We start from the raw sequence: 253,700 nt of genomic DNA on the forward strand, positions 1-253,700 counted from the left end.
TCGTGAGGCGAGCGTGACGGAAAATTGAGACATGAAATGGTTTCACGCGTGTCCCGAGCGGCGAGAACGGTAACACGCCACCCTCGAAGGCTGAGGCAGTCCGCCTGTAAACAGTGCGCCTGAACTGCAGACCAGATATTTTTAAGACTACTACACTGTAATAACTGTAAAAATGTGATTTGCATTACTTATGGAAAGGTGCAGAGAGAAACTGTAAATAGAAAGTAGAGCCAGTAAAAAGCGGACTGACTCACTGATGCAAGGGAGAGCGCGCGGGAGGAGGAATATTTCTCTGTAAGGATTTATTGCGTTATTCACAATTTACATTTATGACAACTTTGGAAATTTTCGCTACGCGAACGTCTCCTATTTTTTCCCTTTTTTTTCCTTTCTCGAAGATGGGCATATGGGTAGTAAAATTGCATTAAAAATGTGCAGTTCACGTTTCATTTTATATTTTGATATATTTCATTTGTCCAAAAGTTTATCTTACCAAGGTCAATATATGTACCGTTTCACTCGATATATCATACAAAGTCAATTTAAATGTTTTCAGTAATCATGCCAAGTTCAAAGTAGCCTAAATCTACTGTCTTCCGAAATTGGAAGTTCTATTAAAATCACGAGAAAATGACGAAAATCAAACGATAACTATGAAGCCGTAAAAGGAAATGGAGTCAAGGGAGAAGGGTCACGCGAAATGATTGCAATTGCAATAAAATCCATTTCCGGTCATGCTAAAATTTCCCTACCCCAACAACTTCCTCGAGTCTTGTCTATTTAAAATGCGTGCTTCTGTTGACGGAAAGTACATGGTCCTCTACGAGTGTAATGGTTAAGTCGCGATAGTCGTTAAACTAGGATCAGCTATATTTAAAAGTATCCGAGTTGAAAGGTAATTTAGTTAGAATTTAATAATAAAGATATAACTCTTAAGTTTAACTTAACTGAAGGTTTCTCTTATTGACGCTTGATGCGGAAAGATCTTAAATTATTATTAAAAAATATCTGAGCAAAAATGAGATAATAAGTTTATTTTGTTTTCCTAACAAGGTATGACTACTCATCCGTCAGATTTGCCGAGAGGAGCGTCATAACCGGAAGTCTTTAAGATATAATCTTTGCGTGGTGAGAATCTTGCCATTAACAGAACAATCAGACCAAAGGACAATAGCTTCTGAGATTTCAAGCCATCATGAACAGGTGATGTTGAAAAAGAATGTTGTTACGTATATGCAGGGACTTTTGATGGTGACAACTTTGCCAGGACGATTATTACTGTTGTTCTCATTGTGATCATTGAATGAAATATAATTTTGGATTGATGATAACATGAGCACAAAGAGCAGGAACCGTTTAAGCTTTTTCCCAATGAAATCCGTTAAGCGGGTTTACAGAAATCGGCATTTGCCGGGGCCGTATGAAATCTAGGACATAATTCATTTCCATGATCAGGTTTCTTTCCCTTTTTTTTTTTTTTGACTCGCGGGACAGATTACGCCGTCTGCCCAGACTTCCTTGTAAACACAGCATCCTAAATGAGGAATTTTGATCCTCGAAATATTTAATTGTGACCACCAAAAGAAACCACAAAACGACAGGAAAGGGTTGTGCGGTCTATTTTGTTCGTTACAAAAGGTAGAACCTTTTTTAAATTTTATTTATTGTAAATCAGCCATGTTACGTGCCGTAAACATCGTTGTAATGTTCAATTTAGTTTATCACTGCCTATGATATTAATGTTTAGGGACCGGTCATTATTTATCGCCTGGGGGGGGGTCGGAGTATTTAGGGGGGGATCACATGGTTTTTTGAAGACCTTTAGGGGGGATCAGCCGTAATTGACAAGCATAATGGGGGGGATCAGACCAAAAAAAAAGGAATTTTAGGTCTGTTTACCTCGACAACTATCGGGGTGCATCAGAACGAAACAAAGAGCAAGCGCCCGGTGCAGCATACTTCCGAAAGATCGAATCGTTTATGGAAGACCACTATATTCGTGGAGAACTTTTTATGGAATTCTGTCGTGATGCCTGTAAAGAGTCAAGAGAAGAAAGTTCCAATCTCTGTTCCTGGTGTTCTAACAATAGATGGGTCGGTCCAGAAACGGAAAGAATTCCGCAACCTGTACCAGATTCAAACAATCCTGGACATTTCATGGATATCTATCAGACGGAATCGACGGGCAGGACACCAGATGATTACCTTCCAAGAAAATGTATTAAAGATCTGTACGAGGAACATTCTGACAGTATCAGAAACGATCAGGATACCATGAAGAGCTTCTGCTCAAAATATAATGTGGAAGAGAAGCACGTCATTGCATATGTTAATCATTTGAAGGATATTGAGATCCGAAAGGACATCAGAACAAGAGCAGCTCAGGAGCGAAGAAAGCAAGAGGCCGAACGAACGTACAAGGACTTTCAATGGGATAACCTCATCGAGGGTGGCAAAGTTGAAAAGTTGCGGGTAAGAGAACTAGACCTGTATCTCAACAAGCATGGTTTGATGACTGTGGGTCGGAAACTTGACAAAGTGAAGGCCATTCGATGTCACTATTACCGACAGAATAAAGAGACTGTGATAACAGAAGAACTGTCGAGTGATGAAGATGACGTGGAATCCGAGGATGAAGAATCCGAAAGTGGAGAGGCAGAGAGCGACGATGACTATTTTTTCGTGGATTTGGATGAACAGCCTGAGATTGGCACTTCCTCGACAATTCAGTTCGTATCTGACGAGCAAATATTTACCGTTGTGGTTCAAGGTCCATGAGACGTAAGTACCACTATTAAAATATCACTTGCATATTCAAAAAGTTATTTGGCGGTGGCTGGGAGAAAGGGGGGGGGGGGGGATCATGAAACTTTCCACTACCGATAAGGGGGGATCTCTAAAAAACTAGATACTCTACGGGGGGATCAGGTAAATGCTCCGATGTGACAACAAAAATACTCCGACCCCCCCCAGGCGATAAATAATGACCGGTCCCTTAAGGCTTGTATGGCAGGCAGTAGTGACCACTGTTCCATCGAGAAATGTGTCGAGCTGCCAGCTACTTAAGGTATATCAAATATTTGTTTCGATTTTCGTTTAGGTGGTTCCTGTTTCTGTACTGTTCCATTGCACAACTATTCAACCACTGTTCAGCCGAAAGCGAAGAAGTGATTCAAGTGGATACATTTCTAGCGAGTGTAAACTTAAGCGAACAAAAAGTATTCTTCGTGAGAAATAACTTGGAGGTAAGTCGATTACACAACAGTGGAAATTATATTAATTAAGGATTGTATCGAAACATTTTTATCCAAAGAGGATGGTAATTAAAAAGATGGGAAAACAAAAACAAAAACGAAGCAAAGCAAGGCAAAGCAAAAAAAGAAAAGGCCTACAAAACATAACAGGACAAACAGCCAAACAAGGAAAACTGTTTCTGTACTATAACATTTTCTGAAATTTTGGATTCCAGGGTGACATAGAATTCCAAGAGAGTCAAAATACTTCATTAAAGGTCCATGTTTCCGGAGAGGATAGAGATTTTGAACGTATAAGGATTGAGTACAATGTTCTTCATGAAGAGGATATTGTTGACATACAAGTGGTAAGCTAGCTATGAATTAAAATTTCAACAAATTCTATTGAGAGTCGTAAAACCAAAAGCGAAATCAAAGAAAAACGCATCAACCAATTAGAAGAAAGGAAAACACATGTGGCTAAGTCGTGGTTGTCTTTTTTCTTAAACGCTATCGGTTGAGAAAGTGGCACGGGTTTTCTGGACCAATCACGGAGAAAAGTAGAATAGAACCAAAGAAATCGCCAATTATCTTCAATCGGAAATCCCTCTCATATCGATCCTTGTGAATTTAAATCATAGAGGCACACTGAGACTTATTTAGTATATATTACACGGGCGTTTTCAGAACTTTCCAACTTCTGTTTAGCGCGTTATTGGTGGACGAGAAGTGAAACTATTTACTTTCCACGTCTCCAGAATGCTTAAGTTTCCTTCTGTTTCTATGACCTGGTTGTTACTGTAAGCGCCTACAGGTCCCCTTTTATCACCGGTTTCAGAAATATTTCTTACTGTCTTACATTTTTCTCCAAAATGACTATATTGCTGCATTTTTCTTGTCATAATACTGACACGTTCTATTTTTCTTCTAGTTCATTTTGCCCGAGACAACAACAAACTGGTCAATAGTAGGAGGTCTTGTTGCAGGGGCTGGAATCTTTCTGATAATCATCATTGTCGTATTGATTATTTGCGTGTTCAAAAGGAGAGTAAGAAAGCGACAGTACGGGTGTACCCTGACAGGAAAAGAAGCAGACGAGGAATTTGAAATGAGAAAACGCGGTACAGCTGTTGCAGGTATATACCTTCTTAGTCGTAATAATCACAGGAGTAGGCTGAATGTAATACTGTATTAGATACAGTAGCAGTTCGACTTCTTTGGCGAATCGTTCGAAGTAAAAGTGACAAGTGGCCGTTTCATCAGTCAAATTAAAATGAAACCAAAAAAATGAATAAACTAATAAAGTGGTAAATAAGCCGCAGGCCTCACGAACGTATCTTTTTCCCTCCTTTCACAAGAAAAACTTACAATGTTTGAAGATTCAAAGAAAGAGGAAATGATGTGCGATCAACAGGACGGCAAATGCTACAGGCAATTGATAAATCGAAGTCCTTGGATGGAAAGTGAGTACTTGTAGATATTCGTCCCATTTAAGGATTGCATTTTAAGCGATGGCCGAGCGATGACCGAGAAAGCTCAAAATCAAATCTTATTTTGAATAAAACCTTATTTTACAAACTTTTTTCTTTAAATGAAGGGAAAATTGCTACTTTCGAAACTCCACAATTACCAATTGAAGAGGACAATGGGAAAGGGAAAAGTAAAACCATGGAAACTACAGAAACTATAAGACAAATTCAAATGGAAGGTACTTCTGAAATATATCTCCTAATATTAATTGAATAAAATAATTGTCAGCACCGTGTTTGCTCACGCACGCCCTCGGATAAATATCAACAGGACTCATGTACTAGTAAATAAGTTATTTGTTTCTTGTTTTAGTTATGATTGATTCGTTTAAAAGCACGTTTGCTTTTCCACCCGGCCTAGAGATCGGTGTATGTCGACTATGCGGCATCTTATCACATAACACCGCCATGTTATAAATAACTTGTAAGCGAGGCCTTTAGTGACAGGGTATGATAGAATTTAGGTTTTCCACTTCTGCTACCAGGAATTACAAAATTGACACCTTTACTGACACCTTACTAGGGAAAAGCCATGACTCAGAGGCTCCTCGACGAACAAGAACTGCGCCTACCCAGTCCTTGATATCAGTACGAACAGCTTTTCTGGTACTCACTTTAATCGCAGTAGCCTTAGCAACGACCAAAGCACCCTCAGTTAAAATCGTCATTCGCGTGCCAGCAAATTTTGTCGGAAACGGCTCAAAGATCTTCTTCAATGAGGATTTCCACGGAAGGCTGTTATTATCCAGAGGATTTAGAGCAAAAATGAACCATTTTCAACAGTTTGGTAAGTATCTATAAATCATCTTAAATTTATACACCTTCAGAAGGCTTTTATTTTTTTTCCATGTTTTTTTTTGTGGCGTACCTGTAACCTAGCTTTCTAGCTAAGCGTACCGACACCATTAAATACATTGATTGATTGATCTGATTGATTATATTGTGGTAATTTTTCACTCGGAGTAGAGTAAAAAATGATTGTGGGAGGAACAAAGTATGCATCTTCCTTAATCTTTCTTTTCACCTTCAGAACTTACTGATTACAAAAAATCAAGCATTTGAAGCAAAAACATGTACCGGTCTTCATCAGTGGCTTTGAACATATCGTAATCTTTATTTTTTCTTTCTTTGTAGCTATACCATCAGCTTCAAAAAAAGTATCGCCTTTAGATAAATGCCCCAACTCGTGCCACTTTGCTTGTGACGGACAATCAGAGGGGTGCATCTGTCCCAGAGGATATGAAATGAACAGGGGAACCTGCCATGGTGTGTATCCTATGTCAAAATATCTGTTGATTTTAGTAGCAAAAGATTGTGATAGTAATCTGGAAGACTTATACAGTTTTTATTATTATTTTATTATTATGAGTATGATTATTATAAATAAAAGGAGAGATTAAGTAGTGTACAAGCAAGAGAGGATAATTAGTCTTCTCTTGAAGCGTCGATGAGCAGATTTTCCTCATTTTCCTCATTTTTACTAATTTCATTGATTTTGTTATAGATATTGATGAATGCACCAGAAAAAAGCACAACTGTCATGTGCGATCCACGTGTAACAATACCATTGGTGGTTTTCTGTGCACGTGTGATGAAGGATACTGGGGAGATGGAATCACGTGCAAAGGTATTTTTAGATCTGAGTCCATTTTCCTCTGAAGACGTGCGTAATGAGTTTTTGAGAATGCTGAAAGCTGTGAAAAAAAATTAATTAATCTTCCGAAATTGTTCGCATATCCTAAATACTTGAAGAAATTTCTCTCTTTTTTAAATTTATTATTTTATTTATTGTGAAATATGAAATGTTTTCCGGTTCAAGAACTGGTAGCACAGCATCTACTTACATCAAAGTTCGGTTTAGCTTGCAGCACTACCCCTTGTCCAGAAAATTCTTACCAATCAGAATCGTGCACAAGGACAAGCGACCGGGTGTGCACAGGTAAGTGTGACTCTGCTATAGACATTATCGTGAACTTAAAGATCGACTTACGTCTTGTACTACCCTGACTTCATTACGACTTGAAAGAACGTCTAACTCAAGCTTTATTGGTTTTCAACTTACAGCTTGTAGCCCGAAATGCGAAAAGACGACATATCAAGCGTATGGCTGTGGGTTAACCTTCGACCGAAAGTGCGTCGGTGAGTAAACAGACCGTTGTTTTCAACTTCATTAGTCTTTGCTAGTTACAGTTTGGATAACTTCCATGAGAAAGCGCTTTTTTTTCCTTTCGAGGCTCGCTTGGCTTAATGCACCTTTGATAAGGAATAATAAACAAAATTATATAGATGAATTATGATTTCTTACTCAGACTCCAACTTTTTTTCTGAAAATTCCTATGACAGATATATCCAAGCCCTTAGCGTTGAGCAACAGAGTAAATGATAAGGAAACCCTCGAAGGTAAGACCGATGATCAATATCATTAATGCAGGCTATGTAAAAAATGTCACAGTTGTTGTGACGATGTGTGGCTCGAGTCCATCGTTCACCCTTTCCTTCAAGATCTCACCTTATTGCTTCTTTTTTGCCTATCGATCTGATTCGCATTAAATTGTCCCTTAGGTTAACCTAACAGTAAAAATTCAGCCCGAATTTTCATTCAGCAGATTTTCTTCACAAAGTAACTCAGCCCGTCTATCTATACGTCTTAGTCTCTTTGCAGCTTATTATCCGAAAATCATGTCTGGTGTTCATGATTACACAGCATGCCATACTAGTTGATTTCTTGAAATGCCATGCATTTCAAAATTTTCTTGAGATTCTGCTGATTTAAACAACTGATATAGATATATGTATCTTTTTTTTTCTGTTATCAGCTCAATCAGGCAGCAAGCTTTTTGTGCTTTCACCATCGAAAGAATTCGTTCTATTCGAAGATCGCCTCTGGTTAAACAGGACGAGTGAAACCTTTTTCCTTCAAGGAAATTCATCGAAGCAAGCTCGTTTGCATCGAAATTCAAACTTTCACGTAGACGTAATAATTGACGAGGCCAACCTAGTTCCAACGTACAGTGATTATGATGCAGGGAACTCCTATGAGGAAAATCTCGAATTTGCAGGTGTGCCAGGATTCTCTGCCGTATTTCACAACTACTGCAGGTACCCAGCACCAAATCACTACACCATCCATCATGTCTTGCAGCGTAACCGCCAGACAAAGGTATATCCCGCCAAGTGTTTTCACCATTCACGACGACTGTGCCCAGATGACGTCGCACCAGGTGACTTATATCATTACAGATCTTTGAATGACGCTTGTGAAACTGCGGAAACTTCCACCATCTGCTCAAAACATAATCAGAGAGACTGTGTACTTCAAACAGGCTTGGACAAACTGTATTGTACAAACTACACCAATATTATCACCGATATGTTTGGCTTAAACAAAGCTGAATTTAAAGAAAAGCCGTTGTTTTCCTTTCCGACACATTTTTGCGCGCATGCATATCGCGCTTGCAGAATGTGTAGAAGTAAATGTTCACATTGTGACCAATCTGCAAGTCATGCAGACAGCTCATGCTCCTGTTGCTACAAAGACTGCCTTTCTAGCTGTTCCGATTTCTACAGGGAGTACAACTGCACCCAGGTACCAAAGAAATGCGCTAAAGGAGACACCAGCCAGTTTCAATTGACCATGAACAAGCCATCTAACTTGAAATTACAGTTTAATTGCTTTCTTCAACACAATGTCCCAAAGACCTTGTATACCCTACGATACAGAGTAAAGCACAAGAGTGGACGCTTCGTTTCACAATGGATCTCTAAAACCTTGGAAACTACGTCAGGAAAAGATTCTAAGTCAGTGATGCACCAGGGAACTAATCGCCTCGACTCCTTGGAAGTTTCCCACTCAGTGAATTTTGATATTCCTAATTTACTTTATCTTCGAGCCCAGAGGGACACTGAAAATAAACCGTACAAATACACGGTGGCTAGTTTGGAGGGAGAAAACATAACTTTAGCTAGAGCTAGCGAGGCAGGCACAATTGAGATTCTGACCAAGACACCATTTTCAATCACCACCAGAACTTGGAGTGATGGTGGTAACTGCCAGAGTCTTTCTAATTGGTCAAAGACCATTCGCGGTCCTATTTCAGAGTGGATACCTGTAAAAGTGGAGCATCTTGGTGTTCAATCCCAGGGCGAGTTTGCATATCGTTTACAGAACTCTCAGCGATCGCCTATGATGACAGTGACCATTTCTGAAAATGAATCGATTCTTAAGCATGTCCTGACTAATGCGACAATTCGTAATGACGAGACATTCAAAAGTAGTTTGACTCGAACAAACACTAGTTGGAATGCTAGGATCGGTGGACTTCTGACCACTTGTCCTGGTTTCTTTACTCTTGAAGTCATCGATGAAGTGGATAATTTGAGAGTTATGCATCAAGATGTGGTGATACTTTGTCCAGCGACCAAATTCGACATGGACATACAAGTTCCAAGGAACGGTTTACAGGATAAGGAGCGACTTTTTACCGTTCGTTTCTCTAACGCTAAACAAAAACTGGACCTGACGTTAGCCCTAGTTGACAAAGAAGCCAGGAAAGTGAGAGAACCAGTGGAGAAACATCATGATACGGAACCAAACCCTTGGATGATATTGATGCCACTCTTCGTTATCACGGGCTGTGTACTTCTTTCTCTGCTGTGTTTGATCATCTATGCACAGGTCACGCAAAAAGATAAGGATACTTCAACAGATAAGAATCATTCTGGGTGGAAATTCGTTAAGAACAAGAAAGTATCTATGGGTAAAACTGAAGTTGGGAGGGCGACTACTCCGCCAAAAGACGAAAACAGACTCAAACGAAGGCATCTCATCTTGGTTGCCTTCTTTGCCGTGTTTAGAATACTTTACAGTATGGCGTTTACGTTTTCGATGGCTTTCGCCATTTTGACGCTTCTTCACGCCGACAATATGAAAATAATTCAAGAATTTCAAAACTTTGTGCACGAAAAAATTGAAGAGAGTAATGCTATCGCTTTACAAATGGATCAACATCGTGAAAGAGAAGTCAAACGTCTTCTTGACGCTAGCGAAGACATACAGAGATCTTGCGACTACTTTATTGGCCTACAGCTGCATTGGCTGAGGTTCAACAGTACTTGCCTGATACAGGAAAACCACCTGAAAATGTTTAACAAATTAAGTAGGAAAATTGTCAGCAATGTAGAAGAAAAAGTTCACAAATTAAAGGGAGACATTGACGAGCGAATAAACGAATTTCAGGGGGGTACCAAGAGACAGTTAAAGGAAGTCAAGGAGAGTTTGACGAACTACGCCAAAAGAGTTTTCAACAATGGCTGGTTTGCTTTGCCGAAAGGGGCATATGAAATAAAGATGTCAACATCCCGGAAGAGGAGAGGAATCGTTGTTAATGGTAACTCAACACGACAATTCTATCATCCAAAGGATGAAAAATCAAGCGGTAATGAAAACAATGGGGGGCCCAGCAAGAAAAACAAGAATGGATATTCCATCAGAAGAAAACGGAACATAGCGGACAGTTCCCTCATTGGATTTCTTGATTACGTGGGGGCTTTAGATCAAGAAAAACTCATTCAAGCCGAAAATAACATCATTTCCAAGCTAGAATATGTAAAAGAAGGCCTGGGGGACTTTAGCGAAGTCCTAAAGACCGGCAAGTCGCCTGAACACCCCCTTAGCACCATACTCATGTGTCCTCTACGGTATATGTTAAAATCCGCAAAGAAACAAGTGCAGAAAGGTATACGGAAGCTGGTCGACGAGGGTGAGGAGTGGGCAAAAGGCAAAGCCGAATGTTTTGAAGGGAAAGTCAGTCACTTCTTTGCTTCGAATGACTCTGTTATAGAATTTAACGAAAACAAAACAGATACCGAATTCTTCTCCGAGCGCATTGTCTACGAAGATGTCTATGGCCTAGACACAATTTCAAACGTTTCCAAAGCAAGCAAGTCATCCATCATCAAGTCTGCAAAAGGAGGATCCTTCTACAACATTGAAAAGGGAGATATCATGGAAGAAATGGTCGACAGCCAAAAGGAAGAACTCCTTGAAAGGAAAGCAAAAATAAAAAATGTTACCAAAGTGTATGACGCTGAAGTTTTCTCTACGACCAGAAAGGCCGTCTTAGGCGTGTTTGTGTTGCTCGATATTCTGCTCTTCATATATCGCGGGTCGAAAACCTACCAAATTGCTTTTAAATTAATCGAAGGATTTGAGGAAATTGTAAGCCACGACGAGGATGAATTTGACGAAAAACAATCCAAAATCAAGGAAAGAGCGGAGAAACTTCTTCGAAGGACCTTTGACCTCCTCGCTGAGACGTTTTCAAGGTTTATAGCGCTCTGTAAGAGTCTTCAGAAACGTATCATGCGCACAAATCTGCTCCCGCTGATCATGATAATTGCTTTGTCTACAGCTACACTGTACCTTATCGTCACTTTACTTTATAATGTAATGAATGTGACCGTTATAGAAGAACTTGGTGGATACAATATGATTGCTTCTCGTCTGGACACGGACCTCCGCTTCACAAACCTCGCCATAGAAGATCAGGTGGATTTCATCAATAACAATGCACTGGATCAGTACAAGGAATCCGTAAGTGCTTCCATCAGTGAATACAACAGCATGATCTTGGACCTCAACAAGGAACAGCAAGAGCGCATGGAACGACTTAATAGACAACTCTGTTCCCTGGAGGATGACCCGAAAAACTGCTTTGGGGAACAAGCCTCTCTTCTGAATTTTAACTTCCACTCCTGTATTATCCCGACACTGGAAGGAACACCTTATGAGGATTACGAAAGTGACGCTTACCGCCAGCGAATTAAGCGCGAATCAAAACGGTTTGTGGACGCCATACGAAATATAATATTGGAGACGGTTTATTTCATTCTGGCGGCTGCCTTGTCGATTTTGATAATCACAGCTCTTACCTACGTTGTATTTCTGTTCTTTAAGGCAAGAGGGATGGTTCGGTTTAAAAAAGTTCACGTGTATAAAGCCCTGCCAGCTGAAATTCTGGAGCAATTTCATTTGAAAACAATGGAGTCGGAAGATGAACACGATGGCAGAAACATACATGACAAACACGGAGATCATCGTAAAGTAACGATTCCTAAAGTCTTCCTCGCGGCTTCAACAGAAAACATCAATAGTTCGCGAGAATCTGTCCAAACCTGCTAAAAAAAAGTGTTACAAATTGAGAGCCTTTTATTGTAAATATGTTCATATAATTTTTATGGAAAGTGCGTAACAAAAATAACTAACCTAGACTCGTGTTTTTGCAAACAAACCACTGCGCTTCATTAGAAGCATATAATTTCGGTTCTTTTTCTCAATCATGACAATTATCGTCTTAATTTCATTCTCTTTGTGACAGCTTTTCAAAGAATTCCGATCCTCAGGATCATGACATGTTAGCTACAGAACATTACCTTGTAAATTAATTCGCTAGGGAATATTGGTAGCATCGAACTAGTATTGTATAATATTGTGTATATAAAGTAATAAAATTATTTCAAGAAAGAAATAAAACAAGAAGCGAAGCTGGTAATATAAGACTCATTCACTGTTTTTAACAGTTGTTAGAAACTTTTTCGATGAATTTACAGCAATGTCTCATTTTAAAAATAAACTAATAAAAAGAATGCAAAAGAGGCTTACTCCAAGTTGTGGTTGACATAAGGAATTTCGGATCAATATCAGTATCTGGGCAACTGCCCACCTACCCCTCCCCTAACCCAACATTAACCCTAACTTGTCATCAAGAGACTGTTGTTGGGTTAGGGGAGGGGTAGGTGGGCAGTTGCCCAGATACTGATATTGGCCAAGCCTCTAAAATAAGTACAAGCCACATAGTACCGGAGTGACTTACAGAATTGAATTTCCTAGCTAATCCTAGTCTCCCCCTCACATGCACCAAAAGAAACAAATGGCGTTGCTTGTCTCTTACAGGATTGAATTTCCCAGCTAATCCTAGTCTCCCCTTCACATGCACGAAAAGAAACAAATGGCGTTACTTGTCTCGACATTCTATTTTGACGAGGAAGTTCTTTCAGGATTTCAATCACTACTCTAAATATGCCCATGCATCCGTATTCAGTTGAACTTACAGCAAGCATTTGCATGGTTAGGCGTTTAGATTCCCACGGTCACCCAAATCTGACTACAATGAATGAAAAAATGTATAAAATCAATTAAATAAAGTAATTTCACTTTATAACACCTCTTTGAACGGACAGTGGTGAATTTGAGCATGACTGTTTTTCTATACAACGGAAAAATTGAGCTCTGGTTTTTTAATTAGGCCTGTTGAAAAGATATGGAAGAAAAGATATGCAGAGGGTTAATGAAGAAAAACATTTTTACGGATATGTAAAAACGGCTGTAAGTAGAAGAGAAGGAAGATAATTTTCTTCCGTTTGCCTAAAACGTTATGCTCGAAACTATCTAACAAATTCTTGGTTTTTCAATTCACGGGAATTCGGTCGAAATTGGCTGACACTAAACAAGATGATCTAAATTTGAATGACTTCTTAGCTTAAATACCCTCTTGAAAGCAATTAAAAGCCGGTGATCTTTACATTTCGGGCTAGATTTATCAGTTCTCAATACCTGGGAAGTGCATATTGATAAAGTGTCATGGCTACGATTGTCGTTCTTCATCTGTGTCATTTGTGAGGTGTTTACACTTCGAAAAAGAAAAAAATTAAGATAAAAAATAATTAAACCAGACAGCCAGAGAGAACCACTCCCAATCCTGACGAGAGTTTTGTTTTATTCATCCTAATGACGATCTTGTGAGGAAGAGGCGATCATTTATTCTTGTTGTCCGTGATCATGATTTCGATGAAAGAAACTTAAGCTACAGAAGCCTTAAGACGAAGCAAGAGTTGCAAAAGATAGACCTCAAAATAATAGAGGAAAAAAAACTGTTTCTGCATGCATTTCATTTTGCTGTACATCATAGTAAAGGTTTGTGAATATTTGCGAGGCCAAAAAAACTTCCGCTCACTCAAATGTGCGTGGAATACCAATACTCTCGCGCGATGAAACCGCTCGCGTCAGACTCGAATACATTGCGTGACATGCTCTTGGAGTAGCTCATGCGTGACCCGTTGGAACACATTCAAGTTGAAGATAATACTTTGAAGATAATACTTTGAAGATAATACTTTGAGAGGTTTGTTGAGAATACCTTTTGTTTTACAGAGCATTAAACAGAGAGAATTTAATGGAAGAAATTTGAATCAATGTCCCTAAATTCATTTCACCATATTTGACTTATTTCGTCTCGTTCGTAAAAAAATATACAAACAAACTAAACGCGCCCCTTTATGTGCTCTGTTACGTCATCACCCGCATGACCCTTATTATGTCGATGACTTCTTTAATAACATTTCCGTTCCGTTCGATAAAAATATAGACAGACATTGAGGCTGACCTTAAATGGACAAGTAGTTTTTAGTGGAGATGAGTTGTACGTATTTAAAGCAACGATTACTCTGGTATAACAGGGGATGTTGAACGGGTTTGTTTCAGAAGATATTATAATAGGTAAGTTATATGTGCTGTTGTTGAGAATTGACAAGTTCTGAGAGTTGTCCGGCAAGTTGTTATCTGCGACACAAGACTCTTCTAATGAGGTAAGTTTTCCTTCACGGCGCACACCACAAATGCTACCAACCGTAATTTATATGCTAGTTGTCTTATTCAGTCTAACTTTGGAACTGACGGACAAAGCTTGCATCGTAGACGCTTTCATTGCTGATAAGAAATGTTAGCCGTGCGGTCTGAAGAAATGTTTGACGTATGACGCGTGATGTTTATCTGTCGTGTCCAGAGGCTACGGAAAAGTAGGAATATACATCATTGTGAGCGATTTTCAGAAGAAATGAATTGATGGACAGAAAATTATTCATTGCGACATGAAAATGGCGTGTGAAAGCGGAAATTGCAAACGCTTAAGGCGAATTATTTTAAGTTTCTAGTCCTTTTTTCAGTGCTTAGCGTTTTAACGAAACAACAAGTAAATTAACAAATTCTGCTGTGGATGACGAAATCTACGACCTCAGGGCATGTAAAATTTTTACCGATACATTGAACTTGAGTATTGTATGGACCAGCTACAGTTAGTGAGCAAAAGAAATGTTGATAATAACGTTACAATAAAGGTGATATCATGATGATTATGTTACAATAACCAGTGGGTTCATGGTCCCCATTTTCTTTGGAATTATTTTATTTAGTAGTATTAAGCCTTCTGTTTGAGTATTTGTCGGTTTTGACTGCATCAGTAACGATATTTTTATCTTCTTTGGGGTGATTTCCATAGATAAAATGACGACGCAGCCATCAATTCGAAGACTCGTTCCACTCTTTTTTTCTGTTTTCATGGCTTCAACAACGTCAGCCATAAAAAAGTACCAAAAATTCGTTGGCCTTCCAGAAACTGGCGATAGAGTGGACTACAGTAACGCCAGTGAACACAGCAGGACTTTGATTATTCGCCACAATTTACCAGTGAGTGATCGGTGCCCTGTTAGGTCGAGGATCGGTAGATTTTAGTAAGATTTTCGTTAGCTGTTAACGACGATCAAAAACTTTTTCATGTTTCTTTTTTTTTGTGTGTGTTTTTTTTAATATTTCGTTTTATTTTGGTCACGCCTCTTATTTTTTTAAACGTGTTTCTTCTCTCGGCCTCTTTCCTTCTTCTTTCTTTGTCGGGATGCGCGGACAACAGCGAATTTTTGTTGTACGTCCAAACAACTGAAGGACTCTCAGCGGCGTTCCCTCTAGTCAAGTTGAGTGTCTCTTTTATTAGTTATGAAATATTGTCTATGTTGCATTTATCGTCTCTTTTCTTATAACAGGGAAAAATATTTTTTTACGAGAGCAGCGAATTTTGGATTGAACTCCTCACCACAACCCCAGAGGACGACAATAATTCACTCGTAAAGATATCTTACACAGCACTTGCGGATAACAATTCAATATTGCTAGAAGTGGTAAGTCTTTTTTAACTATTTATCGACTACCTTGCCACAATCTAGTCCAGGGATATATCATGAACTAACCCCTACCTGCCCAAACATACTTCCAGCTAACCCTCCCTTCCTACCTATAGACCTACCTCTTTATCTCTTTACTAACCTGCCTATCTGCTTTACTACCAATCTTCCTACTTACTTACCTCTTTACTAACCTCACTAGCCGCCAGCCTTCCTCCCTACCCCTCCCTTCTCTCTCTCCCTACCCCTCCATTCTCTCTCTCTCTCTCTGTTCTAACTTTCTCACCGGCCTAATAAACAAAGTACCTACACTGGGCCGTAAATGTAGCCCCCCCCCTTTTTTTTTTGGAAATAATGTAATAAAATAGTCAAGAACAGATGCCTTGAGTCTTAAAACATATTGCATCGCAAAAAGTGTCTGAAAATGTGCGGAATGGCATTAGAGCGTGTCTTGATTTTCAAAAGTCACCGTGGGAGGATGCTCCCAGACCCGCCTATTGGGTTGAGCTCAGTACCCACCATTGTGCCCCCTAAGTTCAAAACTTGTTCATACGGGCCTGCTACTTACTCCCAAATATGTGGTTGGGCCTCCATGAAGCTAAGGCCTCCTTTCACCTGTCACCATCAACATATAAACGCTACCATTTCTTTCTTCAGTACGCGCCCCAAATCAAGCTGTCAGCTGACACGAATGGAACAGAGAAGCTTCTAGTCATAATTTTCAGTGCATTGGTATCATTTTTCGTCCTTGGGCTCATGGTGTCCGCACTGTGTTATTTTTGTTACTGGAAAAAGCGGCGAAAAACAGATGCAAACGAGTCAGTTGAAGGTTTGTGCTTTATATTGACATTCATCTCCAGCGCTTTTAAATCTAAATTTCAATTCTAACTGCAGATAATATTTTAGATTAATTGTTCTGCTCAGTTGCAAAACAATCAGAAGAGGATATTTTTGGCATCAATTGTAGCACCAAATTATTTTTGACCTGAAAATAATTGTTGACACCGATAAGAAAAAAAGGGACATTTTTTTATACATGTACTCTTCTTGAACAGACATTTCGAGAACCTCCAGCCCGAGTTCTTCGCGTGCCAGTCTGAATAGCGTTGGGCCCTTACCGAGTGGTACACAGTTCTTGGTGGTGGCCATTTGCGCATGTGCGTTACACGCTCAGCTGCAGACAGCGAATATGGAAATTACTATTTACTTTCCCAGAGAATTTCTTCGTTCAGACTCCAGAGTTTTTTTGAAGTCAGAAAATAATAATGAAGTGAGAGTTGCAACCAACGATACAAGGCTGAAAATCAACATTTTTGGTGAGTACATATTGTAACTTTGTCTTTCTTGTCTTCATAAGTCCACAATTCAAAAAAAAAAAAAAAGAACAAGAAAAAAGTGGCTTGTGTGGTTAATCCTGGTGATTTTGGGAGGAGCCTGGCACCCATTCTGTCTGTGCGAACGGTCGCTACTAACTGTATAACTTTACAGGATAATTTAAACAGAATATGGAAGCTATCTTCGCCGTAATGAACAACGCTTAAGTAATAGCGAAAATAAGGCCTGAAAAAAATTCCGGTCTGTGCGGGATTTGAACCAAAGTAAACCCGTGGAGGCCGTAATTTTACAACTGCTTAAGTAGTGTTTATTACTTCGAGGATCGCTTCCATATTCATTTCTTTATCCGCAGTTCACGTGCATGATTTCCATATATTTACAGTCATAATATAAACTAAGAGTTTGTAACTTTCTGGTTGTTTATCAAAAACACAGGTTTGAAAAAGGCAAATCGCCCTATTAGCACTTTTAGAACAACTTGATTTACTACAAAGGAGTTTCTCATTCGACTTATTAGCCTATATATGGTGCCTGAATAACAGCTTATCATCTGGCTTGTGGTCAAGAGGCAGTTGCTTGTCATAAACACAAGGCTGAGTGGGCTACTTGCAACCCTTGAAGTTGACTTGAGGTTCAGAAAGCAGCAACAACTTTGCGCATTCGGTATTTGGGTGAAGCTCCCTTGGCATATTATTAAACATAAATAACTTAGGAAAAATGACATGTTTGGTTCTGGATAATGAGATTTTCAAAATACATATATTCTCTCATTCCTTCTTCAATTAGTGTGACTTTTTCATAGAAATGAGATACCGATTGTGTAATTTTCCTGAATTTCTTCAGACGTTCCTGACGCCGGATTCATTTCTGAGGATAGATGTTTTGATAAAAATACATCATGTATTAACGGTGTCTGTGATCCTCTGGTGGGAAAATGCGTCTGTCCAAGGAGAATGCGAGCAATCAGACTTAAGGGAGGCAATGGAGAGGACATGCGATGTGTGTTCAGTAAGTTGGTCCCAGAAACTAATCATTAGATATATCTGTGGACTGAGTGTTCTATTGATCATTTCAACAACATGATGTAGTTTACTTTTAAGATTTTCGGTTCACCACACAGACAAGACTTGTTTGTAGGACTTGCTTCATCATTTTTGTTTTCTTGAGAACTTTGTGAAGAAAACCTAAAGAATCTTTTGTTCCTTTGTTTTGTTGTTGTAAAGAATGTGATCAAAAGTGCCAGAGTGGTTTCTTTGAAGTTTCTTCTTGCAATCACACGCATCAAGCTGTATGCAAAAGTAAGTTCACTCAAAATATCATTTCGTACAAGTTGTTGATCCTTTGCATTAGCGTTTAGTTAAATAAATGCATTGCTATTATGAATATAATCACGATTTTCTTTTACATTGGCTACATATGCAAAATCTGATAAACCTGAGTTGTACTATGTGCAAAAACATGTGAACGATTCATTGGGGGTCAATTGACTAAATTCTGAGCTACATGCTTACTTCACTTTAATTACATATGTTTTGCGTTTAATCTTTCAGAGTGTCGTCCTCAGTGCAGTTTTAAGGAATTTGAATCCGTTCCATGCACCGGAAAAACAGACAGAAATTGTACTGGTACAGTCACATTTTATTTACATGCGATACTGTTGCCGTTGCTAAAGTTATTTACAGCCATGAATCCAATGACAGACGTCTTCACCCTAACATTCTGATTCATTTTATTTTAGACATATCTCAGCTGCCTCATATTCAAGTTTCTCCAAACATTGTCTATGAAGATGTTTTAAAGGTAAGAACGGGACTGAAGGCCAGGGCCCAGTTGTTCGAAGGCCGATTAGCGCTAATCCAAAGTTAAATTTTAATCTGGGTTTATTTATTCCTTTATTCAAAAGCCTTTTGGGATATTTTCTTGTCTTCTTTTTAGAGCATCAAATAATCATATTCTAGATAAAAGAATTCGACTGAATTTTCTTTTAAGCTATCAGATCTGAAATCAGATTTCACACTAACCCTGGGTTATCTTAACCCAGCTTTGAACAACCCGACCCAGTATTGTATTTGCTCTTTTTTTCAGTATCAGTGGCCATATGCTTAAGTAAGCGGTTATGATCACCTAAAGCCCACTGCTGCTTGAAGTGATTCCTGAGGGCATTTGTCCTAGGCCTGTACCCCATCTGCAATTACTGGAACTTTCTCACTTTCCTGAGGGAATCCACTCACAAGAACTTGCCTTTAAAAAAATATTCCTTTACTCTCTTTAGGCTAAAGATGATACACCACTAAGAAAAACTGTCAGCAATGACTCAAGCTCTTCTAGCCTCTGGTTTAACCGATCAAGTGGTCTGGCGATAAAGCTTCGAATACTAACCATCGACTACGGCACGACCTTCCGTGAAGTCAAACATGACGCTAACGACAACAGTAAGCTTCCAAAAGACGTGACTTCACAGATTGTCCTAAGGGAATTATGCAGCTCTCCAGTTCCGGACTATTACCGGATAGATTTAAAGGAATCTTCTGAAAACGTGCAGATTATTAAAGGACAACCGAACACTCCTTGCCCAAGGTATGATGGGAAGTTGAAAACTCTGCCGACCCAAGGAAATATACTTTCGTGTAATGGCGCTGAAAATCCCGTCGTTAGGCTATTTGGCGTCGAAAACAGGAACCAAGACTATTGGAAAGAAGAGAGTTCCAAAGCTTGTCACACACTAAGGAACGATTGCAACAAATGTCGCAATGAATGTACGATTAGTTCCTTAAAGAACCCTGTCTGCTCTCTAACAAGGAGCAATACCTTACATGACTCGAAGCAAGAGTATGGAGAGCACTTTATGTATTGCTTTGATTGCTGTTTCCGAGAGAACTGCACCTGTTCGAGCTGTGCGTGTACGCATTACAAATCTTCATGCATCGATTCACAGGTCACTTGCGTTGGGGAAAAACAGTTCATCATTCCTATCACGCCTGTATTTTCCAGTGGGGGACATTTCAAATGTCACGTGAAGTTATCGAGAGGTCCCGTATTCGAGTTCGAGGCGTCTCTATGGAAAGATGGAAAGTTTTTGAGGAAAATTCAAGAGAAACGCGACAAGAACTATACCCAAGAAACTGGTCGAGAAACGACAAGCTACGACTATGGTTACATAGTTTTAAGACATTCCTCCAAGATCAGAAATAACTTGAGAACTTTTTTGATGATAAGTGGCAAAGTTGGAGAGTCAAACTTCAGTGTGGGCTGGTATAAAACCGAACAAAAATCAGAACCACACAACACCACTGACAAGCTTTTTATTCAACCTACAGAACCTTTTAAAATAAACACGAACAGTTGGCCACAAGATAACTGCCAAACTTTCGACGCAGAGAAATTTTTGGTAATCTCACCCAAAGCATCAATAAATAACTTTGAAGAGCTAACACAAGTTACGGCAAAAGTAGCTCATGAGGATAGTGGACGAGTGTATATAGTATTCAACAACTCAGGCTCGCAAGAAGTCCATGTTGAGGTCCCATCTGAACGCTCCATACTGCAACATGTGTATCCAGGGACGGTTATATTGAATGATAACTCGTTTGCTGGAAAGCTTTTGAGAAATAGGACATTCTGGACCATACGTTTAACTGGACGAGTCAGCACCTGTCCAGGGTTCTTTGTGGCGAGGCTGACGGATCAAGACCGACCAGATGTAAACGTTTATTACTATGACATTGGTAAGTTCCGCCATTACTCCTTTACGAGGTGGACAAATGCAGAGAGGAAGGGGTTGAAGGCTATTCCAATTTCAAAGTGCTTTAAAGGAGCACTCGATATTTTGTTCTAAAGAAGCTTTCTATTTATTTCATGAAAAATTTCCAAAATTGTTTCGAGAATAGCCGTCCATGTGATCATAATACTCAAAGGGTTAAATTAACAGATAATTCGAAACTCAAATCATGAACGTGCTGCCAGTTTCCTTGAGCGCTGGTGCACCAGTAGAAGAAAATGCCCAAATTCCTATGATGTAATCCTTGGTTTGTAACAAGAATCCCCGCAAATATTTCTTCACAGCCCATCTGTTGCAAAAAAATATTTGAAAATAATTCATTTAGACTTGTTTTTATTGTCACTTAATTTTTCAGCAGTAACAAATGAAGACTGTCTCTTCCAAGTGGAATTCAATCTTCCCTCTGGTGGTGACGCAAACTCGATCGATAAACAGTTTGTTGTTCGCCTAACAGACTCCCGCAAGACTTTAAAACTCATCCTCGTTAGTCCAAGAAGGATACCTGAATTTAAACCACCTGACAATGACGAAACTTTTGATCTGAAAAAGCTAGAAGTCTTTATTCCATTTGGTGGGGCAGCAGGAGGGATGTTTCTCTTCTTTCTAGCAATTCTTATTTACGGTTATAAAACACGCCCAAAAGATAGCTACCACCGTGATCGGGATAATGAACTACATTTCAGGCATATCTTGTTTGCCGTCTGGTTTGTTGGAGTAAGACTTGTTAAGAGTTTCCTTTTAACACTGACTGCCCTGTTTGTAATTCTGACTGCTATTCACCATACGAATGTAAAGACACTCGAGAAATACAAGACCTTTCACGAGCAGCAGGCAAAACTGGAAGAAAAGTTTCTTCAGGAGATGGACAAGCACAAAGCACAAGAAATAAATCGCCAATGGTCGCTTCTTAGTGAAGGAAAGGCAGCTTGTGAGAAAAATTTAAAGGCGCTGAACATGTTCTTAGAGAAACATTTCAGAGAAATGAGAGAAAGACAGGAAGAAGAGATGAAGCGGAAATCTATCCTGTACGCGGCGGAGGATCGGATCAAGAAACAATTTTCTGCGTCAAAAGCAAAATTCGAAAAGGAGAGGAAGCGACTTAATGAGCGACTGGAGGCGTTTAGTAATGAAATAAATACCAGGATCTCACAGATTCAAGCGAAAATAGAGAAAAGCTTTTGGTTGAAGGTTGCTAAAGGACTTTACAAGTCTTTGGATGGTCTATCGAGAGCTTTTGGTGGAGGAGGTATCAAAAAACCTTTTATCGAGTGGGTCGGGCTATCGGTCAATTTTCCGAGTGTAAAGGCAAAACTTCCATCGTTTGACGACATTTTCCAAACTTTCGACAGTGAACCACCCATCGACTCAAAAAGAGCACAAGACATCAATCTCACTATGTGGCAGAGAAAAACTCAGATAAGCGCAAAAGTAAATATTCAGCAAGTATCAGCTCCAAACGTTAACATATCACGCAATCTGCGTATAGAAAGAGCGGAAGAGTTGTTAGCTTTAGAATGGATCGTGCAGCTCCACAGGAACGGGATTTTCATATCTGTATTGATTGTTTTTGATGTACTGTGGTTTGTTTATCGGCATTGTAGAACATACCAGTTGGCGATTGTGCTTCTACATGGCTTTCCGAAAGTGTTCAAGCTGGAAGAAATACAAAAAAAAGAGGAGAAAAAGGAGGCCAAGAAGAAGAGGAAGGAAGAAAAGGCAAGGATAAATAAACAAAAAAACGAAGCAAGAGGAAACGAAAAAGAGACAAAGGTTGATGAATTTAATATGAAGAATCCAAATCTCGAGGATTCTTCCCGCCCACCTCGATTTATTGACTCTTCCCAAGAAAGTCTATTGGATCAAAGTCAAGATTCGCTTCCAAATGTTAGAAGTGACCGACCTGACAAAGAGATCACTTTGCAAAAGTCCAAAAGCAAGAGAGCCACTCGACTTGGATTAAAGGGGCTTGACAATCTTAACAAGGTTTTTCTAAAGTTTCTGGTCAAACTCAAACAGCTTAATTATCAAGTAAGTAATTCATATCGGTGTATATATATAATTAATTTTATTTTATCTGTAGTCCTTTAAGGGAGCTTAATCCCCAAAATATGTAATGGTACTTTTTTTCACCTGCTGTAAACTCCTAAGCTCACCGCGTAAGCCCTTGCTCTCTGGCACGGCCTGGGAGTTGGTAACCAAATCATGGGGTTACAAGCTCAAGACAGGAAACAAACCAACGTATTGATTCGTCATGATCAAAACTAATTTAATCTGCTGCGCATTGATTTCTTGACTTCGCACCCCCTTGCTCTCAAGAATCTTATTAATTTGTACCTTTGTTTCTCGTTATAGATCAACAACACAAATTTTGTTCCGATGTGTTTGCTGTTGGTAATTGCCATTTTGTCGGTATATGTTGTCATAATAACTGCTAAGCACTCCATGAACGTCGAAACTATGGAAATTGTTGGATATTTCGACCTTAAAATGGCACCGCTTCTGACCATGAGGAAGATTGTCAACACAAGAATAACATCAAATGCTTTTTTGGTTAATGACGTCCATATTCCGTACTACGAGAACAGGTAATTAATCATCTCCTCTCCAACCGTCAGGGATAAAAATGAAGATAGACCGTCCAAACTAACAGAGTTTTTCCCAATAAAGTTGCATCGTTTTGCTTTTGTTCAAGTGTTGGAACTAAATTATTTTTCCAAATTTAGTCGATTGAAATGGAAAAGTTGTTTGGAATCGATTAGTTTTTTATTCAAAATTGAACGGATTTTTCGATAATTAGTTCTCTTGACACCCGTTATGGCAGAGTGCCATGCGTTCTCTTTGTCGAAGAAGATGACTAGTTGCTCTTAATACTGAAAAAAAAAAATGAAAAAATCAAAATAGATTTGTTAAGGGAAATATCATTGTCGAAAAATGACAAATGCGATGTATCATTTCTTAGTCAAACTTTGACATTGTCGTAAACAAAAACACTACAATTTTGAACACCGATGTTAGTCGGATTGTGGATGCAGCCTGGCACTCCTTCCCATGATGCAATATGTCCCTTCCTCCGACCATCCAGCCATAAATCCTCGATCTGTACCGTTGTATGGTTCGAAAGTTTGTTCATTCGGCTCATTTTTATCTTTTTTTTTTATACTTTTTCTTTTTCAGAGTGAATACAAGAATCTCGTTCTACAGAAAGAAGGCTGAAATGTACCAAGCGTATCAATGCGCAAAAGCTGACTTGCATAATGAAGAGTACTGCTCGTGGGCTCAGGAGCCTGGAATGGATTGTGATGGAGTGGGACCGTATAACAAGGACTTTTTAAACAAGCTGACGCAGTTTGAATGTAACTTAGAACCGGTTATTCCACAGAGGTGAGTTGCAATCCAATAATTTTCATGAATTTGGGTTGGAGAGCGCAAGTATTATCCTCGAGTTACTTTCAGTAAACTCTCGTTTCATGCCTTAATTCGTGTAAATAACAATTTTTTTAGTTCATTAGCAACAACGTAGGGGATGGGGATTCAACGCCATCCAGGTAGCCACCGGAATTCTTTTTGTTGGAGTTTTCGCCAATTTTAGCAAATAAGTAGAGCTTTTATCTACATTCTTGTGGTTTGAAACAGTTTCAGTTTTATGCATGCAGCTTTTCGTTCATTTCAGTGGAAACCGCGAAGCTTCCTTTTATTTTTAATATTACGCCTCTTAACCCATTAGCCGTCCTCCACCAAACTGTACGAAATAAGTATGAGTGATGCAGAAATTAAAACGATGTTAAGACGACAGATACTATTGGAAGAGCAAGCTAATTTTTCACGTGCAATGTTTTTGTTTTTGTTTTTTGTTTTAGATTTACCAAGTTCGACCGTTTTCGTTACAAAGAAGTCCACAAAAAGGCTCTATCTCCTTATTTGGCAGCCCTTCGAGGAGTTATCTTGGACACGTTTTACATGTTTTTGGTTATCATTGGTATTGTCATCCTCTCCAAAGTACTGGAAATCGCATTGTTTTTCTTGCTCAAGAGATTCGATCTAGTACGCCAAGTTAAACACTATCAAACGCACCGAGACCTCAAGGGGGAGTTAAGTGTTCCACATTGTATCAAATATCCTTCAAATGAGAGCATCATTAGGCATGTGGGACCTCTTCACATGTCCAACGAGATGATAGCGACGTTTGGGTCGAACATCCACGAAGGAAAAAGTATCCAATGGATCAAGTGAAGAATAAAATCGTTTTGATCCCAATATTTCTGACCATGGACTACTTTTAAACTAGAGCTATTAAATGAAATATCGTGGTTGTAAATATTATTGAAATTTCTTCTTTTTAAAAAGCAATTGAAATGTAGTGTTAATCCTTGTCTATTTTTGATGACATCGCTAGGCAACGATTGACACTCTTTTCTAAAGAACGTTTGTATGGCAAAATCGTGCAATCCTGATCAAGTTGTCAAGTAGGTACATTTGGAGAAACTTAAAATGTCATTCTTAAAGACCCTGTGTAGAAAAAAAATATCCTAACGTTAAAAGAACATGAACCTTGAAAGCTTTAGCCTGCAGGCCCGCATCTTGTATCAGAGCTCACAGATTATCAACTAATGACACAACAAACCCTTTCTGAAAGATGTGTTGAGTTTCGTGGAAAAATATTAATTGAAAATTGAAATTAGCAAGTGAACGGAAAATTAAGAAAGAAATAGAGAATAAACGAGTTGAATTGAATTGTAGTAAGGAACTATCCACACAAGTATCCATGGAAATAAGAAGTTTAGCGGGGTGTCTATCTATGCAACATAGCCTTCTGTACTGAACTGTTTCATGCGAGAACTGGAAGCTGCGCTTTGGATGTGTCGTCCATTAGATAAAATTGACAATTTTACGACTAAAAATGGGTCATCATCACGAAACGCTGGCCTACACTCAAACCTTTGGTACGTCTATCAGAGATCATTTTTTTTGCTAAAAAATGTAAACAGTTAGGTGTAGTTCTTAGTAGATTGCTCTACAAAAGGGGTCTTCGTTAAACCCTTCTCGAACTTCTTAACGCATTCAGAAAGGATTTCAAAGCGTCTAAAAAGTCTTGCTTCATGAATGTACACAGAAGGGGATTACACAGCGCGCTCAAAAAGCGAAGGAAAATGATGACAGGGACAATTATGTTCTGTGCGCTTCGCTCCATGTTAAGAAGCCCTATTACTTCCAAATCGTCTATAATCGCCCATAAAAAATACAAAAACAGGCCAAATATGAAGACTGTGATCATTGCAATGAACAAGAAAGCAGTTTTTTTTTCATTCACTTTTCGTCTCCTTGCATTAAACCGTGACACCGTGTGTCTAGACAAATCGCTGTGGATCTCCTTGCATTGCCAGCGAAGATGGATGAAAAGTTTCGTATAGATACTTATCATCAAGAAGAGGGGCACCATAACGAGGGCAATCATGTGAAAGAAGTCATATCCGAGGTCAAAGCGGATCATTTTGTCATCATCCATTGTGGCGTGTAGAACCCAAGTTAGCTGCACCAATGAAGCCAGTAGTGAGAACACCCACGTGAATGCCAACGTCCAAGCGAGTCTTACTTTAGTGACGATGGACGGATATTGTAAGATCTTGATTATTCTAATATAACGGTCAACGGATAAAATAATAAGGTGGGCCACAGATGAGAAGGCCAGGAAACGATTTGAGATGTCCATGGCGATGCAGACATCCTGTATTAACGTCTCTGTGCACGCAATCACCATTGGCACTGCCACCACGCCAGTGAGAAGGTCACTTATTGCGAGACTGGCAAGAATTGTGTTGGAAGTGGTACGGAGATGTCTTTTTTTCCAAATCAGCACCAGGATCAGGCTGTTAGCAGCAATGGCAGATATTGAAAGCAATCCGAAAAGAACTAATGCTCCTCTGTAGTCGCTTCTGTTCACATCTTCCTTGCCAAGGTTGTTTGTTGCGTTACTGCCATTTTTGTTATCCATGTTAATTATTTTATTTTTAACATTTATCTGTTCTCACCTTTGTACAGGTGTTTGTGCAAAATGAATTTGTTAAAATAGAAACAACTTGAAATGGCTGCAGCAATGTTCTGTTAATGGCGTTGAATTTCTACCAGACCCGTCAAAGTCAACGTTCTTGCTTTTGTTATTAAGATTCTTGGTTTCCACTAAATTCAATTACAGCTTTGTGTCTCACCGCTATAGGGTTTAAATTGAAGAAAAAGTCATTAGTATACAACAACTTACGCCGAAAATTTGAATAATAATGTTAATTAAACAGATAGAGAAGCACAACTTAAATTCTGCGATAATTGCTCAACCAAATGCTTAATATACAAACTAAAATAAAGGAAACATAAGTACTATTTGTCCGTACAGTTACATGTAACAAGCAATTTTTCTACAGCTGTGTACCAGCTATCATCGATAGTTTAATAACAAATGATGCCTAGAAATTGTGTTCGATGCATGCGCACAATATCACGAAATTATGTATCATGCGAACTATAAATTACCTCGGATCAGCTTTTTGGCTTTTTATACTGTAAAATAAATTACCCGAATCTCTCCACGAGTCTCCTTGGCTTTAAACGGTACTCTTAGACTTCCTCTCAAACTTTCTTCCAAGCGCCATCCTAGGTTATCATAATTAAACGTCCCTTTTGCATTGTGTTTCGTGGCAAAGTTCTTAATAGATGCCAAGGGGATTGGAAGAGGTTTTGCAAGAATTCTAATTTGCGCAGAATAAAATTAGCCGTGGTGTTTCGTGTGAAGAATATTTTCAAGACTACAATTAGAATTTTTTTGATAAATCAATAGTTCGCTTCAGTTTTAAGAAAGCTTAATTATACTATTTTGTGTGTTTTTTGGCTTTTTCCAGATGTAACTCCGTATTTTTTTTTTTAAATTCAGGACACATTCACCTTCAAAACAGCAAATGTTTTAAACATGTGTGTCTTTCATCTGATACAAATACATCTAAATTTAGTCTAGGGCTATTTCGTACCTTGACGAATAAAGCTGTATCTAGCCTTTTCAAACTTTCCTTTCTGTAAAAATCCCTTGGTACACGTGAGACTGAATTGTAAAAAGAAGATTTTAATTGCGATTTATCTCTCTTGACCTGTTCAGTTATGACACACTATAAAAGACGAGGCTGGCGGTCAATGTAATTCCTGTGTTTAAAAATTGTGTCCAGTTTTGACCCAACAAATAAGAAGACCTGTATTCAAAGTTCGAACTGAGTTTGGTAATGCACTTTTTCCTTAGAGAATCACATGGGAAGAATATTCTACATTTTTGCATGATTTAATTAGCGAAAAAAATATTAGAAAAAAAAACTGAAAATAGGATATGAAAGAAAAAAAAAATTTCTTCGCTGCAGTTTTGTGAAAATATATTCCTTGAGAAACTATTTACGCGCACAAAGTTTTCGCTGCACTTTTCACGTTGTCATCCGACTTGTAGGTAAATTCGGACTTACAAAGTTTTATTGTGGCTTTGCGTTTGTTTTGTTATAATTGTATGTTATTCATTCCACTAAAACACGGAAAAACCACTTACTAAAAATGTATCTGCACGACGGGCCAGCTTTGAAAACGAGGATTAATCGCGGCTCGACTTTGCCTTTAAGGTACCGTTCTGACCAGCTTCCTCCGACAAGAATTGAGATTAAAGCAAGGAAAAAACAAGGCTCCAGCAGCTTTATTCATTCTTGTACAAATCAAGCCTGATACGAATCAGTTAGTTTCCCTTTGTTTGTTTGTTTGTTTTGTTTCTGATACATTCCGGAAAATCGTGGTATCCCAGTCAACTGTTGTGAACTTTTAATTGTGATTAAATCAATACATCCTCTTATAGTATACAAGCCCTTCCGCTTAGTATCTGCCTAACCCCTTTCCCGTCTGTTTACTCTCTTGAAAGAAGATAGCTTTTTTTCATCGTAATTATACAAATTCATAGCAAGGGCAAGTTGGTTTCCAATTGTTTCTAAATATGAAAAGCAGAGGAGTGGCGAGTTTCTGAGAACGGAGTAGGTTCTCTAAGATTTCGTGTGTGCCCTCCGCACAGTACGAAATAGTACAAAATCTCAATAACCACATTCCATACAAGGAAATAATACTATGACGCAAAGAAAAAAAATTGATCCTTCAAATTCTAACACAATCCTCTATCTCTTTGGAAGAGTGTCGATTTCTGAAGATACGTTGAACAATAACTGAATCATGCAAAACTGTTTAAAAACGGCGAATAACCTTAAATTTCCCCGGTGGTGTAGGAAGACTTAACATAAATTACTATCAAAGGTGCTGAACCTTTTTTGGCACCAGTTGAGCTAAAAGTCGTATGATCGAACTGGAATTATAATGGAATTGTTAACTGGATTCTCCGCGACTCTTATGGCCGCAGCTAAATGTGTTTCTTAACGTGGTTATTTTGTTTCTCCGTACAATGGGCGATATTGTATTAGCCAAGTTTATGCATAAATTTGCGTGAGTTTGCATAGAAATTAAGATGCGAACAGCCTGGGGAAGTTGAATGGGCATTCATTCAACATTTACGCCAGTCAAATTTAACTCCAACTTCCTTCGACTTTTTACTCCTTATTTGCTTTGCAAACTCCACGCACATTTCCCTTATTAACTATGTAAATAAAATGTTGTCATTAGCCTGCTGATTCTAAGACTTGTACGTAGGTTCCTCCTATGAAACAAAATAACCACGCTAAAACAAGAGATGACAACTTGTCAACGAGCAAGACTTGCTGACGCAAAAATTAGGAAACTGCGTCGAATTTTCAATTAGTGCATGTGCTTTATGAATCATTTAAGCGACAACATGAACACTTGGAATTTGGTGTTACCCCATAGATAAAAAAACTTGAGACGATAAACACCAGTGTATAAGAAGCTGATGAAGAGGGAACTAGTTTTCTTAGTTTTCGATCAATAAGTTATCCTAAATTTTAATAAAAACGCACTCGTAAGCTAAATATGCAATGCATGTGAGAAAGCTTTTCATGCGAAACTGCTGATGTTTTTTTTTTCAATCTGGGATCCACTTAAGAAATTATTCATTGGATTCTTCGCTAGTCTCAGACCGTAATGCAAAGTGTTTCAGTTTGGAAATTTTGTCTTGCAGAAGGGATCTACGTCTAAGTCTTAGCTTACGTCTCGAGAAAAGCGAATGATTGATCCTCGCACACGTATGTATTTATTCATGAAAGGGTCCGTGTTAGGTTACGCAAGGAACCGTTGCAAATTTGAACCCGTGATAAGTAATAGAATGGGGAAAATCCTTGGTCGATTTAAAAAGCTAAATATTACGAAAATATGAACATTTTACACGTAGGATTAATAAAACTTAGTCACTCCCTGTGTGTCCGTTGTGGAGTTTGTGACAGGAACAACAGTCTCTATATTCCTGAATCATCTTTCCCTTGTGGATTAAGGTACTCACAGATATGTGGGATGCAGCAGTTTTTCTGTTTTGCATGTGAATAAAGATCTTCCGCGACGCTACCTTATAAGGAAGTAAGCGTTAGCAACAACCCAAAACAAGATGGCGGATTAAAAATGGCAGCCGCTTAGTAAGGCTTGTCTGAGATCATAGCTTTTAAGCTGGGCAGCGGCGTTCATGATAACGTTGTGAAAAACGTGGTGTTCTAGCAATGATAATCGAACCTCAATACACTTACTATTACCAAAATTTAAGGGACCTTTCGAGGTTTCATGCGGGGAAATACAACTCCTGATAACTACTATAATCTTCCATATGTTCTCTGTAAATTACCATCAAGTGCCACCACAAATCCTTCGATCTCTGCCTGAGTAACAAACGAGTCCAAAAAGTGATCTTCGCATTCTCTCCTTCGAAGGTTGTCCTCTCGCAATAGCCTGTTTTCAATCAAATTCTCATAGTTTGGAGCGGGAAATTTTTCTCCTAAACTGCTTACTTTTCCTTTTTTAAGTATGAGCAGGTAAGCCAAATATTAAGCTTTAAAGACGGCGAAAATCTCGCGCAAATCCAAGCAAAATAACTCCCAAAAGAATGAAATCTGTCAGCCATTTTGAACAAAGCAACCAGGCCTGTAAACAGTGCAAAAATGGACCCAAGAGGGGTAGGGAAGAAGCGGTGAACTAATTTATAACTTTTATATAATTTGTTGGGAAGTAAAAACGTATTTGTGATGACATTTCGTTCCGAACATAACAAGTAGGTATGCTGAATGCTGCATGTGGAAAATAAAAAACAAAGAAATGTCTATACATGTAGTATTAAAAAATGCAAAGTTCAATATCGGCTGAAGAAAATCTATCTAATTAAGCATAATCGATTATGTCCTGTGAACGCTTGACAACACGCCTCGCCATTTTGGATACATTTAAGCATGTGCCTGCGAGTTTCCGCTGGACTGCCTCTCAAAATATATCGTGGGAGCAAAATGTCACCAGTTGTAGCTATCGAGAAAGAACCTGGGTATTAGGCTGTAATCATAGTGATGCCTTTGAACTCACGCTGTTCGAATTGGCGACCAAATTAGTACCAGAGTTATCACTGTTGTGAGCAGATTTGTGATCAAGACTGATACAAAACCTTAAGAGTGAATGTCTCTAAAAATCAAAGAAAAATAAAAAAATCACGGACACGGTCAAAAATCGTTTTGTCTCATTTTTTGTTTACAAGTAGCTATAGGTACTACTTAAAGTGAAGTGAGGTTAGTTTGTGTAAATATTCATTTTAACGAAAATAAACCGTTACTAATTGCATGATCGAAAATGAGTGCGTGCGAGCTCTAAATTATGCAGTTTTCAGGCCGTCCTTGCATGAACTAAAATGCAACAGCTGGACTTCTTTAGCTGTAAATATATACATGTGGCCTTCCATTACCAAGGTATAGTGATATTTTTTGTATCGTGTCCTTCCTGACGAAACCACGTGTTAATTACCAGTGTACGTGTTCGCCATTTTTAATTCATGCCAAACCCGGCCTAATGCAGTGTGGCAAAAATGCATGTGGTAGTTTCTCAAAATCTCCAGCAATACTATCACGAGGGCTTATAAGGTGAGTCTTCAAATTCATCGTTTCATTTTTCTGGTATCTTCTGCTGTTTTGATATACCAACTAACCAAACTTCGCTAAAATTGTAAATGGCGCCATATTGAAATGAACAAAATCAACATTGCAATGACACACGCAAAGCATTGTTTGAGTCGCAGCCGCACTTACCTTTTTATGTTTGCTTGGACATCAATAGTTCCTTACCTTAGAAATCTTTTATAGGCCCTTGTTATTCCGCTTGGAAGATATTTTCGAAATACTGTTCATTGGTGTAAAGGGGACCGACCGGCTGACTCATTGAAGCCACTGAGCCGGGATGAGTAAAATAAAGTTACTTGTTGTTGTCATTTCCTACTTCGTGTCGCAACCCAGTTACGTTTAGTCTATTTCGATCCTAATTTTGGCTTTTTTGACGTCCCACGCTAAAAGGGTCCCGTACAAAACGACAGGTAACGCTAGGGATTTGCCGGATTTTAATTAATTTTTCATAGGTTCCTGTCACTCTGCGTGACATATGATAATCCGTCACGTAACGAGATCAACGAACAATTCATTCTGCCCCACATATAAAATCTAAACAAATATGTTGCCATCGTGAACGAAAACGATACAACAAAGAAATAGACTCTACAAAATTTCACAAATATAAACCGTACAGTGAAAACCTTATGGAACGAAAATAACGATACAATTTTCCCACGGAAAAACAGTGTGATCAGTTAACGAAAGTAAACAAAAAACAAAAGCGTAATAATCGTCGGTGAAAGGAATAAAGACAACGGTTGCTTTAACTCCAGCAGAAAAAGAATGTCTTGTTCTTTATTTGATATTGTTGGTGGCGTTTGTGGTGCAGAGGAACGCGCAAGGCATCGGTCCACTCAGACGGTATCTCTGTCATCATGCAGCAAGGATATCAGAAGCCACAAGCGTTTTTTACAATTTTCAGGTGTTGAGACAGAGATTGAACTTATCTTAGCAAGAAGCGGGATTTTCGAGAAGCCTGTCAATTTTTCGGAAATGACTGTTTGCCCTTTACATCGATCAAGCCTCGGAATCGGATGGAGAAGAGCTAGTAGATTATGTTCTGTGCCACAGGATGTTTCCGGTCACAAAAAGGAATCTAAAGAAGTACCCGCAGCAGAAAGAGGAATTACTTTGCAGCACTCAAAACAAATTTTTGAACTTACGAAAATCCTCGTACCCGTCGGATCAGGTAAGCGACTACAATGAGTCATGATCTTGTAAGAACTGACGTCCCTCTAGTTTATTCTCATTGTATCTAAGGATAAACATCCATATAGCTTCTCATTTCACGCAGGGTAGTTGGCGGGAATCACAGACTTCATATCCTAACTTCAAACCACTTCACTGTCGCGTAAAACAGTCGCCAAGTTTGACAGGAAATTTATTTTCATGTCTTTTCAGGATTTTTGCAAATATTTTTACGTCGGAAAACACTGGCGTTCACTCAACATTTTCGTCTCTTTCAAAACTTGTTCGAAACCAGTGATGGGCTCCTGTCAAAATTAATTAATGGCGTGGGGAACGCTCTAATTGAAATATTCACAGATATTAGAATTCCTTTTAAAAATGTCGACAAAAAAGGAAAGGAATGTAAAATACTGACTCGTGACAAGGTTAACAACAGAATGCGTCATCAGTTTGGGATTTGTGGGGCTTTTGCCTAGTTTTTTTCTTTTGCCACATGCAGAGCTATTTGTTCAAGGAGGATGTGCAAGGTTAAAAAGTATAAATTAATTCTTTCTCTCAAAATATTAAAGGAATTTGTGTGCGATGTCGACAGTCCCTAGCAAAAATAAAAAATCAGTTACAGTCGCAGAGCTTGGAGGCCACAGGAGGTGTGGAAAACATCACAGGAGGTCTAAGTGGTCTAACCTTGGTGAGTTTCTTCAAAGTGTTATGAAGAATTTCCATCCAATATAATTAATAAAAATGGAAAACCTTAACGCATTCTCTGAATTCTCCCTTCTCCGCCCTTTTCATGCCTAGGGATTCAACCCAGGTGGGAGAAGGGCGTGTCCAGGCTAACTTGCATGCGCATTCTCAAACGCCGCCATTGCCGCCCGTCAACGACTTGGCAAAACCATACATGGCACAAGAATTGGATAGGCGTGCCCTTCCCAGATAGCATATCACACTACAGGATATATCCAAATAATATAGGTTTTAAATTATTATATGGCTTCTCCACATTTTTTTTTCGAAATGCTCCAAATGGAAAATAATGCTGAGAAGTAATTGGATAAAGATATCAGAATAGGTTATTAGTCAGTTATATTATAAGGTGAAAATAATCATCGACTATAAACTTCCGCCTTGCATGCGACACCCCGCGCGTGTATACGGTTGATCTCATTTTGAAGCCATCCAAAGCAATGTGTTCACTTTTTCGTCAGGTTGATGAACAAGGGAGTGACTCTGATATTCCTGCCACTTGTGCTGTCACTGTTGGTGATGAAGCATTGCCAGAAGGTTTCACATCAAAACGGCAGAGCCTATTTGTTCCGCAAGAAGATTGCGAAGAGAGTGATGAAAGCTCGAGTCTAGACAACGAGTCCCAGGTGCAACTAAATCGCTTCTTACACCTTCGAGACGTCAGTCCAGTACGTCACACGTTATCAGTGCCGTGGAATACAGCGCACGAGCGTACTAAACGTAGATACCTACGGAAAGCTCAACAATGTATTTCTGCAATGCTGGATGTCCTGGCACCTGAAAATTCGCAAGAACTGTGGACGGAGCTTTGTGATCGTTACGCTGTATGCAGCGAGAGTCAGGTTGTGGTCGAAGGCAGAAGTGAAAAAGAGACGGACCTTCTTAATGCATTTGCTGAAAGCTACTTGAACGCACAACATTGGAGCACCAGACGGCAAATACTTTCTTTGATGGCAGACAAGTTATCCCTTAAGGAGATGAGGGAGTTTATTCCAACCGTTACTAGCTATCGCTACAACATTGCCCGACGCCACAGGCTGATTCATGGAAGAGCTGCTCCTCTTCCAAACCAGGAGAAAAGGAGAATGAGAATTGAACCTGTAAAATTAGAACATTTTGTTTCTTTTATAACAAGTCCACACGTTATTCAAGATGTTCCTTTCGGGGAAAAACTTCTGAAATTGTCGACTGGCGAGATCATAAAAACACCCAATGTTATCAGAACAATGATACCAGAGCGTATTGTCCAGCAGTATCAACAATACTGCTGTGAAACCAACTTTGAGCCTATGAGTAAGAGGACGCTACAGAGAGTTTTGGCCGTGTGTTCTTCATCTGTTCGGAAGTCTCTGCAAGGACTTGATAACTTTTCAGCATCAGGGGTGGAAGCATTTGATGCTTTAGAAAAACTCGTTGATAAGCTTGTTGACTGTGGCAAGACTCAGCAATGGGCGAGGTAAATTAAGCAGCAACTTCGTTTGTCGAAGCAGTACCTAAAGGGCGACTACAAAGTGGGTGCATATTTTATAATTATGCGTTGCCTTTGCAAATGCAGTAAACTTCTTACTATGATTCACGGCTACCTCTTTCTTTCCCTCCGAGTCTTCTTTATGCTTAATTTATGAAACAACAGTTTAAAATTCACTGTAATACGCTTACACACATGTATACAACGCTGAGAATCGGTTAAGTAATCTTTTTGAAATGTCGATCATATGCGCATGCGTTGCTTTGCAACTATACACTGAATCACGCGCTCGTCATTTTACTTTTTATTTTAGGTACATGCAGTGGAGGCCTCTGAGGTTCCCGATCATTGTCGAATTTACGCGCTAAGTGACCCAAGCAATGCTGAATTTCGGGGCTCCTGCGACCATCTCCACAATGAGTCATGTGAACAGTGTTATGACTTACAAGAAGTATTGTGTACCACAGAAGATGAGTGTTCAAGTGCGCTCTCGTCAACAGAAGATCAAGCTGACATGCTGCATACCATTAAACAGGCAAGGGATGATATCATCAGCTGGAAAGCCCATCAGCTACGTTCAGTCCACCAAGCTGAGGCAAAGCATTCAGTTTTAGCCAAACTCGACAGCCGATCGGTGCTGTTAGTCCAGGACTGGGCAATGAAATATATGCCCCGAAAATATGGAGAGGCACAGTCAGATTGGTTTGCGAAGCGAGGATTGCCATGGCACATTAGCGTTGCCATAAGACGGTCAGAGGATTCTGAGTACTTTGAATCGCAAACACTTGTTCACGTATTCCAAAGCTGCGCCCAAGACAGTGTGACTGTGGCTTCGATAATGCTTGACTGCCTCACTACCCTGAAAAAGGAAATTCCAGAGCTGGAAATGGCTTATTACAATCAAGATAACGCTGGCTGTTATCACAGCGGAAATTCAATCATCTCAGGTAAGCTGGCCGGTGATGCCGTGGGAGTGGCTGTTGTAAGAAACGACTTTTCGGACCCTCAAGGTGGAAAGGGGGTATGTGATCGCAAAGCGGCAACAATCAAGGGAGACGTTGGAAGGTACGTAAACGAAGGCAATGATGTCATCAACGCTCTACAATTCAAAACAGCCATTGAATCTGGCCAAGGAACCACAGGAGTGAAAGCAAGTTATGTTACTGCCAAACCGTCAAGCACCTTTAATATCAAATGGGATGGCATAAGCTTACTCAACAATTTTGAGTACGATGAAAGTGGCGTACGAGTGTGGAGAGCATTCAATGTGGGTTCCGGTAAAGTAGTGCCATGGGCCAAGTTCGAAGGAGTCATGAAGCAGCCCGAAAAATTGGAAATCCTAGACCCGCCATCGCCAAATCCAAGTGGTTCACCGACGTTCAAGATTGTGGGACACCGACATATTAAGAAAAGCTCTGTCAAAGCAGATTTCTCAACTGAAAGCGAAAATCAAGATCGACGCTGTATTGGGGAATATAAGCCAGATGACATGCTTTTCCCGTGTCCAGAAGAAGGATGTGTAAAAGCATACAGTCGCTTTGAAAACCTCCAGACACACCTAGATACTGGAAAACACCAATGATGCTCGAACAGGAAACTCTCTACGATAAAGCTAAAAGAGAATATTCTTCCAAGCTGACGGAGGGACGCAGTCGAATACCAAGCGTTCAAGTTGCTGCACAATCAAAGCGTGACGGCTTGCCTCCTCTTCCAATGGGTTGGGCCCTGAAGAAAATTAAGAAAAAGGTGCGTTTTACAAAGAAACAGACCGAATTCTTAACTGACCAATTTCAAAAAGGGGAGTATAGTGGACGGAAAAGCGATCCACAGGAAGTTTCGAAAACCATGAGCCTAGCAAGAGACCAAGCGGGGGAACGCCGATTTCAACCTGATGAAGTCCTTACGTCGCAGCAAATTAGTGGCTTCTTCAGCCGTCTTTCAGGAAAGAAGCGATTAGAAGTTACAGCCGCCGATAACGAAGCAAAAGCTAGTGAAGTCTCAGAAGTGGATATGGAGAGCGTCGACGAGGACGAAATCTCCGCCGAAGCTGAGAAGCATCTATCTGCAGTGTGTGCAAATGTGATGAGAGATGTGGCTATTCAGCATCCGATTGTATCTTTCGATGTTAACATCTGCGAACTTGTACAAAAACGTACAGTCACAACTTTAAGAGTGGATAGGCTAAGAGACATGTGCATCGACCTTGGGCTGGATATTTCTGACATTTCACCACAAAAGAGGAAAAAGCCATTCATCGCACGACTCACACAATTAGTCCAAGAGTGTACCTGCTCTTCCAAGTAACTGAGCACTGAACGTTTTACGAGTAACTGATCCGCTGATCATAAAAGCGGTGCGTGTATTATTTACAAGAAGGCGTTGCGTGACAGCAGAGTCCTACATATCGGATTTCAGTCACTCGAGCCCACCACTGCTTGTGAAACCTTCTTACCTTTGTGTTGGACGATTTTCAGTATATTCGAAACTGGCGAGTGTAGAAGGCGCAGAGGGGATGCAAATGCTCGAATCCATGTTCACCGGATGAGAAGTAAACGTAAACTAACGGCTTTGAGCCACATTTAACCTGTTGAGTGCAATTCAACTGTTTAACCTGTTGTGTGATGAATTATGCAGAATTATGGCGTGATTCTCAGGGTAGCAAAGTCGAAAATTGTTCCTCCTGTCTCCGTAGATAAGTGTAGTTATAGACATTTTAATATGTTTCTAGTCATTTAGTGTGAAGACATAACTGACCAAAACAGTTATTTGTGTCCAACGCGTTTAATTTTGTTATTATGCATCTCATTATGGCGTTATAGTAATTTAACCGAAATTCGGCTGGTGGTCATCTTTTGATAGTCAAAGGTCCCAAAGAAATAAAACCCAAATCGTAAAGAACTATCTTTCAAGGCTTCTTGGTAGTGTTATTGTAAACTTTGAGACACTACCACATGTATTTTTGCCAAGCTATTCTAGGCCACCTTTGCTTTAATTTCAAAAGGCCGAAGATGTCGTCTCTTAATAGGGACGTAGCTCCGCCAAGAATAACATGAGACAAAAACTGTCACTTTGCCTCGATAATGCAAGTCCAACTCAATATTTCTATAACTAGAAAAGTTCTTCCGTTACATTTTTGTTAGCATGACAAGTGCTCGAAAAGTGCATAATTTCAGGATCGCGCTTGGTGAAATTTGAGCTATTTAACCCCAGAAATGTTAAAGCAAATTATTCCCGCTAAAGTGCATATTTCAAAAATCTAACCCCATTTCCTTTTGTTTACTAGATAAGACTACCCACAGGCAAAAAATGAACCTAATCGATTTTTGACCGTGTCCGCGACTTTTTCGATAATCTGTGATTTTTATTGACATTTACTCTTAAATTTCGCGTCTACCCAGCAAACCCTATGGCTAGCCAATGTGATAATACCATCTCAATCGGTAAGCTGAATTGAATGTTGTATTGAATTTACCGAAGAGAATATTCTAAGCGGAAGCTGTTGAAAGGTGGGCAAACTTTCACGTACTAGTGCCGTAAATTCCGCATCTTTCTTGTGTTACGAAGTACGTAATAAACTTGTCCGGGCAAGTAATCGATCCTAAGTCTCCAAAGATTCCTTCGGAAAATGAGATGAACTCGTTACTCTTGGAGCGAGTTTTCTCAAAGCCAAAATAGCAAAGCGGCACGGTTTACTGACCAACTTCTGCATTATAGATCAATGCTTTTATAAATAACCGGGATCTTCTCCGATTTCTTTTCCTCGTCGGCCGAGGATCTTAATTTCTTCATCAGATTTGCAATCAACAACAATTTTAAAACGTAGATAGTGTATATTTTGCTTAGGAATGATTACTCCGAAGTTCTGAGAATTTCGCGGTAGTGATTTCTGAGAATTAGAAACATGACATAAAGTATTATTCTCAAACTCGATTCAAAGTCATAGTTTTTCCTCTGAAATGAAAAACCGATCGCGAGTTATCATGATAGAGAAGCATTACATTGTTTGTTGTTTGTTCACTGATAAATTACCCAATCTAACGATGGGTGAGTACAACGTCACTAGTTATTCAATTCAGTTGAGAAGATTTCGAAATGCATTGGCGCGTGACCAAAGTTAACCTTGATGTTACAATTTTCTCTCTGTTTTTCGAAGTTACAGCTTCAACAGAAGTCACAGCGATAATAAATCGAGAATATTTGACTAAAATCATGTCGTTCAGTCGAATCGTAATTAACAACAAGACCAGATTTCGTGACACTTCTTTAGTGCGGCGACATAATAAACTCAACTCGGTCAAATCATTAGAGCTCACCTACAAACACGATTATAAGACATGAACCTAACGCTAAGACATGTAATAAAATCTGATTAGAAAGAGACGGAACTACTGGCACTTGTGTATGAAAAGCACAATGTCACAGAGTGAGACACTTTATGTTTGCTTGAAGCTATAGCAACCCTTTGCACCCTAACATCAGTGAACGTATTTTCCATACTGTTCCCCATATATTCTCTAAGGTGCTGACAAGGAAAATTTGTGTAACAATCAACAGCTTCTTTTGCTGCTTATAATTGTTTTTATTCTCATGACCTTACTACATGATTTAGGGATGATACTGTTAGGAGAAATTAGATGCTAGTCACTCTTAGGGGTTAGGGATGAGTTAAATGGTGAAAGGAATCTATTTACCTTCGGATGTGTTTGGATTTGTGGAGATTGGGTGGATTCACGCAGTTCCCTAAGCGTTTTTTTTAATTATTTTTCCTAAAGATTTTAGATTGACAATTGAAATTCACGATAGCTATCACTCAGATGTTAGTCATTGTCACTAAAGTTTTGTGGAGATTGAAGGGTTTTATAGATGTTTAGGTAGAAGCGACTTATGCCTTAACATTTATCCTTCTGTTAAACTCATACGAAATTCTTAAAACTCTTAATTAGCATAACACAATTTTAGATACCTTCAACTGCATCTGAACCTGTATATTAGATAGCAAGCGATCCATAGATGATTAGATATATATATCTATATCTTTTTTTTTTAAATTTTGTAAATTCATAAAAAATTCTTGGGTTTTCTTCCAAAGCAAGTCTCTGAGAGTGACCAATGAATAGAGGCGCAATAATTTTATCATAATGTACATTTTTTCCTTCCTTTTAGAATCTTTGTTCTCTGCTTTCATGAAACTTAGGCCGGAAGCAGTGGAAAAGATAACCAAGAGGTTAGACATGGAAATAACAAGGGCGGTGAAAAATTGGAGGCATTTTGCAAGAGAGTTAAACGTTGCACCAGAAGTTATAGAAAGTCTGAAGTGGTACGGTACCTTTAGTCCAACCGCGAACGTTTTTGATAACTTGGAGTTTACAAAACCAGACCTTACAATTTCGACGTTGAAGGAGGTTTTCACAAATATCGGAAGGAACGATTTGAAACAACTGCTGGATCGAGGTATTGTGTAAAAACTGTGCTTCTTCTTTTATCCGCAAACACATTAGTGACACATTAAACTCTTCACACTTTTCTCTTTTCTCTTCAGATTGAAGTTTACGATAGTCACAACCCCGTAAATGAAAGCTATTAAAAAAAATGTTTTCGATAACCATTTTATAACATCATTTTTTTCAAAGTTTTTAAAGCAGAAGACGACGGGGAGAAAGTAACAACTGTCTTAGATAAAGTCCCCTTGACTGATATCGCACTGGGACTTGAAAGATTTAAAGGACCCACGGCAAACTGGGAAGACTTTGCCATGCACAAAATGATTGGTGTAGCCAAAAACAGAGGCGAGGTACACCAGTTTTGATCACCTCAATTAGAAGATCCAACAGCACAGCTTTTCCAGTATCTGGAGACGAAAAGAAGCCGGTTGACACTGGGAGAACTGTACGACGTACTCAGCTCTGATTCAGTTAAGAGACCTCGCACTGCAAAACGCCTGATAGATCCAAATGGTATGTGTTATGTGCCTTATTTCGTAACCAGGATTAAGACCGAGGGTCTGACAGATACACGGTTCCATTTTTAGTTCTTCTTATGTATCTAAAAACTACCTTACAGCAAAACTTTTTCAAGCTTGGTGTGAAATTCCTCTCACCCTCTCAGCTTCTGGGTTTTTTAAACTATTTTTGTAATTGACCTGATACACCGGAAAAACCAAGTGTCTTTTCCTATACACTTACACATACACTCCATGTTGCTGTTCGTCTGTCCTGTAATCGATCACAGATGACGTCAAAGTATGGAAAGAACATCATCGACGCATTCGACTGCAAGGCGTGTGCCACTCTATTGTGATCTATTAATGAACAGACCCACAGCAACATAGAATCTATTTGATTTACACAATTAAGTAGCAAAGTGATGTTAATGGTGACGTAATTTTTGCATCTCTTCTTCATCTTCGATCAGTTGGTGGTGAGAAGAAATTAAAATGAGTGTATTATTAGGACACGCAGGGACAGGCATCTTTCACCCTCTTTATGAAAATTTGATTGCCGCCCTCAGTCTTTGAGAACGGTTTTTTTCTAGGCACACGATCTCGATAATATATCAGTCAGAGGTCATCTACAGGGCCTGATAAGCATCAATTATTTCAGTTGAAGAGTCTTCTTGGCGTAGTCGATTGGTGAAAACGGTTATAGCACCAGAATCAGACCTACTCCGGGGGATATCTAGTGATCTTAACAGGAAAGTTCCTGGAACGGGTGACTGGAAAACAGTGGCATGGAGATTTAACATACCATATGAAGATTATATTCAATTTGAAAATCGTAAAGAAAAACGGAGCCCTACAAGAGAAGTCTTGGACAGAGTTCTCTCTGATCGACCTCAAATCGCCATACTTGAGATTGTGCAAGCACTAGGAAACATTGAACGTCAAGATGTCATTGAAGTTATTAAAGAAGAACTAGGTAGGAAAAATTTGATGCAATCACTTCAACAAATGGATATATTTTCCTGAATATCTCACAATAAGTTTTTTTGCCTTGCTTTGTTAAAGAGGTCAGGTTGGAAACACCATTCGCCGAGGATGGCAATAACGATAACGATGACAATAATGATGACGATAGTGATGACAATAACGATGACCATAACGATGACAATAACGATGACGATAACGATGACGATAGCAATCACGATAACAATTACGATAACGATGACGATAACAGTGACGATAGCAATGACAATAACGATGACGATAACAATGATGATAACGATGACGATTACAGTGACGGTAACAATGACATTCACGATGAGGAGAACCACAACAGTAACGATGACGATAACAATTATGATGACGATAACGATGATAATAACGAAGACGATAACAACGACGATAACGAGGACGATAACAGTGACGATAACAATGACAATAACGATGACGATAACGACAACGATGACGATAACTATGACGATAACAATGACGATAACGATGACGATTAAGATGATGATAACGCTGACAATAACGATGACGATAACGATAACAATGACAATAACGATGACGATAACGATGACGATAACGATGAAGATAACGACGACGATAACGACAACGATGACGTTGGTGTTGATAATGACGACCTTGTTAATCATTTTTAGCCCTGTTGAAAAACCTCAAGCGTCTCGCTGTAAGTTTCTGCTTTCTTACATGGAGCCCTACAGAATTTAGGCATCCACGGGTGTAAATCTTTTGCATGATTATAATTTTTAATATCAACACCATCGAAACTAATCATTTACATGTTTTCATTAGGTGTGGAAGATTTGACTCAAGCCATGAGAAATCTTATAAGAGATAAAGGTCAGAAAAACTGAATTTACAAGAGAGAGGAAAATTGATATGAAACATTTTCGAAAGAAAGCTTGGCAACTTTTAAATTGAATGTCCTCATTTGACTATCCAAACAGAGATATTCCCCTCTCCTCCTCTCTTCTATTTTCCTTATTCTATGCGTCATAAAATTAGGTCGTTTTTAAGTATTAGTGTAAATTTGAATGGGTTGATCATCTAGTTTGCCTGTTTTCGCCATCTCTTACCCAAGTCATTGCTGATAAAGGGATTTTTAGGCAAATGTTGCTCATAGTTATATGAGGAGCATTGCGACATGAGATTTTGAGGGATAAGAGTAAATACTACCAGCAATTATGAACGATAATTCAAGTTAAGCACTGTATCTTTTCAGTTTTCAATAATCATTATTTTTCTGCTGCCTCCTACTTACATAGTAGCTGAAATATTTCAAAATTTGTAAAAGAGCGGTATGAATTATGAACGAATCAAACATCTTGGGAAATGAAAATTTTCAACCCCCCTTCAAATTTTGCATGCAGTTAGGCGCTCTGGGGGGATGCACAAAAATGCTCTTTTTAAAGGGCGCAGCACTCTTGTTGCCATGGTAACAACGGCTACTTGTTCGAGGCCTGGGGCCTCATTTTCATACAAAAACGTCGCAAAAAAAGAGTGAAATGTTTATTTCTCTATCTCAAGCTAAATACAACATCACAAATTGGCACTTCTACCATACATAGTAACATCATTCATCTTCACATTGATACAGTCAATTTTCCCTGGGAGTGAAGTTGAACACACTAACAGGTTATTCATTTCGATACAGTTCCGGTCATCTTTGTTGTCGGGTAAAACAGGGAAAACGTTTATCTGAATTTCTCCAAAAGTACACCGATTCTGGAACTGAAACTGACCACATAGCTGGTCTCTCTAATTTTCCCCTGAGGTGGCCGGCTCACTAGGTAGAAACAGGAGATCGTTCGGTCCAATAACGTTAGTCTGTGGAGATTATCAATCTAATAACTGAGAAGAATGTGGCCTTTTGTTCATCAGTGACAGCATTAATTATTTCAAACATGTATTTCTCGGTCCAAGCGACAAAAAAAATAGTTCCTTTGTAATTTTGTAAGCACTTCCTATAGCATTTTATTGTCAAGGAAATTAATCTCAAGGTTCAAAGCCAATATAACGTTCGAGCACGAGAAAGACTCCCTGAAAAAAAAGGTAAATTTCTGGAAATTGGTTGTGATGAAATCCCTGTTCCATTTGCTGTACTGCAATGATACTGAGTAGTTCAAAATCTCCACTTTATGATGATTTTCGCGCGCGTCGTACAAATTGCTATTACTGGCGACTGGGTTTTACATGTAGTACTGCCGCTGACAAGTTGCAATTTCTGCTTTCAGGTTCTCACTGTTTACGAGCGTTCAATCGAGGGTTTTTTCATTTTTTTTTTTGGTTGTTTTTACTTAGAATGCGCGGAAATCAGCTGATATACCGAAAAATGTCCATTTCTCGTCTTCTTTGGGACGGACGATGGAAACTTCATAGAGAAATACAGCGTCACGCCATCGTGACAACGTACAAGTTTATTACAAATGACCGGTGTGAGGATAGTTTCGTCTTCATCATGTTTCAAATGACATGCAAGTATAACAGTGTACCTTCAGAGGACTTCAGATCGCTCAAATTCCCATGAAAGAAGGTGCAGCAATCGGAATCTGGATGATATGCACGCGATTTGCGTTTTTGTATGAAAATGAGGCCCCAGGCCTCGAACAAGTAGCCGTTGTTACCATGGCAACAAGAGTGCTGCGCCCTTTAAAAAGAGCATTTTTGTGCATCCCCCCAGAGCGCCTAACTGCATGCAAAATTTGAAGGGGGGTTGAAAATTTTCATTTCCCAAGATGTTTGATTCTTACAGAAACTTATTAATAACAGTTATATTCGGGGAGAATGATGTGAACATTCTAGCAACTTTCCCTCAATATTTGCATTTAGAGGATGCAGCAGTAATTTTGCCCGACTCGTCTGTTTCTCCTGGACCGTCTGGGTCAGATGAACCATCTGGTTCAACCGCACCTGTAGGGCCGACTTGGTCAAATGGTCAAGAAAACCAGCCTCAAGTGTTCTTGTCGTATCAGTGGGATATACAGGCTAAAGTCATAGAGCTAAAAGAAAACTTGAGCTGAAGGGATTAACTTGCTGGATGGATAGAGATAGAATGGGCCCTGGAGACGAATTGAAAGGGGAGATTGAACATGGAATATCACATTGCAAGGTACAGACAACATTTTCTTAAGTCTCTGAAGGAAACAAAATTGGTTAATTGGTTTACCTGTCCGTCCCTATAGCCAAGCTATACTGAGAGAAATGTAAAAGAGTAAAAACCTTGAAAATACATGACGTTCAGCTTAGATTTGTAAGCTCAGCTACTACACGGATCACGACACTTGACGAAATTTTTGACCAACCGTTCCAAACCTATATTTTAATAAAGAACGAAAAAAAAAATACAAATACAAAAAAAAAAAAAAAAAACCATAAAAGAAAGATTAAGAAAACAAAGCGCCCAAGATTCCTCATTGAAACGCCGGCTAGTTTAAAAATCGGTTGTTGTATAGCTTTTTAACACGTCCATATTTGTTTCGATCATCAGGTTTTTATCAGTTGCATGACAAAGAAATACTGCACCTCGGAAATGTGCCAACGTGAAGCCAATTTAGCCTGCAATAGGAAGAAGCACATCATACCTATGTTATTTGAAAAATTGGATTCTTGGCCGCCACAAGGCAGCCTTGGTATGGTCTTTCCCGATACTCTTTACCTCAGGCTACCAGGTGGCATCCTCACCAACGAAAAGTTCGAAGAACTTTTGAAGAAAATCATGGAGTTTGTTCCACCCCAGAACGAATAATGCTTTGCATTACAAGGAAGACACCAAAGGAAAGATGTGATTGATGACTTTACTAATCTGTAGCACTCTACGTCTTTTGGATTAGTTTTTTTTTCTAATATTTACCTCAATTGCAACTGCTTTTTTGCCTTCTTTTAATCAAAGATATGAACTTAAATTTAACCCAATCTGCAAGGTTTTCAAGCGATGTTTGCGAGAAAGCGATAAGTGATTAAGCAGCGAAAAGACGGCTCTAAATCCATGGCAGCTTCGTCGTTCGTCGACCACATCACGATCTGTGTATTTGCCCATAGAAATTCTGTCTGCACGTCACGGTGTTTGTTTCCAAGGTTATATTTGGATCGGAGCCTTGCGATTCCTGAGGCCTCCCAAAAATGTTTTCTTGCGAAAGAACACTTCAGGATGAAGGACAAAAATTAGGCCCTGAGTAAACTAACACGTTTTCATGTCTCTGTTTCCGTATAGGCGAAAACTTGGCAAGATATATCTGCCCGCACCAACGTTTCGCAGCATCTTCACTAATCCACATTAAAACGGTCGAAAACGTTAAAATAGGATGGACCTGGAATTCCGCATACGTAAGAGCAGTTACATCCGTTAATTTTTTTCATCACCCTTTTTAAAAGCCTTCGTTTTCACTCGCCCACACCAAAACGGAGGGTTTTAAAAACGATGCATATTCAAAAGATTCCACACAAGTAACCGTTTTCGAGAGTTTCTTTTTTCATCAACGTTTTGGGGCGTTTTGATATGGATGACCGTCGAAAACGAAACAAAAAGGTTGCGTTTTCAAACGAAAACGCAGTAGTATCGTAGGAGGCTCAGCTACAATGACAGTTTTGAGCAGTTTGGGAACCAGAACTAAAGAATTAAATCACTTATCAAGTTTTTCTTACTGTATATCACAGATGGCTTAATCACTAAAGTATCAAATTCAATGTGCTACATCAGTTTAGAAATAATCATGATACTTCGATAGCCAACTTGTTTTTTGTCTGTACGAAAGAAAATAGTTTGCTTCAGTTGAGAAAACAATTGTGGATAAGTGCAATAGAAAGGCATCCGTTTGATAATTAAACGATTTTTTTAATAATTTCTTGCAAATATATCTTTTACGTATTTCCCCGATATCTTACCCCCCCCTCCCTTAATCTGTTGTGGCTGTTGCTTAACTTGTTTGTTATGTGCCATGTTTTTTACGTGTTCCTTAGATTCAAATCCAAACCAAACCAAACCAAACAAAGGTAAAGATTGTCGATCGAAATCGCAGTGCGCCAACTTTTACCGGACTGTGCATTAGCTTCTATTTTGATATCCAGGTTCTTCAAAGAGTGACTAAGGGTCTGCAAGTTCAAGTTATTACAAATCAGCCTGCTGATTATCACCATTATCACAATGCTTAGCTGTAATTACCGTGCATGTTAATCCCATAGCAACAACCACATGAGTCAAGTGAAGCAATGTTCCACTAAGGTCGTTACTTTACTTGATTTTCAATCTGCAGCTCATATGAAATTTATTTAATTACAAATTGTAAACAAAGGTGTGGGCTTAAACAGTTTCGTTGCCTTCTACTTATAACTTTTTTTTAAAGGTATCCTTGTGAAAAAAGATTGGTTCCTGTGTCGTTTTGGTTGCCTAAATAAATGGAAGCGAATTTTCTTAGGGTAGAAAATTTAGGCCGGATAGTAACATCTATTTCATGACCGATCATAAGCATTTATATCCAATAAGTAAATGGATGACTAATAGATAACTACTTTTCATCCGCTCAGCATGTCTGACGGTTTTAATGCTTTTTGAATCGATTTCTTCGTTCAAAGCATCAAGTCCTGAGGGCAAAGGCCTTGCAATATTTTTGATCGAGAGCCCTCTTTGTATTTGAGGTTGCTTTTATGATAAGTTTCCCCGGGAAAATTTAGGAAATGAATGAGTTGTTAGTAAGCGGATCCTTATGTTTGCGCACAGATTTCTGAGTTCGCCACGTGGCAAACACTGCAATTCACTAGAAGGAAATATATGGCGAGAGCCCATATCAAACTTATCCTATAGAAAACTGAACATTTGCTTAAATTGGTCCCAAGCCTCCGTATTACTCACCTGACATGCGCAGAGCAATTAAATATGCAAAGAGCGCCACTGTTAAAAATGGCGGCCAACAGAGTGAAGCGGGAGCGTAAGACTCCGAAGAGATTTATTGACGAATTTGCAGAAGCTAAGACCTAGCAATGCAAGAAAATAAAAACTACGGATAATAATATTTATCCTGTAGAGATAATACAGGTCGACAAAGCGAGAAACATGGTCAAAATTCATTTCAAAGGGTGCAGCGAGAAATTTGACGAATGGAGGCTATGCGATGAACATAATTTGCCCGTAATGCGATTGGAACCGATGTTAAAAACCAACCGATGATTCCTTCAGCGATCGCCTGCAAACTTTTTATGAACGCGTTTACAGGGAGATCAAGCGAAAGTTGTACTCCGGGCGCAGAGAGGATTCAGAAGTTCGTATTGAAATTCAAGTCGATGACGACGTTTTCTATAAAAGTCTTGGAAGGATTTCATCCAAAAAATATCAGAGGAATAAACTAATATATGAAATTCTTTCAAATGAAACTCTGGATTGTTATATCGGCACAAAGTGGAATGAGCGGATCATGAATGAAAACGGCGATTTTGCTTATGTTGTACCAGAGACTGTGAGATTTTGGTTGACAAAAAGAAACCCCATAGTGGAATTTAAATTAATTGGCGATAAATACGTGAGATCTGAAATCGAAGACGGGCATCAAGTCGTTTTTACATTTGTCCGTGGAGATGGCAACAGATGTGGGTACAAAAATATGGTCCATCATTAATATATTTGATTTAGCACATGTTTATTGATTTTGATAGTTGATGTCAAAGAACTATTTTACTTGCATGTGAATTACCTTCATAAAATGTAAACATGTGGTTATAAATGACCCATATATTTCAGTCTATGATTCTGTTGTAATCAATGCAGTAACATTTTTGAAAAAGACTCCTTGAATGCTGTATACAAGAAACATTTCACAGGCATAGCAAATTATTCTACACAACTTCTACTAACAGTTTTTGGGTAATACACTCCTTTAATACATTGATATATTATATGATTACTGATTGATTAAATCACATCTTGGCTTCCATTTACCATCTATTTTAACAAGATGTGCACAGAAAGTGGGAGCATCGCATTTGCTGCATTTTGCGGTACATGTTTTGATGGTATGGCCAGAAGTTGAACAGTTTCCACAGTTGTAGCTTTCCTTCACCCTTTCCAAACCAGCAGCTTCCAAAAGCTGTATTCTGTGTTTTTTCAGGAAAAGTTGCTTTAGAGCAGAAGCCCCTCTATGATTAGATGACCTAAAGTAGTCCTTTCATACAGTGTCATTGTACTTCTCCATACCTTGCTGAGTGTAATAAGCTAAATTTTGGTAGAGCTTTAAAAATTCAGGTACATGAGCATACAAAGAATGCATATATGGTGTTACATCTTTTGCTTGGTAAAGGTCTAAGAATTTTTGAAACCATTTTTTGATTTTGTCTTTGAGGCTAGAGAGAGCATAATCTGTAGTGTAATTAAGTTTAAGATCACCCATAATATCTATGAAATTACCCCAAAGGGTTTGCAGCTTGTCCACATTATGAAACTCTGGTAATAGTAAGTGAAAATTAATATGTTGGAAAAGCAAGAGTTTTTGAGGTCCAGTAAGGTCTCTGTACTCCAACTTCTTGCTGTCCTTAATAATTTTCCATTCAAAATTAATTCCAAGTTCTTTTACAAATTTCTCATATCCAGCCATATGTCTATACTTATTTCGACAAAACCCATTTGAAAAAGTAGATACCTTGTCAATGGCATCTTTCCTGCGAAGTTCCCTGATCAGAAGTTCAATTAAATTATCAGATATTCTACTAACCTATTTCTTGTAAATCTCTTGCCCCAAGAGATTTGTCAGTTATAGACCACTTTTTACTGATGTCAAACCTTTCATTTCTTGGGCACTTACACCAAATACGAGAGAAATTTTGATTAGCAGCCCTTAAACCACAAACACAGGCTAGAAACTTCCAGTCTCCTCCCAAAAAATACTCAATGCTATACTTATGACTATTTACAGTTATTTCTTTTAAATTTGACATTTCATTATTTAGATTAGCAAGGCTTTCTTTAAGATTGTCATAGTTCTCTGTTGTCTTAATTATTGCTAGAACATAGTTCCCTTTTTCATTCATTGCTGCATCCTTTTCATTCAAAATTGAGTGTCATTATTAAATACCTCAACCTTGGTGGCAATAAAATTGTAGAGGCCTAAAAATGACAGCGCTGAGTGGCAGTCTTCTTTAAATCCTCGCCTTAATCTTGCCTGATGTTGTTTGGTATAATCAGTGAAACGTTTGCTTTTGTTTGAACCTCTTTGTCCCTTTTCTGTTTTCCGAATCCCTAATAACATCTTCAAGCTCCTGCTCGATTTATAATCGCTTTGCCTGCTCTGCGGCTAAATCCAGTTCAGCTTTCCTTTTCTGCCCACGAAGCTGTTGGTTTTCCTCAATCAATGAGTTGTTTTCAAGCTCATGATAGAAAATTTTGAAGAAATAGTTTTTTGTCTTCCACGCATCAATAGGCTTCTTTATACTTTTCCCCCCACTTTTTGACGCTTTCTTGAACGCTGAATGGAGGAGAGAAATCTTTTTCCTGAAGACGTTGAGAATTCTGGAATTTATGACAACTCCGCGAATCTCAGATTCCCTCAATATTTTTTCCACGATTCCCACAATCACAGAATCAGCACTTTTGTCGTTCGGCTCTTGATCAGACTTCTTCGATAGGGAATATATGTGATAGCTGATTAAAAAAAAATTAGTTCGGTGAAAAAAAATTGAAAAAAATTAAAAAGAAAAAAGAAGCAGGTTGGAATACACTTCGATAAGCGCAATTTTTACTTACTTGTTTATTTCGTAAGTAAACCAAGGCAGTTTTTCCCCTGTTAGACCATTTGTTTCTTCGCCGAAATCGTTTTGTGCATTTACCGCCACCGCGAGAAGAGCCAGCGAAGAAAAAATCACCAGTGCGTAAACTTCGAGTCCCATTTCCCGAACCCAAACAATATCCAAACCACACGTATTATACATCAAATTGCGCCAAATTTATTGTTTTTTTCGTATTTCGCGGTAATGACCAGTTTTAGGCATGCGCTTTAGAGTTATAGCCCCAGACTCCATGGCCACTGCTTGCATGTGGCGTGAACCCCTCTTCAACATGTCTGAATTGCTAACCATAAGTCTCAAAAACCCGAACGAAATATTTTAATGATTGCCTTCAAATGCAGTGGTATAGAAAGCTTATGTACGTTAGTTTTAGAAACTGAAGGTAAGAAAGATAGCAATTCAAATGAAATACACGAAAAAGAGGAAAATGTTCGAAAATTAGCGTGTTTTTGACTGACCTTGGACTGCGTGACATGTCACGAAAATCTACAGAGGCAGATGTTAAACGTAAGTTTAACAAGTTGTTCCGACGTCCAAAGAAACGATTTTAGAAAGAGATTATCCCTTTTTTGCCGCTCTTTTAACAGAAATGGATTTGGGTAATGCTGATACAAGGGAAGCGTAGATTTTTGCCTGAAAAATCATGAAATTTGTAAGAAAATCTACCTACTAACTTGTCTCCATGTCAAAAGACGAAAGAAATAACTTCGTTTTTTGACAGGAATAACAGTAATGGAAAAGCAAGCTTAAAACGGTGGAGAAAGCCAGAAACTTCAACGGACACAGGATTTCATCGATTTTACGTGTAAAATGTTCATATTTCGAAATATTTATCCATATTTTGTTTCCCAATGCTATTCCTTATAACGTGTTCATATTTTCAACGGTTCCTCTCGTAACTCAACACCGAGTCACACAACAGTTGCATCATATCATAAGATCTGGATTTTTTTTTCTACGCTTGCTGTCATGCCGGGAGCGAATTTTGGCCCATCTTGCTACTGAACTAATAGACTAGGATTCTTTGATTAAGTGTTATGAATATAAGTACTGTTTCACTTAAGTATTTTCGCACTGACAAATGATGCGAAAATTCGAAAAAGAAGCCGTCATTTGTCATTTGCGGTGCTAAATCTTAACATAACTGTGCTATAACATAAGCCATCATTTAAAGCGCCTTGGGAATTATTTGCAATCATTGCGTAGATTACCTCTCTTGTCTTTTCCATTGTGACTCGTTTTGCCCTATTTTACTCTTCTTCACAATGCGGTGGGATTTCTTCTTATCTTTCACCATTTCACGCTAATGACAAAGGCAATACAAGAGACACCCTGCCTAACGATTATTCGCATTGGCGCACAAACACTTGTGTGGCGCACAAACACTTGTGTGGCGCACAAACACTTGTGTGGCGCACAAACACTTGTGTGGCGCACAAACACTTGTGTGGCGCACAAACACTTGTGTGGCGCACAAACACTTGTGTGGCGCACAAACACTTGTGTGACGCACCGTAGCAGACCATTACGTAACAATAGGTAACAAGAGACTGACTGTGTCTGACAAAGGTTGAATATGAAACACATTAAATGGTTTATTGACTTGTTAGTTGTTTATTGGCAAAATATTGAGGCTGGAAAATCACAAAAGAGTCACGCTGTCCTTGTCACGATGTCTCTGTCAGAAAAATCACAGCGAAAAAATATCGCTTCGTGGAAATTAAAAGTGGATTGTCGCAGTCGCAAAATGTCGCTCCTTTTCTGCCAGTTTTTGTCGGCTGTCGGTTCATCGGAACAAGATTGTCGCCACATTTTTTAGCAATGTCGCTTGTCGCCAATATCTCTTGGAAGGCCTCGTCGCAAACAGTGACAACAGTTTTTCGGTTTTAGAGAGAAAGAAGAACGTAAGCCTTAAATACGGGTCCTCGATAACCGAGTTGATTTGTGATATCAACAGCTCGTCTATTTCGTTGCCGTTTTATATCGAATCGAGGTCACGCAGCATCACGATGCTGAATAAATTCGTGTAAATCCAGCTTTTGTCACTTGTAAGGGAAAATGATAAGTTTTGGTTCTGATAAGCCAACACAATCTTTAACTAGTAAAGTAAATTTCTTATAAGCATCGGTTCTCCAGTGCAAGCTGTTAGAATATGCAACTGACAATTACCAAGTTCAGGCTACCGATTTTTTTCACGTTACAATAAGACTTCAGATGTCGCGGCTACCCTATGCCTTTCGTTTAAAAATGATCGAGACTAGTTGTAACGTAATGTTATTTTTGTAAACAAAACGCTTTCTTTGCAAATATAGAGGTTCTCAGTGGGTTAACCGTCAGCCGTAAAACGACCAAAAAATTTAGCCGTTAGGCGTAAAAATTGACAAAATTTAACAGTCAGTCGTAAAAAAAAGTTCACCGTAAAAAATATGTCTGGTGGAAACAATGGAAAAATGTTAACCGTAAATTGGCCAAAATTTTAACCGTCAGCCGTAAAAGCCATCACCCCACTGAGAGCCTGAATATAGTCTGTACATTTTTCGCGAATCGATCTCTGTCGGGGATAGGGACAAAGTTGGCTCAATATTTATGCGAAAACACAACACGAGGAAAATACAATTACGTGAATGCTGAATCTTTGCTGTGTGCTGTTTCAGTCACAACTTTGATTGTGAAACTGAATGGCATCTTTCTAACATGCAGCCGTTGTGAAAAAGATCATTACGGCTAAAGCGTATTATGAAAACAAATTGCCAGCCAACATATTAAGTTCTTCAATCATATCTCTATGCAAAATAACAGAACAATGTCTATTCAAAGTTCATACGACATTTTCACTGTTCTGCCGTGTGGGAGCCAGTTGTTAACCCACTGACTTGTTCTGCCGTGTGAGAGCCAGTTGTTAACCCACTGACTAAGGACATTAGCTTCCGTTATGAAGCAATGATTACGTTGAGGAACCATCAGAAAAGTTCAAGTATTAGTATGCAAACACAGTAAACAAGTCCCAGTGTTTACGTTTTATTTTTCACAGCGACGCAAACAAAGATTCAGACAGTCTCTTCGGGGTAAAATAAATAGGTTTACCGATCAAGAAAAAACAAATGAGCTATTTATTTCCGTGTTTGTAGTTTTCGGACCTAAAATTAAAAAATCCCAAATAAACCTCGTTGCCAAACTTAGGCTTTTAACCCGTGGAAGGCACTGTCTGTTATGGACTATAGGTGCCCGGCACTCAGAAATTTTCTCTAATTAAGTTTCATCAGATAAGCTCTATTAGACTTGTTCCTAAAACTATCAAATGTTTATTTGGAAATTTCAATTAACTTCAAGATCGCATGGTCGTTTTTTAGTAAATATTCGAATATTACAACAAAATCGGTATTTTGACGAAGAAATTTGCCTCAACCTGGTCGTTAGAAACATTGACCGAATTTCTGCAGGTCATTTTGTGAATCCAATCAGAGTGTATTTACAGAGGCCAAGCAATTCTAAAAAGGATTTTGGTATTTCAAAGACGCATTGTCTGAGCTTGAGCATACGACCGTAAAATCACTATTAATCTTATCCTCATTATAATATTCCTAACAAAGTAGAATCATAAAGTTACTTGTCGGCAGAGGTAGTACATGCTATTAACTCTCACTGACGGAAATCTCCAAAATCCAAAATCGAATCACGGCCAAAAGAATAGCATGTTTACTTATCAGTTTTGATCAGAAATAAACCGTGTAACTGAAACACGCTAAAGTCGTCAGTTTCCGAACACAATAGCCTTTATGCATGATTAACTGCATTTTTCGTCGTTTTGAATTGATCAAGCCGTGAAATAAAAATGAGCATCATTTTGCCAAGCTTCTCTTAAAACAAAAATTTTCACATTATTGTAGAAAGCTCTTAATTACCATTTTTTGGCTGATTTCTAAGTGTATATTGACTTTTATCGGCGAAGGGTTCCGCTTTGTAGACTATCCTATCTATAATAGAATATCAATCGTTGTCAAAACAATAATCCATCCTTTGTGCTCTCTTGATTGTCAAAGGTAAACAGAGCCAACACGTTAAAAATTCAGTTTTTCTTTTCGAAGAGTGGCATCCCAATAGCTTCGTTGTTCACGCATACGGCCATATCGCTTGTTTATCTCGGCCAAGTTAGACGTACTCAACGCGTCCAGGCTAAAGGTAGGTGTCCTTAAAATTAGTTCTCACGCTTCGATTAAGGTTGGAATAAGCCAAACTAGAATCAGCATGAAAGATATTTGCCTTTGTGCGCACGTTTTTCTAAGGAGATTATAGCTTACATTAGAAAAACAGAAATGCTTATTTTCTCAACAAATTGAAGGTTAAAAAAAAATCACGAAAAAATTGCATCTTAGACTAAAATTAAAGATATTATGAGAAATGGTCGACATCATTCAATCCTTTGAAATAAATGTCATATATGAGCAAAACAGAACTTTCATTCAAATCGGAAGTGACTCGAATAGATGATAAGATAAAAAATATTTTATTTACCAGATTTAGCTGATGTGAAATGAGTGTTATCTGTTCTCCTGTTAGCAGGTAATTTAGTGTTAACAACTGGGTTGAAAACGTAAATTAGCCACCGTAAAGGGTAAAAAAGTTGACGTTTCGAGCGTTAGCCCTTCGTCAGAGCGATCGCTCTGACGAAGGGCTAACGCTCGAAACGTCAGCTTTTTTACCCTTTACGGTGGCTAATTTACGTTTTCAACCCAGTTGTTAACACTAAATTACCTGCTATACTCTCCCACCGACGCAGCACCACAGTTTCTTTAGAAACTTACCCCTTTATTCATTTGTTCTCCTGTTACTCTGTTTTCCTGTTCTCTTGTTCCCCTGTCCTCTTGTTTCCCTGTTTCCCTGTTTCCTTGTTTCCCTGTTTCCCTGTTTCCCTGTTTCCCTGTTTCCCTGTTTCCCTGTTCCCCTATACCCCTGTTCCCCTATACCCCTGTTCCCCTATACCCCTGTTCCCCTATACCCCTGTTCCCCTCTACCTCTCTTCCCCTGTTTCCCTGTTCTCCTGTTCCCCTATTTCCTTGTTCTCCTGTTCCTCTATTTCCCTGTTCTCCTGTTCTCCTGTTCTCCTGTTCTCCTGTTCTCCTGTTCTCCTGTTCTCCTGTTCTCCTGTTCTCCTTTTCTCCTGTTCTCCTGTTCTCCTGTTCTCCTGTTCTCCTATTCTCCTGTTCTCCTGTTCTCCTGTTCTCCTGTTCTCCTGTTCTCCTGTTCTCCTGTTCTCCTGTTCCCCTGTTCTCCTGTTCACCTGTTCCATTATTCACCTGTTCCACAACTTTACTGTTCCCCTGTTGCCCTGTTTCCCTGCTACCCTTTCCTCCTGTTTCCCTGTTTCCTTGTTACTCAGTTCTCGTCCCTTTGTTCCCCTGCTCCCCAGTTCTTCTGTTCCCTGTTCTTCTTTTCCTTTATTTTCCTGTTCTCTTGTTCCCCTGTTTTCCTGTCCCCTGTTCATCTGTTCCCCTGTTACTCTGTTCTCTTGTCCCCCTATTCTCCTGTTACTCTGTTACCCTGTTCTCCTGTTCCCTTGTCCCCCTGTTTCCCTGTTGCCCTGTTACCATGTTCCCTTATCCCCCTGTTTCACTGTTTCCCTGCCTCCCTGTTTCCCCGTCCTCTCTTTCCCTGTTTCCTTGTTCTCTGTTCCCCTGTTCAACTCTTCCTCTCCTCCCCTGTTTACCTGTTTCTCTGTTCCCTTGTTCCCCTGTTCTCCTGTTCTCCTGTTCTCCTGTTCCCCTGTTCTCCTGTTCCTCTGTTCTCCTGTTCCCCTGTTCTCCTGTTCTTCTGTTCTCCTGTTCTCCTGTTCTCCTGTTCTCCTGTTCTCCTGTTCTCCTGTTCTCCTGTTCTCCTGCTCTCCTGTTCCCCTGCTCTCCTGTTCCTCTGTTCTCCTGTTCTCCTGTTATCCTGTTCTCCTGTTCCCCTGTTACCGTGTTCTACTGTTCCCCTGTTCTCCTGTTCTCCTGTTCCCCTGTTCTCCTGTTCCCCTGTTCCCCTGTTCCCCTGTTCCACTGTTCTCCTGTTCTCCTGTTCTCCTGTTCTCCTGTTCTCCTGTTCCCCTGTTCTCCTGTACCCGTGTTCCCCTGTTCCACTGTTCTCCTGTTATCCTGTTCTCCTGTTCCCCTGTTCTCCTGTTCCCCTGTTCCCCTGTTCTACTGTTCACCTGTTCCACTGTTCTCCTGTTCTCCTGTTCCCTTCTTCTCCTATTCTCTCTCTTGTTCTCCTCTTCCTCTCTTCCCCTGTTCCCTTGTTCCCTTGTTCTCTCTCTTGTTCTTCCCTTTCTCTCTTCCCCTAATCCCCTGTTCTCCTGTTCTCTTGATTCCCTTCTACGCTGCTTCTCTGTTTCCCTGATTCCGTTTTCCCTGTTTACCTGTTTCTCTGTTTTCCTGTTCCCCTGTTCCTCTGTTTCCTTCTTCCCCTCTTCTCCTGTTTCCCTGTTTCTCTATTTTCCTGTTTCCCTATTTCCCTGTTTCCCTGTTTCCCTGTTTCCCTGTTTCCCTGTTTCCCTGTTTCCCTGTTTCCCTGTTTCCCTGTTTCCCTGTTTCCCTGTTTCCCTGTTTCCCTGTTTCCCTGTTTCCCTGTTCCCCTGTTCCCCTGTTTTCTTGTTTCCCTGTTTCCTTGTTCTCCTGTTCACCTGTTCTCCTGTTCACCTGTTCTCCTTTTCTCCTGTTCTCCTGTTCTCCTGTTCTCCTCTTCTCCTCTTCTCCTGTTACCCTGTTCTGTTTCCTTCTCCCCCTCTTCTCCTGTTCCCCTATTCTTCCCTTTCCCTCTTCTCCTATCCCCGTGTCCTCCTCTTCCTCTCTTCCCCTTTTCCCCGTTTCCCTGTTTCTTGTTCTTTTTTCCCCCCGTTCCTCTGTTCTCCTGCTCCCCTGTTCTTTTGTTCCCTGTTCCCCTGTTCTCCTCTTTCTTTATTTCCCTGTTCTCTTGTACCCCTGTTCTCCCGTCCCCCTGTTCACCTGTTCCCCTGTTCTCCTCTTCCCCTCTTCCTCTCCTTCCCTGTTACCCTGTTTACCTGTTCCCTTGTTTCCTTTTCCCCTTATCCTCTTGTTCTTCTGTTACCCTGTTCTCCTGTTCCCCTGTTCCACTGTTCTCCTCCTCCTCTCTTCCCCTCCTCTTCCTCTCTTCCCCTCCTCTTCCTCTCTTCCCCTCTTCTTCCTCTCTTCCCCTCCTCTTCCTCTCTTCCCCTCTTTCCCTCTTCCTCTCTTCTCCTAATCTCTTCTTTTCCTATTGCCCTCTTTTATTCTTATCCTTTCGTTCTTTTTTGCCCTCTTCTCTTCCTTGACGATATTGTTGTTATTTTGATAATTTTCGTTGATAGGATGGCCCCAGGTAACATAAATAAAAAAATACAATGGCATGTTCTGTTTCCATTGTGTACCATTCTCGTGGTCGGGTCAGCCGCCTTAAAGTTGCCATACGAGGTCCAACAATCAATTTTGACCGAAAGTGAACTTGACGACCTCAAAGATCTGAAACGAGTCAACGTATCCGATGGGCGTGGTCCCACTCGCCCGATCTACCGACTGGATCTCGACCCTGACTATGTTGCTTACTACGAAATCGATACCGGACGTAGCTATGTCATCTTGTCTTCCAGTTCTAGAACTGGAGATTTTAGAATGGTAGAGCATGGCCCGGATCCACGACCAACTGATGTGCTAATGCAGCAAGCTCATAAAAATGGTCAGCTGTGTAAGAAGTTTTATCGGCTCACACCGTGGGGACTGATGATTTGTTCGAATCAAAATGGAACGATCGTGGCGGCAAGTTATGATTGGGTGAATGATGTTGCTGAGGTGAGGCTCTCCTAAGATAAAAGCAGTGGGCTAAGAACCGGTGCTCACGTTCATTAAGACCCTCATCAACGCACTTACTGCTGCTTGGCATCCTAGAAGCGAACACTCACACCCTTAGGAAACGCAACAAATTATGTTTCCAGAGAAATGTGTTGGTCATTTTCACGAGCGCGTTACAAAAAAAAGAAGTAAAGATTTTAAAACATAGACCTTCGGATTTCGGACTAACTATAGCAACGTACTCACAATAAGCCAAGTGAAGCTTAAGAAGTGGTAAGTCATATCAGTGGAAATATGTGCAGTGGAACCGCGTTAATACTCCCTCAACAAAGGTTCTCTTTGTTAAACAACCGGAAGGTAGCCATACATGTTGGTATTCTAATTGCAAATTAAAATGAAAGAAAAAAAAATACAAACGAAAAAAACAAAAAAACAAAAAAACTTCATTCCATACATAATTCATCTTTAGAATCGGCTGTGAAACCTCCACAAATACATTTTTGGACTGTAGCACTAAAACAATGCAAGAACAGGTTCATTTAACAAATGGGGGACCTGAGCCCGCTCACTTTTGTTCTGTACCGTATTATCGGGATAAATTGTAAAGGATTTTCCTGTTTGGGAAACTAAGATGTGGCAGTTTATCGTATCAAAAGATGACTGCATATACAAGTAAGACAATTCTGGCATGAAAATACTATTGATCTATTTGCCTAAAATGAGTGAAATTCATCTTTTCAGTTTCTATAAAAAAAACCAATTACGAAATTAATTTTTACTGTATAATACTTATTGATTACAAGTAAAGAGTCCCCATTTCTTGATTGCAACAGATTGATGATTGGCGTAAGTTGGACAACATGGTAAAGCAAAATCCTTCCGGATTTACCCAACAGTGGAAAGAACGAGCAGCTCTCAGGCGTTCAAAAATAGACTGGGTCACAAGTGAAAAAACCTTTGCAGGTGGAAGAATAAAAGAGGAAGAAACTTATGAAGAACCTCTCACCCCTGGTTCCATCGCTAAAGTAGCCCTTGGTGAAGGCTTTAGATCTGTGCGAATTTTTGTTACAAACTACGAAAAAAGGGGGGGACAGTGGCAGAAGAGACTCTGTAAGGTACTCGTAGACATTTGCTTGCAGGAAGAAAATACCAAGGTCAATCTTTCTGTCATAGCAAAGACAGCCAATCACATAGCTTACATTAGGCTTGTGGTACGTGGCAACTGGAAATATGTCGGAAACGCTCTGCAATGGAAAGAACTAGGCTTTTTCATCGAGTTTATGTCACGGAAAAGCGAACGGATTCGTAGACATTTTGTAATTGATTTGCATCGTAAGCGGTCACAGCGCTCTCCAAGTGGTGGTAATAAAGGCTCCATTCCCTATGAATCTGAGTTCCCTGATTATAACCAGAATAAATGCTGTGGTGGCTGTTACAGTGGATGTGCTCCGGTTGCCTGGGCTCAGGTGTTCGGGTACTTCGACAGGATCTCTAAGTATAACTCTATGTTCAGTCCAAGAATTTTTGGAGATAGTAGCACCATAGCACCTTTGCAATTGACAGATGCAGCCAAGATCTTCGTAGAAAGCCTTCGACCATATCTCCGAACGCGATGCGAAGGAAATCAGGGATCAACAAAACTTCGCAACATGCATCTTATCAAACCATGGTTTACAGAGCGACAAGGAGCAAAAGCAGTGGTCAAAGGTTACCAGAAAAAAAGCTCTTGGATGGTGTCAAAAGGTGTCTGGTTTCTAAAATATGGTTATCCCGTGGTCTTAAGTTTTTATGTCAGCAACAGAAAGAAAAAAAGCGGCCACGCTGCAGTCGCCACGAAGTACACAACAAAGTCAACAACCTATCGTCATTGCCAGAAGAAGAAAACTGGATGGTGGTTTTCGAGAAAGACTAAGACAGTCTGTGATTGGAAAACTGACCATTACACCGAGTTCTTTATTCATTATGGTTGGGGAGGAAATAACAACAAGTGGCAGTCAGTAAGTCCAATGGGTTTACACGTTGCCTACATTTCAAAGTGATATGTCATATAACGTTTCATAGCAGTATTGCTTGCTGTTGTTTCTGAGTCAGAGCCTTGCAAATAAAAAAGTAATTAACTCCTTTTGCAAAATGCATTTAAATGGGTTTTATCACCTGAAGTAGATTTTTGAGGGGAGGCTTTCTTTTTAATCTTAACAGTTGATCTAAATGAACAAGTGAAAGTCAATTATGGGGCTAAAACGAGGAGGGAGGAGGAATTTAGCATTATTTACAGGCGTTTCTGGCAATTATAGTATAGAGGATAACACTTGCATATATATTTACTTTTTGGATAAGCATATCAAACTAATTGTCACTATGCTTGTTAACAAACATAATGGAGGACTACACTGACTTAGAAAAACAGCAAAGCTTTCTCAAATTTTTTTGGGTGGTGTTGGGAGATTTTTTTAATTTGACTTATAAGAGTTTTTGATAACCTTCATTATGTAACGTTTTGCTCATTTAACAGCTGACGAGTTTATGACAACTATATTCATAGTTTGAAACTATACAATCGTGCCTTTCGATTCAGTGTTTTTTATATTATGGTGATACAATAATTTGAAGGCCGTGAAGATGTGATAAATGGGTGAGGTATAGCGACATCTTATGATCGGTCTAAAAAAAATAAAGAGAAAATAGCAAGAGAAATTACATGATGATAACTTGAGTTACGCCTTGGGGGTTTGATAAATCGATTATTACCCAGTCAAATGGCCAGGTCATGCTATTTTAGGCAATTTCTCAACGAAGCAACTGCCGATAATTATTTCAGACTTCAACTGAAGATGCACCAAAATCATACGAAATACAAAAAATCTTAAATGAGACAGGATGGTCAAAACTGAACAGTTTGCAACATTTTGTGATCAAATAAATGAACTTGATTAAAGAGAGCCAATTGACTTCTAGTCACTTCAGTTTTATCGGAATCAGAGTGTGCTAAAAGGCATACTTTTATGCCTTTTAACAAAGCTTTTGCTTCAAAACAGAAATTGCCACAAAAACGGTGATCTAGTCATCTAAAGGGAGAAATGCTCATAACTCAAAAACCTTGTTCTGTGAAAGATGCTATCAAAAGAGTGTTTTTGATTAACAAAAAACACGAACAAGAAAAAACGTAAGAGCTTTATTCACACAGAAAGAAAGAGCGAAGGTTTTTTAAAGCTTATTTTAGTTTATGCTCTGTTATTTGTGAACCTTGTAAAATATTCTCCATCATGTTTATGCATAATAAATGTGGAAGAGAATGGTTTGACTGGTTTTCCTGTTATAACTAATATTTGCCTACATTCATTACGAAAAATAAAATGTGATATGACTGTGATTGAAACCAAGGTTGAGATTGATTGATATAAACTACAACTGTGAATGTGATTGGCTTATTGAACTGCCCGGTAACAAACTGTCCGATGACAACTCGGCAAGTGAATTAGTGAAAAATAGGAATTTTTAAACCAATTGCAACCGAGGAAATCGTAATTTTTGTGATTAACTGATATTCAGATGGGAAGCATTTTGCAAACCCATAATCAGGTATATTCCGCAAGCACCTGAAGCTTAGAGACTGAATTAAGTCTTCCATTTCCCCTTTACACACAATTTCTAGAAAACCTCTGCACATTTCGTAAAAAAGGTTATGGTTATTCATTGTGGTGAATAACAATAAAAGCAAAGTTTTTCGTTTGTCTCACGATGTAGTCACGTGTGATGTAGATCGTGACGTTTCGACTGCATACTGCTAGTCTTCTTCAGGCGATGAGGTCGACTGGTCATGCGTGATCTTATAAAGCATGATGCCCTGCTGTGACTGGTTGTTTTTCAACAGCTCTGATTGGTGCATTTCGATCCTTCCTGTTTCACTCAGTAATTTGCTCCCTCGGCGGTCCGCTGTCGCACGGCTCTCCTGTTGTTGTGTTTTTTGATCGTGGGCATCCACGCTTCTATAATTTCTATTCCACTATCCCTGTTAATATTGTCAGCGTGAAGTCTCATCTGAATTCCCTCTTTGACCTTGCGCGTGTAGTAATGAGGGTCACGATCAATAAACTTTACTTCGTTTCAGAGTGGCTTGTGTTCGCTGTTGTGGGCATGCTCTGAAACGGCGGAGGTCTCGGTACGGGCGAATTGGATGTCTCGATCGTGCTCCTTAATTCTGTCTTGCATAGGTCTTCCAGTCTCTCCGATGTACACCTTGCCACATTCACAGAGAATCCTCTAAACTACGCCATACCGCGTTTTACTGATTGAGGGTGGTGTGAATTATATGCTAAGTATTGATCGGCGTGCGTGGGCTTCCTGTGTACGCTGGTTGTGAGGCGGCCGTTAGGTTCTCTTAAAACTGCAGTATCTAGGAAGGCGAGTTTGTTGTCTTTCTCTGTCTCCATGGTGAAGCGGATGGAAGGCTGCTGGTTGTTTAGATGCTGTAAGAAGTCATCCACGTTTTCGCGATCCAGGACGGTAAAGGTATCGTCCACATAGCGTTTCCAAATTCTAAGCTCGTAGGATCTTGTGGTTATCGCCTGTTCTTCGAAACTCTCCATGTAGAGGTAAATAACAGCGGAAACAGGACTCCCCAAGGCGGCGCCGTCTTTTTGCTCGTAAATCCGTCCGTTATACTGGAAGTGTGGATCTCAATACGAAGGTCAAAAGGTCAGTGATTTGTGCAGGCGTTAGCGTGGTGCGGTCTGCAAGGCTAAGGTCGTTCTCGAGTTTCTGCAGTGCGGCTTGTACAGCGGCGTCGATACGAACGTCTGTAAACAGCGACTCTACGTCGAAAGATACCATGATCTCGTTGTCTAGGATCGTCTCATTGCTAACGGTGGATACGAAGTGAGCTGAATTGGTCACCGTGTACTCTGACTTTCCTGTTAAAGGAGGCAAGATGTTGGCAAGTAAGCGGATAAATCATATGCAAAGGTATTTACGCACGACACAATAGGTCTTAGCGGTACATCGGTCTTTTCAGTATCTTCGGTAAACCGTAAATTCTAGGCGACTGTTTGCGTCGGGGTCTGATCTTGTTGTAAACGGCCTCTGATGGATATCCGCTTCGCTTCAAGGTAAGCAGCTTTTCCGACAACTTGCGGGTCAAACGATCTGTCGAATCTTTGTTGAGGAGCTGTTACGGTCCGTTCTCAATAAGCGTAGACATCTTGGCTCGGTAGATGTCGGTATCCATGACTTCGTCAACGCGCCCTTTGTCTGCTGGGAGAACCATAATGGACTCTTCTAATGGACTTTAAGTGCATCTCGCATATCCTTCGTGATGTTAGGCTCTGGTAGTTCTTCCTGTTGAAGGATACCGGTGCCCATCACCCAGTCATTCCTAGGAATTTGCAGCTCGACTTTCATTCAAGTTGCGCTTTTCTTGTTTCCACGGGACCTTTGCTTTTCTGAACTGATTCAGTGTAAATATGTTTTAAAGCGAAAATATAACAAAGAGAAAAAGGCCAAAAATTTATCACCAGTCTTTAATAATTTTCCCATTGAGTTCAAAAAGTTATTTTGACGAAGAGCTTAAGTATTTAAAAAGCAACTTCGCGTGACTGTTAAATGGGTCGCGTCCATATCTACCTTAAGGACGTACATCTTACCTTTGAAAAGAAGTTTGTCTCCATTCTAACTTGTTACACTGGCCTCTTCGAATTTTACTGGGGAGCTGTCAGCGTCCTAGCTTGTACTGCACTAGATCAACACTCAGCTTTATATACTATCAAATATTTGCTATTTTCAAGAGTTCAACTTCCAGGGTAATTTTGTCTCGTCAAGCTAAGCAAAATAACTTCCATGCAGAATTCCCGCTTGCAAGTGCCTTCGCCGGATTCAGATCTTGTTAGGCTGAATGGGATGTACGTGTGCATGCAGATTTTTATAAGTGGAGGGGAAATTGCTCTTGTATCATCCATGGGAAACGAAATAATTAGTGTTCGGTTACTCATAATATTGTTGCATTGTCAATGTATTGGATTCCTATTCACATCAAGACACTGGTCACGATTCGTTATGCATTAATCGACATCAAAACATCCTTGCTTGTGGAGTTTTAGTGTTGTTGTGCGGAAGTGTAAAATTACCTGAGGATCATAATTATTCATTATTCGTTTTAGATCGGAACAGGCCTTCAGCAAAGTACTCAAGCCAGCAAACCTCAACTCATCTAAGTCGCTCCTTAATGTTTCTTTATCAAAGAACAACAACAACCTATTATTAGTGCAGATATATACTTGGAGGGAATCATGCATGCCTGAATCAAAACATGAATAGGTATTCATGAAGACATGTAAAGACAGACTCATAAGAAAAGCTCAGCAAAGAACTCGCTCGTCTGATGAGTTGCAGGGCTTCCCCGAAGGCAACTAATTAAGTCAGACAACGAATTAATGTTACTTCCTACCTTCGCAGGTGTCCTTCAGGAAAGAATTCGTACGCAAGCTAGTTTAGGAGCCGGTAAGACGTGAAACGACCGAAGGTTCTTCTATTGAATTTATCCGGTATTGGATGCCGCAGCACGAGCAAAATGACCGCTTAGTCTTATTCACAAGGCACTAATCAACATAGTGATTCAGGCTTTTTCGATATTCGGATTGGTTGTATAGATATCGGCATTAAAGTTGGAGTAGCTAAAAAATATACGAGGCGTGTTGCGTAAATGGACACAACGGGACAATTATTTCAAACATCAAAATTTCCCGACATACTTTCGTTTGTCGTTACTCCTGGAATGTTTTGGCGAAATTTTGACGACAATCGGACAAATCTTTATACACTATAAAATCGGTCAAAGTGGTTGTATTCCTCCTAAAATCAAATGCGAGATTTTAGCTCATAAAGGTTTGCAAATTAAACAACTCGCGCCACGCCAAGAAATTATCTCGCCTCCTGAAACCGCCAACCCGGCAATGAGACAATGGGACCTCCCGGCATCAATGACCATGAATCAAGATCTCCCGGGAAAAGCAATCCATTACAGACACGGTCAGTGGAGCGATGAGGAGGACATCACAATAATGAGCAAAGTTGCCGAAGGCAAAAGAAAATCCCGCAGCGAAGATGGAAAATCGGAAAATGTGCTAAAGAGCAAGACAACGAATCCACAGACAGCTTTCCAAATTCGAGGCGATTGATGAGCTCCTGGCGATTATCAATGTTTTTGTAGAAAGGCTTGCATAGAGAAAAGGAAACCTCGCTTTTAACATTATGTAGGGCAAATTTTGGTTTGACAGCGACTTCTTTGTTTGAAATCTGGACGTCAGCGTGGAGCTCCGCCAGTACCAGTCGCTTTCACAAAGGAATTTGTTTCTTTTCTTGGCAGAAATTTTCTATTATTTTTTTGTTTTTTAACCAAGGTCTTTCGTCTGCTCTTGATTTTTCCATAAGCACAGAACTTCCATGTGTGAATTTTGTAAAGTGCGCGATGTAAACAAAGTGTGGAAATAAGATGAATATCGAATCTCGACGTAAGCGGTTGCTGCGAAAATTCCCCCAGGGGATTCGCCCAGGTCCGAGATTATGATGCCTTCTTGATGTATTAACTTTTATTCGAAAATACGTTTTTTCTAACTAACTCGGTTGCCTTTAAAGATTTCAGAAATTCTTTTTTATGAAAACGTTAGGTTGAATGTTTGAATTCAGTTTAGTCAGGTATAAAAAAAATCGACTTTTTCGGCCTTTGAAGGTGGTAAGTAACCTTAATTATTAATCATCTGCAAGTCGAATGTGCAAGTGTATTTTACTGAATCTGGTCTTTTAGAGTAAAGCACTATAGATGGAACAAAACGAAAGTCGGCCCAATCAATTATTTGCACGTTAGAGTTTCAGTTTGTTAAAAACATGTAAAACAAGAAACACACGTGAAGAAGAAACCCCCCGCCAGAAAGGTACATGCGACTTTTCTGAAATGTAAATTTTTGGAATACACAAATACATGACTGGTGGCAATAAATCACAAAGATTCAGAAATTCCATTAGTATAAATTATAAAGGCTCATCCTGGGAATTAAATACATGCTTTATTCATTAACATAAATGAGTAAATTCTGAAGACTGTCATCAGTAGTGTCAAGTCCTCCATTTCAGGCGTTTCTATCTAAATGTCTTATGCACAGCTGCAATTAGATGTCCTTCTCACTTGTTTCTCGCCTCCCGATCCCAAATTGATCGTGACCCACTCAAATTTGGAAACAGTACAGTTTGGATATCCAAATTTAGACACGCTGCTAAGACAAGCGAAACTTGTTTTGCTGCATACAATTTCATTATAGCCATGACAGACATAGGAACCTGCCACACATTTCATCGTGCTTTGTGATAATTGGGTTGGTTTGCTGCAGTAATTTCTAAGGTATTCTTTTGCATTTGACGCATCTCTTTTGCCTCGGAGAACAGAAGTCTCGTGAACGTCTCCATTTCGCCAAAAGTCTACCTCGGCGATGCTTTGATCTCTCTTACTGAGAAGCTGTTCTGTGGTGTATGGTTTTCCATATCCTTCGCTTGATAGCAGCACAGCTGCAGCAATTAAAAATAAAGGAAGCTACAAACAAGAGTGTTAAAAGTGAAGGAATATTACATTAAAATATGCTTGAACAAATCAGGCTAAAATGACCCAAGGCAAATGACACTCAAATGACCCAAGGCAATCTCAGCCCGTGCCTGAGTCATCCTCTATTAGCCTCATATAAAATAGGTATGGATAATGAACTTTAAAGGAAAATTAAGGTAACCACTTTCCTACCTTTGATAGAATACCGAGCTGCATTTTCTATCTTCTATAAGTGAAGTGAAGTGCCCTTTGTCTGCTGACCTCGCAAGATTTGATTAAACTTTACCAAAGATTCGCCTTCTTTTATATCTAAACCAATCGGGATCTCTATTTTTAACAGGACTTATTACTGTTATTTTCGATTGGGAGAGAATGCAGGATACTTGCATATATCAAGCTCCAGTTGAAGTCGGGGAATTATGAAAAAAAAATCGATACTCCATTTTCGGAATGTCTTCCGTAATTTATTATTACTATTATGTTTTCGTTGCACCAAAAAAAAAAAAAATAATAATAATAATGATAATACATTCACATACAAAGAAACATTTATTGTAAGCTACTAGACTAAGCTTCAATTTTAAAGGTGGAATAAAGTATATAGGAAATATAATAACTCAGTGGAAGTGTTTAACATTTTTGGGAAGACTGGTAAGTTTCTAGCAGGAATCCGTGACCACTGTCTTAAACGGAATGCTAGCGCTGAGGCTACAACAGATCCAAGTTATCAACAAATTTTCTTTGAAAACACATGTTTACTGGTAATGAATCACTGGTATCCAGAAATTTGATATAAACTATCAGTTTGGATTTTTGGAAATTAAATGCATGCTTTTTAATCCAACATAAATAAATATATAAATCCATGACGAACAGTAATTTCAAGTCCTTCATTCTTATTCGTTCCATTTTAAATCTTATACGCGGCTGCCTGGATGGGTTTTTCTCACTCCTCTCTTGCCTTCGGATCCTCAATCAGTTGTGTACCACTCATTTTGAACGAAGTTTGCAAAATGTAAATTACAAAAAGTTGTTCTAATGCTCACCGCAGCAATTAGGAAAAAGGTAAGCTACTTACGACTGGGTAAAAGAACAAAAAGAAGATACAAAATCAAATCAAATTATGCGTCCATTACATTTGATACTAATTAATCTTTTCTTGTTGCAACAAAGAGCACTCATTGGCAGTTTCGTCTTTTAGGGTGAGAAGGGATGGGAGGGGAGGGGAATGGGGAACTTGGAGCAGTCCCTGATTGAAGGTAGTATGAGCGTGCATCGCAAGCAACATGGGCGACCAAACACCTACTTTTGGTAATGTTCTTTGTATTTTTATTTTTCTGATTTTCATAAGTAATAGAAATAAATAAATACATGATAAGTGGTAATAAATCACCGAGGTTCAGAAATCCGATATAAATAATCAACTGTATATATTTCATCCAAACATGTTGGCTCATCCATCAAACGCACGGGTTGGGGCGCTTTGAAATCTGTGGAGATTTGATGTTAGTTGGAATCTATTGAGGAGAACGTACACAATTTTGATTTCATTAGACTAAAAATGACTACCTTTCCAGGCATTTAATTTCCAAATGGAGTGAAGGCAGTGTTCCTCTCTCTTAGCACTGACCTTGCTGTACTGGATTAAACTCTGAACCACAACTATGACTTGTTTGGACATGGGTTTCCTTTTATTTTTATTTGTTTCTTTGTTTGTGTGTGTGTTTTTTTTGCCGTTTCCTTTGTGATATTACTTTTACTTTCCCTTTGATTACGCGGATAACAATAAACACAACAGAATAGATGAACAGGTTTCGCCGCCGATTAAACGTAATTCATTGATTAGATAGATTGCTTTTTGGTTCAGGTGGGATAAGGGACGCATGTTTCGGATGGTAGGCATCAGTCTTGCTGGCAGTATGCCGTTTTGTAAGATTTAAGAGACGGATAAGCTCACGTATTCTGCTCTTGTAACCTGCTCTTTTGTTTTACACTGGCTTCTTCGAATTCTATTGGGGAGCTGTCAGCGTCTTAGGCCATACTGCACTAGATCATCACTCAGCATTACATACTATGAAATATTTGTTATTTTCAAGAGTTCAACTTCCAGGGTTATTTTATCTCGTCGAGCTAAGCCAAATAACTTCCATGCAGAATTCCCGCTTGCAGGTGCCTTCGCCGGATTCAGATCTTGTTTGACTGAATGGGATGTATGTAAGCAAGCAAATTTTTATCAGGGAAGGGGAAAGTGCTATTGTGTCATCCATGGGAAACGAAATAATTAGTCTTCGGTTACACATAATATTGTTACATTATTGTTGTATTGAATCCTTCGCCGGATTCAGGTCTTGTTAGACTGAATGGGATGTATGTGTGTGTGTGCAAATGTTAAATTGCTGTTGTGTCATCCATGGGAAAATAAACAATTAGAGCGTTTAGTTACTAATAATATTGTTGCATTATTGTTGTATTGGATTACTAGTCACATCAAGACACTGATCTATTCTTTATGCATTAATCTACATCAGTACATCTTTGCTTGTTGAGTTTTAGTGTTGTTTCGCGAAAGTGTAAAAATACCCGAAGATCATAATTATTCATTATTCGTTTTAGATCGGACCACCAGACGTAGAAGATGCCTTCAGCAAAGTACTCAAGCTAACAAACCTCAACTCATCTTAGTCGCCTCTAGATGTTTCTTTATCAAAGAACTATAACAGCCTATTATTAGTGCAAATATATACTACAAGGGAATCATGCATGCTTGAATCAAAATATGAATAGGTATTCATGAAGACATATAAATACAGGCTCATGACAAAAGCTCAGCAAGGAACTCGCTCGTCTGATGAGTTGCAGGGCTTCCCCGAAGGCGCTTAATTAAACTAAGTCAGACAAAGATTTAATGTTACTTCCTACCTTCGCAGGTGTCCTTCGGGAAAAAATTCGTACGCGCGCTAGTTTCACTAAGATCCTAGCAAACTATGCATCAAAAGAAAGCTTAATAGCTGCATCTTACGGTGAAAATATAAATTGAAGCGACTTTTCTTGTAAGGAAGTTTCAGGAGCCTGTAAGTTGTGAAAAAACCGAAGGTTCTTCAATTGAATTTATTTGAATTTATCGGGTATTGGATGTCGCAGCACGAGCAAAATGGCTGCATGATCTTATTCACAAGGCATCAGTCAGCACAAGTGGGTCAGGCTTTATCGATATTCTGATTGGTTGTCTAGATATCGGCATCTCAAGTTGGAGCAGCTAAAAAATACGCGAGGCGTGTTGCGTAAATGGACGCCACGGGACAAATATTTCAAATATCAAAATTTCCCGACACATTTTCGTTTGTCATTATTCCTGAAATGTTTTGGCGAAGTTTGACGAAAATCGGACAAATCTATATACACTATAAAATCAGTCAAAGTGGTTGTATTCCTCATAAAATTAAATGCGAGATTTTAGCTCATAAAGGTTCGCAAACAACTCGCGCCACGCTATTTAGGTTATCTCGCCTCTTGAAACCCAGAACCAATGGGACAACGGAACCTCCTGGCGTCAATGACGATAGATCAAGATCTTCCGGGAAAAGTAACCCATTGCAGACACGGTTAGTGGAGCGTTGAGGAGGACGACACGATAATGAGCAAAGTTGCCAAAAGTAAAAGAAAATCCCGCAGCAAAAATGAAAAAATTGGAAAATGTGCTGAGGAGCAGGAATATACAGACAGCTTTCCAAATTACGATTCGAGGCCATTGAGGGGCTTCCGGCGGTTGTCAATGTTTTTGTATCAAGGCTTGCATAAAGAAAAGGAAACCTCGCTTTTAACATTATGTACGGGCACATTTTGGCTTGACGGCGACTTCTTTGTTCGAAATCTAGACGCCAGCGTGGAGCTCCGCCAGTACCAGTCGCTTTCACAAAGGAATTTGTTTCTTATCTTAACAGAATTTTTTTCTTCTTTCTTTTTTCCTTTTTTTACTAAGGTCTCTCTTCTGCTCTTGATTTTTCCATAAGCAAAGAGCTTCCACGTGTGAATTTTATAAAGTGCATGATGTAAACAGAATATGAAAGTTACACGAAAATCGAGCCTTAACATGAGCGGTTGCCGCGAAAATTAATTTCCCCAGGATATTCTCTCAAGTCCGAAAAAAAGGCACATTCCTGATTTATCAACTTTTATTTGAAAATACTTTTCTCGAACTAAATCGGTTGCTTTTAAAGATTTCAGAATATATTTTTTAAGAAAACGTTACGTTGAATGTTTGAATTCAGTTTAGTCAAATATTTAAAAAAATTCGATTTTTTCGGCCTTTGAAGGTGGTAAGCAACCTTAATCATCTGCAAGTCGCTAACAGCAGGCCGGCGTTACGCATGTGCAAGTGTATTTTATTGGATCTAGTCTTTTATAATAAAGCACGATAGATGGAGCAAAACAAAAGTTGTCCTAATCAATTATTTGCATGTTAGAGTTTCAGCTTCTTCAGCGAAAACAGGTAAAACAAGAAACACATGTGAAGGAGAAACCTCCGCCAAAAAACGTACATGCAACTTAGCCCCAACCAAACAGTGAACACTCCTAGTCTATAAGGTCACGTTTGGGTGTCACTTCGATGTTTTCGCCACCAACGAACAACGAAACTAAGGCTGAATTTATCAGAGGTGGAAGTTCGTGTAAGAAAAATTAATTGTATTAATTACACGAATTGTTAGTTACTAGGCTGATTACAACGAACGAAGGGGGAAACAAACGACACTCTTCTGCTAGCCATGTTGTGTCGTTTAAGCTTTCCTTTGCGTCCTACTTTAGGATATCACGACCCTACAGCAAGTTGTTTAAAATAAAGGTTAATTCGAATGGACCGTGACGATATTTGCAAGCCAAACGGATGCCTAGTGAATAACTTTAGCTGTTTAATTTAGCGCTGCCTTTTTTAAAATTTTCCTAACGGTTCATTAAATTCGAGTGTTAATTTGTGAATTCTATTTTGTGTTGGTAAAAAAAAAAGCTGATGTACACGCATTGACAGGGTGGGGGTGGGGAGAGGGAGCGGGGTGGGAGGGAGGGGGGCTTGGCACCATCAAAGTTTGAGTTAAGTTTCAGCGTGAAGGATAAACACATGCAAAAGACTGAACACCTTTTCTACAATGCTCCTTGCGTTGTTATTTTTCTGAAATGTAAGTTACTGGAATGCACAAATACATGATTGGTGGCAGTGAATCACAGAGATTCAGAAATCCTTTTATATGAATAATAAAATCTCTTCCCGGGAATTAAATACATGCTTTATTCATGAACATAAATAAGTAAATTCACAAGACTGTTATCAGTAATGTCAAGCCTCCATTCCAGTCAGTTCGTTCTAAAAAGTTTATGCACAGCTACATTCGGATGTCCTTCTCACTCGTTTCTTGCCTCCCGATCCTAAATTAATTGTGATCCACTTAAATTTGGGAATACAATATGGAGATCCAACTCTAGGCACGCTGCTAAGACAAGCAAAGCTTGTGCTTTTGCAAACAATTTCTTTATATCCATGGCAGACATAGTAACCCCTCGCACATATCATAGTACTCTGTAATAATTGGGTTGGCTTGCTGCAGTAAGAACTAAGGTATTCGTCTTCATTTGACGCATCTCTTTTGCCACGGAGAACGGAGGTTTCGTTAACAATTCCTTTGGGCCAAAAGTCTACCTGGGCGATGCTTTGACCTCTTTTACCGAGAAGCTGTTCTGTTGTGTATGGTTTTGCATATCCTTCGTTTCCTTGCAGCATAGCTGCGGCAGTTAGAAATAAAGGAAGCTACTAACAAGAGTATTAAAAAGTGAAAGAATTTTACATTAAAATATTCTTGAACAAATCAAGCTAGAAAACAGGCACTCAAATAACTGAAGGCAATCTCGCCGCGTGCCTGAGTCATCTTCTATTTACCTCATATAAGATAGGTATAGATAATAAATCTAAAGGAAGATTAAGATAACCATTTTCCTACCTTTGATAGTATACTGAACTTCATTTTCTAACTGTTGAAGATAAAAGTGAAGTAAAGAGCTCTTTGTTTGCTGGCCTCGTAAGATTCAATGTAACCTCACCAAAGATTCGCCTTCTTTTATATCTAAACCAAAGGTGATCTGTATTTTTAACATGACTCGTTGCTGTTATTTTCGATTGGGAGAGAATGCAGGATACTTGCATGTATCAAGCTCCAGTAGAAGTCGGGGAATTATGAAAAATAAAAATAAAAATAAGATACTCAATTTTCGGAGTGTCTTCCCATTTTGATTATTACTATCATGTTTTCGTTGCACTAAAAAACAAAATAAAACTTTCACATACAAGGAAACATTTATTGTAAGTTATTAGACTAAAATTTAATTTCAAAGGTGGAATGAAATATATAGGAAAAAGAATAATTCAGTGGAAGTATTTAACATTTTTGGGAACACTAGTAAGTTTTTAGCAGGAATCCGTGACCACTGTCTTAAAGGGAATACTGAGACTACAACAGATCCGAGTTATAAACAATTTTTCTTTAAAAAGTATCTTAAAAGAGCGTCATAGCTGGGATAGCCCAAATCAATAGCATGAATAATCAAGGAAGCAATTTTTAAAGAAAATACACGTTTTTTGCTGACTGTTACACTGGTGATTGAAAATCAACTACCTCAAATAAAAATTGATAGATGGGAAAGATTTGTTAATTGCAATCTATAGAAGAGAAAGAGCACCAGTTTGATGTTTGGTAGACGAAGATTCACTCTCTGGGTATTTGTTTTTTATATAGAGAAGAGGTAGTGTTCTTACCACGCATTGTACTCTAAACCTCCTACCCTGACATATATGGACCAAAGTTTCGGCTCATATAATTTTTTTTCTGTGCCTTTTTTTCCTATTTATCTTTTGATCATACAGACGCAATGGCGAACTTGCCAGTACAATCAAAGTTCAACATTGGAGAAATACGCTATTTCGTGAGGCTGCTTACAACGACTGATAGACGAAATAAACGGCTCTTCACGTGTGCCCCTCTTATATTACTCAATCTTTCTTTTGCGTCCAACAAACAATGAATGGCACGTACTTAAAACAGAATGTTTAAAACACAGGTTGATTTGGTTAGACCGTGACGGTATATGGAAGTCAAAGAATACCTAATAAATAAAATAAGCTGTTAAGTTGCATTCTGCTTCTTTTTAACTTTACCCAACGGCTGATCTGTTCTTCTTACAACAAAGCAGGCACTTAAACAGGTGTGTTTTTTTTCAGGGTGATAATGGGATGGGAGGGGGTCACCGTTCCAGTTTGAGTTTTGTTTGAGCATGCAGCGCAAGCATAAACATATGCTAATACAGTTTTCTTATTGTCAATGCATTTTTATTTTTGTGATTCATAAATAATAGAAGCACATTAATACATGTTTACTGGTATTGAATCACTGATATTCAGAAATACGTTATTGCTTTTTTACTTTTCTTTTCAAAACTGCAATGAAAAAATATCAATAGAAGCCCAGTAAATTGAAATAAGTTTTTGAAACATGAAATAATGTATCAAGAGAGGTGAATTTTCATTTTATTTCAGCATCTTACGTCAAATTTTTTTGTTTCCAAGAAAAATACAGAGTTAAAATTCTATACATAATTACATAATTTCATAATATAAGTATACGTAGTAAGTGAATATATAAATTACTATGGGATTCCGCTTTCGACTTCCTGATAAGTAAAGGTAATAGGACTGAGTGGAGTCCAATTCGGTCTGTAATTGTAGGAGTGATAACAACGTCACGAGTATGATAACAGACCGGATTGGAATAGCCAAGTTATGAAAAAAGAGAAACGTTTGCCACAATTTAAGAGTCTGTACACTTTTTCTATGGTCATTTAAGACAAGTTTGACATTGGTTGATTTAAAATACAACTTTAAATGCGATTGGCTTATTAAACTATCCGATGACAAACTGTCCGATATCATCTTGGCAAGTGAGTTAGCGGAAAAGAGGAGTTTTTTTTTAACCAATCACAACCAAGGAATCGCAATTTTTATGATTAATAGTAAAATATAATTAATAGCTCAATTCTCTCTACATCCACAGTTGACCGTTTGCTTGACTCTTTCGCCAGAACTTAAAGTCACCCATCGATATTCAGATGGGAAGCATTTTGCTAACCCATAATCAGATATATTCCGCAAATACCTGATGCTCGGAGACTGAATTAAGTCCTCCATCTCCTCTTTACACGCAGTTTCTTAAAACCTCTGCACATGTATCGACCCTTCACACAAGAATTTGACGACGACGAGCACTGTGAGCCCGTGCATCTGAATGGATTACAATAATTCTTTAAATGCAGCCCAGCATTTGAATTTCTTTTTTCCCTGATAAATACATTACCTTTTGCAACGATACTTGTGTCAGTGGTTATAATAAGATGGAACCCGTTTTCTTAGCCTTGGGATTCCATTGGTCTTCCAAACAATTTACGTGGTGAGAGCACCTTGGCAAAAAGGGCAATAATCAACTAAAACGAAAAAAAAAGTAGTAAAAATGATGATCAGTTTTATGGACTAATTTTGTGAAATAGAAGTAGTCTTTAGGGCAGTTTTCAGGGAAGCTGTCAGCTTATAACTGGTTGTATAGGATTCAAGTACCTGTTTTTATCAAATACGAAAAAAAATTGTCAGCTAACCTGAACCTTGTAAATTTTCAATAAAATACAAGTTACTCCGTTAGAAACACAGCGAATAGGTGAAATAAGCGATTGAAGAGGATGTTTTACGTCCTTTCTTTGATGATCATTTGACATTTTCATCCCACGTGAGACTACAATCTAATTTCTCCTAACAATATTTTCCCCCGAATCAAACATTAAGGTCACGAGATTTAAGCTCTTGATTGTGCGACAAATTCTCCATGTCAGCACCTTAGGAAACGAATAGCATATAGTATATAGAATGTGCACACTGATATTAGGGTGTAAATGATTAACGAGTATTTAACCCCTTCTCGTGTAGTTACGATGTGACTCGCTTTGATGTGCAGATCACCCGGTCATTCCCAGGAATTTGCAGCTCGACTATGATTCAAGTTGTGTTTTTATTGTTTCCGCGGGACATTTGCTTTTCTGAATTGATTAGGTGTTCATGTGTTTTAAAGCAAAAATATAACAAAGAGAAAAAGGCTAAAATTTATCATCAGTCTTTTACACTTTCCCATTATAAACAATAAGTTATTTTGACAAAAAGCCTAATTATTTAAAACAACTTCGTGTGACTGTTAAATCGTGTCCATATCTACCTTAAGAACGCACGTTTTACCTTTGAAAACAAGTTTATCTCCATTCTAACTTGTTACACTGAATCTTCGAATTCTACTGGGGAGCTGTCAGCATCTCAGGGTATACTGCACTAGATCAACACTCAGCTTTATATGCTATCAAAGATTTGTTATCTTCAAGAGTTTAACCTCCAGGGTAACTTTGTCTCGTGGAGGTAAGCCCAATAACTTCCATGCAGAATTCCCGCTTGCAAGTGCCTTCGCCTGATTCAGATCTTGTTAGACTGAATGGGATGTGTGTGCGCATGCAAATGTTTATAAGTGGAAGGGAAATTACTCTTGTGTCATCCATGGGAAACGAAATAATTAGTCTTCAGTTATTCATATTATTGTTGCATTATTGTCGTATTGGATTGCTATTCACTTCAAGACACTGACCGATTCTTTATGCATTAATCTACATCAGTGCATCTTTGCTTGTTGAGTTTTAGTGTTGTTTTGCGGAAGTGTAATAATGCCCGAAGATCATAATTATTCATTTTAAATCCGACCTCTGAAGGTAGCAGACGCCTCCAGCAAAGAACTGAAGCCAGCAAACCTCAACTCATCTTAATCGCTCCTTAATGTTTCTTCACCAAAGAATAACAACAGCCTATTTTTAGTGGGACATATACTAGGAGGCAATCATGCACGCCTGAATCAAAACATGAATAGGTTTACATAAAGACATGTAACGAAAGGCTCATAAGAAAAGCTCAGTAAGGAACTCGCTCGTTCTGATGAGTTCTAGGGTTTCCCTGATTCCATAATTAAACTACGTCATACAACGAATTAATTGTCTGCAAGTCGCGAGCAAAGAGCCGGCGTTACGCATGTTCAATTGTATTTTATTGAGTCTAGTCTTTCATAGAAAAGCAACGATAGATGGAGCAAAACGAAGTCTTGGTCCCAATTAATTACTTGCATGTTAGGGTTTCAGCTTCTTGAAAACAATTAAAACAAGAAACACATGAGAAGAGGAAACCCCCGCCAGAAATGAACATGCCACTCAGCTCCAACCATTTTTTATTCTAAACAGAGAACACTTCTGGTCTATAAGGTCACGCTTGGGTGTCACTGATGTTTCCACTACCAACTATGCCCGTGACCTAAGGCTGAATTGATCAGAGGTAGAAATTCGTGGAAGAAAAATGCACCGTATTCATTACACGAATTGTTAGTTAATAATTGCCATGATTAACCAATGGTAAACTGTAAGAAATTGGTTAATCAATCAAAACTAAACACTGAAGAAGTTCGTAGTTTCTTAAGGCTCGTTACAACGAACGAAAGGAGAAAAAATCTAATCTCTACTCCCTACTCTCTACTTTTGCGTCCTACTTAGAATATCACGACCTTACAGCAGGTTATTTAAAACATAGGTTAATTTGAATGGACTGCGATGATATTTGCAAGCCAAAGGATGCCTAATAAATAACTTAAGCTGTTTAATTTCGCACTGCATTTTTTTTAAATTGTCCAAATGGTCCATTAAATTCCAATTTTAATTTGTTAAGATTAACCTTGTATTAAAAAGTGATGCACACGCATCAATAGGTTTGGGGTGGGGAAAGGAAGCGGGGTGGGGAAAGGAAGCGGGGTGGGGGTTTGGCAATGTCTCTGTTTGAGTTACGTTTGAGCGTGAAGCATAAACATATACAAAAGACTGAACACCTTTCCTGCGATGGTGCTTGCTTTATTATTTTTCTGAAATGTAAATTAAAGGAATACACAAATAATTGATTGGTGGCAATGAATCACCAAGATTTAGATATTCCACTTCTATAAATAATCAAATTTCTTCCGGGGAATTAAATACACGATTTATTCATGAACATAAATAAGTAAATTCACAAGTCTGTGATCAGTAATGTCAAGTCCTCCATTCCAGTCAGTTCGTTCTAAAAAGCTTATGCACAGCTGCATTCGGATGTCCTTCTCACTCGTTTCTTGCCTCCCGATCCTAAAGTAATTGTGATCCACTTAAATTTGGGAATACAATATGGAGATCCAACTCTAGGCACGCTGCTAAGACAAACAAAGCTTGTGCTTTTGCAAACAATTTCTTTATATCCATGGCAGACATAGTAACCCCTCGCACATATCATAGTACTCTGTAATAATTGGGTTGGCTTGCTGCAGTAAGAACTAAGGTATTCGTCTTCATTTGACGCATCTCTTTTGCCACGGAGAACAGAGGTTTCGTTAACAATTCCTTTGGGCCAAAAGTCTACCTGGGCGATGCTTTGACCTCTTTTACCGAGAAGCTGTTCTGTTGTGTATGGTTTTGCATATCCTTCGTTTGCTAGCAGCACAGCTGCGGCAATTAGTAAAAAAGGAAGCTACGAACAAGAGTATTAAAAAGTGAAAGAATATTACATTAAAATATGCTTGAACAAATCAAGCTAGAAAACAGACACTCAAATAACTGAAGGCAATCTCGACGCGTGCCTGAGTCATCCTCTATTTACCTCAAATAAAACAGGTATAGATAATAAATCTTAAGGAAAATTAAGATAACCATTTTCCTACCTTTGATAGTATACTGAACTTCATTTTCTAACTGTTGAAGATAAAAGTGAAGTAAAGAGCTCTTTGTTTGCTGGCCTCGTAAGATTCAATGAAACTTTACCAAAGATTCGCCTTCTTTTATATCTAAACCAAAGGTGATCTGTATTTTTAACAGGACTCATTGCTGTTATTTTTGATTGATATTGGATGCAGGATACTTGCACGTATCAAGCTCCAGTTGAAGTCGGGGAATTATAAAAAATAAAAATAAAAAGTAAGATACTCAATTTTCGGAGTGTCTTTCCATTTTTATTATTACTATCATGTTTCCGTTGCACTCAAAAAAAAAAAAACTTTCACATACAAGGAAACATTTATTATAAGTTATAAGACTAAGCTTTAATTTTAAAGGTGGAATGATACATATAGGAAAAAGAATGATTCAGTGGAAGTATTTATCATTTTTGGGAACACTGTTAAGTTTTTAGCAGGGATCCGTGACCTCTGTCTTAAACGGAATACTGAGACTACAACAGATCCGAGTTATAAACAATTTTTCTTTAAAAAGTATCTTAAAAGAGCGTCATAGCTGGGATAGCCCAAATCAATAGCATAAATAATCAAGGAAGGATTTTTTAGGGAAATACACGTTTTTTGCTGACTGTTACACCGGTGATTGAAAATCAACTACCTCTAATAAAAGTGGATAAGGTTTTTAAACCCGTCAGATGGGAAAGATTTGTTAGTTGCAATCTACAGAAGAGAAAGAGCACCAGTTTGATGTTTGGTAGACGATGATTCACTCTCTAGGTATTTGGTTTTTATAGTGAGAAGAGGCAGTGTTCTTTCTACGCATTGTACTCCAAACACCCTTCTCTGACTTATATGGACCAAAGTTTCCGCGCATATAATTTTTTTCTGTGCCTTTTTTTCTTATTTATCTTTTGATCATACGGAAGCAATGGTGAACTTGAAGAGCCAGTACAATCAAAGTTCAACATTGGAGAAATACGCTATTTCGTGAGGCTGGTTACAACGACCGATAGAAGAAATAAACGACTCTTCACGTGTGCCCCTCTTATGTTACTCAAACTTTCTTTTGCGTCCAACAAACAATGAATGGCACGTACCTAAAACAGGACGTTTAAAACACATGTTGATTTGGTTAAACCGTGACGGTATATGGAAGTCAAAGAATACTTCATGAATAAAATAAGCTGTTAAGTTGCATTCTGCTTCTTTTTAACTTTACCCAACGGTCTGATCTGTTCTTCTTACAACAAAGCAGGTAGTTTAGCAGGGTTTTTTTCTTTTTTAGGGTGAGAATGGGATGGGAGGGGGTCACCGTCCCAGTTTGAGTTTTGTTTGAGCATGCAGCGCAAGCATAAACACAAGCAACTGAAGATTTTTTCTAATTGTCAATGCATTTTTATTTTTCTGATTCATAAATAATAGAAGCACATTAATACATGTTTACTGATATTGAATCACTGATATTCAGAAATTTGATAAGAACTATTAGTTTTGGACGTGGAAATTAAATACATGCTTTTTAGTCCAACATAAAAAAATGGATAACTCGATAACAATCAGTAATGTCAAGTCCTTCGTTCTAATTCGTTCCATTTTAAATCTTATATACAGCTGCATGCATGGGTTTTTTCTCATTCTTCTCTTATCTTCGGATCCTAAATCAATTGTGTGGAGCAGTCCCTGATTGAGAGTAGTTTGAGAATGCATCACCAGCAACATAAGCAACCAAACACCAATATTTTTCTGATTTTCATAAGTAATAGGAACAAATAAATACATGATTTGTGGTAATGAATCACCGAGGTTCAGAAATTCGATATAAATTATCAACTGTATTTATTTCATCCGAAAATGTTGGCTCATCCATCAAACACACTGGTTGGCGCGCTATCAAGTCTGCAGAGAGTTGCATGTTAGTATGCTAAAAATGTTTAATTTTCCAGGCATTACATTTTCCTATGGAATGGAGGCAGTATTCCTCTCTCTCTTAGCACTGACCTGGTTGTAACGGATTGAACTCTGTCCCACAGCTCTGACGCGTTTGGACAAGAGTATTCTTACATTTTGATTTGTTTCTTTGTTTCTATGTTTTTTGGGCCGTTTCCTTTACGTTATTTCTTTTTAATTTTCTTTTCAAAACTGTAATGAAAAAAATATCAATAGAAGCCCTGTAAATTGAAATTATTTTTTGAACCATGAAATAATGCATCAAGAGAGGTGCATTGTCATTTTATTTCAGCATCTTACGTCAAATTTGTTTCGTTTCCAAGAAAAATACAGAGTTAAAATTCTTTACATAATTTCATAATATGAGTATACGTAATAAGTGAATATATCAATTGCTACGGGATTCCGCTTTCGACTTCCTGATAAGTAAAGGTAATAGGACTGAGTGGAGTCCAATTCGGTCTGTAATTGTAAGAGTGATAACAACGTCACGAGTATGATAACAGACCGAATTGGAATAGCCAAGTTATGAAAAAAGAGAAACATTTGCCACAATTTAAGAGTCTGTACACTTTTTCTATGGTCATTTAAGACAAGTTTGACATTGGTTGATTTAAAATACAACTTTAAATGGGATTGGTCAATTTAAACCACAGTTTTTAATGTGATTGGCTTATTAAACTATCCGATGACAAACTGTCCGATATCATCTTGGCAAGTGAGTTAGCGGAAAAGAGGAGTTTGTTTTTAAACCAATCACAACCGAAGAAATCGCAATTTTTATGATTAATAGTAAAATATAATTAATAGCTCAATTCTCTCCACATCCACAGTTGACCGTTTGCTTGACTCTTTCGCCAGAACTTAAAGTCACCCATCGATATTCAGATGGGAAGCATTTTGCTAACCCATAATCAGGTATATTCCGCAGATACCTATGCTCGGAGACTGAATTAAGTCCTCCATCTCCTCTTTACACGCAGTTTCTTAAAACCTCTGCACATATATCAACCCTTTACACAAGAATTTTAAGACGACGAGCACTGTGAGCCCGTGCATCAGAATGGATTACAATAATTCTTTAAATGCAGCACAGCATTTGAATTTCTTTTTTCCCTGATAAATACATTACCTTTTGCAACGATACTTGTGTCAGTGGTTATAATAAGATGGAACCCGTTTTCTTGGCCCTGGGATTCCATTGGTCTTCCAAACAATTCACGTGGCGAGAGCACCTTAGCAAAAAGGGCAATAATCAACTAAAACGAAAAAAAAAGTAGTAAAAATGATGATCAGTTTTATGGACTAATTTTGTGAAATAGAAGTAGTCTTTAGGGCAGTTTTCAGGGAAGCTGTCAGCTTGTAACTGGTTGTATAGGATTCAAGTACCTGTTTTTTATCAAATACGAAAAAAAGTTGTCAGCCAACCTGAACCTTAAAAAATAAAATACATAGTTTGTCCGTTAGAAACACAGCAGTAGACCAAAACAAATAGGTTAAATAAGCGATTAAAGAGGATGTTTTATGTCCTTTCTTTGATGATCATTTGACATTTTCATCCTACGTGAGACAACAATCTAATTTCTCCTTACAATATTTTCCCCCGAATCAACATTAAGGTCACGAGATTTAAGCTCTTGATTTTTCGACAAATTCTCGATGTCAGCACGCCAGGAAATGCATAGTATATATCATATAGAAGTTGCACACTGATATTAGGGTGTAAATGATTAACGAGTACTTAACTCCTTCTTGTGTAGTTATGATGTGACTCGCTTTGATGTGCAGATCACCTGGTCATTCCCAGGAATTTGCAGCTCGACTATGATTCAAGTTGTGTTTTTATTGTTTCGGCGGGACCTTTGCTTTTCTGAATTGATTAAGTGTTCATATGTTTTAAAGCGAAAATATAACAAAGGAAAAAAGGCTAAAATTTATCTTGAGTCTTTTATACTTTCCCATTATAAAAAATAAGTTATTTTGACAAAAAACCAAAGTATTTAAAAAACAACTTCGTGTGACTGTTAAATCGTGTCCATATCTACCCTAAGAACGCACGTTTTACCTTTGAAAACAAGTTTATCTCCATTCTAACTTTTTACACTGGCTTCTTCGAATTCTGCTCGGGAGCTGTCAGCATCTCAGGGTATACAGCACTACATCAACACTCAGCTTTATATGCTATCAAAGATTTGTTATCTTCGAGAGTTTAACCTCCAGGGTAACTATGTCTCGTGGAGGTAAGCCCAATAACTTCCATGCAGAATTCCCGCTTGCAAGTGCCTTCGCCTGATTAAGATCTTGTTGGACCGATGGAATGTTTATAAGTGGAGGGGAAATTACTCTTGTGTCATCCATGGGAAACGAAATAATTAGTCTTCGGTTAATTATAATATTGTTGCATTATTGTCGTATTGGATTACTATTCACATCAAGACACTGACCGATTCTTTATGCATTAATCTACACCAGTACATCTTTGCTTGTTGAGTTTTAGTGTTGTTTTGCGGAAGTGTAAAAATGCCCGAAGATCATAATTATTCATTTTAAATCCGACCACTGAAGGTAGCAAACGCCTTCAGCAAAGTACTGAAGCCAGCAAACCTCAACTCATCTTAGTCGCTCCTTAATGTTTCTTCACCAAAGAATAACAACAGCCTATTTTTGGTGGGATATATACTAGGAGGCAATCATGCACGCCTGAATTAAAACATGAATAGGTTTACAGGAAGACATGTAACGAAAGGCTTATAAGAAAAGCTCAGTAAGGAACTCGCTCGTTCTGATGAGTTCTAGGGCTTCACTAATTCCATAATTACAAGACGTCATACAATGAATTAATTATCTGCAAGTCGCAAGCAACAAGCCGGCGTTGCGCATGTTCAATTGTATTTTATTGAGTCTAGTCTTTATAGAAAAGCAACGATGGATGGAGCAAAACGAAAGTCTTGGTCCCAATTAATTACTTGCATGTTAGGGTTTCAGCTTCTTGAAAACATTTAAAACAAGAAACACACGAGAGGAGGAAACTTGGTCGTCAATGATGTTTCCACTACCAACTATGCACGTGACCTAAGGCTGAAGTGATCAGAGGTAGAAATTCGTGTAAGAAAAATGCACCATTCACTACACGAATTGTTAGTTAATAATTGCCATGAATAACTAATGATAACCTGTAAGATATTGGTTAATCAATCAAAACTAAACACTGGAGAAGTTCGTAGTTTCTTAAGGCTCGTTACAACGAACGAAAGGAGAAAAAATCTACTCTCTACTCCCTACTCTCTACTTTTGCATCCTACTTAGAATATCACGACCCTACAGCAGGTTATTTAAAACATAGGTTGATTTGAATGGACTGCGATGATATTTGCGAGCCAAAGGATGCCTAATAAATAACTTAAGCTGTTTAATTTCGCACTGCATTTTTTTAAATTGTCCAAACGGTCCATTAAATTCGAATATTAATTTGTTAAGATTTACCTTGAATTGAAAAATGATGCACACGCATCAATAGGTTTGGGGTGGGGAAAGGAAGCGGGGTGGGGGTTTAGCAATGTCACTGTTTGAGTTACGTTTGAACGTGAAGTATAAACATATACAAAAGACTGAACACCTTTTCGTCGATGGTGCTTGCTTTATTATTTTTTCTGAAATATAAATTAAAGGAATACACAAATAATTGATTGGTGGCAATGAATCACCAAGATTTAGATATTCCACTTCTATAAATAATCAAATTTCTTCCGGGGAATTAAATACATACTTTATTCATGAACATAAATAAGTAAATTCACAAGACTGTAATCAGTAATGTCAAGTCCTCCATTCCGGTCAATTTGTTCTAAAAAGCTTATGCACAGCTGCATTCGGATGTCCTTCTCACTCGTTTCTTGCCTCCCGATCCTAAAGTAATTGTGACCCACTTAAATTTGGGAATACAATCTGGAGATCCAACTCTGGGTACGCTGCTAAGACAAGCAAAGCTTGTGCTTTTGCAAACAATTTCTTTATATCCATGGCAGACATAGTAACCCCTCGCACATTTCATAGTACTCCGTAATAATTGGGTTGGCTTGCTGCAGTAAGAACTAAGGTATTCGTCTTCATTTGACGCATCTCTTTTGCCACGGAGTACGGAGGTTTCGTTAACAATTCCATTCGTCCAAAAGTCTACCTCGGCGATACTTTGACCTCTCTTACCGAGAAGCTGTTCTGTTGTGTATGGTTTTGCATATCCTTCGTTTGCTAGCAGCACAGCTGCGGCAATTAGTAAAAAAGGAAGCTACGAACAAGAGTATTAAAAAGTGAAAGAATATTACATTAAAATATGCTTAAACAAATGAAGCTAGAAAACAGACACTCAAATAACTGAAGGCAATCTCGACGCGTGCCTGAGTCATCCTCTATTTACCTCAAATAAAATAGGTATAGGTAGTAAACTTTAAAGGAAAATTAAAATAACCATTTTCCTACCTTTGATATTATACTGAGCTGCATTTTCCAACTGTTGAAGATATAAGTGAAGTGAAGAGCTCTTTGTTTGCTGGCCTCGTAAGATTCAATGAAACTTTACCAAAGATTCGCCTTCTTTTATATCTAAACCAAAGGTGATCTGTATTTTTAACATGACTCATTGCTGTTATTTTCGATTGGCAGAGGATGTAGGATACTTGCATGTATCAAGCTCCCGTTGAAGTCGGGGAATTATGAGAAATAAAATAAGATACTCAATTTTCGGAGTGTCCTCCGATTTTTATTATCACTATCAGGTTTCCGTTGCACTAAAAAAAAAATGAAACTTTCACATACAAGGAAACATTTATTATAAGTTATTAGACTAAGCTTTAATTTCAGAGGTGGAATGAAATATATAGGAAAAATAATAATTCAGTGGAAGTATTTAACATTTTTGGGAACACTGGTAAGTTTTTAGTAGGAATCTGTGACCACTGTCTTAAAGGGAATGCTGAGACTACAACAGATCCGAGTTATAAACAATTTTTCTTCAAAAAGTATCTTAAAAGAGCGTCATAGCTGGGATAGCCCAAATCAATAGCATGAATAATCAAAGATACATTTTTTAAAGGAAATACACGTTTTTTGCTGACTGTTACACTGGTGATTGAATATCAACTACCTCTAATAAAAATTGGTAAGGTTTTTTTCAACCCGTCAGATGGGAAAGATTTGTTAGTTGCAATCTACAGAAGAGAAAGAGCACTAGTTTGATGTTTGGTAGACGATGATTCCTTCTCCAGGTATTTTTTTTTTATATAGAGAAGAGGCAGCCGTTCCAACTACGCATTGTACTCTTAACCCCCCACTCTGACTTATATGGACCAAAGTTTCCGCTCATATAATCTTTTTTCTGTGCCTGTTTTTCTTATTTATCTTTTGATCATACGGACGCAATGGTGAACTTGAAGAGCCAGTACAATCAAAGTTCAACATTGGATACATACGCTATTTCGTGACTCTCTACGTGTGCCCCTGTTATGTTACTCAATCTTTCTTTTGCGTCTAACAAACAGTAAATGGCACGTACTTAAAACAGGATGTTTAAAAAACAGGTTGATTTTGGTTAGACCGTGACGGTATATGGAAGTCAAAGAATATCTAATTAATAAATAAGCCGTTTATTTGTATTCTGCTTCTTTTTAACATTACCCAACGGTCTGATCTTTTCTTGTTACAACAAAGCAGGCACTTAAACAGGTACGTTTTTTTCAGGGTAAGAATGGGATGGGAGAGGGTCACCGTCCCAGTTTGAGTTTTGTTTGAGCATCCTCAATCAGTTGTGTACCACTCATATTGGGAATTCGCTTTAGAGTTGTAACTTTAGGTACACTGTTAAGACAAATAGAGTTCACGTTTTTGCAAACAATTTCATAATAGCTAAGGCAGGCATATTACCCCGCCTCACAGATCTGTTTATTTCGCGTAAATGGTGTCTTTATGGTGCAGTAATTTTTTTAGGTATGACGCATCTCTTTTGTTTCGGAGGACAGTGCTTAGTTTGAGCGTGCATCGCAAGCAACGTAGGCAACCAAACACCCATTTTTGGTAATGTTCCTTGTATTTTTATTTTTCTGATTTTCATAAGTAATAAGAATATAAATCCGATATAAATAATCAACTGTATATATTTCATCCGAACACGTTGGCTCATCCATCAAACGCACGGGTTGGCGCGCTATCAAGTCTGTGGAGATTTGCATGTTTGTTGGAATCTATAGAGGAGAACGTACACAATTTTGATTTCATTAAACCAAAAATGACTACTTTTTCATGCATCAAATTTTCAAATAGAGTGGAGGCAGTGTTCCTCTCTCTTAGCATTGACCTTGCTGTAGCGGATTCAACTCTGACCCACAATTATGACTTGTTTTCCTTTTATTTTTATTTGTTTCCTTGTTTGTATGCTTTTTTTGCCGTTTCCTTTGTTATTAATTTTACTCTCCCTTTGATTACGCGGATAACAAAGAAAAAACAGAATAGATGAACAGGTTTCGCCGCCGATCAAAGGCAATTCACTGATTAGATAGATTGCTTTTTGGTTCGGATGGGATTAGGTACGCATGTTTCGAATGGTAGGGATCAGTCTTGCTGGCAGTACACTGTTTTGTAAGATTTAAGAGACGGATTAGCTCACGTATTCTGCTCTTGTAACCTGCTCTTTTGTTTTACACTAGCTTCTTCGACTTCTACCGGGGAGCTGTCAGCGTCATAGGTTATACTGCACTAGATCGTCACTCAGCTTTATATACTATCAAATATTTGTTATTTTCAAGAGTTCAACTTCTAGGGTTATTTTGTCTCGTCGAGCTAAGCCTAATAACTTCCATGCAGAATTCCCGCTTGCAGGTGCCTTCGCCGGATTGAGATCTTGTTAGATTGAGTGGGATGTATGCGTGCATGCAAATGACATGCTTGTGTCATCCATGGGAAACGAAATAATTAGTCTTCGATTACTCATAATATTGTTGCATTATTGTTGTATTGAATCCTTCGCCGGATTCAGGTCTCGCTATACTGAATGGGATGTATGTGTGTATGCAAATGTTAAATTGCTATTGTGTCATCCATGGGAAAATAAACAATAAGAGTGTTTAGTTACTCATAATATTGTTGCACTATTGTTGTATTGGATTACTATTCACATCAAGACACTGATCTATTCTTTATGCATTAATCTACATCAATACATTTTTGCTTCCTGAGTTTTTTAGTGTTGTTTTGCGGAAGTGTAAAAATACCCGAAGATCATAATTATTCATTTTTCGTTTTAGATCGGACCACCAAACGTGGAAGACGCCTTCAGCAAAGTACTTAAGCTAGCAAACCTCAACTCATCTAATTCGTCCCTGGATGTTTCTTTATCAAAGAACTATAAGAGCCTATTATTAGTGCAGATATATACTACGAGCGAATCATGCATGCCTGAATCAAAATATGAATAGATATTCATGAGGACATGTAAAGAAAAAGCTCAGCAAGGAACTCGCTCGTCTGATGAGTTCCAGAGCTTTCCCGAAGGCAACTAATTAAGTCAGACAACGAATTAGGGTTACTTCCCACCTTCGCGGGTGTCCTTCGGGAAAAAATTCGTACGCGCGCTAGTTTCACTAAAATCCTAGAAAGCTTAATAGCTGCAGTTTACGGTGAAAATATAAATTGAAGCGACTTTTCCTGTAACGAAGTGTCAGGAGCCTGTAAGACGTGAAACGAGCGAAGGTTCTTCAATTGATTTTTTTTTAATTTATCGGGTATTGGATGCCGCAGCACGAGCAAAATGGCCGTATTATCTCATTCACAAGGCATCAGTCAACAAACGTGAGTAGCGCTTATCCGATATTCGGATTGGTTGTCTAGATATCGATATCTAAAGCTGGAGTAGCTAAAAAAAATTCGAGGCGTGTTGCGTAAATGGACGCCACAGGACAAATATTTCAAATATCAACATTTCCCGGCACACTTTCGTTTGTCATTATTCCTGGAATGTTTTGGCGAAGTTTGACGAAAATCGGACAAATCTATAAACACTATAAAAATTGGTCAAAGTGGTTGTATTCCTCCTAAAATCAAATACGAGATTTTAGCTCATAAAGGTTCGCAAACAACTCGCGCCACGCCAGTAAGGTTATCTCGCCTCTTGAAACTCAGAACAAATGGAACAGCGGCAATGACGATGAATCAAGATTTCCCGGGAAAAGTAACTCATTGCAGACACGATCAGGGGAGTGATGAGGAGGACAACACAATAATGAGCAAAGTTGCCAAAGGCAAAGGAAAAACCCGCGGCAAAAATAGAAAAATTGGAAAATGTGCTGAGGAACGAGACAGCGAATCCACAGACAGCTCTAATCTAAATTACGATTAGAGGCGATTGATGGGCTCCTGGCGATTGTCAATATTTTTGAATAAAGGCTTGCATAAAGAAAAGGAAACCTCGCTTTTATCATTATGTATGGCAAATTTTGGTTTGACGGCGACTTCTTTGTTCAAAATCTGGACGCATTTAGGTTGAATGTTTGAATTCAGTTTAGTGAAATATAACAAAAATCGACTTTTTAGGCCTCTGAAGGTGGAAAGTAACCTTAATCATCGGCAAGTCGCAAGCAGCAAGTCGGCGTTACGTGCACGTTTGGGTTTCAGCTTCTTAAAAACATGTAAAAACCAGGAAACACATGTGAAGAAGAAACCCCCGCCAGAAATATACATGCGACTTAGCCCCAACCAAACAGTGAACACTCCTAGTCTATAAGGTCACGTTTGGGTGTCACTTCGATGTTTTCACCACCAACTAAGTACGTGACCTAAGGCTGAATTTATCAGAGGTGGAAGTCCGTGTCAGAAAAATTAACTGTATTCATAACATGAATTGTTAGTTATTAAGGCTGGTTACTACGAACGAAGGGAGAAACAAACGACTCTCTACAGGTGGCCATGTTGGGTCATTTAAGCTTTCTTTTGCGTCCTACTTTAGAATATCACGACCTTACAGCAAGTTGTTTAAAATACAGGTTAATTTGAAAGGACCGTGATAATATTTGCAAGCCAAAGGATGCCTAGTGAATAACTTAAGCTGTTCAATTTCGCGCTACCTTTTTAAAATTTTCCCAACGGTCCATTAAATTCGAATGTTAATTTGTGAATTCTATCTTGTTTTGTAAAAAACCGATGCACACGCATCAACAGGGTGGTGGTGGGGAGGGGGAGCGGGGTGGGAGGGAGGGGGGCTTGGATCGTCAAAGTTTGAGTTAAGTTTCAGCGTGAAGGATAAATACATGCAAAAGACTGAACACCTTTTCGGCAATGCTCCTTGCCTTGTTATTTTTCTGAAATGTAAGTTACTGGAATGTACAAATACATGATTGGTGGCAATGAATCACAGAGATTCAGAAATCCTTTTATGTGAATAATCAAATCTCTCCCTGGGAATTAAATACATGCTTTATTCATGAACATAAATAAGTAAGTTCACAAGACTGTAATCAGTAATAATAAGTCCTCCATTCCAGTCAGTTCGTTCTAAAAAGCTCATGCACAGCTGCAATCAGATGTCCTTCTCACTTTTCTTATGCCTCCCGATCCTAAATTGTGACCCACTCAAATTTGGGAACACAATTTGGAGATTCAACTTTAGGTACGCTGCTAAGACAAGCGAAGCTTGTGCTTTTGCAAACAATTTCTTCATGGCCATGGCAGACATAGTAACCCCTCACACATTTTTTAGCTCTCTGTCGTGATTGGGTTGGCTTGCTGCAGTAAGAACTCAGGTATTCGTCTTCATTTGACGCATCTCTTTCGCCACGGAGAACAGACGTTTCGTTTACGTCCCCATTTGGCCAAAAGTCTACCTCAGCGATGCTTTGATATCTCTTACTGAGAAGCTGTTCTGTTCTGTGTGGTTTTCCATATCCTTCGCTTGATAGCAGCACAGCTGCAGCAATTAGAAATAAAGGAAGCTACAAACAAGAGTATTAAAGAGTGAAAGGATATTACATTAAAATATGCTTGTGGAAATCAAGCTAGATTCCAGACACTCAAATAACTGAAGGCATGAATAGGTATAGGTAATAAACTTTAAAGCAAAAATTAAGATAACCATTTCCTACTTTTGATGGTACAGTGAGGTGCATTTTCTATCCGTTGCAGATATAAATGAAGTGAAGAGCATTTGTTTGCTGGCCTCGCAAGATTTAAGTAAACTTTACCAAAGATTCGCCTTCATTTATATCCAAACCAAACGGGATCTCTATTTTTAACAGGACTCATTGCTGTTATTTTTAATCGGCAGAGGATGCAGGATGCTTGCATATATCAAGCTCCGGTTGAAGTCGGGGAATTATGAAAAAAAAAAAAAAAGCGATACTCCATTTTTGGAATGTTCTGTTTTTTATAATTACTACTATGTTTTCGTTGCACTAAAAAAAATACATTTACATACAAGGAAACATTTATTGTAAGTTATCAGACTAAGCATTAATTTCAAAGGTGGAATGAAATAAAAGGGAAAAATTATAACTCAGTGGAAGTGTTTAACATTTTTGGGAAGACTGGTAAGTTTTTAGCAGGAATCCGTAACCACTGTCTTAAACGGAATGCTAGCGCTGAGACCATAACAGATCCGAGATATAAACAAATTTTCTTTAACAAAAAGAGCGTCGTAGCTGTGATAGCCCAAATCAATAACATGAATAATCAAGGAAGCATTTTTTTTTAAGGAAATTCGCGTTTTTTGCTGACTGTTACACTGATGATCGAATATGAACTACCTCTAATAAAAATTAATAAGGTTTTTAAACCCGTCAGATGAGAAATGTATTTTAGCTGCAATCTATAGTAGAGAAAGAACACCAGTTTGATGTTTGGTAGACGATGATTCACAATCTGGGTATTTGACCTCTATATAGAAATGAAGTAGTGTTCTTACTACGCATTGCACTCTGGAACCCCTCCAACTTGTATGAACCAACGTTTCCGCTCTTTAGTTTTTTTTTGTGTGCTTCTTTTCCCTTTATTTATCTTTTGATCATACAGACGCAACGGTAAACTTGAAGAGCTAGCACAATAAAATTTTAACAGCGGAGAAATTTGCGCTTTCTTGAGGCTGGTTACAGTGACCGATCGATCAAATAAACGACTCCGTTCGTGTGCCCCTGTTATGTTACTCTATCTTTCTTTTGCGTCCAACAAACAGTGAATGGCACGTACTTAAAACGGGATGTTTAAAACACAGGTTGATTTGATTAGACCGTGACGGTATATGGAAGTCAAAGAATACCTAACGAATAAAATAAGCCCTTCAATTGCATTCTGCTTCTTTTCAACTTTACCCAATGATCTGATCTTTTCTTGTTACAACAAATCAGGCACTTAAACAGGTGCGTTTTTTTTAGGGTGAGAATGGGATGGGAGAGGGTCACCGTCCTAGTTTGAGTTTTGTTTGACCATGCAGCGCAAGCATAAACACAAACTACTGACGATTTTTATAATGGTCAATGCATTTTTATTTGTCTGATTCATACATAATAGAAACACACAAATGCATGTTTGCTGGTAATGTATCACTAATATTCAGACTTTTCGATATAAACTATCAGTTTTGGACTTGGAAATTAAATACATGCTTTTAAGTCTCACATAAATAAATGAACAAATCCATAACAAACATTCCAGTTGGTACCACTTTAAATCTTATGCACAGCTGTATGCGAGTTTTTCTCATTCGTCTCTTGCTTTGGGATCCTAAATCAGTTGTGTACCTCTCATGTTGGGAATGCAATTTGGAGATGTAACTTTAGGTACGCTGCTAAGACAAGTAAAGCTAACGTTTTTGCAGACATTGTTTGCAAAATGCAGGTCCTTCTCAACGAAAAATTGTTCTTCTGTGTACAGTTCACGATATATATCTGAAGCTTGTTAGCATCACCGCAGCAATTAGAAAAAGGGTAAGTAACGTACGACTAAGAAAAAGAACTAAAAGTGGAAAAAAAATAAATTTAAAATATTCTTGGCATATCGAAGATCTAAAGGCAACTCAGCGCATGCCTAAGTCATCCACTCTTTTCCTGACTGATAAATTGCATAAAAAATAAACCTTGGAGCCAAATTGATAAGGCAGAAGATCCGCCCTCTTGTATATCTAAACCAAATGTGATCTCTATTATATATTTAACAGGACTTTTGCTGTCATTTTTTATTGGCATCCAGTTGAAGTCACCGGGAAATATAAAAAAAAGTATGCGATACTTTACATTTCTCTATTTTTACTGCTTACTTAATGTTTGTCTTTTAAAAAAATCAATTCATTCATATGCAAGAAAACAGATATTGTAAGTCACTTTTAATTTGAAAGTTAGAAGAAATTATATCAAAAGAGTGTAACTCACTAGATGTATTTAAATCTTTTTTGGGAGACTGGTAGGTTTTCAGAAAGAAAGCGTGACCTCAGTCTTAAGCGGAATGCTGAGACTATAAAAGATCAGGGATAACTCTGTACGTGTACCCCTGTTATGTTACTAATTTTTCTTTTGCGACCTACATATAATTAACTACTCGTCCTTGAAACAGGTTTTTTAAAAGATAGGTCGATTTGGATGGACTATGATGATATACGGAGGCCCTTTAATTGTAGACTGCTTTGTTTACCTTTCCCAACCTCAATCACATTTGATACCGATTGATTTTTTCTTGTTGGAACAAAGATGCGCTCGTGGCAGCTTTTATCTTTTAGAGTGAGAAGGGGATGAGAGGGGAGGGAAGGGGGAACCTGGAGCAGTCCCTGATCTAGGTTAGTTTGAGTTTGCATCGCAGGCAACATAACAACTAAACACTACTTTTCGTAATTAAACTTGTATTTTTATTTTTCTGATTTTCATAAATTATAGGAAGAAATAAATACACTGTTAGTGGTAATGATTCACCTAGGTACAGGAATTCGATATAAATTATGAATTGTATTTATTCCATCCGAACATGTTGGCTCATCCATCAAACGCACGGGTTGGCGCGCTATCAAGTCTGTGGAGATTTGCATGTTGATTGGGATCCATAGAGGAGAACGAACACCATTCTGTTGTTAGTATGCTAAAAATGATTAATTTTCCAGGCATTACATTTTCATATGGAGTGGAAGCAATGTTTCTCTCTCTTAGCATTGACCTTGTTGTACCGGATTGAATAATATTTTAATATTTAATATTCTAATAGTCTGAACCATAAAATAATTAATCAAGAGAGGTGCATTTTCATTTCATTTCAGCAGCCTACGTCAAACTGATTTTGTCTTCATTAGTATAATTTTTCACCATACTTAGGTTACATCGGTACAAAAATTATTTACAAAACAATTTACATTTTGTCTGAGTTTCCAAGAGAGATACAGATTTAAAATTCTATTTATAATTATATTATTTTATAACATATACATAATAACTGCATATATCAACTGCTATGAGATTCCGCTTTGGACTTCCTGATAAGTGAAGGTAATAGGATTGAGTGGAATCCAATTCGGTCTGTAATAGTAGGGGTGATAACAACGTCATGAATATCACGAGTATGATAACAGACCGTGATTGGACGACCTGAAGTCTTCTTACCAACTTAATTCTTTAATTCTTTAAATGCAGCCCAGCATTTGAATTTCTTTTTTCCTGATCGAGAAAGTTCCTTTTTCAACGATACTTGATTCCGTGGTTATATTCAGATCAGGAACCCGCTTTCTAAGCCTCGCGATTCCATGGGCCTTCTAAACAGTTTACGTGGCGAGAGCACCTTAACAAAAGGACAATAATCGATTAAAACGACAAAAATGTAGTAAAAATGATGATCAGTTTTATGGACTAATTCTGTAAAATACAAGCAGTCTTTAGGGCAGTATTTTGTATTTAGTATTTTGATATAGCTAATCAGCTGCTGACACGTCACTCGCCTTTGGCGCCACTCGGTCAGGTTGATGAATGAACTGCAAAGCTTTCACGATTCTCAATACAAGGTAGTTTATCGGAACTTTCTCGGATTGTGGCGCTTAAAACACTAAAATATCCGTATCGCTGACAGACAGTGAGGTTCAAACATACCTAGAAGGGGAGAAACCAATATACAAAAAGGAAAACCGAAAGTTACGTATTCAGTGGCTTTGGTGTCGGCATTTCTCGCGGTTGAGAATGAAAATCGACAAATGGAAGATTTGCCACCAGCTGATTTTGGACGTTTACCTGAAAGACTTCCTCTTTCGGTAAGGACAAAGTCAATAGATGAGAATTTTGTAAATTGAAAATTACGACCATTGTTGTTTTTGTAATCATGATTCAACGCATTTTTCCATCTTAAGAGTTAGCACCAAGGCACTTTACAATTGTTATTTGGGGATTGTCGAGTCATTTATTTTCATTCGTTAATGAAGTTGGCTTTCCTTGTCAGTAAAGGCTATTGTGTTTATGTAATAAACAAATTAATACATGGTTGCTTGTAAATATGGAATTTCTCTTCTCGTGTTTAACTCGACACCTCACTCATTCGCCGCGCTCACACGTGAGTTATCGAGTTAAACACTTTAAGAGAAATTCCATATCTACGCGCCCATGTATTATTTTCTATTTATCAAATGCGAGATAAAATAGTCATCCAACCTAAACTCTGTAAATTTCTAATAAAATACATTATTTGCCCTGTTAGAAACACAGCAGTAGGCCAAAAAAAATAGATGAAATAAGCGATTAAAGAGGATTTTTTATGTCCTTAAATGCCTAAGTATTTAAAAACAACTGCGTGTGACTGTTAAACGGGTCGTATCCATATCTATCTTAAGAACGTACGTCCTACCTCTGAAAACATGTTTATCTCCATTCTAACTTGTTCCACTGGCTTCTTCGAGTTCTACTGGGGAGCTGTCAAATATTTGTTATTTTCAAGAGTTCAACTTCCAAGGTAATTTCGTCTCGTCGATTTAAGCCAAATAACTTCCACGTAGAATTCCCGCTTGCAAGTGCCTTCGCCGGATTCAGGTCTTGTTAGACTGAATGGGATGTATGTGTGTATGCAAATATTTATAAGTGGAGGGGAGAGTGCTCTTGTGTTAAACAAAGTAATCAGAGTGTTCGGTTACTCATAATATTGTTGCAATATTTTTGTACTGGATTTCTTTTCACATCAACACACTGATCTATTCTTTATGCATTAATCTAGATCATCAGTAGATCCTTGCTTGCTGAGTTTTAGCATTGTTTTTCGGAAGTGTAAACTACCCGAAGACCATAATTATTCATTATTCATTTTAAATCCGACGACTGAAGGTAGCAGATGCCTTCAGCAAAGTACTGAAGCCAGCAAACCTCAACTCATCTTAATCGCTCCCTAATGTTTCTTCACCAAAGAATAACAACAGCCTATTTTTAGTGCGGATATATGCTCCGAGGGAATCATGCATGCCTGAAGAAAAACAAGAATGTGTTTGCATGAACGGACATGTAAAGTCAGGCTCATAATGAACTCAGTGAGGAATTTGCTCGTTGTGATGAGTTCCAGGGCTTCTCCGAAGGCACCTAATTACATTAAGTCAGACAACGTATGCATGCATTAATTATCTGCAAGTTGCAAGCAGCAAGCCGGCGTTACGCATGTTCAATTGCATTTTATTGCATCTAGTCTTTTATAATAAAGCAACGAAGGATGGAGCAAAGCAAAAGTCGTTCCAATTTGCATTCTATTTGCATGTCAGGGTTTCAGCTTTTTGAAAACAAATAAAACAAGAAACAAGAATACGACTCAGCTCTAACCATTTTTGTGCCAAACAAGGCAAGTTAAGTATGAGCGTGAAGCATAAACACATGCAAGACTGAACACCTTTTCTGCAATGGTCCTTGGGTTATCATTTTTCTGTAATTCAAGTTGTTGGATGACACAAATACATGATTGGTGGCACTGAACCACCGAGGTTCAGAAATTCCACGGTATGAATTTTCAAGTTTCTCCCTTGGAGTTAAATACATGCTTTATTCATTAACATAAATAAGTAAATTTACGAGACAGTGATCCGTAATGTCAAGTCCTCCATTCCTGTCAGTTCTTTCTAAAAACCTTATGCACACTTGCATCCAACTGTCCTTCTCACTCGTCTCTTGCCTCCCGATCCTAAAGTAATGTTGACCCACCCAAAGTCGGGAATACAATCTGGAGATCCAACTCTAGGTACGCTGCTAAGACAAGCGAAGCTTGTGTTTTTGCAGACAATTTCAACTTTTTCATGGCAGAGATAAGACCCTGCTTCACACGGATTCGAATAACTTTCTGCAGGCGGAGTCAGTGTCATTCCGCGGCAGTAATTTTTCAGATATTCTCTACTTAAAGACATATCTCTTTTGTTTCGAAGAACAGATGTTACATTGGTATCTTGGTTAGGTTCGCTGCTCGCTTCAGTGGAACCAAGAGCATCCTCATAGAAAAGCTGCTCTGCTTTTAAAGGTTTGCCATTCCCCTCGCTTGCAAGTAGCACGGCAACAAATAAGACAAAAAAGCGCTGCAACCATAAATAAAAGCATAAATGTTACGATATGTAGTTTTAGTCATCTCTCTCACTGAAAAGCTGTTCTGTTGTGTATAGTTTTCTCACATCCTTCGTTTGCTAGCAGCACAGCTGCAACAATCAGAAATAAAGGAACTTACGAGCAAGAGTATTAAAGAGTAAGAGAATAGTGCATTAAAATATGTTTGAGGAAATCAAGCTGGAAAACAGATACTCAAATGAATGAAGGCAATCTCGGCACGTGCCTGAGTCATCCTCTATCTACCTCATATAAAATAGGGTATAGATATTAAACTTTTAAAGTTAAATTAAGATAACCATTTTCCTACCTTTGATCGTGTGCTGAGCTGCATTTTCTAGCCGTTGCAGATATACGTGAAGTGAAAAGCTCCTTGTTCGCTGGCCTCGTAATATTTAATTAAACTTTACCAAAGGTTCGCCTTCTTTTATATCTGAACCAAACGAGATCTGTATTTTTAACAGGAATACTTGCTGTTATTTTTGATCGGCAAAGGATGTAGGATACTTGCATATATCAAGCTCCAGTTGAAGTCGGGGAATTATGAAAAAAATAAATGCGATACTCCATTCTTTCGAATGTCTTCCGTTTTTTATTTATTTATTTTTTATTATTATGTTGTCGTTGCACTAAAAAAAATTAATACATTCACATATAAGAAAAAATTTATTGTAAGTTACTAGGTTGAGTTTTCATTTGAAAGATGGAATAAATTATATAGGAAAAAATAACTCAGTAGAAGCGTTTAACATTTTTGGGAACAGTGGTAAGGTTTTAGCAGGAATCCGTGACATATGTCTTAAGCGGAATGCTGAGACTATAACTGATCGGAGTTATAAACAATTTTCTTTAAAACGTGTCTTAAAAAGAGCCCCATAGCAGTGATAACCCAAATCAATAACATGAATAATCAAGGAAGCATTTTTTTTTTTGAGGAGATACGTGTTTTTCGCAGACTGTTTCACTGATGATTGAATATCAATAACCTCTAATAAGAATTTATCAGATTTGTAAATCCGTTAGATGGAAAGATCTGTTAGCTGCAAAAGATAAAAGAGAGAGAAGACAGCAAACGCCAGTTAAATGTTTATCAGAAGATGATTCACTCTCTAGCTATTTGATTTTCATATAGAGAAGAAGCAGTGATCTCACAATGCATTCTACTCTAAACACCCCATTCTGACTTATATGGAACAAAGTTTCCGCTTATATAATTTTTTTTCCTAATTATCTTTTGATTATACGGACGCAACAGTGAACTTGAAAAGATAGTACAATCAAATTTCAACGTTGGAGAAATTTGCTATTTCGCGTTACAACGACCGATCGAACAAATAAACGACTCTTCACGTGTGCCCTTGTTATGTTACTCAATCTTAATCTTTCTTTTTACGTTCGACAAACAATGAATAACACATACTTAAAACAAGATGTTCAGAATACAGGTTGATTTGGTTAGACCGTGACGATGTTTGGAAATCAGAGAATACCAAATGAATAAAATAAGCCTTTTAATTGCATTCCGCTTCTTTTTAACTTTACCCAGCGGTCTGATCTTTTCTTGTTACAATGAATCAGGCACATAAACAGGTGAGTTTTTTTTTTCCGGTTGAGAATGGAATGGGAGGGGGTCACCGTCCCAGGTAAAGTTATGGTAGAGCAAGCAGCGCAAGCATAAACACAAGCTACTGAAGATTTTTTTAATGGTCATTTAAATACATAAATACATGTTTACTGGTAATGAATCACTGATATTCAGAATTTCGATATAAACTATTAGTTTTGGACTTGGAAATTAAATACATGCAAGCTTCTCGGTCCAATATGAATAAATAAATAAAATTATAACAAACAGTAATATCAAGTCTTTCATTCCAGTTCGTTCCACTTTAAATCGTATGCACAGCTGTATGCATGGGTTTTTCTCACTCGTCTCTTGCCTTCGGATCCTAAATCAATTATGTACCACTCACATTGGGTGTGCACTTTGGAATTGTAACTTTAGGTACACCACTGAGACAAGCAAAACTCACTTTTTTGCAAACAATATCACAAAGCTAAGGCGCTGTTTACTTCGCGTAGATGGTGTCTTTTGGTGCAGTAAATTTCTGGTATGACGCATCTCCTTTGTTTCGGAGGACACGGGTTTTGTTCATGTCTTGGCTTTGCACGAAGTGTGCAAAATGCAGGTCCTTCTCAACGAAAAGTTTTTCTGCTGTGTACGGTTTACCATATCCAACGCTTGCAAGCATCACCGCAGCAATTAGAAAGGTAAGCTACGCACGACTAGGTAAAAGAACAAAAAGAAGAAACAAATCAAATGAAAATATGCTTGACACAACTAAGCTGGAGATTAAACGAAGATCTAAAGGCAATCTCAACAGGTGCCTAAGTCATCTCTCATTCTCTTCTTCATATAATATGCATAAAAAGTAAACCTTCGAGGCAAATTGAGATAACGATTTTCTAACCTTTGATAGTGTACTGAGCTGCATCTGCATTTGTAGTTGCAGATATAAGTGATATGAAGAGCTCTTTGTTTGCTGGCCCGTGAGATTTGAGTAAGTGTTACCTGAGTCGCCTTCTTGTATATCTCAACCAAGCGTGATTTCTATTTTTTAACAGGACTTGTGCTGTCATTTTTGATTGGCAGAGGATGTAGGATGCTTGCTCATATCAAGGTCCAGTTGAAGTCGCGGGGAATTCTGAAAAAAAGCATGCGATACTTTAGATTTCTTTATGTTCACCGCTTTTTTTATGTTGTCGTTGCACTAAAAAATAATTCATTTAATCAATTCATTTACATGCAAGAAAACATAAAACTGTAAGTTACTAGTTTTAATTTGAAAGTTGGAAGAGATTACATGGAAAAAAAATATATAACTCACTGGAAGTAGTTAAATCTTTTTGGGAGATCGACTGGTAGGATTCAGAAAGAATCTGTGACCTCGAATGCTGAGACTATAAAAGATTAGGGATAACTCTCTACGTGTACCCCTGTTATGTCACTAATTTTTTTGTTTTTGTTTTTTTGTTTTCTTGCATTCTACATACAATGAATGGCACGTCCTTAAAACAGGTTTTTTTAAAACACAGGTTGATTAGGATGGACTATAATAATATAAGCAAGCCGTTTAATTGTAGACTGCTTTCTTTTACCTTTCCCAACCTCCATCACATTTGATACCGACTGACCTTTTCTTGTTGGAACAAAGGTGCGCCCATCGGCAGCTTTGTCTTTTAGAGTGAGAAGGGGATGAGACGGGAGGGAAGGGGGAACCTGGAGCAGTCCCTGATCGAGGTTAGTTTGAGTGTGCATCGCAGGCAGCCAAACACTACTTTCGGTAATGTTTCTTGAATTTTAATTTTCTGATTTTCATAAGTAATAGGAATATATAAATACATTATTAGTGGTAATGAATCGCCGAGGTTCAGAAATTCGATATAAATTATCAATTGTATTCAAATCATTCGAACATAAGAAAAGTTCCACTCTTTTTGGTAGTTTTATATTTTGCATTTATTTATAAACAATAAATAGATGAATAAATACATAGTTATTAACAAAAATTTAGTGAGAACGTTTAAATAAAATTGTCGGATGAAATAAATACATATCAAGCCACAGTTTGGTCATTAGTTGCACTATAATAAATTATTAACAGCCACATGTACACGCTTTTGTTCTCCTCACTCTTTTACCTGTGGATCCTAAATTTATCGTTACCCATTCATATATGGGTTTACATGATGCATAGTTACATTTGGGTATGCTACTGAGACAACTAAAGCTCGTTTTGCTGCATACTATTTCAACATTGCCATAGCAGACATAAGACCCTGCTTCACACAGTTTTGAATGACTTGCTGCTGACGGACGCGGTATCTTTTTAGAGCAGTAATATTTCAGATATTCTTCAGGTGAGGACGCCTTTCTTTTGTTTCGAAGGACAGACGTTACATTAGCATCTCGGTTAGGTTCGCTGCTCGCTTCGATGGAACCAAGAACATCCCCATTGGAAAGCTGCTCTGCTTCTAAGGGTTTACCATTCCCCTCGCTTGCAAGTAGCACTGCAGCAAACAAAACAAAAAAGTGCTGCAACCAGAAATAAGAGTATCATTGTTACGATATGTTATTTTATCCAATTTCTTTTTCACTCTTTTTACTTTAAAACTCGCACATTTGCTCGTTTATTTCATGAAAAAAAATGCAATATTCACTTTATTTATTACTTCGTGTGTGTTCTTTTGAGGATTTTTCCATGCGCAGTTTCGCTGTGAGACGAATATGCCATTTTGAGCCCTGATAAACACTAGAAAGTTGACCCGGAGTTTTAAAGCTTTTATAATTGGTTTAAATACCTGCCTGGGCATTATAACGTGCTCACCTTTAAAATCCCAGTGAAATGCATCTTTTTAGAAAGTGTTGTCTTTTTAGCCTAGGGTACTGGCGGTGTTATTTCTTTTCTGTATGATCCTCTAAGTTCTCGGAGACTTAACTGCATTTGATGAAGATTTGCGATCTTTTATATCCTGAAAACAAGTGTAAGCTATTTTTACAAAATGCTGTTGCCATTATTTTTGGTAGTAGAGTTAACGTAAATTGTGCGTGGGTTTAAGCTTGAAGGAATAAATCACATAAGAATATTTTTAAATTTTGTCTTCCGTTACATCCTCCTTTGAATAAAGACGTATGCTTTATATCCGAAAAAAAAAAATCCAATCAATTTGTAGCTGTTGTTGTTTTGTTAAGCCGTGCTTTTCCTACAGGGATAAAGTAGAATTAACACCAATTCGCAATGAGTTTGCCAAGCTTTAAAGCAGATCGTTATCAAGAAATTCAACAGTATAAGTGTGCTGATGTAAAACTTAAACGAACAGCGTCTGAAAGTAACGTTGTTTGTTCTCTTCCGGTTGGAGGGCGGAAGGGCGTGAGTGAACTGAAGGCGTTGTGTGTCACGCTAAACACGTCTTCTCTTTAAACACTCAACAAATAGACAAATTTTGAAAAAATGGAAAAAATTAATAAGTAAAAAATAATCATTATCCCAAATTTCCAAGTCCTACCTTTTTGATGAGGAGCGACACTAACTTGCGGAAAAAATAAATAATTTTTATCACGTTTGAGAGTTTGTGACTTAAGCTTTTTTTAGCAGAATGCTTAAACACCCAAATTGCCTGCTTCGCCGCTTTAGGTATTGTTCAAGTGGAAATGTATCCACTTTGTCGTTCAAGCAATGGTAATTTACCTTATGTTGTTTTTTTTGGACGTATTGTAATCTTTAGGAAATAGTCATAGGCAAATTTTCATCCCCATCATAACCTGAAGCAGAGGAGTCTAATTTTAATTAACCGCGCATTGTTATGTTCTTTGATATTTTTGGTTGACCCTCTGAAGATGCAGTCACGTACGTTAAGTGTATGTTGATGAACATGGTGAATAAAGAAAGTTTTTTTTTTTCGCGCCCGACATTTCCTGCTTAACAAGGAAAGCTTCGCATGGAAACTAGGGAATCATTCATTACTTTATCGCGGGGTGGGGAAAGACGGCAGAATAGGACTATAGAAAATTCACTGCCAATTAATTGCCATTTAGGGCACATAAAAATTATATCACGTATCTTTTCATGGGATCTAGTAAATTCATCGTGACACAACCAAAATCCTCCACCCCACCCCCTTTCCCACTTTCCCACCCCTTCCAGGCGATAAATCTCGGCCAGTCCCCACAATGCATAACGAATAGCACAGTACAATAGCCTCCTCGTAGCTTTTAAAGTGTTTATTATTTTTAAAATGGCGCAATTGAATTTTTTTCTAATTCCAAGACATTTTATATAAAAAAAAACCTGCAAATGCACGCAAAATTAAAAATGATTATGAAGACGAAAACGACGATGTGATAATATCGATGACAGTGATTGATGATTAATGGAATATTTCTTTCAGTCAGTCTTTTAAGGTAAAAGTTACTAGAACGTCGTCGAAAGTTGTGTTCGTGGGGGTCCCAAGAAAAAAGAAAGCCGACAGAATCTCTCGAGTTTCCCTAACAAGTAATCTTACTTATTACCATCTAAGAGTAAAAAGTATCGCTCAGTTCTGAGAGCACGACACATTTGCAGTGACCTTTGTTGCACTCGAGAACATTCAATCAAGAGTTCAGAACCATCAGACAACGTAACTTAAGGAATTTACAATTCTTAACTGACACACGCCTCAGTCTTACAATAATGAAAATTTATCGTAATCGCGAAAAAATCCATCCGTGTTAATGATTCATCTTTTAATCACGCTTTATAAAAATATAATTTACAATATCAATTATTAATCATGCTACTACAATAAGAATTCTATCTAACTTATCTTTATCATTTTCTGCCTTAGTTTTGTAGATTCGTCAAAGTACAATCATCCTTTTCTCCTTTAATATTACAGGTGGTCGAGGTTTTAACCGCTTATGCGCAATTGCAAGCCTTTGTCCGCCTAACTTTTCTCCTTCCTCCGGCTCCTAAATCAATTGTTACCCATTCATAGTGGGGGGAACACATTGAAGCGTTTACTGTGAGTATGCTTTGAAGACATGCGAAGCTGTATTCTTTGCAAACTCTTTCAGTATAGCCAAGGCACATATAAGAGCCAGCTTCACATGAGTGCCTCGACCCCAACTGTTGCTGTGTTAAGAGCGTAGGTCTCGAGCAGTAATCTTTTAGGAATTTACTGTGATTGGAGGGATTTCTTTTGCTTCGAAAGATAGAAGCTGTCTTGACATCTGGATTCAGTTCCGGGTTTGCTTCAGTAGAGGACGGGTCTTCATCGTCAAGCAGTTGTTCTGCTAAGTACGGTTTACCATGTACCTTGCTTGATAATAGCATGCCGGCAACGAAGACGAGAAAAGAAAGCTGCGGCCAGAAGTAAAAAAATAAAAATATTCATAATCATATGAATAGAGTTGTTGCTGTTGTTACTGTATCAAATCGAAAAATATGTCGATTTTTGAATAATCAAACTTTATATCTGTGCCTCCCCCTCCCCCTTTGTCAAATCTATATCACAGTTTCAAAAATAAGTGTTGGCAAAACAATAATTCAAACGAGACAAATACCATGCTAACAAATCAGGTCAACATGCAAACGTTTTCGTATCGTTTCTTTGTCGCATATAAACCTAGAAATGGCCTAAACCACTGTTTGAAATATCAGCCCAGGGGGAAACTAAGTGTCTTAAGTTCACAAAACGAATAAAATATTTCTTTGTTTCCTTTTCTTCGTTTTTTTCCCTAAAGAGTCTAGATTTGGAGACCATACATGCTTGGACGTTACTCACCTTGAAAATCACAGTAAACTGCATCTTTTCCAATATTCAAGAGTTCCTATTCGGAATTCTGATGTGGAATCTCAAAAACTTGATCTGCGTTTAACAAAGATTTGTAATCTTTTATATCCATCGAAGAGGTGGTAACTATTAAAAAAATGCCATTATTAGCCCAAAGATCACTGATGAGTTCTGCCAGCCGAGTTTTAGATACAGTCCAAGAAGGTGGGGGAGTTTCTACTTTTAAAAAAAAAATTGTTTTAGTTTTCCTTCATTTAATGTTACATGTATATGGATTATAAATTCGGAATTCGAATGTATGAATTTCAGCCGATTTATAAAAGTTTAAGATACAGTCGAAGAAGGTGGGGAAATTCCTACTTTAAAAAAAAATTGATTTAGTTTTCCTTCAGGTAATGTTACATGTAGGTGTACCATAACAAAGATTTGCAATCTTTTATATCCATCGAAGAGGTGGTAACTATTAAAAAAATGCCATTATTAGCCCAAAGATCACTGATGAGTTCTGCCAGCCGAGTTTTAGATACAGTCCAAGAAGGTGGGGAAGTTTCTACTTTTAAAAAAAAATTTGTTTTAGTTTTCCTTCATTTAATGTTACATGTATATGGATCATAAATTCGGAATTCGAATGTATGAATTTCAGCCGATTTATAAAAGTTTAAGATACAGTCGAAGAAGGTGGGGAAATTCCTACTTTAAAAAAAATTGATTTAGTTTTCCTTCAGGTAATGTTACATGTAGGTGTACCATACATTTGGAATTTGTTATCAACCGCAAGTTATACTAACGTCTCAACCGGACAAAAATTAGTTAAAAAATGTTTGCATTCTGATAGATCTGGGTCGTAAAGTTGTTAAGATATGAAACGGTCAAGTTAGTTATAATTCATATTACTAAAATTGCTTACTAGACGTTATCGTTACATGCCAGTATCCAGTGATCCAGTGCTTACGCTGAAGGGTGTCTATGCCCTGAAGGTGTCGTATGTCACACAACTCTGTTTCCGTATGGATCCTCAGCCTCGATGTCGATTATCCATTTGGTAACGTCTGGGTGTCCGTGATCAGAGCTCTTGTAGAGCAACACTTAGACTTTCGCCGGTAAACTTCGAATACAAGATTACTTTCATCCAATGATGTAGCATCCATAATCCATTTTTCATTTTAACTGGTTGGCGCTTGCAATGTAATGTATCACGAAATAATCAACTAAAAAGGTGCAAATTCGGAGAGTGTGCCTAATAGTTATGGTTTAAGCAAACCTACATTTACGAAGATGTCTTAGCAGGGAGCATATCGAAGATGAAGCACAAACATCCGTGCACTCGTCCCATTACCCTGAGAACATGTATTAAACAACATTCAGTTGATTTTTTTTTTCCTCGTAAATTTATACTAGGAGAAAGCAACTATTGCTGCATTATCTTCAAAGATTATCATTTCTATTGAGATGAAAGTACATTGGCCTTACATGGATGTTCCTCTAAATGTAAAAATCGTAATTGATTTCTCTAAAAAAATTTAAAACAACGCTCTAAAAACTATTTTGTGTTTTCCAAAATAGCACATTTTTGAATAAATATATGGTTTTTCTCTGCATGTTTTAATAATCACTTTAAAATCATCAAATTTTGCAGACAAAATTTATAATGAATTGGAAATTTATATTTTCCTCTGCCAGATTTAGCATGTCCGTAAGAAACCATGTGTTAACAGCCAACCATGAAAAGATGCAGAGGTAATCCGTCTAATCTGAAAACAGTCTGTCACTGGATGCTGCAGAATTCTGCAACTTCTTATAAACTGGATGTTGCGGAAATTTTGCAATTATTCATATAATGGATGGTGCAGTCTGCAACCATTCATATACTGTGCATGTGTCGCATAAATTCTGCAACCATTCATACACTGGATGTCGCGGAAATTCTGTTGGCAACTGTTCGATATGTTAATTATTCTTAATTTGATTGACATTTAAAAGTGATTTGGTCTGTCTATACCTAACCGAAAGAACATTTATGCGGCACGTGTTTTATCGCCCCACTGAGTACGGCATTGTTTCATGCGCTTCCAACGGGACGTTTTTTCTGTTCTTTTCGAGTAAGCTAAGAGCTGTAAGTGGGAGTTTACCGAAGCGTTAACGTTGTGGTAGAATTGTTAAATCAAGTAAGTAAACTGTGCCACTATAAGGAAGCGTGGTACAGCTTTCACGTTTAATTTTCGACACAACCACTCAGACTGGATGTCATGGAACTTCTGAGACCACTCATACACTGGATGTTGCAGAAATTCTGCATCCTCTCATTCACTAGATGTTGCAGAGATTCACTCATGGCGTGATGGATACAAGAATATAACAGTCTTTCTCTAACTAGTCAATAACAGATGCCACAAATACTCTGTCGACTAACTTTCAATTTGAATTATTTCAATAGGAATTAGGTACCTAAAATAGCAAATGCCTTAATGTCACATGATAAATTTAGAATATTAAAATGTTCAGAGATTAAGCAATAAAAAATACAGTTAAGTCACATCACTTTATTGTTAGATCATATACAAAAACTGAATGAAAAAATATTATTAATTCAATAAAATTGAAATTTTTTATCCAGCAAAGCAATCGACTTTAGCCGAAATATATTAACCAGACACAAAATCAATCCTTTGAACTATTTTAAAAGATTTGTATATGTAATGAATAGAGCACAAATATATCATTTAAATCTTGCATTGACTTAGAAAAGATTACATAAGGGGAAATTAATACTCAACCTTTTGGTGAAACCTTTAAACTGTTAACTATCCAGGGGAAAGTGCTAAATTGACAGTATCACACATTTGAATAAATATCTCCACCTATGCTTACAGTAAGGAATTATGCCACATGTATGTATATCTCATTAAAGGGCAAAAATATGCTTCTAGAAATTGTAATCCTCCCTCTCTGTAAGTTGCAAATGTTTCCAGAATAAGAAAAATCAAACCGTGCAACGTTCCCAAATAAGACACAAAATGATCATCAGATAAGGAAATTGTACAGAAGAACCACTCTACACTCTACAAAGCCATTTTGAGGGAGCCTTATGTTTTTTGCCAGGTTCTACGCTGAAAGTAGTAGTAGTGGTAGTGGTAGTAGAAGTAGTATTAGTAAGCAGTAGTAGTAGTAGGGCCTCCTTCGGTCGATGTCAATAATGGATACTGCGCCCTAGGAGTTCGTGGTGTTGCGACCAGAACAGCATCGTATCGTAGGTGGCTGGTAAGACAAGTGCGGCTGGAATGGCAGTCTCTGCCGCACAAAGTGCTGTTGAAGTTGATCGTGGGGGGGGGGGGGGGTGTCCGTGTCTGTGTGCCTTTCGCTTGGCTCTACTCTCCCCTTCCAGGTTCAGGGATATTCTCCCTCACCTGTCTTCAGCAGTTTCTTCAGCAAGCAGAGCCAGCTGATGCAGTTTGCTGCGCTGTCCTCCCAGATCTCTGTATTGATATCCAGACCTTTCATGTCGCGCTTGTAGACATCTTTATATCTCAGCTGGGGGCGACCTTAGGGGTCTTTTACCTTAACCAAGTTGACTAGAAGATGTCCTTGGGGATCCGACCGTCTTCCATACGGCACATGTTGCCAAGCCGGCGCAGTCGGCGTTGTCTGAGCAGCGTTTACATTATGGGGAGGCCGGCACGGGCAAGAACCTGAGCGTTGAGCACTTTGTCCCCCCAGCTGATGCCAAGGATGCGGCGAAGACGTCGCATGTGGAAACTGTTCTCCTTCTGCTCTTGCTTGGCATAGGTTTTACATCCGTACAAGGGGATGCTAACTATACAAGCGTTGTGCACTGCCATCTTCGTTGGAGTGGTCAGCTTGGGGTTCTCCCAGACGCGAGTGGGGTTGTTTCGACCTTGCCGATGTGTTTGTTAATATCGGCGTTTAAGGACAGGTTGTCGCTGATGGTGGAACCATGATGGTTGAACTGGTGTACCACTTCAAGTTTGTAGTTGTTAATGGTGACGACAGTTAGTGTGTTCACATCTTGGCCCAACACGTTGGTCCTCTTCGGGCTGATGGCAGGCCTGAGAGAATCTGTCCATAAGACACTGTAGATCTTATTCAGTGTGTGAGGCAACTGCTGCGTCATCGGCGAAGAGCATGCTTGTGATGATGGTCTCACACACTTTGGTTTTTGCTCTGAGTCTAGTGGCGTTGTATAGTCTGCCATCTGATCTTGTGTGCATGTCCACACCTCCGGTTGAATTCCCAAAAGCATATTTCAGAAGGAGGAAGAAGAGGATGCCGAAGAGGGTTAAAGTTGGAGCAAGGACACAGCCTTGCCTCACACCGCTTTTGGTGTCGAAAGGTCTTAACATGCTGCCTTCGCATTGGATGGCTGCCTTCATATCGTCATGAAAAGATCTGATCGTGCTGTAGGCTTCGGGGGACATCCGATCTTCAGGAGGGTGTTGAAGAGCCCGTCCCGGCCACCAGGTCGAAGCCCTTGGTCAGATCTATAAAGGCGATGTAGAGGGACTTCCGCTGTTCCCTACACTTCTCCTGTAGTTGGCGAAGGGAGAAGATTATGTCCACTGAAGAACGTTCTGCTCGAAAGCCGCATTGGAACTTTGGTTAGACGCGTTCTGGGTACACCGAAAACACCAACGGAATCCAATAAATCTGAAATAATTCTCTATTTTTTTGCCAATTGTATTTCAACCGAAAGGAACAACAAAATTGGCCCAAAACGAGCTTTTATCAAAAGTTGGTGAGTTCTACGCCTCCATCGAGGACTGAAAAAATACAATTCATAAAATAGGTAATATTCTAGACTCAGACTTGGCGATTCGATGAGCATAGTAAAACTGATAGTAAAATTGTATTTATATCGGCAATATCGCAAACATGTACTCCTGGCAAACAAAGTTTCGCTTAACGATACGTTGCGATTTAGGTTCGTACTACCTGTCATAGTAACTTTTTAAATCGCGTGGAAAACAATAAGGTAAGTGCTTTGAAATGCATGTATGTCGCACACTTCTGTCCTTTTATCAACGTTGAAAATTTGAGGAGTTAATGTCCATAGAGAAAAGTTATCGATACTAAATTTAATGCGTGTGATAATTTGTACTTGGGTGTCCTTAACTTTACCTTCTATTTCTAAATCCGGAACTATATCTAAATAAAAGAAAGATCCTGCATTCCAAAATGTGCTTGAGTCATCGAAGTCAACCCACCGATCTTCATTGGGAAGTCTTCCCTTTAAGGTGATTCCAGAATGGTAAAAATCAACCTGGCTTGTAGAACCGGGAGATGTTTTCCGGCGTACTCTCCATCATCGGTTGAAATATTTTGTGCGATGGATACAAGCTACACGTAATTTAATGTTAACAACTGAGTTGAAAACGTAAATTGACCACCGTAAAGAGTTTAAAGGCTGACATTTCGAGCGATTGGAGAAATTGTGGGTTTAGTGTGGGTTTATATGCAGAAAATGGAGTTATGCTATTGGTAAGAATATGGTGACGAGAAGACAAGAATAAATTAGTTGAATGGAAAGCGCTCGTTGATGCGGTGGGGATTAAGAGTACCAATTTGGAAGATAAATTTTTGCTCTAGTGTTTCGCGGCTTTCCGAACTGCCTAGAGGTAGGGAGATGCTGCAAACTGCCATGTGTTGTTTAGAATGATTAGGGGGGATTAAAGTGTCTAACGACTGGTTTGGATGTGTCCTTGTCATGTCTTTTTACGTTGCGAAGCTGTTTTTGGAATTTTTTTAATTAGATGGTAATAATATCCCATTAAGTACTCTGGGAAAAAGCAAGACCAAAAAAACAATTTTCCGACCTTTTGTTAAAACATGATTTCTCGGTAGGAACTCAGTTATTTAAACTCAATCATTTGTTTCCCTGTTTTTGCGATTTCTCTCCTAAACAGCACATGTTCTACCTTTGCTTTGGAAAACAGTAACGCTTTGTTTGAGTTTGATGTTAGTGAGTGTTGTTTATTCCGTGTTGTACTTGGTATGATTTGTTATTCCCAGTTAAGCTCCTTTATGAGTGAATTGTGCCACTGAACCATTTAAGCAATCCAAGAAATTTCTGCAAGATCTTTTTCTTTTCTTTGTTGTTTTTTTTACAAGCGACGTCAGTTAGCCAATTAAGGCGATTGTAGTTTAAATTATCATCGGTTCTAGATGACCTACTTCTACCAGGAACTTCATCAATGCTTTGAGGAAGCAAAAAGAAGAAGAAGAAAAAAAAAATATATATATATATATAAATACACGTACAATTGAGCCTAATAGCCCATCCAAATGGAACTTCACCCGCTTTATGTACCATGGAGCGGGGATGTTTTTTAGGAAACAGAAAGTCGACACCATATTTTATCAGCATGCAAGAATATTAGCCCCTACTCTTTGATTTTTCAGACCCTTATAACTTTCATCCTCGAGCATGAACTAGTGACGAGTCTGTTGTGCCGGAATATTACGTGAAAGTTTCGAGAACATGTAATTTGGCTCGGCAAAGAATAACCTTAGCTCTACGCCACTAAAACGAGTCTCAAGCCTCTCTAGATAGTGTGCACATTTTATTTCCAATTATTAATGTCAATTTCAGGTATCTAATTATTTCAATAAAATTATTCAAAAGTGTCACCAAAATATTAAACTAATTTACTTAAATCATACATACTCAGGAATCACATTAATTAATAAGCGTCACACTTAGTTGACCATCCTTAGATTCACTCTGTAATCTTATGCACAGCTGCAGGCCTTGGTTCTTCTCACGCGTCTTTGTCCTTCAGCGCCCAAAACAATTGTTACCCACTCATATAGTGGAACACACAGAGGAGGGTGATACTGATCCAAGCCACGGATACAAGCAAGGCTGAGGTTCTTGCAAACAGTTTCAACATACCCTTGGCACCAATACCTTCCAGCCTCACAAGAGGACTGCATTGTTCGGTCTCGCAGGCCTTTTTCATCGGAGCAGAAATTTCGCAAAAACCCCTCCATACCGTCTCCATTTTGTCTGGGAGCGGCTTTTTCCACGTGTTGGTTGGTCGTAATGTTTGCGGTCGGGAATCTGTATTCTGTTCCGTCACCCAATTCTTGTGGGTTGTGCGGTTTTGCAAGGGCTTGTTTTATATTAAAAACAGCAACAACAAGGATCAACAGTGACTGTTACGAAAAGGGAAAATGATTTGTTCAAATTAATCACCGTGTTAACAAATTGAAAAGCACGGCTGCTCGTGAAATGATTTTCCTGAAATGTTACGACCCCTTTTTGCAGTCAATCGGTAATAATTGGCGTAGGGTTAAAATAACTAAATCATTGAAAAATCTCACGCTTCTGAGTAATTAAAAAAAAAACATGACAACGCGAGTATATTCCCATTGGTATCGGGCCTGAACCCTTATGCTATTTGATAAAGATGGAGTAATTTTTTTGAGTTTACCTTTAAACCCAAAGTGAATCCCATGTTTTCACTTTTCTCTGGACAGCTTTGACAAGATAGTGAACCAGCTCCTTTCCTCAGTTCCCTTTAAATATTCCCTGACGAAAATCACCTTTTGTATATCCGCGAGAGTAAGTGTTTCCGGGCTATTTTTAACATAATCAACTGTTTGAATATTTCGATCGCAGAACGCTAGCCAGTGATTTGTCATTTTACAGCTGAGGCGCTCAAGGAAAATCTTACTGTGGTTAAATTGACGCTTCCATCTCGGTTGCATCTTGTTTCAGAATCCAATATCACGTGGAAATAATGAAACTGCAAGACGTGGTTGTTAATAAAAAAAAAAACCACAAAAGTTGTCGATTTCTTTAATCATTATACTGTTACCTTTACAAAGTTTTTCCTCTCCTCGTATACTTTAAATAATTTGTAAACATTTTGCAACTGAGGCGCTCAAAAAAAAATCATTTAGTGGTTGAATTGACACTTCCATCTCCCTTGTATCTTGTTTCAGAATTCAATATCACGTGGAAATAATGAAAGACGTGGTTGTTAATAAAGAACCACAAATGTTGTTAATTTCTTTAATCATTATACTGTTACCGTTACCAAATTTACATGGTTTAGAGAATACTACGCTACAGAGAGTTGTACTCTTTCGCTTAGACTCTCTGACAGCGAAAAAAATTAAAACCGAAAACTTGGAAACTAACACCCCCCTACCAAACTAATGCTTTTGAATGACGTTACATGAACTTATGACTGTTGTAGCGCTGACAAAAGTTCCCTAACAAACGAGAAGCTTTATTTCTGGGAGACATTTACGAAAAAATGCTTTTGAATCAAGTGTCTTAAGCAATACTTTTATTATCAGAAAATTTTGTACAAAAATATAGAAGCGTTAAAACTATTCACAATGACCCTAACTATAACAGTAACAATAATGGCAATAATGAGCTTTAACATAAAACAGAATAATAGTCGGGCAATCAGTGATTGCCCGAATATTATTCTGTTTTATGTTTTACATCAGTAACAATAAATCAACTGCTACGATAAGTGCACTCTTATTAACGATTTCTCAGTACGTACACAAGTAAATAAATACAGTATTTTCTATTTACAAACTTATTCTGGTATTCATTCTCCTAAAGTCTTCATGCGCAAACACAATTCTTGGTTCTTCTGAATTTCTGCACTGTGCCGCTTAGACTGACTTCCACAAAGTCATAAATTGGCCTACACTTTGGTGATCCGCACCTCGGGATACTACTGAGGCACTTGAAGCTGACCGCGTTACACTCCGCTTCTTGATAATCATAGCAGATAAGCCATCTCTTAACACAACCGTTTGATGAGATCCCATAGTCACCAGCATTACAGATATCTCTCAGTTTTTTCACTTCCCTTTTACTTCGGACATCTGTTATATTATTCTGGTAAGCTACGTTTGGCTCAAGTTTGTCGTTGGCGAAATCTTCTCTTGGAGCTTCGAGTTCAAAAGGTTTACAAAGAGTTTTATTGGGTAGAATAACAGCCAGGAAAATAAAGAAACACAGCCACTGCAACAGAATATAGTCGGAGAGTATAAGAATGATAAAAACGACCGTTTTGTTTGTTTGTTTGTTTGTTTTTTTTACAATAAAAGCCTTAGTAAAGAATTCCCAGTGTAAGGGGATCGTCGATTATGCGAACACAAATAAACAAATAAATGAAGATCGAACGCAAAAAGTGTCAAAGTGGCGGGGGGTTGGAAAATATACAACTCCTCTATCATTACGTAAAAATTAACGCCAACAATATCCAACGCTTATGTTAGCCAAAAATATACAAAAAAAAAAACAAAACAAAACAAAAAAGCAAGGAAACAAAACAATAATTGGTAAACTTCTTTACAAAAAGCACAGATTCCTGCAAACAATTTGCCAAGTTTGGTGGAGCTCATCGATATTTTAAGTAATTATCTTTTTCTCTCTTTCTAAATTCTGCTATAGGTCACTGATACATTTTCTTGTTACTCAAAAGCAACTTCGAGCATCACGATAAACAAAGTCAAGACTGCTCATGTCGTTTAAATTACCTCTGACAATACTGCCTTTGTATAGAAATTGACCATCATTTTCCAGTCTTCAATACGTTCTGCTACACAGCAATTGATCTTCAGCTTTTGAGGGCTCAAAACTCAGCAGATATGTTGCTGTACATTTGAGGAGGTTAGCTTTTATACTCTCCAGATAATGATTTCCATTTTTATCTATGTTATCAATCTATTTATTCATATCCTTTCCACAAACGGGGAATTTCAACATAGATGGGTAGAATTCAGCTCTTCCAACAGTTCCGTTTAATTTGCTAAAAAACATGATATCTAACAAAAATGCTACCCAGATATATTGATAGAAGAGAGACAGCCATTACAATCTCAAGGGTATACGTAGACACCTTTTTTGAGGCTCTCTTGTGTAATAATATAGCTTAGGTTTTGGCATATTTTGGCTGCAGTGACCATCTTTATGCAGCATTGTTTGAGTCCCCAGAAAAGTATTAGTTTTTACTTTCCAGTTATGTCGTCATAAACACGTATTTCTCTTTCTGGCCATTTTTAAGTAATAAGTATAATTATGAGATGACGTTACAGTGTTAATTTATGACAACTGAAGCCATTCATGGCTTCAGCCTTCCCTTTTTGCATTTTTTCATTTAGAGGTTAAAACAAATAAAATCACAACTGTGAGTTTGTGGCGATGGGCAAAATAACTAGTCAATAAAATTTATGATTTCAATTCTAAATGAGAAAAACTTGTACCGTCTTTCCTGGAAGGTTCGATAACACTCTATTAAGGTATTGCCTACCACGAGAATGTTTTCTTTAATTTCCATCATGCACGTTGGGAAATAACATGCATGTTGGGAAATACCCTTGTATTGACGCCAAACATAAAACAAATCATACTTGGCCGCCTATTTCTCTGCTCAGTGTCTCAAATAGTCAAACTTTCATGAATTGAGGAAAATCCATGTACCGTACCTTGCACCGTAAACTAATAATCGTGGCACTCATAAAAAATGTTTTCCTTTACTTAGGACTTTGAATACAAGGTTTTTTTCTATTCCAAGATGGTGTGCGGTTGGAGAATTCCCTTGTATTGACGTCAAGTGTGTTACAGTGACATAAACAAAATGTAAAATATATTAATCTGTACATTAATGCGTCCAATGTTGCAAATAGAGTTGATAACATCAAGTGGGGAAAAACTTTGGACAATCATTTGTGGGAAGCGCAGTAGTTTCCGATTACTGTGAAGTGATTTATGTACCGTAAACTACAGGCCGTAACAATCATGGAACTGCTCATCAGTATTTTCAATTACAGAACTAAAATATGAATTTCCGGTACATCGAGAGCACAGCATAAATGGTTTAATCGTTAAGACTTGTCATCGCATTGTATCGCAGTACTTTAAGGATGCTATAAATATATATAATATTAGAAGTTTTGGTGTGTAGTATCGCTAAGTATTTTTACGAGTTGTGCCGTATTTTGACAAGCCCCGCCGTAGAAGAAGTAAAAATACAACATAAGAGTAAAAATACTATGCGATTCTAAAACAAAAACCGTTTAACATATTAAGGGTTAAAATCATAGGCTATATCGTTCCATTCTTAAACATACAGAGCATAGTGTGCACTTTGACCAGAGTTAACAACCAACGCAGTTAAAATTGATTATTTGTATCAGTAAAATGCATCTACATATAACTTTTCGCTGAATCATACAAAATGTTGCTCTTTGAAACAACACGTTTTCTTAATCTGTTGAAACTGAAGCATTTTGCTTTCATTACATAGGAGAAATGTCCTTGTTTTCTGCCTACATATTGCTGCTTTGAAGCCAACATTTCGCTGTGTCTGGAAAAAAGTACAATACTTTACGGAATCGATATGAAAAATATCCCTTAGAAATCCATTTTTTACGGAACAATTTGGGAAAAATTTGGAAAACAAAGAATATTTTCGAAGGCGTTATACACGACGATGTCTCAGCAGGAAGTATATCGAAGGAGAAACACAAACATACATACACTCGTCTCATTAACCTGACAACATGTATTAAACAAAATTTTTCTGTTAGAGAATGTTTTTTCTCTTGAATGAATATTAGGAGGGAGCAATTGTTGCTGCATTGTCTTTAACAATTGTTATTTTCATTAAAATGAGAGTACATTAGCCTTGAGTGAATGTTCCTCTAAATGTAATAATCGTTATTGATCTCTCTTCAATGAAAACGCTTTTTTATTTTCCAAGCATGATTACGCATTCATTGTTATAACTGATTTTTTTACTGTGACCAAAATTTGTTTTCTGGCAATAAAGGGCAAAGGTGAAAGTATGTAGGTCAACTTTCTTTATATACGGTTTATCCTTCAAGAATTATGAGTTAAAAATATACGTACCAACCCAAGCCTACCAAATACAACGTTACACTTATTCCAATACTAATTTACACGGATGCTTTGCTTTCATTCATTAAAAACGCAGGAAATCCACAAGAAAGTCAACACAGATGTAATAATAAGGTTTCCTGATCAAAAGTATTCCCACACATGGCCAGGTAACGGGTTGTAACAGTTTTAGTAAAACTTAGAAATCATAGTCATAATTATGACTAAGATCTCTAAGTTTTAGTTAAACTGTTTTGAGATGTTAGCCCGGACTCTTTGATTTTCAGACCTTTCTCACATTCATCCTCGAGTATGAACTAGTGACGATTCTGTTAGTTTCGAGAACATGTAATTTAGCTCGGCAATAAATAACCTCAGCTCTATGCTACTCAGACGAGTCTCAAAGAATGTTTACATTTTATTTCCAATTTTAATGTAAAGTACAGATACATAATTATTCCAGTAAAATTATTTGATGGTGTTCGAGAAATGTTAAACTTATTTATTCAAATCATATGTACTCAGGAATCACATTAATTAACAAGCGTCAGCGTAAGTGTAATCTTGAGTGCAATTGCAGGCTTTGGTTCTTCTCACGCGTCTTTTCCCCTCAGTGCCCAACTCAATTGTTACCCACTCATATTGCGGAACACACATAGAAGAGCCAATCTTAGCCAAGCTACTCAAACAAGCAAGGCTGCGGTTCTTGCAAACAGTTTCAGCAGACCCATGGCACGGATACCATCCAGCCTCACAAGGAGACTGCATCGTCTTGTTTTGAAGGCCTTCTTTACGAGGCTGAACGCAGAAGTCAAATACTCGTCTGCACCGTTTGCATTTTGTCTGGGAATGGCTTTTTCCACGTGTTGGTTGGTCGCGATGTTTGCGTTCGAAAAACTATAGTCTGTTCCGCCACCCAATTCTTGAGAGTTGTGCAGTTTTGCAAGGGCTTGATTTACATTAAAAACAGCAACAACAGGGACCAAGAGTGACTGTAACGAAAGGAGAAAATGATTTGTTCAATTTAATCCCCGCGTTTGAAAAGCACAGCTGCTCATGAAATGGTTTTCCTGAAATGTTTCGACCCCTTTTTTTCCAATCAATTGGTGAAAATTGGCGTAGGATTAAAATAACAATAATAACTATAATAACTGAATAATAATAATAATAATAATAATAATGATAATAATAAAGGAAAGCGGGAGTTTTTACCCTTGTGTATCGGGTCTGAACTCTTATGCTATTTGATAAAGGTGGAGTAAATTTTTGAGTTTACCTTTAAACCCAAAGTGAATCCTATGTTGTCAATTTTCTCTGGACAGCTTTGAAAGGATAATCAATCAGCTCCTTTTCTCATTTCTCTTGGAATATTTCCCGACGACAACCACCTTTTTATATCTGCGCGAGAGCAAGTGTTTCCGAGCTATTTTTACTATAATCAGCCAGTGATGTGTCATTTTGCAGCTGAGGTGCTCAAAAAAAAATCATTTAGTGGTTGAATTGACACTTCCATCTCCCTTGTATCTTGTTTCAGAATTCAGTATTACGTGGAAATAATGAAAGACGTGGTTGTTAATAAAGAACCACAAATGTTGTTAATTTATTTAATCATTATGCTGTTACCTTTACAAAATTTTCTCTCTCCTCGTACATTTTGAATAGTTAGTATGGGTTCCCTTTTGAATAAAGCCGCGATCATTAAATCAGATGCTAGTTATCACCTAAATGAGATACGAAGCGGAGTTGCCTTTAGGTGTGAGTAAGGAGACTCAGAGGTGTTTTCGCTTACACGCTGCTATATCACACTCAAACCACAACAGCATTTCACTCTTGCTATCTCTCAAATATAATAATCATAATTCACAATAATTCATCGATACTTTAACTGATTTCTGGTCAATAAATCAAAAAAGTAAAGTGAGAGGAAGCTAAACATATCAAATGAATAAGAAGCCAGGCACGAAGGAGTACATTTGAAAAGCTTCGCATAAGATCAAACAGTACATTTTTGCAAAAATTAGCATATGTTAATATGCTAACCTTGCAAAACATTAAAATAATATACATTCGTTGCCTGACTGGGAGAACTTTAAAAAGCCCCTGTACATGGTTTAGAGAACACTACGTTATAATAGACGGAGAAAGTTGTACCATTTCGCTCACCCTCTAACAGCGAAAAAATGAAAACCGAAAACTTGGAAACTAACAACCCCACTTCTCTCTCCCAAATGCTTTCGAAAGTCATTACATGAACTTATTAGTGTTGTGTCGCTGACAATAGCTTCCTAATTTATGAGATGCTTTGTTTCTGGAAGAGGTTTACAAAAAAATTCCTTCGAATCAAGTGTCGTAAGCAATACTTTTATTACCAGAAAAGTTTTACAAAAACATAATTACAGTATTATTATTAACAATGACACTAGCTATAACAATAGCAATAATGGTAATAATGACGTTTAACATAGAACATAATAATATTCAGGTAATCATGATGTTGATAACTATAATAAAACAATAAATCAACTGATACGATATATGCACTCTTAATAACGTTTTCTCACTACATACACAAGTAAATAAATATAGTATTTTTTTATGTACAAACTTATTTTGGTCTCGATTCTCCTGAAGTCGTCATGCGCAAATACAACCCTTGGTTCTTCTGAATTTCTGTGTTACACCGTTTAGTTTGACTTTCACAAAGTCATAAATTGGCTTACACTTTGGTGATCCGCACCTCGGGATACTACTGAGGCACTTGAAGCTGACCGCGTTACACTCCGCTTCTTGATAATCATAGCAGACAAGCCATCTTTTAACACAACCGTTTGATGAGATCCTATAATGACCAGCATTGCAGATATCTCTCAGTGTTTTCACTTCCCTTTTACTTCGGACATCTGTTGTATTATTCTGGTAAGCTACGTTTGGTTCAAGTTTGTCGTCGGCGAAATCTTCTCTTGAAGCTTCGAGTTCAAAAGGTTTACTGAGAGTTTTATTAGGAAGAATAACAGCCAGGAAAAAAAAGAAACACAGCCACTGCAACAGAAGAAAAATTGGGAAGTATTAGAATGATCAAAAACGACAGTTTTTTACACAATAAAAGCCTTAGTAAAGAATTTCCAGTGTAAGAGGATCGTCGATTATGCGAACGCAAATAAACTCACAAACGAATCAAAATCGAAGGCAAAAAATTTCGAAGGGGAGGGAGTGGGGGTGTTTGGAAAATATACAACTCCTGTACCTTAACGTAAAAATTAACGCCAACAATACCCAACGCTTATTTTGGCCAAAAATAAACAATTAAATTGAAAAAAAATAACAAGCAAGGAAACAAAACAATAATTGGTAAACTTCATTACAAAAAGCACACATTCCTGCAAACAATTTGCCAAGTTTGGTGGAGCGCATCGATATTTTAACAACATCAATACGTATCGTATGGTTAGCAGTAAGGAGAATTACAAATTTAATCTGACAGTTAAAGAGTTAAGTTATTATCTTCTTCTCTCTTTCCAAATTCTGCGATAGGTCACTGATACATTTTCTTGTTACTCAAAAGCAACTTCGACCAATACGATCAACAAGGTCAAGACTGCTCATGTCGTTTAATTTACCTCTGACAATCCTGCCTTTGTATGGAAATTGACCATCATTTTCCAGTCTTCAATAAGCTCTATTACACTGCAATTGATCTTCAGCTTCTGAGGGCTCAAAACTCAGCAGATATGTTGCTGTACATTTGAGGAGGTTAGCTTTTATACTCTCCAAACAATGATTTCTATTTTTATCTAGTGTAATCAGTCTATTTATTCATATCCTTTCCAAAAACCGGGAATTTAAACGTTGGTAAGAAGAATTCAGCTCTTCCAATGGTTCCGTTTAATTTTCTTAAATACTACTCAGATATACCAAAAGAAGAGAGAAAGCCCTTAAAATCTTAAGCGTATAAACCATTTTTGAGTCCCCGAAAAAGTTTTAATTTTGACTTTCCAGTTATATCGTCTTAAACACGTATTTTTCTGACTATTTCTGGCCATTTAAGATGACGTTACAACTTTAATTTATGGCAACTGAAGCCATGCATGGCTTCAGCCTTCCCTTTTTAAATTCTTTCATTTAGAGGTTAAGACAAATAAAATCACAACTGTGAGTTTGTGGCGATGAGCAAAATCACTAGTCAATAAGATTTATGATTTCAATTCTAAATGAGAAAAACTTGTACCCTCTCTCCTGAACCACAAGAATGTTTTCTTCAATTTCCATCCTCTGCACGGTTGGGAAATACCCTTGTATTGACGCCAAACGTAAAACAGATCATGCTTGGCCGCCCATTTCTCTGTTCAGTGTCTCAAATAGGTAAACTTTCATGAATTGAGAAAATCCATGTACCGTTAATAAATTTAGGGGAGGCGCTGTAACGATTCTTGCACTGTACACTTATAATCGTGGCACTCATAAAAAATGTTTTCCTTTATTTATCACTTTGACTACAAGGTTTTCTTCTATTCCAAGATGGTGTGCGGTTGGAGAATCCCCCTGTATTGACGTCAAGTGCGTTACAGTAACATAAACAGAATATAAAATATATTAATCTGCACATTAATGTGTCCAATGTAGCAAATAGAGTCGATAACATTAAATGGGGAAAACCTTTGTATAATCAGAGGGTCGTAACAATCATAGAACTGCCCATCAGTATTTTCAATTACAGAATTAAAATTTGAATTGCCGGTACATCGAGAGCGCAGCATAAATCATTTAATCGTTTAGACTTGTCATCGCTTTGTATCGCAATACTTTAAGGATGCTATAAATATGTATAATATTAGAAGTTTTGGTGTGAAGTATCGCTAAGTATTTTTTACGATTTGTGCCGTATTTTGACAAGTCCGTAGGAGAAGTAAAAATACAACATAGGAGTTAAAAATACTATGCGATACGTCTAATTAGTTATTTATATTCCAACTGCTCTATGTTATGCGCATTTCCTATGATGCTGAAAAAGCGAAGCAGATAGAGAGGCGTACAACACGTAACTGACCTGTTAGGTTTTGTTTTGTTTTGTTTCACAGTACAAAGTAACCAACTGTCCAATATCGCGTGACATTTTTACTCGATTCGCGCTATTTGCACTTTACTTAGTGCCGTTGGACAATAATAAAAGTTATGGCCCCGATATGCGAATTATTTCCACTATAAAGGAAAATACTGACAAAACACTTGTCTGACAAGATGAGAAGGAACAAACATAATGTACCTTGATCATGCAGTTAGATACTGATTGGAATGGTCTCTCTCCTGATTCAGAGGTAATTGAAAGTGTTACGAGACACAAATTCATATATTGCCGTGCGACTACCTTCCAAACAGAAAGAACGAACTCCTATAATTTTGAATAATACCTTAATAGAGGGAGACATGGCGGTGTTCAGAAACCCACAAATTTCCCCCTCCTAAAAGTAGTGTAGCTAATTAATTTCATCTTCAGTTCAACCAAAAAAACTACACCAAAATAAAGCAAAAAAAGAAAAAAAAGTTAACATTCTGAGTATGAATATTTAATGACACTCACAGATGACCGGATCAGTTAAGTCTAAAAAAACACAAACTTTTAAATCAATTTAAGTGTTGTCCACTAATGACATTTGAAAATACACATGCTGTATTTAGATAGTAAGAAATATTTTTTCGAACATCGATTCGAGGAAATCTAAACAAAACTGTCAGTAGGCATCCTTACCGCTATCCTGCGGTCCTCCTGCGGTCCTCATCAGATAGCTAGGAACGTTGCCATGGGGAATTTCTCGTTACATTAAGTCTCCTAATCTTGTCATTGGCCTCGTTAACCGTTGTATTGTTTAAAGCCCTTGAGGCTCACCCAGTGATAAAAACGTTCGTAATTATCACGTTAGCCATTATAAATATTTTAACTGTTCTCAAGTGACAGATGTCGAGGAACGCTTCAGATCACGACATGCATTATGGTGTAAGTCTTTGTTTTACACCAAGAAGCAACCTACTCAGTAAAAAAAAAAGGCAATTGAAATGGCATTTTGACTCATTTATGTTTTATTTATGTTTTAGTCTTTTTTTGTTGCCTCGGGTGTTTTTTTAATTAATGTGCAAGATTCACATTAATGGTGAGTACCTGCAAAATGTAAAGCAGCCTCAACATTGCCCGCACGCAATAATCAACTAACACGAAACATGAGCTTCAGTTTATGCAAACACCACGCAAAAATATCATGAATTAACTTTTCTTAGAGAAAATTAAATGAGAATGTTATGAAATCAATTTTATCGAGGTAGTTTTTGCAGCAGAAAGATTTTTTTAAAGATTTGAATTCAAGTTTGATTGGTAGGAATAAAGTGTTCAAGAGTTTTTTTTTTTTTTTTACTCAGACATGGTAATACTTCAAACCTGGAGACAAGAAGGAAGCTATAATTTGCAATTAAGATAGTAACTTGGATCGGTTTAATCAAGCATTGATGTGTAAATAGACAGAACAAGTAAAAATTTTTAATTAAATTCCTCTCTATTTGCTCTCTTACTCGCATGCACAAACAACCTTATTTGAAAAACCACCTATGCTTTCGTTGCCACTCTTAATTGCGAAGCAGTTGGAAACAGTTGTGCGGAAAAACGGGCAACGATATGGTAGCTACCAAAGTTCATCTTCTGATGGCGCTAAACGGCATTCTATGCTCTATAGGAACTGTCGTCAATTTTCTAGTGATCGTCGTCGTTTTGAAAAATCGCCAAATGCGTAACGAACTCAACTTACTCATGGCAAGTTTATCCATTGCGGATTTGATCGTATGCCTGATAGCTCAACCAATGTACATTGTCATTTTGGGAAAAGAGACCACTGCTGGGTTTAAATATGCCTTTGAATTAACGGCTTTTATCGGTGTTCATGCTTCCTTCAATAGCCTCACCGGAATCACAGTAAACAGAATGGCTGTGCTACTTAATCCATTCTCCTACACAATGTCTCATCATCGGACAAGGTTGTATGTAAGCATCCTCGGTGGTATTTGGGGTTCTTCCATAATCCTTGCTTACTTTTTCACCACCGACAGTGGAAGAAAAGTAACCCCACACGTCCATACTTTCATGTTTGCATTATTTATTTTCACCTACACTTATATCTTCTGGGTGGCTCGCAAGCAGGTGCGCAAAATTTCGTCTCAAGTGCAATCCGTCTCCTTCAACCACAAGGCCGCCAAGATCAAAAGCGAAAACAGTGCGGCAAAAACGTCGGCAATCCTCGTGAGTGCCTCGTTGATATGCTTTTTCCCTGATATCGTGTTTGATTGGATGGGAATTGTTGACAAGATGAGGTTTGACTGGGCTTTCACCCTCCTGTTCTTAAGTTCATCGGTAAATCCCTGTATTTACGTCATGAGAAACGAGAGCTTTCGCTTCGCACTACTGCGAACAACACGTTGCATTCCCGTTTTAAGGGATCACATTATTTCATCCAATCGGGTAAATCCAATTGGTTTGGACAGTGCTCATAGATCTAGAGGAGGAGCGTCGAGGAAAGAAAAGGAAAGCACTGTAAAAGGACAAACCGATTGTGATCTTGAAGAAATCGATTAGATGAGTTCATACATTTTCAAACTGGAGCTCCCTGAGCTCCTCAAGTAACAAGAAGCGTATACTCAGCCGGGGAGACATTTTTACAAATGTCAACGGCCAGACAGAACACTAATAAATTCACTTGAAATTACAAAGAAAAGTTTAATTACATTTTATGAAAGAGGGATTGAATACACTGGTTATCTAAAAGAAGACGTCAAATCGACATTGCACAACCTCGGCCTTGAAGCAAAGTTGTTACCGTAACGAGTAGTGTTTCATGCGTTGGATAAAAACTACCTGCAGCTGGCGCACGATTCTAATAGATTGTGATCGTTGTCGATCAGGAATAGTAGTTTTTAGCTGATAAAGTTATATCAGTTTCAAATACTATACACCCAGATGGATAATTATGGCAGTTGGCATGCAGCTTCTTTTGCTTTGATTGTCGTAGCTATAAGTCACGGTCAATTTGTGAAAGCTAGCGTTGGTTATTAAAGCCTTCAAAAAATTAAAATAAGACAAAACTAGCAAACACAACGCTGTCAAGTAGATCGACTATGACAATTATATGTGAAACAAAAATAAATAATACCCGGCCCCAGTACGACAAAGATTCAAATAACATTTATGCAGCTGCTCTCCTCACTTTTTGCATTAAAGAAGGTTCTACTTAGTGCCAAGACAAGAAAGTAGAATTAGAAGGTTTAGAAATGCTAATTTACATCTTAAAATTGAAAAGATTTTCCTAGTATCCGTCAGTCTAAATGGGCTGAAATGGATGTTTATCTTGATATTGACGGCGCGGTTTAATAAGCAGACTTTCTTGATAATCGAACACAAAGTACTTTTTTTCCATCTCTTTTTTCCTTCCTTTACATCATATCACTTACTTTTTTTAATTTTGTTCGTATTGTTATCATTATTATTATTTCATTTGAACTGATTACATAAGAAGCAAATCAATAAGGACAGTATTTGTCTGGTGGGGGTTCAAGTAGATAAAATTAGAGAAAAAGGCTGACAACTTTCTAACTCAAAGAGAAAGGAAAGAGCGCAAATTTAGCTTCGCAACAATCTGCAAAATTTGCGACAAGAGCTTTCGTCGATTCAGTCAGGGTCTGCCGCGAGTCCGAAAATCAAAAAAACTATATCTGATTTCAATGACAGCGGACATAAAAGAATAATATATGTGAACTGCAGATAAAGAAGTGAATATGAAAGCGATCTTCGCAGTAATGAGTAACCAGTAAATGTGATGAGTATTTTACTACCGTTAAAGCAGTGTTCATTACTGCGAAGACCACTTTCATGTTCACAATTCCTGTTTTAGTTCGTTGCAAATGTCATGAGGAAATCATCTCAAGCATTTATTAACTTTTTCGTTTATGATTATTCATTTACTTGGTATTTCTCTAAGCTTTTTAAGCTTTTTAAATTTAGGATCTATTCACTTCCCGCCTCGTCATTGCAAAAAAATGAGTTAAATAAACGATACTTCATGGCAATGTTCCTCATTACATCTTCGCTACCATGCAGGATATTTCCAAGTATCTCACTGTCAGATTACGTAATCAGCATGTCTGGCTTAAGCGAAAGGCAAAGCACTTTAATTATGTAGAGTTTAGAGGTTGATGGTCGGTAAGAGAAGTTCTTTTTGATTTGGCTCAGCAATAGCGGGCCAAGTGAATTGAAATATGTATCACTACGTATAGTAAAAACACACAGCAGCTTTGTATGAGGGTTAATATAGTTTAATCTACTGTGGTTGATTTGAGTTCTTCGACGTCGTTTAACCTACAATGAAAAAAAGGAAAAAAAAAGAATATGAAAAAAACAATAAATAGACAAAGAAAAAAATGCGACAAAAGAAGAGAACATCGTCATACGGTTCCAGACCCGTCAATTACCCCCACCAACCCCCGGACTCGTCCCTAAATCCCCTTTAAGAAAACCGTCGACAACCAGTGCTAAAGAGTTCCATTATAGTTTTTATTGCAGTGAAGGCTTCAAAGTAAAGTGACAAGATCTCCGCCTTTGGGCTTGGTTAATTCTTCATATGATGATAATATTACATCAAAGAAGTTATATGTGACAGCTGAGAGCAGTCTTTAGCCACTAATAGTGACATATATACCGGCGGTTTCCAGTTGCGTCATAGCTATTGCTAATTGAAGGATAAAAATTGGAACTTGGTTATGTTAAAAGTAACTTACAAGCATGGCAGGTTTTGGGGCAATCCTTTCTGAAACTCGGATATTTAATGCAGTAGTGCTTATACCTGGGGCAATATGTCTGGCTATCTCGGCAACCTACAAAAGAAAGGCGAATACCAACTCATTGCCATCTGTTGACTTTTCGATCTCGCACCCACATCGCTTCTTTGGCATCGCCTTACCGAATTTATGCATCTCCGGTTGGTCTTTGTTTTCTTTCCGGAGTATAACCCAGCAGAGAGAGGAAAAGCGAATCGTATAACTGGAAACAAGGATGCATTAAAAAGAGAGAGAAAAAAAAAAGGAAAGAAAATTAAAGTGAGAGAGACACAACTCCCCCATCGTCATTGTTGTGTTCACTTACCAGGCCCTGGTTTCGGTGGAGACGGCTTGGGTGGTGTTGCTGGTGGGGGTGGCGTCGCTGGTAGCGGCGGGCTCCCTCCTGCACGGATTGTAAAAGAAAAGAATCGGGTGTAAATTCTTGCCTCGCCTGTTGCGTCTCTGAGCCAGGTCAGCCGCAAATGCTTCTAACGTACGTTTTCGTCCATTTTCGGCACAATCTGGCGGGGCGAAAAAGATATTCTTTCTTATCTTTCCTTACCTATTTTATTCATAATCCACGGGATATAACTTGTGATTCTTGCGAATACAGTGTAGGCGGTCGGCAAACATCCCTTTTTGCCAAAGCTAACAGCACCGTGCAGATACCAAGAGTTACCCTGTTCACACACAAGTGGACCTCCACTATCGCCACGGCAACCAGCTGAATTGCTTTCCTGTCCCTTCCCAGCACATAAGTGAGCCTTGCTATCAAACCGAGTGTATTTCTTTGCACAATCGTCGTTCGACACTATAGGCATCTCCCCTTGTTGCAAGATGTTCGCTTGTTCGCTCTCTGAAACAAGGCCCCATCCTTCCAACAAAAAAGAAGAGAATATAAATTAAGGCAATGAATGTTCAGTGTTTCACGGAAACGAACATGATTATCGTGATCATGAAATACGACTACTGCGGACCCTTTCAGCGCATTGAAGACCTAGGTTTTTGTTAATCACCTAATGATTAAGTTATCTACTAATTCTAAAAAAATTAACAAAATAAACAAAAAACAAACAAAATAAACAAAACAAAACAAAAATACACCACCAAACAACAAATCTCAGAAGACTGATAAGGGTTCCTGATTACAATTTTTCCAAGGATGAAAACAAACTTTCTCTAGAAATTAAAACTCTCAAACCTGTTATAAAACACTTCGTCCCAGGCTTCGGTTCCTCAGTGGGAAGGCAAACTGTGGAGACCTTATCACTGATCGTTGCTGAGCCTCTGAGCTCAAGAACCGCAATGTCATGTTTCAGAGTCTCCATAGTAAATTCCTCATGCAGGTGAATGGCCTTAACCCGAAACGCCTTTTCAATCGAAGTAAATCCAAGGCGTTTGTGGGCACCTAAAACGACAATATCATACTATTTTTTGGTTGTCATATTTATGACAACCAAAAAATTATACTTAATCGCGGATATCGACAATCAAGTTCGCGTTAAATGACAATCAAAATTTCTTAAAGGAAATGGGATTCGGAATATATGGAAATAGACCTTGACATTTTTTAGCCAGTGAAGACATTAAATTAAAATGAGATCAAGAGCTTTAGGGTTTTTTTAAAGGAAATGTGGAGGGGATGGCACATGGAACATCTCGCACGTAAAAGAAAACGCGATTCAGATTTTTGGATTTGAACGTTTTCAAGACCTGAATCATAAGGTGTTTCTCTTGTCGGGAAAAGAAATTATCCCTCCGAGAGAGAGAGAGAGGGGGGAAAGGGGGTTGGGGGTAAGTGCCACGAGACCTCTCTCCTCCCAAGCTAACGTTTTAGGATGAGTTGGCTTGACGACTTAATCTGTGCATTACCTACAACAACTCTGTAAAATCCTGGATATTTATTCTTGTAGACACAGTGAGCCGCAGTAAGCACCCAGTTGGGTTTGATCAGAGATCCACCACAGATGTGCATTCCATCTTTACGTAGAGATACCTGCCATGGCCACGAGTGAGGTGCAGCGTTTTGCCCATTTACCACTCGTGTAGAATGGAATGGTCTTTTGCCACATCCTTTAAAGAGGGTAGATGAACATGAAAAGAGCAATACAGTAAGTTTTTTTAAGTTAGCAAAAGAATATTTTAGCAAATCAAGATGAAATTAAACCGACACCAGAGTAGTCTGGTAAAATCCAAATTATAGCTTAATAATAGCTTCATTAAACTTTTAATCGGCATTTTAATAACTATGATAATATGGCAATATAACCTAATCACCGCAAATATTTTAAGCAGTAAAGAAGACGGCACTATCTCACTTAAAAAGGTACGAAATATAATATCCAAAAAGAAAATGTCTCACCCATAGTTAATAATATTTTTTAAAAAAATTAATTATGGAAACGTGCGAAACAGTCAAAACGTTTCTAAAAATTTAAATCTAGTGAATATTAAAAACACTGCACTACAGGAGGGAGAGAGGGAGATGTTATAGGTTTTTACATGGTCTGCCACGAGAATTATCCAGTTGGACACTGGCAAGAAATTCAAATCTGAAACCATTCATTTTTTCCTACGTTTTTCTCACACGCGCACCAAAATATCACATTTCAATCACCATGGAAACTGGGGAGGATACGCATCTTATCCTATCGGTTTCCACAACAACAACATCACTCACAAATCTGCCGAATACGAGTGCTGGTCAAAATTGTTGCACTGTTCACTTCTGAAAGGGACTGCAAATACATTATTTATGAATTTGAGTATCTAGATCCGGGCACGGTGACAAGAAGAGTATTCAATGGTTTTTGAAAAAGTTTATACCCGCGACGTTTCGAGCACGTGCTACTGTTAGACTGCAAAACAACTCTCGCTTACCTCAATTTTTACGCCTGACTTTTGCACAAGATTACTTTCTGACTCACTTGAAAAACGTTTTGGATTGTTGTCTTTCTTAAATGTCAACTTCATGAACTCTCACATTTCTACAACCTGGTTGTATAACCGCCCTCGATCAGCCGCGGACCGCTGAAGCTTCGGTTTGAGTAACACGTCATCATGTAACCTACTCCAGGTGTCTCAGCTCAATGGCTGTAATATCTCAACAACTTCCCCAACATATTTGAACAAATCGAATGCAAAGCAATTCTTTTAGAAAATAAATGTGGTTCTTTGACTTTCCCACGCATGGAAATAGCTAATAAACTTGACGTAACTTTCTCGTCGGTTTTTGCTCAGATACAAAAGACGCAATTAGTGTGCGCGAGGTATTAAACCAGAACAGTGGTTTTGTTTTCAGTGCGTGCCATCTAAAGTTAAAACATAGTTATAATTCTGAGATAATCATTATGGTATTTTAAGCAAGTATTTCATTTACGTACCGTGACAAATCGAAGGAGCTAAAAAGGCAACAAGTATAGAAAAAAGAAAAAACATCGTTGATTTTTTTTCACTGCGCTTCCTTCTCAACACTGGTGATGCGGATTGTCGGTTGGTTTCTCAGTTGACACTGTTCAGCAGCAGTTTTCTGAGTTAAACATAAAATTTATATCTGTCATTTTTGTTGTTTCAGCATTGCCTAGGCAAGATTTTTATCGAATCCATTCAAACACAACTGCCCCATGTGTGTGAAATCGAGGAGTGTTGTGAAGGCTGAACCAAGAATTATGTGTAACCAGTTGATGTAAATTCTGCATTGGTTCAAGCACACCTGCAAAGGTGTGTAGGCGTCTTTGTTACATTTGAAAACACAGATCAACGCATAACTAAACTGTCACTCAAAATTTTCCCAAAGGGAAATTTCCAGTCGTACAACGTCCATCATCATTCTGAAGAACATTTCAATTTTTCTCGGCTTGCCATCTCAGCTCACTATTAGCCATTGAGAAATTTAATTGATGTAACAAGCTGAAATAGCAAAATACTTTAGGGAACAATCAAAACACGATTTAAGATGGACTCTCCTATGATAGGGGATACAATTTGGGGAGAAGATCTAGAGCACAATGAGATAAGCCTGTTTGCGCAGCCTTTAGAAGCATTAACGACACCTCTAATTGCACAGGAGGCAATAAGATTATTGTAGAAAATGAGATATGAACTTCTTAACGCCACCAACAAAAAAGAAAGGTCTCATTGGGTTATAAATGAATGAGTAGGGAAGTACAAATGATAATAAAATGATACTCAGATCGAGCTAAACCTTTCATGGTGCATTACAAAAAAGAGGAAACGGACCAAAAAATGACGCCCCTCTGATCATATAGAAACATCTCTCGTTTCAAAACAGACGAATTTTTAATCCCTCGTCTCCTCTCCATCCCGAGAAAAGGTGTATAGGTTAGGTAACACCCTGTTCATTTTATGATAAACAAGTTTTCTAACCTATTAGTGTTCCGTTGGTATTCAATAAGATTTAATTATTTGGGCTGTACGGTGTAGCGCTAGAAATAATGGAGTGCTTTTGGCGCGTTTTTTTCTTTAGCTCATCTTTGTAGAAGTAAAATGATACGGGAGCATTAAATTTGTAACGATTACTTAGATACTCGCAGTACTGTGTTCTAGTCCCTCCCATCCAGCACCGCCTTCCTCGGCCATTACTATAATATTTATTCAATATCAACAGACAAGAAAAGTTGGGCTTTTTATCATATACTTTTATTGCTTCCGTCGCTTTTGTCAAATGTGTTGATACAAATGAGTTTAGAATGAGATTTATATGCTATGCATCAAGGATTCAACCTAGAAAGAAAGAAATAAAGAATCAAAAGTTGTAAGGAAAGCCGTTTATCTTCATGATTCCAAGCTGAACCTTTCAGACAAACATGAAGAAGACACGTGCGTTTTGACACGGAGGGAAGTAAAACTTACAGTTGTCACATGTGAAAGGGCAATCCCTTTTTATGTCAGGCATGAAGCGACACCACATCTTATTGGAAGCACAGTCTTCCCGCTTATCCTTGCAGCCTGAATGAGAATGCAAGAAAGAAAAAAGACCGCGATTCATTTAAAAATAGTACTTATGGAAACAATGGAACTTTCTTAGTACGTTATTGGTTCAGAGAACTAGATCGTCAAATCAACAGGTGTCCATCGTGGAGGTATTTTAAGAAAGCGCCATTAGCTTCAAACGACCGTAGATTGCCCCACAACAATATTTACTCACCCGGTGGAGGCGTTTTGGGGGGCAGTGTCGGGGCTGGCGGTCTGTTGACTAATAAATAAAACAATACCGATAAGTGAGAGGCAAAATACGGTTTATTACAATCAAATATATTAACTTGTGATCAAGACGGATTTCAAGCTTCTTCATTACGCGGATATCAAGAGTCGCTAAATCATTTTAAGCAGTGTACTTCAGCAATCTTTCACAATTTCAAGAGTAGTACTGAAAACAATCTGTTACCTAACTTGTCCATTATCCAGGGCAGGTAAGTCGTGATTCTTGCAAACACTGTGTTGTACTTAGTTGGACAGCCTCGTTTCCCAAAGCTTACAGCGCCATGCAGGTACCAAGTGCCATCCTTCTCACAAACAAGCGGACCACCACTATCTCCCTGACAGCCACCTGAGCCACTCGCATACCCCTGTCCAGCACACAAATGAGCTTGCTTGTCGTATCGGTCATACTTCTTTTTACATTCTTCGTGGGAAACGATTGGTATCATCGCTTGTTGAAGGATATCGGGGGCGGACCCACCTCCTCGAAGACGTCCCCATCCTGAAACGAATATGGTTATAAATCTGAGTCGACCCTCAAAACACTAAGAGAAATACACCATAAGATAAAATATGAAAAAAAAAAGTTAACATGGCTCTAGATACGCAAAGGGAGATTGTGCATTTCCTTCTTGATAGGCTCAACCTACTCACAGTATTAGTTAATTTATTTAGTCGTTCTAAACAAAAGACTTGTTTCACTCCAAAGATTTGATTACATTCGGTGTTCTTTGTAGACTTTAAATTCCCTAGCAAACTAAATTAAGTTTTTCAGAAGGAAAGGTTTGAAATATCGTTCCATTTAGATGAGGTAGAGCAGTTGATCAGTTAGCAGCTTTCACAGCAAATAGCTTCATACAATTTTTCTTTTCTAACCTGAAATATAACATTCAGTTCCAGGTGCTGGCTCTTCAGTAGGAAGACAAACGGGTGACACTTTATCACTTATCTTTACCGAGCCCTTCAGCTCAAGAACGGCAATGTCGTGTTTCAGATTGTTCATGGTAAAACCATCGTGCTTGTAAAGAGTCTTCACATCGAACTCCTCTTGAACAGAAGTTGAACCTTTTCGTCTATGCGCCCCTACGTAATCAGTTAGTAAATGAAAGGCTCATAGAGGAACTGTGACACAAGGTCTATCAAGGAAAAACCAAAATAAAACTGATGATTTGAAAAAACAAAAGGTATGTTGGGTAAACTCCTATTTATAAGCTATGAGGTACGTGTGGTACCAATGTTATGGCTTATGGGTTCCGATTCTAAAACTGAGCGTAGAATATCATATATGTTATATTCTGTATCACGGTATCGACAAAGTTTTTTAGGGTTCGAGGGATATGGAAAGGGCTCGTTGGTATCTCTTTTGTTCAGCCATTTCTTGATTGCTTGCGAACGAAAAGAATCAGATTCAATTGGTAATGCTATTTACGCATTGGGCGTGTACTCATTCTTTTTAATTACCTACTACAACAGTGTATCCTTGTGGATATGGAAAATTTCGTACGCAGTGAGCCGCGGTTACGATCCAGTTAGCTTTGATAAGAGATCCACCGCAGATGTGGTGGCCGTTAACCCGTAGGGAAACCTGCCATGGCCACGAATGAGGTGTTGCATTCTCGCCATTAACAACTCGCGCTGAGAATGGTCGTTTGCCGCATTCTGAAATGGAGAGAAAAAAAATGTAACTTAACACCGCCGGAAAACACATTTAGGGAACACGGAATTTTAGTAGAGAGCTTACTTCATTTAAGTGTGTTAAAGCGTCGTGCTCGGAAAAACAATGTTACGATTGCTCCCAACAGAACTCTTAACCTCAGAACCAGTCAGTTCTGAAGTTCTGCTTGGTGATGAAAATGGCATAATGGCATATGTTGCAAGGGCTTTTGATGGTGCTTTTGCATCGACAACTCGCAACAGTCGAACTTATACTGGGCCGTGGCCTGGATCTTTACAGTCGTTTCCTGAGATAAACTTTCATTAAGGCCGCGTATAGTCGACTTCAATGTTTCTATTCTCATGTGAGAAAGGAACCCTGATCACAATAAACAAAATATTCACGAACTCCAATCTACCTCTTGATAACGAGCTCTGAATGTGCAACTTACCGGCTTCACGTTGGCTGAATGAAGGAACCAGTACCGAGAGAAGAACCGTTGCAATTGCGAAGAAAGACATCTTGTTAGACTAGTGGGCTCAGATCCTCCGACTACTTTGGCGACTAGTTTATATTTTTTTGACAATGCTCAGCGAGTAGTTTGTTTGCACATATCTCAGCTGTACCATCCCAAAGACATAACTTTTTAAAGGAAGTTTATTACCAGCTTTCGACTTAAAGGAAAATTGGCGATCTTTTCTGAGTTTCATTACCTCGCTATCTAGAGAAATAGTATATTTGCAGCTGGTAAACCAATGTTATTTCATAGACGTGACAGTTTATACCATGGGTTATTTGCTCACCTGTAAATGGTTGCACGCTCATCTTACACCTGATAAAACAATCCTCACAATGAGTAAATAATGAGCCATTTATACTACTTTTTTTCCCATGAATTATAAAATACATTGTGATTGAAAGCGTCACTTGAAGATCCCAAGGCCTCTGCATAGCATTTCTTTAGCGATATATCACATCGCGAAAGCAATATCTTACTTTGTACAGAAGAAATACAAGAAACATTTCCCTATAACATTATAAAACTAAACCGTTTTTTTTTGTTTGCCATTGTTTTATTTTATCCAAGCACTTCGTGCGTAAAGAATATAGGGTTATTGGGAAATCTTGCCGAAGTATCTTTGAGTGGCAGTCATGCTTTGTTGGGAGAAAATTAGGAGTTTGTTCCGCAGCCTTTGAAAAAAAACATTAAGTGGTGTAACGATGAGACAAAAGATACTTTTTCTAGAGAGTAGTGATATATCTTGATAACAGCTTTAGAAAAATTGGCGAGTATTTAGTGCTATTTCAGTTCAGTTAAAATATCGTTCAAATATCTTCCATAGCTTGCGATTTTCACGATGATCTTTGATAATTGTTTGCATTACTTTTTCAAAATTTGTTAATATGCATATTTTTATAGCGATTTATGAACCGAAAGACTAAATTATAGTCTTCTATTAATCTCTCTATTGGTGGATGGTTCTGCGGATATTAGCCCCAGGGAGTAAATGGGTTTGTATCAAGTATTTCGTATTAACCACGACAATTAGGAGTGTTAGGAAATAGATCGCTCCAGACGTTGCTTTTTCAATTCAATAAAAAAAGAGGGAAATAATTAAAAGAATTACTTTAGGGAAGATATGAACTACACGCGGTCGTTTCTTAGCGAGTCGCCTGGGAACTCCGAGCGAATTTGAATCAGGATTTTTCTATACTATATATGTTCAATTTTTCCCTCGTAACCCAAACTTGACTGATGGATTTTTCCAACTTACAGTTCGACTCGCCTCAAAAGAAATCAGACTTGTTTAGACAGTGTTGGATAACATCAGCGAGGCTATCTGTAGGACTTACCCGTTAACCGGAATTCACCTCAACCCGTATGTGCTGGCTACCCAGTTTTGCCACGAAAATTTTGTTACTTAATTGTAAATCCTACCACGATTAAACCTTTCAGTTTCCAGAAGAAGAAGAAAAAAGGAAAAAAAATCAGAAAGATAGGAAATAAAGTGAAATACATCAAAAGGGACACGATTGCTCATTTTGCAGCTAAATACTAATTTTATTTTCACTTAAGCTTAAATCATCCTTTATGCTGCTACAATTGAATCCAAGCCTCTGTTTGATGCAGAATCTAACCTGTTGAGCGTTAAAATAAAATAAAAAATGAATCAAAATTATTAAGCGAAAAGAACATTCATCCCTCCAAATGGCTGGCAAAGAAAAGCATGGAGTGTAGTTGATTATATATTTTCGATCGGAACGACGTTGAGTAACTAAAAGTCTGTGTTACTGAGGAATTTCTGTTTAATTCAAGCAAAGGATTTGGGTTCCCCTTCCTAAGAGGAGGATGGGCGTAATTGGCCAATGTTCACAGTACCAAGAGTACCAAAGTTTATTCATTGTGTAGGATTGGGATTTTTTTCGCATCTTTGATGGAAAAAAATTTCTCTATCTCATTACCGAGCTTAAATTTACCATCTTTCTTATATTGTTTAATATTTTTCGGAGTAACTTACATGCATTGCATGTCTTTGGACAATATCTTTTAATTTGTGGCCACGTTGCGCAGTAATGTTTGTTTGCTTCACACGCATTCCAGTTGTCCTTACAACCTGCAGCGAGGAGAAAAATAGTTCATTTTTTCCGCCGAGCCTGACTTAACTCAGAGAATGAGTATTTTATGATACGTATGACTGTCTCTCTTTCCTTTTCCTCCTTTCTATCTTTAACTCACAACTCACGGGGCCACACAGCCTGTCACAGCCCTGGACAGTCCTCATACTGGAGTTTTTACGTAATGTTTTTTTTTTTGTTTTGTTTGTTTGTTTTTTTTTAATAAAAAAACAAAAATAATAGAAAGGAAACTTAAAATATTTTTATAACATCTTGCTGCAGATATAAAAAAATAACATTTTACTTGTTTTATGATCAGACGTCTGCCGTTCACAAGAATATGACTTTGTAAGACATAATTCCGCGCCAAACACATGGACGCTTTGCGGACCTATGTTTTTTCTTGCTCGGGATCGATTTGAGTGAGCATTCCCGAGTGGGCAAGATGGGCTCATCTTGTCCACTCGGGTCGCCAATAAGAACATAGGATTTGCTTCAGCTGTTATATCATAAAGCCAGAATCTCGAACAAAAACGATTGGAGAACAACAGATATTTAGGAAATTAACAACAAACATGTGACAGTAACTATCGTTAAACGCACTACTTACCGGGTGGTGGTGGTGGTGCTTGCGTCGGTGGTGGTGGTGGTGGGGGTGGTGCTGTTCCTGGGGGTGGGGGTGGGGGATTAGGCCCACCTCCTCCTTCCTCTATCAGAAAGGTGACAGCGATACAGTCAATTTCAGAAATCAAACCTTGAAGTTCAGGTCATGTACGGTTTTGACAACCATAACGTTTTCATTGAACGAGACTATATTTCAATGAGTGCGTTCCATCACTCATTTCACAAGGAAATGATGAATCAATAAACACATAGCCTGAGATAAGAATTTGGATCTTGTTTTATTTACACTGCACTTGTTAAGACCGTACAATAGTCAATACGAACCTATTTTCCCCAGTATCCACGAATGGTAGCTCGTGATCCTTGTAAACACTGTGTAGTGAGTTGTTGGACAGTTCTGTTTTCCAAAGCTGACAGCTCCATGCAGATACCATGTGCCACCTACATTACAAACAAGTGGACCACCGCTGTCCCCGTTGCAACCCCCTGAAGCACCAGCGCGTCCCGCACCGGCACACAAGTGAGCACTCCTGTCGACCACACCGTACTTCCTCTTGCAATTTTCATGGGACACCAGCGGAAGTTTAGCCTGTTGGAGTATGTCTGGTAATCCCCCTCCGCCAGAGGTACGTCCCCACCCTAAAACAATCAGCAATTAAGGAAGAGGGAAGAGTACGGACTCAAAATGTGTATCTTTAAAGGATCAATCGTTATTTATTAGCCCCCTACCCCCCTCCCCCTCCCCCTCCCAACCCCCATCGCTGGTGAGATAAATCGTAAAATAATGAGTGGTCTTTTAACTTCTCTTATGAAAGCGAATCCTCAAATCCCGACAAAAGTATTAGAACTCCCTCGTGAATACATGTTAAGACCTTTCAGCCATAATTATCCCCCCCCCCCCTCATCACTTCTGCAATTTTGTTAAAAATCCAGTGTTAAAATCTGTGGTATGGAAAATAAGACAGACCTGTTATGTAACACTCAGAATTCAAATTCGCATCTTGTTGTGGAAGGCAAACTGTGGTCACTTTATCACTCATCTGTACCCTTTTTGCCAGCTGAAGAACTGCTATGTCGTGCATTAGATTCTGCATAGAAAATCCACTATGTTTGTGGAGAGTTATCACTCGAAAGGTCTGTTGAACGGATGTACTTCCGGTTCGCCTATGACCACCTATTATCATCAAAGAGAAGAGAGGAAGGAAGATTCAGTATCAAATCTGTCTGGTCTTTTTTGGCAGAATCACGAAATGATCACTTTGATTTTAAGTCAAAATGTGATGTACTTTCGATCGACTGAAAATTTTTTCTAGCGCTTTAGATCTAGTTTCAAAAAATGAAAAGAAAAAAAAACAAAGTGGTCAAGTGATGATTAAAACAAACTTATTTGATTTGCTTGCTTAATTCTTTAATTAAGGTATTTTTTTGATCCGGGAGAATTGCTTTCATACCCACTACAACTGTGTATGAACTTGGTGATGGATTTCTGTCCACACAATGTGCTGCAGTGACGATCCAGTCAGGTCTGATGAGAGATCCACCACAGATATGTCTACCTCTCACACGAAGGGAAATCTGCCATGGCCAAGAGTGGGGGCTGGCATTTTGGCCATTCACCACACGGGCGAAGGGAGGACGCATTCCACATCCTGAAGTAGAACAATCGCCGCGGTCATGAGAAGCATCAGCTATAGCTTAAGTCGTTTGATGTATTATGACATAGCCAGCAAATATATTTTAGCGATTCAGTGGGACCAGTATGTTTGCCATTCCTATTGCGTTCGCTGACGAGGTGTATACATGCATTGAAACGAAACAGTGGAATCTTCTTTAAACGTGATATAAATCAACTGCTATGAGCGTGCGCTGTACATTCTTGAGACATGGGGCGCTTGAAGAGTTTGGAGAGCACTAAAATAACCGGCGTTGATCAATTAAACCAAGATAATTCCTGTGCAGAAAGCCTGCCAACTATGTTCAAAAGGATATTTCGATGGGTTGTTACTTCATGTCAATTGGTCTCATTTCTTTAACTTAGTGGTCCACAGAAGGAGATGATAAAGGATCGCTCACTCCACTGTGGCAATTCTAAACTTTTAAATGAAGGGAGAGCATTCTATTTTTGGAGATGAGTGATCAATTTAAGGGAATGTCCATGCTGCGGCACTTTGAAACAATACTTCATCATTACATGGACATTAAAAGGACACTTATTTAAAAGTGATGAATCTTTCACTTTTCTATTGATTAAAGCGAGGACCCAAAAGTGATTGCGTTTATTTTCAAACACAATCTTTAGAATATATAGGTATTGATTTTTGCAATTAGGAATTTCTACCAGCAAAAACTAACCCTAACCCTAACCCTAAGAGGGGCGGAGAGAGAGGCAAAAGGCACTGCTTAGGAGGAAATTTTAAAAATAAGGAAAGAAAAAGAAGGCTGGAAAGAAGAAAGGTTTGGTAAAAGTTACCTTCGGTATAAGTCGGTGCAAAAACTACAAGGACCAGGGTGATAAAGGCAATCATCTTGACACCATCCAAATTAGTACCGTATCTCTGGTTATCCCTCGCTTTAGAAAATATATATCATGCGATTTGAGCTAACATTTCAAATTCTGTCTTTACCATCTGGCGTAGTTTGCAGAAGCTGATTCCATAGTGCAATCTAGCACATCAACGATCATTCGACAAAACTGAGCATATCCAGCAGTTAATTTCAAGGCAGTTGAATACCTCAAGACGGATGTCTTGGTTGAGAATAGTTAACCAACCTAAACCATAATTGCCAACGAGTACACTTGCGATGGAAAAAAAGGTCAACGTAAAGTTCTGCGCAAATCCCTTGACCGAAAAAAATTTTTTTTTTGTCCTTAAGGTCTACTTGTAAGGTGCACCTGGTAAAACATATTCAAACCACCTTTATATCCATGGCAGCCTGCCAATCTTAGATGGCTGTGCATCCAAAAAACGCTCGACAAGCTTTATGCGTATCCCTTGACCGAAAATGTAAATGTTTGTCTTCAAGGTTTACCCGTGAGATACACTTGGTCAAATATATTCACAGGACAACTTTTGTATATAGATTTCAAACCAACTGTGTGTATCTGGCCGGCTGTCAATCTTGATGGCCGTGTGCTTTCCAAACACAGGTGTTTGACATGTTAGACCTCGCCTTAATTCTTCGTGTTGCATCTGAAATCTATCAGAAACTGAAAAAATTTTTACTAAGTCAAGCGAAACTGGCATACGGAGGAAGAAAAACAATGCTTACATTTTTTTCTGATAGAAAGGGCCACAAGAAAACTATAGGAAATTGGGAAAACCATGAAATCCGTGCTTCATTTTATTCCTTGAAGTGTCTAAATGTAACCCAGCCAGTTGTTGATTTTAAAAGGAAAACTTATGTTCAGTTTGCAAAAAGTTTTATGTAGCCAGCAAAATTATAGAAGTACACTTCAAGGATTGTCTTTGTCGGATGTGCTTTTTTTGATACAGTTTTGTTTTGTATGGGTTAATAAACATTTCATTCTTTTCAATATTTTAAACCAGAGAATAGACAAAGAGACATTATTCGGTAACTAAGAATCACGTTCACCAGAATTTACTTTAAGTTTATTGTCATAAATTATGTTCAACTGAAATCTTCGTATTTCCTCGGAAGTTTCTTCCGTTAGTCTCAACCTGTTGGGAAAGAAACAAGAATAAACACGCCGATCGTTATGACAAACAATAACGAAAACTCCAGGTTTTCAGTATTTTCAGTACATGTACTTCGTGGTTCCGTTTGCTGAAACAAATAGCTAGTGTTATATGTATTGTAACACCAGCCTGTTATTTTTTGAGTAGCATTCTAGAAATTTATATACTAAAGTGCAAGATGATCCGTCCGTATTTTATTGGGAAGATGTCTTTCCTGTACTTACATACTCCGCAAGTTCGTTTGCAATAATTTTTCAAAAATGGCATGGAACCGCAAAGATGACGATGATTGCGACAATATTCTTCGCCCCACTTGTCTTTACATCCTGCATTAAGTAAATTGAGTAGAATACGAGGAAGTTACAAGAAAATGGTCTTATTAATAAGGGTAATAACATGATTTCCAGTGCAATTTGGTATTAATAAGCACGAGTAAATTTTTCAAAGACAACAAAATTGCACAAGCCCGTAGAGCAAGTACAATTTGTAGTCTTTGACCAATTTACAAGCGCTTATTACACCAACTTGCAAGAAAAATCATATTATTACTTGCTTATAATATACATAAAAGGATATCAAAGAAGGTCAAGGCAGACGAAATTTTGAAAGCACGCGCGCGCTATTTGAAATTTGCACTCCTGTGACAACTTTGCACTTGTGTTACATGTGAATGCACTTGTTTTCAGCCAATCAGAAGCGCGCAAGTTTTTCATGTACTTTATTAGTTTATTTACGGCATGTACACTACTACTTTTCTTTACGACTCAAATCACTCAAATCCTGTGTTTATCAACATGTAAATTTCTTGGAGGGTTTTTGTGGTGCCTTTAGCCTAATTGAAAACCAGACTTTACTCACCAGGGTTAGGCGGTCGTGGTGGTCTTGTCGTTACAGCCGGTGGGGGAGGGGGAGGTGTCTGCGGGGGTGGGGGTGGATTTGGTCCTCCTGTGTCCTCTCCTGTTCAGGAAAAACCGACACCCATTTAAAAAGTAGATCAGCGAGTAGTGGTGCAAATTAAAGATTGTCCATTCAGAGACAAATAAGATAATCAACTACTATTTCGTCAATAAACGCCTTTGATTTCAACTTCCACGAAGCAACATACTAATCGTACAAGTGGTCTAATTTTTGCGGTAAGGATTTTCATTTATGAGTTTAGAGGAACTAGTTAATTAATTATCGAGCACCCTGTTAATTGACTCATATCCTCAAGAAAAGCTTGAATGTGATCTAAAAAGTCCATCTCTTTGCAAGCTTAAGCGAAACGCTGCAGTACCGACCCATTTTCTCGTTTATCCAGGATATATAGCTGGTGATCCTTGTAAATACTGTATAATGGGTTGTTGGACAGCCGCGCATCCCAAAACTGACGGCACCATGTAGATACCATTTCCCTCCCATTTCGCATACAAGAGGACCTCCGCTGTCTCCATGACACCCTCCTGAAGCCCCGGCTCGTCCCTCTCCAGCGCACAAGTGAGCGCTCCGGTCAAGTGTGCGCCAAATCTTCCTACAATCGCTGTGCGACACAAGTGGAAGCTTAGCTTGTTGTAGGGTATTTGCTGATCCAAAATGGGTACGACCCCATCCTAGGCAATTTAAAGAAAAATATTATTTCAGGTAAACGTGGTTGGCACAGAGGATACCACAAAAGCTTTCCATTTAAGTTAAAAGAAAACCTCATGAGTTAAGTGTAAGCTTATAAGTCACTCCCATTTTGTATCAAACCTGTTATGTAACACTTGGAATTCAAATCTGCATCTTTGTCCGGAAGGCAGACAGTAGTGACTTTCTCGCTTAACTGAGCACTCTCCTCTAAGTGTAGCAGCGCAATGTCGTGTTTGAGTTGCCTCATGGTAAAACCACTGTGTTTGTAAAGTGCCTTCACCCGAAACGTCTTCTGCACATCCGTCATTCCAGTTCGCATATGAGCACCTAGGTGAAAAAAGACAATACTGGCGTGATTCTTAGCCATGTAGCTCCGATGATCCTGGGTATAATTACTCCCTCTTGCCACTTAACTTTTCTTCGATAAATTAGCCAGGATATTTGGTGCTTAATTGAAAAGGCATTTATTTATGAGCAGCACTCTTGACCACCAATTTCAGAAATGATGCATTAACAATTGAGATCCAAGGCAACACTTTAAAAAATGTCTGGAAGATGAAGGACCAAACCCGCTATGCCACGTGTGCTACATTTTTTTCTAACCGTATTTTAACAACATCTGTGATTACTAGAGAGACATACGGCAAACGGAATCTTTTTGTTTACTGGATTTGCATTGAGTAATTGTCCTAAATTTTTTAGGCAATTGTTTTAGACTGGTGGACGCAAATACAAAAATGACAGATTATGGCTGAAATATTCTATCAAAAGCAGAACTTTATTCCTGAATGAAACCGGTTTAACCAGCCGAATCTGACTAACGTTAAGTGCCCATCATGAACGCCCGGTATCTCACCCACAACCACTGTATATGCATTTGGATCAGGATTTCTGTCCACACAATGAGCTGCAGTCAACACCCAGTCTGGTCTGATTAGGGATCCACCACAGATATGTCCGCCTCGAGAGTTGCGGAGAGAAATCTGCCAGGGCCAAGAATGAGGACTAGCATCTTCACCATTGATTATCCGCGCGAAAGGAGGACGCATGCCACATCCTGAGGAGTGGAAAATGGAGCAACAACAATAAACGAAAACCTTCTTCACTTTTCTGTGCCTATAAATGATAACGATGTAGTTCAATGAATAAAGGATCACAGAATGTTAAGGGACCTATGCAACGATAAGTATTTTTTTCCTGTTTGGGTTGTTGAGAATTGTTCTTGACTGGAGTGATACGATGAAGTAATAGTTTAAACTCGATCAAGGAAACAAGGATGGCTCCGAATGACGAGGAATGAGAAATGACCTAGAATCAGAATCTCCAGGGGAGCAAACCGTTAGTAACCTGGAAACTGAAGCCAATGCTAGATGATAAGCAAAAAGTCCTTTTCATTCCTCTTGTAACATCCAGGATTACATTTAAAGTCTTTTTAAAGCCAGCAGAGTTCAATAATTTAACTTAATTGATACCACTTGCTTCAACAAAAATACATGCATTGACTTTTTAGTTGAATACCCACGCCACCAGTTTATGAAAGATTGCCGGCTTAATTCTTTACGTTTCTTTTCTTACTTACCTTCAGAAAATGAAGGCTCCAATATAACCAGTACCAGCAAGGCAGAGACAATCATATTGAAAACGAATTTATCCTAAATCTGCATCTCGTTAAAGAACCCAGTTATACCTTCGTTTTATTTGCCCGCAGCCTACAGATGTAGCAGCTGCTTAAATGTGTCAAATCTGATTCCACAAAGTATCTTCCACCCTTGTGTGCGTTGCTAAAGCTGCCCTGTAACAGATTACCACTCTCAGTTGTTTATGTTTTATTAAAGGCTGAACTTTCCCTCTCAGATTGACAAAAACGATATTCTTTGTCAGGTGTGTTGACGGAGAAAGTTGTTAAGCAATATGCGAAGCTACATGGAAAATACTTGGGTAAGAGTCTGCCAGCTTGGTCTCCCTGACAGAATCATGCCGTTTTAAGTCATATCGAATGTCAGAGACACTTCGGATAGGATGAAAAAAAGGGAATCATGGTACATTTTTCCAAGGAGGGAAAAATAAAACAATATTGGAAAGAAAATGGTTAAGAATAGAGAAACCTGAGATGGATATTAAAGTCAAAATTTGGAATCAGCCGTACACTTCCTTTGATAAAAAAAAACAGTATTCGAAGCTAAAAAGTGACAAGTTTTTAAGAAAACTAAAATCTTAAGGGTAGATTTGGAGACGATAAGAGCAAGAATTCCAAGAAGATATATTGCGTCCGTTTGTTGCACTCTATTTTGAAATTAAAGAACTTCCTTGAAACTAGCACTGCGGTTGAACGGCGCGCTCCTAAAATATTCACTTTATCCATCTGACGATAAAGTACTTTGCGTGCTTATTCCATCTTCCTTGACTCTACTGTAGTGAAACGACCATGTAGTTAATATGAACATTGGTGAAGGAAGTGAAGTTGCAGTGTAATACAGCTGAAATTGGAATCTTTGTTTTATAAGACTTTTGTAATGATGTCAGCTCAGAAAACAAGAGCCCCATTTTAATATAAAAGAACACAGCTGTAGACTAAGTATATAACAACCGCGCAAACTTCACAATCGTTTTTTCTTTGCTGCTCCTTTATTTTTACACTGACAAAGGTTTTAATCTGCTAGTTAAATGTTTGAATCCTTGACTGATCATGAATGTTCATGTGTTCCTTTCTTTAATCAATGTAAACAACTGATCTCTTTCAACCTGTTGAAAAGGAAAGATATCACGTCCTGTGGGTGGTTTGAATTAAGTTGATGGGATTCCCAAAGTCATTCATAGCGAGATTAAATCAGAATAGCCCCATTATCGAAATTGCCACCGAAGACACGTGGGGGTGGTAGGAGAGGGTACTCATAAGGCTAAAGGCCAATTAAAAAACAAGATCGCGTCCACGTGAGCAGAATGGACCAATACGCAGTGAATATGAGAGCAAAATGCTACTCAGAGACAAGGGTCCTGTTTGGCTGATACGGTAAAGGAGTCAATAGCGCGAAAGGGATTGGTATGTAAGACAAGTGCGAGTTTCTTCAGTTCACAGTAATGCAACGCTCTCTCTCTATCTCTCCCTCTCTCTCTTTATTTTTTTTTTGTCTCTTTCATCTCGATCCAACTTCCAATCACTCTTTGATCAAAATAGGCAGGAATAATCTTTTCTTTAATCAACTTACAAGATCCACAAGTCTTGCGGCAACGGTTCTTTATTATGGCTTTTCGGCACCACCGAAGTCTACGGTATAAGGAGCACCATCGAGAATTGATTTTGTCACGGCAGCCTGCTGTGTGAAGAGTGCAAAGAAATAAATAACGAAGCAATTCAAAATGTTGACTATAAAACCGTGCAACAGCGAGGAAGCTGTAACAAGATTTATAACGAAAAGCCTTAGAATTTATACTACGTCTGTCCATATCTTTTTGTAATAAGAAAGCACAGTGTTAACCAAGCTAGTCAATGTTCCTCCCCTTATGATCCTTACAAGGTCGGATTAGAAAAATCAGAACGCTGTTTGTATTCTCGTTTCTGGTATAACCTTTTTCCTTCCGAAATGACTCAGTTTGCAAAGTGTTGAAATGCAGTTTTATTGACTGTTGTTTAGCTGCTCAAGTTCATACGTGACTCAAGATAAATCTCCTTATAAGGAAAATTTCACACTGATATTAGTGTTTCATCAACTACAACGATTGGCCGATTTCTATTGAGTGTCGAACGAGGAATTACTTTCCAATAAGCATCCACTCCATTAATCTTCCTCCCTTTCCCCTCCCCCCTTCCTTTCCCCCTCCTTCCCCTCCCCCTTCCTTTCCCCTCCCCTCCCCCTCCCCCCTTCCTTTCCCCCTCCCTCCCCCTTTCCTTTCCCCCTCCCTTCCCCTTCTCTACTCCCAAAGGAATGAATGAATTGTTAAAAACTAAAATATATTGATCTTAATGGAAAGCCTCTTGGTATAGTTTGTAATTATAATTAAAACTAGGTGTATTCTACGTGTCTAGTTTGCTATTTTCGAAAAAAAATTCGTAACATGTAGCGTTTTACTACTGCAGACAGATTTTCCTGATACAAAAATCTTTATTAATACTTACTGGGTGGGCGAGATGGCTGAGGAGGCATTGGTGTGTTAGGTCCTCCGCTTCCCTCTCCTGGAAACCAAGGTAAAATTATATCATATTTAAGTCAGAGTCGTTTTCAACTTTGATTTTAAAAAATGATGGTATATCACATGTTCAAAAAACAATTCTTCGTGCGCGTCATGATCTTCTTTATATCTGATGACAAAAACGATAGAAGTGCAAGCTAATTAGAACAGTAAAGGATAATTTCACTTTATCAATTTAAATTATAACATAAATTGGCCGCCTGTAACTTTCATCAGAAGCAATCAATTACGACAATGAAATTCGGCGGGTATTAGCTGGTTTTCACGTTCGTAAACTATTTACGTAAACGCAAGAAGATTTTGCTCAAAAGCTAGATGCTTATTTTGTTTTTTGTCAAACAGCAATTACTTTATAAGTTACAATTGAACGCCTAGACTCACCTATCATCTGCAATATCCACGACTTGTAGGTGGTGATTCTTGCAAACACTGTAAAGTGGGTTGTTGGGCAACGTTGCCTCCCAAAACTGACAGCGCCGTGCAGATACCACTTTCCTCCCATCTCACAAACAAGCGGACCACCGCTGTCCCCATTACATCCCCCTGAGGCACCACTTCGACCTTCTCCAGCACACAGATGAGCTCCCCTATCAATCGACTTACCGTACTTTCTCACGCAAGCCTCATGCGATGCAAGCGGGAGCTTAGCTTGTTGCAGTATGTCTGCTGCTGGCCCGTCACCACTTATGCGTCCCCATCCTAGCAGCAAAGTATATCATTTATATATGTCCCCTGAGCATCTATTGGCAGTCTTATACAGCCCAGCTCTCCTTGAAAGCAAGCTCTATGCAACTAAACAGCTTAGTATGACAGTCACAACCTAAATTTGTGAAGGAAACTTTTTAATTTACATCTGAAATGCTGAACTTTTTTATAACCTCTTTGTTGCCTACCAGGTATCAAGTAATGATCGTCGGTATTACTAGTCATGCACAAAATGCTTCTCCTTCTGGGCAGAATAGATCGGATCTTGATCCCCAACGCCCAACCCCAAAATAGGAAAGCTGAATATTTCGAGGAGTTTTGCTACAGCTTCCAGCTTAGGTTAGAACATTACAAACCTGTTATATAACACTGGGAATTTAGATCTGCATCTCGGTCTGGGAGACAAACTGTATTCACTTTGTCGCTCAGCTTTACATTTCCATCCAGCTGAAGAACTGCGACGTCATGTTTCAAGTTACTCATGGTAAAGCCACTGTGTTTGTGAAGAGTCCTAACTCCAAAGGTCTCCTGCACAATTGTACTTCCTTGTCGCCTGTGGGCCCCTGTCGTGAAGATGATAACGAAGGACTTCGGACTAAATTTTTGTTTAGACGGGATTCTATGGACACCGTTTAATTACTCATAAACTGTACCCTAATCAGGTGCGCTCGCAATATCAGTCGTGGTTCTCCTTAGACCTAATAACTCGCCTCTGTCATTTTCCCACCTCATGTAGCTCTGCTTGTCCTGATAAAAAATGAATATGATTTTGGTACGCATATTTCTAGAAGTTGTATTATTTTGGTGCGTAGAATCGAGTAGCCATCCGTGTTTATCATATCAAAAACTAGTGCCACTGCAAATTTTCTCCAATTTTTCTCCCACACTTCTATCTTGTACCCCTGACACGATTTGGGTTTACTCGCCTCTAATCTATCTTTGATTTCCCTGAGCCCTGGCCTTAAAAAAAGAATTAAAGGTGTTTAACTTATGACAGGATTAAATAAAATAACTTATTACCCACGACAACCGTGTATCCACTTGGATTGGGATTTCTAAAGACACAATGTGCTGCAGTAACGATCCAGTCAGTTCTGATAAGGGATCCACCACAGATATGTCTACCTCCCACACGCAGGGAAACCTGCCATGGCCAGGAGTGGGGACTGGCGTCTTGGCCATTCACCACACGGGCGAAAGCAGGACGCATTCCACATCCTGAGATAAGATTTGAATAAGGAGTTAAAAAATCTCAAGTAGTGTAATATCATGCGCATCCCTCAAATGACCAAAGTGATAAGGAAAACTCACATAAAATGTTACTTTTCCTTTTTCTTTTTAACGATTTATTTACCGGAGATTTTCTGGCAAATCGAAATATTGCAAATTTCAGTTTTGTAGTTTTCTTTTTGGACAAATTTCAGAATGTTTTTTTTGTTCTTAATGAACAGAATGAATTTAATGTTTTGACCACCATGAATGATATGAGAGCTTGATCAATTAAGCCTTATGGAGTTTATTAGGACTTTTTTCCCAGATGTTACACCACTTGGCAACTCTTACCTGAAACAATAAAAAATGGTATGAATTCAAACTGACTTTAACTCTTCATACCAATTTTCAAAACCCTGAACTTACCCTCCGTAAAAGATGGCTCAAAGATGCCCAAAAGGGCAAATATAATTAGCGAAATCATCTTCAAACAGCAATGTTCTCAAACGAATCTCCTCTGTGATATGTGGCTTTTTAAAGAACCCTCGTGAGGCATATGTCGAACGGTTTGTTGAGCCTGAATATACAGGAATAAAAAGACCTAGGCTTTGTTTAACTGCAAGTGCATTCAAAGACTTCTTACGTGCCTTGCAACAAAGAAAGCAAAGCAAGATTTGAATAAGTACGTTGATCTATGAGTTGAGGTATTACAAAGTGAATGACAAATTATTTGATAATATGAATAAACATTCTTCGAAATCTTTCACTCAAAATCTTCAACTGGTAAAACAAAGCAACTGAGAACTTTTCACTATGGCCCAAAAAAGGATTTTTATTTGCTGGTATTATCGGGACTATTTGCGCAACAAAGCATTCAAAATTGAAGATCGAGTTGACCAGCTGCGAGATTTGATAAATTCAATAGTTTGAAATTCAAAGAAGGTATAGAATTAAAAATAATAGTTATAATAATGAAAAGCTTGATGTCGATAATTGTTTTTGACATTCACGTACGCCACCCACATGGGAGAAAAAGTAAACTCAATGTCAAGAATATGGCGGTTGATGGTAGTTTTCAACCTTTTTTTTTTTTTTTTTTCATTTCGTATTTGTATAACCTGAAAAGGTAACCCTATTGATTGCAATAGTTGTAGCTCAAATGCAGTAAATTTAATGCCTTAACCAAGATGCTAAGGTTCAACTCCTGTTTATTATCCTTTGTACCAATAATGTTAATCACGGGATCTACAAGAGTTTGTGTGCGCTGTAAAGAGGCTGCAGCAAAGTTGATCAAGGGGGCAATGGTATATGAGTGGTAAAGTGACGAAGGAAAGCTATCGCCTACGCAGGTCCTTGACTTAGTTGAAATTCTTTAAGTAAGGCAGGCTCTCATATTTTACCTTTGCCTTGCAACGGATTGAAAGACTAGAAAGACCCGAGGGGATTCAAATATGTACCTGCTGGCACTTTCTGATTCTGATTTCGATTCTGATTCGACTTCAACAAAATTGTCCCAGACATGTCGATTTCCTTCGTCTTTAATAAGACTATAGCTATCGAGCCTACATTTATGGCTACAACCCGCGCATGTTCAAGATGCTGCTAGTCATTAAAGGTTTTTCAATTCTCAAGACGTGATCAAAACTTATGATTAAAAAATAAAACAATAACAAAACTGCATATAGAAGCAAGGTGATCAAAAGTTCATTACATAACGGCATTAAATGTAGTACCCTGAGCTAAACCGTCTTCGAAAGCCAGATAGCTTATAAGCTTGTCTTAATTTCCCGAAGAATACCCACAATGGCTCACATCGAAATCCTTAACTTTCATAATCGCCACAACATTTGACCACCCTATTTTAATACAATCGTTATAGGGCAAATGGATGGAGGGGAAATTTTTCTCAAGAAACTATGGCGCCTCGTCAGTGGGGGCTTTGCAAATAACTTTGGTTTTATCAAATAAGGTGATAATGTAAATTTGCCACCATAAAGAGTGTATAAAGTTGATGTTTCGAGCGGTAACCCCTCGTCAAAGCAAAAATTTTGTAACGTAAAGCAGATACTGCTCACAATTCATCGGTGACCACAATTCCACGCTGATTCTCATTTTTGTCATTAGGATACCTCAGCGCAATCTTTTTCAATAAAAAGATGCTGCGGCAAAAAAAAGGGTGTCTTGAAATGCGCTGTAGTCTTTATTTGTAACAGGTAATAGTCTGATCAGAGGCTTTCTATAATGAACGTTAGTGCACTGAACACAGCACTCGACTGCTTCTATATGATTAGCACCAATTAAGGTTTTTGTTTATTGATCAAGTTTTGTTTTTCAAAGGTGAAACTACGGTAAAACGGCGAACAGCAATAGTAAAATTTATTACCGCCTGCTTTCATTTGTTATAATGTTTGCATCAACTGATAAAAGACAGGATAATTCTAAAACAACGCTGACTCATTCATGAAAAAGAAGAGTTCATAAGTGGCTTTGCCACGTAAATGACTTGTCTAAATCTGCAAATGATTCTTTTTCCAATTACTAGGCAATTGCCAGGAGAGCATGCTCTTTCATAACAGAACGTTGGTTACAAAAATGAATTACAAAACCATTTTCTGCATTTGGCAGTCGAAAGGCAAAGTAAACGCTTGGGTCATTGGTTGAAACGTGAGCATCGACTCTGGGAAATCTAATTTTAAATTAAATATTTTGACAGAAAGACGAACAGAATGCCTTAAGAAATGAATATGAGCAGTTGAGACGTCAGTCGAAGTAAATAGTGTCAAACAGTATGAGAGAAACATGAATTTGTGAGCTCAAGGAATGATATAGTCTACCAAAAGCCGGTTACATTTTTTTCATTTTACTAATCAAGGCGTGGGCAAGAATTGAAAACAGAAAAAAAATTATTTACCACATGGTCTTCCGTTTACGTCAAGAGAGAAGAGCGCTTTAAATTTATACATATTGCAATTCCTGGTTGTTACGTCTACCGGTTCTCTTTGTTTTCTACATCGTTAATTGACCGAGTGAATGAAGACCTCTGGAATAGTCTCTTAAGTGCCAATATTTGTGCAAATATTCATCCCACTAAGTGCTTTTAGTTGCAATTCGAAAGGGTTTGAATAATTTACTCGATACCCTCGACAGAAAAATGATTATGGTAACAAAAACATTTTTTGAAATGTTGTAAAATGTTGTAGTTTAAACTATGAAAGTTAAAAAAATAATAAAAATAAGGAAAAATGTGGGCTATGTACTTTGTCATTCAAGTCTTCAGTTTGGCTTTAATGCCTCAACCTTTATGGAGGGCATTCTACTGTCTTTGTTTTCCTTCCCAAAAATTTCACCCAAGTTATTGTTAATATTCACCTGCTCAATTGCGTTAAAATTAACCTTTGCAATTGATCGACGACCTCGGCGAGAAACGCCAATCGTTTTGTATAAGGCGAGACGAAATTTTTCACTTCTCCACACGTAGATACAAGGATTTAAAAATGAGCTCAAAAACATCGTTGTGAAAGACCAGCGAAATCTCGTGTAGTCGCTGCTCCTCGCCAGTTGAAACCACGTATCGGGAAGAAAGAGAATCAATGAAACGCCGATCAGAATTGCCAATGTTCGCGTCGTGAGTTGATCTTGAGAGATCTTAGCCACTCTGTAATTATGAGAGACAGACTTAACCTGTGCAACTATTCGACGTCGTTGTTTTCTGGCGATGCAGAAAATCTTCATGTAGGTGAACGCAAATGTAAGGAGCATCGCCACATGGAAGTATGGCGCAGGTCTCTTTAAAACTGGGGATAAACTAAACGCAATTGCCATTATCACTGACACCAACCATACAATTGTGACAATCACAGCGATGTTTCTACCACGCATAATAATCACATATCCAAATGGAAACCACAGAGCAAAAAGTCGATTCACTGTCAAAGACAAAAGATTGAGGAACGACGAGTGCAGAGTTATGTACGCAATGAGCTTAAAAGTGGCGAAGTTTCGTGCACTCCACGGTTGGTTCAAATAGTAAACATAGGTCGGTTGTGCGATGAAGCACACCGTTAAGTCTGCCGCACTGAGACTCAGAATAAAGTAATTCACACCTGTTTGCAATTCTTCGTTACGGCATATTACCAAGCAAACCAGCAGATTTCCAACGGTTCCTGCAATTGACGACAACCCATTGACAATGGAGAGAATCTCAATAGTAGCACTCGCCATGAACACAAACAGCTTGCGCGAACAGATTGATGCTTTGATTTACGTAGATCTCTCGAGTTCTTTGGCATGAGAAAGGTGGTTTGATGTCAACCGTTCTTTTTTTTTTCTAACCAAGATATGATTCTGTTTGCCTGTTGACAGGAAATATGATGTTGGCAGACTTCCCTGAAGCTTTAATTAAAGCAGTACAGCATTTTTCTCCATGCGATGTAATCTTCTTAACTAGTAGGCACTGTTTTGACCTGAACTCAATTTCTCACTGAGGAGAAAAAGAAGATGCAATGTTTAGTTTATTTAGTAATGGCTGTGCTTAAACTTTGCTGCCACAAATAATTTTTTTTTTTTGACAAGGCATCGATTGTGTTTTGTAAAAATCACTCAGATATTAATCAATCATGTTTGGGAATTTAATTAAAAACTGTAAACGTGAGACCAATACTACACACAAGCGTTTAGCCCGCATTCGATTTTTTTTCGCCTCCGACTTCCTTACATGCAGCCCTACATGCTGAGATAAAATAGAAAAATTGATCGAGGCAATTCCTAATTTTAGTGATGGTAGACAAGGCATGTCATAATTTCTTCTACTTCATTTCCAAACTCGCGGCAAAATGGAGAAAAAATTAAAAATATATTTTAAAGTCTCTTTCAAGGGTCTTTTGATATGCAACGCATCAGTGTCATCTTTGAGATGCTTCACTTTTGCATCCATGTCTTTGCATAATCAGAGCTTCTCAGTATGCATTTTTCCCGCAGAGTTTGACACTTCGTCATGTTCTGAATATTTCTATCGTCTCAAAAGTAAATAGACAGGATGATAATATTTACAATGCCCATAACCTTTGATAAAATCTAGATAAAGTTTGATAATATTCGTTTAAGAAAAACGCGGCAGCTATGTATCGGAAAAAATAAAAGCCATTCTGGTTGCTTTGAAGTTATCGACTCAGTAAACAAATTTCGCTGGCGCTATTGTAAAAAATTTTTAAAAAAATATTCCAATCATTTAAACATACAAGCATCTTTCTCCACATAATTTAAGGTTGAACTTAACATATATGGTTATATGGTAGGCTTTACCGGGGACAGTAACGTTTTTTTAGCATGTCATTTTGTTCTTTCATGAGAATTTTTTTCTGTTTCTGACAATAAGTGTTTTTATTTTCTCCTCGCTGCTCTGAGTTCATGTACGTGAACAAACAAACCATCCTCACGAACAGTTATTTAGATTTTTCTTTGATAAAAAGTTCCGAAGTCCAAGCCTGAGTCCCGCAGCTGTTGGTTGTTGCTTTTCAGTGCCGTTCCAGATGAAATTACTGTTTTTTTTTTTAGCCAAATTGATTTTGCTGTTGCTGTTGATTAGATCGCGATTAGGATGAGTGATAGAGGAAGGCGCACGGTTCAAAGAATAGTGCTTCTATTTACCAACGAAAGGAAAAGGTTGAGAATTAAAACGCTTGTTGGAATGAGTACAGACTGAGAATGAAACGACCTGAGCAAAAATATGTGTTGGTTAGAGTGTTACTTTACTACTGAGCAAAAATCAGTCCGGAATTGTCACACATTTAAATATGACGATGAGAAACCATGGCTTGCCGTTCAAGTCAAGAATACAACATAATATCGCTGCCGTCTGAGAGTTAAAGGAACATTTCCTCTATAAATAACTTCGTGTAATATTTATGGTTTTTTTTTAGAAGAGCAGCGTTAAAATGAAAGACAATTAATGCCAGTTTAGTTCTGTTTCCCTGAGTTCGCTATTGTATTACATCTCGAGACAATGTCAAGTTCCCTTTCAAAAATACGAAGTACCAGAGAGCGGTTTGTGAAAGAGAATGGCTGAATGTAATTCGCATGAGAATTAAATGAGAATTCTCGTTGCAAATCCTATTCAAATTCTTTTTCCTCCTATGGCTAAAGAATTTGTTGCTTTTAAAAAAAGGAACCAATTTTATCCAAATGTTTTACCATTTCCATGGCATTTGACCTGACGTCATTCTGTCGATAAAATCATCATTTAGCAATGAGCTTAGAGGGTTCGGCTTGATCATCATGCCCCTAAAAAATAGTTTTTTTTTAACCATTTCATTCCCAGGGGTGACCGAATTGGAATTTTGCCTTTCATGTCTATATTCTTTCCAGCGTTAAGGTGATAAGACGAAAAATTAGAGGAGAAGCTTGAACTAGGGAATTTTGTTGTATTTCGATGCCAAATTCTCAACGCTAAACGATCTCAAGAAGGGTATAGCGAATAATGCAGAGAATAAAAGGGGTAAGTTTCTATAGAAACTGTAATGTTGCGTCGGTGGTAGAGAATAACAGGGTAACTTAGTATTATCAACTGAGTTGATAACGTAAACTGGCCACCGTAAAGGGTTTTAAAACTGACTTTCGAGCTTTAGCCCTTCGTTTGAGCGAATCAATGCGAATCAAATCGGAATCGAATCGGTTCAGAGAATCGCCATCTTGATCTTTGTCATGAAAAGCCAGCGCACCGAGAAAGATAGATTCTTCTGAGTTGAACCCTGGAAAGTCTCTTTTACCCAGAACTTTTTCAAGCAATTTTAACTAGAAAAAGTGACATTTAGATTTGGATCCAATAGATGGTTCTTACCAAAAAGGAGCATTTAATTTTTCGCGGGATTATTCCCTCGCCAAATAATCAACTTATGGTGAACTTATATACGAACCGGGTGCGCGGCGTGCGACGGAAGGCTTTCTTGATTGTGATTTGCATGTAACACTGCTCGTTCTCATCTTTCTTGGCTGATAAAAGTCTTCTTACTCCTAAGTAAAAATTTTTTTACGAACATAGTGGTATTTGACTCGTTGGTTGAGAATGTCAGTACGAATTTCGAATAGTGCAAGCACGTTTCCAAATGTGACACCGAATCTGTGATCTCACATAAAACATAACTTGATGACTCGGAGGCAAAATAAAAATTATGCTTAAAAGGAAGTCAGGCAGATATATCGAAGAAATGGACGATACGTTCTTTTGTATAGAGTTTTTAACCGAGGCAGTAGCTAGAACCATACAAAAGAAGAAGAAGAAGCTGTAATTTGAAAATAAAAAATCTACAATTTGTCTTCATTGGATTCTTCTTATTTCTGCCTTTAAACCACGAAAGCTGCGAAAGCTTTCCAGTGAGATTCTAAAAATTGGGTACACCTCGTCAAATGTTCACTTTAAAACTGATTTTATCCCAACCACCCCCATTCACTCATTCGACGTAATGTTTTTAACGTGATTTTTGCCACACACGCTCCAGCATAGCATTTATCTCTGTCAAATCGTCAAAACAGCGTTATTAACTTCTAGACGTCGATGAAAATGCCTCTAAAAGTCACGTCCTTGTTAGCTAAAAACAAGATCTGGATGACAGGGTAACAAAGTCTCCGCAATTGAACGTTTTCAATGTTAAAGTCAAGCTTAGCTCAGTACGAAAGACGTGTTGTGGTTTGTTTATTCCAGCGGCCGTGATCTTGTAAGCATGGGTTTTGATCACTGATGTCCTCTCCGCTTACCTGTCTGATATTTCCATCTCAGCGACTTCCTTTAATTGTTCGATACAAAAATATAAATGTGTGTGGACCTACTGGAATCTGAAAGACTTAAGAAATGTCGTAAAGTTTGCCCTCGATCGTTCGTTTGTTCCTTCGCTTTTTTATTTAATTATTTTTTTTTTTTACGGGGTCTCTCTTGAAGAGAAGAGCCTGATATGAGTTCGAAGTTGGCCACGGACAACTAATTGCATTGAGTTCTATGTGTGACGTTGTTTGTCATATATAGATGCCTTTTTCGTTCACACTAACGTCGACAGCGCGAAAAAAATTGCAGCATCACCGCAGGAGGAATCTTAAAATCAGTATAGAGGGATTAACTTAAGATAAAAACCTATGCAGGAGATTCGGTGTCTTAACTGGATCCGCTCGTGTCTTGTAATAATGAAAGTTTGAGCTTAGTATTTCTTAAAAAGGAAAAAAATTAGATAAAATGAAATTAATCAAAATAAATTAAAAAAAGGCTTTAAGTCTACAGTGTTTGTGGTAGTCTATAACTTTGGCTTAGAAACATAGCAGGTGAGCAAAAATATAATTTTATGATATCTCGTATATTTAAAAAGGGCTAGTTTAAGCCGGAATTCTGGTTATAAAGAGCTCTAGAACCATCTGATTGAAACTGATTTGTCGCTCTGCCTGTTAATCCGCATAGAAATAAGAAGCGATATTAATGGCAAATTTTAATTTCTTCTAGCAAGCTTTATATGAACATAGTCCTCGATTAAAAATAAAAAATGAAAAAAACGTTATTTATTAGACAGTTTATAATCTCTTGACTCGATATCCTCCTAACGGAAAGAAAGTAAAAGGAGGAACAGTGGACTACAGGACCACTGGACCCGCAGACCAGTGCATTTTCCTCTTATCGAGCTGATATTAATTAAAATTACAAATGATAAAATTACAATGATAACTTATCATGTTGTTATGATAACAATAATGACGATGATAAAATTAATATTGATAAAAAGTACTTCAGAGCTCTCTTGTCTTATTACCCACTATTTTGATGAAAAATTTGTGAAGATCTTTGGTCTTTTTTGCCCATAAGTATTTTTAGATGCAACACACAAGGCACAATCACTTTAAATTAAGAACGTACAAACACACGCCTTAAATCACTTTTTGTATTTTCTTCATTTATCAAGAAAAGTCAAAGTTATGAGGAAGGTGTAAATACGTTCGAAAACCATTTATTTATTCTTCTTTTGTAACGAAATATTATTTGTGTTCAAGAGCTTCTAGGTCTATGACTTTCAATGAGCCGAATACGCCATCTATGTTTTTTATCCTTTTAACCTGGTTACGCCTAACAAGCCTGGTTTTCGCTCGAGACAAACCAAACGTCTTGTACAGCGCCGACCGAAACTTTCCGCTCCTCCAAACGTACACACAAGGATTTAAAAAAGAGCTTAAAAACATCGTCGTGAAAGACCAGTAAAATCTTGTGGAGTCTTCGCTTCCTGTAAGTTGGAGCCATAAATCGGGAAGAAAAAGGACAACAGAAACACAGATTAGAATTGCTAGCGTGCGCGTCGTTAGATAATCTTGAGCGACCTTGGCAACTCTGTAGTTATGAGAAACAGACTCAAACTGCGAGACAATCTGGCGGCGTTTCTTCTCGGCTATACAAAAAATCTTCAAATATATTGTGAGAAACGTGAGCAGCATTGCCAGGTGAAAGTACGGAGCCGTTTCTTGAATGGGAGACTCAGCAAACACGATTGCCAGGACAGCTGAAACTCCCCATGCCAAGCACACGATCACTGCCACGTTCTTACCACACATAACCGTCCCATATCGGAAAGAATACAAGACAGCGAATAAACGATTTACCGTAAGTAGCAACAGATTTGAGAAGGAAAAATGCAAAGGAAAGTACGAGACAAGCTTGAAAGTTGCAAAGTTCTTAGCGCTCCACTCCTGGTTTAAATAATAAACGTACATCGGCTGAGCGATGGTGCACACTGTTAAATCCGCCACACTAAGGTTTAGGATGAAATAGTTCACACCTGTTTGTAATTCCTCGTTTCGGTATAGAACGCAACAGACCAGGATGTTTCCGATCGCTCCTGCGATGGACGCAAATCCATTAATAATTGAGAGAATACAAACTGTCAAAAGTGTTCCCATGTGAAAAGCCTAATCCAATGTTTCTGTTTGAACCTGACTGCGTTATCGGCACAAAGTTGTCTGTTGTTGACTTCGCGACAATTACTGTGAGGTAAGCTAGCGTTTACCTTTTTCCCAATTGGCGCACATGTCAGTGAGAGCGATTTCTTGTTCTATCTCAATTCCTGAGATTATTTTAAAAACGTTTTTCGGTTTTTGCCTGGATTTTATAGCAACTTAATTATCCTAATCTACGTCATTTGCGACGAAGGAAATATGTCATTTAGTTTCACGTACTCACGCGCAACGCTTCTTTGATGCTTTTCGAATTGCTCTTGTGTATTTCTGAGCACTGTAGCCTGCTATTGACTTTTCCGCAACAGTTATTGTACTGTAACAAATGTTTACTTTTCACACGCTTGGCAAACGTTTAAGCAACAGAAAGTGACATCAAATACTACGACGTTTTTAATTACGTTGTCGTCTTTTGTCTGGATTTTAAAGCAACTTAATCATAGTAATCTCCGTCACTTTGAGTTAAGGAAATACTTTTTTGATTTCACTTACGAATGAGTAACGCTTTCTCAATCCGTTTCCGTCAAGTGATTAACGGGCGAAATCGAAAAATTAATTATCTCTCGAATAAGTCGTTTGCATTTGTAGAATTAAATTATTACACATAAATCACTTTTTTAATAGCATGTCATTAACACCTTTCCTTGTCTTCAAATGGTAATCTGGCGACAACTCTATCGAGAGGACTTGCAGATTCGCATCCAAAATCGGTTTTACTTCAAGCATATATCCGACACATTGTATCCGAGATGTGGTTCGTGTTGTAAATAGCTTGATTGCACTGTCCGTACTGATTTCCCCAGGAATAGAGTCCTCTGCGATGCACCGGAAAACTCAGGAAAAGAGTATTTACTTTTCTATAACCACTTAACACGATATCAAATTACATTACCGATCAGTCATTGCACGTCCAAGGTTTGACATTCATTTGAAAACAGTTGCTCTGTAGCTCCTATCGAATTCTTGTTGGATATACCTCGATCCTTGAGAATTCGCTGTGCTATAGCTTTACACATGATTTTATTTATGGTAGACTCGCGTATCAAGTAAAATCAAGCGTCAATGGAAGACAAAATTGGGTCGAGAATACAGTGTTGACAGCTCAGAATGTGAAAACATAAGAGGTAATTTATACTTCAGTCGTGCAAATGACTACTTGCAATTGGTTCACCTCCGAGGAAGACGGCCAGTTACTTAAACCAATTTTAAGTCGCGAATTTTCATTAATTTTCTCTCATCACTCGAAAAGAAAGCAAAATACATAAATAAATACACATAGCATCCACTGAGAGAGACATTAACATGTAGTTATAGTTGTGAATTTCAAAATGCAAACCTATTGTTACATTACTTAAAGATGAACTTCTCTCTCTCAAGGGTTTCTAATTGTTCAGTGTCCTTAGAATTACTTATTGCTGCCTTCTGATCCCAATCGAACACTCCATTGTATTCAATTTCAATTTTCGAGGCCAGCTGTTTAAAAAGACCTTTTATAAATTCATAATTTGGTTCGTCCTCAAAGTTTAATCCCCTGCAATAGTTTAGGTAATCTTTAAATTCGTCGGGAAGTTCGTGACAAAGACATTCTACGGAAATGGAAAGTTTTCCCTCTTTTATTAATTTATACCTCTCTTGATCATTGCGTGCTTGAAGGCCTTGCCATGGTAAGGAACCTTTACAGAAGTACAACAGTACATAACCAAGAGATTCTAAATCGTCTCTTCGACTCAGCTCCATGCCTTTATGTGAATTGATGCTTGCGTATCGGGTTGTTCCGGTGATTTCACGATTTTCTATTTGTCGAAAGCGCAAGTGTTTGCCACGTTTGTCTCGGAACCTTTTGGCAAGTCCAAAATCAATCAAGTAAACCTAAAATAAAGAAAGAGATTTAAAAACTGGTGGTAAAGTCAGAGTTTGAATTACCGACAAATACGATACTCAAGTACATCGCATGCGCATAAAGAAGATGACTTCTACTCAAGCATTTCCATCAAGACAGGAAGTGCTAACGACAAGTCATTATTTGACACACGAGGGCACCATTTCAGGCATATCCTTTTCTTTTCAACATATCGCTCTGAAAGCCCAAGCTATGGTGCTGATGTCTCTCCAACTGTGCAGGAGTTTGTGGTCAACAAAGATCTAAAGACTTCACCTTTCTTACTACAGCGAGTAAAATAGAATTCTAATGCAATCTGAAAAAAACTATTTTTTAAAATCATTATTTCCTTTCATTTTTTATTATCGTTAATTTTTTTTTAATATTTCATTTTATATCGTTTTTAATGTGTCTATTTGATTTATTTTGTTACACGTTCGTTTACATCCTATTGTATTGTAACTATCTTATATTATATTTTCAAGTATACAAGAATTCAGCTTCACGGCTGGCCGTAATCTTTGCTGTAGCACGCTCCCCACTCGTCTCCTCAGATTTTCCCACCTCCTCACATCCCGTCGCCCATTGTGTTCCGTTTGCAAAGTAAACACGATAAGCACTCCTGAAAGAACGAATTGTACGCATGTCTCTGGATGATTGCTTACCTTATTCGCTTTGTCTCTTCGACCCATAAGAAAATTCTCCGGCTTGACATCACGGTGCACATAGTCGTTCTCATGAACAAATTTGATCCTGTCAATCATCTGATCAGCTAGTTGTATCACGGTCTTTAAACTAAACTTCCCTGATACTTTATGTAACAGCTGATCCAAGTTAGCTCCAAGAAGCTCCATGACTAAAATGTTATTATTCGACTCTCTTCCGTACCATAGTACCTGTGGAAAGCCCTCCTAGAGAAGGCGAAGAAAAATATGATAAGCATCTTATATCGCTTGATTTCAAAGCGACCTTTGAAATGTACTTTTTGGCCGAGTTTTGCTAAGAGCCTTTAGTTCTCCACAATCAAGATCCACGCTGCTTTCAACATGATGGAAGTATGACCAGTCCTAGAACGCTTACTACACTCCCAGAAATAGTTAGCTGGGACACAACATCTATGAAGTTTTAATTGCCAAAGTGTCTTTGCCGTCTTGAAGGCCGACACTGAGGGGCAGTGGAGGCAGTTACTGTCCCACAAATCTGACTGGGAGAGTAGGTCAACCATGAAACTAGACATTCTGACAGGTAATCCCCTCTTCCCGAGTGCAAAAATACGTACCACATGTTGGTTCTCTGAACCCACCCTGCCAGGATAAGGGATAATTAAAATTTCATGGCATTGAAGTCCAGAAACATATTTTACTTCTCAAGTCGTCAACATGCATAAAGAACTGTGGGAAATCTCAGTATCTCCACAAACAATGATCTGTAATTTTGCCCTTTTTTCTAAGCACTTTTCATATTGGACCATGACAAGCAATCCTCTAAGATTTCCTTTGGTAATGAATTTTTAAGTTTATGCCTACCACAATCCCGTCTACGCTTGTAGAATGCAACGCGTTAAGCAAATGCGCTTCTTCTGGTAGCGTCTGAGGCTGGCTAGATTCCTTTGCCTCGATTTTTATCGCCACTTGTTCCCTGCTTTCGACGTTCTTTCCTAAAAATATTACTCCAAAAGATCCCTCGCCAATCTTTCCTAGGAGACGATAGTTCTTCGCAATGATAGCTCCTCCCTGAATAGAAGGTTTAGATGGGCCTGCCATTCTTTTCTTAGTTGTTTGACGGCGGCTTGTCTCTGCTCAATAATTTCGTCATAATTGAATCACCAGCACAGCGCGCGCACGTGAATTAGGAAGCATACTCCAACAGAACTCTGGCCAATTTACACATGTTGTGCATTTTGATCGAATGAGTGTACTCATCAAGAGGTCATATTAAGTTCTTTGGGTTTTCTCCGTCTATAATTAAGCTGCGACGTCACAGAAATTATTTCATTATTAGTCAAAAACAATATAAAACAATTTGAGTTCATTATTCCAGTTAATGCCATCCAATGAGAATAAATCGTCAGGCGAGTTCTTGTGACATGTACAAAGTAAATTGTTTCTAACGATCGCAAATCGCGCAGGCGAAGAGCAAATTTTTCACCAGTGGCAATAGCCTTTCTTCCAATTTTATGGCGTCTTCCTTCCGACGTAAGGCGTCAACAAGCGAGGAAGCTCTGCCTTCCGGTGAGGAAGCTGAAGAAAACAATTGCTACATCACGAGTCTGAGTAATGAAATCCTTCTATACGTTTCGACATACATGGACGCTAGATCAGTTATACGACTCAGTAAAACTTGTCGACGACTTCGTGATGGTGTCAGATTTAGCGACCCTTTATGGAAGGAACGCCTTCGACGAGACTTCGAACTGGATCTTCGAATAAAACGTCCTTTTAAGTCATTCTACGATATCTACCGGCTGGTTTCAATGTCTCGCACTTTGACTAAGATTTATCTATCTGAGAGATTTTACTCGTCGGGAAAATATGGGTATCTACCCGGGTGGCTATGGACATGGATCACTTTGAATACCAGTGCGCCAGAGCTTCCATCGTGGATCAGGAACCACAGAGAGAAGTTTCTACGGATCAAAGTGAGCGAGTTACCTCTTGGGCGAATCCAGAGGGCTTGGAATTTAGCCGCAGGAGATTTCTCTGGTGTGCGCGAGGTACGAAATGAGAGAGGTACAATCTATTACAGTTGGTCGGACGTTCATAAAGTTTTTTTTGCTAAATACGGTGGGCTTCCTGAATTGACTGCACACTCGCTCAAACGATGCTCACGCGCAAAGAGACATCTCGAGCGAAGCTTTACCGAACTGACAACAGCGGAAGGCCCTAGTCAAAATCAGGCAGCTCAAGCACTTATAACCTTCTCTCTACCAAACAACTTATTCACTACGACGTGTGGATTGTCGCACCTTTTTCGGTCAATCTGAGGAAATTCGTAGATAGCTATAAGAGCTGTTTGCGTATTTTCGAGATCTTCAAAGCATGATATGGAAGGAGAAACATGTGAGGTAACGTAATTCAAAGACAAGGTTGGCTTCTAGCTCCTGGAATCTGACCTCTGTGTCTATGAATGGAAGCAAAAAGTAAATTAAAGGAACTTTAGAGGAATTTGTTAATTCAATTGTGACATTTTCTCTCTGAACGTCAACTTGATAATGCAATGGGTTTTTAATGAGAGTGTAACGCTTATCAAGAATTGGTCGATAATTTATCTTGTAAGAGGTGTTAAATAGAGCAGAATTTTATGGGGAAAAAATAAAGCAACCAAACAAACAAATGAAAAAAGAGGAAGAGGTTTTTGCCATGTCTTTCATGACACGTAAACTTTTATTGAACAAACGTATCTGAGTAGCAAAAAATGACAGTAAGGTATTGGATATTAAAACGTGTCATAAGAGAATACTGAGTTGCTTTTAGATTATTCTTCGCATATAACTTGTGTTTTAACCGCCCTCCATCTCGATTCCAGGGGTCATAGTATAACCGTGAAGAAAGAAAGCTGCTCAAACGTCGAGGTCTTGGTTTGCGCTCGTCACGCAAAACTCCGTTGCGTGACCAGTATTTAGCGCGACGTGCCCAGACCCCGGCTTCATGCGGGAACCCCTCCGAGAGTGGGAGGACTTTTAAGAGTGAATTTCTTCCTGTTAAAAGAAGAAAAAAAAACCGAATTCTACAAATCCTGGTGGGGGCAACTGAACTTATAGCTTAGGAAAATAGTAGGTTCTTATTCTCCGTACGCGTATAATGTGTAGGGCGAACTTTGGTACCTTCTCAAAATTGTCTACGGCTGGTAAAGAGAAGAAACTCATTCATGATCAGCGGCGTTTATTATCAAAAAAATTAAAATTTATCATCTTATTGTTTCAATTACTGTAATTTAGGGCTTTTAAGCGTATCTTAATAAGGTTTTACGACTTTTCCAAGCCCTAGCGCAAAAAGATACATAGCAATTGCTTACAAATTTAATTTTTCACTCCACGGGTTGTCTACTACAATCACACAATGAACCGCAAGGGCTTAAGCTGCACAGTGTTTTTCAACATGACAAGTACAAAGTCATGTCCCAGTTTCTACGCATAACATTCTGTGCATTGATTTTCAATACACTGGATTTTCATGGCGATGTCAATGGTGTATCTTTGCGCCATTTCTGTATTGACTTCATATATGACGAGGTCTTTCTGCAATGATCTTCACTCAGGTAAGCCCGCCATTGTTACACAACCAGCAATGGAAACCAAGTCAATTTGGCCGCCATTGCCTTGGTGGAACAAATATCCAGTCGGGGATCCAAAATTCTGCTTCTTTTTCCACGACGTAAACACTCTCGAGGTTCTTCCTGGCTTCGGTTGGGATAACTTGCTAAATATCGAGATGGGGCAAGTGCTGGCCACAAATTATTCCCGATGTAAAACAACCGCGGACAGAAAATATCTTTTACCCGATAACGCTTTCGTAATTCCTGTCAAACGCAGTAAAGTGGACATGTCCTCAGAGGTGTTTGACCGCTGGAATAGCTACACGAGCACGACTGCTCATTCCGTCAATCTCCACGTATCTTACTCAGTTGTAAGCGGTTCCTTTGCTGAGGACTTTAAATACAACAAAGAAAAGCAAGTTGGCGACAAGGCTGTCACAACGAGAGTTCAACTCCGTCATTTCATGTACGTGGTAAAAACGCATCCCGAGTCAAGTCTGCATCCTGTCTTTAAAAGCAGGTTGATGCAAATCGCAGCTGAGTTGCAAAACAATCGCACGAAACAAGCGTGGTACAGCGCGCAGTTACTGGTCAGGGAATACGGCACTCACATCATAACCTCTGTTGATGCTGGTGCAGCGCTCTTTCAAGAAACTCATATCAAAGAAAATGTTCTCAAGGACAAATCGCTTTCTGCACACGATTTAAAAGTAGCCGCAACAGCAACCTTTTTTCGGTCTCTTAAGTTTGGCGCTGGTTTCGGACACAATGTAAGCAACGAGAACGTTGACAAGTTTGAGAAGAGTCGGACCGCTTCACGCGTATTAACCTATGGCGGTCCACCGTACCGATCGAAGTTTAGTGTCCAAAACTGGGAGGACAGTCTAACAAACGAGCTAGTTGCTATTGACAGAAGCGGCGACCCCCTTTACTACGTTATCAACAGCGCCACTCTGCCTAGCTTACCAGAACCAACAGTGTTCCGCTTGGCTAAGATTGTTCAGCGAGCTGCTCGCCTATATTACAAAGTAAATACTGTTGCAGGATGTACTGACGAGACGTCGCCCAGATTCAACTTCGATGCGAACGTCAATGACGGCAGTTGTCACGCAACACAAACAAATTTTACATTTGGGGGAGTGTATCAAAAATGTTACGCAAGTCGCTTCAACTCAGCGGGAAACTTATGCGATGAGTTACAGCATAAAAACCCCCTTACGGGCGATTTTTCCTGCTCCGAGGGATACGAAGCCGTGGAACTTTTAAAACCACAGTCAGGCGAAAGGCCGGTAGTAACAAAATCGTATCACCAGACACACTGCCGCAAACTTTGTCGTCCATGCGGATTTTTTTTGTTACAAGATTGCTGCCATACTTCATGCCAAAACATTTTTCATTACAGCATGGTATATATTGCACCCTATTAGTGTGCTGCTGCGATGACTGTGGGCGAAAACAGTGGGATGTTATTTGGAGGCGTTTACACATCACATGATCCAAACCCTGTGACTGGTGCACAAAGTTGCCCGCATAGGTTCTACGCGTTGCCGTTTGGAAGCCATTCTCACGTTTGCGTGAGTGATGATTATGAACTCGGGTACCAGTTCTCGCTGCGTTTCGGCGGATTTTTCAGTTGTTCGTCTGGAAATCCTCTCGCTGTTCCCAACAAGAACCATCAGCAAAAAAGCGGAAAAACCACGCCCAAGACATCTCCTAAGGGAAACATAGCAGGTATAGTAAATGGCCCACAAAGTTGCCCACGCGGGTACACCCAGCATCTCCTGTCAGTTGACAATGAATGTGAGATAAACTATTGCGTTAAGGCGAACTCTTTAGCGAAACTCTCTCGCACAGCTGTGAGAAGACCTCCCTACAATGCTCGCCCGGGAGTCAGCCCAAAGGCAACAAAAACGCTAATGGTTGTTGGAATAAATGGTGAAGTTTGGTACAGGAACAATTCGAATGCTGATTGGACTCTTGCCTCGTTTGCCACTCAAGGCGACGATGACTCTTCGGAAGAAATGGTATCAGAAGACCAAACCAAGCCCATGTCGCAAGGCGCTGCAATTGCACTTAGCGTGTGCGCAACAGTTTTAGCGGGAATTTTAGCCGTAGCTGTGTACGTCAGTTACAAGCGTCGTGAAAAGACGAAAGAGTACAGGGCGGTTTCTTTGAAGGAAGTGCTCCTGCCTGATGAAAAAACACCGCTGAACAATAACAATACATCTGAGATATCGTAATACACTTCACACGCACATGTAGTATTACTTTTGAACTTTTATTGATTGACAAAGGCGACTAAATTTGAGAATTGAAAAAACATCGCGATGAAATTGTTTTAAATGTGTTTCTTTTTTCCATTTGCTTGTTAATTAATTTAGTACATAAAGCAAACTTAGAATAATTTTGCTTAAGAACTGCCTCTGTGACAATTTCAAACAAAAGAGGCTAAAAAATTGAGGGATTTTTTTTAAAATTAATCTAAAAAAGTATTGCCTCCTTTGTACATTGACTATAAATAAACTAAAGACAAAAACAATCAAGGTGTTCATCCATTATAGGGTCTGTGGAGACAATTGCGTTTTATGTACTTCCGTACGAAAGGCAAGAGATGTAATAAGTAACACAGTGCTTAAACAACGGGCATGCGCGACGTGTGTGTCGAGGTATTTTATAACATTTTAAGCTTCTCAAAATTATCACATACTGTGCAGTGACGAAGTACTTAGTGCCACTGCTTGGGAAACTCCCCAGATTTTTCCCTCCTTTTCAAGACTTCGCGAATAATTTTTACGATCTTCAAATACACCATTCTCTTTCAAGAACTCAAAACTCTGTACAATACTCTGTAGGTAACTGTTAGATAATTTCAGTGCATTGTATCCGGCTACCAAAGTTTACAATTGGACTGAAACAAACTTTACCTGTAGCTCTTAAAGTCTCTACACTTAAAGGAATTGCTGACCACTGGTCAACTGTTGTCATCAAATATTGAAGCATTTGATCATGATAATCTGTTCCCATTTACTCTTTATCTCCAACAAGATTTTGAGGCCCACTACGGCAAGGCACTTCTTGTTACATCTTAATTGGAGGTGGATGACATTCATCACTCGAGACTAGTCTCGATCAATGAGTGTACCTCTTGGTTTCTTAGATTGATCCTCTTTAATCTGCAATATAAAAACAAACAAACAACATCAATTAAATGAAAGAGCTTTTGATCTCTAATTCGTTCATCTGTCTTTGCCTTTTTATCTGTCTACCCTCCCCTTCTACCAAATCCCTTCCAACCTTTAGAAGTGACTTGCACAATACCTATTAAAAGGCAAACATGCATTACTGAATACAAAAAAAAAAGACACATTTGCAGATTGAAATTACAAAATGAAAAGTTATTACATGAAAGGTAAAATTATAACACTCTTACCTGGTCTATAGCTGCCCTTTTCTGTGCGGTTGTTTTTCGCTCAAGTTGCTTTTCGATTATCTGGGCATTGTGAGCATATGATGATGCAACTTCATGCTAAAACGAAAAAAAAACACAAAAACAAAAACAAGGCGAAACATTGTGGTCAGCATGTTAAACCACTGAAATACCAAAAAACAATACAGTATATTATTGAACTGTGCCAAAATTTTATCCAGAATCCATCTTACTATCCCAACAGTCTCATCAGAGTTCCAGGGCAATGGGATAATTTTTCATTGATTTCTGCTGACTGCACTAGAAAGAGGTCAGAGCTTCTCATAAGATACTCATTTATTGATGACCTTGTATTCTATTGCCAAAAGTAAGTAACCTGTATCAGTACAAGCAGTGCCAAACTCAAATACCAGCTGTTTCACAACTTTAAAAGATATCTTTCAAGTAAATTTGTTGTTTGAAAAGCAAAAGGTTCACATACACCCCCAGATTACCTCTATAGATTATCTGGGAACACTCAAAGCTCACTAACCTGCTCAATTTCTTCTTCTTCCTCATCAATAGTAGACACAGTCACAGAGCTAAATTTACCAAACTCCTTTGTTCTCTTTGTGACCATGACCTTATCAAGATACAGATAAAGCAAAAAAAATTATTGGTAGACAAAATCAGCAAACAAACAAACCCATGGTTGCCACAGTGATAATTAGGTTTTTGCGATTCCCTGACTTTTCCCTGAATTTTTTCCCTAAAACTTAAAATTTTATAATTTCATAGGTGAGTCCTGATAGAGGCCTCCAAACTCCACTCTGAGCCAAAGCCATCCTCTCCGCTCATAAATGAATGCTTTAAGCAAGTTGTACACAATGTAGATTGAATTGACAGTCCCTTTAATTGTCATGGAGGAAATATTTATTCCAATATGCCTTACATGCACGCATTTCTATGCTTAAATACCCCAGTTCACCCCCTAGCCTTGCTTTCAAGATCTTCTAGGGCCTCTCCAGCTTTAACCCTTAAACTCCCAAAAGTGATTAACCAGTAACTTCTCCCTATAATAACCATACGTTATCCAGCAGACTGGAAATGAGAATACTTAAAATTATCAGTTACATTCTCTTGATCTAACACCAAATTCTCTCAGCTTATTTACAAGGAAATGTGTAGCAGCTAGAGGGGAGAATTCACAATCAGATCTTGGGAGTTAAAGGGTTAATAAGCTGATTTAACCTCTAATCAGCAAGAAAACTGTGGATACATGAACATTACCATCAAAATTGCAATATTCTGGAAAAGGGCATATCAGTTTCTTCACTGATACCCTTCCCTTCAACAACTTTGCCTCTGCACAATGCTGTTCTTTAATTGTTGTGATTGTAAAACATTGAATGAAGGAAGGAGTGTTAACTGTAGCCAAATTCACTTTGATTCAAATTTCATTTCTAAACACCTCCTTTAAAGTGCTTCTTGGATGTGTGCCAACTACTTTTGTAGCCAAATGTTTGTATCATATAATACAGATACATTATTCCTTTCATGATATACCTTATTTGCCTTGGGTTTAACAGTTTTGGTAACTTGGTTATCTCCACTTTGAATCAATGCTCCTGAAAAAATTCAAACACAAAAAAAAAAAAAAAAAAAAGAACACATCACAGGACTTGCCCAATATTTTCCATACACCACTGTCAGATAAAGAAGTTTGCTGGAAAATTATTTTACAACAATCATTCAGTCATGGCATTTCCTGTTTTATGAGTCTCAGTTCTAATTTTCCTATGTTATACAAACCAGACTCAGACTACAGGTTTTTCCAATAACAAAAAAACAACCAATATACATGTAGGTATACTGTGCATGTACAATAATATTAAAAAATCAAGTTTATCACTCACTTTAAGTCCATAATCATTTTTTAAAAACTTAAAATTCAGTCATGTACATGATAAGCTTCTGACATCTTTTTAAGAAATTGCATAAAATTCCTCACCATCTACTACAAAAGTAACAGTTTGGTCCTTTTTCAATGATCTGTAAAACAGCCATAGCTTGCACCTGTTGTAAACATTTACAGACGTCAGTAAGGGACAAATAGTAACAGCATGATATAGAAATTATATATGCACAAAGTCTATGTATGCAAAATACAGGCTAGACAATTCTAAATTTCAAACTCAATTTCAGTCTAATACTTTTTTCCTCAACACACACTAGCATTGAGCAATCCTCTAAAACATAAATTGATGTTTTTATTTTGTTAAAGAGAATGGATTTAACATGATTGAGAGAATAAAAACAAATAAACAGTCTGATAGAGATTACATTTTATAGTGTAGTTCTAACTCACTTTTTGCATTTTAGACGGAATTGTCTCTCAATACCACCTGGCCTGTAAAAGAAACAAAACAGACAATTCATCACATTCTAGTAAGTAACGAGCTGTAAACAAGTTACAATGTTATTGGTTACAGTACATGTAAGTAAGGACTGTAAAATTGTATTTCAATGTAAAATAAATCAAATTGTTCAAAGAAATTAAAAAGACAGTCAAGCTTAAAAAGACAGTCAGAGAACAAGCTGAAGCTGCAATGGTAAAAAAAAATTATGCATACCCCTGAGATGAACATGTACATGTAGCATGTACTATTTCTCGTTATACACTGTAGTATCCCCACAGAATCAAACATTAAGGCAATGAAAATAAAGGATATGATCGCACTGTAGAAAAAACCCCGGAAACAGTATGGTGAATATACACACCAATGTTAAGGTGTAGAGGGCTACATACATGTACCTGGCCTATAATGAAATTTTGATCTCCACAGGTCAACTGTAATTATAACATAGCTAGTAAATTTGCGTAATCAAATTCAATTGCGTGAGTGTACTTCATATTCCTATTGTGCACACTCACGACGTCAGCAAACAAATCCCTCGAGAAAAAACTTTCTATCGGGTTGAAAATGTTATAAAACAATTGGTTCATACGTCAGCTGTGCGTTCATCGAGATATGAAGCACTTGGGGAGTTTGGAGAGCACTCAAGAAGCTGGATTTGCTCTCGGCCTCGCCTCAAGCAACTCTTACGCATCTTTCATGCTCTCCAAACTTCCTGCGTGCTTCATATCTTGATGAATGCACGCTGACATATGAACCAATTGTTAAATATATACATAAGCATACTCAAAACCAAAACAACATTTGAGAAGGGAGCAGAGAAGGGAAAATACCTGTTGACCTAGAAGAAGTGCATGGAATGTAATGTTTAATTACCAAGCCAACAAGGATTACACCTACATTAGAGACACTGCTGGACATTATTTTAACCAACAAACCCAACCTTTCCAGGACAGGAGGCTCTTTTAACCCAGAGATATTTGATCCCCACCTTATTTATGGCATTTTAAAGCAATCTGCATTACAGCATAGACAAAAGACCATCAAATTCAGTAGCCTGAAAAATGTGGATACAGATCAGCTTAATGAGGACTTGGCAAATGCTCCCTAGACTGTTGGAAAAACATTTGATGCCATCAAGGACCAATATGACCCATGGAAACCATTTTTGAAAGTGTACTGGAAGAACATATGCCAAAAATGAAGATGAGAGTTGGACAGAAAGATACACCATATTGGACAGAAGAATGAAAAATGGAAGGTAGGAACAAAAGGAAATATGAGCAATAATTTATTGTTTGCCCAAAACTGAACTCTAGAGAACTAGGAGTTTAAAAGGAAATGGCAAAATTTAGCCCCTAAAGAGAGGAGAAGTGCTATGAAAGCTCACTGGGCCCAAAAGTTAGATAAACTGAGGAAGAGAGCATGGGATTTGTACAAAACCTTTAAACCATTCATAAGTAACAAGAGGAAAGAGGACACAAAAATTGCCATTAGGATTAACAAGCGAATTGTAACAAACCAAAAAGTTGTGGCAGACGAGCTTGGAGACTACTTTTTAACTGTTGCAAATGCCATTGATGGTGCACAGATAATGAATTTAGTTGAGAAAGATTTTGAAAAACACCAGAGTATCATGAGCATTTGGCAAGCTTATCACGCCCTTCAATTTGGATTCAACAAAATTGGCTCTAGTGAAATGGAAACGAACTGAAAATGCTTAAATCAGGGTGTCAAGTGACAAATGACCCTTAGAAAATAGGAAAATAGGAATGAAAAGTGGCCAAAAAATAGGAAATAAATAGGAATTCTCATCCCAAAATAGGAAAAATATAGGAGGATTTCTCTGAGTTCTATCCTCTTAACACTCCCAACAGCAACTCTGTTCCATAACCCAATACTTTAATATTTAACAGGCACCATGGCATACATCCACAATGCATTGCCGTATAAACAAAAACAAGTGTTATCACCTATGTTACCACGCACAACTCATCCTACAACAATTACTAGATTCCAAATTTCATTAGATACATAAAAATTCCTAAGAGAGGCTTCAAACTGGTCTTTTTTGACACGAAGTTTCAGTTTTTTACAGAATTTATCAATTTTATTGGCAATTTATTTCAAATATTTCAAGATGTTTCTATGTACACGGTAAAACCCTGAAAAAATAAGAAAAACTAGGAATTTCATGAAAAAATAGGAGAATATAGGAGGCAGGCCAAAAAATAGGAAAAAATAGGAAAAAATAGGAACTTGACAGCCTGTTAAATGAAACAAAGCCACAGGGTGGGATGGAATCTCTCCAAAAGTTCTACAGTTAACTACCAGAGGTCTGGCACTGTCCTTAACAAGTCTCTAGAACACCATCACTACAAAGGGAAATTGGCCAAACATGTGGAAAATGAGGGAGTGGACCCCTGTCTTTAAGAAAGGAGATAAAACCAACCGGGGAAATTACCAACCTATAAATTACAGTACTGAACTCTATTAAAATATTAAAATCATTAATTTCCAAGCAAATCATGAAAACCATGGATCCACATCTTAACCAGGAAACGTCTGGCCACAGAAAAACACATAGCTGTGAAATAACATTAATAAGACTAACAGAGGAATGAAAAACGGCTGCCAACAATAAAGAGTATGTGACTGTTCTATACACCAATATAAGCAAAGCTTTTGATTTTCTGCACCCTGCACTAATGATTCAGAAACTCAAAGCATGCGGCTCTTCCAAATTAAAGACCTACAGAGAGTTACTAACAAGAGCAGGTCTACTTAGTTGGTACCAACAACAGTTTCGAAACATCACCATTTTCACATATAAAGTAAGAAAGGACTTATGCCCACTTATAAAACTGAAATATTCAATACTGCCCTGAAACTATATAATCTAAGGAACACAGACACACAATGGAAAACATTCTCTATGATACTTTGGGCCCCATCTTTGGAATAAATTAGAACAAAGTGATAGAAAGAATCCTGATTTTATGAGTTTTAAAAACAGTATTAAGAGCAAAGACCTATCACTCTTAATAAATAATTGTAAAAGCTGGGATATATGCCACTAGGCTGCTTTGAATTTTACATTTATATATATTTGATATCTTATAAGCTTATTTAACTAAGTTCTTATACTTCATTCATTTATTCATTTATCTATCTATTCTATACATTATGAATTGAAGTGTAAATATTTTTAACTTTATGTAGCTTAGGTATATTTTAATGGGCAAACAGTGTCCCCAATTAGATTTCTTCAAGCTAAGTACTATTGATACTTAAATAAAGTCCTTCATTCATTCATTTGAAAAATATCAGGCTATCTCCCATATTGGACCTAAGTACCTTCAGGATACACTGTACGTAACAGATTCTACTACGGGAATGATCAGAGCAAACCGTCTTATAGGGCAGTTAATAAACACTGGGATGTATTTATAATCCATAACCGTGCAAGGTTAGATGGAAATGTACCTTCTTAAAAAAACAGTGTCGCCATCATTACATGTGAGCTTGTAAGCATGTTTTGAACCGTCTATGACTCTTGCATGGTCTGTTCTTCGCAAAGGAAGCTTTTCAAGGGTACTGTCTAGAGTTAAAATACACACAAATAGGCAACTAAATAAATTATGAACTGCTCTTGTATGAAATTACAAACTGTTTTTTGAAGGAACAATCGATCATTTCAAACCACCTTCTGAGGTAAAAGGAGCGAGATTACTTAGAGTTTTAGAATCGTTCGAATTTGAGTCAATGTTTCAAATCTTACCGAGAATCAAAGCCATCTGTCCGCATAGACAGTGATAAACAGTCAAAGTTGTTGCGCCTTGATTGTATTCTTCTTTGTCTTTGGTGTCAGAGCACACTATACTGCGGGACACAACCTTGGGCATTTTTCAGGTAAGGCTAAAATTCTCAAATCAACGAAAAAACAACTTCGCAAGATGGCCGCCGCGCGACGTGGTTACCAAGTTAATGACCAGCAGGTCGCATTGCGGGCGTAAGACTATATCAAAACACACTAGGGAGGGCTCGATCAGTCTGGTTGTCCAGTACTGCACGTTTGGTTAGACCAAGAATGACCAGATAACAGAAGGGTCTAACTTCAAAAGTGAGGGTAAATTTTTCTTCTGTGTAAGGAGTGTTGATCTTTTCCTCCGTTTTATTAATCTTCTCTCTATTTTTTTTTTCAGTCGTAAGACTGACGCACCTCCGTACCCCCGCTTAGTAGACTTTGTCACTTTCCAAGAAAAGTGAAAAAAAAAAGAGACATGTGAATCAATACCGAGGCTTGCTACCTTGACCATTCTTAATAAACACAATGGCAGTATCGAGTGATGTCTCAGTTGTAAAAGTATTCAATTTCATCAGTGGAAGTGGCGGAGTTTTAGAACTATCGACTTTACTTAAAAATCCCTCGCCTTTGGCAAAGAAATCTTCTGAGACTGAGCTGATTTTATGGTTTCAAACTCAGAAAGATTTGGACCCAAACAACAGATTGGTTTTGGTAAGAAATCAACGTGATGAAGCTGTCGGCGTGCGAATCGACTTGGCCAAACAAATGTGTTTAAAGTACTCCACCGAAGAGTCTTGTAAATCAGGAAGTAGATGTAAATTCTGGCACTTATGTAGGGAGTTCCTTGAGGGAACTTGTAAAGGAAACTGTGGTCGATCACATAATTTTCACGATGAAGACAACAAAGCGAAAACGGTGGAATTGGGTTTTGAAGGAAAAGCGACTGGGCCTTTGAAAACTATTGTCGCCGGAAGCTTCCTGCAGGTTTGTCTTATGTATTCAAAAAATGGTTGCCTCTCTGTAAATTGTCCGTATCTTCATATTTGTGTTAATGCGGTGCGGGCAACAGCCTGTGGATGTAGTCGGTATCACGATTTCACTAGTCCGCACAACAGAAGCTTGCTAAAACAGTATGGGTTCAGGCCTCCCCGAACGTCAGACATGGATGTCGTTCGTTGTAACATTCTGATCCCGAAGCAGCAGAAATCTTTTGAAGGAAGGGCTATCAATGATCCAAGCTTCAGCAGGCAACCCACACCAAGAGTTAATAAGCCTGATAATATTACACAGAGGCACCCCTCACATCAGGGTAAACCTGGAGCTGTTAGTCTGGCGGGTTTATGCCAAAACTTCTCTAAACCTGAACCAAAAGTACCTGCTTGGGCCAAACCAGAAATGCATCATGACACTGCACCTCCTGATGCTGATCCTCTGTTTATGAAAGTTTTTAATTTCATATGTAGTAAAGGAGGGTACTCTTCATTGCGTGACCTATTGCAACCACCCTCGCCATTGGTAGGGAAGTTTTCAAAGTCTGAGGTTGATGCAAAGATTTGGCTTCAAGTAAACACTCACCCAGAACAGGGACAGAAAATCATTTTGCTAGAGAACCAAAATGGTGATATTCTTGGTGTTCGAGTAAATTCAAGGAAAAAATTGTGTTTGCAGTATATGAAAGGTTATTGTAAATCTCTCAACACTTGTCAGTATTGGCACATCTGCAAAGGTTACCTTGAGGATACTTGTCAGGGAGGCTGTGGTCTCTCACATGACTTCCATGATGAGGGTAACATAAAGAAGATACAGAGATTGGGGATTGAGCGTTACCCAAATGGAACTTTAAAGAACATAATTTCACACAGTTTTCCCCGAATTTGTCTCCCATATGTGAATAGTAGATGCAACTACAGTAATGACTGCCAACATTTACATTTATGCCCCCTTGCTTTTGGAGGAAACTCGTGCAGTTGTAACTTGACACACGCTTTAAATGATGACCATAATTCCTCAATTCTAAAGCAATATGATTTAGATCCTCAGAGAACCAAAATAATCATAATGCAGAGCAACATCTTGTTCCCAAAGAGGCAAAAAGGCCCCACAGAAGCCAAGCTTTCCTCAGCATGTACTTCTTTAACATCACAGCCAGCGCCTTTGATGTCCTTGCCTGTAGCCCTAAAAGATGATAACAATCTGGATTCACAAGCAAAAAGGTGTCCAGATGAGAGGCTAAAGAAGAGGAGAAGGCAACGACGAAGACAGAAGAAAAAGGCAAATCAAGCAGGTGAACCATGTGAAGAATCACTTGCAGATGATGTTGAAGAGGAAGGTTCAGATTCAACCTCAGATAATGAAGATTTGCCGGACAAACCTGATCTTTACTCAGTTTCAAAATTTTCCAATCAGCCTAGTCCAAGCACAAAGCATGTAGACACATCAGGGAATACATCTGTTCAAGGTCTGAGGAAGCAAACACAATCCAACAGTGGGATGACTTACCAGAACCAGGTTTCTGGAATGGGCACAATTGAAGTTGCTGAAGGAAACTTGATCAATTTTTCTGATGAGTTAGAAGATGGATTTCAAGATCTTGAAGATACATTTGGTTCACAGGATGACTTCTCAACTTTTGAGCCACTTTCTCAAGTTGATGATTTGCTCTTCAACCTGTCCCCAACAAACGTTGCAGGAGCACTGTCTCAGGACAGTACCTCTTTTGACCCATCTGAACAGCACAGTGCAGAAAGCCAATTGGAAAAAGAAGCTGTAAACTCTGTTTTTCAATACATTTGTAAAGAACACAATGGTGAAGTGCCTTTTGCTGTAATATCCCAATGCCACAGCCTGTTTCCTCTAGATGCTATTGATATTGCTGCATGGTTCAGGGAAAACTCAAGCAGGTTTATGATCATTGAGAACAGTGAAGGGGGAATTGAATCAGTAAGAGCATGCACCCCTAAAGCACGCATCTGTTTTCGCTACTTGATGGGCAAGAATGGCTGTAAGGATCCAAAGTGTTTCCGTTACCATGTCTGCAAGCATTATCTTGCTAATGGTGCCTGTCCATTAGGGAAGAAATGTAGATACAGCCATAGCCATAATCTGAAGAGCCCTCACAACAAAAACATCACTAAAAGGCGGAAACTTGACTGTTTCTCAGATGAGCAGCTACGTGTCCTGATTTCTGCCTCTGTTCCTGAAGTTTGTCTTGATTACAACAAGAAATCTAGATGCAGGAGAGGTCTACGTTGCTATGCAATTCATGTCTGCAAGCATTATGTAATGGGCAATTGCAAAAATGGAGCCAACTGCCCTCTTAACCATGAGGCAAGTCTCAAAGAACCCCATACCCGGTTAGTTCTAGAGAAGTACAATTTGACCACTGTTCCAGTGCAAGCTGTCTTTAGAGCCATTCTGGTGCATGGACAGAGGAAACCATTGACCATGGAAACCAAAGAGGAACAAGAAGCTGGTAAGAAGTGTAATCAGTATTGTACCTTTGGTACTGGGCTGCACTGGAAATTGCTTAAAGTACCATTACCCAAGTTAGTTTTTATGGTTACTTACACTATCTCATGATCTGTACACATCTGACCAAGAAATTTTGTCATTTATGTTTTGAACCTGGTCATGGTCATTTCTAACTCAATTTGTAAGCATGGGGTTGTTTATGGATCTTTTTTTTACTGAGCTTGTTCACTTGCATGTATCTATTTTACAGATGTAAATCATTGTGTCAAAGAAATGAGATGATACTGTACTATGATGTTAGACAAATGTCAGAGACATCAAATCTTATGAAATAACCATACATCTAGCAAAGAAATTGATGAGATTTCATCATCTAACGCCCAAAATCATCCTTTACCATGTATTTGTTCATGGCAGGATTCTAATGACTCTGATTCCAGCGGTTTGGGAATGTTTGGTATTCTTGATTTTATTTTATATATTTAATAATTAACCCTGTTCATACACAGGCCTCTAAGAACATAAATGAAAATTCAGTTCTAAATTTATTACTGAACAATCTCTTTGTTAATTCTGTAGCTGCACAACCTCAAAAGAAACAAGTGATGAATCCAAAGACAGAGGTGCAAAACTTCCATAGCCTCCAGTACATCTGCCTGGAATTCCTATTGGGTCATTGTGGCAAGGCTCAATTGTGTGAGTACTTTCATCACAACATGCCATACATGTGGCAGTATAGATACCTTGACAATGAGCAAGCAGATGGATGGAAGGCATTCACCGAAAATGAGAGTGAAGATATTGAGAGACAGTTCTGCACTGTTGATGTTACAGAGACAGAAATTGGACACATTCAAGTTGCACCTCCTCCAACTGCACTGTAAGTACAACTTGTTTCACCAATAGGAAATTACAGCTTTAATCACTTTTCTTGTCTAGTGAACCTGAAGAATATTTTTATTTGTTAAATAAAGAAAGGTAGCCAGCCCTTATCCCTGGAATACCCACCCTCTCTTCATAACTTATGACTGATTTCCCAGAATACACTCTGCAACCGACAGTGAGGAGTTTTGATGAAGGAAGGGCTGTTAAATTAACTAACTGAAGCTACAGTTTTAAGCTTGGAAAGATCTTTATATTATAAGTTAACGCTGATCTAAATATGATTGATAATCATAATGTTTGGTTTCACTTCTGTGTGATAGTTAACTTTCCCTTTTGTTGCTGCAGTATTGATCCTGGAGAAGGTTACATCAAGATCAACTTTGATGAAATGAAAGCTGTGACAGGATTTGGATCTGTGGAGCTGAGACGTCTGTCCACTAAGTCAGTGAGCTCGCTTACAGATCATTCTCTATTGACTACATGGGTTTGGTACCTGTCAGATCAGGAGAGCAGTTGGACTGAGTATGATTCTGAGCTTATGGTATGTGTGTAAGATAACTGTTGATCATTCCTACTCTTTTGGGTAAAAACAGAGGAAAAAAATTAATATCAAGAACACAGACTATCATTGGCTTGGTAACAGAAAAGGGGTCCTCTCTTCTCATCTGAGAGTTGCTTGACAATTCACCGCATTCTTTTAGGCCAATGAGCAAATCAAATTTTATCTTAGGTCTGAAAAGTAAAAAAAACATTTTTGGAGAATTTGGTGAGTGATTTATGAAGCTCTTCAAGCAAGATGATATAAATATCCACATATGGAGACAGTTTTGGTTCTGAAACTGCCCTAAAGTAACCGCAGCCTATATATATATATGTATGTATGTAATTTATGTATGTATATTTATATGTATATGTATATATTTATATACATGCATAATTTTTTTTTTTGCTTTTGTCATCCATTTTAGGGACAAATTTACTGTGAGCATAGCTTTTCTTTGATATTGTTGTTTATTTAATATTTTTGTATTTATTAACGAGCTTCGAGCATTTTCCATATTCAGGAAATGTCCCCTTCTTTTCCATGCAATGGCAGGTTTTATTATAATTTATTGATTCTTAGATACCGAAGTTTTATGTTTGTCGTTATTTCGGGAAAAAAAAGGGAGTTCACTTCCTCATTTCGGCGGTGGTATCTTCTGAAGGCTTATTTTTTTCTATTTTCTTTTTTTTTGTGCCATGATGTCTCCAAACAGAAGCGAATAGAAGAGTCGTTCACCAAAGGAAGATCATTCCATAAATTTAAAAGAGGAGGAGAGGACCACAAGTTGTTTTTTCACAAAACATCCATGTACCAGCAGAACTCGAAACCACCCATTAAAGTTACAAAAGTGAGAAGAAGGCCTTTGTTTAGGTCTAAGTCGGAAATAGAGAGGCTGCAGAGGTAAAAACTAACACTGTGAATGCTTACCTCTAAAGATATGTTAGATCCAGTCACCTTGATTTCTACAAGGTTATTTTGTGGCATGATGACCCTATCGTCCATCTTAGGGGGTCATTTAAAACGTAAAATGCGCTCGTAGAAACAACGAAGGCAACTTATGCGCAAGGCTTATTTTACAATACAGAAAGTCATGAGGTAGAAACACGTGGGAAACGCGTGTTGACGAGGAATATATTTTTGTTTTTGCATGCATCAAATTGGTGGGGTGATTGTTATTTTGACCAATCACAGTAAGCGCACTTGGGTAGGCCGAACACTTCGGGTGGTGTTCTGTTTGTTTATTTCTTTTGTTTTCTTGTATGTGTAAATGTAAATTAGTGTTTTCGTTTCTCCAGTGAGATTTTTACTTTGCTGTTTGAGTTTTTGTTTACTGGTATCTAGAGTGTATACATCGTAGTCAGACGAATATTGTATGGGTAGATGTTATAAGCTAGCTTTTGTTGTATCTGCTTTGAGACTCTGTACAAACACGAGTTTATTTTATGTCATTATCATTATCACTTTTCTAAAGAAGGCCAGGAACTGAAAAAATCAAACGAACAGTATTAGCTTTAATTCAGGAAAAGCACTATAAGGTTAAGCGAACTTCGTGTTTTTTTTTTATATTCTTCAGTCCCCTTGAACTACCAATCCCATTGCAACCCGCAACACCAGGGCAGTCTACCTCAACGTCATCACATGGTCGCACTCCACCTCACTGGGAACGTGTTCCTGAAGATCGAGAGTTCATACGTGTTCCTCTGACTAGCAACTCAGATGAATTCAAACTTGCCGAAAGCCTGTTTCGCCAAACCATGTCCGAAAACAAGGCAACTATCATCTCCGTTGAGCGAGTTCAAAATCCGTTTTTGTGGAAGAAGTATGCAGAGTATGTATTGAACGTGTTATTTCTTCTTTTGGCAGTTAATCCTCTTCGAGGTTTTTCTAGGTATTACAGTCATACGCACCAGTGTAACTCTTGCTCTTGATGATCCCAACAGACTTTGAAGTCGCTGAGGTTGCATTTGACACATACATTTGCAGTGAACTAGGAAAGTAGGAAATGTCGAGCCGGCAGCCAGAGATGAATTGGGTTAAGCAGTTGACTACTTTACGCATAAAGTCATACATCTCGTGAATACTGCTGCCTGCGTCTTTTAATCAGTTCTGGCCTCTTGGCTTACTGTTTAAGAAAATTACCGAAATAATAATAAATTAATAAATTAAACGAAACAAGAACTGAACTCTGGTTAAAATAAAAACTTCAACAACGCAATTATAACGGCAATAAGAAAAAAATTATTGCTAAAACTTGCAACTCACTCACTTCAAATCAAAACAGAATTTAGGTTGAAATTGCATTCTCAATAATGAAGCTGAAATTTTGTGCTGTTCCTCTTAGTAAGAAAGAATGGATGGAGAAGAAGGCCTTGGTCAAAGACAATCCTATGAATGAAAAACTTCTCTTCCACGGAGTTGATCCCCAAGTTGTAGAGACGATATGTGAGGAGAACATCGACTGTCGTGCTCTAGAAGAGGACCGAGCTGCCCAGTTCGGTAAAGGAGCCTACTTCACAGAGGAGGCAGCCTTGAGTAATCTCTACTGCAGGCAAGACTCCGAGTCCTTCCGGTACATGTTTTTGTGCGAGGTTCTTGTGGGGTCATATGCCAAAGGTGAGCCAACCTTACCACGACCACCGTTAAGGAGTGACTCCGAAGCCAAGAAACAGCGTTATGACTCTTGTGTGGATAACGTCACCAAGCCCGCCATTTTTGTGCTGTTTGCCTCGGATCAGTATTATCCGACTTTCTTGATAAAGTTCAAGACCAAATCTAAGGTGGTCTGTTGATCATTGAGGTACATATACTGTTTACAGACCTCATAACATACTCACGTTTAGACATTAAATTTTCATTCTAAGGCTTGAAAAGCTTTGAATGCTTAAACGAAGTGAGCGCATTTCTTTGGTCAGCGTTTATAATAGAGTTGAATTTTAAAATGAAAGTAAAAAACGTATACATGTATCTTCCTTTCCCGTTTCGGTGAGCTCGATAGCAGCGAATATAATTTTTCGATTGAAAATAATCAATCTACATACAGAAACATTCGAAATAAGGAAGAAAGAAGCCAAGGTGGTATTAAACTGACTTGAAATTGGATCGATATTTCATTTTATGTCATGACCATTGAAAGCAAGCGCTCTTTGGGTTTTATGACAAGAGTATGAGGTGATCTGAAAGGGTTTGTTATCTGAAATACAGTTCTTAAGCCCTTGCAGAATTCTCTTTTCATTGAAGTCTCACTATTGCTATATGAGATGCATAGGAATCTTTTCCCCCTGAAATTCTATCCTCCTGAATAACCAGTCTCATACTCATGTGGTATAAATTGGCTTTTAATTTCCTTTAGCAGTAAAATGAACGGTAATATTACCTTTGGGACGTGTTCCTTATGGGATGTCAAACCGCACCCCTAGTTGACACCACAAAAGGGACAACTATCTTTATGGGATATTTCAGTGTCTGTTGAATGAAGGTCCCATTGCATTTTTTCTTGTGTGGTAGTAATATAAAATGTAACTAAGAGAGGTATTATGTGGTCTGAGGCCACTGATAAGTTAATTTATCTCTTCGGTCGATGAAACTATTCACCATAAAACGTCCTCCGTATGTGCGTATAGCAGATACTGACGTCATTCTGACGTTAAACTCAACTATCAGGATCGTCTTCGACTGACAATTTAATCGCTTTTCGTCATAGAAGCAGGTCTCAGAAAAAAAAAAAAAAAAAAAGAATAAACGGTTTTGTTAAAAATATCGCTGGTTCCAACACAAGAAACGCGATCATTTTATGCTGCAGTTTATTTCACGTGTACGTTGGTCGGTCGACTGAGCCACTTTTTCGGAAGGTGCGAAGTGATTTGCGAGTACTCACGTACTTCCCGACTTCACAACGGAAACTGCATACCCCTTGCTATTACGACTCACGAAGGCTCTGAAATTATGTGGCCTATCTGAAATTATGTGGCCTACTGTAACGTGCAACTGTCACAAAGTACTGAGTTGTGTTTTGATAGTTATTGTCTCTTGTTACGAAGGTACTTCAGGTACCAATGCAAGTTTCGGACTTGAGCACTTTTGTTTTGCTCCAAAGGGTTTTTTACTCTTATAAGCTGGTCTATAAAAGGCTTATTTCACAATAGTAAGTCATCTTAAAGCCATGCACGGCTTACTTGTGAAGAGGGCAAAACTTTTTCTTCCGTTTTTTGTGACCAAGTGGAAGTTTACCCATGAAACTCCGTAAAATTGTAGCTCACGATCGTATGGTTCACCCAAAATGAATCTTGCGCCTGTCAACAATTTTTTTGAATGACGTTAGTGTTCATGATAAGGTGATTTGATCTCCCTGGTTAGATCAGCTAACTCTGCTACATTTTGAACAGCAATTTATGGTAGTCTTGAAATACCATTTTAAATGCGCCATTTCAAGTTGACCCGTAATGCTGCGTGAGATTTTTCAAGCATTCCAATCATGTAAACATACCTAAGGAGAAAAATGACGTGACCTAGAAATTTCCCAAAAGAATTAGGTAGAAAAGAACTGGACAATTAGATTCATGTTTATGCCAAAATGACGAACAATTGTGTCATAAAACTGAATGTATTACATCAATTCTTTAGTTTCGAGGGAAGTGTAGTCTTTGGTTGCTTGCTTTAGTGCGGAATGTTTTTGCACGGTAAACCATAAAGTGTAGCTGGGTGTTGTCTCATGCACACCATGCTTAGAAATAGGTCCGTCTCCCCCAAAAATGGCTCAGCACAGTCACTGTGACCCTGAGAAGTTTTGTAGAAATTCTCTGGAGATGACAGTAACATTCGGGTTGTCTTACTTTACTAAAACTTAGTTTTAGTGAATTAGTTCAGTTCCAAGTCGATTGTTTGTCCAATTCGGAAGAAACTGCCTTTTATTCTCTGAATTTAAAATAATATATGGCGCAGTCCTTAACCATTTTACTCCCAAGATCTCATCAGTAATTCTCCTTACTGTCTGTTATACAATTTCTATGATGTTAGTTCGGAGAATTTGGTATTAGATCAACTAATAGTGCTAATTGATATTCTTCGTTTTCTCATCACTTATCTTCTTGTTGATGTATTGATAATGTAAGGAGAACCTCTGTCATGGTCACGCATGGGAGTGACGAGTTATATATCGTTAGCTTAAGTAAGCGTTTTGTAGCTAAATATAGAGCTGTACAAGTTTAATAAACAATTGAACGCATCAGTGTCAAAGAATGCACCGTAAATCAGCAAAACTATAGCAGAACTTGCTCTTGGTGTAGCTCATAACTTAATCATAATTTATTTAAGAGTTTTAGTGAAATGCTATTATGTTGTTTAGTATCATTAGATGAATTGTAATACATTTCGGTGTCTCTTCGCCGCGCGCCTCGCCGAAATTAGATTCAGTGAACGCATCGAGGTGTAACGCGATGTCTCTACGGCTTCCGGTGGGCAAAGCGTTAGCGCGCACCGTTGTCAAATCTTTGCGTTTTTTTGGTCACGGAAAGATGTGCGACGCTTGCTTGTTGGCGTGCGGTGTAAGGCGTTAGTTGATTTGCGCTTCTTTATCCATTGCTTAAATCAATACTTTTTTCCTTTACTTTTACTCCTAAGCGCCAATGTTATATGTATATTTACTCTTTATCGTGAAGTTTTATATGAAATAATTCATATTTTCTTTACTCTTTATCGTTAACGTATCAACACATATATTTTTTCACATTGATTGCTAATGTTTTCGCAGTCTAGTACCTTTGATTCGGTAAGGTGAATTGCTAAATCAGTGAAGGAAACAATGTCTTGTTTAGCTCATCCTTTGGTGACCTTAATTTCCTGGCTATACCACCTAGTGTATTTTACCCTTGAGAAATCGTACTGTTTCTTGTGGAAGAGATCTTGTTCGCGTCAACGGCTGCGATGAACTGAACACGACAGTTGTATCCAGAAAAACATCATGTTATTTGGAAGTTATAGAACTTGTAAACTGTAAGTTAAAACTATGGAATTAAACGGTTGTTGAACTTAAAAAGTTTTTGATGTCTTTTTCTTCGTACACGGTGGTCGCAGATATAAAAGAAACGATAAAAGACTGCATTTTTGTGTTAATACATAGATTTGATGGCCATAAAAAGAGATGCAAGCGTTATTTTCCTTATTTCCAAAATTTACGCACGCTGTACCCCTACTCTGCCAGTGTTCTTTTGTTGCTAGGTAATCCATGCGCAAAAGTCAGCGCTCCAGCGATGTGTAAGTTTGTGCTGATCGTACGGTTTTCTAAGCAGTTATGAAAGGGAAATAATGCTTGAAAAGCAAAACGTTAAAAAAAAATCACGTTTAAAAAAAGCAATACAATCATTCAGCTGTTGTATCAAATGATTGTAATCATACAGATGATCATAGATATGATGATGAATGTTATAATTTTCATCTTTCCCGGGGAAAATTTTCTTGGACAGGAACAGCTTGGAACATGCGCCTTCAAGACTTATAAGTGGTTGGTGAAAGTTGAACGGCTTGAAGAGCTAAACGCACGATCTGCACAAATGGGTATATTTATGGCAGTCATAGTCCTCGCTTAATAACTGGACTGTGTGAATGCATCATCGTCATTACGGGTTATTGACAGCCAAGATGAGCTCCAGGTTCTTCCTTGTGTAGTTAGTTCATCAGAATGATCGCTTTCCCCGTTAAACTTGGTTGAACACCCTGACTTGTCACGAGTAACAGAGTCTCTCCGTGACTGCAACTCAGCTGCAATGATATGGGGGATATCTGCCTGAAGGAGCGTTGGTGGTAACTCTCTCGTTTTGAACAGCTGCCCATGAAACAAAGAGTTTTGATAACAAGGAGCCTTCCGTGATAATTTTTTATGAGACAACCGAACTTGTATCACAGGGTCTTTGGCCATCCCTCTTTGAATCATTTCCCCCCTTAACAGAGGTGCACGGTTCTGATACATGGGAACTTGAAAAACCTTTCCCTGGCCAAGAGTTCCCTTGCACTTTTTGTTCCGGAAGATTTGTTGACGGTTAGAACTTCATTGAAGGAAAAGTGGCTGCTGGTAACCTTGCCTCGTCTGTAAAAGTGAGACAAAGGATACCTGGACCCGTGACCACAGTGGCGGTTGGATTTCTTCAGCATCCAGGGTGCTGCTCTTGAAAATATTTGAGACTGGGACAGCACTACTTGTGATAATTTGGCTTTGGGCTTAGGGACTTGCAGCAACCGTGTGGGAATCCCTTGAGTCTGAGGAAAAACTGAATTGCAAATTCGCACTTTTGAATTAGCTGTGTCGCCTTTTTTAACCAGTTCTTCATTCATCAGAATGAGCTGGTCGAGATAGCCTGAATCCAAATCGGTCACCTGATACCAGTCAAGCACTTCCCGATTGTGCTCACTCCTCATGGTCTCCTCATGGCTAAGACCGCAGCGCCTCAGTAAGTAGGCGATGCACGTATGGGTTCTAGTGCACGAGGACCCATCCTGACAAATTCCATTGTTGTACTCTGCGCAAATCTGTGGTGTCGATGTCAACACGAGCCAACGAAGCTCTTCCTCAATAAACTGATCTAGCTTAATTCTCGACAGCCATATCCGATCTTTTTCGTTGCGAAAGCTGTGATTCCAGTAACAAGATGCCCCATTGGAAAACGAATCAGTGACGTAATCTTTGCAAATGTGCATGTACGAGCAGCTTTCATTCGAACAAGTTACATTGCAGATATAACCATGACAGATACATGCCCTTGAAGAGAAGGCTTAAACTTCTGAAATCATTCCCTAATCATCTTCCTTTATCGAAAAACTTCCTTTGTTCTCACGAAACCACAGCTCGATATCAGAATGCTTGGGAGGGTAGAGATCCGTCCATTTACAAATGATAGAAAAAGGGGGCGATTAGAGGTACTCTTTGCACAGACACTCGAAAACCTTTAACTCTGATGGTTCGAAGTGGGTGACAGCAATACGTGAGCTGGAAATGCTACCAAGGTATCTCACCTGGCATTTTTTGCTACTTGATGATTTTTCATCTGCGTTGGAACCAGCTTCAAAAATGTTTTCGACTTTGTTTTTTTCTTCCAAATTTGCGTCAATGATTGGAGAATGGTCGGTGGATTTTTGTGAAGACTTTGGAAGATTATTGTGATCGCTAGGTGGAGTGTTCGGTTAACGGTGTACTTGATTGGGTTCGGACACATCCTGGTATTGACATTTTCATCTGATGTCGAATCCATCGGAAATTCAACCTTGTCTTCAGATGGAATGTATAGAAAATTGAGGGAACTATTATTCAGCATTGAACGGGAATGTTTGGCCAGGTTGTTAACAAGTGGAACGGATGATTTTACCAAGTGATGTGACACTTTTTTAGGTTGTTTACTGCTTTCTTTTTCTTTTCGACCATTTTGTTGCATCTTTAGTGTTACTTCGTTGAGCGCCAGTCAAAGAGTCACTTGGCGAACTCTTTGCAGTCGCGTTACCTGAGCAACGTGCGCCCGCTACACTTGGAGGTGATGCCGTGACGATTGAGATTTGGGCATGATTACCGCTTCCCTTTTTAATGGGAGCAACACTTGAGTATTTGCACCCCTTGATACGCTTTTGTTATTTTAGGACTAAAATACTGCAGCGGACAAAATCGATACTCATCCCCTTATGCGGTTTCAAATCGTACTGTCTGAGGACTAGAACATTATGAAAATCGGTCACATCATGTGACGTGGCTTATTTACAAGGCGACTCTCGAATTGCCTTGGGGCAGATGTGAAGATATGGGCACTTATTTGATTTACAATCTGTTCTTAAACCTGAGGAAGACTCCAGGCTACCACGCTTTTTATCGCGTCATTTGTCCTCTTTTCGAGGTTGAACTTTTCTGTGTTTTTCTTGCTAACCTTGTCCAAAAAATTGAATGAGCATTTACAGTCTCCGTCACAATTTCCTTCAATAAAACTTTTGCAAAGATGCCAAAACTTACGCCTTTCTTGCCCTCTTGCACGTGACCCTTTGATTACATACTCCTGGCACATTTTCTCTCCTAGATCAATATGCGCACCAGCAGTTTTACCATTGCGATCTTTCACAAAAGCAAGACCACTTGCCTCTTCAACCATCTTATCACTCCTTCCTCTGTTCCTTCAAATTCCAATGGTGACGGATGCTCTAAAAAATTTAATCCAATTCGGCAAAACCGCCAGAATCGTAGACAAAGTTAAACACTTTGTGGACCACATTATCGTACTCCATGTCACTGGTGGCTGACCACTGAAACATGACGTTCAAATCGAAAAGCAATGATCATCATGTGGCTTTTCCTTTGTCATGAGCAGTCTTCGCCTCAGGAAATGATAATATTGCTTTTTGTCAAGAATGTTCTTGCTTGCAAAACATTCGCACGTACCTTCTTCGCAAGCTATTCCGTCTATTACGTCTATAATTCCTTAATTCTGGTTTTTTAAATGATTATCTGATTTCCCACACTGCTTTCGAAATTTTTCATTCGAAAATGTTGATCTTTTTGCTAGTTTTAAACAATGGTTTCCCTTTTGCGCTGATTGCGTTGCTGATGTAAGGTCTCGTTCGAGAATCCTCTGAATTAAAAAAACAGAATTAAAAATGTCGTCACAGTAAATTTAGCCGACTTTGAATGTAAACAAGCACTCGATGAAATTTTTTAATCCATACCAAATTTTCCATCTCTTTTAATCTTATTATTTCTGCTAACAAGTTATGGAGCGAGGCTCCAAACGTGAGGTCTCTCCCGAAGGTAAATTATGGAAAATATAAAAAAGAGGAGTGGGTGTCAAAGTGATTTGCCCGACGAATTAATTAATATGCGGCGCATAAACTGGCGGCTTTTTCCTCACGACAGGAGTTTATGCGATCAGGAAAGCGTTCAATCTTCTTTTTCTCCTTTCATAATCGTGAAATTGACGACAACCGGCTAAATTCGCGTTTCTGATGACTAATTGTTATTTTGCACCGGTAAATGTCAATGATCAGTTAGTTTTCACAAGGAAAATTTTCGCTTCAGCACCTTGCAATATATTATTAAGTTGCTAGCTGCTACCCCTAAAGGCTATCTAAGACCGGCACACGAACTCCCCATTGAAGAACAACAAGAGGACATATATGTATTAACACACTGCATGCCGGTTCTTTCTCAGGGAAAGTATGCGTCAGCACAGCGGGATACCAACTCGCCTGAATGGAGACTTTGCAAATTTAAAAAACTGATAAAAGACTACATGGTAACACAGAAAGTTATCATCTAGTGAAGCTTTCTTCGGCAAATACTTAAAAGTGCAAGGATTATTGAGGGTGATATCTGTCCTGATATATAGTGATTACTCTTGATAAATTATTATGCAGATTTTAGCAGATTGATATGTTTAAGAGACAGAAATAAATTTATATGGGCATAACTTAGTTATGGCGCTAATAGCATTCCTTACAAGGCATCATATCTATTGGAAGTTTCTTATAAAACAACACTTCCACCAGAATTTGCAAGCCGCAAAGTATTGTCACTAGTGCAACTAAAATTGCCATGGAATGGTCTAGATACCACAAGTCTGTATGAACAAGTAAAAAGGCGCAGTTACTAATAAGAAGGCCAAACATTAGTGCAGCCGATAACACGGAGTCTATACAGCTCCCGAGCATCGCTGAACTTAAAAGTTTCTTAGAAACGTAACACTGCATCACGGCTAGCAAAGTGTACAGAAAGCAACCAACGCTTAGAACAGCCACGATGCAAAACGTTTTGGTGGGATGATCTTTCTCGACAATTCTTTTGATTGATAATCCCGCAGTCAAAGTTCCGCTGACAATAAAAGAAGTCGCAAACACAAGACAGGATATTCTCTCTCTTTTATACCCCAAACTGCCGTTCTTTGCTGTCTTGAATCTCCACAGAACAACGAAGGAGCATAAGAAAGCATTAGCACAATCAAATGCGAGCGCGAGAGCAGAAGAGCTGTCGTACGCCCCGGCGGCTCGAAACGAAGCAATTGTTATAATAAAAGATACAACAATGCAGAATACCGTCACCCATATTGCAGCCCTTCTCCATCGCTGTTTCATATGTTCTGGCATTTTCTTTGTGTGATCTATCATTAAATCTTCGTCCATAAACGATATACAAGGTGTGCTTCCTTTCTTATCCAATTCATCAGTGATGGGAGGGAATCCTACGATCTTTCCCGAAGAATTGCCATTCGAAGTGAAATTCAAATTGATGCCTAAAAATGTTTCAGAAGATTCCTCTTCGCTTTCGGAGCTGTGATTTCCTCCATTTCGTCGCCAAGGGGAAATTTTCGACATTTATGATAAGCGCAGAATTACAAAAGAAATCGTGCAATTAGTAGTTCCTCAAATTGTAATTTTCACGACCGTTCCTATTTTGTGTTCTCAAGTGTTAAATAAATATTCCAATTGCAAGTTCATTTAGTATACAAGAATTTCAGGCCTGAATGGTTTCTTTTCAAAAGCAAGAAAAGAAGGTGGGTTTTCCATCAGGAAACAGAAAGGACATGCCACGATTGGTTTGAGGAGAATAGAAATGAAGTGGCCAATCTAGTTTTATTCATTTTTACATTACCTCACTAATAAAATCGCTTCTGAATTAACTTCTGAACCAGTTGCGTTACTGTTGACAGGGAAACTTAACTCGTTTACCTGAAAGTCTGGTACATTCACTACTTTCTTCAAAGGTTAAGCACCCACTGTAGGGGAAAACATATTTATTTCACTGACCTATTCCAGTTTTATCTACTTTTGAAGCTGTTTTGGAAGACTGTCTTTCTTTGCGATTACACGAAGCAACTGAGGAACGCAATTTCAATTGTTTCTGAAACGAAAACAGGAACAGAAATATCTCAAAACCGCACCAAGAACGTGGGTGGGCTAAATCTGAAGAGAAGCGATCGATGACCCAAGGGAAAAGATAGGCGAAGATGAAAACGTAATGGAAAAAACCACTTTAGCAAATAGAGCATCCGACGGAAACAGAACGGAAAGTTCGAGAATCGCAATGAATCAGGGACCGAGACATCGAAAATTATTCAAATGAATGCAAGCCGGCGGAAAATCAAAGAATCCCAAGTGCCCCTTAGGAACACATTGGACTTAACTGTACAATGAAAGTGTCATGCAATCCTCTCAGATATAATTGATAACAGACCTTTTTGTTTGCGTGCGTGTGCGTGTGAACCTAGCCCTCTCTCTTTTGTACATACATGCAAATTAACTCCCTAGCCTAGCTTTAACGTGGAAATTACTTTGTTTTCAAACTTGCTGTCAAGACCAGAAACGTAAATTTACATAAATTAAAGATTGGCCGCCATTTATGAATGAGGTCTAAATTGCGCACTTATGTCGCCGCAAAATAAGCAAATAAATAGGGTAATATGTTTGGACGGAATATTACGTTTTCAGTCTTTTCAGAAGTTTGAATATCTTCCCTATAGGGCAACTCCAAACTCAACCAGGTAGGTAAGCAGTTTAAGATGCGTAATAATTTCAAAGATCGATGAATGAATGAACAAAAGAAGAAGCATTGTGTAATCCTTGAATTATTTATTTGAGCTCAATAATTTTACATCAGTCCACACTTATTTCAATTGCAAGAATAACTTAATTTAACTCCCATTTTTAGGCCCTTTAACTGTGCACATAACGAATCAAAGGTATTTCATAATACATCTCAGTAAACTGCCCACGCTCATGGCAAACAAATTTAACATAATTCTGAAAAACATTGAATTCGGCATTACACTTCACAACTTTTGGGTTGAATACTCTTCGGACAGTATTTAAAAAATCAGAGTAATTGTGTTAAACGGACTAGCTTAACAAGCTATGGTGCCACTGGATGTGTTTTCTAACACCCGTTTGCACTATAGAAGGAAACACTCACGCAAATACGACTTTTCTATTTCGGCAAGGCGAAGGTAATTTGAAGGGTATATCAAATACAATTCTATCTGACCACGACGACGTATGTAAGTTGTTTTGAAAATATCGTGGGGCTAAGAACCGCGTTAATACGATGTGTGGTTTCCTTGACAGAGAAAAGTAACGCTTTAGTTTTTTCATAGAGGATACAAAACCATTCTTTGAGTTGATGTTATTTCTTGTTTGTTTCATTTCACATTATTAACGTTAACATCTTTCATTACCAACGTCATTGTCATCGTCATCATTTTTATCGTCATCGTCATCATTTTTATCGTCATCGTCATCATTTTTATCGTCATCGTCATCGATATCGTCAGCGTCCTCGTCATCCTCAACGTTATCCTCATCGACCTCATCATTATCATCATCGTTATCATAGTCTTCGAGGTCATCGTCACTGTCACCGTCATCGTCATCATCATCATCATCATCATTGTTTTTGCTCTTATTGTTCCTTTTTTGATCAAGAATTTTTTTGATTTGATTTTTTTTAATCATCATTACAATCATCTACCACTGTAATTCTCATCATCGTTATCGCGTTATCATCATCATTGTTCTCATTCATGTTTTCATTTTCTGAAGAATAAAGTACCTGAGCTTAACGCTGGTCTTAGCTTGTCAATGACGAAACGATCATTAACAACCGTATTTCTAACCGCTTAAACCACCACAAGTTAAGCGATAAGTCTATATGACTAGAGAGCTTTTTCGATTCAGGGAAGTCTCTCAGTGAATAATGATATATGTACTTGGATAACGTGTTTAGATCCTTGCTACCATCTATTTCAGATCATGCGATGATTCACTGACGTAGAAGTATTGTTTGCTCATATTCCCTACACTCTGCTACTTGTGAGATATTGCTTATTTCTTGCCCCCTCGCATGAATCATTGCATGATTTAAATTGACGATAACAGGGATAAAGACAGGTGCCCGACCCCGTCTATTCATTTAACTGTAAAGCATTTTTACGTAATTTCTAAGAAAAAAAAAAGAATATAATGAGATCAAACTAATAGCTCAAACCCACCTATCTCTTCTAAAGAGTTTAACTCCCAGCTTTCTGCGCTTCTCTTCTTTTGTTTGTCTCGTTTGTTAACTTTTTGTTTTGCTTCTAAACTTGAGTTTGTTCTTGTTTTCAGAGTTTTTTCTCGTTTGCCGTTGTTTCTATTTATTTATTTATTTATTTTTTCTTTTTTTTTGCACTTCAGTGTGTGATTGAATTTTGTCTTGTTTTTTTCGTGTTTTCGAACAGGACTTTTTTCTATCGGGCGATCAAATATCCATAATGCAGGAGGTTGCTGTCTCCGCTGCATTTTACAAAGACACTATCTGCACATCAATTTTCGATCCACGTTCACTAGTGGCATTGGTGAACGATAAAGAATTTTTAAAACGGCACCTAGAAACAAATCCACATATCATACGACTGAACCGTTTACATACTTAGAGAATTGTTGAATAGCTTAGTAGGAAAGGAAGTTACATCACCACATGTGAAACTATTTGAATCATACGTCATAAAGGCAGACACCGAAAAGCATAAGTAACTTCCACTTAACAGTCCTCAAATCAATTACGTGTATGCTTGAAAACTGCGGTGAACTTTTCGAAGAAATTTACATCTGCAGTTAGTGCTCCTAGATTCAGAAACTCCTTTACAAAAACCTACTTCAACAAATATAGCATTATCCATCATTAGTACGAAACACAGACACACTCTCTCCTTCTTTGAAGTCACATTACCAAGCACTTGCTCTCTTTGGAAGATTTCGAGGAGCTGCTAGGAGTTGAACTGTGGTGTGACACATTAGAAGTATTCGTTGATGAAGAATAATTTCTTGGTGTTCCTGTGCTTGAGATGTGCGATGAATATGTTGTATTATGAGAGCTCGCCGTACCTGAATAGTAGCTTGTACCTGTGCTGCGGTACGGTGTACTAGACGAGCTGTTAGAGGCTGAGCCATAACTACTCGATGCCACACTACTATATGAGTAATAACCACTTGTGGGATTAAAGGAGCTGGTAGATGGGGCAGCTCGGCTATAAGAAGGTACTGCATGCGCTCCTGTCTGAGGGCCAGCTCCGCGAGCTCCGGAATACCTTCTACTTTCATCAGAATACTCAATGATGTACTCTGGATAGAACTGATCGGTGTCAAACACCACAAATATGGTTGGATTGTACTCGTCGTCCACACAAGAGTCGTACAGGTCACTCGAAGGATTGGATGGTTGTTTTGGAGGCGGTCTTCGATAGCTGGAGTCGCCTTTGGTGTAAGTTCCAACAAGGACTTTGACTAAGAATATGAATTGAGACGAATTTGTGTCTTTCTTTGCATAAGCATCGCTGTAGGAGGCATTTACAGCGAAATAACTTCCTTCACCATAAACAGTGGCGTTCTTTCCGTTTAAGCGCCAGTCAAAGTTTTGTTTACAAATGGCCTCTACAGCATCGGGGCTGGTTCCGTGGAACAACCTCTTTTCGTTCAAGGGGGAAAACTTGTGACCGCCTGTCTTGATCGTCAACAAATTTTCCTTTTTCCTTTCAAAAACAAACAAAAACAAGGTTTCAGGTAAAGAGCGTTTTACGTATACCCAATTACGACCATTTCCATGGAAGGATAGAGTATGTTTCAACATAAGAATGTTTCAAACAATCCACCAACACTGAGGTGAATAGCTTTTCTATTATTTACGAAAACGTTGAAGTAATATAGCACAAAAAGTTGATTTTGACTCAAATCACTTTTCAGGGGATTTTAAAATCCCCTGAAGAGAGATTTTAATAACTAAACAGGCTTTTCGGGATGAAAGCGTAGTCCCCTTGTTTTTTCCCGCTAACACAGTACATATCACGCTCTATTTTTATGTATCGAGCACTGTAAGACGGAAAAATCGAAACAAAGATTTCCTACATATATATAAATATATAAATAATACCTTTGATACTTTCCCCACATGAAAGAGTTTTGCACACGCTGGATTCTACGGATAACGACCCTTTTTTCGATTGAACTTTTAAATAACCTCTCCACTTCTTTGTACTCAGATGATACAGTGCTTAACGTGACACGTGTGTACTGCTTAGTAGATGGCATAGAAGCCCAGTTGCTAGGCCTTTCAGTATTTGATACATTTGTAATCGGTTTTCCCTTCCTGGATGACCTTGGGCGAGAAAAATTGAAAAAAATACTTAAGCAAGACAGACATAAAAAAAAAACACTCAAGCGCAATTAATGTACCTACCAAAATTTTAAAGTTATCTGTAACCTGACCCAAACTTCCTTAGTTTTTTGGGGAGTTCCACCACTACTATCGCACCATTTTGCACTCCGTTTTGCCAGAAAGAGCATTTTGTTAAGTCAAGCTGCGACTGTTTCGATACAGTCTAGTGCTCCGAGATATTCCAATATCCTGGCGTTCCTGGCTTTGCCACATTCTCCAGATTGATAGCTCTAAGTTTGACCCCTCACCTGACCAGCGCAACATGGCTTACTCCCCGAAAGGTCATATCGCTCTCTTCATGCAGTAAGTATTTAAAATGTGATAAAACAGTGTGCTTCAATCCTTTGGTGTATTAATGTTTCCTTTCTTTTCAGTACATTACTTTGAGTGTGTTACGTATTAATATGCTGCAATAAACATGTTAACAACTTCAGAAATGTAGTTCGACCCTTCTTACAAAAAATGTGCTGTGTTGCACCCTTTCTAAATTTCTTTGCCTCAGAAGTGGCCGTTGCGGAAAGTTTTGACTGTCACTTCAAATTACCTTCGAATCTCCAGGATGTCTGCGCCTGATCTAAAATCTCCAGGTCTTCTCCTTACTTGTCGTTTAGTGCCATACCTCAAGTTTTCTTGTTCCATTTTATGGAAATCCAGTACATAATCTTGCTCGGCAATTTTAAACTTATGGCAATATGTGGTGGATAAGAATGCCTCTTCTATGGGTCGCTGAAGATCATTCCCCTGAAAATATACAAAAATTTCCAATGAATTCATCTACTGCTTTCTGATTGTGTTTACTGCTTGTTTAACTGTTTTCATTTTTTTTTCAAATGACTTGAACGAAATAACGTTTGCTTATTAACGCGTCCATGACTTAACAGTTTCCTAACATAACATGAGGCTTAAAAAGCATGGCTAATTACTACCTTTACTTGTTATTTCTTCTTTAAAACATGTTTGTAATAGTTACCCAGAAATGGCACCTCACATAAAATCTTACCAGGTAGTCTGAGCCATACGCGAGCCACATGCCATTTTCGTCCTTCCAGTACCAAGTCCACACAGCAGCCAAAGGATTAACGGGATTATTGATGGAGGGTTCTGTGGACAGCCGCCTAATGTCTGCGACGACTTCAAAATCTGTCTGCACAAGCATCAGCTCATTTTCAAACAGGAACTGCACGGTATACTCTTCATCCAAGAGAGGGAATCCATGACTTAAAAAAAAAAATTTTTAAGTTAACTACGATCTGTGTGCCAATTCAGTATCATGAAATTTTGGGTACATTATTTATCAAGTTAAATTCCTCATTGCGGGCTTCTTTTAATAAGGAATTTACATCAAGAATAGAACACTTTCTGAAAGATGATCTAAACCAGATCATCAATCGTAATCTAAACTTGAGGGGCTTGTCTACAAAGGTCTTGTGAATAAATGAGGTTCAAAAAGAACCATACATATAAATTAATCATGAGAAATTATTACAACACAATTTACCAGAACAGATAGCAACGAATAAGGGAATATCGAGGTTACAAAGAAGTGAGCTTGTAAACCCATAATTTTAGACTTGAGCTTGTATAAACAATTTATGTTTGCCTCTACAAAATACTCTGTATTCAAACACGACTCTCCTTGGCTTACCTTTTGAAAGACAGCTTGAAGCCAGTGGCTGAGCAATCATTCATCATTGCGTCACAGTAAAGTTTCTCCACCTTCTCGTTGTCAGTCTCACTAAAACTCTTCCAGACTCCTTTATTCTCGACTCTGTATTGCCAGTGGTAAGGCAACGAGCAGTGGTGCTCAGAACACTTGATGCCCTTTTTACACTTTCCCAGAAGGAAATCTGAACAGATATATGCATCTGGTTGATCAGTGTGAACATGACCTGACAACGATAAAAACAGCAGTGTGACTGAGGGAGAAAGACACGTTTTTCGTTATCCTTGGAAAAAAAAGAATCACTTTTCATTTACCTCTATAGGGAGAGCAAACGAAATTGAGCATATTTAGGGACTGATAGTGCCACAGAATCATCGATTAATCCTAACAAAACACCTTTGTATTGTCCAATTATGACCAAAGACATTAGTTTTAAAACCCTAGTTTATAAAATAAAATAAAAATAAAATTAAAAAAAAGCTTCCCGAATAAAATCAAAGCAACTTTAATTTTGTACCTATACTTTATCACAAATATTGCTGGATACATGAGCACAATCTGAAACCAGTATGCTTTCTTAGTGAAACATACCTGCTTCTCTACTTTGTGCCAAGTCGTCAAAAAGCAAAATAGCCTTCTTTGCTGCGCCTGGTTTTAAGTAGTCCATACGATAACGCTCGAGAACTGCTTTGGTGTGGTCAGTGGTCATGGCGGATTCATGCTCTAAGATACAACCATGTCTTTCTCGGGAGCACTTTTTCAAGTGGTTGCCACACATGTGAATTCTAGGACAAGCATCGCCACGATCACAAATACCATCGTTGTACTCTACGCAAATCAGTGGTGACGAAAACAGCACAAGCCGGCGAAGTTGCTCGTCTGTGAACTTGTCGAGGTTGATCTTAGACAGCAAAGCCTTATCCTTCTCGTTGCGGAATTGATGGTTCCGTGGGCATGTTGCTCCGTTGGCGCAGGAGTCAGTGATATAATCTCTGCAGACGTGCAGGAATGAGCAGTTGTCTTTTGCACAAGTTCCATTGGGGGCGTTGTAACTGAAGCAGAGTCGAACCTTTGCGGAAAAGGCACTAACTTCTGTAATTGCCCCATCTGGGTTTTCTAAGATCAAAAAGCTCCCAGTTCTTCTTCGAAACCAAGACTCCACGTCTTTGAATCCGGCAGTGAACAAATCAGTGCGTTTAGAAATCACTGAAAACGAAACTGAGCAGTTGTATTCTTTGCACAAGCACTCAAAGACTTTTCGTTCGGATGCTTCACTGTTGTTCACAACGGCACCTGTAAAAGGAATTGGACTTCTATTCTGATCGCTCACTTTTGTGCCGCCAGCTGCTCCCTCTGACGTCCTCGAACCACTTGGCGTTGAAACAGTGCTGGGTGTTCTGGCTACAGAAACGGATGCAAGTGAATAAGGAATAGCACCACTCGGGTTTTTCTCTTTTCGGCTGCCCACTGCACTGCTCGATGATGTCAGACTAGCTGCTGTTAAAACAGTGTCTTTTAAAAGGGGTGTAGAGTCAACTGAAGATTTTCTCTCGCAGATGAGAAGGGTTCGCAAAATCGGTTGAACGTTGTCATCCCAGACTTTCAGGCCATATCTACTTAGCACAGTGTTTGCTTGAGCCGTCAACAATGCTTCTTCATGCTTGAGACTGCAAATGACTCGATCTGAACACTTCTTCTTTATCATATCCTTGCAAATATGCATTTGCCAACAACTCTCTCCGAGTACACAGTGTCCTTCATTATAGTCCAGACATACTTGGGGTATTGACAGCTGAACGAGTTTACGCAGCTGTTCTTCGCTAAACCCAGATAATTTAAGTTTAGAAATGTGCATTCTGCTTTCATCGTATTCAAAACTATGGTTTCTTTGGCATCTACCGCCAAATCTACAAAAACCAGCGATGTAATCTCGGCACACGTGTAGATAAGGGCAACCCACTTTGGAGCAATGATCCTGGTTAAAACATAATTTTGCTCGTTTACAAAGAACTTCCACTTTCAGTGTTCCGTCTTTACTTTCCCTAAGCAGAAAGCTTTCTTTCCTTGCTATAAACCACGCTGCAATATCTCCACATCGTTCAGGAAACAAGTCTTTTCTTTTCGAGATATCAAGAAAGGAGACAGTACCATTGTATTCTTTCAGAATGCAGTCAAAGACAGCCTTCTTAGAGGGTGTATTCTTTTGTGGATCCGGAACAGAGCTACATGAACTTGATATGGATGACTTTCGCTTGCGTTCCGCTGGTTTTTCTTCAATTTGAGAGTTTCCAAGGCTTTGACTGGACTCAGAGGAACAATCATCAACACCCAGGACCCAATTCTTCACAAAATCGTTTCCGATATCATCAACGGGCAAAACAGGCGGGTCATCATCAACAACACCAGCTTTGGCTGCGCCATTTGAGGTACACGGATCCGCTTCAGGTTTCTTATTTGACACGAGTTTAGGATGACGAAATTTGACATTGTTACCAGCCTTTTCATGACTTATTTTCGACTCTGGAATCTGATGAATCGATTCTTCTTGATTAGCAGAGAGGAAACTTTTAGAACAGGGTTTGTTGTCTTCTGAAGATGAGTCCGAGTGGCCCTCTTCTTCCTCTTCGTGTATATTTAGAAACCCGGGATTTTTCTGAGAGCTTGCTGAGGCATTTGCACAACTCGCCAAATTGTTGACGTATTTTGGTATACACTTCTGTTTTTGCTCTTTCTTTGCCTTCGAGTGACCGGGTTTCGGTTCATTCTTCTTCGAACTCGCCTCCATATCATCATTAAGAAACTCTTTGCATTTTGAGCTCACATGAAAACCTTTTGTTCCACTCGAGTTCGGCTCTTGGCTTGCCCCAAGCTGTGAGCTGTTTTCGTTTGCGTTATTTTTAAGTGAGGCCTTTTCAACGGTTGTATCATCACTTGTGAATTTACCTTTGCCAAAATACCTCTGCTCGTTCATGATTAAAATACTGCTACAAACAAAAGCAGTTTTCATCGACTGATGTGGCACAAGGTCATACTGCTTCAGTATTTTCTTGTTGTTAAGTTCAGTCAAATTATGCGATAAACTACAACTGCATGGCAATTGTCGCACTACATTCGGGCAAATATGAAGATATGGACATTTTTCCGATTTACATTCATCTCTCAAATACAACTGACAAACCTGTGGTAGACTCCAGGCAATGATGTTCCGTTGTGTGCCATTCGGGTGCTTCTCGATATTTAGGTCTTTGGTCTTCGCTTCGTTGTCGTTGTCGAGAAAATCGTGCGAACGACGGCAGTCTCCTTCGCACTTTCCCTCGATAAAGCTTTTACAAATGTGCCAGAATTTACACGAACCCTTCGCTCTCCTGCATGAACCCCGTGCAAGATATTGTTGACAAATTTTCTTTTTCAGCTCAACGCGAACACCTATGACTTCATCATTTATATCTTTCACCTCAACAAAGCGGCCACGGCCATGATTTGTCAGCCAGTTCTTCGCTTCCAAGTTTGATTTTATGTTTTTCAAAGGCGATGAATCCTTCAAAAGTAGAGGTAACTCCACAAATCCGCCACTACCGCAAATAAAATTGAAAACTTTCTCAACCAAAACATCATCCGCCATATTGGCATTGAAATGAAAACTTCATGGAATCGAGGGCGAGAATTCCGAGAAAACGACAACACTTTCCTAACAGGACTAGGGTGGGGATACAACTTTCTTTCTTTTTTTCTTTCATCGTATTTTTGTTTTATTCGGGAGGGAAGGGAGATAACTTAGATTGTTTTACGGCTGAAAAAATATATAATGAAATAAAAAGGAAGAAATATCTACTCCAGGGAACTAAAACTTATTTTAAATTTATACCTTTTTTCCTGTCCTTGCGTCGCAAAATAATTCTTTTTACTATTTACAACACAGTTTTGGTTTCAAAATAAAAGACTGGCCCTAAGCCGCCCAAAAAATAATTTTCACTTTTTTCTTCCATCGATAGCGCAGAGTAATTCCCTATTTTTAGAAATAATCAGACTCAATTGAATTCAGATGACATTATCATATATTGTCATTCACAGTTTGTTTTGTCTAATACGCACGTGCCAAGTATTGTGTTTGAAAGACGCGCACTGAATCTAATTTCAAAATGCAATTGTAGCTCACTTCTCTGTTCCACACTGTACATTTGAATGACAGGAAGCAGAGCAAGACTGGTCACAAATAGTAACGACAAAAATCTGGTTAAAACATTTTTTTAGGGTCAGTTTAAATTTTGAACAGCATTCTTCGCTAGCCATCAAACATCCTAGTCATATGATCCTTCCAAAAGGAAAATAGCTTTTTTTACCTCTGACAGAGACCGAAAGTCGATGACAACTGCTTTCGGTGCACATTGCCCTCAGCCAGTCATTTCAATATTCCTTGTTTCAACGCTGCAAGCAGAAAAAATCCAAAGAACTCAAGAGAAAATATCATTCAAGATCTCAAGCAAATGAACAGTGAAAAACGTGAAGGAAAACATAAATAAACTTCCTGTTTCAAACATACGTCCGTGCCGTTATTTCTCTCTACTGGCACATTTTATTGAAACGAAACTGAATTGCGTGATTTTTCAGGAGAACGAGTCACCCTTGTGAAAAATCACACAATAGCCACTTCCGGCCTGTATTATTCCACTCGTAATTTCGAATTTTGAATTTTGACACAATTTAATGATACGAAACAGAAATTTTTAACCTCACCTCGTCAAAGATCACGCAATCGCCACTTCCGGCTTAGCTTAGCTTTTACAACTTACGAGGAACGTTCGAAACGGAAAACGAAATTTAGAAGATATGCGATCCTGCTGTTGGTATTGAGCGAAATTCTTAGATATAAAATGTCTGGTATATACAACCACAACTCGAAAAGACACTGCGGAAGTGTTGAACAGAATGCCTTGCGTGGCAAGGTTTCAAATGCAATCAGTGAACAGGCCAAGAGGCTCTTTGATTCGTTATGTACCATCATCTGGATCGAAGCAAGGAACATTTACGTCAAGATGAATCGCTTGAGCCAACATTCTTCGGTTGGTAAGGCAGCAGTTGCGGTGATAAAAATTGCCGTCATACTGTTCATGATTATAGTGGCAGTCGAGACGTTATTTCATGTACGATCTTATTTCTGGTTGTTATGTGGATATTTGAGTTCCCTCCTATGTTTTGCGTTTGTGGCAATAGTGAAAGGCGCAGATATGATTTTGATGAACTTGTGGGTTACTTCTAAGTATGTCTTCCATTGCATCTCGAAAATCTTTGTGGGGTCGATAACAGTTGCCATATATTGCTTAAAGCCCATTATGGTTTTCGCTTTAAATGGCGTGTTTACTTTTCTGCGTTACCTAATTATATCTTTCTTAGATTGGGCCTTAAATTTAAGAATCGACTGGAGAAGTTTTGGGCAACTGTGTTTTTTGTGCGGCATAATGAAGATGGTGATGCTTTGGGGCAAACATGCCACGAGGTTTCTCTGTAGTAATGTCTACATAGGTGTGAAAGAGGCCAAGAGACACTTCGATTCCAGTTTTTCCGTATGCAGTGCCGAAACTTGGATCATAATTCGAAAAATGGATCGTTTGAGCGGACGTTGTAAAGCAAAAATGATGGCGATATTAATTGTTGTCATTTTGTTGACTTTTACTGTTACAAATGCAAGCGTCTTTCCTTCACGGCACTCTGTTTTGTCGATGTGTACACATCTTCTTCATTTAACTGAGACATATCTCGTTAGCGTCTGGAAGAATATGGTCCTTACTATGGACAATTTCCGCGTATACGTCTCGATGAACTTTGGGGCATTAACCAGTTTTAAACTCTCGGATAATATCTGTGTTATAATGGAGAACGTCTGCTGGTTTATCTCGAAGGTCTTCGAGGCATTGAACAGTATCGTCCACAGTTTCTTAGAATGGATGGCTTTGCTCGCTTCATACGGCCTAACTGTTTCATGTTACCTGCTTAAATTGTTCTCAGTCGTTCTTTTTAGTGTCTGGAAAAGTATGATTGTTATTTTGGACAATCTCCGCATGTTCATCCCAAAACTCTTTGAGGCATTGAACAGTATCGCCCACAGATTCTTGGAATGGTTGGCTTTGCTCGGTTCATATTGCCTAAGTGTTTCATATTACCTGCTTGAGTTGTTTTCAGTCGTTCTTGTTAGCGTCCGGGAGAATATGGTTGTTATTTTGGACAATCTCCGCATGTTTATCCTAAAGCTCTTCGAGGCATTGAACGGTATCGCTCATTGTTTCTTGGAATGGATGCGTTTGCTCGCTTCATATTGCCTGAATGTTTCATGTTACCTGCTTGAATTGTTTTCAGTCGTCCGTGTCAGCGTCCAGGAGAGTATGTTTGTTATTTTGGACAATCTCCGCATGTTCATCCCAAAACTCTTTGAGGCATTGAACAGTATCGCCCACAGATTCTTGGAATGGTTGGCTTTGCTTGCTTCATATTGCCTAAGTGTTTCATATTACCTGCTTGAGTTGTTTTCAGTCGTTCTTGTTAGCGTCCGGGAGAATATGGTTGTTATTTTGGACAATCTCCGCATGTTTATCCTAAAGCTCTTCGAGGCATTGCACGGTATCGCTCACAGTTTCTTGGAATGGATGGCTTTGCTCGCTTCACATGGCCTGAATGTTTCGTATTACCTGCTTGAGTTGTTTTCAGTCGTTCTTGTCTGCGTCCGGGAGAGTATGTTTGTTATTTTGGACAATCTCCACATGTTCATCCTAAAGTTTTTTGAGGCATTGAACAGTTTTGTCCACGGCTGCTTGGAATATATCGCTGTGTCCTCTTCATATTGCCTTACTTTTTCATCTTACCTAGCTGAATTGTTCTCAGCCGTTCTCGTCAGGGTTTGGGAGAATATGGTTGTTATTATGGACAATCTCCGCATGTTCGTCTCGATATTCTTTGATACACTGATTAGCATAAGATATTGGGAGAATAGTTGTGCAATTTTGGAGAATCTTCGATGGTTAATCTCCGAGATCTTTGAGGCATCGAACAGGTTTGCCCACGGTTGCTCAGAATGGATTGTTCTGCTAGTTTCCTATTGCTCTATTTCTTTATGTTACCTACTTGAATGGTTCTCAGTCGTTCTCGTCAGCATTTGGGAGAATACGACGGCATTAATGAACAACATGCGCATGTTCTTGTCAATAATCTTTGCGGTATTGACCAGCATAAGCTACTGGGAGAATCTCTGCTTGTTCATCTCGAAGATCTCTGCGGCATTGACCAGTGTTACCCATGGTTGCTTAGGATGGATCAATTTGCTCGCTCCATGTGTCCAAACTGTTCCGTCTTACCTGCCTAAATCGTTCTCAAATGGTGCCATCAACTTAACGAATTACTGGGGAAACTTTTCGCTCTTGGGCGTGTTGTGTGGGGCCGTGATAATTTGGCGGTGTTGCTTCAGGGCTGTACTTCGTAAGGAATCGTTAGGGGGTAAGTGACTGAGGGACTGATTGTCGACTGATATTGTAAGACTTGCAGACTTTCCGACCGATTTGCCGAATTACTTACTGACTATCTGGTGGACTGACAGACCGACCTTGTGACTGAGAAATTGACGGCTGTCTAAAAGGCCAAAAAAAGTCTGTCTGATTGACTTAGTGCTCGACTGACCGAGTGACTGAATAGCTGACTGAGTGATTAATTGGTTTGTCTCTTTAGAAGCAGGTCACATTCACGAGGAAAGCCCAGCTGTGCCCATTTGCCTAAAATTTCTCCTCAGAAAATGCTCGGAAGGAACAAAATGCCCAGAGCATCATTGTTTTCTGCCTTATCATTGGCAATATAATGTATCCAGTGGAGTTGAATGGAAAAGCTTCAGTGAGAAAGACAACTTAGCGTTAGAAAAGCTGTACTGTGACGTGAACGTAGAGGGACCAGTTAAATTGAACCTAGCCCAAGCAATTGCAAGGTAGGTTCTTTTTCTAATGCGATCGTCCTTGGGCCGTAACACGTATGCGTAAGTGAAATAGGGTATTGTATTGTAAGTAACGTGCGTGAATAGAGGTAAGTGAAATATCCGAAGGTTAAAACCACGAGTAATGTATCATATATAAGTGGTGAGGGGCAAATAAAAATTCTGGATTATAACGCGCACGTAGTATTTGGTAATTGTGATTGGTCACTTTGACGAGTTAGTTACATAATGTGACAATACTGGGGGCGGGGATCCAGAGGAAGTCGGTACATAGCTCCCCTCCCTCCAACCCCCTCCCCTCTGACCAGAAACCAAAGTTTTCCCAATGTGGGAGTGCATGGTGAAGTGCAGCAGTGTGTTAATCCAATAGAAAATTCTCACAGCTTTGCGTTTTGTGGAGACTTATACTGCAAATGAGTGCCACAGCTTACACTCCTACTTCTCTCAACAGGTGTAAAGTATTCTGGTAATACCAAAATAATCTTTTATTTTCCCCCTTTATGATAATTCGTAGTGATGGAAAGACTCTGCCACCATGGGAATGTGAAGTCTCAATCGACGTCAACAGCATGACCTTGTCAATAAAACCAACGGCAGGAATTTGCACTGCAGGCTATGGCTCTGGAAAATTAAGGCGCTTTGCCACTCCACCTTGCTCCACAAACCCAAGTCACCCTCTCTCCACGAACTGGAAATGGTACTGGGAAGATAATGGCGGCGTTTGGTGTATGTACGAGAAGGACCACTTGGTAAACTTTACTTTTATAGTGTATCTTTAGACTGTGTTTGAAATCTTAGAGAGCCCAGAACATTCATATGTCAGGTTTTATATTGTTTCCTTTCATCGTCCTCCTCATCGCTAGAGATTACTTTCTCATTTCACTTCGTATTTTACAAGCTATCATAATCGCAAAACTCTTCTTAAAAGATACAAAGTATTTGGTATTTCTCCCTTATGAATTATCTCTCAAATGTATCTGAAGTTTAAATCATAATTCCTGTAAAACCGATTAAAGATAAATTCGAGTAGTATTGCATGATGGCTGCCTGTTTGAGCAATTGAAAAACTCTATTAAAAATATCGCATTATGGCACCCACTAGAATTCTATAAAATCAACAAATGAGATGTCATTTCCTTAAGAGAACTAGCTACATCCTACTCGACAGTGTTAGTCGATCCGCATTAATATCGACTCACATTTTGTTTTTAAGGGAAGAAATCTACAAGAACTGATAGAGCAAGCTTTCGTTAAAGGGCTGAAGCGAAATGAGACAGACTATACGTTCAATTTCAAAGTCAAAGCTCATAAGTACTACTTAGTCTTTCATTCAGAGAAAGGCATGCACCAAATAAACATGCAGTACGGTACCAAAAGAAAGGTAAAACGAAGACCAGAAAGACTTATATCACCTGAAGAAATGACCTTCTTTAAAAGGTAAGATGTCTTGTTCACAGATTATAATGATTGAATGATGAAGCAAAATATACGAGATTTCGTGATACCGTACTCAGCAACGGCAATGCAGATTATGTAGTAGCTCATACCGACCAAGCGGGAGGACCGGACGGAAAAATGTTTGGCGCGAAGTCACGACTTACGGACCAAGTACCATGAACAGCAACAAAGAAAAGTATTTTACGGTGAAAATTGTTCCTTTGGTTCTTCGAGTGTGGACAAGAACTCACAATTCATCAAAAACCACGGCTTCCTCTCTCATTTCCTTTATTTTATGTTCACATCCAGAAAATTAGTTTTCTCGTTTGGATGCCAAAGAACCGTGCGGCTGCGGGCCGGTCTTCTTTTTCCGAACCGAAAACGCGCGTCAGCTTTTATTGAGGTTTTTTCAAGGGTTGAGCGCGCGGCTACGTAAGAGTTATATGTTGAGAAATATTATCATATAAGCCGTATGGCTCTCTTTGCACTTATATTGAAAAATGGTAAACAAAATTCTATTCTATGTGGATCGTGTGGGATGACACGAGTTGGCCGGTAAAAGCAAAATGGCCCCGCAGGAAACCAGCGAAAAGAAGAGGGAAAGAAAAAAAAAAGAGGCACTGTCAAATGGTAAATGCTCCTTGACTGCATTAGCATGGGCCAGAAGGCAAAACACCATGTGCTCGGTCACGATGCACGCACTTGGCTGCGTTCATGTGTAGGTGATGACCTTAACCTTGTCAGAGCAAATATTTTCCCTGTTCGGCATTTAAATTTAGCTACTAAATACAAACGATATATCTTCATCGTTTTTCATGAACGGGGACATTGATTGTATATCAAGAAGTCAAGTTAGTTATTCTTTCGAGGAAGCAACAGCGGGAGCATCTCTGGTACGGAATAAACGGGCTGCGGTCGTTTTTTTTTTCTTGTTTTTGTTTGTTGTTGTTGTTGTTTTTTTTTACAGTCAATTTCTTTGATTTTCACATCGGTTAGGGTTCCCTCCAAGGAGTCTGTATTGATGAAAGAGCCCGAAAAAAGAGCGGTCGAATCCCCTGTTCCAAGCCACTGGTCCTATACGCCAGCCAGTGAGCCATATACACGAGTGACGTTAGACTCATCTTCATGGGAATTCAAAAAGGTGGAACAACTGTTCATAGCGTCGATGAGTAATATGGTGATCAAGAAAATCGACCGCGTCCAGAATCTCTTCATGTGGGAAAAATACCGAAGGTAGGGAAAAACCTGAGCTCACGCATATAAAAACTCTCTGCAAGAATTCATGATGATCTAAAGAAGAAAGGTGGTGAAAATAAATTATTCCCCCCCCCCCTCCCCGCACTGGACGCGATTTTTCTCAAATAACAAACAATAATTTCCCAGAAGAATTTCTGAATTTTTTGATGTAAAACTGTACAACGAAGGCTGTTCATCAACGGTGTCGTCTACCCTTCCAATATTTCTTTACAGCGTGCAGCACGAAACGTTTGAGACCAGGCTCTGTTATCAACAAGCCTATCAAATTTGTCTTTTCTTTAGTATCGAAAACAATTAAGATTTGAAAGAACATCACCCAAGAAATGTCATTAGATGTCCCTCAGTTTTAACTGGATGAATCAATAAAAATGGCTTTTTTTTTTTTTGAGTAAACGATTGATTGTTATTGCCCACAAATTATGTAGAGACATGATAACAGGGATAACCTGTATTAAATGAGAAGCCATTTGGTAAACTTGTGACGCAGATTAAATAAATTATCATATCTTTCTTTGCAGGAAAAAAGACTACATGACGCAACTAGCAAACGGTGATCAACAGAGAGTCAATGAGAAACGACTCTTCCATGGAACCAGTCCAGATTCCGTAAAGGCTATCTGTAAAGAGAACTTTGATTGGCGTTTAAGCGGCACTGCGACCGGTACTAAGTATGGTCAAGGAAGCTACTTTGCAGTGAAAGCATCCTACAGCCACAACTACGCAAGAGAAGATGCCAATAAGTCTCGGTTTATGTTCGTGGCCAAAGTCCTCGTGGGTTCGTATGTAAAGGGAAACCCCAGCTATCGAAGACCGCCCCACAAGCTACCTTTGAATGGAGGTGATACCCTTTATTACGACTCCTGTGTGGATGACGTGTTGCAGCCAAATATGTTTATTGTCTTTGACATCGACCAGTTATACCCAGAATATATCATTCATTACTAAACTGGTAGGTTGCGTCTTAAAAGATTCAATTCACGGAGAGCAATAACTTCCAATCCGAAACCTTGCTTCTATACCACTCAATTTACGATGGGCTCGATACACTTTGCTGAGACTTCACTCGATTGCAAAAACATTGACCCACAAAAGTCATGTTCAATCCTTTACTTTCTTTTTACTCTTTACTTTTTCATTGTTCATGAAAATCTTTGTTTACATCAATTCTATTCTTTCAGAAAAGCGTGGATGGCTTCTATCATTCACCGCAAGCAACTTGTTGTGGTTATGTAAATATGTATTCACAAAACCGTGCGGTTGTGTAAAGATGCGTGGTTTGATAAAAACTTTAACGCGTAAAAGGCTACTCATGTTTAGCTTACAGCACATGATTGATGTCAAATGCAACTGACATGGCCTTCCACTGACTGCTGTGGGATTCTTAATAGGAAGAAAACTCCTCCATAAAAGCTGAAATTTTTATTTTCAAACGACAAAGATAAGACTGAAATGGAAGTGCTTTTACAGTCGTACAACACTGTATTGCAACTGACAATAAAAAGCTGTTATTTTGTTTGTTCGTTGCTCTGTGGAGTAATTTTCAAAGGGATTTTCATTATCTTATGTGCAAGAAGTAATTATTACTTTAGTATAAAAATAAACACGTAAAAAATAGCGATATGAACCGACGTTTCGGAGTCTGCGAGACGCTATTGTCAAGGTGAATGTTAGGATAATAAATTCTACGAGTATTAATAACTGCAATAAATTTACACGATAAAGAATGCGGGACTGGAATACAGAAATACTATAATACGGATTGAGTCGGATTGCGCGATCAGAGTTGGTTTTAGGTCTCTGAGGAATAATATCTCGTGTACTCAGCAATCGAACTTACTTTTGCATTTCTTTAAACCATCGAAACGCCTCAGTAGGTCTACAGGGACCTTGGCTTGTTTGTATTGGTAGCGTTTAGGTATAGAAGATGACCGTTTTTCACGTCCTAACTTTTACCTTGACAGTGGCGTCATGAAGACTCCGAAACGTCGGTTCATATCGCTATTTTTTACGTGTTTATTTAAAACTAAATCTTTATTGATATTAGTATAAAAATCACTCTGATTACGTGAGTACTCCCAAATACAAAGTAATTCTCGGGACTATACTCGAGCAAACATAAAGATGTGGACATTTATCTGAAATACAATCGTTTTCCAAAAACAACTGACCACAATGCTCCATTCGGCTGTTTCTTGATTTTTAGATTTTTCGTATTCTTCCCTTGAATTTTAGATGTAATAAACATAGTGTAGGTTACTGCAATGGCGTTTTCATGGCAGTCTCCCTTGGTATAGCTTTCACAGGCACTGACTTGCCTCGAGCAACTTTTTATAATTCTTCTTCTTCGGTCCAATGGGAATGCCTGCGACTTCCTCATTGATATCTTTCACCGCAACGAAGCGGCCGCAAGCGTGATTTATCAGCCAGTTCTGTTCTTCCAATTCGATTTTGATGAGATGAAGCCGTCAAAAGTAAAGAGACTTAAAACGAATGCCATTGAAAACTCACTCGACCAAGAAATCGTTGTCACGTTTTGAAACTGAACACTTTATAGAAATCAGAGCCAGAATTCCGAGAAAACAACAATTTTCTCCTTACACGAGTGGGGTGAAGGAAATGGCTTGTTTCTGCAGTTTTAACCTAACAGCTTGTCTGCTTAGTGAAATAATTTTTCACGAAAACGGTTGGCTAGGCTACATAGTGTTGGAAAGCGTATCACAAAATTAACAAAAAATTAATTGAGAAGATATGCTTCTTAGTCTCTAACCCTAAACCTAAGCCATACCACTGCGTTGAAGGTAGAGCGTGTGCAGTGTTCAACACTGCTACGAGCGTGATTTATCAGTCAGTTCTGCTCTTCCAATTTGATTTAGTCGAGATGAAGCCGTCGATTAAAGAGGGCTCAAGAAAATGCCTCTATTACAGAAAAGATAGAAAACAATCTCGAAATCGTTCGTCGCGTTTTGAAACTAAACATTTAATGGAAATGAGGGCTAGGATTCCGGGAAAACGACAATGTTCCCAATTCCAAGATGGAGCCGAAGACAAAAGAATTTTATTCATACAACAAGTGGTCTGCATGATGAATTAATTTTCAAGAATGAGCTCAATGAATCTAAATAAAAACGTTTAGGTTAGGCTTTATCCTTCACTAACACAGCGTTGGATAGCGTATTAAAGCGTATTAGATTTGCTTCGTTCAGAGTCATAAGTAACTTTAATTAATTAATTGACGAGTTCCGGTATTATTTCGGAAAGTCGATATCAATTGGTCTGCCGTTGACATATTGATTTATTTACATCTGAGTGAGTGACAAATTTGCATATTCTGACCCCTAACAAGAATCGTTTCTACGCTTCGTTTCTTCAGCTAACACATCGAGACACATCTCGTTAGAGTCTGCGGCGACGATATATCATGTGTTCGCCGTCAGCCAATCAGATGTCGGTCGCACCATGTGCTTTTAGGTTCAGCGCCAAGTAGGTTACAAAGTTCATTTGTAGACGTTTCTTAAGCGGTAAATAAACAAGGTTTGCATCGCGATTAAAACGGAATCTTCTCATGATCTATACATCTACAAGAATATGGCTGTTATTATGGACAATCTCCGCGTGTTCGTCTCGATAATCTTTGAGGCATTGACCGACAATCTTCGAGGCATTGACCAGTTTTAAACTCAAGGAGAATATTCGTGCTACCATGGAGAATCTCAGCTGGTTTATCTTGGAGCTCTATAAGGTATTGAACAGTATCGCCCACAGTTCCTTCCAATGGATGGCTTCGCTCGCTTCATATTCTCTGAATATTTCATGTTACCTGCTGAAATTGTTTTCAGCCGTTCTTTTTAGAGTCTGTGAGAATATGGTGGTTATTTTGGACAATCTCCACAAGTTCATCCCAAAGCTCTTTGCGGCATTGAACAGTATCGCCCACAGTTTCTTCCAATGGATGGCTTTGCTCGCTTCATATTGCCTGAATGTTTCATATTACCTGCTTGAATTGTTTCCGGTCGTTCTTGATGGCGCCCGGAAGAACATGTTTGTTATTTTGGACAATCTCCGCACGTTCATCCCAAAGCTCTTTGAGGCATTGAACTGTATCACCCACAGTTTCATGGAATGGATGGCTTTGCTCGCTTCATATTGCCTTAATGTTTCATATTACCCGCTTGAATTGTTCTCAGCCGTTCTCGTCAGGGTTTGGGAGAATGTGGTTGTTATTTTGGACAATCTCTGCGTGTTCATCCCAAAGCTATTCGAGGTATTGAACAATATCGCCCACAGATTCTCGGAATGGTTGGCTTTGCTCGCTCCATATTGCCTTAATTTTTCATGTTACCTGCTTGAACTGCTCTCAGCTTATCTCGCCAGGGTCTGGGAGAATGTGGTTGTTATTATGGACAATCTTCGCATATTCATCTCGATGATCTTTGATACATTGATTAGCATAAGATACTGGCAGAATAGTTGCGCTATCTTGGAGAATCTCCGATGGTTAATCTCGGAGATTTTTGAGGCATCGAACAGATTTGGCCAGGGTTGCTTGGAATGGATTCCTCTGCCAGTTTCATATTGCTTTATTTTTCTATGTTACCTAATAAAATGGTTCTCAGTCGTTCTCGTTAGCTTCTGGGAGAATATGGTGGCACTTATTAACAACATGCGCATGTTCGTGTCAATAATCTTTGAGGTATTGACCAGCAATGGTGCCATCAACTTAGCGAATTACCTGGAAAGCTATTTATTCATAGGCGTCTTCTCTATGGTCCTGATAATTTGGTTGTGTTACTTGACTCGTTAGGGGGGTAGGTGAGGGAGTAATTGTCAATAGATAATGAAGGACTATAGACTTTCCGATCGATCTGCCGACTTACTTACTGACTACTTGGTGGACTGAGAAACTGACGGCTGGCTAAAAGGCCGAAAAAGTCTGTCTGAATGACTTTATGTCCCACTGACTAACTGACCGAGTGACAGAATAACCGACCGAGTGATTGATTGGTTTTTCTCTTTAGAAGCAGCTTGTATAACACCGTAGTTTATATGATAATATATTTTAACACCCTAAAGCGTATATAATTATCCATATATAAAAGTAGACGTTTTAATAGTTAGACCTTTTAATATTTGAATTAGATTTTTTAATAATAATATTCAATTCTTATATTGTAAATAGATAGATCCTACATTTTACCGAATCAATTGATTTTTGAAAAACCCACTCGGGAAAATCAATTGCAATAAAGTTATTGTTTTGCAATTATGGTAACTGTCTCTATGAATCGTTTTAAAGTTCAAGGCAAGCAGTTATAAAAGTTTGCGTACGAATGTTCTTTTGAAATCACCAGACCAACTTGCATTTCAAACTTTTCCCAAATAACTACAGGAAGAGTTTCTAGGACTGAAACAAGACCTACAAAATCATGAAATTTTCCCGTTTACACTCTTTTGAGCCCATAGTTTACTTTCTTTAGGTCTCTAAGCTGATTTGTTAAAACTTTAACGCGTGACAATTCATCCCTTCACGCTGAACCTTACTAAAATTTCAGTCCCTTTATAAGTAATTTTGAATTACTGAATATAGTTTTATACCTGCTGTAAATTACGATTCTCTCTTCGTTAATTCCATTCAGGCAGTGTTAGCTAACTAATTACAGATATACAAGCATCAGAATCTGATCATTTGGAGGTTGTCTTTCAGTAAATCGATTTGTAAACCAATAGTGCCTATATATGGTACTTTACTGGAACTTTGCTCCGCGAAATCATTTTCACAGGTGATAGAAAAACCAGAACACAAGAAGACGAAGAGAGCGCCAGGAAAAGAAGAGCAGAAAGTGATGTACAATGTTAGAAATGGGCTAAAGTATTATACTAAATTCAACTGGACTATGGTGAATTACGGTAATAGTTCCTGCATTGTATAAACATACGATTGCTTAATTTGATTTTCCTTTTTAAGCTTAAGAATTGCTTTAAACGAAGTCACAGATACTGAGGAGTAACAGTTCCTGTTATTTATTTTCAAATCCCTTCAAATGAAGTAAAATTTTCATATTACCCTTCACAAACTGCAGCTTCATCCCTTCTCGGCGATAGCGAGTCTATACCATACCTCCGGCAGTTCAAAGAAGCAGATTCCTCTACTTGGAAAAATTTCGGCCGCTCTGACAATGTTGTTCTGGAAGAGCTTTTCTGTGACGTGAACAATGTGGAGGTTGAAATAGAACTTGAAGACACCACAATATAGTAAATATGTATTTATTCTCAAAAAATACGGAAAACGTATTCATTTGCTCATCAAAGGTACAATTTTTCATACCTCTAGCTAGAACCTTTGGTAACCTTAAAATTACAGTAAACATCCCACTTGAAAATGATATCTACGGAGACCACAGATCGCCGAAATGTTCGGTCCTTTGATTTGTTTTCTTGAGGATAAAGAACGGCTTCATTTAGAGAAGAATACTCGCAAAAATGAATATCACAGATGCTCCTTTGAAGCTAGTCAATTTCTCGGCAAAACTTAATATCTGTAAAAATCTTCAGTAACTACCTGTACGTGTTATTGCCTTTCTTATTGTGCGATACTTAAACATATGTCAAGGCTTCAGTTAGTTATTATCCTTCTGCGGCGTGATTAGCGACGCAGAATGAGATGAGGGGAAACGGAAAAAGATTGGAATCAGTTTACTGAAGTACCGCAGCCTGGTGCGGCAGAGGAGCAAAGGAGGGAAACGAGAGGTCTGAAAGAGGTCTGGCACTAACGTCTGTGCCAGAAACAAGGCGGATCTCCGACAAATGTACATTGCTTATCCGCTAAAATGCGTGGGCCTCACCACTTGTGATGCAGCGCCAATTTGAGCCTGCAAGCAGATCAATGGCGCCGCAGCTCATTAACACATCGTTTGGAACAGGCTAACGCATTGTCACTACTTTTCGTTTCTATTCAGACATTCAAGAAAGTTATCAAGAAAGCTGTCAGCCAATTTTCACACAATATCCATGAGCTGGATTTCCTCCTTCGACCAGTATTTGATCCGTCGATACTCAACACCGTATATATCAAAGAACGCGACAACAAGTTTCCTATACTGTGGGTTTGGTATTGGGAAGACATCGATGGATGGAAAAATAACCTGAAACGTAAGTAAGTAGTAGTAACTGTTACGCAAAAATATGGTCAAGCAAGGGCCCGGCCGAGTATGTTTCTTCCGTAATTTGCTTTAACAGTTTATTTTGTACCGCAGTGAAATTGCACGGCCTCAAATTTTGTTTACTTTAATGATATATATTCTCTTACCTTCAATAAGGCAAAGGAAAAGACTTTCATTCGAAAAATAAAAGTTTGACGAACAAGATAAAATAAGCATTGCACATGACAGCTTAAGATGAAAATAAAAAGGGAGGAGAATCCTCGGGCTGAGATTTCATGGTTATGGATGATCCAAACTCGAAACTTCTTTAAACTTCTGTTTCAGCTTTGTTCTGGGACAAAACAAGAGCAAATTGAACCATCGTATCTAAATGGAGACCCTGCTTACAACTTTCAAATCGGTGGGAACGATTATGTCATATATTTTAAAGGTACATTCATGTACCAAAGGATTGCAGATCCAGAAGTCCAAGCGGTTTATTTTGTCAGGAGAAGACCAATGTTTGCTTCAAGGTCAGTACTGCAGACCACAGTGAGGTGAGTGAACGCAGACTGTGCTCTAATTGTGAAGAGTTACAAATTTTTTTAAAAAGTCACTGACAGAGAGACTAGTTATTTTGTAGGCTGTCTCGGAACAGAACTAGGCTTTCGATCGATAAAAAGCCGAAACATAATAATGGTGACGATGATGATGATGATAATAATGATTTGAATAATTGACAGTCTCCATGTAAGTGGATGGTGTGTTCAGCATTGTTGCTTATCCATCAGATCTCCATGAACTCAATTAAAGCAAGTGCACCTTCGCAAGATTTTGGCGGTTACAAGCAATGCATATATCATTCATATTTTCATTTTGCGACTGACTGAGAATTTGATGCAGGCTGAATTTTTCGCCATTGAAGCCCTTCACTTGTTCCTGTATTGACGAAGGGGGTTGGGGAAAAGTGTGTGGGGCATCGAAAATGCTTAATTTGTCAAAATAAGATTCGTTTCTGATAAACGTTTAGATATCGTACTAGGTAGTACCTTGAATGCTTTCAGCAGGACTCAAGAGTTCTGGATCCCGTCTAACCACACCCATCCGTGTTTCCTCGCCTTTGTTATTATTGCAGCAATCCGAAAGGTCTGGTAATGGCCGTTAAACGGACTAACCTGGAAAAGGACACCAAAGAATACCGAACTGTGAGTTAAAGCTTTCTCAAAACATTGCCAGAACACCAAGCCCTTATAGCGATGGTGGAAAAAATGACAATAATAATTTATTCCAGAAATACAAAAGGTAATTACTGAGGAAGGGCTAATAGGAGGGAAAAACAATATGCACACCGGAACCTGTTCGTGATTAATTCTGCCTAGTGTAAAGAAGCCTAAGATGTGGACATTAACTAATTCACAAAGTTAGTCTTTAGGGTTACTTCCGCCGCTTGGGTAAAATATAATCAGTGCGGGCAAAACTGATGTTGTTTTCGAACGTAGACTGTCATTAGCTAAGCTTTTTTGCCATTCAGTTGTTCATTCTGAAAGCGCCAAGAAAAGAGAGAGAAACTTAAACCTAGGAGTGAAAAGTTGCTGCTCATGGTACTACATCAGATGTTGTTGAAGCCATCTGCACACGCAACTTTGACAGAGTGTGTGGGAAAAACGGGACAAAGTATGGGCAAGGAAGCTTTTTCGTTGTGGACGCATCTTACAGCAATAAATTAAGCAAACTTGAGGGTGACAAAACGAGATACATGTTTGTGGCAAAAGTGTTGACTGGAGAATTTAAGAGTAGAGAGCAAAACTTTCGTCGACCGCCATTGAATGATCCGAGAAATCTGGCAGGTGATTTCTACGATTCTTGCGTTGACGACGAAAATCAACCGAAGATCTCTGTCATTTTTGATAACGAACAGTGCTACCCTTCGTATTTGATTAAATATTTCTTGAAATAGTTTTAGGCATCGAAGTTAGATGCATCAAACTACCGTAGAAAGTCGGTCATAAGCCGAAGATCTTCGTCATTTTTGCTAACGAACAGTGCTATCCTTCGTATTTGATTAAATATTATTTGAAATAGTTTTAGGCATCAAAGTCAACTATGTTAGAAAGTCTGTCACCAGTGCATTAATAAACAAATTGTTAAATAGCACCACAGGCGAACCTTTGTTGTTAATGTAAATTTCTCAGTATCAGAATGCAGCGCTTTAAAGTTGTACGCTCCAAAAGAAATCCGTATTTTGCATTTTATTCGAAGCCTGCCGAAAGGACGTTATGGCCTAAACCTTTACACGAGAGTTAATGATGGAAAAGGTAATAACGTCTGAGGCCTAGCTTTGTTATAACTTTATTAAAGTTTTATAAACTGTTAGTTTTCCTTTTCTTCTGCGGACTTCCCTGAAAACCACTAGGAGTGATGGAGGTCTCTCAAAATTTTTCATCCTAAAGCAGACTTTCATTCTTAATTTACAACAGTCTGCCGCTACAAATTCATTTCTACCTTAAATGATGAATTTAATGCCATGGTACTAACTGGCCAACAGAGTTGTGAAATCTCGCTTTTTCTTGCTGAGATGGAACCTAAATTCTCTTGCAAGTTATGTGTCCACAAACTGGGTATGGCCAGTAAGGATTACTGCGTCGTGCTGTACCTGTTCCTCTGCTTAATCTTCCAATAAACACCGCATTCTATAACTGGTGGGTTTCTGCTTCAAAATCCCTTCAAGGTACGTTTGAGAGGTTGAAGATGCTAACATTGTGGTTATTGGTAGTTGCAGCGAGGTTGCTTGGGAAGCTGTAGAATGACCACCACGAGCAGTGGATCCATTGCAGTTGAGAGCTGTGCCAATATTGCTTGAGAAGGTAGTTGCATTGGTGCTAGCAATACCCGACCTTAATACAGCAGAAGCTGAGTAGCTACTACTGCTGCGGGCAATAGCCTCGGCCTGGATGCTGTGCTGAGGCTGGTATCGGAAATTTAAGTACTTAAATGGTTCGGTTGAGTTCTTGCTGCCGTATTTCGAATGGTTGGCTGTAAAGATACAGCGGTAGCTAAATAGCTGCTACTGTTGCCGGCAGGTATAGGCTCGGTTTAGATACTGTGCAGAGGCTATTAAGGGAAGTGTGAGAACTTGCAGGTGTCGGCTGGGGTCTTGCTGCTGTATTTCGAGTGGATACCTTCGGCTGAGCAGATACAGCTGGAGTTAAATAGCGGCCACTGTTGCCGGCAGGTAAGCTCGGTTTAGACACTGTGCTAAGGCTATCAAGGGAAGTGTGAGAACTTGCAGGTTTCGGCTGGGATCTTGGCTATTTCGAGTGAGTGCTTTTGGCTGAGCAGAGCAAAAATGGATCATGTATTCTGGGTAAAACTGATCGGTGTCAAAGACAACGAAGACTGTGGAATTAGACTTGTTATCTACACAAGAGTCGTAAAAATCGCTGGCGGGATCTCATGGTTGCTTCGGCGGTGGTCTTCGATAATTGGAGTGACCTTCTGTAAATGAACCAACGAGAACTTTGCTCAAGAACATGAATTTAGACGTATTGTCATCTCTTTGCGTAGGAATGGCTGTATGATGCATTCACTGCAAAATAGCTTCCTTCACCATACTTAGATGCGTTTCTTCCGTGCAGACGCCAATCAAAGTTTTCTTTGAAGATGGCCTCCACTGAGTCTGGAGTGGTTCTGTGAAACAAGTTCATCTCATTGATAGCCTGTTGATTGCTCCTAGCTATTAGCCTCATGCTCTGCTTCTTCCTAACAAGAGGAAACAAAAAGACTTATTGTAGGTAACAAAAGATAATTTACCGCTAAAAATCCAATCTTGAAGTGTCCTCAGTTTCACCCTCAAGGGTCCTTCAAGTACTTAAGGAACTTTATTTAGTGCAAAATGCATAATTCTCAATATACCCATTAAAAATTTCATCTCAAGTGTGCACGTTTCGGTCAATTTTCCTACATTTAAATATATGAATTTATTTTATGGAAGGGAGTGTATTACCGGGAACTAAAACACTCGTAGAATCAACGCGGTTTCCATATCCAGGAACTGAGTGGAGTATTTTTCGTATGTAACACGATGTATTGAGAAAAGACGTCACCATCACCGCCTTTTAAAGCTCTGCTGACTGAACTTGGTTTTTTTAGGAACTTGTTTGTTTGTTCAGCGCTTTACTAACTGGGCTAACAAACCAATTTAGAGCTGGTCATTATGTTGTATTCATAACTGCGAAGATTGCTTCTATATTCGTTTTATTCCTGCTCTGAGGTTTTAAACTTGTAATTGAGGCGGCTCTTGAGAAAAGCTTTCTCTATACGGCCCTCAAGAATGCTTCCCCAGAAGAGCACAACACATTTAAGTTTATTTTAACATTTTATTATCTCTATAGCCAAGATTAACCAAGTAAGAAATTTATACGAGCAGGTCACATTCACGATGAAAGCCCAGTTTCGCCCATTTGCCTGAAGATTTTTCCTTGGAAAATGCTTGAAAGGCACAGAATGCCTATAGCATCATTGTTTCCTGCCTTATCATTGGCAATATAATGTTTCCAGTGGAGTTGAATTTGAAGCTTCAGTGAGAAAGACAACTTAGAGTTGGAAAAGCTATACTGTAACGTAAACGTAGAGGGACCAGTTAAGTTGAACCCAGCCCAAGCAATTGAAAGCTAGGTTCGTTTCTTAGCGCAATCCTTTTTGGACCGTAACAGGTATGTGCAAATGAAATAAAGTATTGTATTATATGAAAAATATTATATTAAACTGTAAAACGAAGGCTGTTCATCAACGGTGTTGTCTACCCTTCCAAAATTTCTTTACAGCGTGCAGAACGAAACGTTCACGATCAGGCTCTTTTATCAACAAGCCTAGCAAATTTGTCTTTTCTTCAGAAACGAAAGCGAAAAGTTTCCCATCAATCAAGAAATTTCCCAACTAAGATTTGAAAGTTGAAGAACATCACTCAAGAAATGTCATTAGATGTTCCTCAGTTTTAACTGGATGAATCAATAAAAATGGATATTTTGTAGAGTAAACGATTTTTTATTATTGCCTATTGTGTAGAGAAATGATAACAGGGATAACCTGTATTAAATGAGAAGGCAGTTTGTAAACTTGTGAGACAGGTGAAGTAAATTATCATATCTCTCTTTGTAGGAAAAAAGACTGCATGACACAACTAGCAAACGGTGATCAACAGAGAGTCAATGAGAAACGACTCTTCCATGGAGCCTTCTCCCTTTGTGGGTGTAATAAACATAGTGTAGGTTACTGCAATGGCGTTTTCATCGCAGTCTCCCTTGGTATAGCTTTCAGGGGGACTGATTTGCCTCGAGCTTAACTCGGCTTTTTTCAAGGTAATTTTCATAATTCTTCTTCATCGGTCCAATGGGAATGCCTGAGACTTCCTCATTGATATCTTTCACCGCAACGAAGCAACCACAAGCGTGATTTATCAACCAGTTCTGTTCTTCCATTTTGATTTTGATGAGATGAAGCCGTCAAAAGTAAAGAGACTTAAAACGAATGCCACCACTGCAGAAAACATTGAAAACTCACTAGACCAAGAAATGGTTGTCACGTTTTGAAACTGAACACTTTATAGAAATGAGAGCCAGAATTCCGAGAAAACAACAATTTTCTCCTTACACGAGTGGGGTGAGGAAAATGGCTTGTTTCTGCAGTTTTTAACCTAACAGCTTGTCTGCTTAGTGAAATAATTTTTCAAAGAAACGGTTGCCTAGGCTACATAACGTTGGAAGCGTAGTATAAAATTAACAAAAAAATAATTGAGCAGATATGCTCCTTAGTCTCTAACCCTAACCTAAGCCATGCCACGGTTTTGAAGGTTGAGCGTGTTCAGTGTTCAAAGCTGCCACGAGCGTGATTTATCAGTCAGTTCTGCTCTTTCAATTTGATTTTGTCGAGATGAAGCCGTCAGATTAAAGAGGGCTCAAAAAAATAGAAATGAGGACAAGGATTCCGAGAAAACGACAATGTTCTCAATTCCAAGATCGACCCGAAGACAAAGGAAGGACAAAACGGGTGGTCTGCGTAATGAATTAATTTTCAAGAATGAGCTCAATGAATCTAAAAACAAAACGTTTTAGGCTTTATCCTTCATTAACATAACGTTGGATAGCGTATTAATAATAAAAAAAAATAAATTTGCATCGTTTAGACTAGCTTAATTTGCTTTTGCAGATCTGCTTCGTTTTCTCGTACTGTGTCCATACTACCGTGCTAGGAGCAGAGCGTGTTCTATGGTGAATTTCACAACGAATAAGGTAAATTCCATTCAGTATTTTTTTTTAGCACAGGGTTCATGTTTAGTGACATTCATCAGAATGCTATTCCAACGTCGCGGCATTTACTTTCGAAAGTCTATTGACGAGTTCCGGTATTATTTCGGAAAGTCGATATCAATTGGTCTGCCATTGACATATCAATTTGTTTACATCTGAGTGAGTGACAGATTTGCATTTCCTGACCCCTAACAAGAGTCGTTTCTACGCTTCGTTTCTTCATCTAACACATCAAGACACATCACGTTAGAGTCTGCTTTAACGATATATCATGTATTAGTTATCAGCCAACCAGATGTCGGCCGGACCATGTACTTTTGGGTTCAGCGCTATCTAGCGCTGAGCAGGCTACCGAGTTCGTTTGTAGAAGTTTTGCATCTGAATAAGTAAGGTTTGCATTGCAATTAAAATGGAATCTTCTCGTTATCTATACATCTGCAAGAATATGGTTGTTATTATGGACAATCTCCGCGTGTTCGTCTCGATAATCTTTGAGGCATTGACCGATAATCTTTAAGGCATTGACCAGTTTTAAACTCTGGAAGAATAATTGTGCTATCTCAGCTTAATCGAAGAGTCTCAGCTGGTTTATTTTGAAGCTCTTTAAGGCATTGAACAGTATCGCCTACAGTTTCTTGGAATGGATGGCTTCGCTCGCTTCATATTGCCTTACTGTTTCATGTTACCTGCTTAAATTGTTTTCGGTCGTTTCCTTTTTAGAGTCTGGGAGATTATGGTTGTTATTTTGGACAATCTCTGCATATTCATCCAGAAGCTCTTTGAGGTATTGGGCAGTATCACCCACAGTTTCTTGGAATGGTTGCTTTTGCTCGCTTCATATTGCCTGAATGTTTCATTTTAAGTGCTTGAATTGTTTTCAGTCGTTTTTGTTAGAGTCCGGGAGAATACGGTTGTTAGTTTGGACGATCTCCGCATATTCATCCCAAAGCTATTCGAGGCATTGAACGGTATCGCCCACAGATTCTTGGAATGGACGGCTTTGCTCGCTCCATATTACCTTACTTTTTCATCTTACCTGGTTGAATTGTTGTCAGCCGTTCTCGTCAGGGTTTGGGAGAATGGGGTTTTCATTACGGACAATCTCCGCATATTAATCTCTATGATCCTTGATACAGGATTAGCATAAGATACTGTGAGAATAGTTGTGCTATTTTGGAGAATCTTCGATGGTTAATCTCGGAGATATTTGAGGTATTGGGCAGATTTGTCCACGTTTGCTTGAAATGGATCGCTCTGTTAGTTCCATATTGCTCTATGTTTTCAAGTTACCTGCTTCTCTACCGGTTCTCGGTTTTTCTCTTTAGCGACTGGGAGAATATGGACGCATACTCTGACAATATGCGCATGTTCATCACGAAGATCTTTGCGACAGTGACCAGTATTACCCATGTTTGCTTAGGATTAATGAATCACAGGGGAAGCTCTTTGCTCATAGGCATCTTGTGTGGGGCCTTGATAATTTGGCGGTATTACTTCATGGCTCTACTTCGCAAGGACTCGTTAGGTGGTAAGTGACTGAGTGACTGATTGTCGACTGATAATGAAGGACTAATAGACTTTCTGATCGATCTGCCGACTTAGTCACTGACTAAAAGGCCGAAAGAGTCTGTCTGAATGACTTTATGTCCCACTGACTAACTGACCGAGTGACAGAATAACCGACCGAGTGACAGAATAACCGACCGAGTGACAGAATAACCGACCGAGTGATTGATTGGTTTTTTTCTTTAGAATCAGCTGAATTCACGAGGAAAGACCATTTCCGCCCATTTGCCTAATACTTCTCCTTTGGAAATGCTCGGAAGGCACAGAATGCCCAGAGCATCACTGTTGTCTGCCCTATCACTGACAATATAATGTATCTTGTGGAGTTGAATGGAAAAGCTTCAATGAGAAAGACAACTTAGTGCTGGAAAAGCTATACTGTGACGTGAACGTGGATTTCTTTTAACTACTCTGACCTATATCACCTAAAGAATCGACCGTCTTTAAAAGTTAAGAATGTCATGTTCACAGATTATTATGTCCGAGAAAAAATATATGATTATCATGTTCGAGGAAAAATATATGAGATTTCGTGATAACGTACTTTCCAACTGCAACGCAGATTATGTAGTGGTCCATAACGACTGAGTAGGAGGACCGGACGGAAAATGTTTGACTCTCAGTCACGACTTACAGACCCAATACAAGGAAAACAACAAAGAAAAGTATTTTACAATGAAAACTGTTCCTTTAATTCTTCGATTGTGGACAGGAAACTCCCAATTCATCAAAACCGCTACTTCCTTTCTCATTTGTTTTACTTTATGTTCATCTTCAGAAAATTAGCTTTTTCATTAGGATGCCAAAGAACCGTGCGGTTGCGGACCGGTCTTCTTTTTTCGAACCGACAACGCGCGTCAGCTTTTATTGAGGTTTTTTCAAGGATTGAGCGTGCGGCTCCGTAAGAGTTATATGATGAGAAATATTATCATGTAAGTTGTATGGCTCTGTTTGCACTTACATTGAAAGATGGTAAACAAAATACGTTCGTGTGGGTCGTATGGGATGATACGAATTGGCCGGTAAAAGCAGAAAGGCCCCGCAGGAAACCAGCGAGAAGAACAAAAAAATTAAAAAGAAGAAGGCCGTCATAATTATGGTAAATGCTTTTTGACTGCATCACCATGGGCCTAAAGGCAAAACATTTTGTTCTCGGTGACGATGTACTGACTTGGCTGCACTCATACGTACGTGATGATCTCCAGCTTTTCAGGGCAATTATTTTCCTGTTCGACATTTAATCTTCGCTACTGTTTTGATGTAAGACTGTGAAACGAAGGCTGTTCATCAACTGTGTTGTCTACCCTTCCAATATTTATTTACAGCGTGCAGCAGAAACGTTTACGATTAGGCTCTTTATCAACAAATGAAAGCGAAAAATTTCCCATCAGTCAAGAAATTCCACTTAGATTTGAAAGTTGGAGAACATTACTCAAGAAATACCATTCGATTTTCCTCAGTTTAACTGGATGAATCATTAAAAATGGCAATTTTGTGGAGTAAACGATTGATTATTATTTCCCACAAATCATGTAGAGATATGATATAATACATAAGCTTTTATGAGAAGGCATTTTGTAATTTTGTGACGCTGGTGTAATAAATTATCATGTCTCTCTTTGCAGGAAAAATGACTGCATGACATAACTAGCAAACGGTGATCAACAGAGAGTCAATGAGAAACGACTCTTCCATGAAACTAGTCCAGATTCCGCAGCTATCTGTAAAGAGAACTTTGATTGGCGTCTAAGTGGCACTGCGACCGGAATGGTCAAGGAAGCTACTTTGCATTGTAAGCATTTTACAGGCGCAACTTCACAAGAGAAGATGCCAATAAGTCTGGATTTATGTTCGTGGCCAAAGTCCTCGTAAGTTCGTATGTAAAAGGAGACCCCAAGAAACTTTCGAAAAGAGCTGGTACACTCTACTACTGTGTGGATGACGTGCCGAAGCCAACTATGTTTATTGTCTACGACATCGATCAGCTCTACCCAGAATATGTCATCCAGTATCAAACTGACTGGTTGCGTCTAAGAAGATTCAATTCACACAGAGCAATAACTTCCAATCCGAAACCTTGCTCCTCAACCACTCAATGTGTGATGGGCTCGATACACTTTGCTGAGACTACACTCGATTGCAAAAACATTGACCCCAAAAGTCATGTTCAATCCTTTATTTTTTCACGCATTGTTCATGAAACTCTTTGTTTACATCAATTCTGTTCTATCAGGAAAGCGTGGATGGCTCCTCTCATTTTTGACGAGCAACTTGTTGTGGTTAGAAATATGTACCCATAAAACGGTCCGGTTGTGAAAAGGATTTGGTAATCAGATAAGAAACTGAAGGCTACTTTACAAAAAATTAAGAAAGGAAAAAGTTTATGGTTTTATAAATACTTTAACGCATAAAAGAATTTCACACTTTCAGAGGCTGAGAAAAGGCTACTTAGCTTTAGCTTATAGCACATAATTAATGACAAATGTAACTGACATGGCATTCCACTGACTGCTGTGGGATTCTAAATGGTTGGAAAACTCCTCCATAAAAAGCAGAAGTTTTTATTTATAAACAACAAAGATAGGACTGAAAAGGAAGAGCTTTTACCGTCATGCAACACTGTACTCCAACTGACAATAAAAATCTGTTGTTTGTTTGTTGTTTAGTGGACTAATTTCCAAAAGAGATTTTCATTATCTTATGTGTAAGAAGCTATTATGAAAATTGCTTTAGTATAGAAATAAGCACGTAAAAAATAGCGATATGAACTGACGTTTCGCAGTCTTCATGACGCTATTGTCAAGGTAAATGTTAGAATAGTGAATTCTGCGAATATTGATTACTGCAATAAATTCATATGATGTGGAATGCGGGATTGGAATACAGAAACAGTTTAATACGGATTGAGTCGGATTGCACGATCAGAGTTGGTTTTAGGTCTCTGATGAATAACATCTCTTGCACTGAGCAATCGAATTTATTTTTGCATTTCCTTAGAACATCGAAGCGCCTCTGTAGGTCTTCAAGGACCTTGGCGTGTTTGTACTGGTAGTATTGAAGAGGACCGTCGTTCATGTCCATCCACACTTACGTGTACTGGGGCGCTTCGATGAACTAAAACTAAGTTAAAACTATGACTTTGCAATCCGTGTCAAAGTATTTCTGTTATTTATCTCGCATTCTTTATCATGTAAGTTTATTGCAGTTATTAATACTTGCAGAATTCGTCATCCCAAGGGGTGTTTCTCGATTTTTGTTTTTCGTCCTCTGCCCTTGTAGATGTAGTGGTATACATGGTGTAGATTTTCCACCGTAGTCTCCCTTATGGCTTTCACAGGCACCAACTTGCCTTGTGCAACCTAATCTGGTCTTTTTCAAGGTAATGTTTATAATTATTCTTCTTCGGTCCGATGGGAATGCCTGCGACATTACCGCAACGAAGCGGCCACAAGCGTGATTTATCAGCCAGTTCTACTCTTCAAATTTGATTTTGATGAGATGAAGCCATCAAAAGTAAAGGGCCTTAAAACGAATGCCACCATTGCAGAAAAAAATTGAAAACTCACTTGACTAAGAAATCGTTGTCACGTTTTGAAACTGAATACTCTATGGAAATGAGAGCTAGAATTCCGAGAAAATAGCAATCTTCTCCTAACATGTGTGGGGTGGGAAAATGGCTTGATTTTACAGTTTTTAACCTTACAGCTGGTACACAAAAATATGTACAATGAATTTACACAAAAACGTTTGGCCAGGATTTATCCTTGATTAACATAACGTTAAAAAGCGCGTTAACAAAAAAACACGAGACTGCCTCGTTTGCATTAGCTTAGATTTGCTTTGCAGATCTGCTTCGTTTTCTCGTACCGTGTCCATACAACCGTGCTGGGAGTAGAGCGTGTTCTATGGTGAATTTCACAACGAATAAGATAAATTCCATTCAGTATATTTTTTTAAACACAGGGTTCTTGTTTAGTGACATTCATCCGAATTCTATTTCAACGTCGCGGCATTTACTTCGGAAAGTCGATAGACGCCTTCCGGCATTATTTTGGAAAGACGATATCAATTGGTCTGCCGCTGACAGGTCGATTTGTTTACATTAAAGTGAGTGACAAATTTGCATATTCTGACCCCTAACAAGAATCGTTTCTACGCACGTTTCTTCATCTAACACATCTAAACATATCACGTTAGGGTCTGCTGTGCTGATATATCATGTGTTCGCCGTCAGCCAATCAGGTGGATTAAGCGCTGAGTAGGATGCAAAGGTCGTTTTACATCTGCAAGAATATGGCTGTTATTATGGACAATCTCCACGTGTTCGCCTCGATAATCTTTGAGGCATTGACCGATAATCTTTGAGGCATTGACCGATAACCTTTGAGGTATTGAGCAGTTTTAAACTCTGGAAGAATATTTGTGCTATCATGGAGAATCCCAGCTGGTTTATCTTGAAGCTCTTTAAGGGATTGATCTGTACTGCCCACAGTTCCTTGGAATGGATGGCTCTGCTCGCTTCATATTGCCTTACTGTTTCATATTACCTTCTTAAATTGTTTTCAGTCGTTCTTGTTGGAGTCTGGGAGATTAAGGTTTTTATTTTGGACAATCTCATCCCAAAGCTATTGGAGGCATTGAACAGTATCGCCTGCAATTTCTTGGAATGGATGGCTTTGCTCGCCTCCTATTGCCAGAATGTTTCATGGTACCTGCTTAAATTGTTTTCAACCATTCTTGTTACACTCGGGGAGATTATGGTTGTTATTATGGACAACCTCCGCATGTTCATAGCAAAGTTATTCGAGGCATTGAACAGTATCGTCCACAGTTTCTCGGAATGGATGGCTTTGCTCGCTTCATATTTCCTGAATGTCTCATGTTACCTGCTTCAATTGTTATCAGTCGTTCTTGCCGGAGTCCGGGAGATTATGGTTGTTATTTTGGACAATCTCCGCGTGTTTATCCCAAAGCTATTCGAGGCATTGTAGAGTATCGCCCGCAGTTTCTCGGAATGGATGGCTTTTCTCGCTTCTTACAGTCTGAATGTTTCATGGTACCTGCTTAAATTGCTGTCAATCATTCTTGTCAGACTCTTGGAGATTATGGTTGTTATTATGGATAATCTCCGCATTTTCATAGCAAAGTTATTCGAGGCATTGAACAGTATCGTCCACAGTTTCTGGGAATGGATGGCTGTGCTCGCTTCATATTCCTTTAATGTTTCATGTTACCTGCTTCATTTGTTATCAGTCGTTCTTGCCGGAGTCCGGGAGATTATGGTTGTTATTTTGGACAATCTCCGCGTGTTTATCCCAAAGCTATTCGAGGCATTGTAGAGTATCGCCCGCAGTTTCTCGGAATGGATGGCTTTTCTCGCTTCTTACAGCCTGAATGTTTCATGGTACCTGCTTAAATTGCTGTCAATCATTCTTGTCAGACTCTTGGAGATTATGGTTGTTATTATGGATAATCTCCGCATTTTCATAGCAAAGTTATTCGAGGCATTGAACAGTATCGCCCGCAGTTTCTTAGAATGGATGGCTTTGCTCGCTTCATATTCCTTTAATGTTTCATGTTACCTGCTTAAATTGTTATCAGTCGTTCTTGTAGGAATCTGGGAGATTATGGTTGTTATTTTGGACAATCTCTACACGTTCATCTCGATGATCTTTGATACATTGATTAGCATAAGATATTGGGAGAATAGTTGTGCTATTTTGTCGAATCTCCTATGGTTAATCTCGGAGATCTTTGAGGCATCGAACAGGCTTGCCCAGGGTTGCTTGGAGTGGATTGCTCTGCTAGTTTCACATTGCTTCATTTCTTTATGTTACTTACTTAACTGCTTCAGAGTCGTTCTCGTCAGCATCTGGGAGAATATGTTGTCATTTGTTGCCAACATACGCATGTTCATGTCGATGATCTTTGAGGAATTGACCAGCAATGGTGCCATCAACTCAGAGAATTACTGGGGAAACTATTCTTTCATCGCTTTGTCTGTGGCCCTGGCTGTCTTGTGCGGGGCCGTGATAATTTGGCGGTGTTACTTCATGGTTGTACTTCGTAAGGACTCGTTTGGGGGTAAGTGACGGAGTAAAGATTGATAATGAAGGACTTTTGAACTTTCCGATCGATCTGCCGACTTACTTACAGACTATCTAGTGGACTGAGAAACTGACGGCTGGCTAAATGGCCGAAAAAGCCTGTCTGAATGACTTTATGCCCGACTAACCAACTGACCGAGTGACTGAATTACCGACTGAGTGATTGATTGGTTTGTCTCTTTAGAAGCAGGTCACATTCACAAGGAAAAACCAGCTGCGCTCATTTGCCTAAAATTTCTGCTTGGAAAATGCTCGGAAGGCACAGGATGCCCAGATCATCATTGTTTTCTGCCTTATCACTGGCAATATAATGTATCCAATGGAGTTGAATGGAAAAGCTTCAGTGAGAAAGACAACTTAGCTTTGGAAAAGCTATACTGTGACGTGAACGTAGAGGGACCAGTTAAATTTAACCCAGCTCAAGCAATTGAAAGGTAGATTCTCTTCCTAGTGCGATCTTTTTTGGACTGTGACACGTATGCATAAATGAAATAGGGTATTATAAGTAACGTGAATAGAAGTGAGTGATATATTTTAAATTTAATACCACAAGTACTGTATTACATGGTTAGAAATCGAAGACATCATGGCGGCTAAGCATTTGGCGGGAAATGTATTTGCAATTAGCAGTGATGTTAAAATTAGACTAGAAGTTAACGAATCTTTAAGAAAAATTTGTGGAAAAGTACAAAGTGAATATGCAAAGGCCAAAGGGACAAGGAGGAAAGAGGAACTCAACTCAAAAAAGAAGATGTTTGATTTTAGTGGGATGCGCAGACGCAGTAAGGTGAAACGCAGCTCGTGTTGCGTCCGCGACATCAGCCGCTGACCGACCTCGATTTCTAGCCATGATATATAAGTGGTGTGGGGCAAATAAAAATTCTTGATTGTAACGTACACGTAGTCGTAGGTAATTGTAATTGGTCACTTTTGACGAGTTGGTTATATAATGTTACAATACAAGGGGCGGGGATCCAGGAGGAGTCGGTCGTAGCTCCCCTCCCTCCACCCCCCCCCCTTCCACCTGACACCAAAGTTTTTTCAATGGAAGTGCATGGTAAAGGGCAGAAGTGGGTTAGTCCAGAAAGAATTCTCTGAGCTCTTGTATTTTGTAGCGACTTACAATGCTAATGAACGCCAAAGCTTACAATCCTGCTTCTTTCGACAGCTGTAAAGTATTCTGGTAATACCCAAATAATCTATAATCTTTGATTTTCCCCTTTATGTTAATTCTCAGTGATGGAAAGACTTCATGGAAATATGAACTTTCAATCGACGTTAATAGTATGACCTTGTTATTAGAACCAACGAGAAGAATTTGCGCTGCAGGCTATCGCTCTGGAACATTAAGGCGCCTTACCACTCCACCCCGCTCCACTAACCCAAATCACCCTCATTCTACAAAATGGAAATGGTACTGGGAAGATAATGGAGCCGTTTGGTGTATGTACGAGAAGGACCACTTGGTAAACTGTACCTTTATCTGTATCATGAGTCACGTTGATTTTATTCGTGTGTCTTTAGAGTGTTTTAGGAATCTCAGAGAGTCCAAATTATATATCTCAGTTTTCCTTTTGTTTCCTACCAGCGTCCCCCTCATTGTGATTGAAGTATCGCTCAAATGTGTCTGAAGTTTAAGTCATAATTCCTGAATAACCACTCGAAGACTACTTCGAGAAGCTTTGCATGATGGCTGTCTATTTGAGGGCTTTGAAAAACTCTATTAAAAAACATCACATGATATAACACTTGGTAAAAATTCTAGAAAATCAGCAAATGAGAAAATAGTTCCTAAAGAGAACTAGCTACATCTAACTCGACTGTTTTAGTCGATCCGCATTAATATTAACTTAAATTTTCATTGTCTTTAAGGGAAGAAATCTACAAGAAATGATAGAGCAAGCTTTCCTTAAAGGGCTGAAGCGAAATGGGACACACCATAAGTTCAATTTCAAAGTTAACGCTCATGAGTACTACTTAGTCTTTCATTCAAAGGACGGCATGCACCAAGTAAACATGCAATACGGTACCAAAAGAAAGGTAAAACGAAGACCAGAAGGACTTATATCACCTGAAGAATTGACCGTATTTAAGATTATAATGATTGAAATGATGAAGCAAAATATACGAGATTTTGTTACCGTTCTCGGCAACTGCAAAATGTTTGGCTCGACGTCATGACTTACGGACCAAGTACCATGAAAAACGACAAAAACGTATTCTACAGTTAAAATGTTCCTTTAGTTCATCGAGTGTGAACAAGAACTCACAATTCATCAAAAGCCACGGCTTCCTTACTCGTTTCTTTTATTTTATGTTCACATCCAGAAAATCAGTTCTCTCATTGGGATGACAAAGAACCGTGCGGTTGCGGGACCGATCTTCTTTTTCCGAACCGACTACGCGTCAACTTTCAATGAGGTTTTTTTCAAGAATTGAGCGTCAAAAATCCGAGTTATATGATGAGAAATGTTATCACATAAGCCGCATAGCTATGTTTGCACTTATTTTAAAAAAATATTCCATGCGGGTCGTGCGGGATGACATGAGTTGGCCGGTAAAAGCAGAATGGCCCTGCAAGATAACCAGCGAAAGAAGAAAGAAAAGAAAAGGGGGGCGCAGTCACATGGCAAATGCTCTTTGACTGCATTAGCATGGGCCAGAAGGAAAAAAATTTTTTCTCGGTCACTGCTGGACTCGTGCGTACGTGATGATCTAAAGCTTGTCAGGGCAAATATTTCCCTGTTCGGTATTTAAACTTAGCTACTAAATACAAATTATATTTTCATTGGTTTTTCATGAACGGGGACATTGATTGCATATCAAGAAGTCAAGGTATATATTTTTGAGGCAGGAACAGTAAGAGCATCACTGGTACTGAATAAATGGGCCGCGCTCTGTTTTTATTTCTTTTTGCTGTTGTTGTCTTTTTCTGTTGTTTTTGTTTGTTCTTGATGTTGTTTTTTACAGTCAATTTCTTTGCATTTGAAGAACGTTCGAGTCCCCTGTTCCAACACACTGGTCCTATGAGCCATCTAGTGAGCTATATACGCGAGTAACGTTACAGTCGTCTTCATGGGAATTCAAAGAGGTGGAGCAACTATTTAAAGCGTCGATGAGTGGTGTGGTGATCAAGAAAATTGACCGTGTGCAGAACCTGCTCATGTGGAAAAAGTTTCAAAGGTAGGGAAAAACCTAAGCTCACGCATATAATAACTCTACATAAGAATTCATGAAGGTCTGAAGAAATGGGGTGAAAGGAAATCAACGCCCCCACCCCTGTCCCTCCCCGCACCGGACGCGATCTCTTTTTCTCAAATAACAAACGACAATTTCCAAGAAGAATTTGCCAATGTTTTGATGTAATACGAAGGCTGCTCGTCAGCGTTGTTTTACCCTTCTAACATTTCATTACAGCGCGCATCACAAAGCGTTTACAACCAGCCTCTTTTATCAGCAAGCCGAACAAATTTGTCCCTCTTTTTGTAAAGATAGCGAAAAAATTTCAACTTTATTCAAATCCCCGCATAATATTTGAAAATTGGAGAATATCACAGAAGAAATATCACCGTATGTTCTTTAGTTTCAGCTGGACGCGTTCTATCTCGTACAACGTTGAAGAAACATCTGCGAGCAAATATGTTTGATAATCATTAAAAAAAAGTCATTTTGTTGAGTAAACGATTGATAGTTATGGCCCTCATATTTTGTAGAGATATGATATCACAGATAACCTGTTTTAAGAAGACATTCTGTAAACCTGTGACGCATGCGAAATAAATTTTTAAATTTCTCTCGGTAGGAAAAAAGAGCAGATGACAGCAATAGCAAATGGCAATGAACAGAGGGTCAACGAGAAAAGATTGTTTCATGGGACCCGTCAAGATTCCGTAGAGGCTATCTGTAAGGAGAACTTTGATTGCCGTTTAAGTGGCAGTGCAAACGGTGCTACATATGGTCAAGGAAGCTATTTTGCAGTGAATGCATCTCTCAGTCATGGTTACACGCAAGCAGATGCCAATAAGTCTCGGTTCATGTTGTTGGTCAAAGTCCTTGCGGGTTCGTATGTGAAAGGTGACTCCAGCTATCGAAGACCGCCGCCGACGGAACCGTCAGATCGAGGTACTGCTCGATACCATGACTCATGTGTGGATAACGAGTCGGAGCCAACGATGTTTATTGTCTTTGACATCGATCAGCACTACCCAGAGTATGTCATTCAGTATCAGTCTGATTAGATGCGTCTGAAAGGATTCAATTGGTTGAGAACATTAACGTCCAATCTGTAACTTTCCACTTCAACCATTCAATTCGCAATGGTCTCTGTACACTTTCTAGAAAGTACATCTTTCAGGCAAGCTGCGGATAATCGTGTTCGACTAAAAGTTAGGACGCATATAGTGGCAAAGGAAAATGTTTCAACTTTTATGTCTTTCTTACTTTCTTTTTTTTAAGATTAACAAAATATTCAAAGGTGTAGTAAAATTTGCGCGGGAATAGTGAGAAATTAATCAGAAGGCGCAATTTATTTCAAACCCTCATTTTGCATAGTGTAGTCCAATTTAAGAATTATTTTGTCAATACGTGAGAACTTGAGTCATTATATTCTTCTCAAAAAAAACTTCGAAAACTCGCAACTTAGGCCCTAGTTATACCTTTTTTCTCGTAGTAAGTCCAAGGCCATGTTACCAAACAACTCTGTCCTTCCCAACTCTCATAAGGAGAATCGGGAAGGACATATTTCGTGCGCGGTGGTCAAACTTAACATGATTTTGGTCTGACAGCGAAAATGAGTAAGTACGCGTTATTAACTTAGCCAAATGTTGTAGTTTACTTTAGTTTCCACAATTTGGTTATTAAATCAGAATCCGTAGGCTATTCTAGCAAACTGAAAAGGGCAAAAAATTGTGGTTTTATAATTTAATGTTAACTACTGTAATACATAAAGGATTTTAACAATTTTAGAGACTGACAAAAGGCGACTCAGCCTTAGCTTGTAGCATATGATTAATGACAAAAAACGCTGCTGCGGGATTCTCAATAGTAAACTACTTGATAAAAGCTGAAATTTTTGTTTTCATTCAATAACGATACGACTGAAATGGTAGTGCTTTTGTAATCATGCAACATTGTGTAGCAACTAATAATAAAATGCTTTTAATTCATTACTTGTTTGTTGTTCTGTGGACTGATATTCAAAAGTGATTCTTATACCCTTATGAGGAACTAGGTACTACTGCTTTGGTATATTACTTTTGAAAGAATTAGTAAAGAGGGCAAGTTTCCATAGAAACTGTGGTGCTGCGTAGCTGGAGGATATAACAAGATAAGTTGGTTTTATCACTGACTGAGCTAACAATGTAAATTGGCCACTGCGAGGAGTTTCTAAAGCTGACTTTTCGAGCGTTATCCTTTTCCAGACTCAATTATTGAATAATTGTTTTAGTATAATTGCTCAGGTGCTTTCAAATTCTGTTGTGAATCCTCGTCGTTGTTGAAACCATTCTATTACAATAATTTTAACTACTCGTATCAAGATGAGCAGCCGGTCTCCACTAGAATTTAACGGGTTTCAATAGGCAAAAAATGAAAAGTGTTACCCCGTTTATCGCTTACTGGGTGACATGGACAAAACGCGAGGCCGCCATTATGAAATTTAGCGTCCCTGCCACAATCAAACGAGGTAATTATAGCGAGATATACCTCATTTCTCGACCTATCAGAGCGCGCGCATCTCCAAAATCACGAGACAATTATACCAGGATTGCATATGGCCTCTTCATTAATTTCTTTAACTGCAACGAAGCGGCCACGAGCGTGATTTCATCTGCAAAATCTACTCTTCCAAATGGGTTTTGATGTTTTAATAGCAATTAAAGCCATCAAAAGAAAAGGGTTAAAAAAAATCCGCCACCATCACAGAAAACAGTGTAAAAACTGTCTTCGCCAACAAAATTGTTAAAGAAACTGAACATTTCATAGGGACGAAAGTGCAAATTCCGAGAAAATGACAATGATCCCCTAACATGAGTGGGGTGGGGGAAATTGTCCCAGATAAGCGCCTTTCACCTTTTTACTTTTTTCACCTCGATCTGAGGACAAAATTTTTTAGGCACTCAAAAGTTGTTTTCAAGTTCCTCGTGTTATTTCTCTCGCGTGATTCGTGCAATATCTTAATAAAGTCCACTGTTTTTTGAGAATCGTTCTCATTTAACTCATCTTTAATTCCCTATCTCTTATTCCTTAAAAATTTCATGACGAGCTTTGCTCAAGAGAAGAATTCTCACCAGTGATGCGTAAAATGATCCATAGGCTTGTCAAAGTAAAGCGAGAGGGCTCAATTAGCAAGTGAAGGCGAGGTGTTTGGCTTCGAGCGTGAAATTAATTGAAGTTAACAATTAAAATGTAACCAGGCGCGAGGATCCGCGCGGCTTGCGCGTTAGGAGTATTACGTAAATTTAGGATTCTTTTGCACAATTTTCTCTTTGGAGATAACTACGCATTCATGGCGTGAATGGCAATTTTCATAATTGTAGAATGATTCAGCGACAAGAACGGCTTAGCTAAGCCGTAGTGTGTCATGGCATTTGAGGATAGCCTGGTTGGAGTGCGTGACATGACTATCAAGTGACAGTTATTGTACCCAGCATGTTTTGTTCGTGATCTACAGATTTATTGGTTTGTGACGCAAAGAGCGATTATCTGTTCTGTCACGACAATACCAAAATTAAATTGTGTTAGCCAACTTATATTTCACTCTGATCAGACCTTTGACCCTAAGTCAACATGGAAGCCGGTGAGCCGCTCGGTAAGGACCTTGTTTTCAAGAGAGATTTCGACTGCAGTATGTTCTGGAGATACAAGAGTATCATTTAACACTTGAAACGATTGGGTAGATATTTTGATAATACTTTTCTGGCGTCTATACTGAGGAGCTCTTTCAGTATAAAATATCATTTTAGTAAGTCCCAATCATCAGGTAAGCGCGAGAACTTATCCCGCGAAAATTCTATGCGAAGGTACGAGTATATTCGGCGGTATCTGCGAAAAGGGGCCATCGTTCTTTCCTTAAGGTAAGGTCTTAACTGTGTAAAACTTCGCGAGAAAGAAATTCTACTCGCTGGCCTGTCCAATTTGGCTTTTAGATAAGGTTGTATGCCTGATAATTTCTGTCTGGAGCTATATGATGACGCGCGATAAATCTCGCTGCTTAATAACCTTTGAGCGGAAAATGATGATGCCCAAACCATTTAATCAGCAAAGCAAGGTTTACCTTTACTTCTGTGCTTTCGAAGCAAGAGAAGGAATTATTTCTGTGATAGTTAGGTGACAGATTCTTAAAATCACATGGTGTATTATCAAACTGTTGAAACCTAACATGAGCAAGATGAACTAATTATGGAATGAACCCTGACATCACAGCTCAAATATTCCTTCCCTATAAGATGACGCGCTCTTGGCAGGTTAGTGTGTTTTCTTACTAATCGTACTGTACTATTTCGCAGTTTCGAAAGCAGAATCCTGAAGATTCTCTCGTTCTTTTGTTATTTCTTACCCACTCTCTCGTGTAATCAGACTTATCTCCGTGAGGGAAGAACCTTGATTTTTTAATTTTTTTCCCGGTTTTGTCATTCGTATGTGAGTTATTGTTATCTGAAGGCAGAACCTTTCCTTTTTTTTCACCTGGTTCTGTCTCTCTTGTGTAGTCAGTCCTGTTTGGGCTGTTGTTATCTGAAGGCAGAACCTTTCCCTTTTTTTCACCTGGTTCTGTCTCTCTTGGGTAGTCAGTCCTGTTTGGGCTGTTGTTATCTGAAGGCAGAACCTTTCCCTTTTTTTCACCTGGTTCTGTCTCTCTTGGGTAGTCAGTCCTATTTGGGCTTTTGTTATCTGAAGGCAGAACCTTTCCCTTTTTTTCACCTGGTTCTGTCTCTCTTGGGTAGTCAGTCCTATTTGGGCTGTTGTTATCTGAAGGCAGAACCTTTCCCTTTTTTTCACCTGGTTCTGTCTCTCTTGGGTAGTCAGTCCTATTTGGGCTGTTGTTATCTGAAGGCAGAACCTTTCCCTTTTTTTCACCTGGTTCTGTCTCTCTTGGGTAGTCAGTCCTATTTGGACTTTTGTTATCTGAAGGCAAAATCTTTCCTTTTTAACTCGTGAATTGCGCGCATGCGCAAGAGCGAGTTATAGGTACGATGTGGGGAATGGCATTCGCTCGATTGGTCGATTCCTGTAAACTTTTTTTAGATTTTAGGCTTTTGAGTGCATTTGATAGTTTTTGGCGAGCAATAAAAAGACGAAATGGCGACCTTTGTTGCTAAGAATAGTGGTGGGGTGAAAAAGAAGCCAATTATAATCTTTAAAGAGTTTTTTTTTTTACGTTTTAGTTTCAACAAGCGGCGCCAGCGACTGGCAAGCATGCAAGGATTCACACTGAAATAACAGAACAACCTTCGTTTTTCATAAAATTGTAATTTACAATCCTTGTACTTGAAAACAATCCGAAGATTCATTGAAAATATCACTTACTGCGAAGCGCTCGGAGTTTACAGATGTTCAAAAGCTTTTTCTGTTATAGCGTGAGATTGAGGACAAAATTGATCATTACGTTTCGTCGTGTGTGTTTTTCCTGTGTGAAGCAACAAAAGATGCCGGCGACTGACGAAATAACAAGTTAACACGAAAATCAAATAACACCTAAACAAACAGTTTTAGCTACCGATTTTCAGTGAATTTTAAAAGAACAATTTTCTTTTAAGTTTCAAGACAATTTGAAGATTCAACATACATACAACGTACTAAAATGCGAAAGTTACACACCACAAAATTGGTAAATAGGCCTGAAATGAAATTCTATCTTGTTATTAATTTTACGTTGCCTAGCACGTGACTTAAATCTACCCAGGCGGAGATCCAAAATGACGGTGGCAGGCTTAGCTTAGTTATATCACTCAAAACTCGTTCCCGTTTGTCTCTTTTGATAAAGAGGGAATCGTTAATGTTTTCATTAAGACAGTATTGCCTTGATTTTCTAATATTTACAACGAAAGACAGTAAATCTCACTTTTCACCCACATTTACTTCCAACCTTTTCTCTTAAACCAGAAACAAAAATGATAGACGTTTAAAACACATGACATCATCCACCTTGCCAAATGTAATAGCATGATCATTTCAATGGTAATGCCTTCTTATCCCAACGTTACTTTGTTTCTTTGCTACATTAGCGAACACTGAACTACTGCTCGTACTCTAGATATGACAATCAACCACAAAATTCCCTAAACCAGATAACATTAAACATAATCTAAAAAATCATGTGTCAATTCACGAGTTTGCTCACAGAGCACTTTGATTTTATTTGGTTCTGTCTCTCTTTGGAAGTTGTTTCATTTTAGACTGTGCGTTTTCATCTTATGACAAACTAATTTTGAATTGCGACATAATTAAATTTACTTGTCTTGATTTATTTTCCTTTGCAGATTTAATTGAACGTTAACCACGAAAAGCCGTGATGAAAAAGCAATGTTTGTTTTAATAGAAAAAGATAGTTTTCCTGTTTAGATGACCAACCAACCTTAACTTAATTACACATCATAAGTGCACGTTCCGTTGACTGGTAATTTTTACGTCGATGTTGTGTTTGCCTTGGTGGTGTCTGTCCTCAAATCCCGTGTTTTTTCAATTAAAAATAAATAATGAATTTAGGAATAAAATTACCAACGAGTAAAATACCTCTTCTCGTGACGTATTAAATTGCATTTACATTTCCAACTCTCGCTTCAGACACGAGATGTAAAATCGGTCATAGATTGTAAAAGAGATTTGTGAGTAAAGAACTTTTTCTACTTGTCTTTGTTTATTTTCTCGCAGCCTTATACATGAGGTTCGCTGTGTTCGCAGTGGCGCGCCAGGAAACCCCAGCAGGAAAAAATGTTTTAAAGATTTTACTCCTTTAATTATCTCTTTAAAGTATATTACTTCCTTAGCATTTAGCCAATTATATGGTGCCGGCGGAGGGTACAAAAAAACTCCATTATATATTTCTTTACAGGCCAATATTATCGGAAAAAACCCAAACAAACAAACAAAATGAGTTCTGTTGGGCTGTGTGATCCATGAGTGTTCTTATCGCGGTTAGGGCTTGCTGTTGTTTGCGGTATTATTTTCCGGAGTGGACATACCATTACTACATTTTTGTTAGCGTTTAAAAATCGGGAATACATGGTTTTGGTAAAAAACTTCATCTTCTTCAACTCTTAACGACTGTCGAGTTGTGTGTATCAATAGAGTGGGTCAGCAAATTTGCATTCTATGTTGCGCAAGGGGCAAGAGAAAATGGTTGACTCCCCGCGAGTGAAGCTGACGCTCTAGGTCGATGTCGATCCATTATTATCCTTTGTAAACAAAATTTCGATCATGGAGTTAAATTATAAAATTACTTTGGCTTACATTGTGCGCTTTAAAGTAAACTTGAGTTGTTAGATCCACGCGAGAGTTTAACCTTGAAAAATGCAATCACGCGAGTGGAGCTGACATTAACGCGTGTCCCTATCTGGAAAACATTCGTATTGTGACAAGAAGGGTCTGCTTTAAGGTTTTGGGTTACTCTCGCCATGCAATTTGGACGCCGAAAAGTGCCAAAAAAGTAATTACTTAAAAATTCATCCGCAACACCTCGGTCGTTCTGTGGGCGCGAAGTCAGTTCTTCTCTTATAGTTAATAATTGCCAGGCGGATCTCAGATCCGCCTCAGCCTCATTTGCATAAATTCTTTTGGTGAGCAAAGCCCGTCATGGTGACTGTATCTTTATCCGGCAACGATAACTTTATTCATGACGAGCCAGACGTTCTTAGCAACCGAAAAAAGAGCTTTGGATCCTGCTGAGATCGAGGAGTTTTACTCCACGATCTCAGCTTGACGTCCAGCAGCTTGCAACATTCCATTGTAACAATATCCCTGCTACTGATCATTTATGTTACGCTGAAAGTGCGAACTTTCGCGCGAGCGTGTTATAATCCTGAAACGAGAGTGTGCGTTTATAATTAAAATTTCTATTTTGGTAATTAAAAACGTGTCAGTGAATGTATGCCACGTTTGGAGTGAATGACGTATTTTGGCTCTTTGATTTTTATCAATAGGCCGGGAACAAAAGCGAAAGCGGACGAGCCGACTTTATTTGCTGACTTTCCAAGTCAGCTTTCCTTTTCTGAAACCGCTCTATTTTCTGGACCGTAAACCGCCAGACAAATACGTACGTGCCAGCAAATCGATACTAAGAAAGAGTATAATAGACCCTTTTTGTTGAACGAATCTCGGATTTCGTCATTTTGGGTCATTTTTAACACTCACGCGAAATTCCCCCTTTTTTAAGTCTACCTGAAATGAACAAGGGACGAACCGGACGCCACGACTTTTGCCTTCGATTAATGCACGCAACACGCTCACGCTACGACTACAAACGAAACGCGTATGTCGATCAAAATGAGAACGTTGCGGAGTTTGACGGCGAAATTTAGCCGTTTAAACCGTGAAGTAGTGCGAATTCAGCATGTTAAATTTTTGATACTGTAAAATTTCGGTTATAAGCCCTTGGCTAATACTAACTACTTAATAACCGGGCGCGAGGGCTTAACTGTAAAATTCCAGACTGAGGGATGAAATTTTTGCTTTATGAACCGAGCCTCTGGGCGAGGTCCATAAATCAAAATTTCAGCCCGAAATTATGGAATTTTACAGTAAAGCCCGAGCAAACAAGGTTATTAAGTTTTTTTTATAATATGGCTTCAAATAGGTAAAGCGCGTGAAATAGAGTGAACTTATACATTGCCTTCATTTTCCGTCACAATTTCGTCAGGATAATAAAATTCAGAAAAGAAATGTTTTTCAGAACGCATAGTTAAAGAAGAGATACGTTTTTTGTTCAATTCCTTGCTTTTTTAACGAAGTTCCTTTCAGCGAAAGTCACTAAGTTCGCTAGGTTTTGTAAACCAAAACCGTGGCGGAAAAAATCTGCTATGCCCGTGGGCGTTTACCGGGGGATTACGGACCGCTAATTAACCAATCTGAGCGCGCGTGCTATCGCAGCCATATAATAAAACTTTGTAAAGGGTTTTGGGTAGGTTTAGCGGATTGAAAAGCGTTTAGAAATAAGCCATGGTAATGTTGATCTAAATTCGTTTTTAATTTAAAGTCATATTAAAGCAAAATTTCCAGTTAGCACTGTCATCCAGCAGAGGGGGGAAGCGGGGTTATCGGGGGGCCTATAACCGGATTGTTTTGTCTGCAGGTAGATAATCTAACCAGAATTTTACAGTATACACTTCGGGTCGTTTTACACGGTACGAAATTATCGCAGTGTATTCAAAAATTTCCCAGGCTGAAGTCGCAACACTTTATATTTTAAAAGCCAGCCGTCTATCATACTGCATTTTCTTTTATTTCAACCAGTACACGACTGAAATAGGACACATCCAAAGCCCGCTCTCTCCCACCCACTATATGATGCTAAAGTTCCCACTGAGGCAAGCTTTCACACGCGAAGTGAAAACACTTGGTAACGTTATCGATCAGTAGGAATGCCTGCGAGTGTGTTAATCGACCGAACTACATAAGTTGAATAAGTACGCTACGGTTTTTTTAGTTTTTTTGAATCATTGGTTCTCGCCCCCTTTTGCTTTTTGTTTTCGGCACCACGTTTCCGTATTACAATTCCATATTATTTGAAATGATCCCCCCCCCCCCCACGAAAAAAAAAAAAAGAAAATTGGATGATGAATAAATTTGGAACTTATTGAACAATTATTTGTTTGTTCATTCAAAGAGGGTATTCTTACGTTAAAAAAATAGCCGAATAGCCGCTATGATGGAAAGGGTATTCTGATAATAGTAATGAAAGGTAGCATCGTGAGGGAATAACATCATTTTCCAGGTTCTCCCATACCATAATCTAACAGAAATACTTAACAATTATTCCACGAGTACGCATTGGATATGAGCTGGTAGATAGCCAACCAGAGGATTGAAGTTGGCTATAACCATGTCTTACCCAACACACGCGAACCAAAATACTTATTATGCTATATATCCCAGAAGCACTCAGGCATACAACTATGCCAGGACTTCAACTTGGGTGAACCAAAGAGGATATATAACACTTGCTAGAACTTCAAAACCATGTGCGAACCAAAGTACTTATTATGTTATATATCCCAGAAGCACTCAGGCATACAATTATGCCAGGACTTCAACCTGGGTGAACCAAAGAGGATATATAACACTTGCTAGAACTTCAATATCTTGTGCGAACCAAAATACTTATTATGTTATATATCCCAGAAGCACTCAGGCATACAACTATGCCAGGACTTCAACCTGGGTGAACCAAAGAGGATATATTACACTTGCTAGAACTTCAAAACCATGTGCGAACCAAAGTACTTGTTATGTTATATATCCCAGAAGCACTCAGGCATACAATTATGCCAGGACTTCAACCTGGGTGAACCAGAGAGGATATATAACACTTGCTAGAACTTCGATACCATGTGCGAACCAAAAGTACTGCTCATGTTATATATCCCAGAAGCACTCAGGCATACAATTATACCAGGACTTCAACCTGGGTGAACCAAAGAGGATATATAACACTCACTAGAACTTCGATTTACCATGTGCGAACCAAAATACTTATTATGTTATATATCCCAGAAGCACTCAGGCATACAACTATGCCAGGACTTCAACGCAATGATTTCAATCCAGATAATGAACAAGTAGATCTGCTGAAAAAATGAAAAGTGAACCAGACTTTCCTTACTCATGCATTGTTCTTTGGTAACATTCCTTAGTTACTTTTCATGTGCAACAATATTGTTTACTTTCCTTATCACACTAAGTCAGTCAATTGCTTCCAGGGCTTGCTTCGGGTCTTTTTTTCTCAGCAGCTGTTCTGCGATATCGCTCATCACTTTAGCCACTTGAACATTCTGGTCCACCTGATCGGCGAATAAAGATGCAAGAGGCACCTGGAACTTATCGCAAACATCGCCGATCAAGGTCCACATATCGCTTGTACTGTACTGTCCGGGTTGTCCTTTGCCGGGTCCTGTGTGCCTGAGCTCAGCGTCGATTGACCGCCGTTTTTCACCTCATCTCGAAGGGCCTCTAACTGGGAAAGCGCAACTTTAAGTTCAGCCTTAAGCTTAAGATTTTCATCTTGACTCTTCTCGATATCCTCTATGGATATGGCTGACCTTGAATCGACTCCAAATACTGTTTGTACAGGGTCATGAATTTTGTCCTTGTTGTTGTCACGTGTGTCAGTCGCTGTTTGGCAATCTTCATTATCTTGGCCAATATTTAGGCTGTTGATGCCATCAACCAACCAACTGTACTTTTCTTCTTCGCCCGCTTTTAGTTTTTGCCGAAGTATCGCGGAAACAACGCCGAGAGAAGAGGCTATGAATACCTCTTCTTTGTGAACTAGTCGTCGATCCAAGTGCCCGCCATTTTTAAGATTCGAGAGTTGCACTGTGTTAAATTCTTTTGGAAAGCTTGACACCAAAGGGCTACTCGACATGAATTTTCCTACAGGAATGCCGCATATTTTGGAATTCAGGAGATACCAGTCCCTCGAATCGCTCGTGGAGTGCAGCTATTTTGCTCTTCGAATATCGAAGGCATCCATGCCGCACAGCACCTGATCGAAATGAGAACAAATTTCCCGCTCTTGCGAGTAATGTCTGAAATTCAACCTCAAGAAAAGTCAAAAGAAAAATCCAGCCCCTCAAAATAAACAGGATTGACGCCATTGGAGGTTGTACACAACGGTGTTAAGGTAATCACCGAACGCTCCCCTGTTGAAACCACAAATCGAAAGCGATGATAGCTACTGAGCCGGATCATGACGTCACACCATAGCAACCAAACCCCACGAATTTTTTAACATCCGGTTTGCTCTGGCTCGTCATGAAGGAGCTTTGGTGGCAATAAATCCGAGGAAATCAGTTTTTTTTTACTCTAAAGATCAACGTTAAAAAAAACAACGACGTTTCGACTTAACTGTTTGATCTTGAAAATACGTTTTATTCGCGAAATTTAACCAAAACTGAACAAACAGAGTGATTCGATCCATGAAAATATATTTACCTAATCGATTCAATTTTAATGTTTCTTTCGCCTTGGCATTTTCTATTATTCTTGCCGCAATTTCCCGCATTGTTTCTCTGTGAATATTTTAGAGTTTTAGTCAGTATCTCATTAGCATTGTACAATTGATTATATAAGCGCATGAAGAATCCCATCCTTCAACTTGAAAATGACCTTTAAGCGGTCGAAACGTCATTGTTTTTTAACGTTAATTTTTATAGTATAATCAGTTTCTAAAAATTTGTTGATTCGAAATCAGTTTTGATGCATTTTAGCCTCAAATCATCATTTGGGATATCTCTGTTTTGACGCTACAGACGAAAATAAAGCGAAAATCTTGAAGACTTCCTCTTAAATTACGCTTGCTCCATTTATCTGCCTTGACATGTTATATTTGAAACGGACCTCACTCTCGTGAAAAAATCACGGAATCGCCACTCCTGTGATATGCTTCGAGAACTATAGAATTTTGAACGTCATAAATTTAAATACAATACTAGGGTCTGTTCAAATAGTAAACAATGTTCAAACGACACGGGAAGTCTGCCGCTGCCATTAAGCAAATTCTTAAACACAAGATGCCTGTCAAGAGCGTCTCACAAAAACGTCGCGAAACCGTCGAACAGACGGACAAACCGGGGAATGTTTGGCATGACAAGGCTTCCAACGCGCTCGAACGGGCCAAGATGCACTTTGATTCTTCATGTACCATCGTCCGGAATCAAGCAAAGATCATTTTCGACAAAATGGATCACTTGAGCGGACATTCTTCGGCTGGTTACGCTGCAGTTGCGGTGATAAAAATTCTCGCCATATTTTTCTTGATTGTTGTCGTGGTCGAGTGCATATTTAATTTTCGATCTTATTTCTGGTTGTTGTGCGGATATATGTGTTCTCTCTTATATTTCGCTGTGGTGATAGTAGTGCGAGGCGCTAACATGATATTGGTGAGCGCATGGGCTACTTTTAAGTACGTCTTCTTCTCCATCGGGAAAATGCTTTTGGCATCGACAAGAATTTCCATATATTACTTAAGGTCCTCCATGATATTCGCTTTAAATGGCCCGGTTACTATTGAGATTCCCACACGATGGACCTTGAATTTGAGCATCGACTGGAGAAGTTTTTTCGAGCTGCTTTGTTTGTATGGAGCAGTGAGAATGGTGTACTTTTGGATCAAATATGGCACAAGAAGTTTAAGTCACAAGCCGGTTTACAGCGCTGTTAAAGAGGCCAAAAGGCATTTTTATACTGTGTCAACCATCTACACTAATCACGCAAAGATTATTCATGATAAACTTGATCGTTTGAGCCAACATTCACTCGCTGGTTTAGCAGCGACAGCGGCCATAAAAATTTGTGTCATGTTTGTTGTGACGGCCGTTGTTGTCAAGTGCGTGTGGATAATGCTAGGATATCTTTCTACTAGATCAATCCAGCTCTTGTATGATGCAGCGATGTTTATTATTAAAGGCAAGAGAATGCTCATGAATCATATGAGTGCCTCCTTTGAGAATCTCTTGATTTCCTTTTGGAAAACTTATAAGGGATCAACTATAGCTAACTTTTCATGTTACCTTATTAGTATTATGCAAATTTGCATTATGTGTGGTGCACTGATTACTCTTTGCTCAAAGACCTTGAACAAATATAGAGGAACAATTCAGCAAGCCGTCAGTTTCTGGAATGGTTTCTATCACAGTGCTGCTACTCGGGCCAAGAAATGCCTGTGTTCTTTATTTACCGCCGTCAATATCCAATCAACGCTAATTCAAATCAAAATTGATCGTTTGATCGGACATTCGTCGGCTATTAACGCGATAGTAAAGGCGATCAAAACTGTAGCTATTTTGTTTATGTTACGATCTTTCGCTTACTTCCTTCAATTGGTTGTGGCATACATCATCAGAGTTCCAAGCATAATCTGGGAAAATGTGGTTGCTATTTTAGAATATGTTCGAAATGCTAACTCGGAGATCTTCCTTGCACTCACCAGACTTGCCTTTAAGTGCCTAACATCGATTTCTTCGCTTTCTTCGAATTGCTGCACTGTTACATATTACCAAATCAATTTGATCTCGAACTCTGTCGTCAGTTTAACAAACAGTTGGAATGGTATTTTACTGGTATGCTTCTTGTTTGGGGTACTGGTGCTGGTGTTACTCCTCAGAGCTACAGCTTTTACTAGCAACTTGTTAGGAGGTAACGTACTTGCTGTTGAATGGTAGGCCGAGGCTAAAATATGTAACTGATTGCCAACTGTGGGGACTGACATACCGATCAGTTGACGTGACTGACTAACTGACTGACTAGCCGACTGACCAATTACCTACGAAAAAATCGGTACCGCCGAGTGACTGACGGGCTGATTGACAGGATGAATGACCGCCTGGTCCATGGTGGCAACCTACTCACTGGCTGACTTAGTATTTAATAAATGAACTTATCAACTGACTAACTGACTGGCTGACGGAGACGAGGTACCTCAGTTGTTGGCGCGCTAATTCCCTAATCAAGTGGATAGGTTTAATTTCTCGATTGACATGTTGGTCTTTTAAATTATGCAGTGCTCTATTTTCTCCACTTTTCCTCTGCAGCTGGTTGCAAGTCCACGCCTTACTGTTGGCAGTTCAAAGAGAAAGATTCTTATTCGTGGAGAAGTTTTGGCTCTTCCGACAATGTGGCTTTGGAAGAGCTTTATTGTGACGTGGATAATCTAGAAGTTAAAGTGAACCTTAAAGATACTGCATCAAGGTAAGACAAAAGAGGAAAGAGTCAATGCCTAAATATCGCAGTAAGGAGGCACTGTTTCGTTGAGTTGTGATATATTTCGTTTTTGCATTGCGAAGACTGTGTACCGTGTTTATTAGTATGCTAAGGTGATGAGAGGTAAACAGCAGTATTGAACGGCTTTGCACTATTAGGTTTGGCCCATCAATTTGTCAGCATTGCACACTAAAATGCTTTTGATTTTGTTTCCTTACATGATTGGGTGTGATTGTCCAATTTGATTGTCCAATTTTATTGTCCGGTGAATCACAGTTCTGATTAAGAACTTCGTGTAGATTACTAAAGCAAAAGCCATCGTGAGAACTAAGTGGGCCCTTGACTCTCAGTAATACCTTCCCTCAGTCTATCGAAATGTCAGTCTGTAGAAAGGACAAAAATCCCTTTCAAGACCACTTTCGTCGGGACGTTAAGAATACACTATCAGTCATTACTCTTGGGTTCAAACCACTTTCATCAAAGTAACGGTAAGATTATATGCTAAAGCTGATTGCACGAAATCATTTCAACATCGTTTCACCAGAGGCCCGACATGATTATTCCTCATTAAGTTATCATCACCCCAATGTATCGTCTTGGAAGGCATTATGACTTTACTTCTACTCTGTAGTGTTGTTGTGACACCATCATCGCAGATGTCAGTTAATTTCGAGGAGATGTCCATGCACTCACCCCTCTCTACCCGGTTATTGCTCCGTCGATGCTCGACACCATCTTACATACAGGAGCCGAACAACAAGTCATCCACATTCTGGGTTTGGTATTGGAAAGACAACGATGGTTGGAAGAAATACACTGAAACGAAAGTAAGCAATAGAGGGGGAAACTAGTAATGCTTTTTATTCATGAGGGCCAGCAAGGTTTTCAATACAAATATCTGTAACTAGAAGCTTCTGTAAGTTTCTGTTTCTGTGGTATGTTCAAGGGCCTGTGCTTCACACAAAAAGTGCGGTGAATGGCTTCTTGTTTAAGTGTGTGAGCGTAATCGATAACTCAATGCATAATAGGGTTTGGTGAATGCGACACTATTGGCGTGAGTGAAGGTGTTTTTGGAAGAATATTAGGCCAAAAACACTTTGCTTTTCACTTTTTTTAGCAGTCGTCTGGGATTAAGCAAGAGAAGATAGAGGCTGCCTATTTGAATAAAGATCGTATTTATTCCTTTCGAAACGGTTCTCACAATTACATCGTCAAATTCTACGAAACACCTATGTACCAAATGAATACGGACCCACAGTTCCCTACCAAGCGACAAGTTAGAAGGAGACCATTGTTTGTTTCAAAATCAGCACCTGAGAACACAAATAGGTAAGTTACCGCATATTGTGATATGATTATTGCTACTGACTGATATGCAATCCGAAAGAAATATAAGGGACCTGGCCTGCTCGATTGACATGAAGCAACCCCTGTATTGTTGTCGTCTCAATTGTTATTCGATGGGAAGGGATCGGGGCGTTCATTGTGTGAGGTCTTATCATGTGCTCGTTATCATCTGGGAGGGAGCGTGTGTACTTGTTTCAATATAAATTTGATTTGGATTTTGTTAAAACTATCATCACTAGTTCTTAAAAAGCTAAGTTTTTGTTAAGAGCCAGCACGTATTTCCCTGTAACTGGAGCATGTGATTATCGATGTTCCTCTATCTAACACATCTCATTTTTAAATCGTTTTAGGTATCATACGGGCAAGGCTAAGGATTTTGAACGAAGGCGTTTGAGAAAGCACTGCAAAGAATACCGAACTGTAAGTCAACGTTTTCACGAAACATTGCCGGAACTCAAGGCCTCCATATTGATGGTGGAAGAAATTCGGAATGACGAGTTACGCGAGAGATACGAAAGGTGAGACTTAACTCACTATCTTGTTACAAGATTTTTACAGAACTTAGTAGGAACAGCCACCCAAGCACGAAGTGCTGAGCCTTTATTCGAAATAATCTTGTTTTTTCTTCTAGTTTGACTATGCCTGAGTCACAGTCGGTCATTATGTTCACATCGCTTCGCCACCAAACGCTTGACAACTACACTCTTTTACCGATTAACCTTTTCTTTGTCCTTTTCCCATTAGTAAGCGCGAACGAATTCAAAGGAAACTAACATTTACAGGGTACGATGCGATCGAAAAGTTGCTTTTCCATGGTACAACACCAGATGTTGTTGATGCAATCTGCAAACATAACTTTGACCACAGATTGCGAGGGAAGAACGGGACACAGTATGGAGAAGGAAGCTACTTTGCTGTGGATGCCTCCTACAGTAATAACTACAGTAGTGATGATGGCGAGAAGACGAGATACATGTTTCTGGCAAGTGTGTTAACAGGGAAATCCAAGCTTGGACGTAGAAACTTTCGTCGACCGCCTCTAAAAGATCCAAGCAATCCTACTAGCGATTTGTATGATTCTTGTGTTGACGACGAAAATCAACCAAAGATCTTTGTAATTTTTAATGACGAACAGTGCTATCCTTCTTATTTGATTAAATATCACTTGAAATAGGTTTATGTTTCGAGGCCATATGCATCACAATGGTAAACATTCAGGAACAAGCGCTTTCAATAATCCTATCAGTTGCAGGGAGATCACGAAATGAAACCTCATTAAGTAAAGGGAAAAATAGATTTTAAAAAAAGATACAAGGACAAACGGAATTTACTACAGAGTGCTATAGTTTGATAGGCCGTAAAATTTTCACAACGTATAGCGTGAAAGAATAAGCTGTCATTCTGTTAAATGGTCAAAATTATAAAAGTTAATTAAAGATCAGAAATCAGAGTTTATGAAGATTTAAGTACATATGTGCTTTTATATTGGGTAACGCAAATAATTAGCGAATAATGTGCATGCTACTTAAGTTTTTTTTTTTTTAATTCCTTCTGTTAAACCTTAAAACGTTTTCAGTTTTCCATGGGTTTACCGGTGCAAGGAACGATAGGTTTTTGACCAGTCATGGTGCTCGTATTAAATTTTTTTAAATTGAAATAGTTGTTTTGGAAATGAAAATTCCATGGAGATGGAATGATTCCACACAACTAATTTATTAAAAGCATGTTAATGGTGTTATTTATGAGGCATTTTTTTGGTTTTTAAATCATGTTCTATCAGTTTTAATTATAGTCAACAGTTTGGTTTTTAAGTTTTGACCGGTAATAATTGCAACAATCATTGTCAATGATGGACTTGTAATTGATATATGTGTCTATTTGAATGTAAATATTCTACCCACTACGCCAGTGGAGTATCTTTTAATTCAAATGCATCACAAAAGTTCTGATACATGCATATGATTCTGACCATAGTCTTCTCTCTTTGTTGATAAGACATGATTAATTACCAGTGATTACTGTTGCCCCAAGTGGGGCACGGTTTTTTTTTTTGTGATAAGAGCAAACACAAACTGGTATAAGATGTGTAATCTTCTCAGCCCTACTCATAAAAGATGTGCCATCTTAAGAGCAGGATAGGTTGCCCTTGTTACAAAGTCAGAAAAGAAAACTTTAAAATTGTATTTCTTGCTTTTTTTGTTGCTCTTCCAAGTCAATATTCCTGTTAGAAGGCTATGGTGGCCTAACTGGTTAAAACTCTGGTTTATAATTTTAAGTTTGATCTGCCTGTTGCTTGCCTAAATTCAATTTCATAGATCAATAATTGGCAGGAATTGGGAAATAAATCGGTACATGTATGTTATCTAGCAGCGATGTAAAATTATAGACATGAGTATGACCTATGAAGTAATTTGTACCTGATGGACCCTAGAGCACCTTATCTGTGCATTATTAAAAATGTCCCTCTAACATTCATTCACAATTCGTAAAGCAGAAGTACAAAATTAGTTTAGACCAAGAGCACACATAAACTTGCCAAAGACATGCACATACATTGTAATTTTAACCTTGCAAAGCCCAATAAAAAGACTCCTGCCGTGACATGGCTAGGGTCACTTTACCTGATTAGAGTGTTAATTATTACTTTCTTAAGCAGAGGTTTCATTAAGATTTTGAGGTGATGGGAAATGTACAAGGAAGCAGGCAAAATATGTTTTGATTCTGATTTATGTCAGTCACAACATGCCGGAAAAATTATGTTCCCAGCCAGTCAATTTGCCCAGTGTCAGGCCCATGAAACCCCTGCTTAAGCTTATAGTATTCAGTGAGATATTATGGAAGCCAGTGTTGCCATAATGCCTGTTGTTGTTGGTCTTCTTACAGGGCTGGCATCCAAACATTCTTGAGCCATGGAAACCAAAAGTGGAATGTTTTGCTTAACACCTACTTTGAACAGAATTTTACCAAGGGAAAAAATATCACTGGCTTCATTAATTCTTTGCAGGAGGAAAGGAGCTGTCACATGCTTTTCCAAAATCGATGATGTAGCCATGTTTGTTACTCACAAGAAAGTTATTAGCCTTCAAATCACAGTGAGGAAAGCCTTTTGTGTGAATATGTGAAAGGGCTTCTGTCAAATCATGTGAAATAATGAACCAGTCATTTGTTATGAGTGAGCTTTCCACATTCTGTATTGTTGCACTGTTTTTCTGACAAGACAATAGTTTGCTTATTGTTACAGATGTATTGTCTTCCCCTTTAAACTCCATTATTAAGGAAATGGGCTGCTTTTGAAGCTGCACACCTATTATGGTTGGGATATTTTTATGTGCGAGTGCCTGCATAATGTGAGCCTCCTTCATTATCTCTGTGGTGTCCTGCATGGGAGACTTTTTTTCCACAACCTTTATATCAAATCGTGTGTACTGTCTCAGAAGGCATCGACCATAGGATCCTTCTCCCAGTATTATATTCTCTCCATTGGTTGGAAGAAGTTCAGTATGATTGATTAAGTTTACAGTGGATTATTTGGTACTTGCATTCCTTTTAAGAAACTGGAAAATGAAGGCAAATATATTATAGAGAGTGTGCTTAAATAAATGCTAGATTGCAACACAAGTAAAGGTGAAGATTGTTGATCTCATTGTTTGGCATGCAAATTACTGCAAAGTAACTAGAAACATTGCTCCTCCTCCAGATGGACTAGACATTAGCATTGGATTTTATTTTTTTCTTGGCGTGCTCTATGCGTTATGTGCGTTATATGATACTACTTGGGATAAAATTACAAACGTGCTTTATTCTTACCGCCCAAATTTGCAATTGTGTTTTATTAGAACTGTCAAAGGCGTTCTAACCCTGGCTTTACAGAGATGCAATCGACCTCAGAAAACGAGAAAAAGAAATAAATATCATCAAAAGTATACAAAGTTTGCCTGTATTACTTCTGAGATTGCTCCAATTAGTATTTGGTAGTCTATCAGCCGTTAAATTATTGCTTCTGAACACTCGCGTGACTCGCGTGTCAAAATGGCGGACACTAAGTTGAATTACGTGACTGCGAGTTTTCAAAATTCCCACCTCTTAAACAGTTTTAATTTGTCTTTTTTCCAAATAAATAGGAACCTGTGGGATTACTTTCGTTGATAGCGGTTGGAACCAGGTAAAGGCTAAGATGTTTTCGGGCGAAAACCATGATAGAGGAAGCAGCTTCGCAGAGACAAAACTTGATTTAATCTGCCTAGCACATCTCTCTTTTTTTTGGCAGCCATTCCAAGTGGGAAAACGATGAAAAACGTCTCAAATATTCATAGCGATAACTGCATTTTGATTTGCCTTGTGTTTAGTGGTGGGAATTTGCTCAAGAAAGCAACCGACGAATTTGGCGCCTAAATTAACTGTTTTTGGCTGTTGAGAGTGTCATATTACGCTGCCATAATTCAGTCCGAGAGAGATGGTAGTGATACACATTTCTGCCAAGTATGAGAAAAATCCCTCGCAAAATAGCTAAGTTATTCTAAATTTTGTGAAAATATGGGTTAAAGACAGGGTGACCCAGGCCTTAATTAACCTGAGATCCCTCAGCCATCTGTACACGCGAGCAGATGCCAATAAGTCCCGGTTCATGTTCTTGGCCTAATAATATACATGGAAAAATTACTTAGTTCTGATTGGTTAAGATAAATGCAGTTTTCAGGTAATTCAGTGCAGAAGAGAGTTAATTCAGTGCAGAAGAGGGTTAATTCAGTGCAAAGAAAGAAACAAACCAGACATTCTGATTGGTCAATAATCAAAGAAACTCACAGATAGCCAATCAAATGCGAGCCCTGGATGTCACAACAACATTTGAAAATTTGAAAATTTGAAAATTCCAAGCGAAACAATGGCCGGTGTTTTAAGTAGGCTTTCTTTCGCCACGGCAGCTGAAAAACAACTTAAACAACGAAAACGCTGTAAAAGGCACTGCTTTTTGGTTGTCGGTTTGGAAAAAGTGGTGTTTAGAGAAGGGAATTGCCGAGGAAATCGAAAATTACGAGCTGAACCAGCTTAATACTTTGCTCGAGCGATGAAACGCCGAAATTAAAAACAAACATGGTTAAACCTCGGAAACGACGATTCCGTTTCATCGAAATTGATTCGGACACAGACTGAACAATTCCTTGAACTGTTTAGCCGGACTTTGAACTTTTTTGATGTGAAGATATCATTGCATAATTTAGTTTTGATCGTACGCGGTTGTTTTGACCGAACGCAAGGTTTGAATAACTTATTTTTGCACTTGACGCGCGCGCCTTGCTTATGTTTAATTCTGATAAGTCTTCTCGTATTTTTCCATGTATATTATTAACACGTAATCACATGATTTTTTTCGTGCAATTTGTAATAAACAAGCACTTGTTAATTTTTTAAAAGACCACAAATTGTTAACACAAATTTTGTTAGTCTTTAAAAAAATTTACTCGTGCTTATTTATTCCAAATTGCTCTCGAAATCATGTGATTACCTATACAAAGTCCTAGCAGGTTCGTATGTAATGGGTGGCTCCAGCTATCGAAGACCGCCGCCGAAGTCAAATCGAGTTACTGCCCGCTATTATGATTCATGTGTGGATAACGAGTCGGAGCCAACGATGTTTATTGTCTTTGACATCGATCAGCACTACCTAGAGTATGTCATTCAGTATGAGTCTGATTAGATGCGTCTGAAAGGATTCAATTGGTTGAGAACAAT

General features: G+C 38.7%; 26 protein-coding genes, 1 long non-coding RNA gene, 1 other non-coding gene and 3 pseudogenes across 32 annotated transcripts; 12 read left to right on the forward strand and 19 right to left on the reverse strand.

Annotated features, from left to right (window-relative positions):
• The first annotated feature begins 3,001 nt into the window (after positions 1-3,001).
• LOC113665248 (uncharacterized) lies at positions 3,002-13,565 on the forward strand. Its single transcript, XM_089202665.1, has 12 exons — positions 3,002-3,245; positions 3,470-3,601; positions 4,165-4,369; positions 4,592-4,696; positions 4,831-4,956; positions 5,283-5,549; positions 5,897-6,028; positions 6,267-6,389; positions 6,624-6,701; positions 6,827-6,901; positions 7,106-7,162; positions 7,579-13,565. The coding sequence occupies exons 1-12, from the start codon at positions 3,042-3,044 to the stop codon at positions 11,940-11,942; spliced, it is 5,868 nt and encodes a 1,955-aa protein (XP_089058791.1). The 5' UTR covers positions 3,002-3,041; the 3' UTR covers positions 11,943-13,565.
• Positions 13,566-14,268: 703 nt separating this feature from the next.
• LOC113665247 (uncharacterized) lies at positions 14,269-25,608 on the forward strand. The gene is made up of 14 exons (XM_089205446.1): positions 14,269-14,404; positions 15,094-15,281; positions 15,632-15,766; positions 16,427-16,598; positions 16,825-17,085; positions 17,948-18,112; positions 18,328-18,402; positions 18,655-18,729; positions 18,843-18,904; positions 19,377-20,829; positions 21,238-22,910; positions 23,235-23,467; positions 24,057-24,263; positions 24,740-25,608. The coding sequence occupies exons 2-14, from the start codon at positions 15,099-15,101 to the stop codon at positions 25,110-25,112; spliced, it is 5,067 nt and encodes a 1,688-aa protein (XP_089061572.1). The 5' UTR covers positions 14,269-14,404; positions 15,094-15,098; the 3' UTR covers positions 25,113-25,608.
• Positions 25,609-25,641: 33 nt separating this feature from the next.
• On the reverse strand, positions 25,642-27,595 carry LOC113665299 (histamine H2 receptor). 2 transcript variants are annotated; one of them, XM_027180972.2, is made up of 2 exons: positions 27,405-27,595; positions 25,642-27,087 (listed from the first exon to the last, which is right to left on the reverse strand). In XM_027180972.2, exon 2 carries the CDS (start codon positions 26,869-26,871, stop codon positions 25,912-25,914), a length of 960 nt encoding a protein of 319 aa, XP_027036773.2. In that variant the 5' UTR covers positions 26,872-27,087; positions 27,405-27,595; the 3' UTR covers positions 25,642-25,911. The 2 variants fall into 2 exon arrangements, with proteins under 2 accessions (XP_027036773.2, XP_027036774.2); XM_027180973.2 differs by having other exon boundaries at positions 27,448-27,582.
• Positions 27,596-34,143: 6,548 nt separating this feature from the next.
• LOC149046481 (uncharacterized) lies at positions 34,144-37,860 on the forward strand (annotated as a pseudogene). The gene is made up of 2 exons (XR_016186349.1): positions 34,144-35,418; positions 35,689-37,860. The product of XR_016186349.1 is annotated as an uncharacterized LOC149046481 (transcript).
• An 897-nt stretch (positions 37,861-38,757) lies between these two features.
• On the forward strand, positions 38,758-47,171 carry LOC113665284 (uncharacterized). Its single transcript, XR_016186350.1, has 7 exons — positions 38,758-38,815; positions 40,539-40,826; positions 41,006-41,329; positions 41,975-42,289; positions 43,129-43,176; positions 45,166-45,445; positions 45,824-47,171. It is a non-coding gene; the product is annotated as an uncharacterized LOC113665284 (transcript).
• LOC149046482 (uncharacterized) lies at positions 42,375-42,966 on the forward strand (the record flags this gene model as incomplete). Its single annotated transcript, XM_089202407.1, has 1 exon — positions 42,375-42,966. A coding segment is annotated over one exon (447 nt), but the record flags the coding sequence as incomplete, so codon positions are not given.
• Positions 44,603-44,915, reverse strand: LOC149046483 (uncharacterized). Its single transcript, XR_016186351.1, has 2 exons — positions 44,829-44,915; positions 44,603-44,707 (listed from the first exon to the last, which is right to left on the reverse strand). It is a non-coding gene; the product is annotated as an uncharacterized LOC149046483 (long non-coding RNA).
• A 7,996-nt stretch (positions 47,172-55,167) lies between the features above and the next one.
• LOC113665246 (uncharacterized) lies at positions 55,168-62,209 on the forward strand. Its single transcript, XM_089202575.1, has 3 exons — positions 55,168-55,278; positions 58,439-58,916; positions 59,750-62,209. The coding sequence occupies exons 2-3, from the start codon at positions 58,440-58,442 to the stop codon at positions 60,953-60,955; spliced, it is 1,683 nt and encodes a 560-aa protein (XP_089058701.1). The 5' UTR covers positions 55,168-55,278; position 58,439; the 3' UTR covers positions 60,956-62,209.
• A 1,265-nt stretch (positions 62,210-63,474) lies between these two features.
• Positions 63,475-64,256, reverse strand: LOC113665245 (uncharacterized; annotated as a pseudogene).
• A 36,944-nt stretch (positions 64,257-101,200) lies between these two features.
• On the reverse strand, positions 101,201-102,368 carry LOC149046484 (uncharacterized). The gene is made up of 2 exons (XM_089205447.1): positions 102,244-102,368; positions 101,201-101,951 (listed from the first exon to the last, which is right to left on the reverse strand). The coding sequence occupies exons 1-2, from the start codon at positions 102,265-102,267 to the stop codon at positions 101,514-101,516; spliced, it is 462 nt and encodes a 153-aa protein (XP_089061573.1). The 5' UTR covers positions 102,268-102,368; the 3' UTR covers positions 101,201-101,513.
• A 9,379-nt stretch (positions 102,369-111,747) lies between these two features.
• On the reverse strand, positions 111,748-112,810 carry LOC113665238 (uncharacterized). The gene is made up of 2 exons (XM_027180912.2): positions 112,636-112,810; positions 111,748-112,357 (listed from the first exon to the last, which is right to left on the reverse strand). The coding sequence occupies exons 1-2, from the start codon at positions 112,657-112,659 to the stop codon at positions 111,932-111,934; spliced, it is 450 nt and encodes a 149-aa protein (XP_027036713.2). The 5' UTR covers positions 112,660-112,810; the 3' UTR covers positions 111,748-111,931.
• Positions 112,811-113,434: 624 nt separating this feature from the next.
• LOC149046485 (uncharacterized) lies at positions 113,435-114,811 on the reverse strand. The gene is made up of 2 exons (XM_089205448.1): positions 114,716-114,811; positions 113,435-114,197 (listed from the first exon to the last, which is right to left on the reverse strand). Exons 1-2 carry the CDS (start codon positions 114,752-114,754, stop codon positions 113,793-113,795), a joined length of 444 nt encoding a protein of 147 aa, XP_089061574.1. The 5' UTR covers positions 114,755-114,811; the 3' UTR covers positions 113,435-113,792.
• Positions 114,812-119,427: 4,616 nt separating this feature from the next.
• Positions 119,428-120,873, reverse strand: LOC113665237 (uncharacterized). The gene is made up of 2 exons (XM_027180910.2): positions 120,695-120,873; positions 119,428-120,116 (listed from the first exon to the last, which is right to left on the reverse strand). Exons 1-2 carry the CDS (start codon positions 120,731-120,733, stop codon positions 119,712-119,714), a joined length of 444 nt encoding a protein of 147 aa, XP_027036711.2. The 5' UTR covers positions 120,734-120,873; the 3' UTR covers positions 119,428-119,711.
• A 668-nt stretch (positions 120,874-121,541) lies between these two features.
• LOC113665274 (G protein-coupled receptor 12) lies at positions 121,542-125,269 on the forward strand. The gene has a single exon (XM_027180948.2). It carries the CDS (start codon positions 123,736-123,738, stop codon positions 124,684-124,686), a length of 951 nt encoding a protein of 316 aa, XP_027036749.2. The 5' UTR covers positions 121,542-123,735; the 3' UTR covers positions 124,687-125,269.
• Positions 125,270-126,014: 745 nt separating this feature from the next.
• Positions 126,015-130,450, reverse strand: LOC113665269 (chymotrypsin B). The gene is made up of 7 exons (XM_027180945.2): positions 130,304-130,450; positions 128,793-128,993; positions 128,122-128,328; positions 127,483-127,794; positions 127,246-127,323; positions 126,882-126,977; positions 126,015-126,462 (listed from the first exon to the last, which is right to left on the reverse strand). Exons 1-7 carry the CDS (start codon positions 130,356-130,358, stop codon positions 126,458-126,460), a joined length of 954 nt encoding a protein of 317 aa, XP_027036746.2. The 5' UTR covers positions 130,359-130,450; the 3' UTR covers positions 126,015-126,457.
• Positions 130,451-131,557: 1,107 nt separating this feature from the next.
• On the reverse strand, positions 131,558-134,548 carry LOC113665301 (chymotrypsinogen A). The gene is made up of 7 exons (XM_027180977.2): positions 134,246-134,548; positions 133,602-133,799; positions 133,017-133,223; positions 132,328-132,642; positions 132,088-132,135; positions 131,793-131,888; positions 131,558-131,663 (listed from the first exon to the last, which is right to left on the reverse strand). The coding sequence occupies exons 1-7, from the start codon at positions 134,313-134,315 to the stop codon at positions 131,659-131,661; spliced, it is 939 nt and encodes a 312-aa protein (XP_027036778.2). The 5' UTR covers positions 134,316-134,548; the 3' UTR covers positions 131,558-131,658.
• A 1,285-nt stretch (positions 134,549-135,833) lies between these two features.
• Positions 135,834-139,660, reverse strand: LOC113665303 (elastase-1). The gene is made up of 7 exons (XM_089205552.1): positions 139,505-139,660; positions 138,486-138,683; positions 138,002-138,208; positions 137,359-137,673; positions 137,021-137,119; positions 136,314-136,409; positions 135,834-135,933 (listed from the first exon to the last, which is right to left on the reverse strand). The coding sequence occupies exons 1-7, from the start codon at positions 139,557-139,559 to the stop codon at positions 135,929-135,931; spliced, it is 975 nt and encodes a 324-aa protein (XP_089061678.1). The 5' UTR covers positions 139,560-139,660; the 3' UTR covers positions 135,834-135,928.
• A 963-nt stretch (positions 139,661-140,623) lies between these two features.
• On the reverse strand, positions 140,624-144,062 carry LOC113665228 (chymotrypsinogen B). Of its 2 annotated transcripts, XM_027180897.2 has the most exons (7): positions 143,920-144,062; positions 143,197-143,397; positions 142,461-142,667; positions 142,013-142,321; positions 141,591-141,689; positions 140,957-141,058; positions 140,624-140,714 (listed from the first exon to the last, which is right to left on the reverse strand). In XM_027180897.2, exons 1-7 carry the CDS (start codon positions 143,972-143,974, stop codon positions 140,710-140,712), a joined length of 978 nt encoding a protein of 325 aa, XP_027036698.2. In that variant the 5' UTR covers positions 143,975-144,062; the 3' UTR covers positions 140,624-140,709. The 2 variants fall into 2 exon arrangements, with proteins under 2 accessions (XP_027036698.2, XP_089061677.1); XM_089205551.1 differs by lacking the exon at positions 140,624-140,714 and having other exon boundaries at positions 140,877-141,058.
• An 884-nt stretch (positions 144,063-144,946) lies between these two features.
• On the reverse strand, positions 144,947-149,121 carry LOC113665297 (elastase-1). Its single transcript, XM_027180969.2, has 7 exons — positions 148,872-149,121; positions 148,254-148,451; positions 147,590-147,796; positions 146,910-147,227; positions 146,455-146,511; positions 145,547-145,654; positions 144,947-145,082 (listed from the first exon to the last, which is right to left on the reverse strand). The coding sequence occupies exons 1-7, from the start codon at positions 148,927-148,929 to the stop codon at positions 145,078-145,080; spliced, it is 951 nt and encodes a 316-aa protein (XP_027036770.2). The 5' UTR covers positions 148,930-149,121; the 3' UTR covers positions 144,947-145,077.
• A 1,684-nt stretch (positions 149,122-150,805) lies between these two features.
• On the reverse strand, positions 150,806-153,463 carry LOC113665279 (alpha-1A adrenergic receptor-like). The gene has a single exon (XM_089205553.1). It carries the CDS (start codon positions 152,664-152,666, stop codon positions 151,719-151,721), a length of 948 nt encoding a protein of 315 aa, XP_089061679.1. The 5' UTR covers positions 152,667-153,463; the 3' UTR covers positions 150,806-151,718.
• A 3,498-nt stretch (positions 153,464-156,961) lies between these two features.
• Positions 156,962-159,192, reverse strand: LOC113665273 (alpha-1A adrenergic receptor). Its single transcript, XM_027180947.2, has one exon. It carries the CDS (start codon positions 158,361-158,363, stop codon positions 157,452-157,454), a length of 912 nt encoding a protein of 303 aa, XP_027036748.2. The 5' UTR covers positions 158,364-159,192; the 3' UTR covers positions 156,962-157,451.
• Positions 159,193-159,423: 231 nt separating this feature from the next.
• On the reverse strand, positions 159,424-162,269 carry LOC113665244 (casein kinase I). Its single transcript, XM_027180918.2, has 3 exons — positions 161,823-162,269; positions 160,962-161,207; positions 159,424-160,286 (listed from the first exon to the last, which is right to left on the reverse strand). Exons 1-3 carry the CDS (start codon positions 162,057-162,059, stop codon positions 159,765-159,767), a joined length of 1,005 nt encoding a protein of 334 aa, XP_027036719.2. The 5' UTR covers positions 162,060-162,269; the 3' UTR covers positions 159,424-159,764.
• Positions 162,270-162,472: 203 nt separating this feature from the next.
• On the forward strand, positions 162,473-166,790 carry LOC113665242 (macrophage-expressed gene 1 protein). Its single transcript, XM_089202468.1, has 3 exons — positions 162,473-163,025; positions 164,554-165,839; positions 165,978-166,790. The coding sequence occupies exons 1-3, from the start codon at positions 162,473-162,475 to the stop codon at positions 166,788-166,790; spliced, it is 2,652 nt and encodes an 883-aa protein (XP_089058594.1).
• Positions 166,791-166,809: 19 nt separating this feature from the next.
• On the reverse strand, positions 166,810-174,391 carry LOC113665285 (STING ER exit protein). Its single transcript, XM_089205583.1, has 8 exons — positions 174,155-174,391; positions 173,860-173,974; positions 170,325-170,366; positions 169,968-170,032; positions 169,523-169,584; positions 168,510-168,599; positions 167,981-168,076; positions 166,810-167,723 (listed from the first exon to the last, which is right to left on the reverse strand). Exons 1-8 carry the CDS (start codon positions 174,276-174,278, stop codon positions 167,670-167,672), a joined length of 648 nt encoding a protein of 215 aa, XP_089061709.1. The 5' UTR covers positions 174,279-174,391; the 3' UTR covers positions 166,810-167,669.
• Positions 174,392-174,645: 254 nt separating this feature from the next.
• LOC113665230 (uncharacterized) lies at positions 174,646-184,342 on the forward strand. The gene is made up of 6 exons (XM_027180900.2): positions 174,646-177,653; positions 178,232-178,532; positions 178,883-179,078; positions 179,794-179,981; positions 180,655-180,909; positions 181,423-184,342. Exons 1-6 carry the CDS (start codon positions 174,707-174,709, stop codon positions 181,868-181,870), a joined length of 4,335 nt encoding a protein of 1,444 aa, XP_027036701.2. The 5' UTR covers positions 174,646-174,706; the 3' UTR covers positions 181,871-184,342.
• Positions 184,343-188,725: 4,383 nt separating this feature from the next.
• Positions 188,726-190,518, reverse strand: LOC113665231 (transmembrane protein 163a). The gene has a single exon (XM_027180901.2). It carries the CDS (start codon positions 190,407-190,409, stop codon positions 189,522-189,524), a length of 888 nt encoding a protein of 295 aa, XP_027036702.2. The 5' UTR covers positions 190,410-190,518; the 3' UTR covers positions 188,726-189,521.
• A 1,130-nt stretch (positions 190,519-191,648) lies between these two features.
• LOC113665229 (uncharacterized) lies at positions 191,649-201,654 on the reverse strand. The gene is made up of 6 exons (XM_027180898.2): positions 197,531-201,654; positions 196,922-197,165; positions 196,277-196,493; positions 195,821-196,017; positions 194,992-195,216; positions 191,649-194,593 (listed from the first exon to the last, which is right to left on the reverse strand). Exons 1-6 carry the CDS (start codon positions 200,559-200,561, stop codon positions 193,786-193,788), a joined length of 4,722 nt encoding a protein of 1,573 aa, XP_027036699.2. The 5' UTR covers positions 200,562-201,654; the 3' UTR covers positions 191,649-193,785.
• Positions 201,655-201,688: 34 nt separating this feature from the next.
• Positions 201,689-209,112, forward strand: LOC113665232 (uncharacterized). 2 transcript variants are annotated; one of them, XM_089205469.1, is made up of 7 exons: positions 201,689-204,421; positions 204,650-204,899; positions 205,420-205,654; positions 206,119-206,342; positions 207,339-207,575; positions 208,118-208,548; positions 208,778-209,112. In XM_089205469.1, exons 1-6 carry the CDS (start codon positions 201,811-201,813, stop codon positions 208,542-208,544), a joined length of 3,984 nt encoding a protein of 1,327 aa, XP_089061595.1. In that variant the 5' UTR covers positions 201,689-201,810; the 3' UTR covers positions 208,545-208,548; positions 208,778-209,112. The 2 variants fall into 2 exon arrangements, with proteins under 2 accessions (XP_089061595.1, XP_089061594.1); XM_089205468.1 differs by having other exon boundaries at positions 208,118-209,112.
• A 19,376-nt stretch (positions 209,113-228,488) lies between these two features.
• Positions 228,489-232,951, forward strand: LOC149046486 (protein mono-ADP-ribosyltransferase PARP11-like). Its single transcript, XM_089202470.1, has 6 exons — positions 228,489-228,690; positions 228,898-229,147; positions 229,951-230,179; positions 230,586-230,875; positions 231,705-231,896; positions 232,516-232,951. Exons 1-6 carry the CDS (start codon positions 228,489-228,491, stop codon positions 232,949-232,951), a joined length of 1,599 nt encoding a protein of 532 aa, XP_089058596.1.
• A 9,510-nt stretch (positions 232,952-242,461) lies between these two features.
• On the reverse strand, positions 242,462-243,426 carry LOC149046487 (uncharacterized; annotated as a pseudogene).
• An 839-nt stretch (positions 243,427-244,265) lies between these two features.
• LOC113669776 (uncharacterized) lies at positions 244,266-250,595 on the forward strand. The gene is made up of 6 exons (XM_027185852.2): positions 244,266-246,059; positions 246,455-246,611; positions 247,255-247,450; positions 247,741-247,952; positions 248,321-248,488; positions 248,715-250,595. Exons 1-6 carry the CDS (start codon positions 244,379-244,381, stop codon positions 249,142-249,144), a joined length of 2,844 nt encoding a protein of 947 aa, XP_027041653.2. The 5' UTR covers positions 244,266-244,378; the 3' UTR covers positions 249,145-250,595.
• Positions 250,596-253,700: the final 3,105 nt, after the last annotated feature.

The sequence above is a fragment of the Pocillopora damicornis genome, chromosome 4 (assembly GCF_964200805.1).
Source record: "Pocillopora damicornis chromosome 4, jaPocDami1.2, whole genome shotgun sequence".
In the NCBI taxonomy this organism is placed as follows: domain Eukaryota; kingdom Metazoa; phylum Cnidaria; class Anthozoa; order Scleractinia; family Pocilloporidae; genus Pocillopora; species Pocillopora damicornis.

Bases quoted from the DNA above. Each gene is read 5' to 3' on its own strand.
- LOC113665274 (XM_027180948.2), top strand. From the start codon at position 123,736: ATGGTAGCTACCAAAGTTCATCTTCTGATGGCGCTAAACGGCATTCTA.
- LOC113665269 (XM_027180945.2), bottom strand. From the start codon at position 130,358: ATGTTTTTTCTTTTTTCTATACTTGTTGCCTTTTTAGCTCCTTCGATT. The intron at 128,329-128,792 runs GTAATGCACAGA...TTGTCGTTTTAG, and splicing joins ATTTTACAGAGTTGTTGTAG to GTGCCCACAAACGCCTTGGA. The intron at 127,324-127,482 runs GTAAGGAAAGAT...CAATCCGTGCAG, and splicing joins GTGGATTATGAATAAAATAG to GAGGGAGCCCGCCGCTACCA.
- LOC113665285 (XM_089205583.1), bottom strand. From the start codon at position 174,278: ATGCCCAAGGTTGTGTCCCGCAGTATAGTGTGCTCTGACACCAAAGAC. The intron at 170,367-173,859 runs GTACATTTCCAT...TTTCTTTTACAG, and splicing joins GACACTGTTTTTTTAAGAAG to GCCAGGTGGTATTGAGAGAC. The intron at 170,033-170,324 runs GTGAGTTAGAAC...TGTTTACAACAG, and splicing joins TTCCGTCTAAAATGCAAAAA to GTGCAAGCTATGGCTGTTTT.
- LOC149046486 (XM_089202470.1), top strand. From the start codon at position 228,489: ATGTTGTCATTTGTTGCCAACATACGCATGTTCATGTCGATGATCTTT. The intron at 229,148-229,950 runs GTAGATTCTCTT...GTTAATTCTCAG, and splicing joins CCAGCTCAAGCAATTGAAAG to TGATGGAAAGACTTCATGGA. The intron at 230,876-231,704 runs GTTTGGCTCGAC...TTGCATTTGAAG, and splicing joins GTTCTCGGCAACTGCAAAAT to AACGTTCGAGTCCCCTGTTC.
- LOC113665247 (XM_089205446.1), top strand. From the start codon at position 15,099: ATGACGACGCAGCCATCAATTCGAAGACTCGTTCCACTCTTTTTTTCT. The intron at 22,911-23,234 runs GTAAGTAATTCA...TTCTCGTTATAG, and splicing joins TCAAACAGCTTAATTATCAA to ATCAACAACACAAATTTTGT. The intron at 24,264-24,739 runs GTGAGTTGCAAT...TTTTTGTTTTAG, and splicing joins GAACCGGTTATTCCACAGAG to ATTTACCAAGTTCGACCGTT.
- LOC113665299 (XM_027180972.2), bottom strand. From the start codon at position 26,871: ATGGATAACAAAAATGGCAGTAACGCAACAAACAACCTTGGCAAGGAA.
- LOC113665230 (XM_027180900.2), top strand. From the start codon at position 174,707: ATGGCAGTATCGAGTGATGTCTCAGTTGTAAAAGTATTCAATTTCATC. The intron at 178,533-178,882 runs GTAAGTACAACT...TTGTTGCTGCAG, and splicing joins GCACCTCCTCCAACTGCACT to TATTGATCCTGGAGAAGGTT. The intron at 179,982-180,654 runs GTAAAAACTAAC...TATATTCTTCAG, and splicing joins GAAATAGAGAGGCTGCAGAG to TCCCCTTGAACTACCAATCC.
- LOC113665246 (XM_089202575.1), top strand. From the start codon at position 58,440: ATGGCCCCAGGTAACATAAATAAAAAAATACAATGGCATGTTCTGTTT. The intron at 58,917-59,749 runs GTGAGGCTCTCC...TGATTGCAACAG, and splicing joins GGGTGAATGATGTTGCTGAG to ATTGATGATTGGCGTAAGTT.
- LOC113665231 (XM_027180901.2), bottom strand. From the start codon at position 190,409: ATGTCGAAAATTTCCCCTTGGCGACGAAATGGAGGAAATCACAGCTCC.
- LOC113665303 (XM_089205552.1), bottom strand. From the start codon at position 139,559: ATGATTGCCTTTATCACCCTGGTCCTTGTAGTTTTTGCACCGACTTAT. The intron at 137,120-137,358 runs GTTCGTATTGAC...CCTTTCTGATAG, and splicing joins GTGGATACTGGGGAAAATAG to AGGAAGGAGGAGGTGGGCCT. The intron at 136,410-137,020 runs GTAAGTAGTGCG...TCCTCGCTGCAG, and splicing joins AGCACCACCACCACCACCCG to GTTGTAAGGACAACTGGAAT.
- LOC113665232 (XM_089205468.1), top strand. From the start codon at position 201,811: ATGTCTGGTATATACAACCACAACTCGAAAAGACACTGCGGAAGTGTT. The intron at 204,900-205,419 runs GTAGGTTCTTTT...GATAATTCGTAG, and splicing joins CTAGCCCAAGCAATTGCAAG to TGATGGAAAGACTCTGCCAC. The intron at 205,655-206,118 runs GTAAACTTTACT...TTTGTTTTTAAG, and splicing joins TGTACGAGAAGGACCACTTG to GGAAGAAATCTACAAGAACT.
- LOC113665237 (XM_027180910.2), bottom strand. From the start codon at position 120,733: ATGATGGTCAATTTCCATACAAAGGCAGGATTGTCAGAG. The intron at 120,117-120,694 runs GTAAATTAAACG...CTTCTGTTGCAG, and splicing joins CAAAGGCAGGATTGTCAGAG to TGGCTGTGTTTCTTTTTTTT.
- LOC113665297 (XM_027180969.2), bottom strand. From the start codon at position 148,929: ATGATTTCGCTAATTATATTTGCCCTTTTGGGCATCTTTGAGCCATCT. The intron at 147,797-148,253 runs GTAATAAGTTAT...TCTTCACGACAG, and splicing joins TGGATACACGGTTGTCGTGG to GGGCCCACAGGCGACAAGGA. The intron at 145,655-146,454 runs GTAAGTATTAAT...CTCTTCACACAG, and splicing joins TCAGCCATCTCGCCCACCCA to CAGGCTGCCGTGACAAAATC.
- LOC113665273 (XM_027180947.2), bottom strand. From the start codon at position 158,363: ATGGGAACACTTTTGACAGTTTGTATTCTCTCAATTATTAATGGATTT.
- LOC113665301 (XM_027180977.2), bottom strand. From the start codon at position 134,315: ATGTCTTTCTTCGCAATTGCAACGGTTCTTCTCTCGGTACTGGTTCCT. The intron at 133,800-134,245 runs GTAAGTTGCACA...TCTCCATTTCAG, and splicing joins ATTCAGCCAACGTGAAGCCG to AATGCGGCAAACGACCATTC. The intron at 132,643-133,016 runs GTTAGAAAAGAA...TATTCGTTTCAG, and splicing joins AACTGAATGTTATATTTCAG to GATGGGGACGTCTTCGAGGA.
- LOC113669776 (XM_027185852.2), top strand. From the start codon at position 244,379: ATGTTCAAACGACACGGGAAGTCTGCCGCTGCCATTAAGCAAATTCTT. The intron at 246,060-246,454 runs GTAACGTACTTG...TTTCCTCTGCAG, and splicing joins TACTAGCAACTTGTTAGGAG to CTGGTTGCAAGTCCACGCCT. The intron at 246,612-247,254 runs GTAAGACAAAAG...TCTACTCTGTAG, and splicing joins CTTAAAGATACTGCATCAAG to TGTTGTTGTGACACCATCAT.
- LOC113665238 (XM_027180912.2), bottom strand. From the start codon at position 112,659: ATGGGATTCACTTTGGGTTTAAAG. The intron at 112,358-112,635 runs GTAAACTCAAAA...TTTTCGTAACAG, and splicing joins GATTCACTTTGGGTTTAAAG to TCACTGTTGATCCTTGTTGT.
- LOC113665229 (XM_027180898.2), bottom strand. From the start codon at position 200,561: ATGGCGGATGATGTTTTGGTTGAGAAAGTTTTCAATTTTATTTGCGGT. The intron at 195,217-195,820 runs GTAATTTGAAGT...TTCTCGCCCAAG, and splicing joins GACATCCTGGAGATTCGAAG to GTCATCCAGGAAGGGAAAAC. The intron at 194,594-194,991 runs GTATTATTTATA...TGTTTTTGAAAG, and splicing joins ATGTGGGGAAAGTATCAAAG to GAAAAAGGAAAATTTGTTGA.
- LOC149046485 (XM_089205448.1), bottom strand. From the start codon at position 114,754: ATGATGGTCAATTTCTATACAAAGGCAGTATTGTCAGAG. The intron at 114,198-114,715 runs GTAATTTAAACG...ATTCTGTTGCAG, and splicing joins CAAAGGCAGTATTGTCAGAG to TGGCTGTGTTTCTTTATTTT.
- LOC113665228 (XM_089205551.1), bottom strand. From the start codon at position 143,974: ATGATTGTCTCTGCCTTGCTGGTACTGGTTATATTGGAGCCTTCATTT. The intron at 143,398-143,919 runs GTAAGTAAGAAA...TCCACTCCTCAG, and splicing joins GGAGCCTTCATTTTCTGAAG to GATGTGGCATGCGTCCTCCT. The intron at 141,059-141,590 runs GTGAGTAAAGTC...TACTTAATGCAG, and splicing joins ACCACGACCGCCTAACCCTG to GATGTAAAGACAAGTGGGGC.
- LOC113665279 (XM_089205553.1), bottom strand. From the start codon at position 152,666: ATGGCGAGTGCTACTATTGAGATTCTCTCCATTGTCAATGGGTTGTCG.
- LOC113665242 (XM_089202468.1), top strand. From the start codon at position 162,473: ATGGCGTCTTCCTTCCGACGTAAGGCGTCAACAAGCGAGGAAGCTCTG. The intron at 163,026-164,553 runs GTACAATCTATT...ATCTTCACTCAG, and splicing joins CGAGGTACGAAATGAGAGAG to GTAAGCCCGCCATTGTTACA. The intron at 165,840-165,977 runs GTAGTAACAAAA...GCACCCTATTAG, and splicing joins CACAGTCAGGCGAAAGGCCG to TGTGCTGCTGCGATGACTGT.
- LOC113665244 (XM_027180918.2), bottom strand. From the start codon at position 162,059: ATGGCAGGCCCATCTAAACCTTCTATTCAGGGAGGAGCTATCATTGCG. The intron at 161,208-161,822 runs GTAGGCATAAAC...CGCCTTCTCTAG, and splicing joins CAAGCGTAGACGGGATTGTG to GAGGGCTTTCCACAGGTACT. The intron at 160,287-160,961 runs GTAAGCAATCAT...TCTTTATTTTAG, and splicing joins GAAGAGACAAAGCGAATAAG to GTTTACTTGATTGATTTTGG.
- LOC149046484 (XM_089205447.1), bottom strand. From the start codon at position 102,267: ATGCATTTCACTGGGATTTTAAAG. The intron at 101,952-102,243 runs GTGAGCACGTTA...TTCTGGTTGCAG, and splicing joins ATTTCACTGGGATTTTAAAG to CACTTTTTTGTTTTGTTTGC.
- LOC113665248 (XM_089202665.1), top strand. From the start codon at position 3,042: ATGTGTCGAGCTGCCAGCTACTTAAGGTATATCAAATATTTGTTTCGA. The intron at 6,702-6,826 runs GTAAGTGTGACT...TTCAACTTACAG, and splicing joins AAGCGACCGGGTGTGCACAG to CTTGTAGCCCGAAATGCGAA. The intron at 7,163-7,578 runs GTAAGACCGATG...TTCTGTTATCAG, and splicing joins TGATAAGGAAACCCTCGAAG to CTCAATCAGGCAGCAAGCTT.